The 245,008-nt window shown below is 50.1% G+C and overlaps 17 protein-coding genes across 32 annotated transcripts in view; 8 read left to right on the top strand and 9 right to left on the bottom strand.

The window, feature by feature from the left end:
• Positions 1-16,257: 16,257 nt before the first annotated feature.
• Positions 16,258-20,076, top strand: POLR2I (RNA polymerase II subunit I). 2 transcript variants are annotated; one of them, XM_081335445.1, is made up of 6 exons: positions 16,258-16,368; positions 16,539-16,593; positions 17,246-17,319; positions 18,189-18,263; positions 19,002-19,053; positions 19,895-20,076. In XM_081335445.1, the coding sequence occupies exons 1-6, from the start codon at positions 16,310-16,312 to the stop codon at positions 19,955-19,957; spliced, it is 378 nt and encodes a 125-aa protein (XP_081191571.1). In that variant the 5' UTR covers positions 16,258-16,309; the 3' UTR covers positions 19,958-20,076. The 2 variants fall into 2 exon arrangements, with proteins under 2 accessions (XP_081191571.1, XP_081191572.1); XM_081335446.1 differs by having other exon boundaries at positions 19,002-19,083; positions 19,895-20,029.
• On the bottom strand, positions 20,008-23,072 carry OVOL3 (ovo like zinc finger 3). 2 transcript variants are annotated; one of them, XM_081335443.1, is made up of 4 exons: positions 22,475-23,072; positions 21,669-21,805; positions 20,966-21,149; positions 20,008-20,431 (listed from the first exon to the last, which is right to left on the bottom strand). In XM_081335443.1, exons 1-4 carry the CDS (start codon positions 22,575-22,577, stop codon positions 20,076-20,078), a joined length of 780 nt encoding a protein of 259 aa, XP_081191569.1. In that variant the 5' UTR covers positions 22,578-23,072; the 3' UTR covers positions 20,008-20,075. The 2 variants fall into 2 exon arrangements, with proteins under 2 accessions (XP_081191569.1, XP_081191570.1); XM_081335444.1 differs by having other exon boundaries at positions 20,966-21,128.
• Positions 23,073-24,026: 954 nt separating this feature from the next.
• On the bottom strand, positions 24,027-43,218 carry WDR62 (WD repeat domain 62). 2 transcript variants are annotated; one of them, XM_081334511.1, is made up of 30 exons: positions 43,105-43,218; positions 42,057-42,148; positions 41,068-41,130; positions 40,838-40,895; positions 39,547-39,717; positions 38,689-38,823; positions 37,628-37,810; positions 37,378-37,538; positions 36,739-36,913; positions 36,415-36,552; positions 36,091-36,266; positions 35,253-35,344; positions 34,313-34,438; positions 33,951-34,018; positions 33,172-33,293; positions 32,878-32,953; positions 32,396-32,507; positions 31,988-32,051; positions 31,626-31,748; positions 31,390-31,541; positions 30,254-30,306; positions 29,266-29,454; positions 28,999-29,141; positions 28,663-28,784; positions 27,685-27,810; positions 26,527-26,653; positions 26,335-26,440; positions 25,789-25,855; positions 25,479-25,564; positions 24,027-25,016 (listed from the first exon to the last, which is right to left on the bottom strand). In XM_081334511.1, the coding sequence occupies exons 5-30, from the start codon at positions 39,607-39,609 to the stop codon at positions 24,750-24,752; spliced, it is 3,252 nt and encodes a 1,083-aa protein (XP_081190637.1). In that variant the 5' UTR covers positions 39,610-39,717; positions 40,838-40,895; positions 41,068-41,130; positions 42,057-42,148; positions 43,105-43,218; the 3' UTR covers positions 24,027-24,749. The 2 variants fall into 2 exon arrangements, with proteins under 2 accessions (XP_081190637.1, XP_081190636.1); XM_081334510.1 differs by having other exon boundaries at positions 42,973-43,163.
• A 610-nt stretch (positions 43,219-43,828) lies between these two features.
• Positions 43,829-51,661, top strand: THAP8 (THAP domain containing 8). 2 transcript variants are annotated; one of them, XM_081334875.1, is made up of 4 exons: positions 43,829-43,945; positions 45,466-45,658; positions 48,204-49,247; positions 50,039-51,661. In XM_081334875.1, the coding sequence occupies exons 1-4, from the start codon at positions 43,863-43,865 to the stop codon at positions 50,183-50,185; spliced, it is 1,467 nt and encodes a 488-aa protein (XP_081191001.1). In that variant the 5' UTR covers positions 43,829-43,862; the 3' UTR covers positions 50,186-51,661. The 2 variants fall into 2 exon arrangements, with proteins under 2 accessions (XP_081191001.1, XP_081191002.1); XM_081334876.1 differs by lacking the exon at positions 43,829-43,945 and adding an exon at positions 43,983-44,837.
• A 5,002-nt stretch (positions 51,662-56,663) lies between these two features.
• On the top strand, positions 56,664-70,032 carry CLIP3 (CAP-Gly domain containing linker protein 3). Its single transcript, XM_081335504.1, has 13 exons — positions 56,664-56,815; positions 58,554-58,693; positions 59,117-59,210; positions 59,953-60,114; positions 60,570-60,688; positions 61,735-61,971; positions 62,386-62,521; positions 63,033-63,170; positions 64,003-64,137; positions 64,337-64,460; positions 64,790-64,851; positions 65,604-65,676; positions 66,150-70,032. The coding sequence occupies exons 1-13, from the start codon at positions 56,680-56,682 to the stop codon at positions 66,202-66,204; spliced, it is 1,611 nt and encodes a 536-aa protein (XP_081191630.1). The 5' UTR covers positions 56,664-56,679; the 3' UTR covers positions 66,205-70,032.
• Positions 70,033-70,725: 693 nt separating this feature from the next.
• On the top strand, positions 70,726-75,770 carry ALKBH6 (alkB homolog 6). 3 transcript variants are annotated; one of them, XM_081334453.1, is made up of 7 exons: positions 70,726-70,744; positions 71,033-71,162; positions 71,671-71,739; positions 71,892-71,952; positions 72,806-72,957; positions 73,052-73,150; positions 73,758-75,770. In XM_081334453.1, the coding sequence occupies exons 2-7, from the start codon at positions 71,100-71,102 to the stop codon at positions 74,028-74,030; spliced, it is 717 nt and encodes a 238-aa protein (XP_081190579.1). In that variant the 5' UTR covers positions 70,726-70,744; positions 71,033-71,099; the 3' UTR covers positions 74,031-75,770. The 3 variants fall into 3 exon arrangements, with proteins under 3 accessions (XP_081190579.1, XP_081190577.1, XP_081190578.1); XM_081334452.1 differs by lacking the exon at positions 70,726-70,744 and adding an exon at positions 70,804-70,891; XM_081334451.1 differs by lacking the exon at positions 70,726-70,744 and having other exon boundaries at positions 70,798-71,162.
• Positions 75,771-76,497: 727 nt separating this feature from the next.
• SYNE4 (spectrin repeat containing nuclear envelope family member 4) lies at positions 76,498-90,851 on the top strand. Of its 3 annotated transcripts, none has more exons than XM_081334227.1 (13): positions 76,498-76,905; positions 79,349-79,552; positions 80,457-80,607; positions 82,515-82,691; positions 83,343-83,480; positions 83,719-83,913; positions 84,316-84,595; positions 85,415-85,491; positions 86,517-86,592; positions 87,255-87,412; positions 87,929-88,039; positions 88,554-88,615; positions 89,267-90,851. In XM_081334227.1, the coding sequence occupies exons 1-13, from the start codon at positions 76,844-76,846 to the stop codon at positions 89,484-89,486; spliced, it is 1,911 nt and encodes a 636-aa protein (XP_081190353.1). In that variant the 5' UTR covers positions 76,498-76,843; the 3' UTR covers positions 89,487-90,851. The 3 variants fall into 3 exon arrangements, with proteins under 3 accessions (XP_081190353.1, XP_081190354.1, XP_081190355.1); XM_081334228.1 differs by having other exon boundaries at positions 76,499-76,905; positions 79,252-79,552; XM_081334229.1 differs by lacking the exon at positions 76,498-76,905 and adding an exon at positions 78,586-79,132 and having other exon boundaries at positions 79,252-79,552.
• Positions 90,745-105,795, bottom strand: LOC308671786 (transmembrane protein 87A-like). Of its 4 annotated transcripts, XM_081334226.1 has the most exons (20): positions 105,633-105,795; positions 104,361-104,427; positions 104,161-104,252; positions 103,832-103,942; positions 103,473-103,529; positions 103,030-103,224; positions 101,474-101,561; positions 100,974-101,038; positions 99,845-100,028; positions 98,661-98,760; positions 97,778-97,877; positions 97,595-97,666; positions 95,534-95,642; positions 94,534-94,592; positions 93,752-93,855; positions 93,504-93,586; positions 93,091-93,149; positions 92,837-92,895; positions 92,474-92,504; positions 90,745-92,211 (listed from the first exon to the last, which is right to left on the bottom strand). In XM_081334226.1, the coding sequence occupies exons 1-20, from the start codon at positions 105,762-105,764 to the stop codon at positions 92,170-92,172; spliced, it is 1,809 nt and encodes a 602-aa protein (XP_081190352.1). In that variant the 5' UTR covers positions 105,765-105,795; the 3' UTR covers positions 90,745-92,169. The 4 variants fall into 4 exon arrangements, with proteins under 4 accessions (XP_081190352.1, XP_081190349.1, XP_081190350.1 ...); XM_081334223.1 differs by having other exon boundaries at positions 90,745-92,504; XM_081334224.1 differs by lacking the exon at positions 97,595-97,666 and adding an exon at positions 96,543-96,611 and having other exon boundaries at positions 90,745-92,504.
• A 1,360-nt stretch (positions 105,796-107,155) lies between these two features.
• CAPNS1 (calpain small subunit 1) lies at positions 107,156-122,318 on the top strand. Of its 4 annotated transcripts, XM_081335141.1 has the most exons (11): positions 107,156-107,247; positions 111,039-111,252; positions 113,998-114,031; positions 114,568-114,657; positions 115,075-115,132; positions 115,649-115,713; positions 115,894-115,962; positions 116,081-116,159; positions 116,776-116,892; positions 117,884-117,942; positions 120,195-121,813. In XM_081335141.1, exons 2-11 carry the CDS (start codon positions 111,065-111,067, stop codon positions 120,297-120,299), a joined length of 864 nt encoding a protein of 287 aa, XP_081191267.1. In that variant the 5' UTR covers positions 107,156-107,247; positions 111,039-111,064; the 3' UTR covers positions 120,300-121,813. The 4 variants fall into 4 exon arrangements, with proteins under 4 accessions (XP_081191267.1, XP_081191266.1, XP_081191265.1 ...); XM_081335140.1 differs by lacking the exons at positions 107,156-107,247; positions 120,195-121,813 and adding an exon at positions 121,820-122,318 and having other exon boundaries at positions 111,035-111,252; XM_081335139.1 differs by lacking the exon at positions 107,156-107,247 and having other exon boundaries at positions 111,036-111,252.
• Positions 122,319-123,603: 1,285 nt separating this feature from the next.
• Positions 123,604-135,432, top strand: LOC308671774 (synaptosomal-associated protein 25-like). The gene is made up of 8 exons (XM_081334209.1): positions 123,604-123,637; positions 129,471-129,612; positions 131,502-131,543; positions 131,692-131,740; positions 132,738-132,855; positions 133,338-133,466; positions 133,738-133,882; positions 134,339-135,432. Exons 2-8 carry the CDS (start codon positions 129,538-129,540, stop codon positions 134,405-134,407), a joined length of 627 nt encoding a protein of 208 aa, XP_081190335.1. The 5' UTR covers positions 123,604-123,637; positions 129,471-129,537; the 3' UTR covers positions 134,408-135,432.
• Positions 135,433-135,545: 113 nt separating this feature from the next.
• On the bottom strand, positions 135,546-138,889 carry COX7A1 (cytochrome c oxidase subunit 7A1). Its single transcript, XM_081334210.1, has 4 exons — positions 138,751-138,889; positions 137,340-137,426; positions 136,411-136,495; positions 135,546-135,696 (listed from the first exon to the last, which is right to left on the bottom strand). The coding sequence occupies exons 1-4, from the start codon at positions 138,763-138,765 to the stop codon at positions 135,641-135,643; spliced, it is 243 nt and encodes an 80-aa protein (XP_081190336.1). The 5' UTR covers positions 138,766-138,889; the 3' UTR covers positions 135,546-135,640.
• A 903-nt stretch (positions 138,890-139,792) lies between these two features.
• On the top strand, positions 139,793-155,900 carry LOC308671836 (adenosine deaminase domain-containing protein 2-like). The gene is made up of 19 exons (XM_081334319.1): positions 139,793-139,854; positions 140,189-140,294; positions 140,371-140,428; positions 140,547-140,614; positions 140,800-140,857; positions 143,924-143,988; positions 144,134-144,247; positions 145,279-145,327; positions 146,329-146,403; positions 146,479-146,638; positions 147,985-148,164; positions 149,876-149,944; positions 150,550-150,669; positions 152,002-152,140; positions 152,698-152,862; positions 152,950-153,164; positions 153,275-153,506; positions 154,928-155,060; positions 155,685-155,900. The coding sequence occupies exons 2-19, from the start codon at positions 140,191-140,193 to the stop codon at positions 155,793-155,795; spliced, it is 2,115 nt and encodes a 704-aa protein (XP_081190445.1). The 5' UTR covers positions 139,793-139,854; positions 140,189-140,190; the 3' UTR covers positions 155,796-155,900.
• A 1,789-nt stretch (positions 155,901-157,689) lies between these two features.
• Positions 157,690-165,331, bottom strand: LOC308672028 (ras-related protein ORAB-1-like). The gene is made up of 7 exons (XM_081334563.1): positions 165,129-165,331; positions 163,556-163,712; positions 162,726-162,798; positions 161,952-162,047; positions 160,877-160,972; positions 160,409-160,540; positions 157,690-159,766 (listed from the first exon to the last, which is right to left on the bottom strand). Exons 2-7 carry the CDS (start codon positions 163,576-163,578, stop codon positions 159,545-159,547), a joined length of 642 nt encoding a protein of 213 aa, XP_081190689.1. The 5' UTR covers positions 163,579-163,712; positions 165,129-165,331; the 3' UTR covers positions 157,690-159,544.
• A 1,529-nt stretch (positions 165,332-166,860) lies between these two features.
• On the bottom strand, positions 166,861-172,055 carry LOC308672013 (calcineurin B homologous protein 2-like). The gene is made up of 7 exons (XM_081334549.1): positions 171,928-172,055; positions 170,846-170,918; positions 170,195-170,275; positions 169,362-169,471; positions 169,127-169,188; positions 168,394-168,516; positions 166,861-168,208 (listed from the first exon to the last, which is right to left on the bottom strand). Exons 1-7 carry the CDS (start codon positions 171,995-171,997, stop codon positions 168,155-168,157), a joined length of 573 nt encoding a protein of 190 aa, XP_081190675.1. The 5' UTR covers positions 171,998-172,055; the 3' UTR covers positions 166,861-168,154.
• Positions 172,056-174,197: 2,142 nt separating this feature from the next.
• On the bottom strand, positions 174,198-197,735 carry DLL3 (delta like canonical Notch ligand 3). The gene is made up of 9 exons (XM_081334222.1): positions 197,636-197,735; positions 195,748-195,993; positions 193,907-193,964; positions 193,200-193,457; positions 190,771-191,132; positions 182,574-182,790; positions 180,549-181,197; positions 179,319-179,430; positions 174,198-175,487 (listed from the first exon to the last, which is right to left on the bottom strand). Exons 1-9 carry the CDS (start codon positions 197,702-197,704, stop codon positions 175,482-175,484), a joined length of 1,977 nt encoding a protein of 658 aa, XP_081190348.1. The 5' UTR covers positions 197,705-197,735; the 3' UTR covers positions 174,198-175,481.
• Positions 197,736-207,075: 9,340 nt separating this feature from the next.
• TIMM50 (translocase of inner mitochondrial membrane 50) lies at positions 207,076-233,007 on the bottom strand. Its single transcript, XM_081335138.1, has 11 exons — positions 232,751-233,007; positions 230,533-230,671; positions 227,930-227,961; positions 218,226-218,247; positions 214,379-214,437; positions 213,861-213,980; positions 213,438-213,542; positions 211,405-211,503; positions 208,981-209,137; positions 208,261-208,367; positions 207,076-207,660 (listed from the first exon to the last, which is right to left on the bottom strand). The coding sequence occupies exons 1-11, from the start codon at positions 232,994-232,996 to the stop codon at positions 207,559-207,561; spliced, it is 1,188 nt and encodes a 395-aa protein (XP_081191264.1). The 5' UTR covers positions 232,997-233,007; the 3' UTR covers positions 207,076-207,558.
• Positions 233,008-234,431: 1,424 nt separating this feature from the next.
• Positions 234,432-245,008, bottom strand: part of SUPT5H (SPT5 homolog, DSIF elongation factor subunit) — a 17,413-nt gene continuing 6,836 nt past the window's right edge. For both annotated transcript variants that reach the window (XM_081335057.1, XM_081335056.1), the window contains 19 exons: positions 244,493-244,582; positions 244,038-244,108; positions 243,306-243,411; positions 242,737-242,830; positions 242,393-242,529; positions 241,914-242,069; positions 241,397-241,543; positions 241,071-241,217; positions 240,578-240,703; positions 240,037-240,121; positions 239,382-239,501; positions 239,020-239,122; positions 238,726-238,844; positions 237,717-237,813; positions 237,479-237,637; positions 236,539-236,707; positions 235,714-235,917; positions 235,390-235,485; positions 234,432-234,923 (listed from right to left, as the gene is read on the bottom strand). In XM_081335057.1, the coding sequence (XP_081191183.1) occupies positions 234,780-234,923; positions 235,390-235,485; positions 235,714-235,917; positions 236,539-236,707; positions 237,479-237,637; positions 237,717-237,813; positions 238,726-238,844; positions 239,020-239,122; positions 239,382-239,501; positions 240,037-240,121; positions 240,578-240,703; positions 241,071-241,217; positions 241,397-241,543; positions 241,914-242,069; positions 242,393-242,529; positions 242,737-242,830; positions 243,306-243,411; positions 244,038-244,108; positions 244,493-244,582 (2,370 nt within the window). In that variant the 3' untranslated portion in view covers positions 234,432-234,779. The remainder of the gene's footprint in view (positions 234,924-235,389; positions 235,486-235,713; positions 235,918-236,538; positions 236,708-237,478; positions 237,638-237,716; positions 237,814-238,725; positions 238,845-239,019; positions 239,123-239,381; positions 239,502-240,036; positions 240,122-240,577; positions 240,704-241,070; positions 241,218-241,396; positions 241,544-241,913; positions 242,070-242,392; positions 242,530-242,736; positions 242,831-243,305; positions 243,412-244,037; positions 244,109-244,492; positions 244,583-245,008) is intronic.

Genomic DNA, 245,008 nt, shown 5'->3' with positions numbered 1-245,008 from the left:
ATTCACATGATCTCAGTACATTGCAACTGTCTTAAATACATGCCAGGTGCCAAGCACACACATTTTGGTCACATAATTGTGCTGTAACAGTCGTAAGTGTGAACACCAGTCATAAGTTGCTTTTTTCAATGCCACTGTGACTCTGAATGGTTACTAAATAACAGTTATAAGTCGAGGACTATCTGTAAAAGCAATTTAAATGAACTTCTTGCAATTGGATGATGGGTTTGTGTGTCATTACACAAAGAAAATCCACTGCTACACAATTTGGAGTCTTTGGGGAAGCCCCGGTTTAAGGTTTCAATGTGTTCGGCTCCTTCTGTTTTCACAGTCGCAACCAAATTGCCGGTTTTGCTGGGCCACCTCCTTTATTAGAGAATCTATATGCATTTTTGGTTTGCCTAATCGCCTTCACCTGTGTGGCCCGGGCCCACCTGGCCTTGAGTCGTCTCGCGGCCGTCTCCATGGCAACCACTCCCGCGAGCCAGGGAAACAGCCGAGCGCTCGCACCTGTGCTTGCGTGCGAACGAGCGCGCGCCTTTTCCACCCAGCGCCCTCGGACCGCCTCGCGGCCTCTTTTCTGCACGCCCATATCGCCCGTGATTGGCTGCTACGAAAACGCGTCCATTGGATTGGCTGAGCAGTCTGTCCCCCTCTCTCCGAGAGGCGGGGAAATTTAAAAAGTCGGCGGGCTCCTCAGGCTGAGTGCAAAAAAGCAAAGCGAGCGCGCTGCGCAGGCAGCAAACGCCGCTACCGCGTCTCTCGTTCCCCGAAAGTGACGATGCCGCGGGGCGCCGGAGGGCAAAAAATTCTGTCTCCGGTGCACCCGCGGCCGAAGTCCTCGAGCTCGAGGCCGAGCAGGGCCTTTTGAGCTTTTGAGGTAATTCTAGGGCAGACTTTTCTACGCTGTGAGATGCGGAGGGAGGGGAGCGCGAGCTCTTTAGCTAATTAATAGCTTGTTCTCGGGGAGTCAGGATAGCACCTGTGGTAATGTTAAGCGCGGCGTGTATTCTTAGGAGTAAAACGCCAGTGGTGGCTGAGGTAATATCTCAAGGGTGCTTTATTCAAAGACGCCGATACCACAGGTTACTAAGGATACTTATCTCAGTCTTTCCCTCGGGGAATAACGCAAACCGCTGGGTCTTGAAGTAATTCTAGTCAAAGCGCAAGTTCTTGAAATTTTGGTGGAACCTGAGGTAATCTCAGCCATGTCCTTTTTAAAAAGACCAAACCACCACGGGTGAACAAGCATTAAAATTAGCTTAAAGGCAAAATGGCTTCAGTCCCTGGAGTTGCCCTTTCTTGAATAAAGTCAGCTCTTGGGACCTGATGAAATTTTAGTCAAGGCTCAAATCCTTAAAAGAAGCAAAATATGTAGAGGACTAGTGGCTTCAAGTAACTAAAGGGAAAGGTTAACTAAAATTACTTCAGGTCCTGAAGTTAACCTTACTTTCTTGAAATAAAGTAAGCTCTTGAAAGTAATTTTAGCCATGGTGCACATTTTAAAATATTGGTGGAATCTGAGGTAATCTCAGCCATGTCCTTTTAGAAGGACCAAGCCACTATAGGCAAGTCAGAATTAAAAATAATTTTAAAGGCAAAGATAAAATTACTCAGGAGCTGACCTTGCTCTCAGGAATAAAGTGATTTCTTGGGACCTGAGTTAATTTAGTGGGCTCAAGTCCTTAAAAGAAGCAAAATATGTAGAGGACTAGCTACTTCAAGTAACTAAACAAAAAGTTAACTAAAATTACTTCAGGTCAGGGAATTGGACTTATTTTCTTCAAATAAAGTCAGTTCTGGAGGCCTGAGGTACTTTTAGCCAAGGCTCAAGTTCTCAAGCCCTAATAAGCAGGCATATACATAGAATGAAGGCTATTGCTAAGCACACTGATTTGTGCTTTAAATTGTAAGCCGCCCTGAGTCTTCGGAGAAGGGCGGGATATAAATGGATTAAAAAAAAAGTTCTTAGAGTAAAATATTGGTGAAACCTGAGATAATCTCAGTCTGGAGAGCCATTTGTCTAAAATGGTATAGGGCAGTGATGGCAAACCTTTTAGAGACCGAGTGCCCAAACTGCAACCCAAAACCCACTTATTTATCGTAGGGTGCCAGGTGGGTGTGACCCATTGGTGGGTGTGGCCCATTGGGTGGGCATGGCTGCAGTGGTAACATCAGACTGGGTGGGACTAAAAAGTTCAATGGATCAGTTCTAACTATGCGAGATCTTTTTTCCCCACAAGAAGTTGAAATTGACTGATTATTTTTTTTGCACACGGTGGCAGAGGCCTAAAGCAAAAAGGTTTTATAAAACCCAGCTGAAGGCCTAGGACTGGGGCAACGGTGCGTGTGCCCATAGAGAGGGCTCTGTGTGCCACCTGTGGCACTCATGCCACAGGTTCACCACCATGGGTATAGGGTTTCCTGCCTGAGCAGGGGGTTGGACTAGATGACCTCCAAGGTCCCTTCCAACTTATTTATTTATTTTATTTAGTTGCATTTGTATACCGCCCTTTCCCTGAGGACTCAGGGCGGTTTACAGGGAGTTAAAAATCAAAAACATACAAAAGTTAAAACCAATTAAAAACTTGTTCTGGTTGTTGTTGTTATTATTATTTCCTTTTAAAAGGGACCAAACCACCACTGGGAATAAGAGTTAAAAGTCTGAGGTAATCTTAGCCATGTCCTTGCAGGCTAAAAAGTACTTCAAGTAAGGAGAGGTGAAAGTTAACTAAAATTACTTCAAGCCCAGGACCTGGCTTAACTCTCAGGAAATTGCTTCAGTACGTGGAGTTGCCCTTATTTCCTCCCAAGTCAACTCATGGGACCCGAGGAAATTTTAGTCAAGGCTCAAGTTCTTAAAAGAAGCAAAACATACAGTATAAAAGACAACTAGTTGCATGTTCTCAGGAATTCTCAAGGGGACAATGTTCCAATTCATTGTATATTGTCTTCTTTCACTCCTAGGATAAAACACAAAAATCCCCTTTGATTGATTGCTTTTCTAGTCTCTGAACATAAGTTGGTCATTTGGTGATGTTGATTTCTTTTAATTTCAAAGGCATGAATCCATATAGACGAAGAAGAAGACATCAACAGTAAGAGAGATGGTTTAATTCACTCTCCAGTATATCACGAAAGTGTGGAAGCCTGGCAGTTACTGTTTGCAACATGTTTATTGCTGCAAAAATGTTCACAAAGTAGCAGTGGTACAAAGAGCAGTAGTAGAGCATTCCACATACCAACAAGCATGGCGATGCCCCTACTAGTGGAGGTCTTTCAGTCCCTGAGATTCCACTCTGTGACACTCACACTGAATGAGCCCGGGAGTCAGACTGCTACCTGTCTCATTGAATCCCTGAGCAAGCACTCTGGGGGACTCACACTGGAAGTCCTCCCTGGGGTCAGCCTGGGTGACCCTTTCAGTCCCTGAGGAAGCAGTGAGGGCGAATCACACTGGAAGAGTCAACAGCGCTCAGCTACAAGCCTCTTCCAGTGCCTGAGGACCCCATCACTGAGACTCAAACTGGAAGGCAATCCTTTTGGATCACCTCCCTCCCACCTCACAGTTCAAATGAGGCGTCCTTGGTGCTCTCTGAGCTTGGCGGTTTTCTTGTAGACGTTTCATTAGCAAACTAGGGAACATCGTCAGTGCTAGTAGAAGGGAGTCTGGTTTGCTGTCAGTTTATGTTTGGCTTCTTTCAGTGTTGTTGAAAATAGTCTTGGTGGTTCTTTGTTGCATTATATGTTGTTAGCTTCTTTGACCGTTCCTTGATTGCGGTATAGTTTTCTTGCCATGGCGATGGTTTTTAGAACCCAAAATAAAACCTCAACGGCCCTTTTTAATGTTAGCTGTGGCTGTTGATCTATAAGAGAGGTTAGGGTTTTCTAGCTTTGCAGACTGAGCGGAGGAAGAATTGCACACCTGCTGCCAAAGGTTCCTCGAAAGAGACAAGACTTGCTGGGCACGACTGAAGAAGAAACTAAAGCAAAAGAAGAAAGAAGAGAGCGTGAAAATGTCTCCAGCTCAAGCCCTGTTAGCCTTTGGCTGTGATGTGGCCTCCTACGCTGTGAGGTAAGTTTAGCCGAGTCTCGTATTCTTCAAAGTTTTGGGATATGGAGGGAGGTGGATGGTCTTCCACTACTTGATGGCCCTTCCTAGGTAGGTGACACCTGCAAACTCAGCTAATAGTAATCACTGTGTACTGTGCATTCTTAGGAGTAAAACTCCAATGGCAACTGAAGTAATGTTAAGTTTTTTTTATCTCAAAGACATGTACTCTGCACCACCTTAGAAGACAGAAGAGTGAGTCGTCAGCCTGCATCGTCGATGGAAGGAGGAGGAATTGAACACAAAAATGAATATGATCTCCATCAAGAATGCTCACAACTGACCTTTAGATGATAGATTTTATACCATTCTTGCCTGCTGTAAATTTAGCCATGGCAATGGTTATTAGAACCAAAAAACATCCTCAATGGCCCTTTTTAATCCTAGGCCTGGCTGTTGATGGATTATAGATTCTATAGTTTTCTGCCTGGCGTAAATTTAGCCATGGCAATGGTTCTTAGAACCAGGAAAAAAAACCTCTTTGGCCCTTTTAAATGACCAGTGTGGCCAGGGTTTGGTAACAGATTTTATAGTTTTCTGCCTGGCGTAAATTTAACCATGGCAATGGTTCTTAGAACCAGAAAGCAAACCTCAACGGCCCTTTTTAATCCTAGCCGTGGCTGTTGATGGGTTATAGATTTTATAATTTTTTGCCTGGCATAAATTTAGCCATGGCGATGGTTCTTAGAACCAGGGAAAAAACCTCTTTGGCCCTTTTAAATGACCAGTGTGGCCAGTGCTTGGTAATAGATTTTATAGTTTTCTGCCTGGCGTAAATTAAATCCTGGCAATGGTTCTTAGAACCAGAAAGCAAACCTCAATGGCCCTTTTTAATCCTAGGAGTGGCTGTTGATGGGTTATAGATTTTATAATTTTCTGCCTGGCGTAAGTTTAGCCATGGCGATGGTTCTTAGAACCAGGGAAAAAACTTCATTGGCCTTTTTAAATGACCAGTGTGGCCAGTGCTTGGTAATAGATTTTATAGTTTTTTGCCTGGCATAAATTTAGCCATGGCAATGGTTCTTAGAACCAGAAAGCAAACCTCAACGGCCCTTTTTAATGCAATCACAACTGACTGCTAGAAGAATCTCTGAAACTATAAGAGACTTTTGGTTCTAAGACATCGGGCTGCTACTGACATTATATCTCAGGGTATGATGGTGGGAGGAAAGCGATTCAAAAGGATTCCCTTCCAGTTTGAGACTCAGCTGGGGATCCTCAGGGACTGGGAGAGGCTTCCAACTGGGGGCTGTTGACTTCTCCAGTGTGGTTTGCCCTGGCTGCTCACTCAGGGACCAAAATGGTCTCCCGCCCAGTGTGAATCTCACAGAGTGTCTGCTCAGGGACCGAATGAGCCTGGGAGCCGACTGGCCGCCTTCTCATTCAGAGTGAGCATCCCAGAGTGCTAACTCAGGGACTGAAAGACCCCCCTCGGAAGTGGAATGGGATGCTTATCCACGGACCCGTGGCCACGCCTTCTTCGCCCCCTGCCACTCACCTCAGCCCATTTACAGGAAACTTTCCTCCACCGCTGCCCTCCCCCAGCCAGCCACCACCACCAATGGGCCCCTGGCCTTCTGCCCTTTGGCCCGCCAATTCACCCGACACTCTTTGTCCCGAGCCGTTCGCTGCAGGGATAAGAAGCCCCCAGCCAATCGGGCAGCAGGCCAAAGCCGTGGTGCTGCGGGGGCAGCATGCAATGGGGAATCGCAGGGCCTGTGTGCTGCGGCTGCTCCCCAGGTTTTGGGGCCCTGCAGCTCACTCGCCAGGACCAGAGGCAGGGGGAGTGTTGGAAGGGGTCACAGCTGCTGGGGTCATTGGGGGGGACAGTCAATCAAGAGTGTGTTGGGGGGACTAGGGAGGGAGGGGCAGGCGCCTCAAGGGGGCTTCACAAAGACACATTGGCTCGCAAGTCAAACTGAAGTGGGGAGGAGGAACAAGGCTGGGGGCGGGGGCGGGCTGGGGGCGCACACAGGCGAACAGCAAGGCCAGCGTAGGTGCTGCAAGTGCAACTGTCTTGGGCGGGAAGTGGGGCAATGTGCAAGGGCTGGGGGGCTACTGGAACTGCGACCGTCTTGGGAGGGAAGCGCGGGCAATGTGCAAGGGATGGGTGGCTGGAACTGCGAACATCTTGGGAAACGCGGGTAATGTGCAAGGGCTGGGTGGTTTGAACTGCAACCGTCTTGGGAGGGACGTGGGGCAATGTGCAAGGGCTGGGGGGCTACTGGAACTGCGACCGTCTTGGGAGGAAAGCGCAGGCAATGTGCAAGGGCTGGGGGGCTGGAACTGCGACCGTCTTGGGAGAGAAGCGCAGGCAATGTGCAAGGGCTGGGGGGCTGGAATTGTGACCGTCTTGGGAGGGAAGTGGGGCAATGTGCAAGGGCTGGGGGGCTACTGGAACTGCGACCGTCTTGGGAGGGAAGCGCGGGCAAAAGCCACACTGGCCTTACTGTTTGCCTGTGTGCACCCCCAGCACGCTGTCACCCCCCATCACCCCCTCCTCCCCTCTTTTGTTTGAGTTGCGAGCCAATGTGTCTTTATGAAACCCCCTTGAGGCACCCGCCCCTCCCTCCCTGATCCCCCCCAACACACTCTTGCCTGACTGTCCCCCCCCCAATGGCCCCAGCGGCTGTGACCCCTTGCAACACTCCCCCTGCCTCTGGTCCTGGCAAGAGAGCTGCAGGGCCCCAAAACTTGGGGGGGAGCAGCATCAGCCCACAGGCCCTGCGATCCGTCATCGTACGCTGCCCCCGCAGCACCGTGGCTTCGGTCTGCCGCCCGATTGGCTGGGGGCTACTTATCCCTGCAGCGAACGGCTCGGGACAAAGAGTGTCAGGTGAATTGGCGGGCCAAAGGGCAGAGGGCCAGGGGCCCATTGGTGGTGGTGGCTGGCTGGGGGAGGGCAGCAGTGGAGGAAAGTTTCCTGTAAATGGGCTGAGGTGAGTGGCAGGGGGCGAAGAAGGCATGGCCACGGGTCCGTGGATAAGCATCCCATTCCGCTCCCGAGGGGGGTCTTTCAGTCCCTGAGGTAGCACTCTGGGACGCTCACCCTGAATGAGAAGGCGGCCAGTTGGCTCCCAGGCTCATTCGGTCCCTGAGCAGACACTCTGTGAGATTCACACTGGGCGGGAGACCCTTTCGGTCCCTGAGTGAGCAGCCAGGGCGAACCACACTGGAGGAGTCAACAGCCCCCAGTTGGAAGCCTCTCCCAGTCCCTGAGGATCCCCAGCTGAGTCTCAAACTGGAAGGGAATCCTTTTGGATCGCTTCCCTCCCACTATCATACCCTGAGATATAATGTCAGTATCAGCCCGATCTCTTAAAACCAAAAGTAAATCTGGTGTCGAACTTTGTTATGAGGTATTGCCTTCTCAATAAATTAATAACTAGATTTTTTGCTATGGTGAGACATTAGATCCTCAAATGAGAAAATAAATCTGTGTGGCCCTTTTTAATTCTAGATGTGGCCATTGAAACCCTAAGTAGATTTCTTGCCTGGCTTAATTTAGGCATGATGTTGGTTCTTAGAAACAGAAAACATCTCACTGGCCCTTTTTAATGGTAGGTGTGCCGGTGATTTATAATAGAATTTATAGTTTTCTGCCTGGTGTAAATTCAGCCGTGGCAATGGTTCCTAGAACCAGGAAAAAAACCTCAGCGGCCCTTCTTTAATGCTAGGTCTGTCCGTTGATCTATACAAGATATTGTAGTTTTTGAGTCTCTGAGGTTCAGGGGAGGAACAATGGCACACCTGCTGCCGAAGATTCCTCTAAAGAGGGAAGGCTAGCTGGGCACAGCAGAGGAAGAAACTAAAGAAAAAGAAGAAAGAAGAGAGCGTGAAAATGTCTCCAGATCAAGCCCTGTTAGCCTTTGGCTGTGATGTGGCCTCCTACGCTGTGAGGTAAGTTTAGCCGAGTCTCGTATTCTTCAAAGTTTTGGGATATGGAGGGAGGTGGATGGTCTTCCACTACTTGATGGTCCTTCCTAGGTAAGTGACACCTGCAACTCAGCTAATAGTAATCACTGTGTACTGTGCATTCTTAGGAGTAAAACTCCAATGGCAACTGAAGTAATGTTAAGTTTTTTTATCTCAAAGACATGTACTCTGCACCACCTTAGAAGACAGAAGAGTGAGTCGTCAGCCTGCATCGTCGATGGGAGGAGGAGGAATGGAACGCAAGAATGAATATGATCTCCATCAAGAATGCTCACAACTGACCTTTAGATGATATATTTTATACCATTCTTGCCTGCTGTAAATTTAGCCATGGCAATGGTTATTAGAACCAAAAAAACATCCTCAATGGCCCTTTTTAATCCTAGGCCTGGCTGTTGATGGATTATAGATTCTATAGTTTTCTGCCTGGCGTAAATTTAGCCATGCCAATGGTTCTTAGAACCAGGAAAAAAAACTCTTTGGCCCTTTTAAATGACCAGTGTGGCCAGTGCTTGGTAATAGATTTTATAGTTTTCTGCCTGGCGTAAATTTAGCCCTGGCAATGGTTCTTAGAACCAGAAAGCAAACCTTAATGGCCCTTTTTAATCCAAGTTGTGTCTGTTGATCTAAAGAAGATATTGTCATTTTTTGAGCCTTTGAGGTTGAGGGGAGGAACAATGGCACACCTGCTGCCAAAAGTTCCTCGAAAGAGACAAGACTTGCTGGGCACGGCAGAGGAAGAAACAAAAGAAGAAAAAAGAAAGAAGAGAGCATGAAAATGTCTCCAGCTCAAGCCCTGTTAGCCTTCGGCTGTGATGTGGCCTCCTACGCTGTGAGGTAAGTTTAGCCGAGTCTCGTATTCTTCAAAGTTTTGCGATTTGGAGGGAGGTGGATGGTCTTCCACTACATGATGGTCCCTTTTGCCTAGATAAGTAAGTATAGCACCTGTCTCTGAGGTTATAGTAAGCAGTGTTTACTCTGCATTCTTAGGAGTAAAACTCCAGTGGCAGCTGAAGTAACGTTGATTTTTTATCTCAAAGGCATGAATCCAAACTGACCTGTAGACGAAGAAGAAGACATCAACAGTAAGACAGATGGTTTAATTCTTAGAAACGAAAGTAAACGTGATGATGGTATTTATTGCAATGAACAAAGGAGACTATGTAGTACTCACAGTTCAAATGAGGCGTCCTTGGTGCTCTCTGAGCTTGGCGGTTTTCTTGTAGACGTTTCATTAGCAAACTAGGGAACATCGTCAGTGCTAGTAGAAGGGAGTCTGGTTTGCTGTCAGTTTATGTTTGGCTTCTTTCAGTGTTGTTGAAAATAGTCTTGGTGGTTCTTTGTTGCACTATATGTTGTTAGCTTCTTTGACCGTTCCTTGATTGCGGTATAGTTTTCTTGCCATGGCAATGGTTTTTAGAACCCGAAACAAAACCTCAACGGCCCTTTTTAATGTTAGCTGTGGCTGTTGATCTATAAGAGAGGTTAGGGTTTTCTAGCTTTGCAGACTGAGCGGAGGAAGAATTGCACACCTGCTGCCAAAGGTTCCTCGAAAGAGACAAGACTTGCTGGGCACGACTGAAGAAAAAACTAAAGCAAAAGAAGAAAGAAGAGAGCGTGAAAATGTCTCCAGCTCAAGCCCTGTTAGCCTTTGGCTGTGATGTGGCCTCCTACGCTGTGAGGTAAGTTTAGCCGAGTCTCGTATTCTTCAAAGTTTTGGGATATGGAAGGAGGTGGATGGTCTTCCACTACTTGATGGTCCCTTATGCCTAGATAAGTAAGTATAGCACCTGTGTCTGAGGTAATAGTAAGCAGTGGGTACTGTGCATTCTTAGGAGTAAAACTCCAATGGCAACTGAAGTAATGTTAGGGTTTTTTTTATCTCAAAGACATGTACTCTACACCACCTTAGAAGACAGAAGACTTAGTCGTCAGCCTGCATCATCGATGGAAGAAGGAGGAATGGAATGCAAGAATGAGTATGATCTCCATCAAGAATGCTACTTCACCAGGTTAATCACAACTTTTTATTTATTTATTTTTAATCCCATTTATATCCCGCCCTTCTCCGAAGACTCAGGGTGGCTTACAATCTAAGAAGCACAAATCAATGTGCTTGGCAATAGCCTTCATTCTATGTATATGCCTGCTTATTAGGGCTTTCGCCCCCCCCCCCAAGCGGCATTATTACAAAGTCAGCTTATTGCCCCCAACAATCTGGGTCCTCATTTTACCTACCTCGAAAGGATGGAAGGCTGAGTCAACCTTGAGCCTGGTGAGATGTGAACCTGCACTAATTGCAGGCAGCTGGTGTTACTTAAGGAGGCATTAGCCCATTGCTCCACCAAGGCTCCTCCAACTGACCTTTAGATCATAGGTTTTATACTATTCTTGCCTGCTGTAAATTAAGCCATGGCAGTGGTTATTAGAACCAAAAAAACAACCTCAATGGCTTTTTTTCATCCTAGGCGTGGCTGTTGATGGATTATAGATTTTATAGTTTTCTGCCTGGTGTAAATTTAGCCATGGCAATGGTTCTTAGAACCAAAAGGAAAACCTCATTGGCCCTTGCTTAGTAACAGATTTTATAGTTTTCTGCCTGGTGTAAATTTAGCCGTGGCAATGGTTCCTAGAACCAGGAAAAAAACCTCAACGGCCCTTTTTTAATGCTAGGTCTGTCCGTTGATCTATAGAAGATATTGTAGTTTTTGAGTCTTTGAGGTTCAGGGGAGGAAGAATTGCACACCTGCTGCCAAAGGTTCCTCGAAAGAGACAAGACTTGCTGGGCACGACTGAAGAAGAAACTAAAGCAAAAGAAGAAAGAAGAGAGCGTGAAAATGTCTCCAGCTCAAGCCCTGTTAGCCTTTGGCTGTGATGTGGCCTCCTACGCTGTGAGGTAAGTTTAGGCGAGTCTCGTATTCTTCAAAGTTTTGGGATATGGAGGGAGGTGGATGGTCTTCCACTACTTGATGGCCCTTCCTAGGTAAGTGACACCTGCAACTGAGGGAATAGTAATCACTGTGTACTGTGCATTCTTAGGACTAAATGTCCAATGGCAGCTGAAGTAATGTTACATTTTTTTTATCTCAAAGACATGTACTCTGCACCACCTTAGAAGACAGAAGACTTAGTCGTCAGCCTGCAGCGTCGATGGAAGAAGGAGGAATGGAATGCAAGAATGAATACGATCTCCATCAAGAAAGCTCACAACTGACTTTTAGAAGAATCGCTGAAACTATAAGAGACTTTTGGTTCTAAGAGATCTGGTGGCTACTGACATTATATCTCAGGGCATGATGGTGGGAGGGAAGCAATCCAAAAGGATTCCCTTCCAGTTTGAGACTCAGCTGGGGATCCTCAGGGACTGGGAGAGGCTTCCAACCGGGGGCTGTTGACTCCTCCAGTGTGGTTCGCCCTGGCTGCTCACTCAGGGACCAAAAGGGTCTCCCGCCCAGTGTGAATCTCACAGAGTTTGTGCTCAGGGACCGAATGAGCCTGGGAGCCGACTGGCCGCCTTCTCATTCAGGGTGAGCGTCCCAGAGTGCTAACTCAGGGACTGAAAGACCCCCCTCTGGAGCGGAATGGGATGCTTATCCACGGACCCGTGGCCATGCCTCCTTCGCCCCCTGCCATTCACCTCAGCCCATTTACAGGAAACTTTCCTCCACCGCTGCCCTCCCCCAGCCAGCCACCACCACCAATGGGCCCCTGGCCCTCTGCCCTTCGGCCCGCCAATTCACCCGACACTCTTTGTCCCGAGCCGTTGGCTGCAGGGATAAGTAGCCCCCAGCCAATCGGGCGGCAGGCCAAAGCCACGGTGCTGCGGGGGCAGCGTGCAATGGGGAATCGCAGGGCCTGTGGGCTGCGGCTGCTCCCCAGGTTTTGGGGCCATGCAGCTCACTTGCCAGGACCAGAGGCAGGGGGAGTGTTGCAAGGGGTCACAGCCGCTGGGGCCATTGGGGGGGACAGTCAGGCAAGTGGTGGGGGGACCAGGGAGGGAGGGGCGGGCGCCTCAAGGGGGTTTCATAAAGACACATTGGCTCGCAACTCAAACTGAAGTGGGGAGGAGGAACAAGGCTGGGGGCGTGGGCGGGCTGGGGGCGCACACAGGCGAACAGCAAGGCCAGCGTAGCTGCTGCAAGTTCAACTGTCTTGGGAGGGAAGTGGGGCAATGTGCAAGGGCTGGGGGGCTACTGGAACTGCGACCGTCTTGGGAGGGAAGCGCGGGCAATTTGCAAGGGTTGGGTGGCTGGAACTGCGACCATCTTGGGAGGGAAGCGCGGGCAATGTGCAAGGGCTGGGTGGCTTGAACTGCAACCGTCTTGGGAGGGACGTGGGGCAATGTGCAAGGGCTGGGGGCTACTGGAACTGCGACCGTCTTGGGAGGGAAGCACAGGCAATGTGCAAGGGCTGGGGGGCTGGAACTGCGACCGTCTTGGGAGGGAAGCGCAGGCAATGTGCAAGGGCTGGGGGGCTGGAACTGCGACCGTCTTGGGAGGGAAGTGGGGCAATGTGCAAGGGCTGGGTGGCTGAAACTGCGACCGTCTTGGGCGGGAAGTGGGGCAATGTGCAAGGGCTGGGTGGCTGGAATTGCGACCGTCTTGGGCGGGAAGTGGGGCAATGTGCAACGGCTGGGTGGCTGGAATTGCGACCGTCTTGGGCGGGAAGTGGGGCAATGTGCAAGGGCTGGGGGGCTACTGGAATTGCGACCGTCTTGGGAGGGAAGCACGGGCAAAAGCCACACTGGCCTTGCTGTTTGCCTGTGTGCACCCCCAGCCCGCTGTCACCCCCCATCACCCCCTCCTCCCCTCTTTTGTTTGAGTTGTGAGCCAATGTGTCTTTATGAAACCCCCTTGAGGCGCCCGCCACTCCCTCCCTGGTCCCCCCCAACACACTCTTGCCTGACTGTCCAACCCAATGGCCCCAGCGGCTGTGACCCCTTGCAACACTCCCCCTGCCTCTGGTCCTGGCAAGAGAGCTGCAGGGCCCCAAAACCTGGGGGGGGAGCAGCCTCAGCCCACAGGCCCTGCGATCCGTCATCGAACGCTGCCCCCGCAGCACCGTGGCTTTGGCCTGCCACCCGATTGGCTGGGGGCTACTTATCCCTGCAGCCAACGGTTCGGGACAAAGAGTGTCGGGTGAATTGGCGGGCCAAAGGGCAGAGGGCCAGGGGCCCATTGGTGGTGGTGGCTGGCTGGGGGAGGGCAGCGGTGGAGGAAAGTTTCCTGTAAATGGGCTGAGGTGAGTGGCAGGGGGCGAAGGAGGCATGGCCACGGGTCCGTGGATAAGCATCCCATTCCGCTCCAGAGGGGGGTCTTTCAGTCCCTGAGTTAGCACTCTGGGACGCTCACCCTGAATGAGAAGGCGGCCAGTCGGCTCCCAGGCTCATTCGGTCCCTGAGCACACACTCTGTGAGATTCACACTGGGCGGGAGACCCTTTCGGTCCCTGAGTGAGCAGCCAGGGCGAACCACACTGCAGGAGTCAACAGCCCCCAGTTGGAAGCCTCTCCCAGTCCCTGAGGATCCCCAGCTGAGTCTCAAACTGGAAGGGAATCCTTTTGGATCGCTTCCCTCCCACTATCATACCCTGAGATATAATGTCAGTAGCAGCCCGATCTCTTAGAACCAAAAGTAAATCTGGTGTCGAACTTTGTTATGGGGTATTGCCTTCTCAATAAATTAATAACTAGATTTTTTGCTATGGTGAGACATTAGATCCTCAAACTGGAAAATAAATCTGTGTGGCCCTTTTTAATTCTAGATGTGGCCATTGAAACCCTAAGTAGATTTCTTGCCTGGCTTAATTTAGGCATGATGTTGGTTCTTAGAACCAGAAAACATCTCACTGGCCCTTTTTAATGGTAGGTGTGCCGGTGATTTATAATAGATTTTATAGTTTTCTGCGGGGCGTAAATTTAGCCGTGGCAATGGTTCTTAGAACCAGAAAGAAAACCTCAATGGCCCTTTTTAATCCTAGGTGTGGCTGTTGATCGATGATAGATTTTATAGTTTTCTGCCCGGTGTATATTTAGCCGTGGCAATGGTTCCTAGAACCAGGAAGCTAACCACATTGGCCCCTTTAAATGACCAGTGTGGCCACTGCTTGGTAATAGATTTTATAGTTTTCTGCCTGGCGTAAATTTAGCCGTGGCAATGGTTCTTAGAACCAGAAAGCAAACCTTAATGGCCCTTTTAAATGACCAGTGTGTGGCCAGTGATTCATAAAAGATTTCTATTTTTCCGCCTGGAAATAATTTTATCCTTGGCTGTTGTTTAAAATGTGTAAGTAAAATATTGTGACACACAATATGTGGCTGTCACCTCAATAATTTTGATTTCTTCTGTCACACACATTTTTTGTTTCTGAAATATCTGTAAATGGGATTCAGACTTGGTAACATTCTGTTTGACATGTATTTTTTGTAATAAAGCTGAGTTTTACTCCTGATTTACTGTTGTTAAGTAGTTGTGATGCTTATGGTACACAAGATATTTTATCTTTTGTCTGTTTTTATGTATCCTTTATGTATCTGTTCTTATCACCATCTCTTCACCAACAGATAACTGTTGTGATATTCATGTATTTCAACACTGAAGTTGCGTTTTCTTTCTTCTTTGAGAAATCTTTTGATGACAACTGTTGTTTCTTTTACAGCTCACCTTTTTATCAGAAATGTCATTTTAAATTAGTGAACTATTTAACCCATCATGGTATTGTATCATTGCTTTTGTAACTTTCATCATGGTATTGTATCATTACTTTTGTAACTTTTACAATGATTAAAATGTGACTTTTTAACCTTAAAATATTGGATGATATTTTTATGTACTTTATTTTTAGGACTGTTTTATGTTTTGAATTGTACAAACTGTTGCAGCTGGGTTATGCTTGGAAGATGTGATGCTTGTGTTAAACAATAAAGTGTTTGGAACTACTTTTAACTATATTTGTGATCCTGCAGTGAGGAGCTTGGACCTGTTGGGCACCTTGTGCTTCTGGTCTTCGCTAAAGTCACTGGGGACTTGTAAGGATTTGGGGTTTTGGTGTATTCAGAAATTATTTTTTCACTTTTCATAAAATTATTTTTGATTTCTCTTTATATCTCTCTATCCAGTAACCTTTTCTGCTGTACCTTAGGAAACAGATGCCATGGATTTATCTGGCCACAGGAGGTCAGCAGTCCCTGTTTCTATTCTATTCTATATTCTATTCTATTCTTATTTGTTATTCTATTGTATTCTTGTTTGTTATTCTATTCTATTCTATTCCATATTCTATTCTTATTTATTCTATTCTAGTTTGTTATTCTATTCTATTCTATTCTATTCTATTCTATTCTATTCTATTCTATTCTATTCTATTCTATTCTATTCTATTCTATTCTATTCTATTCTTCCTGAAGGAACACCATGTCCCCCATCTTCTTCAGACAGTCTGCTCATCAGCAGATCTCCCAGACCAGCGTTTCTCAAACTTTGCCACTTGGAGAGGTGACGGATTTCAACTCCCAGAATTTCCCAGCCAACTCTGAGTCCTTCCTCCTCCTCTTCTCCTTCCACTTTGCCCAGCATTATGGGTCTCCAAGGGAGATAAGATTCTTAATGATGATGATGATGATGATGATGATAATAATAATAATAACAACAACAACAACAACAATAACACGTTGGAAGGGACCTTGGAGGTCATCTAGTCCAACCCCCTACTCAGGCAGGAAACCCTACACCATTTCAGGCAAATGGCTGTCCAGTCTCTTCTTAAAAACTTCCAATGTTGGAGCATTCACCACCTCTGGAGGCAGGTGGTTCCGCTGGTTAGTTGTTCTCACGGTCAGGAAGTTTCTCCTTAGTTCTAGGTTGCGCCTCTCCTTGACTAGTTTCCATCCGTTGCTTCTTGTCCTGCTCTTCAGCTCCTACAGCCGCCTCCTCTCCTTCCGCCTTGCCCAGCATTATGGGTCTTTCAAGGGAGATAGGTTTTTCCATTGGCAATGAGGATCTCCACCTTGGGCACTCTGTGAATGACGTCACGCGAACGGGACGTCCAGAGACGATGTCAACGAGCTGAGAACATAACTCCTGGTGACGTCATCCCTCCGGATCCCGGCCCTCTCGCCTCCTTCTGAGCCGTTCGTCTTCGGAGAATCACGACCCTCGAGGTCTCCCGTAGTCGAAGCGGTGCCGTACCTCGAGTCTAGACTGCGCAGGCGTGATCTCCGTAGGCGCGTGCGCAGAGGTGCCGAAGACCGCTCGGGGCGGTTGCCATGGAGTCGGAAGGGGCCTACGAGCCGGGCTTCGTGGGAATCCGCTTCTGCCAGGAATGGTGAGCGGGCGGAGGGTGGGGAAGGACCCGGACTCGTCAGCATGGGAGCGGTAGTCCGCCCCAGTTTCTCCGCGAGGCGTTGAACCGTATCTCCCATCCTCCCCTCCCCGTCGCGCTATCCGGGCCTGTTTTTAGAAAAGCCTCACTGTCTTTTGCTCCCTCTCGCCCAGCAACAACATGCTGTACCCGAAGGAGGACAAGGAGAACCGGATCCTGCTCTACGCGGTAAGTGGGAGGGGGCCTGCACGGGAGGATTTGATCTCCCAGCATGCTCCGCTCTGTGGGGGCACGTGCTGGCTCGCTGGGGGATTCTGGGAGCTCAGAATTTTCAGTGCCAAGGTTGAGAGGCCCTCAGAAACGGAAGGGGCTGGATGTGTTAGAAGCCATTGGAAGGGCAAGGCGAGATGGAAATCCAGTTTCCCTGAAAACCTGGGATGGGCCTGAAAATTGGGTGTCTCAGCCCCTCTAGCCCCAGTCTGAGACACTTTGCCTGGACCCCTTTCTCAAACCTGGCCACTTTTAGGTTCCCAGTATTCCCCAGCCAGAATTCCAACGAATCTGAAGATCGGTGGACTATAACTCCCAGAATTCTCCAGGCTGGCTGGAGAATTAAGATGTCCAGATATCTTAAAATGGCCCATATTGAGAAATGCTATTCTGGACCTTAAAGCAGGCTGGTGCATGGGCTCCTGCCCTCCTGCTGCAGAGCGTGGGAGTCTGACTTACTCATTTCTCCATGGAAGTGTTTGGACCCAAGGCCTCCAAAGTGCCATCAACCCTGCCTGGCCCTCCGTCCCGGACACTTTGTGGGGAGGGGGACATCCAGGTCTTACCCTTTTTTTCCCCCTACTCTCTTCCTCCTCCTTTCTCTCTCCAGTGCCGGAACTGCGACTACCAGCAGGAAGCTGACAACAGCTGCATCTACGTCAACAAGATCACCCACGAAGTGGAGTAAGTCCCTGAGGACCACGGAAAAAGATGGCTCACTTGGGGGCAAGTTTGGGGAGGAGCCCCTCCCTGCCACCTCAAATTGAGGGGGACAGTGGTGGGCTACCCTCATAGGCTTTGGTCTATTCTTGTAAGTGGTGAGACTGGGCCTTACCCAGCTTGCTGGGCGTTATCCTCAAAACCTTTTGCGGCTTAACACTGGGACCGTTTCTGCCCAGTTGTTGGTACTCCTGCTATCTGATCGGGCACAGAGGGCATGTGGTGGGTACCCTCATCTAAGAAGTGTGGGTTGGCAAGGCCTGGAAGGAGACCCTTACCTATGGTGGCACCCGCCCTTTGGAGCATCTTCCTCCGAGATTGGCTTTGTGGTTGAGCCTGGGACCTTTGGGCAAGAGCCCGTTTCTGATTGCATGGGCGATGGATTAAGTTGTGCCTGGCTGCTATGTGTTTTTATATTTATTTTATAGTACAGGTACTTTTAAACTTAGAACCATTCCTTTAGTGGTTCTAAAAACACTGAAAAGTGACTGTTTTTCACATTTATGACCGTTGCAGCATCTGCACAGTCACATGATCAAAATTCAGATCCTTTTGCGACCTTCTGACAAGCAAAGTCAATGGGGAAGCCAGATTCACTTAACAACCGTGTGACTCACTTAAAAACTGCGGAGATTCACTTAAGTACTATGGCAAGGAAAGTCGTAAAATGGGGCAAATGTCACTTAACAGCTGCCTTCTTAGCAGTAGAAATTTTGGCCTGAACTGTGGCTGTAAGTTGGGAACTGATTGTATTTGCTATTCTTGGATTGATTTTATTTGTTGTGAACCAAACCACCCAGGTTAAATAAATAAATCTAACCTTTTGTTTTTAGCGAATTAACACAGATCATCGCTGATGTCTCTCAGGATCCCACTTTGCCCCGGACTGAGGATCACCCCTGTCAGAAGTGAGTACTTGTTGCTTTAGCTTAAATAACCAGGCTGGCTGGGGAATTCTGGGAAATGAAATCCACACTTCTTAAAGTTGCCAAGATCGAGAAACACTGTTCTAAAACTTGAAAGTGAGCAGAATTTGGACGCTTTCCAGGAGATTTTATCCTTACTTTGTATCCCAATCTTTTGGGCCCCAGGGACTGGTTACATGGAGAGACGTTTTTCTGTGGACTGGAGGGTGTGTGGTTTTGTGTGCTGCCTGCATCCTGTGGATGGGTCTTTCCTTATTTGTGCAGACTGGTTGCTGGAATGTCGTGGACCGGTACTGGTCCACGGACCGGGAGTTGGGGATCCCTATTCTAAAGAGATGGTGGGAAGGAGCCAGGCTAAGGGGCCACAACCCTGTCTTGTCTCTCTGCCCGAGCCTCAAAAAAAAAAAAAGCTTTGCAACCAGCACAGAGGACCAAATTTGGAGTGTGGTTAAAAATCTCTGGCAGAAAAAAAATCAGATTTGGAAATAGGCTGGACTCTGGAGAAGAGAGGCCAGTACAAATAGGTGGGGCTGGAGAGTAAGTTATAATGCAATTCAGTCCCCAGCCCTCCTGGCCAGGAGACCCACTGCAGTGGTTTGCAGCCTGCCTGAGTTGTCTGTGCATGTGCGCAAAGGTTAGTAAAGTGGCTGGAAAGAATTCTGCCAGCCACGTTGTGCACAATTTCTCTTACCATGTTTGATGCCTGGCTTTGCCTTCCAGGTGTGGCCACAAAGAAGCCGTCTTTTTCCAGTCTCACAGCGCGAGGGCTGAGGTGAGGAAATGGCTTTGGAACGTGGGGTAGGTGAGTGGTTAGGTAGATCACCTTAGGGTGACATCCCTCTGAAATGCCCTGAGGGATGATAGGCCTTTGCTGCCCAAAGGTGGCTTGTAGTCACAAGCCTGGATGTCTTTGGAGCCCAGCATGGCCTGCCCAGGAGTCTGACTGTGTTTCCGGTTGATATTATAGGAGTGAAAATCATTCAGCCTGGGCTCTGAACAGAGATGTTTATTTGTTTCCTTGCTTTTATCATCTTTACAAATAGCTCAAGCTGGCAAACATATCCCATACACCTTCCTCCTATTTCCCCCACAACAAGAATCCCGTGAGGTGGGTTGCGCCCGAGAGAAAGAGGGACTGGCCCGGTCACCCAGCCAGCTTTCATGGGGGACTAGAACTCCCAACTTCCTGATGATTGGCCCAGGGTCACCCAACTGGCTTTCATGCCTAAAGCAGGACTAGAGCTTATTGTCTCCTGGCGATTTGTCCAAAGTCAGCCAGCCAGCTTTCATACTAAGGTGAGACTAGAACTCACCTGATGCCTTAACCTGTAGACCAAACTTTCCAGGGTTTGGGAATGCAGATTTTCAGGTTTTGCTAATGAGGCCCTTCCTGGGGGTTTCAGCCTCAACCTCCCCCTCTGGGACCCTTGTGGGCGAAAGGGCTGAACCCCAACTCGTCTAGAGAACACCAGGTCAGAAAGAGTTGATTTAGCAGCCCGCTGGAGATCTGGAGAGGCCCTTTGCTTCTCTGCTTTCCCAAGGGACCGTCTGCCAGAAGTGACGTCTGGAATCACAAAATCATGTCTGCCTCCCCCCCCCCGTTTCTTTCCCAGGATGCCATGCGCCTCTACTATGTCTGCACAGCCCCCCACTGCGGTCACCGTTGGACAGAATGAAACCCTGCCAGGCCTCTTCCTGTCTCCCGGCCACAGATGACTTCCCCCCTGCGATTCTCCGCTATTTATCCGTTCAGCTTGTCTGAATTGTCCTTTGCTCTAATAAATGATTTATTTTTTACAGAAGACTCCAGCCTCGTGCGTGGGGGGCCTCAGCAGAGTGATATTGTTTCTGATTTAGGCTTCTGTCTCGGCAGAAGGTGCAACTGACCCCGAAAACCAGCTGCCCCCGGTTTGGGGAAGTTGTTGTCTCCCAGGGAGGCACGGGCGGAAGCCCCTGGCAGGTGTGCCTGTGGTATTCGTCGCTGGTGCTGCAGGTGAAGCCGCACCCCTCGCAGACAAAGAGTTTGGCCCGGCGCTCCCGGTAGCCGTAGGTCTGGGGGAGGCGGTGGATCTTCCTCAGGTGTGACTCCAGAGAGCAGCGCTGTGTGAAGCCCTTGTCGCCGCAGAGGCAGCAGCGGTACGGGCGGATGCCTGCAGGCAGCCAAACAGGGAGTTGGCAAAGGTCCTCGACTTGACCGTTCGTTTAGTGACCGTTCAAAATTATAACGGCACTGAAGAAAGGGGCTTATGACTTGCTTTTACAACTGATAACAGCCTTCCCCAAAGTCGCATGGTCCAAATTTGGGCCTTTGGCAACTGGCGTGGATTTCTGACGGTTGAAGTGTCGTAAGGTCACATGATTGCCATTTACAACCTTCCCCACCAACTTCCAACAAGCAAAGTGAATGACCACTTAACTGCAGTGATTCGCTTAACAACGATAGTCAAAAAAGGTTGTGAAGTCAGGCACAGCTCACTTAACAACGGCCTTGCTTAGCAATGGAAATTGTGCTCCCGGTTGTGGATCGGCCACAATCCTAAGGGTGAGCCCCAGTTACGAACCACTTTTTCTAGTGCCCCTGTAACTTGGGACGATGGCTAAATGAACGGTTGTAAGTCGAGGACTTGCTGTAGCAGAGATGAATCCCTTTCCCTCCCTGCTTCCCCTTGCCTGCCGGCCCTCACCTGTGTGCGTCCTCAGGTGCCTCTTGAGGTCAAAGGTGTCGTTGAAGCCTTTGCTGCAGTAGCTGCACGGGTGCTTCTTGACAGGGCTGTGGCTCTTGCGGTGGCGGTTCAGCATGCGCTGCAGCGGGAAGCGTTTGCTGCAGACGGAGCACTGGAAGTCTGCCTGGGTGGGGAGACCCCTGCCCTGAGGGAGGGAGGAATGAATAGTGGAAGGAAGGAAGGAATAATGAAGGGAGGGAGGAAGGTAGTGTGGTAGATGGGGGGACAACCTCCCCCTCCCTCTCCAAATATCCCCCCATCTACCAAAAGAATTCTGGGCAACCAGGATAAAAAGATAATACAATTACCAAAATCAATTTGAGAAAGGGGAAAAGAAGGCAAAATCAAACGCAGGCAGTCTCAAGACACTCAGCCTTGGTTATGAAGATTAATAATAATAATAATAATTTTATTTATATACCGCCCTTCTCCCGAAGGACTCAGGGCGGTGAACAGGGCAAATGTACAAAAATACAAAAATACAAAAGTTAAAAGGAATTAAACATAATGCCCAAGGTAAAAACAGTAAATACAAATATTAAGAACAATAAAAACCCAACCCATCCCCCCATCAGGCCAAGCCGGCTTGTTCAGAATGCTGAGGTCCCGAATCCAGTTTTCCTGGGGGAGTGGGGGGGGGGGTTTATCCCAAACTGCCCCTTACCTGGTTGCACGGAGGCGGCTTCTCCGCGGCAGGGGGGTGCGAATAGAGCGGGCTTTGGGGAAGGCGGCGGGCATCTCCTCCGTCCCACTTGCTGCTGATGCTGAGCAGTGCGGGGTTGGCGAGGGCAACTCTGGTCTCTTCAGAGATCAAGACAAGCAACAAGGATATTATTTTTAGTGACTTTTGCAAGTACAGGAAGTGCTGAAATGACAACAGGTCGTTTAGTGACCGAAGTTACAATGGCGCCAAAAAAAGTGGCTTAGGACTGTTTATCGGTTACAATCTTTGCGGCATCCCCATGATCATGTGATCAGAATTCGGATGCTTAACAATTGCTTCATATTTCTGACGGTTGCTGTGTCCCGGGATCACGTGATCCCCTTCTGCAACCTTCTGACAAGCAAAATCAATGGGGGAAGCTAGCCAGGCTTAACAACCATGTCACTCACTTATCAACTGCAGTGATTCACTTAACAAATGCAGCAAGGAAGCTCGTAAAATGGGGCGCAACACACTGAAAAAATGTCTGACTTGGCGGAACCTTTGGGCTCCATTGTGGTCGTAAGTCAAGGACTACCTGTGGGGGACTCGGCCATCTCCAGGAATATGCTAGGAAGAGAGATATGGAAACCTGACAGCCAGAGAGTGGGATCACTTTGTCTCTTGCGCCTCTCCCTCTCTCCCGTGGCAGTTCTTCCCCATCTGGGCGCCCTCCAGATGTGGGAGTCCCTCATTCCCGTGATCCCCAGCCAACATGACCATAATAGTCACTGCCCGGAAAGATGCCATTCAAGAGCTTCACCTACCTGGGACGTATAAATCTCCCCTGAGCTGGTCAGAGAGTTCACCCCAGTTCCGTCTTCTTAGCTGTGCCAAGTTACGACGTTTTATCAGAAAGGACTTCGGCATGGCTGCTCAGATGCCAGGTTTGGGTTTCCCAGGATCAACGTTCAGAGGGACCAACACATTGAACACGGTGGTGATGACCAACAATGGAAGGTCCTCAAAGTAGACACTTCATGTCCAAGAAGAAGAAAATATCTTTTATGGTGTTCACCCCTGTTCCTAGAGTTTCTTCCATATCAACTTATTTCTTCTTGTAAAAGAGTTGGAAGGGACCTTGGAGGTCTTCTAGTCCAACCCCCACACTTAGCAAGTCTACAATTTGAACTTGTTTCCCAATAAAAGTCTGACCTATAATTTCAAACAATTTGAAGAGCCAGAATTATCAATATACCCTAAAAAAAATTAAAAATGCAAACCGTTGCTTCTTTCTTTCCAAACCATGGGCCCCAATTCCTGCCTCTAACCCCCACCCCAGCTCCCGGCAAGAATAGGAAGGTCACTTCCGAAGTGACCACATCGATTGTCTATCATCCAGCAAAGTGCAAAATCTCAACACCATTCCGATGAACTGGAATGATTCTGTGGGTGGGCTATTTAAAAGAGCAACTCTAGATATCCCGACAATTTGCATCTAAATTGGGGGTGGGGGGTCATCCCATTGCATCTCTTTTGCATATTGGCTGGTTCTAATTTACAGATCTACAACTGCTTGCATTCAATCTATGCAAATCTTGCAATTTAACTCTGGAGAGCAGAGTTAAGGTCAGTTATCCATCTCTGGTTACCACCAGGATGAGAAAAACATCTTATCTTCAAAAGCAGCAACAGAATCTGAACATGAGAAGACCAGCTAAGCCTTCCACCACCTGCAGCACAACAATCCGGTGAGGTAGGGTAGGCTGGACAAGGAAAAACCTCAAACAGAACATTTGATCATATTACAGAAAAAATGTGACTTAATTCGGTGTGCAATGGAGACCCAACCTTTGCATTAGCAGTGTTTGTCAATGGACTTCATCTCCCAGAATCCCCCAAGGATGCAAAAGGGATCTTTCCTTCAATGGTCATCTACCTGAGCCTAGCCATACGCACTCTCTTCTACTGGGCTGGGAGTAAAAGTCGGCTTAAACCCAGTGGATCTCTGGGTTGTTGAGTTGTTATTTGGGGAACCCGTGTCCCCGAGATTTTTCTTCCTCCCACCCAGCCTTTGTGCTGCTTTGCACTTGAAAGCAAACATGTCTCTTTTCAAACAGCACCAGATTTCCATGTTTGCTGAAGGCTCTGATTTGAATAAACCTGTTTCCGTGGTCAGGTTTCCGAGCAGTGTGATTTTAATGCGCGCATCCTTTTTTTTTGATTAACAAACCACTCTGGAAAACGGCTCACCTGCAGCTTGTGCAACCGTTCCCTGGATGGAGATTTAGGCAAGCCCAATCGGAAGAAGGTTAAGTACTGTATTAAATCCAGCCTTCTGCTTCCCATGGAGCCCCCCCCTCCTCGAACCAAGTGGATGAAGGAATACAATCCTGCCTCGTCCTTAGCTTTACTGCAGTGTTTCTCAAACCTTGCAAGTTGGAAATATGTGGACTTCAACTCCCAGAACTCCCTAGTCAGAAATCCAAAGAACTTCAGCAGGCATGGAGCTGAAATCTTTTGGCAGGCAGCTTTCAGTCGAATCCAAGCAGGGTTTTCAGCCTGGAGCAGAGATTCACTTAGGTGTGGCCTGTGTTGGGCTTTTCAGGGTCTCCTTACTCCCCCCTTCTTACTTTATTATAGCTTCTTTGTTCAGGGACTGAAAATCTGACTTGGATCTTGGCTCCCCCTTGGCTCCTCTCTGAGGTTCACGCATGACCAGTTCAGTCTGCCCCTCTTTCAAATCCAAAAATATTTTATTATATTTAAAACCTTAAAAAAAAGAGTAAACCGTTACAAAGCTGTGCTGCAACCCGAGTTTAAAACAGCACCATAGGAGACTTATAGGACGCCCTTCTGAATTTTAACTCTCTTTCCTTAAGTCTTATAAAAACATTATTTTTTCCCATTATTTTTTAAAATCTGATTGAACTGTCAGCATATCTGGGCAAACCGTCAAACTTTTCCTATGGACGTGAACAAAGAGCTAAAGGCAACACGTGAATTGGTCGGTGCTCTTGTCGAACGGCCAGCTCCTCAGGAGTCACACCGAAACGAACATCCGTGCGCGACAAACGTGTGGAAGGGCAGGAATGGGGCCCTTCAAGGCAGGCTGGTTTTCTGGGCCTCCTCCAGCTTCTTCTGAACCAGGTTCAGCAGCGAGTCAGAGTAATGCTTCAGGAGTGCGTGGGCCTCGCCCTCCTGGAGGCAGCTCGGCCAGAAGGACGAGGGGTCCGTGGCAGTGGCTACATCAGCGTGATGCCTGCTGTCTCTGTTCGCCAGTTCGCTCTTCATCCAGCAGAATGTGCTAGAAAGCCTCTGCTTGAGGTGGGTGAGCTCCTCCGGGGTCCCATCGGTGCAAGAAGACACCTGAAAGATTGGAACGCATTCTGGCACTGCCACCTGCCTGTCCCCGGGCAAAGCCACTCTTCCGCTGCGTCATTACAAAAATAAAACCACACAGTAACTGCAGTGGAAATAGGAGCAGGGTGTGGTCAAGATGGCCGTGAGATTAAAAGCTCTTTTTTTTCAACATGTGCTGCCACCTTTAATTTTTTGATCACACCAGGATAGGAGAGAGGATAAGAGTAGTATGTTAGAATATAACAGAGAGGGGTCCAACCTTGGTCACTTTTAAGACTTATGGACTTCAACGCCCAGAATTCTGTGCTGGCTAGGGAATTCTGGGAGTTGAAGTCCATAAGTCTCTTAAAGAGGCCAAGGTTGGACATCCCTGATGTAGCACAAGGCACATTTTAGGAACCTGGCACACCCATCCAAGTAAAGCTGCATGTTTCATTTTTCATAAAATGCCGGAATCTCCCCCCTTACCTTATCGTACAGTTGCAAAGACTCTTGAAATTTGAGGCGTAGAGCCTGCAAGCTCAACTCAAAATTTTTGACGAGACCCTGGATTTCTGAGAAGGAGAACAGAGGGGAAAAATAATTATAACAACAATAACAAAAAAGAAATAAATCCCTGTTTGGAGATTTACCAAGGCTGGGAAAAAGTCCAAAATCCCGCCGACTGCACTCTTTTCAAGGGACAGGTAAATTGTTCCAGCTGATCGTATCGGCTGCCAGTTCCTCTGCAGGGCCAGCATCAAACCCATTTTATCCCAAGGTGGCTCCAACTACTTACCTGAAACACAGGAAGTTTTGGCCTCGGGGCTGCCTTTCAGCTCCAGCTGGATTTCTGCAGGAGGTTTCTAAAAGCCAGGTGTTTCACAGAGGTTAGAGATCCACTGGGCAGGTTTTAGGCCAGCAGCTTCGTTTCTCTATCAAGTCAGGAGTGCTGGATGGGGGGCCTCATTCCACCACTGATGATGTTCCCACATTAGGAGACAAGCTCTCGTTCAGCTACGGTCAAGGATGCCTTTCCTATCCACCAGTTTTAATTTGGAATTTGAGAAATTAATCTGGGGGATGCCAGCACCGTCATGCTGCATGGTCCCAAGGGGGCTTTTCCAAGAGGCAATTGGACTTTCTTTGCTTTTCCTTCAGTTCTTGGATGAGAAGCGAAACGTCTTCAAGGAAAAACAAAGGAAGTCCGGTTGCCCCTTGAAAAAAGCCCCTTTGGGACAACCTGGGTGGCTGAGACTCTCCAGAGACGTCACGTCCCATTAATACAGGCCACCTGTCTAATACACTGCAAAACAGTTTTGTAGGTGGCTAGCCACCAACTTGCCTTGAATTTCGTGAAATCGCTGAGTGGTAAGCTCTCCTCTGTGAGGTGTTCGGCGGAGGCTGCCTGCGCAAGCGGACGGACTCTTGGGAAAAATGCAGCCGCAAATCTGTGTCGGAGAGAACAATCTCAGGGCAGGTTTCTAGACGAAGCTTCCCCACAAACGGAGAGGCAACGTGAAGGGAAGCAGCTGACCTGCAGTTCTTCTGAGCACGCGAGAGAAACCGGGCGGAGATGCTCAAGCGAGGATTCAGAAGCGGGCTCCCCTCGTCCTCCCGGTCTTCAAATGGCTGCAGATCTTGGAGACAACTATCAATTTTTTCTGTACACAAGAAAGAAAGGCAGGGAGTGCCAACCAAGAAGAGCCTTTGTAGCGCAGGGCTGAACTGAGGGCTCCTTGCTGCTCTCTGAGCTTAGTTGCTTTCTTGCAGACGTTTCATGGCTCAAGCGGGTGACATCATCCGTGCCAGAAAGGAGTGGGGTTTGCTGATGACGTTACCTAGTTGGGTCGTGAAACGTCTGCAAGAAAGCAACTAAGCTCTGAGAGCACCAAGGAGCCCATAGTCCTCCTCCTCCTCCTCTCCCACTCCACAACCCCTCTCCCTTCTAGCACTGATAATGCTCCCTGGTTGGGTGATGAAACGTCTGCAAGAAAACCAGCTCAGAGAGCACCAAGCACCCCACAGTTTGTATGAGTCTCCTGCACTCCGGATATGGGCAGAAGCCAAGAGAAAGGACCAACTCTGGACTTGGGAGGCAGGGCCTGGAGCATCTTGTTACCTGGCTGCTTAGCATAGGTGAGCCGAAAAAACATGCCCCATCCTGGCATGAAGGTGAGGAGGAGGGCTGCCCCAGCTTGCTTCCCGAGGCTTGGGGTCGGCTCCCCTGACTCTGGAAGGGGCCAAGGGGGTGGCAACTCACAGGCCCAGTTCAAGTGGTGAGGGGGCGAGCTGCTTTCTGTGCCGGTTGGCCCTGGAATTGTAGGCCATTACGGGACTCTGACAGGGACGGCACCTGCAGCTGATCTACAGGCGAAATCCTGGCTTATGGTCTTGAAGTGGCCCCAGACTCCATTCGTCACCCCTCAGAAGCCCAACTCCATGCTTAAAACCCCTCTGTCTGAGGCCGCAAGAGATGGCCAAGCTGAGCCCAAGCAGGGGGACACACAGCGCCTAAGAGACCTCCGCCCACCCCCCTCAAGAGTCTGTCGACTCCCCGCTGGTGCCAATTTGCCTCGACCTTTAGTAGATCAGATTCTTGTGCACAGGCACATTAAAAAGAAACCCAAAGGGCTTTGGGACCCTATCCTGGCTCCCGGTTTCTTGCGCCTGGCCGAGACCGGCCGGGCGTTACCTTCCAGGGGGTCCCCGGACAGGGTTTCGAAGTGGTGCTTGAGGTATCGTTCCTGCTCCGGCGTCTGGGGCAGCGACCCGTTCTGGGAGAAGTTCTCGTCCAGGTTGGCCGTCTCTGCTTCGGCCTCTGCAGAGCGGAAAGCAAAGGGGAGGCTCAGGTGCTGGGGGGGGGAGGGTTTCTAGCCCGCGTCTCAAGCACTCGTCCTTAATACAGGTGGTCCTCGACTTACAACCACAATTGAGCCCAAAATTTCTGCTGTTCAGTGAAACATTTGTTAAGTGAGTTTTGCCCCATTTTACGACATTTTCTTGCCACCGTTGTTAAGTGAATCACTGCAGTTGTTAAGTTAGGAACACGGTGGTTAAGTTAATCTGGCTTGCCCACGGACTTTGCTTGGCAGGAGGTGGTGAAAGGGGGTCACCTGATCCTGCGACTGTCATAAATACGAGCCAGTTGCCAAGCATCCCAATTTTGATCACACGATCCTGGGGATGCTGCAACAGTTGTAAGCGGGAAACACAGTCAAAAGATTTTTCAGTGTCGTCATTTGGAATGGTCACTAAATGAAATGTTGTAAGCTGAGGACTACCTGTATCTCTCCTGCCGGCCGCCTTCTTCCTCCATCAAGGTGGACTGCGAAATGCCCCCCTTCTCCCTCACCCTTTTGGGATGAATGGCAGCTGAGCCCACAATCCCCCTCCTCCTCCTCCAGATTTCTCTGAGCGGCTTGGTGTTGATCCATCATTGGTGCAGAAAAAACCCGATTCTTCTTCTCCGGCCGCTTCAAATCGCTTTCCTCAACCTGGCGTCCTCCAGAAAGAGGGGCCAGCTCCCAGAATTCCTAGCAATGGCTAAGGGAATTGTGGGAGTTGAACACGACAGGACTTCTAGGACCAGCGGTCGGCCGGCTCACGAAAAGGACCCGCTTGATCCGGTACAAGCTGGGGAGGGTCCGTGAGGGCTGTGCAGGGATCTTACCTTCGTGCTGATGCCCAGAAAGAGGCAGGTCAGCATCCAAGGGCGTCACAGAGCAGATTTTCTCAGGCGCCTTGTCTTTGGGGCTGGAAGCTTCCTCCTCGAACACAGGCTGAGGGAGCGACCTTGAAGGAGAAAAGAAGGCGGCCGCTGGTGGATCCACCCTTCCCGGGCTCAGGTGAATTGAGCAGGTGAGGACAACGCAGGCTCTCTGCCCCGGAGCTCCTCCCAGGCTCCAGCATGCAGCAGGCCTCTTGAGCAGCCTCCTGCTCGAGTCCAGGACGGCCGCACTGGGATTTCTTTCCGAGAACGTGTCCTCGGGGTCTGTGGAAAACAAACCTCTCCCTGAAGGAAGGGCTGCTCTCCGCCTGGGAGGCGTAGAGGGTGCTCCCGCTGCCCTCCAGCCCCTGGACTGTGTCCTCGTCGGAAGACAGAATCGGTTGCTTGAAGCCTTCGGTTACGTTGCTGGGAGAATCCTCGGTCTGCGTGGCAAAGCAAAAGCGTTCCTTTCATTGACGCCTCCTCAGGACTAGCCCTTCGTTATGAGGGATAAATGCGGGCACTCGTTTAGGGTCAGCCAAGCAGACCGACCCCCCCCCCGCCCACCTCTAAAATCAGCCGGTCCAGGTCCGTCTCAGCCAGGCTGCGGCTCTGAATCGGGGTGAAGAAGCTTAAGTCGGCGTCCAGGATGGCTTTAAGGGGCTCTTTGTCGGCTCGCTCAGCCCAACGGCCCTGGGGCTGGTAGCTGACTCTGGCGTGAAAGGCGCTGCTGTCTGAGTGGTCTGCTTCTCCGAGCTGGGAAGGGAAGACAGAGGAGGAGAGCCTCGGAGAGGGGGACTCAGAAGACCTGGCTGGCCCTGCCCCACCCAGCTGGGGAAGCCAGGCAAAGGCCTGCACTGAATGAAGGGCAGAGCCCTCTAGATCAGAGGCCCCCGACCTTTGGGGCACCAGGGAGGGAGGTTTCTCCGCAGACCGGAGGGGGTCTGGTTTTGTGTGCTGCCTGCACCCCACAGATGGGGCTTTGCTTGTTTGTGTGGACCGGTTGCTGGCATGCCACGGCCCGGCACTGGTCCACGGATCGGGGGTTGGAGACCCCTGCTCTAGATGGGGGAGACCTCAATGGCTGCCACCCCCCAAGCCCTGAAGGGCCGGATTAGGGAAGGCAGTGGAAGAATCCAAGCAGCACACCTCTCGTTGTTACAGGCAGTCCTCGGCTTACAGCTGTTTGTTTAGCGACCGTTCAAAGTTACAACAGCACTGAAAAAAGCGACTGACCCACAAGCGTCCCCAATGGTCACCTGATCAGAACTGACGTGGATTTACGACGGTTGCAGCATCCCAGGGTCACCTGATCACCTTCCCAGCCAGCTTTGACAAGCAAAGTCAATGGGGGAAGCCCGATTCACCGAACAACTGCGGGGATTGTGATGGCAAAAAGTTGTAAAACTGGGTGCCATTCATTTAGCAGCCGCTGGAAATTCTGGCCCCAACTGTGGTCCTAAGCCGAGGACTACCTGTACTACTAGCTGTGCTCTCTTTCATCTCCAGAAATTCCGGTCCCCTTGGGGCAGCTCGACAATCGGGTGCGACTTACCAGTCTCTTTGCCCACATGGGCAGTTTGCCATTAGAGAGGACACAGACAGGAGCTGGAAAGCAGCACGGGGAGGGGGGGGGAAAAAGAGAAAACCCACATTAGGAGGGATGGGCGGAGAGTGAAGGTCTACAGTGTATGCAAGGAACCCACTTGGGGCGTTTTAATAATCAAAACATAAGCGTGGAAGTTTACGCAACCTGTCTAAGAAGCTGTGCTCCGTAGTAACAAAGACAAGGGGGCTGGATGGTTTCCCCCAAAGAAGAGAAAGTTAGAAGAAATAGCAGAACTGCAGAGTCGGAGGTCTTCTAGCCCAACCCTCTGCTGAAGCAGGAAATCCTCGACCATTCCGGACAAGTGGCTGTCCAAACTATACTGAAAACGATAGACTGCCAGCGTTCCTGACATTACCAACCTTTCCTCCGTTTCATCAGGAAAAAGGAGGAGGAGGAGGGGGGGGGAAAGCCACTTCTAAATTCTTCAGGGATTTAGCAGATGCTGTAGCGGTTCTGCCCAATTTATGAGTTCCAAAGCAATGGTGGTCACAGCTCCCCAAACTGCAGTCCTGATAGACCTGAAGGGCTCCAGGCAAGGAAGGCCACGTCTTTTTAGTAGCCTGCAGGTCAGGATGCTCTCGGCCCAGCCCGTCTCCGCAGCCCTCCGTCATTATTATTTTTATGGGAGATTTAATCTCCAATTCAATTCACAGTCTGGGACTGGTTAAAAACTTAACAGTGCTGACCAAGGACTTTAGAGCTGCTAAGTATATAGGCACTTCCAAGTAAGGTTTATTATTATTATTATTATTATTATTATTATTATTATTATTATTATTAATATGATTGTTGTGGTTGCTATATTCATCACACAGATGTTCAGACTGGGTTTGGCATTTTTGTCTACCTATCGAGTCCTTTCCAAGGGCCTGGGAGAGGCAGGTCTGGATGTGGGATGGTGTTAGAGGTTATTATGATTATTATTATTAAATTTATTTGCTGCCCGTCTCACGTCATACGACTCCGGACAGCTTACAGGATAAAACGTTAACCAAGCGTTAAAATCATCAGATATAAAATGACAAAGCAGATAAAATAAAATTATTGCTAACTCAGATAACCTGGCTTGCCCCAAGACATACCTGGATCAAGGTCATCTTTAACCGGGGTCTGCAGAGCTAATTCTTCCTCTTCTCCCTCTTCTTCTTCCTCCTCCTCCTCCTCCTCCTCTTCCTCCTCCTCCAAATCAGAATCAACCACATCCTGGCAGGGGACTCTTTCAAACATTTCCACCCTGGAAAGGAAGGTTCAAAGCATCTGTTTCTTTGCACAGCTGGGCCAGAGTTTCTGGACTTGAGAGCTCAGGCTGGTCCGGTACCTGACCACGGGGGGCCACGCAGAGTCCCTGACCTCCTGCTGCACCTGGATCTGTTCCAGTTCCCTCAGGTGCTGCTTCATGCAAGCGGTAATTTCAGGGCTCAGGCGCCACACAAAGATGCAGCTGAAGAATAGAAGGATAAATGCTGTTAAAAAGTAGGGATCCCTGCAGGGGTGGGGCCCCCACCCTGCTTTTCCCAGCCTAGATCTGAATTGTGCCCCACGGCACAGACAGCCTCATCCCTCAAAACCGGCCACCACCCCAGTGTGCATTAAATTCTCCCACTGTCCTTCCTGGATCAGCCTGGAATCTCACAAGCCTTGAAAGTCGTACATGCAGCTTGGAGAGACCAGACCGCCCACCTGTCTCCCGAGACGGTGATCAGATGTTTGCAGTCGAAGGTAAATTTCATCCCCGTGATGACTTCTGCAATGTAGAAGGTGTGAATTAGTGCGTGGTTCCCCTTGATTTAGACCATGTCAAACTCGCAATGTCATGTGACGTCGCGAGACATATCAGGACTGTTTTGCCATTACCGGCAATAGGGTGGGCGTGGCTTCCGGATGACGCATCCGGCCCACAGGCCGGCAGTTTGAGACCCCTGATTTAGACGAAGGTCTTCCGGGTATCACTTGGGTCACTCTTATTCACAGGATAGCCTCTGAGCATGTGCAAAGCATTGGATCAGCCAGCACATGTCTCTGTTGGCTTCATACCGGCGTACCAGAGAAAATCAGAGAAATTCAAAATAGCAAGACCGGGAAACAAACCTGAGTGCCCAAACATTTTGGCCACACATTCTCCAGAGCGGAAGTCGATAATGGAAATGCTTTTATCCGAGCAACTAGTGGCCAGGAATGTTCCAGAAGGATCAAACTGGACCTGCAGAGGGATCAGAAACCAGACTATATCAAATGGTGTCTTTTCTGCAAATTGCTATGTCTGTCTGTCTCTATCATCTATCTATCTATCTATCTATCTATCTATCTATCTATCTATCTATCTATCTATCTATCTATCTATCTATCTATCTATCTATCTAATTAAGAAACCAACCATCTACCTCACAGGGGATTCTGGACAGTGAACAAATACAATTACTGGCCAAGAGACAGTTAGCCAAATTTTTGATCTTTCCAAGCCTCTTTGAGACATTAAATTCTAATCTGGAAAAAAAAGTCTCTCATTGCAAGCAGCGGGCAATGCCCGATTCTGCCCTGGGGGAACACATTTTTCTACGCATCTCCTTTACCTTGAGCAGGGATCCATCGTCACTGTGGGCCCCTTTGTAGCAGCCCTTCTGCTTCCCGCTGAGCGTGTTGTAAATCCTGGAAGGTGAGAATTAAGCTCGGCTCAGGCTGGGGCTGGCTCAAGGCAGAGGTCTTACGGGCGGGACAGGCCACTGGCGAGGCTCAGCCTCCGCTGCACCCCGAAGGCTGGGCTCCAGTCCCTGGCCGGGGGAAAGCCAAGGCCTCCCTTGTTTTCTCCACTCAGGCGTAGTTTCGGGAATTCAAGAGGGCGAGGAGAGCGCTGGACAGCATCTCACCTGACGTTTCTGTCCTGGCAGGCCACAGCGACGTACTTCTGAGTTATATCCACGTCCATGTCATACAACGTGGTCTTCTCTGCAACGTGGTGAGACCGGATAAAATTAATTCCGCCTCCGACCTGGAGTGAGGAAGCAGGGTAGGGATTTTGATCCAGCCACCTTAAAACTAGGGGTAACAAGCTCCCCGCAACCGGACTCCCCAAATGAGTTGGGTTTCAACTGGAAAGCAACTGGCCTATAGAATAAGCCCACGAAGGATACAGGCAGAGTGAAATCTGTACACTGCGACTCCCGGAAAGGGAATTGTTATTTTAATATAAAAAGGGAGAAAATTAGCAACGTTCTGCTAATTATGATCAGAAATGCCAAACAAGGAGAAGCTGCAGGAACAACAAATGCGACCTAGACCGTTTCCGTAATGCCCATCCAGATTCCCTGGAGACGAGCACAGAGAACCCCCAGCAATCCGGGGTCATTGGAGACCCTAACCCTATTGGAAGTCCTGCCTGATCAGCAGCTGTTTCGATAAATTTGCGCAGGAAAAGTTTTGTTCAACTCCTTAAATCAGACTAAAGTGCACGGCCAACACAACCCCCTGGGCCACCAAACTGTGAATCAACAGCTCGTGTTTTAACTGAATATATTCAATTCAGACTCAGCCAACTCCAGTCGACTCTATTTTACTCTTTATATCTATTTACATCTATTTATATGCTGCTCAAACAGCTAAGAATTGTAATTGTTTTTATAATATAATGATAAATAATTCTAAGAACCTTTTGCACGCTGCGAAAATAAATGCTTTTGTCAGCTCCACAGCTAATCATCTGAATACGGTTATTTCCTATTGGGGGAAAAAAAGTTGATGAAGAAAAGGAGGTCAGACAGATTAGCCTTCTCGTGTTCAGGTAATTTATCTTTTATAATAAGCTTTTCAGATTTATGCTTCAGCCTCATCCCAGTTTATCCATCCTGGTGCCGTGCAGGACGGGCCTCCAGTTCCTGCTATCCCTGGCCAACATGGTTTGAGAAAGGCTGAAAGATGGTCAGAAGGATTTACAAACAGACTTGTCACAGGACTCCGTACCCGAGGGGTCTTAAGCAGCGCTTTCTGGCCAAGTTATTTCTGCCTGCTTACCAGCGAACCTGACTGCTGTTATAGCTGAGGAATGGTCATCCAAGGTCTGCTCCAATTTGTAACTGCTTCCCACATTCAGGACGTGAATCAGCCGATCTCGACTCGCTGAGGCCAAGAGCGCCAGGCCTGCAAGCAGAGGGGGGAAAACACTCCCGCTGCATTTCTTTCAAAGTGACGCAAAGCTGCTCCCGAAAATCCCAAGAATTGCAGTGACAGAATTGTTAGAAGATGCCTTAGGCAGCAAGGTATCTGTTTCTGTTTGTGAGTGTGGGGGTGCGGGTGTATGTGTGTCATGGGTGGGTCTGCACACACAACACAAAACACGGGGATCCAACCTTTTGGCCTGGTGGGGCCACACTGAGTGAGGAGGAATTGTCTTGGGCCACATACAAAATACAGGCAGTCCCCGACTTGCAGCCGTGCATTTATTGACCATTCAAAGTTACAACAGCACTGAAAAAAGAGACTTAGGATCTTTTTTCACCTTTACCACCGTTGCTGCCTCCCCCTGGTCATGTGATCAATAGTCGGATGATTGGCAACTGATTCATGTTTATGACCGTTGCTGTGTCCCAAGGTGTGACCTTCTGGCAAGCAAAGTCAACGGGGGAAGCCAGATTCACTTACCAACCGGGTTACTAACTTATGAACTGCAGGGATTCACTTAGCAACTGTGGCCAGGAAGGTCATAAAATGGAGCAAACCTCATTTAACAACTGTCCCACTTAACATAAACAGAAATGCTGGGCTCAGTTGTGGTCGTTAGGCCGAGGACTATCTGTACATAATCTAGTCAATGTATGTAAATCACATATCAAGGTTAAAAAGTTTACGATCTGGTGGGGCCGCCTTACTAGCCGTGCAGGCTCTCGGGTTGGACCCGCCTGGCTTAAAAAATATAAAAGTTCAGCCACACAAATTTCCAGATTTAAAAAGCAACCTGTTTCTGGTTTGGAATACTCCAAGCAGAGGACTTCCGAATCGTGGGCCTCAAATTTCATCACTTCCGCCATGAATTTTAGCTCATGTATCCTGCAAGACAAAAGTTCAAAAAAAATAATAATAATTAACGGTCTGAAAGTTCACTGATTGGAATCCATGTCTGGCATTTCCCAGGGTGCAGAATCAGAACCTATCAGAAATTACAAAAAAATCGACCAGCTACATCCGATGGTCAAACTCTGGCAAGGGAGCAAAATCAGCTAAGTGTGCCGGTCAGACTTAATGGCCATCGATTCCCAGGTAATGATCTACAGGTAGTCCTCGACTTACAACAGTCGAGCCCAAAATTCCTGTTGCTAAGCAAGACAGTTGTTAACAGAGCTTTGCCCCATTTTATGACCTTTCTTGCTGCAATTCTTAAGCAAATCCCTGAATTTGTTAAGTGAGTCGCACGGATGTTAAACAAATCTGGCTTCCCCGTTGACTTTGCTTGTCAGAAGGATGCAAAAGGGGATCACCTGACCCCAGGACACTGCAACCGTCGTAAATATGAGTCAGTTGCCAAGCATCTGAATTTTGATCACGTGACCCTGGGGATACTGAAGTGTGAAAACTGGTCATAAGTCCCTTTTTTCAGCATCATTGTAACTTTGGTCACTACATGAACTGTTGTAAGTCGAGGACTGCCTGTACCTTTTGGATGGATTACTCAAGGCCTTGTGAGTGTCGGACTAAAGTTGTATCCCAGCATGGATAAAGGGACAGAGAAGGGTTAAGTGGGTATTGCAACAGACAAACGTCCAGCACGGAAGGAAGGAAGGCAATCCAAGACCCACCTCAGATTTCCGGCTCTGTCCCCAGAGGCCAAGTGCTGACCATCGGGGCTGATCTGCATCACTCGGACACCGGATTTTACATCAATGTAGCCAACGTTGTCATTTCGCTCCGGCAAATTCGTTGAATCTTGCAAATACGGAGTGCTCTTTTCCACATACACCACCTTCAGCAAGTTCTTTAGGGAGGAGAGAAGTAGGACGGCACGTCAAAAGGAAATTAACAGGGTGAGGTTTTAATTCTCTTCAGCCCTTGAAATACACTCTGCCTCACCAGTGGGGGGAAGCCAGCCTACAACCGCCCTGTAAGAAAGAGGAGGAACTTACGTCGCTGTAGACGTTCTTCTTGAAAGGTCCGTGCGTGTTGTTTTCCAAGTTCCAAAACCGTATAGTGCTGTCTGAGGAACACGTTAGAAAAGATCCTGGGGGCAAACAGCCTTGGTGGTTTTCGAACTCGGGATAAACCTAAGACGGAGCCCGCAGCGTAAGAGAAATGAGAACGTCAACACGGGCGGTCTTTCCATTCCTGGTCACAGAACCAAGGGGGGAGGGCTGAGCTCTGCAGGAGAGGGGGACCTGCTCAGGCAGCAGGGGACCCCAGGATCCCAGCAAGTGACTTCCCCTCCCTTCCCAACAGAAGCAGCCACTTACCTCAACGTTCCAGACAAAGGAGCTGTGGAAAAGATCCGACCACACTTTCCCAACGTGGCCCTTGTCCTTCACATCCCAGATGTACACGCTATGATCCTTGTACACACAGGAGAGCCAGTGACGGCGAGGGTCGAAGACAACGGCAATAGCATCTGGATAGGAGGCATCTGGCCTTCTGGAAAACACCAGGTGTTGCTAAGGGGAGGAGGGGGAGGGAGGTGCAAAAGAATCCAATGTGCTGGACTGTAACTTCCACAAAAACCTATTAGCTCCTCTGGGGAAAAAATGCCACTGCTTGCAGAAAAATGGGTCTTCCCAAAGTATCAATCACTCCGTATCTGAGGATTACTGAGAAGCAGGATTTGTAGCTAGAAAAAAGCAAGGTTTGGGGGAGCCAATATGCTCTAGTGATTAAGGCTCCAGGCTAGAAACAGGGAGATGGTGAGTTCTAATCCCGCCTTAGGCATGGAAGCCAGGTGGGTGACTTTGGGCCAATCGTCAGGAGGCTGGGAGTTCTAGTCCTGCCTTAGCCCTGAAAGCTGGCCAGGTGATTTTGGGCAGTGAAGAAAGCCCAAAGGGGGGGGTGCGGGATCTATTGGGTGCCCCTGTATTTTCCAGCTCAGCCTGAGCAACGCCAACCTCAGGGTCGGGTCGGTAGCCACATCGATGCCCAGGTAGTGCGGCTTGGGCAAGTCGGAGAGGTAATGCAAGTTGTGTGCTTGGAAGAGGCGCACGGTTCCGTTAGCACAGCCGCAGAAAATGAATTCTTCGCTGACACAAATGCAGTTGGCCAGCGTCACCTCGAGGGAAGGAGAAAAAGGTGCATTAGGGGTGATCCTAAAAGAGCAAGGGTGGCGTATCCCGCAGGAGCAAAAAACGGCCCGCTTACTTTCAAATCGATCCATTTTTCCAAGATGCGCTTCTCGTTAAACAGGCAAAGCAACCCGGAGTAGGAAATGCAGAAGGTGCTGCCGGCCATTTTGCCATGGCCACACGCCACATCGCAGAAGGTGTTGTTGTGAAGCTCCCCAAGGAGACCAGAGCGACCCACCAGGGGAACCGTCTCCTTAATCTGCGAGAGGCAGTGATTGTCACAGGCTATACAGGTAAGCCTCGGCTTACAACCGTTCATTTACTGACCATTCAAGCTTACAACAGCACTGAAAAGAAGTTATGACCGTTTTTCGCACTTACGACCATTGCAACATTCCCAGACACTTGGCAACTGGTTCATACTTATGACGGTTGCAGCATCCCAGAGTGCCCTGTGATCTCATTTTGCGACCTTCTGACAAGCAAAGTCAATGGGGAAGCCAGATTCACTTAACAACCTGTGTCACTCACTTAAGAACTGCAGGGATTCACTTAACGATTGTTTCAAGAAAGGTCATAAAATGGGATAAAACTCACTTAACAAATGTCTCGCTTAGCAACAGAAATGTTGGGCTCAGTTGTGGTCGTAAGGCAAAGACTACCTGTAGAGCAAGGCTGGGCCACTATGGGTCCTTTATGACCTGTGGACTTCAAGTCCAAAGAATTCCTGGGAGTTCGACTTCAATTCCCAGAATGCCATGGTTGGCTGGCTCAGGAATTCTGGGAGGTGAAGTCCGCAGGTCGTAAAAGGGCCAGAGCTGCCCACCTTGTCTCTTTAATGGCTTTTTAAGGCCACCTGTTCATGCAGGCCTCTGAGTGGCTTAGAGGAGATAAAAGTCATAATTTTTGAAAATGACTGAAATAAAACATGTTGGAAGGGAGATATCAGATTAGGACACCACAGCGGCTGCTTAGTGCGACCATAAATACATAAAAATATTTTAAGACAGGTTTTTAAGTTTCTTCCTGAAGGCCATCAAAGTCATCAAGCCGGCCGGGGAATTCTGGGAATTGAAGTCCACAGGTCTTAAAGTTGCCAAGGCTGGACACTATACCTGGTATAAGGTACAGGCTTACCTTAATTTCTCTGGAGCCATCCAGAAACCAGAACTTGACATGGCGGTGCCCGACTGTCACAAAATAGCTGTCCTCTGAGAAGGAGATGGCCATAACTTTGGAAGAGACTTTGTTGGAGGCGATGAGGGTATCGCTCTGTGGGGAATAAACACCACCCAGCAATTGCTGTAAGATCTGCTCAGGACAGAAGTACACCCTTGACTTACAGCAGTTCATTTAATGACCCTTCAAAGTTACAATAAGCACTGAAAAAATGACTTATGGCCGGTTTTCCCACTTAACGACCAATGCAGCATCCCCACGGTCTCGTGTTCAAAATTCAGATGCCTGGCAACTGGCTCATATTTATGACAGTTGCTGTGTCCGGGGGTCACGTGATCCCCTTCTGCGATCATCTGACAAGCAAAGTCTAGGGGGGAAGCCAGATTCACTTTACAATCATGTCACTAACTTAACAACTGCAGTGATTCGCCTAATAACTCTGGCAAGAAAGGTCGTAAAATGGGGCAAAACTCACTTAACTGTCTCGCTTAGCAACAGACACTTTGGGCTCAATTGTGGTCGTAAGTCAAGGAGTTGAAAACAGAGTTTGTCAATCTGGGTGGTGGCTACGTCATCTTCTTTTAACCATGATTGAGTGACCAAGCCATATCAGGGTTCTCTTAACATGTGAAAGCAAAACCCAACCTGTCATATTGGGACCTTCAGGACGTGAGAACCATATCCAAGTTCTCCTGTTCTACCCGTTACATCCGGGTTCTCCTGCTGTAGAATCTGTACACTGTATCTCGGTGAAGATCCTGGTGTTCCAGACCTTGTGAACGGGGCCTCCCCATGGATCCCGCAAGAGGGTCTTACCTTCCAGTCCCACACATTCACTTTCATGTCATGAGGATACCCGACTGACACGAGGTATTTCATACTGGGAGAGAAGGCCACGCAGGCCACGCCGTGCTTGTGGCCGTGAAGTTCGGACACCTGGGACTTCTCCTCTGCATCCCAGACTCGGACGGCCGGCTGGTGCCCATTCTGTGGGCAGAAAACCCAGAAAAGAGCCAGTTTAGTCTAGTGGTTAAGGCACCAGGCTAGAAAGTGGGAGCCGGTGAGTTCTAGTCCTGCCTTGGGCATGAAAGCCAGCTGGGTGACTATAGGCCAGTCACCAGGGGGTGGTGAGTTCTAATCACGATGAAAGGCATGATGAAAGGTGGCTTTGGGCTAATTGCCAGGAGGCGGGTGAGTTCCCACTTTAGGCATGAAACCCAGCATGAAAGCTGGGTGACTTTGGGTCAATGACCAGGAGGTGGGAGTTCTAGTCCTGCCTTAGCCATGAAAGTCCCTCTCTCTCAGCCCTACTCACCTCACAGGATTGTTGTTTTGTGGGAAAATAGGAGGAGGAAGACATATTAGGTATATTTGCTGCGTTTCATTATTTGTAAAAATAATAAAAGGATAGCAATAAATAAATAAGAGAATTAGGAGAGGCCTTCATCTGAGCATTGGTCAACTCAGCCAAGGAGCTGCCTTAGACTATGCAAAGCCCTCTTTGCTATGAGATGCACACACACACACACACACACACTCACGCTGTTCAGAAAGGAAGAAGCAATAAGCCAAACAAATTAAACCTTGAGAGAAGAAAAGCAAAGGAAATGTAGTTAACTGCAGCTTACACCAGCTCTTTCGTTCTACCACTTCCATAAAATGCTTCTTGTGTAGCCTTTTGCTCGTTTCTCAGAGCGGCCCATTCCCTCTTTCCTCGTGTAATTGTTTTTCATGAATTGATTCTCACTCATTCTCTTCACCGGCCTATCTCAATGTACTTCTTTCCAACTGGCCATTCATTTTTGTATTCAGGCCACATTCATCCTTAAGCAAGCTCTTCCTGTTTTATCGCAAAAGCTTCAAAAATACACCACTCCCGCTGGGGATACTCCTGCATGATTTATAATAAGGGCCTTATGGTACAGGACCTGGGTGTGGAGGGGAAACAGCAAACTTATCTGACGAGCGCAACAGAATGAAGAGTTGATAAATAGACCGGTTCTTTGCAACAGCCTGTTTTTGGACTTTCTACTTTTCTATTTATCATTTTTACTTCGTGTTGTTTTTTAGCTTTTTAATTGTACTATCTAAGAAAAGAGTTACTCACCTCTCCAGTGGCAATGTATTTCCCATCAGGAGAGAAAGACAAAGCGCTCACAGTTTTCCTTAAAAAGAGAGAAAACCTTCATTTCTTTCTTTCTTCAAAACAAATGAACACTAGTAGAATACATCCACTAAGGTAGTCCTCGACTTACAACCACAACTGAGCCCAAAATTTCCACTGCTAAGCAAGACGGCTTCGGGAAGGATGAAATAAAAATCGGAAGAGTGGCTTACCGGGCTGTATTAACGATGTGCCTTTGCTGGTTCTTCTGAGGATTGAAAACCACAACCACACATCTGAGGGAAAGAGGAAGATGTTGACACGGGAGAAAGTTTTCCAGGATTCAAAAGGGGAGGAAAAATTTGAGGACCCCTCGCAGGTAAAAGCTGATCAGGGTTGCAGTTCTTTTGCTTTCAAAACACACTAAATCACAGTCTAAAAGTGATCCAGGATAAGCCTCTGGCCCTGAGCGAGAAGAACCTGGAAAACTCTTTTAAATAGTATACGATAACAGCTAAATTATGCTTTGTCTGAACAGATTGTCAGTAAAGGCAATAAAGTGTGGTTTGTGATGGGCCCCTTTAAATGAAATCATAATGAACATTAAACACATGCATTTTATTGAAAATGGAAAGAACTGCTTCCAAACAGCTTTCAGAGCTGCAGGAGAAAATGACAGAAAACACATAAGCCACTGGTTTACTAGGTGTGTTCTCGGGATAAACTATGGAAAAATATTTATTTATTTATTTATTAATTTATTAATTTAATTTATATACCGCCCTTCTCTCAAGAGACTCAGGGCGGTTAACAGGTTAAGGTTAACAGAAGGATAACTTCCTTCTTCTGGCCATGAAATAGGGACCAAACAGCACTAAAGATGCTATCTGGTTTAGGTGGTGAAAAGGATTTTGTAACCCTCCAGAATCTTCTGGAGCGGGCAGCTATAACCAAATCTAATAAATTGGGTTAAATGAAAAGATGCATCTCCCCCTTGCCATTCCAGCAATAGACCACCACGCCACCCCGACTCTCAGAAAAAATTCACTGTCACCACAGCATTTGGCATAAACTTTGGTTTAAGGGGCTATGATATAAAGGCATTTCCTAGATTTGGAAACAGATTTGCCCTCCACCTCGTCTGCCTTTAAGCTTACTGGATTTGTGTAGGAATTTCTATGGTGCGCCCGAGAGTTTCAATCTATGGCAGCAAAGGACTCACCCTGTTGGATATGCGATGCGTCCCGAGTTTGGGTCACAACTTAAGCCATTGCTGGTCTGAGCAGTTATTCCCAACACTCGCTCAAGGGTCACCTGCCGGGAAGCAGACAAGACATTGGGGCACCTACCAATCCAGTTCACAATCCTTGTAAACGCATGGCCGGCGCTTCCATTTTGATAGGACCCTGGGGATGCTGCAATGGTCCTAAGGGCGAGTCATTTCTTTCAGTGCTAACTTGGAATGGTTGATAAACAAAGATGGGTAAGTTAGGCCAGGGGTCCCCAAGCTTGGCAACTTTTAAGACTTTTGGACTTCAACTCCCAGAATTCCCCAGCCAGAGCAAGGGATTGGGCTACAAGACCTCCAAGGTCCCTTCCAGCTCTAGTCTGATTGATTGACCTGCTCCACCAAAAAACACACAAAAACCCCAGACCCAACCTTCATCTTGCCTTGGTGGAGCAGTGGGCTGATGCCTCCTTAAGTAACACCAGCTGCCTGCAATTAGTGCAGGTTCGCATCCCACCAGGCTCAAGGTTGACTCAGCCTTCCATCCTTCCCAGGTAGGTAAAATGAGGACCCAGATTGTTGGGGGCAATTAAGCTGACTTTGTAATAATGCCGCTTGGGTGTGTGTGTGAAAGCCCTAATAAGCAGGCATATACATAGAATGAAGGCTACTGCTAAGCTTGTAAGCCGCCCTGAGTCTTCGGAGAAGGGCGGGATATAAATGGAATTAAAATAAATAAATAAAATAAAAATAGAAGAGTGCTACAGGAAGCTTTTCCGGGTTACGCCCACTCTCCAGCTCCGCCCACCACGTCACCACGCTCTGGGTTCCGCCCCCCTCCCCCCCGCCCGCATTCTGAATCCGCCCATCTCGGCGGCCCCGCCCCTCCTTGGCTTGCCCCGCCCCTCACCGCCTCCTCCGGCCCTTGCTGTTTCGACCTTCGCCTCAGGCCGAGGAGAGGCGGCAACTCGAGGCTCGGGTTCGTTGTTCGCTGGTAGAAGCAGCCGCCTCCTGCTCCTCCTCCGCCGGCCATCATCCCTACCGAGCCCGACTGTTTGCCAACCGGCGGTTCTCTTCCCCCCTTTCAGCCTCCGCCGGCACCGCGGCTCGGCGCCCGTAACCGTCCCAAACAGCGCGCGGAAACGATGCTGCTCCGTCGTTGGCCGGGGCCGCGTCAATCAATTCCGGACGCGGCCAACGGGAGGCAGGCTTTGCGAAGAACGACCTGCCTCCAAAGCAGAAGCCGGGCGCGCGCCGCCGCTTTACTTTGGACCAATCAGATGGCGCCGTCGCTGCCGCCGCCCTTCTATCGTAGCTTCGCGGGTTCGAATCTGGCCGGCCCGGCCCAAATCTCGGATATTTCATTCCTTTGTCTTTTTTCAAGGTTTCCACATGCCAGTCAACTCCATTAATTCCCAGTTGTTCCATTAAGTTCATCCATCTTATCTATCTATCTATCTAATAGATAGATAGATACAGTGCTTCTTTTGTAAAAGAAAAAGGTGCCGGAACTCACACATGTCATACAACCCGCCTACCCTACAAGGTTCCATCCAAAAAAGGTGCCGGAACTTCGTTCTGAGCGTTCTATGAGAAAAAAAAGCCCTGGATAGATATATGCTCCTCTTCCCTTTTCCTATCTCTATGGCCAGCGCCGTCGGCCTCCGCCCGGCGGGCAAAAGCCTCACGGGCTCGCTGTGCGCAGGCGCAAGCGTGCGGGGGCGTGGCGGCGCGCGGGGGGCGTGGAGCGTGACGTCAGCCGTCAACAAACGAACTCGGGGCTCCGGAGGCGCCGCCACGATGACCAAGTACTGCCGGGCGCCGCGATGCTCCAACTCGGCCGGTCAGCCGCGCCGGGACCAGCGGCGGCTCAGCTTCTACAAGTCAGCGCGCTCGCCGGAAGGAGAGGGGGGGTCTGCTTGGGACGCCCCTGGGTCCACCCGCCTCGGGGGAGAGGAAGCCCCCTCCCCACCTTGACCTGACCCCCCCCCCGGGCGGGGCTTCCCTCCCGCTCAGATTCCCTGGACTACAACTCCCAGGCGGCGTGGAGGAATGGACCCAGCTGGGGAGGGGGCGTCTCGGCCCTGCCCTTGTTGTGCTTTCGGAGGAGATTGCCTAGAGGGGACCAGGAAACCCCCTCTCTCGAGGAGGAGGGCAAGAGACCCCCTCCCCAGGAGGGAGAGAGAGAGACCCCCTTCCCGGGAGCGGGGCAGGAGACCCCTGCGGTTGGCCTTTTTGTGCTCCCAGAGCCGCTTTTAATGGGGAGGGGGTGAACAGATCTTTGGAAGTCTGGCTGTTGCTTCTTATGGGAAGGGGTTTTTTTTAACCAAGAGCCCCCTGCTCATTTTACTCCACCTGGAAGGGGAGAGGGGGTCTCTAGGGATGAATGGGGGGCTTGAATCTGGGGCTCCCCAGCAGCCCCATTAATAGATGTCGTGTTTAAGGTACCAGCCTGGGAAACGTGAGACCGTGAATTCTAGTTCTGCCTTTGGCACGAAAGCCGGCTGGGTGGCTTTGGACCAGCTTATCCTACCTCACAGGGTTGTTGTAGTGGGGAAAATAGGAGGAAGAAGGTGTGATGGATACCTTCACCAACTTGAGTTATTTTTTAAAATAATAAAGGCAGGATACAAAGAAATAAAGTACGTTGCCTGGATTGGCATTGGGGTTTTCAGAAATGGGGGAAATTATCTGGCAGATTTTCAAAAAGTAATGTTAACTTGTGCTGACTTCATGGATGTGTCGCCGTGGACCTCTGGGCAAAAAGGAGAAGTGGTTGGTGCTTGCTTACTTTCTCAAGACTGTGGTTTTGGTCTGGCAGATGCAACAGTCTAACTCAGGGGTCTTCAAACTTGGCCCTTTTATGACTTGTGGACTTCAACGACCAGAATTCCTCAGCCAGGTCCACAAGTCATAAAAGGGCCAAGTTTGAAGACTCCTGGTCTAACTATAACACAAACCCAGAAACCCAACTTCATGTATAAGTTGTGAGTTTGGAATTTCTCTGATAACACCAGACAGGCTAGCGGAAGCAGGCTTGTCCTTCCAGCAAAATTGATTTTAATAGTCTATTAAAGTGACATCATTCTTGACAATACATTTAATAAATAATACTATCTCCTCTGATGTAAGCCACAATATGTTTTTATGGGGCCAAGTTATACAGCATTCCAAAATGGGCAGAGCTTTTAACTGCACGTCGTAGCTGCCATCCTTACTTCTTCCGACCTCTCTTGTATCTGAAGCTTTACAAAGAATGGAAGGAAGTTCCCGTAAAAGAGATAAGGGTGTCGGCAGAGAAGAAAGGAATGCAAACGGTAGAATGCACCCTTGTTTCAAGGGCCTCTGTTTATATTTAATTATATATCATTAATCTTGATCATTATTTTCCTTCCCTCTACAGGTTTCCCTTACACAGTCCTGAGCGTCTCCAGCAATGGCTTGCCCAAATGAACCAAGAAAAGTGGGTCCCAACCAAACACCAACACTTGTGCAGTGACCATTTTGCCCCTTCCTGCTTTGAGTATCGGTGGGGAGTTCGCTACCTGAAGCCCGATGCTGTTCCCACCATCTTCCAGACATCGGACAGCCCACTGGTGAGGATCCCGTTGCTTTTCCTCCGTGGGATGAGAAGGTCCTGTCAGAACAGCAGGATGGAGGAAATGAGACAATTTAAGTCTCCCTTTGTAAAGTTAGAGCTCTGTTAAGCCAGCTGGGGAATTCTGGGAGTTGAAGTTCACAAGCCTTAAAGTTGATTAGATTGAGAAACACTGGATTAGGTGATCCTTCTGGTGCCTTCCAACTCTGTCCTTCATGACGGGCTGGGGAATTCTAGGAGTTAAAGTTTTAAAGTCACCAAGTTTGGACACCCCTGTGTTAAAAGAAGAACCAGCAAACCGGTGCTGGCTTCTTCCCATAAAATATATATACTAAGTGCAAGGGATGTATGCTTGTATTATGTATTATTTATTCATGTGCTGCCCATCTCACTGTTACAGTAACTGGGTGATCTATAGAAGAATAAAAAGTAAAAGCATAATACAAAACATTTATAAGTAGACAAAATAAGAGACTAAAAAGGAAGAGCATTTTATTTATTTATTCCCATGTGCCTCATTCTGAAACCTCGGGGTTCCTATTCACACAATCCGATTCCAGTGACTGTGTGCTAGAGACTTAAGTGTCAGAGAATAATATTGTTTCATGCTACTATTTGGCCCCAGACCGAGTTGGTTGTAAACAAGTTCAGGTTTATCTCAGCTTGGGAAAGATAAATATCAGGGTTTTGTTGCTGTGTGTGTGTGTGCTGATAGGGCTTTGATTTCTGAGCAGGGCCCTGGTGGCCACAGCTGAATGTTCCGGCCCTGTAGCAGGTTGGACTTAGATCCAGGAGTAAACAACTATTGTCAGGTGACTTTAAGTGCAGTTTAATTAGCCCTGGAGAGAATCAGGTTGAGAGACAGGTATGTGCTAGGTGAGGCCGGGAGCTTGTTTGGATAAAAGGCCTGGAATCTGCCCTCAGACAGGCAAGCTTCCAAACCTGAGAGATTAAGAAATCAAAGGGTTCTCCTGCCCTCAAGTGCTTTGAACTATGCTGACTCCCTCTTCTCTGCGACGGCCCTTCAAGTAATGGAAGACGGTGATCGTGTCTCCCCTAATCCTCCTCCTCCTCCTCCTCCTCCTCCGTAGGCTGGTCATGCAGGTAGTCCTCAACTTACAGTGATTTGCTTAGTGACCGAGGTTACAGTGGCACTGAAAAAAGGGACTTTTTCAAACTTACAACCGTCGCAGCATCCACAGGGTCACGTGGTCAAAATTCAGACGCTGGGCCACTGACTCACATTTCCGACAGCTCCATAGTGTTGCAGGGCCGCATGATCCCCTTTTGCGACCTTCTGACAAGCAAAGTTATTGGGGAAGCCAGGTTCACTTAACTGCCGTGTGACTCACTTAAGAACTGCACCGATTCATTGAACAATTGCAGCAAGGTCGTAAAATGGGGCAAAACTCACGTAACAACTGTCTAACTCAAAAAATGGAAATTTGGCGTTCAGTTGTGGTTCCTGTAGCCAGTTCCCGCAACTGTTCACGGTACAATTTAGCCTCCAGTCCCCTCGTCCTCTTTGTCGCTCTTCTCTGGACTCTTTCTGGGGTTTTCAGCATCTTTCCTGTACCGTGGCAACCAGAAGCGGATGCAGGGTTCCCAGTGTTGGCCTCGCTAGCGCAAGAGGAAGAACGGAGTTAAAGGAGGCCCACAGTGAATCCTTTCTTCCACTGATTAAATTGGAGAAGTGTGGGGGTCCCTGGTGCATTCTGAGCTCGGTGGCTTTTTTTTTTTTTAATCCCATTTATATCCCGCCCTTCTCCGAAGACTCAGGGCAGCTTACAATCTAAGAAGCACAAATCAATGTGTTTAGCAATAGCCTTCGTTCTATGTACTGTATATGCCTGCTTATTAGGGCTTTTGCCCCCCCCCCAAGCGGCATTTTTTACAAAGTCAGCTTAATTGCCCCCAACAATCTGGGTCCTCATTTTACCTACCTCGGAAGGATGGAAGGCTGAGTCAACCTTGAGCCTGGTGGGACTCGAACCTGCACTAATTGCAGGCAGCTGGTGTTACTTAAGGAGGCATTAGCCCACTGCTCCACCAAGGCTCTTGCAGACGTTTCATGACCCAAGCTAGGTAACATCCTCAATGCTAGAAGCGGGGGGCGGGTTGCTGATGATGTTTCCGAGCTGGGTCATGAAACGTCTGCGGGAAAACCACTGACCTCAAAAATCGCCAAAGGCCCCACAATCCTTCTCCTTCTTCTCTCTCTCTCTCTCTCTCTCTCTCTCCCCCTCCCTCCCTCTTTCCCTCCATTCTAGCATTGATGTTTGGGTCATGAAACATCTGTGAGAAAAACTCCAAGCTCAAAGAGACCCAGGGACCCCACAGTCCTCCTCCTCCCCCAAAACCCATTTCCTTCTATCACTGAAGATGTTACCTAGTTGGGTCCTGAAAGGTTTGCAGGAAAACAGCCAAGCTCGGAGAGCACCAAGGACCCCCTCATTTCAACCCCAAGCCACGAATGTCCTCCTCTGTTGGTAAATTGGAGAAGGCTGCATTCAGACGTTGATGGGTGGCCGTTTTCATTTCAGAAGAGGGAGAATCCTGACAAACCGCCGTCAAACTCAACAGCCAAGAAGCTGGCTCTCGATTGCGATGGAGAGAGGGGCAGCGCAGCTGCCCAAACCCCAATCTGCCAGGAGCCTAACACCGTGGAGACCCTCGCCATAGCTATAGACCCCAGCTTGGCCTCCACGCCAGTCTACATGGAGACCCAGTCTTCGGCGCCCAACTTGGACTTCCAGACCCTCTCTGGGCCCCTGGTCGGAGCGGTGAACCTGCTTCCTCTGGTCCAAATTGTGGAGCCCCTCAAAGCCGTCACCTTGGCGGTGGCTTCCCCCACGCCAGCCGTGGCAGGCCAAGCTTTGCAGGAGCCCCTGGAGCAGCAGGTGGTGGACTTTGTGGCCTCCCTGCCCCCTGCCTCCCTGGGAGCCCTGCCGACCTCTTCCCTCGGGCTGGCTGGGCAACTGTGCGCCGAAGTGGCCTTTCCCTGCGAAGTGGTGGCAGCAGGCGACCATCCCTCGCTCCAGGCCGTGATGGCCGAGCCGGCAGCGGTGGCCGAGCAGGGGGCCCTGGTGATCGAGAACGTCTCCATTGAGCCGTTCCTGGAGGGTGGCCCCTCCGTGGCCGTCCCCACCCTGAGCCCCTTGCAGGGGTCCACCGCCACCGAGATGGTGGCCTATTTTGAGACCATCCCCACCGCTCCCGTGGCCGCCGCGGCCTCTTCCGGGCTGACACCCCCCGAGACGGTCTTGTCCTCGGCCCTCAGCCTGCCCATCGTCTCCACCCTGCCCATTGTCTCCAACCAGGCCCTCCCGGAGGGCGAGGAGCTGAAGCTGGACGAGGGGAGCTCTGCCGAGTCTTCGGAGGAGCAGCTGGAGGAGCACGGCTACCACCGGAACGAGGGGACGACGGCGGAGCTGGTGGAGGTGGTGATGGGGCTGCAGAAGAAGGTGAAGGTGCTGCAGCAGAGGCACCGGCGGCACTGCGCCAAGCTGGAGGCCATGAAGAGCATGGTGGAGCAGCTCTGGAAGGAGAACTTGGTGTCGGAGGAGAAACTGAAGCTCCTGGAGATGGTGAGTGGCCGGGTGCTTCCTCCTGCACATTACAGGCAGTCCTCGACTTCCAATGGCTTGCTTAGTGACCGTTCGAAGTTACAACAGCACTGAAAAAGGTAACCTATGACCATGTTTCACACTTAAGACCATTGCAGCATCCCCAGGGTCATGTGATAAGAATTCGGACGCTTGGCCACCGACTCCTATTTACGACGGTCGCAGTGTCCCAGGAATCACGTGATCCTGTCTTGCGACCTTCTGACAAGCAAAGTCAATAGGGGGAAGCCAGGTTCGCTTAACCATGTGACTCATTTAACAACTGCAGTGATTCACTTAGCAATGGTGACAAGGAAGGTGGTAAAATGGGGCCAAAAGTCACTTAGCGAGTGTCTCGCTCAGCAGTGGAAGTACCGCAAGGTAAGACCGTGAAGAGCCGGCTCCATTACCCTCATAACTCCAGGACGACCTTGGGGCACAGTGAGCCACATTCGTTAAGGACACTACGACCGTCGTAAGTGTGAACCAGTTGCCAAGAGTCTGAATTTTGATCACGTGACCACAGGAATGCTGCAATGGTCACAAGTGTGAAAAACAGTCCTAAGTGACTATTTTCAGTGCCCTTGTGACTTAGAACGGTCACGAAATGAACTGTTGCAAGTCAAGGACCACCTGGACTTCAAACGGTCTCGCCGTGGGTGACACGACCGTTCCAGCCCCATCTGGACACAGCCGATGGTGCCAGAAGGCTGTCCGACTGTCCAAAGGCTGCCCAGGTATCCTTAACCCCTTCTCTGCCCTTCCCTCCCCAGGCCTGCCTGCAGTCCAGCACCTTCGTGCCAGAGAGCGGCAGCGCAGTGGCCATCATCTGCCAGGAGAGAGACCAAGCCTTGCTCTACGCCCTGCCTCAGCTCCACAGCGAAGGCAGCGAGACCATCCTGCAGTTGAAAGAGCAGTGAGCCGGGACTGAAGGTGGGGGGGTGGGGGGCAGCCGAGAACAGGCCTTTCTGCACCTGGTTGCCCCCTCAGTCCTCCCCGGGGGGGTACCCAGAGTTTGCCCCCCCCCGGGAACCCTGGCCCCGCTAAGCAGAGCCTCTGCTGAGCGGGCAGCTTCTCAGTGGCCTTATCGCTTCAGCACCTTATCTTCTGGTTTCTCTCTGGAGGTACTTGAGATCGTTATATATACTGAACTTTCAGCCCTAATCCTTCTCGGGCCTCCGAGGCTGCTAATTTGCATTCTCCCTGGCTGGCGTGGCTGTGGCCCAGGGTGATGGGAATTGTAGTGCAAAGGGGAAGACTTAACCACTGTTCCTCCTCCCCTGCTTGTAATTCTTGCCAACGTTACCAGACCAGCCAGCTTCGTCTCAGTGGGCAACAAGCCTCCTATCCATTTTCGGATGCTGAGAATGTTCTGTCTGTTGGTGCTTTATTTTGAAGGCTTCAGATTCGGCGTCTGCAAGGTTATTTTCTTCCTGGAGGGGCTGCTGTCCTCTCCGGATTTCCACACTGATTCGAACTAGACGGGAAAGATGATTCTGGGCTGCTGATCCCAACTGAGCCTTTTATGCAGAGCTTACAATCTATGGGTTATTATGATTATTATTAAGGGGCTGAATGAATGAAGCTGGGGGGGCAGGAAGTGAGTGTAGGAAACACGGTAAGGAGAGAGGAGAAACTCTTTTAAGGGGCCACGAACAGCTGAAAAGGGAAGTGTGGAAAAGATTGACACACGACAACGATTGGCAATAGGCCCCATGAAATTGGAAACGTACGTGTGTTTTGCAGCCACGAAACCAGCTGGATTTGTCCGTGCCCGCCTTCTTCAACCTGGCACTCTTAACTTGCTTTAGAGTAAGTCTCAGAATCCCTCAGCAATACAAGGTGGGGTTTTACTGTGAACTGTAGCTCAAAAGCATCTGGAGAAACCACCAAGCTGAATATGAAATTTTCAACAGACAAGATTAAGAACAACGTGTCATTGCCAATTCGAAGAGTGTTTAGACTTTTCTGCTTTTCCTTGTGGCCAATTCCTGTAATTGTCCTGAAGGCCAAAATGTCTTCCCGACTAGCTGCCAAATAAGATCCCGAGTGAGTTTTGATCGTAGATCCTTTCATTGGTTAAATCTTCATTTTAAAAAATAAAATAAAATACACTGGCTTCTGTGATTAACCCAAGCATTGGAAGAAAGATTTTATTAAAGATTTTACAAATGCACACCCATGTTCCCCAGTCTGGTGGCTTTCAGATCTGTTGGGCCTAATTTTCCCAGCCAAGATAGCCAAAGGAACTCTGGGGGTTGTAGTCCACCCCACCTGGAGGTCACCAGTTGGGGAAGGCCAGGGTAAATCTTGAGAGAATTGAGCAGGGATGATCTTTTTGCATGTGCTGTGTGTTTATACAGGTAATTTAAACAAACGAATAAAGGGAATCTATCAGAAAATATTTTGCTTGGCTTTGATTACATCAGGAGGAGGGAATCCATGACTTTGGATCCGGGCGTGTCTACGGTCTTTCCAAAGTTTACACGGCAATCGTGTGACCCAGGTCCTCATCTTGATTTTTTAAAACTTGCCCCGTGGAAGCCCTGGCTGGATCTATGGTTCCCCATCATACACACCTTCAAGTGGGTCAGTGCTTCTCTAGTTAAAGAAGTGTGGACTTCAGCTGCCAGGATTCCCCAGCCAGCATTCTAGGAACTGAAAGATGTATGGACTTCAATTCCCAGAATTCTCCAGCCAGCAAGTTACTGAAGTGGAAGATGAGTGGACTTCAGCTTCCAGGATTCCCCAGCTAGCATTCTAATGAATTTTTAAGATAGGTGCACTTCAGCTTCCAGAATTCCCCAAAATTCTGTCTTCGAGTTTACCAGCATGCTTTAAGATAAGTGGACTTCAACTCCCAGAATTCCCCAACCAGTATGCCAGTAAACGTGAAAGAGATGTGGGCTCCAACTGCTGTGCTCACTGGGGATTTCTGGGAGTTGAAGTCCACGCCTCTTAAAGTTGCTGAAGTTGAGAAAGATAATGAAGTGGATAATGGGTTATGATGCTGTCCCAGCGTGGAACTGTTTGGAAACCAGCCAATTCCACATTAGGCTGACTAGCCAAGGAACCAAAAGCAAATTACAATGCTTTACTTCATCCCTTACATAAATCTATGGTGTGATCACACTTGGTTATATTTTGCATATATCTGCTTACCCCTCACTCCCCAACCCACCACGAGTGAAGTTAAAAGCTGGAAAAGTTGCAGAGCGAAGCAGGTCTAGGAGGGGAAAAAAATGGAGATTTTTCAGGCTGGAAGGCAGCCAGGCAGAGTGAGTTATGGCAAATAAAATTAGGCGGGATGAGATTTATCTTCCCAGAAGGAGATGGCAATTCTTCTGTGCAGTTGGCGAGGAAACCAGGTTCCTCCAGACTATTGATATCCCAATGTGGTTTGCATTCCTGGAATTTTCAATTGGCTGAGGTTTTTGAGATCATTTATACGGGCCCAGTGGATGGTTCTTTGCTTAGCTGCCTTCCAACAGACCACTGTCGTGCAGTGTTTCTTCTGGAAAATTCCGGGGGGAAAAGTTGTCTTGGTGTTGTGTCGTGAAGGGGCTGGCCAATCACCAGGAGACGGTGAGTTCTAGTGTGCCTTAGCCCTGAAAGCCAGCCGAGTGGCTTTGGGCTAATCACCAGGGGACAGAGTTCTAGTCCCACCTTAGGCAACCGGTTGGGTGACTTGCTCAATCACCAGGGGACGGTGAGTTCTAGTCTCACCTTAGGCATGAAAGCCGGCTCGGTGACTTTGGGCAGGTCGCTCATTCTCAGCCCAGCCCACCTCACAGGGTTGTTGTGGGCAATGGAAGGAGGAAGGGATAGTAGGTATGTTTGATTGTAGAATAATAAAAGCTGGATAAACATCTAATCAAATGGATCAAAAGTCCTTTTAATGAAACTGCTGCACTGTGTAAAATGGTCAGAAGCCCCTTTTTTCAGTGCCATTCTAGTTTTGAACAGTCTCTAAACGGAGAACTGCCTGAACGGCCCTTGGCCCCCTCTTCGGGGAGAGGTTTGCCAGCTCTGAGGCGGGAAGGGGCCCAGCTGGGACCCCCCAACTTCTCGGCCACCGCTGCTCCCCCGAGGGAGGGGGGCGCAGCTGGGATTTCTGGCCGTCTTTGTTTCCGGAGAGACCCCCGACCCACCCGGGAGGGGACGGAGGGTGCCGGCTCAGCAGCCCTGCGCGCCCCCCCGGGTGCCCGCAGCCACGACCGTCCGGCGGCGGGGCCAGGGCGGGGGCTGCGGGGGCGGGCCGGGGGGCGGCTTCGGCTGCTGATGCCGCGGCCGATGATGCTGCGGGCGGCGCATGAGCGCTGCCATCACCCCCCCCCCTCCGCCGCCTCCGCCTCCATTCCGCGCTGCGCCCAACGAGCCCAGCCGAGGGTCGCCTCGCCGCCGCCGCATTCTCCGCCCGGTAGGTGGGCGCGCTGCCTCCCGGCCGCCGAGCCCCAGGAGCCCTTCCCGGAGGATGCCCGACCCCCCCACCCCGCCCCCCCGGCCGGTCCTGCCCGCGGCGGAGATGCTCCTGCGGGCCCCGTCCTGGCGCGTCGCAGCCCGCAGCATCCCTGCTCCTGGTCCTACCCCCCCACTCGCCGCCGGTCCTTCCGACCGCTCTAAGGCCTCCCCGCCCTCGCCCCCGCCGCCCGTTCCCACCCCCGCCGGACCGGGAGGCTCCGTCTGCCCGTCCCGCTCCTGCAGCCGAGGGTGGGGGGGATGCTGCCCTCTCCTCCCCCTTCATTCCCCCCCCCCGCCGCCCTCCTCCATCAAATGCTGGGAATTCTGGCTTGGCCTCTTAGGGGAAATTCTCCCCCCTCCCACCCCACCCCAATTTGGGGGCTGGAGCATCGTTGGGCTCCCCCCCCCGTCCCTCCCTCCCTCCCCGCAAGGACAAAAAAGGCTAGCCAGGTTAAGGCGGCGGGGGGGGGCTCTCTCGGTTAAAGACAGCCCATGCTGGGAGCAGGACGGGCTCCATTTCGGAGTACTACCTCTCCCATCGTCCTCAGCTGGTGTTGCTATTGTCCTGGCTGCTAGGAATTCTGGGAGCCATAGCCCCAGCCGGTCTGAAAAGTGCCAGATTGAGGATGTAAATATGCGTGCGTGATCCCGCTTTGCTGCAATTGAGGATGGGAGCATTTTTGAAAGGGAACCCCCCCCCCTTCTCCTGCCAAGGCACCAGGATTTTACCTGTTCTCAAAAGGGTTTCGTTTTGTTTCGTTTCACTGATTTGGTCTGATTTGAATTATTTTATTTTCATTTATTTTTTTATTTTATTATTTTATTTCACGTTATTTTATTTTTTATTTTATTATTTTATTTCACGTATTTTACCTTATACTATTTTATTTTCTTTCATTTTATTATTTTATTTTATTTATTTTATTCCCCCCCCCTCTTTCGGTTTTATGGAAAGAAGAGGCATATCTCTGCAAAAAAAAAAACCCACTAAACACAAACCTCAGGAGGCCTCAAAGACCCAAGACTGGAGTCCTAGCCATGCGTTGCACGGGAATTGCACAGACAGGGCAGCACCCCTCTCTCAATCTGCAAAACAGAGCCATGTACCCATCTGGAAGACACCCAAAGACACACAAATACAGAGACGCACATACACAAATCCACGGACCCAAGCAATCTGCATTGTTGAAATCCCAGCTCTAACACCGAGGCACATACAGTATTGCCAGGCCTTGCATTGATCGCCTCTATCTCACGGGCCTCTCGGAAGGGAGAGTGTGTGAGTGTGGGTTTTGTGCGGGAAGGAAGAGTGTGTGAGTGTGGGTTTTGTACGTCATCCATTCTTCTGGCATTCCCAAAGAAAGCTTGGGAATAGCCCTGCCAGAATCTGCTCCCCATTAAATGGATCCAGAGTCCCTTTATGGAGCTTTAATGCTTAGCGAGATCACTCTGTTTCGTGGATGGTGCACGTGGGAATCGGAAGCCAGTCGGATTTCCAGAAGAGTCCACGTGTGTTAGTGTGGATTGCGAAGAGGTGACAAATGGTGTGACTCTCTTGAAGCGGAATGGTGCTGTTGGTTAAAGGAAGCTGGCAGGAGAAAAAAGATGTTTCTAGTGTGTTGCATGTCAGTCATTTTAAATGGAAAGCAGTGTGTTTTCAACCTGGGTAACTTGAAGTGTGGTGTACTTCAATTTCCAGAATCCCCCATACAAAATCACCGCAGTTCTCCAGCTTTTGTGGAGCTGTGGTTGCTGTGTGGACTTCACCTCCTAAAATTCCCCAGTCAGCATGCTAATGAACTGGAAGATCTATGGACTACAAATCCCAGAATTTCCCAGCCAGCAATGAATTCTGGGAGTTGTAGTCCATAAATTTTCCTGTTCGTTAGCATGCTGACTGGGGAATTCTGGGAGTTGAGGTCCCCACATGCTAAACTCAATTGGCACAGTAGTAATTGCAGCTTTGGCAAGCTCACCCCTGACAGGAGACAGGTGATCTTGGCTGGCTTGCTCACTCTAGGAAGCCAAATGCCATTTGTTTTGTATTGGTTTAGTGCCGTGTGCGAACCAAGCCATAAAGTTGACCATGGTTTGCAGCTTAATTTATTACAGGAACCCGGCTAATTATGGCTTAGTCAATAAAGCATAATTAAGCAAGCTGTGGCTTAACCCAAAGCATAAAAATGTTTTATGATTTGATTTCAGATAAAAAGGGTTTTTTGCAAAGCTTGCTCAGGACTGAGAGTACCTTGACTTCTATAATTTCTTAAGAATGGCCAGTTATTATATTCATATTCGATGTCTTCATTATTTTATATAATTATTTTATATCTGTTTTTGTAAGGTTATAAGCTGCCCAGAATACAGTCAATTAGGAATAACCAAGAGGTTATCCACAAGGGAAACCTGAGCTTACGCGCTTAAATATTTCTGCAGAGTTACTCCCTTTGTAATCCTTCAACTTGTCTCATGGGTGGGAAGAGAGTCAGCTTGATTGAGTGGTTAAGGCGCCAGCTAGAAACCAGGAGACGGTGAGTTGTAGTCCTGCCTTAGGCCCCAAAGCCAGCTGGGTGACTGTTGGCCAGTCACCAGGAGACGGTGAGTTCTAGTCCCATCTTAGCTATGAAAGCCAGCTGGGGGACTTGGGTTGACCAGCAGGAGACGGTGAATTCTAGTCCCATCTTAGGCATGAAAGCTGGCTGGGTGATTTTGGGCCAGTCCCCTCGCTCTCAGCCCAGCCCACCTCAGAGGGTTGTTGTTTTGTGGAAAATAGGAGGAGGAAGGAATATTAGGCATGTTCACCACCTTGAGTTATGAATAAAGATAATCAAGATGGGATTAAAATAAATAAATCCATAGCAGGCCTGGGTTTCCAATTCCTTTGCTATCACCTGGCTGACCGATTTCTCTTCTCCTGCTGGACCTTGAACAGGGAAAAGAGTTTCCCAGCACCATGACCAAAGACGACTCCGCCGAGCTCCCTTCCGAGGAAGACCACCAGGCGCTGGAATTCCAGAGCCCAACCCTGGAGAGGAGGAAGAAGCCCATCGTCCACCCTTCAGCCCCAGCTCCGCTCCCCAAAGATTATGGTGAGCTGTTTCCTTCCCATCCTGTTCTTCTTCAGCCTTATCCTTCCCTGGATAGCTTTCCTCCTTGACCAGCTGACCGGGAAAAGGATGGTGTTGGCTGAGATGCTCCGTGGAGTCTTGTTGCACATCGAATCAGTGTGACCAAAACAGCTACAGGTCGTCCTCGACTTATAGCCATTCATTTAGTGACCGTTGAAAGTTACAATGGCACAGAAAAAGGGGCTGACTGTTCTCCACCCTTACACATATTGCAGCATCCCCCTGGTCACATGATCAAAATTTGGATCCTTGGCAACTGGCATGCACTTATGACGGTTGCAGCATCCTGGGTTCATGGGATCCCCTTTTGCCGCCATCATCATCATCATGTTAGAAGGGACCTTGGAGGTCCTCTAGTCCAACCCCCTACTCAAGCAGGAAACCCTAGACCATTTCAGGCAAATGGCTGTCCAGTCTCTTCTTAAAAACTTCCAGTGTTGGAGCATTCACCGCTTCTGGAGGCAGGTAGTTCCACCGGTTAATTTTTCTCACTGTCAGGAAATTCCTCCTTAGTTCCAGGTTGCTTCTCTCTTTGATGAGTTTCCATCTGTTGCTTCTTGTCCTGCCTTCAGGGGCTTTAGAAAAGAGTTTGACTCCCTCTTCTTTGGGTCAGCCCCTGAGATACTGGAACACTGCTATCATGTCCCCCCTCATCCTTGTCTTCATTAAACTGGACATACCCAATTCCAGCAACCATTCTTTATATGTTTTAGCCTCCACTGATCATCTTTGTTGCTCTTCTCTGTACTCTTTCTAGAGTCTGGCAAGCAAAGTCAGTGGAGAAACCAGATTCAACCAGAATCACTTAACAACAGAACTTTGGGGCTCAATTGTGGTCGTAAATTGGGGAGTAGCTGGTAGTTTCTTATGGCTTACATTTGTAATGTAAAATTATATCCTATTTGCTTAGTTCATGGGCCATTCTGTTTCGGAAGGATAAAAAAAATGAGTGAATTTGCTAAAAACAGGCTAAAATTGTCTGAAATGTTTTTTTTTAAGATTGCCCACAAGAGTCCCACCGCCTCTTTTCAAGGGTCTCCAAGCTGCCAATTGCTCTTGCTGGATCTTTGCAGACTGAGAAAAAAAGAAAAGATTCTGGGCCAAATCCTAGGGTTGGGGTTTTTTTTTTTATGACGGAGCCATTGTGCATCGCAGCACATAAAAGAGACAGCCAGGAAAGAGATGTGAGAGAGGCAAAATGAGGTCTGGATTAAGAGAAAAAAGCTTTCTGTAAGGAACATAAAAATTGCACTAGGTCACAAATGTGAATTGATAGCATGTCGATATAAATTATGCAGACAATATCATCTTCCAGCTTCCCCCATTGATTTTGCTTGTCGGAAGCTGGCTGGGGAGGTAACAAATGGTGAACACATGACCCAGTGCAACCATGTCAGTTGCCAGGTGCCCAAAATTTGATCATGTGACCGTGGGGATGCCGCAATGGTCATTAAGTTTGAAAACTGGCCATAAGTGACTTTTTTCAGTGACTTTCTCAATTGCGGTCATAAATCAAGGACTTACCTGTATTATATCTGGAGTAAGGATATCTTTCAGGGGTGGCTGGGGAATTCTGGGAGTTGGTCCACAAGCCTTAAAGTGGCCAAGGTTGGAGACCCCCACTCTAACCCACCCATCTGAAGTTTGAAACCCACTCTGGGGTGCAATCCTTTCCCCCCTCCCGTCTCCTTCCCTGCAGCTTTCACTTTCTTTGATCCCAACGATCCTGCTTGCCAAGAAATCCTTTACGATCCCATCACCACCGTCCCGGAGCTGTTCGCCATCATCCGCCAATGGGTTCCCCAGGTGCAGCACAAGATCGACATGATCGGCAATGAGGTGAGCGGGCGACGGGCAGACCCCCGAGGGTTAAGAGGTGAAGGCACCAGGTTGGAAACCAGGAGACTGTGAGTTCTAGTCCCACCTTAGGCACGAAAGCCATTTGGGAGACGTTCAACCAATCACCACGAAACGTTGAGTTCCTCCTTAAGCAGGAAAACCAGCTGGGTGACTTTGGAACAATCACTAGGTGACAGTGAGTTTGGGCCAATCATCAGGAAACTGGGAGTTCTAGTCCTGCCTTAGATATGAAAGCTGAATTTGCTTAATAACTGCATGATTTGCTTAATGACCATGATCCAAATGGTCATGAAATTGATCCTGTCTCATGATGACTCGCTTAGTGACCAAGCTGCCGATCCAATTGTGGTTGTAAGTTGAGGACTACCGATAGCCCCTTTCTTGCTCGTCTGTCCTCTTCAGATCCTGAAGCGTGGCTGCCACGTTGATGACCGGGATGGGCTGACAGATATGACTCTCCTGCATTACGCATGTAAAGCTGGTGCACACGGTGTGGGTAAGGCGGAAAATATTGAAACTGTTATTTATTTATTTACTTATTACATTTATTTGCCGGCCACCTTGCCCCCTGAGGTGACTCTGGATGGCTTACAACATTAAAAGCTAGGAAACCAGAAAACATGCATGTTTCTTAAGGCTTACAATCTGCTGGTCCAGTTTTGCATTGTGCTTTAAGCCCAGACTGGTGCTGAGTTGCCCAAAAAACACAGTCTGAATTTTCTGAGCCCCTTCTTGACAAACCTCTTTCTTTCTTACAAAATTTAGATTACATCGACCGTGTGTCCATTATTTGAGAAAGCTGTCCTTGATTAGAATATGCATTTCCGTATATTTTTTCTTGGTTTCCTTGGCACTTGAATTTTCCTTTACCAAGCAAAATTACGGGTTTTTAAAAATCCTTCTTGTTGCCTCTACTTTTTCGAAGAAAAAAGTCATTGTAGTTTAGATTAGAATTTAGTTCTCTGGGACTTGAGGAAGAATAAAGTACCACTCCTAAAGTACTTGCTAACAATTCTTTTTACTTCCCTTCCCTTCCCTTCCCTTTTCACTTCCCTTTTCACTTCCTGTTTTGTTTTTATTTTATTATTTTTATATTTTTATTTATATTTTAATTTTATTTTATTATTGTATTGATTTATGTGCCCCCCTCCCCCCATCTCACTTAGAGTTGACTTATGGGGTCAGTTCCCTTTAGGGAGGCTTTTGACAGAGCTCACCTGTGCTTCCGCTCGTCGCAGGTGATCCCGCTGCCGCCGTGCGCCTCTCTAACCAGCTGCTGGCCCTGGACGCAGATGTGACGCTGCGCAGCCGCTGGACCAACATGAACGCGCTCCATTACGCGGCCTACTTTGACGTCCCTGAACTCATCCGCATCCTCCTCAAGGCCTCCAAGCCAAAAGGTGTGTTTGCACGAAGGAGGTCGGACGTGTTGCCCAGGTGGAGGCAGGCCAAAATGACTCGGCACTTTCGCTGAAGCTTCAGTCGCCATTTTTAAGTCAACCCATTAATGGCTCAAGATGGTGTTTGGCAACCCTGGGAATGTGAAGAGGGGTGGACTTCAACTTCCAGAATTCCCCACCCCTCTTCAAGTTCAATAGCAGGCTGGCTAGGGAATTCTGGGAGTTGAAGTCCACCCATCTTCACATTCTCCAGCAAGCTAGCATGATTGCTTGTATCTGCTGAAGAGCTTCATGGAGAGGCCTTTCCGGTTGGAGAAACCGAACGTGGGACCGAAAGAGGCTGGGCCTTCCTTCCCTCCAAGGCTGGGGTCTGTACAGGGCCTAGTATTGTGCAAATGCATCCTAAAATAATTCAGAATCCTGACTGAGTCCATATTGCTTTTTCCCCCCTGAAGTTCTCAACTCGACATGCAGTGATTTTAACCATGGAACCGCCTTACACATCGCTGCTTCGAATCTCTGTTTGGGGGCTGTGAAGTGTCTTCTGGAACATGGGGCCAATCCCGCTGTCAGGGTGAGAAAAAAGGGGGGCACAGATAAGGGGCAGACGGGTCTTTGACCGAGAATAAGAAAGATCCCCATTCTCATGGAACGTTGATCCAATGCCTTCACAATATTCTTTATTATTATTATTATTTGATGCAATTAGATCTTCTGTTAGATGTGATTCGTTTGTTTTTAATGCATGTTGGGGACTTTTGACCGGCCCCTCTCTAGACGGATGCCAGAGGAACCAGAGACCGAATGAGGCTCACATACAAAATGTGTCAAACCAGAGGCAAAAATTAGATTTTGAAGATGCCGTATAAATAGCCCAGCCTGTTAATCAGGAGACTGGCTGTAGGTGAGCACCTCCAGCGACGCTGCTGTAAGTGACATTAGCGGAAAGAAAAAGGTTGTCACCACAATGCAAAAAATGTTGAGACCCTTAAAAAGGAGTGCAGAGAACAACAGCAAAGATGAGCAAGGGGGCTGGAGGCTAAAACATATAAGACTCAGTTGCAAGAATCGGGTTTATCTATTCTAATGACGAGAAGGACTAGGGCGTGACATGGTAGCAGTGTTCCACTATTTGAGGGGCTGTCACAAAGAAGAGTTGGGGGGGGGTGTTGAGCTATTCTCCAAAGCCCCCGAAGGCAGGAGAAGAAGCAACAGATGGAAACTAAATCAAGGAAACAATCGAGAAATAAGGAGAAACTTCCTGACAGCAAGAACAATTAACCGGTGGAACAACCCGCCTCCAGAAGTTGTGGGTGCTCCATCACTGGAGGTTTTTAAGAAGAGACTGGACAGCCATTTGTCTGAATTGATATAGGGTCTCCTGCTTGAGCAGGGGGTTGGACTAGAAGACCTCCAAGGTGTCTTCTGACTCTGATATTCTGTTATTTTTCATTGGAAGCCCCCAGCTTTCCTTGGGGTTTCACTGAGACCCTGAGAAAGGGGTCTCACCAGACACCCCCCCTTTATGAAGAAGGCCTTCAGTGCAATCGGTGGAAAGACCCCGCGTTGTCTGTGGGTGGGGAAAACTGCATTGTCCCCCCCCTCTCTTTCTCTCAACAGAACAGCAAAGGGCAGGTCCCAGCTGACGTCGTGCCAGACCCCATGGACATGACCCTGGACAAGGCCGAGGCTGCCATGATCGCCAAGGAGCTGAAGCAGCTGCTGCTGGACGCCGTGCCTTTGAGTTGCAGCTTGCCCAAGGTCACCCTGCCCAACTACGACAATATTCCTGGGAATCTCATGCTCCTCTCCCTTGGCCTCAAGCTGGGCGACCGGGTCCTGGTGGACGGGCAGAAGGTAAGGAAGGGAGAGGAGAGGTTTCCCCCCACGTCTCTCTCAGGCTCGTCGGAACTGCCTGTTTTTCCCCTCTGCCTAAGGAGGGGGAACCCCGTCAGCCCTGTGATAGACTCTGATATGGCAAGAATTGCGGAACTGCTCTCTCCGTGTTGCAGGATATGATTGCCGAATCCTGAAAGCCGGCCAGATTTTCCCCTCTGTCCCCTCTTATACCAAAGAGAATGAAGGCAGGACTGTCTTGACTTTCTTCCTCACTTTTTCCCCCTGTCCAGGGACAGAATTATATTTTCTCTTAACAGTTCCCGTGTACCTTTTTCAAGGCTCTCTCTGCGTTACATCTGTTTCCAGCCAGGGGAGGCGCAGGTAATTTTCTGTTCTCCCCACGCAATTTGACCCCATCATGTTCGGCTGCAGGTGGGCACCTTGCGTTTCTGTGGCACGACCGAGTTCGCCAGTGGCCAGTGGGTCGGCGTGGAGCTGGACACACCGGAGGGCAAGAATGACGGCAGCGTGGGCGGCATCCGCTACTTCATTTGCCCTCCGAAGCATGGTGAGTTTTTAGCAGAGGTGGGCCTTCAACCCACCGTTTGAATTTACGACAGCACTGAAAAAAGTGACTTACAACTGGTTCTCACACTTACGACCGCTGCAGCATCCCCACAGTCACATATATCAAAAGTTGGGTGCTTGGCAGCTGGCCTGTATTTGTGACAGGTGGAACAACCCGGGGTCAAGCAATCGCCATTTGCAACCTTCCCAGCCATCTCCTGGCAAGCAAAATCAAGGGCGGGGGGAGAGGTAGATTTGCTTAACAACGGCATGATTCACTTAACAAGTACAGTGATTCGCTTAACAATTGTGGCAAAAGAAGGTTATAACATTGAGTGCAATTCACTTATATGTCTGTCTGTCTATCTATCTATCATCTATATCTGTCTATCTTTCATGCTTCTTAAACTCCCATCTCCCTTAACAACTGCCTTGCTTAGTGGACAATCGTGGTGGAATTACAGCCAGCGTCATTAACCAGGCTGCCCCTTTCTTCTTTCTTTTCTTCCCAGGACTGTTTGCTTCGGTGTCCAAGATCTCCAAAGCTGCTGACCAAATACCGTCGGTCACCTCCACCCCACGGACCCCCCGCATGGATTTTTCCCGCATGACAGCCAAAGGGCGCAAGGAGAAGGACAAAGACCGGAAAGGTAGCTTTGGGGGGCTCTTTTGAAAGGGGGCTGCAGAAGGGGCCCCCGGTGGCTGGCAGGCCCCAGAGGGGGGCTTCTGCTCTCAGCTTCAACTCAACTGCTCGGGTGGCTGCTGGGGTGGCTGGTGGCCCACGGAGTGGAAGACGAAGAAGCGCTGTTTCTTCCCTCTTCCTGGGAGAGCAAAGGGGTCCTGAAGAGCACAAACGGGGGGCAGGGGCTACGATGTTGGAAAAGGAAGGGGGTCAGAGGAGGGGAAATACCAGCACCAGACATCCAGGTTGAACTGTGGGGTCCTTAGTGCTCTCTGAGCTTGGTTGTTTGCTTGCAGACGTTTCATGATCCAACTAGGTAACATCATCGGTGCTGGTAAATGTGGGGGAACCCACCCTCTCCAGCAGCCAGCACTTAGATAAGCAGGGATTAACACCAGACAAACAATCAAGCAAAAAACAATACTCTAATCAAGGCACCACCAAGGAGAAAACGACACCCAGTGGCAGAGAAGACAACTCTATATAAACCGGGTGCATACTCCCTCCTCTCTCACTCGGATGAAGTTGCAATGAAATGTCTGCATGGAAACAACCAACTTCAGAGAGCACCAAGGACCCCACAGTTCTCCCTCCCTCCCTCCCTCCTTCTTCTTCTCCTTCTCTTCTACTCTGCAAACTCCTTCCCCTTCTAACACTGATGATGTTACCTAGTTGGGTAATGAAACGTCTGCAAGAACAAACCCCGAGCTCAGAGGGCACCGAGGGCTCCAAAGTCCTGGAATCCTACATGGGGGTCGCCCAAAATTTGTCCCCCTTATTCCTCTCCCTTCTCCGCCCAGCTCTCAGAAAGAAGTCCTTATCCGTGGGCAGCCTGGACCGCGAAGGATTGAAGATCGACATTGGAGATCAGGTGCTGGTGGCCGGACAGAAGCAAGGGGTCATTCGTTTCTACGGAAAGACCGATTTTGCTCCAGGTAAAGCTGGCAAGGTAGAGGTTGGATGGGAAGAGGGCGGGAATGAAGACCCGGGCGGGGGGGGGGGGCCTGAGATATGGGATCTCAACTGTTTGTGACCCTTATCAGGACTCATGGACGGTACAACGTAAGTCACAACTAGTGCAAATGTTGAGATAAGGTTTACACTGCTCTCTGTTGCCCGTCTCTCTTCTTTTAGGCTACTGGTTTGGAATTGAGCTGGACAAACCGACAGGGAAACACGACGGGTCTGTTTTTGGGGTTCGCTACTTCACCTGCGCCCCTAAGCATGGTGTTTTTGCCCCCCCGTCCAGGGTCCAGAGGTAGGTTGGCTGTTTGGGTGCTGGCAATGAGGTTTCCTTGGACTGTGTGGAATCATCCTAGGGCTGGGAGGGATCTTGGAGGTCTTCTAGTCCAACCCCCTGCTCTGTGCCAGGAGTATCCAACCTTGGCCACTTGAAGACCCATGGACTTCAGCTCCCAGAATTCCCCGGTTAGCCCTGTGGCCACGGGGATGCTGCAACGGTCATAATCACTAGAAGTCATAAGTCACTTTTTTCAGTGCTATTGTAACTTCAAATGGATGTAAATTGAGGGCTCTCTGTTATCTTTGTTCTTAAGTGAGTTGCAACTCTCTCTCTCTCTCTTGCAGAATTGGAGGCCCCAAGGACTCCCAAGATGGCACTTCAGGAAAGAAGGTGCACCAAGTTACCAGTAGGTGTACCCCGGACTTACTTCGACACTATTTGGGGGAACGGAAGGGCTGTGGGAAAGCGACATTGGGGGAATTTGCTGGGAACCCCAACGGCTCAGTTTCTGGCAAGCATCCATGTGCCTCTGCTGATTTCCACATGAAGGTATGGACTTTGTAATACTTGTGATATAGAATGCAATACTTTATTTGACCAAGTGTGATTAGACACACAAGGAATTTTTTCTCCGGTGCAGAAGCTCTCAGTGTACACGCAAAACAACAAAGTAATAATGATCATATATCAAAGTTGTAATAATCATAATAATGATACCAATAAGAGAAGGTAGTGGAAGAGATGAGAAGGGTAAAAGTAAGACAGCCCTACTACATGGGTAAATATGCTTGGACATAAGTCCTGTTGCACGGGCTAAGTAACATGAGCTTTCTTGTGCTCTGAATTTGCCTTTTTCAGATGTGTTGCTAATAATTTGCCAAAAGCCTTAAACTTCAGGAAAAACCTCCCTTTTAGTAACAAGGACTGGTAGAAAAATATTCAATATATTCTACGTAAAAGTTTCAAAGGCAAGAAAATCCATGCTAGCCAGCCAGTGCAACGGTACTACAAAAACCATATTCCAAGTATTGCCAAGTCCATACTGTAAGGCCCTCAACGTCTTCTCCTACAGGAGCAAAGATCCAGGAGCCGAGGGGCGTCAGACGGGCTCCTTTCCCAGTTTAAGAAAACAACGGCATTTTCCCCCCTCTCTTGCAGTTTCACAGCCGAAGCGCAATTTCACCACAGTCAGATCTCCGAAAGACATCACGTCAGAAAATTCCATCTCTAGGTAAGAGCGACTGGGATCCGGCCATCTTTGAAGCCCCCTGAATTACCGGCTGGGGAATTCTGGGAGTTGAAGTCCACCCATCTCAAAGTGCCCAAGGTGGAGAAACATGGTTGTAAATCCATGCCTCTAGCCACAGGCCATGTGGAGGGTGGAAAACGATTTAGGAGCCCCTGAAAAAAGAAGGCCCCTTCCACAGGTGATTCACTCCTGGGTGGCTGAATTTCATTCCACAAACATGCCTCAGCATCCTTATTGTTGAGTAGTGGGTTGGGTCTTCTTCTTCATGCGATGCTCCTGTTGACCTCAATCCTAATTTAAGCCACCAAGAATTCCTTCACCCCTTTGAGGTGTCCTCCATGGACCAGGTAGATCTTCCCAAAGGATCTTCAGAAGATCCATGGCCTTCTGCAGCTTTCTTTCCCACCCTCCTGGAGGCCAATCTCACACATCACGCTTCCCGTTCTCTCCCACAGGATCCTCTTCTGTTGCTGGTTCCCGTGGATGCTGCGTGCGGAAATGCAGCCGTAGAGTTTTTTTTTCCCAGCGCCCTCTCTTCCTCCTCTTCCTCCGCTCTTTCTTCGCTCTCCACGTAATCAAAGACTGCTCTTCGGATCTGTCGCTCACCTCTCCTGCTCCCCGCCTCCATCACCATCCTAGTGAACCCAGTGCCTTGCTAGACCACATGACCACCCCAGTAGATTGTGAGAAACGCTAAGCCCCTCCCATTTGCCCCCCACTTTCTGAGCTGTGGCACCACCAGTCTCTTCTAGCACTTCTTTTGAGGATCTGGCAACGGCCATTAGAATCATTTTTCTACCAGGGGGGCAGGGGCAGGGGGAGGATGTCCCTTCAGCTTTCCGGCAGTCAGGAAGTCCATAGTCCAGTTCTGAGGTCTTCACTGCAAAAAAGCACATTGCAAATCCACTTGGCTTCCTTGGACAACCGTTTGTCTGGGGTGGAATAAGATCTCCTGCCTTGGGCAGGGGGTTGGACTAGAAGACCTCTGAGATCCCTTCCAGCCCTAGGATTCTATGATTCTAAAATTGAGTCTACAGGCTAAGGGACAACGGTCTCCCCTAGTTTGCAATTGACCCAGCCCTTTGAGTGACTGACATAGGAAACTGGCACTCTTGTTTCTAAACTTGCTGGCTGGGGGATTCTGGGAGTTGAAGTCCGCGTACATTTTTCAAGTTGCCGAGTTTGAAAAACACTGCCTTGGGCCAATGTGGGCCACAAATGCTCCATTGAGGAGGGCTGTGGTCTAGAATCACTCTGCTTGGTTGACCAGTTAGGATCTGAGTCCCAAGCAGACAGCTTGTTGAACATCAAGCTAAGATTCTCTCCAGAATCGTGGCTTGTTCTTCCATGCAAATGCAGCCTTACTAAAATTTTCCTCGGCATCTCCCTTTTTCTCCTAAGCAGTTCTTATCTTATCGTCAACCAATGTCAAAAGCCAGAGGCTTCTCCTCTGTCTAGAAGCAAATCTCTGCTCATTTTGGTCACTTAAGTGTGCCCATGAATGCAGATGTAAACCCAGCTTTAAATCACCTGCCCATTTTGTGACTAATGTGTGAGCAGGATGGGTCCAGAGTGCGAATGCATTTGCCCACCGACACCACCGTACGTAGCCTCTCTCGTTAGCCAACTCCCTTTCTAGCCGAAACCTCCCTCTTTGGGTTACAACAAGATGCAACAAGACCCCTTAAAGAAAACCTAGGGTGAGTTAAGCATCCGGGGCTTAGCTTAGGTCTGTGCGAATTAACATACAGGGAGGGGTGAACTGCCCAATAGCATCCTCTGATGGTGTGTAGTGTTTGCGTGTCTCTCTGTGTGTAAGTACAATACCAGGAGTCTGTTCTCTGTTTTGTTTTGTTTTAAAGCAAAAGGCAGGGGAAGGTATTATAAGTGAATTTGATCTTAACCTTGCATTTATCAGCCGCATAGCATTAGGTCTTAATCCAGAGTTTTTCCCCAGGCGGGGGAATTCTGGGAGCTGACGTCCGCCCATTTTCAAGTGGCCTAGTTTGAAAAACACCGATCGTAATCCATTTCGGCCTTTTGCAGATAGCTTCCTGTCTTCGTTGAACCAAACGTAGTTTCCACTGACTTTGGGGAGGGCAAAGGGGTGCAACTCAGGGGGTCTGAGTCTGAGTGCGAAGCCTGGCTTGTGGGGTGTGAGGGGTGAACTCCCAATGCGAACTCGGAAAGCAGAAAGGAAAGCAGCAAAATTTTGTTGTGCTGATGGTGGAGTCACTCTCTACGGAGAAACGTTGACGTTTCCCCACTCGCCCTTGATTTGTGTCAAGGTTCTTCTCTCACCTGCTTTGAAGCTGAGCCTGAAGTCTAGAATTTTCTCCTGGCTTGGGAGGCAGGGTCCTCCCCTCCACCTGGCCTTGAGCAAAAGCTCATCTGGCTGTCCCAAATTTCTTTTCCTTACCACAAGAGAGAGATGGGAAGAACCATCTGCTCATTGACTAGGGAGGGAGGTCAAGGTTGTCACTTTAAGACCCCGTGTGCCTTCCAACCTCTCTGCTGTTTGTGCAGAAATCCAATAAGGTTGGGCTTCGTGGGGACAGGTAGCCGGGCACAAGGCCCCTGGGCAACCTACGGTCCAAAGCACCTGAGGGGACGACAAGAAGCAACAAATGGAAATTAATCAAGGAGAGAAGCAACTTAGAACTGAGGGGAAACTTCCTGACAGTGGAGAACAATTAACTAGTGGAACCACCTGCCTCCAAAAGTGGGTGCTCCATCACTGGAGATTTTTAAGCAAAGATTGGACAGCCATTTGTCTGGAATGGCGTGGGGTAGGGGTGTCCAACCTTGGCAGATTTGTGGCCTTATGGCTAGCTGGGGAACTCTGGGAGTTGAAATCCACAGGGCTTAAAGTTACTAAGGTTGGACACCCTGGCAGAGGGTCTCTTGCTTGAGCAGGTTAGGCTAGAGGACCTCTCTGGTCCCTTCCAGCCCTAGGATTCTGTGTTCTATGCTTTATGAATGCCCCTTTCATGGTAAAAGATACGATAAATGGCTGCAGGATCTGGGTATGTCTAGCCTAACAAAGAGAAGGAGTCGGGATGGTATGGTAGCAGTCTTCCAGTATCTGAGGGGCTGCCACAGAGAAGAGGGGGTCAGCCTGTTCTCCAAAGCACCTGAAGGCAGGACAAGAAGCAACGGATGGAAACGAATCAAGGAGAGAAGCAACCTGGAATTAAGGAGGAATTTCTTGACAGTTAGAACAATTAATCAGTGGAACAACCTGCCTCCATGGGTGCTCCAACACCGGAGGCTTTTAAGAAGAGTCTGGACAGCCATTTGTCCAGAATGGTATAGGTTTCCTGCTTGAACAGAAGGTTGGACTAGAAGACCTCTAAGGTCCCTTCCAACTCTGTCATTCCGGTCTTTGGCATAGCTGCTAAAAGACCACAATATTCCATTTGGGAAAATGGGGTGAACATCAGAAGGGAGATGGTGTGGGCATCTATTTTTGGACTGATTTTAAAAATAAAAAAGGGAGGGTGGCATTCGGGCCACGAGAAGGAACCCCAAGCTTGGCGAAATGTTGGGGACCTTTATGTACAGATATATAAAATGATATTTTAAAAAAAAACCCAAATGGCTACATCGAATCTTCCGATCCATTTCATCCCACATCCTTCCCGCAGTCATTGTTGCATTGTGTTGTGGTCCTTGTGCCCCCCCCAAGTTTAGACCCACGTTTCATTCTCATCGAAGTACGAACCAGCCTTGCATAAACTGGCTCCCCCCAATGAGTTGGGATGACTATTCCCAACATTGCTGGAATTTTTTTTTTTTAAAAATTAAATTTCCAGATCCCTCTGGAAGATGCCAGATTATAGAAAACCGCTGGAAACATTTCACTTCATTTGTCTACTTAGTTTTCTGTCACCTTGACTAGCAATAAATAAACCTTTGGTTGACTTCAGTTTGATGTCGGGCACAATCTTGGTGTGTCCCCCCCCCCTTCTCAATGGAGGGTAGCCCCCTGCCCTTGAATTATCCACCAGGACTGGCCTAATCCTCAAAGGCACAGACCAGCCTCGAGAGCAACGCAATTGCTTTTCACAACCTTTCTTTCCGTAGAGATCACACGGGATTGTGTTCTTCCTGCCTAGATGTCTTTTATTTTTAATTTTTCAAAGAGAAATAACTTTGTAAACCGTCACGTGAGACAGCCCGCCGTGCCCTCTGCTAATCTCCGTGTGGAATCTTGCATGGTTTCTGTCTTCCCTGACCCTCCCTGCTCATCCAGGTTCTCTGGAAGGAAAGCAAACAAAGTGAGCATGACAAAACTCAGTATGTTATCGCTTATCTGTTATTAACAAATTAATAAAAGGTGTTTCTATGTGCACTGTGTCCGGGACTCTTCCTTTCCGCTCTTTCTGAGGGCTGATTAGCACATTTAAAACGCTTCAGGAATTCTGCAGGGAAAAGCCCAGCTTGGAACAACCGCATAGTGTATAAAGAAACGTTGGATATCAAAAGAAGGGGGAACATGACAGCAGTCTTCCAATATCTGAGGGGCTGTCAGAAAGAAGATTGGGGGGTGGGGTTTTCCTCCTATTCTCCAAAGGACCTGAGGGCAGAAGAACTAGCAGATTGAAACTAAATCAAGGAAACAACCGAAAACTAAGGAGAAATTTCCTGACAGTGAGGTCAACTAACCGGTGGAACTCCTTGCCACCAGGAGTTGTGGGTGCTCCATTACTGGAGGTTCTTAAGAAGAGACTGGACAGCCATTTGTCTGAAATGGTTATAGGGTCTCCTGCCTGATCAGGGGGTTGGACTAGAAGACCTCCAAAGTCCCAAAGTAATTTGTGGGGGGGGGGAGTATCAACCCCCCCCTCCTTGAAATGTTTCTGCCCTGATATACATTTGTGTTCAACTCCCAGAATGGCGAGCGACCCTGGGTGTTTTTTTTCTGACTCTGAATGCGGATTGGTGCTTTCCACCGCAGAAAGGCGGGCCCGGCAGAGCTCAGTTTTGATTGGGTGAGGCGGCTGCCGCTCCAGGAACTACCCGGAAGGGAGCCGGCGGGCATGGGCATGTAAGCGGCTCCTGGGAGGGAGGGAGGGAGGGGGCCCGGCCTCCGGGGAGGGGGTCTCCCGAAGCCCCTCCTTCTGCCCGCTCGTCTAACCCTCGCCCCCTTTTCACAGGGGCCCCTGGAGCTGCACTGCAGGCAGAAGTTCAGCAGGTGCTGTCTAAGCCAGGCCACCCCCGCTCGCCCCCTCCGCCAAAGGACGAGTCAGAATGAAATTTGGGGGGTGGGGGGAGAGCCGGAGCTCAGGGCAAGACTGTAAGGAGCCCCCCCTTCTCCCCCATTGTCTCCCCGCAGGTGAGAAGCGGAGGGTCACCTGTCCTGGCCAGGTGCGGCAGCCTCGAAGAAGCCGAGGAAGCTCTGGATGGCCAGCCCTTGTCCCGAGAGGCCGCAGCTGTGGACGATGGAAGCCTTTCGTGTAGCCCAAGTATGTTATATGCTTCTCCCAGATGAAGGAAGCTGAAGCCTCCAGCCTGATGATGACGGATGGGATTCCGTCGAAACGTTGCACCTACACCTTTAGTTCTACGCGGGAAGAAACCCGAATGACCGAAGATCCACATCTCTTCTTAAAAACGTCCAGTGTTGTAGCACCCACAACTTCTGGTGGCAGTTTGTTCCACTGATTAACTGTTCGCACTGTCAGGAAGTTTCTCCTTAGTTCTAGGTCCCTCCATTGCTTCTTGTCCTGCCTTGAGATGCTTTGGAGAATAATTTGACCCCCTCTTCTTTCGGGCAGCCCCTCAAATACTGGAAGACTGCTATCAGGTCACCCCCTAGTCCTTCTTCTCAGTGGACTAGACAAGGCATCCCCCTCCCGCATTTGGGCCATTGTATCACCCTGGTTTTAGCGACCCATCCCCCTGTCCAGGCGGGGGGGGGGCATGTCAGGAATCCCCTTAGTTAAGAATTTCTGATCTCTTTTCCATTTACAGTCTCCACCAGCAGCCTACTATATTCCGGACTTCATCAGTGAGGGAGAAGAGCAATACCTGTTGCAGCAAGTACGTGCAGATGTTGTAACCTTCCAGAGGTGCAAAGGAGAACCTTTTAACAATGATACCTTTTCCGTGATGCTTTGGGAGGGAGCTGCATAAGCTGGTTTGCTTCTCAAGCCAGCATTCTAGAAATTACTCTTTCTCTTTCCAATTTCCAGATTTATAATGCACCGAAGCCCAAGTGGACACAGCTGTCTAGCAGGAGACTGCAAAACTGGGGCAAGTTGTGGCAATAAAAGAGAAATTTTCGTAGCTCAGGGTAGAATTGAGGGCCCCCTGGTGCTCTTTGAGCTGGGTTGTTTCCTTGCAGACGTTTCATGAGCCAACTAGCTAACCTCATCCATGGTAGATTGTTTGCCCGTGCATATGCAAGTACAGAAAAAAAAGAGCTTTATTTATAGGGAGTCTTCAGCTTACGATCACAACAGAGAGCAGAATTTCCAGGGTTAAGCAAAAGGGTTGTGACAATTAACACAAGTGCTTAAGTGAGTCACATGGTCACTAAGCGAATCTGGCTTCCCCCATTGACTTTGTTTTTTGGAAGGTTGCAGATGGTGATCGCGTGACTCCGGATGCTGCAACTGTTGTAAAGACATCCTGGTTACCAAATCTTGATCCCGGGGTCAGGGGTTCCCAACCCTGGGGTTGCGAGACGGTATTCCAGGGGCTGCGAAAACCTGGGTTTTCAAAATTATAGTGTATATGCGTAGTTAGCACACTGTTTTTTCCCAATCTCGGCAACTTTTAAGAAGTGGAGACTTCAACTCCTAGCTGGCTGGGGAATTCTGGGAGTTGTAGTCCACCCGTCTTAAAGTTGCAGAGATTGAGGAATAACGAAATCGTCTTCCCCAACCTGAGGTCCTCCAGTGTGCTAGGACTACAACACCCAGAATTCCCATAGTTTGGGCCCGTGCTCACTTGGAATTCTGGGCTCTCGAGTTTCCTTTCTAATGGGAGTGTACCATTGGCGGGGCGGGGGGGAATTGGTCCGCCCCTTTCTATCTCCATCAAGATCACGGTCCTGTTGGTGCCAAGAGTAACGTTCAGCGTTGTCTTTGTCGCCCCCCTGCAGGAGGGCTGCCCCACCCGAAGGGGATGGTGGTGGAGAAATTGCCCCCCTGGCTGCAGCATTACGTAGATCGCGTGTCCTCCCTCGGGGTCTTCGGTGGAAAGGCAGCCAACCACGTCCTAGTGAACGAATACCAACCTGGCCAGGGCATCATGGTAACCATGGGTTTTGCTTTTTCCCCCTTCTCTTTTTATCTCGACGGGGGGGCGGGGGCAAGTGCCGCTTTACTGATTCTTGGTTTGCTTGCAGCCGCACGAAGACGGCCCATTGTATTATCCTACTGTTACCACCATCAATCTGGGGTCTCACACACTCCTCGACTTCTACCACCCGGTCCCTGGAGAACCGGTGAGCTCAAACACAAAATCACCACAATCCTCTTAACTTTGCAGGCGGCTCCTTGACTTACCACCCCATTTGAGCCCAAAATTTCCATTGCTAGGGGAGACGGTCGTTAAGTGAAGCTTGCCCCATTTTACGACCTTTCTTGCCACCATTGTTAAGTGAATCAGTGCAGTTTTCCAAGTTAGTAAGCCAGTTGTTAAAGGAATCTGGCTTCTTCCCCGTTGACTTGTCAGAAGGTCACAAAAGGGGATCACATGACCCTGGGACACTGCGACCGTCATAAGCATGAGTCAAGCACCTGAATTTCGTTCACGTGACCGTGGGGGAATGCCGCAATGGTGGTAAGTGTGAAAAACGATTATGTCACTATTTGCAGTGCCGCTGTCACTTTGAACTAAATGACCTGTTGAAAGTTGAGGACTGCCTGTAGTAACCCCTACTCCAGAGCAGTTTCTTCACCTCATCAGCTTGAAGACGAGTAGACGTCATGGGTGCCTGGAACCGGCCATCGTTCGTTTGATGTGGCCTCGTTAAGGCGAGAATCTGGTTCTGTGGATCCGGCACCGTAAATGATCTTTTTTCCAACTGTCTTGAGCTTTTTTCCCTGCAGAATTCGGCCCCACAGACCGAGGAGCAGCGCCACGCCTTCTGCTTGCTTCTGAAGCCCCGGAGCCTCCTAGTCTTGCAGGAAGACATGTATGTGCGCTACCTACATGGTATCCGCCCCGTCACCGCGGACACCGTCACGCAGAAAGTGGCTAATGCCAGCCTGTGTGGCTGTGACTTTGGAGAGATGCTGCCTCGTCAGACCCGGGTGTCTCTCACCATCCGCTATGTCCCCAAAGTGCTGAAAACGTCCATTGTTCTCGGCCGGAGGAAGTGACTGGTGTATTGCACGGCGGGGGTGGCGCCCCCAGGAGGCGGTGAGAGGGAATTGGTGCGAGCTCCCCACTCGAGATCGCCAGGAGGAACTGGATATGGGACACGGTGCGGTTCCAAACGGACATCAGCAAGCTTGGGCTAAACAGTGGTTTCTTTTTTCCCCAGCGTGCCCAAACTATGCAAACTCACTCCCCCAAATTTATTCGGCTTCGTCTAATTAAGTCAAGGATGAAAAGGTTTCAAAGCTTTGCCCTCCGGCCGGCATTCCAACATTTTCCAGGCTTTAGGTTCTCCAGGTGTTGCTGGAAAATTACACTTACTGTCAGAAAGGAGGACAAGATGCTTAAAAAAAAAAGAGTGGGATTTTCTCAAACTGCCCTGGAGGCCAATTGTGAACCTCTTTTCTGCCAGGTGATACGCAAAGTTTATTTTATTTTATTTACTAAATTTCTGCACCGCCCACCTCACCTAAGTTGTGTGATGCTCCCGTCAGCTATCCGTCCGCTTGACTGGCAGAGAAGGATAATGGGAGTTGTAGTTCAGTAGCACAGAGAAGGTCACTTTTTCCACCAAGTCTTTTAAGGCACTTTGATTTTTTGGTTAGCCATTTTTTGGGTAGAATGATAGACTATAAACTGAAGAAAGAAAAATTAAAATCACACATTTGGCCTGTTTCGATGCTCTCCTCGGCTGCTGCAGATACAGGTTGTCCTCAGCTTGAGCCCAAAATTTCTGTTGCTAAACAAGACACTTGTTAAGTGAATTTTGCTCCACTGTATGACTTTGTCAGAAGGTCGCAAAAGGGGATCCCGTGACCCCGGGACACTGCGACTGTCTTAAGCATGAGTCAGTGGCCAACCGTCTGAATTTTGGTCACATGCTGTGGGGATGTTGCAGTGGTCGTAAGTGTGGAAAAACGGTCATAAGTCACTTTTTTCAGTGCTGTAGCTTCAAATGGTCACTAAATCAAAAAGCTGAGGTCCACTTGTGCAGCCTCCTGCAAATTCTTCCCGAGATCAAGTTCAAATTGAAATAAATCGTGGGGGAGATTTTGTTTATAAATATCATCAATATAAATGTGTTAACAAAAAAACGTTATCAGAAATATCTAGCTTCTGGTAGTCCTTGAATTATGACAACCATTGGGACCAGACTTTCCGTTACTAAACACGGCAGGTCCTAGTTGAGTTTGTTCCTGATGTTAGTAACCTTTTTGCCTTGCTGGTTAAGTGAATCATTGCAGTTGTGAATCCAGCTTCTCTCTCCCCTCCCCCATTGATTCTGCTTGTTGGAAGCCAGCTAGGAAAGTCGCAAATGGCCATCACGTGACCCTGGGATGCGACAACTGTGCTTTGTGAACCTTGAAGAAATCTAGAATAACATTTTTGCTTTTTAAGATGTCGAAAAATATCTTTATTTGCATCTGCCTGACGTGGCTGCCCATCGGAAAGTCACATTACTTTTCTCCCAGGTTTGAAGTTATGAAAAAAAAATGCAAACATTTTAGTCTGTCATCAGCTTCTTGTTTGGTTTTGTGCAATTGTGATGCTGTCATCTGCTTTTTGGACTCTAGAGCCCAGCTTTGATGGCTGGGGCAAAGGTTGGAGCCCTGTGGTGCAGACGGTTGAGTTAACTCTTGATAAAGCTTCCTGACTTTTACTGTTCTGGCTTCTCAAGTTTCTGTTGTACTTCCTTAAACTGGTTGTGACTTTTCGGTGCAAAGAAATAAAGCATAGTTTATGCTTAATAAGTCGGGGAGTGTTGTGTTTACAGCCAAATATGTTCCAGATTAATGTTTTTCAACCTGAGCTACTTTAAGAGGGGTGGACTTCAACTCCCAGAATTCCCCAGCCAGCATGGCTGGCTGGGGAATTCTGGGAATTGAAGGCCACAAGTCTTAAAAATTGCCAATGTTGGAGACCCTTGCTGTATATATATAGTAACTGGCTGGGGAATTCTGGGAGCTGAAGTCTACAAGTCGTTGACGTGATAATAGTCTTCCAGTCGGGCTATTACAGAGAAGAGCGGTTCAACCTATTTATTGTCGATTTATTCTCCAAAGCACCTGAGGGGAAGATAAGGAGTGAGTGGAAACTCATTTAAAGAGAGAAGCAACCTAGAAATAAGGAGAAATTTCCTGACACTGAGAAGAATTAACCAGTGGAACGACTTGCCACCAGAAGTACTGGGTGCTCCATCACTTTTGCGACCTTCTGACAAGCAACGTCGGTGGGGAAGCCAGATTCGCTTAGCGATCGTGGGACTAACTTAAACAACTGCAGTGATTCGCTTAACAACGATGGCAAGAAAAGTCGTTAAATGGGGCAAAACTCACTTAACAAATGTCTCATTCAGCAACATACATTTTGGGCTCAATTATGGTCGTAAGTCGGGGACTCCCTGTATTCTAAGAAGGCCCCTTTCCTCCGGTGGGGCACTCACCTGCCCAGCCCCACCAGGCGGCTAAGATGAGGTCCCCCTCCCGTCTTGGAAAACGGCAGGTGGCATCTGTTAGTTTGGCACGCCGCCCTGCCAGAGAAGCAGCTGCCACCCAGCGCTGGAAAAGGGTTGGGCCAGATCCTTTTGCCCCGAGAGAATCGAGTTACCTGCCAGCCCTCCCTGCTCTCCTGCTTCTACCTGGTGTAGGTGAGGCGGAGAGCCACTCTCTGCTTGAAGAGCAGGAGAAGCAAAGCAGGGGCGGGCGGGCCCTTTCAGCCAAGCCTTCTCCGGGCATTTGCACACCTGTTTTCCGTCACGTTGGCCCAGGAGGAAGAGGATGGTGCTCTGTCTCGATCCTTGTTTGCTACCCGTTTAATGATTGACAGGCAGGGGAAATGCAGACGCTCAGAGCGAGGATCCCAGCTTCTGGACGGCAGGTAGATGGAGAGTTTCTCTTTCAGGGGGGGGGCATTGCTGCCTGAAGTTGGGGTGTCCTCTGAGCCTGGAGGGGGGGGAGGGTGACCTGCCAGGGAGATGCAAAGTCTCTCCCACGCGGATTGTTTTGGTTGTGGGTGTGAGTTTGCAAAAGCTGCAGGGCTGAAAATTGAGCGCGATCTGTGCAAGGTGGGGCTGCAGGTTAAAGCGACAGATGATTGATAGGCACGTTAAGAGGGGCTGGGATTCTCACACACACGCGAACGTGCTCTGGGAAGGAGACGGGCGGTTTCTAAAGGTGACATATAAATAAGAAAGGAGTTGTCTTTCTTCGAAGGCTGGTCCGTCACAGGTTTCAGGGCTCAGAAAAGGCAGAACTGCATGAAAGGTGGACCTTTAGCCAGGATGGCCGCGTGCTGTAAAACTCAGGGGCGTCCGCTTCCTTCAGATGCCCCTGAAAAAGATGCCCCAGCAGAAGATGGGCAGGTTGCTCAGGGGTAGCTAGGCAAGGTGCGCTCTGCACATGCTCAGAGGCTGCTGAAGGATGGAATAATGGACATGAGAGAAAGGGTGGTCCCAGTGGAAAGTTAGCGAGAATTTCCTAATTATAAAAGCAGTTGAATAAATTGGGGGAAGACCCTCCCTCCCTCCCTCCCTCCCTCCCTCCCTTCCTTCCTTCCTTCTTTCCACTTTCTCTTTCCCTTCCCCTGGGTAAGTTCAAGCAAAGCCTCAACAGCTATCTGTCAGGGATTGTTCAAACCTGCACAAAACAGGGGAAATGCTGGATGATCTCAAGGGACCTGAACTGAAGAAGCTTCTTGGATGAGAAGCAAAATATTTTCAAAGAAAAAAACCAAGAAAGTCCAGTTGCCTTTCGGAAAAAGCACCTTTGGGACAACCACAGCCTGGAAGATGGAGAATCTCCATAGACATGGCATCCAGATGTTTTGCAAATTGCCCGGAGTCTGGAGCTTCAAAAACCAGCAGCCTGTGCAATTTTAGCCCACAGGGCTTGGGGCTGGCCAAACAGCCAAGGTTTACAAAACTGCAAAATCCAGCTACAATTTTCCCTAATGTGTTAAAGAATTTTACCCCTCCAGACAATTCAGTCTGTTTCTCAAGATTGAAGGGCTCTCAGTATAGTTGGTTGCACAGTCAGCCGGATGTTCAGACTGAACTTGGCAGGTTTGTCCGCCTATGAAGTCCTTCCCAAGGACCTGGGATAGGCAAGTGTTATTTGAACTTTAAAGGTCTCCTTGCGGAAGCTGTCCCAAGTCAAGTCCCAAGCCCTTTGCAATTGATTGGTGGTGAATTTGTCAATGCCGATATGAGTTCAAGTGGTGCTCCAAATGTTTTGGGATTGCACCCAAAGACCACAGCCATTTTACTTCAATTTGCAGGTCTTTGTGTTTTGTGATCTTCTCCAGTTCTTCCTCTTCTCTTCCGCTGTCTCCAGGCACTGCAGCGTCCATTACCCAGACTTTTTTGTCTTCCTTATTAACAATGCTGGGAAAGGTTGAGGGCAAGAGAAGAAGGGGACGACAGAGAATGAGGTGGCTGGATGGAGTCCCTGAAGCTGTAGGCGTGAGCCTAAAGGGACTCCAGAAGATGGTAGAGGACAGGAAGGCCTGGAGGAACGTTGTCCGTGGGGTCGCGATGGGTCGGACACGACTTCACAACTAACAACAATTAACAATGATTAATTCCGTGGTGCTATGTGGCTGGTGTTTATTATCATTATTATTTTGATAGCAGCAGTGAGAGGGAGATGGCATTTCAGGAAAAAAACCAAGGGTTGGCAAAAATGGGATATTTTTCATGCATAAACAAAAGTATACATACAGGGAACAAACCCTGAGTACAAATTATAAAGAGAAGAAGTCAGAAAGAAAAAATGTTGCACACACCTTTCTGTTGGATGTGGCTGTTCTCCCCTGGAGCCAGATGAACTGCAGTTATATAAATACACTCGGCACGTGCTGGATGTGCTTTGTTAGATAAAGGCAGCCTGCCGCACACCCATGTTGTGACTAGTGTTATTTATTTATCCAGCACCATGCAACTTCAAGGCTGTGCTGCATTAAAAGTAGATCTCCATGCCATAAAGCAGATTTAAGTGCAATAAAAACAGGCAAAAACTATCATAATTTGACACCACATCCCAGGAATCTGCAAGTGCAAAGTGAATAGTGATGTATTTAGCATAGATCGAAACTTTAAGCAAAGTTGGTGCGTGATGCATTTTGGGGGCAAAATGCTAAAAATCAATATATTATTGGTCTGCCTGAAAAGCGTGTTTTGCTCTTCTGCTGCTCACTTTTTGGGTTTTTATTTGCTTTCTTTTCTAGAAGTCTGAACAGGATTCTCCAAATAAGGCTGGCGAAAGGATTTTGCCTCCTTCCAAGCCAGTGGGACTAAAGTGGAGGCATTTGGGGTTCTCTCCAGTTTTCAGACACCTCAAGGGGAGTTTCGGGGCGTCTTCTGCCACGGAGCCACGAGGCTGAAACCAACAGCTGGGATGCAGGAAGAAGCTGTGAACTTCAACCTTTTCCCGGATAAACAGAGTTGCCGCAAATGGCCTGGGGAGCCGATGATGCCAGTAAATGCTGCTTGCAACCTTTGCACGGCGACAGTAGAGAAACGGATCAGGTGAGGGGAATGAAGTTCTTAGAAGGACAAGGGGTCCTTGTTTAGCAACCACTATTGGGACTGACAGTTGTTAAGTGAAGCAGTCACTAAATGGAAATCACATGACTGCAATGGTGTTTTCCTTGTGAATGCTGGGATAATTAGCAAGAAGGGAGTTAATATTTGTGTTTACAATCATTGGAGAGAAAGGAATTGTAAGAGAGTAAACAGACACAAAATGTAGAACAGTCATAGAAAGGAGTGTGTTTTTTGAGGTTCTGAAAGAGTCCAAAAACAGTTTTGGTGCCAAACCTCAGGTTAATAAGCTTTTTTGAATGAGAAAGGCTGCCACACAGTGTTTTATTACCTGCTTTCAGTCCAGGCTTCATGGTTTTCTTTATGTTTTTAATTATTTTATTTTGGATGGGATTGTGTAAACCACCCAGAGTTGTTGGAGTGCGGGGCTATAATAAATGCTACGCACAAAATTAATTTTGCTGGAAACAGTGGCAAGGCTTTCTGGGTTTATGCCTGCCATCCATCAGCCAATTTTCATACTGAGCTGGCACAGCATGGATGAAAAACCTTGAGAGGAGTATACAGAAGAGAGAAAGAAAGAGGGAAGGAGGAAGGAATGGATGGATGGATGGATGGTAGGTAGGTAGGTAGGTAGATAGATAGATAGATAGATAGATAGATAGATAGATAGATAGATAGATAGATGGTAGATAGATAGGCAGACAGAGATACATCTTCCATCTCCGCCTTGGAGAAGGACATCACTTAACAGCTGGACTGTTGTTCCTGCCGTGCAGGCCTCTGCTTCCCCAGACAGGAAATGTCCCGTCCTTTTTCATTCAGAACGAAAGAAAGCTGCGGAGGGGGGGTGTCCCTCTCGGCCTTTCACACCCTGCCCTTCTTCCAGGGAGCAGGCGGCCTGGACCCTGCAGAGGACCCTCCAGGACGGCCTCTTCCGCTTCCAGGACTGGCTCTGGGCGGCCGAGAGGGTGGCCTCCACCCCCAGGTCCTCGCTGGTCTCCCACCACGACTCCCGAAAGGAGCTGCGGAGGTTCCGGGTAAGCAGAGGGCGCTGCTTCTGGCTCTGACCGTGGGTATTCGGTGGGTTTGCCCCCCCCCCATCTCGCCAGGAGCTGACTGGTTGCCAAGACAACAGCTGCAGGCAGTCCTTGACTCACGACCACAACGGAGCCCAAAACGTATGTGGTTATGTGAGACGTTTGTTAAGTGAGTTTGGCCTCCTTTTACGACTTTTCCAGCCACAGTTGTTAAGCGAATCACTGCAGTTGTTCAGTTAGTAAATCGGTTGTTAAGTGAATCTGGCTTCCCCGTTGACTTTGCTCGTCAGAAGGTCCCAAAAGGGGGATCACGTGACCCCGGGACCCTGCGACCGTCATAAACGCGAGTCAGTTGGCAAAGACTACCTGTAGCCTGGCCCCTGTTTTATGTGAGTCTCTTTTATTTATTTTTTTGCTTTTTCATTCTTTCTGTTCATAAATATCGAAACGATGACTTTAACAAATGCTTTTAAAATAAAATATATTTCTAAAACCCCTTTTCAAGTTAAGCATATCTTAAAAACTCTTTTTAAAAATTAAAAATGTTTCAAAGCCCTTTTTAAAATGAAACATTTTAAAAATTAAATATTTTTAAAATCACACATTTTTTAAAACATCAAACGTATTTTTTTTATTTTTAATTATTTAATTCAATTATTATCTAATGATTATCATTACTAATTATTATTATTAGTATTTTAATATTTGTTAACGCTCTTAGCCAGCCAGGCTCATTCATTCGAGGGGGTTGGCTGTATAAATTGAATAAGACATCAATCCAAGGAAGCAATCTCACGAAATTTACGTGCTCCCCTTTCCCTGGCAAGGAAGGATTTTGGTGGCTTCCCGGATCTGCAGAGATCAACAAGATAAACGCAGCTCTTTGATTGCCAAAAACCGCAAGGAGCAACAGCAAACAATTGCGGCATTCAGAGGCCTCTCTACACCTTTGTGGGGCAAGCAGGGAAAAACAGACGCCGCTTTGTGCTCCCCGCTCTGAATGTGTCTGTCGAGGCGAGAAGACGGACTCAAAATGCAAAATCCAAGGGTCCCGGAAATAGAAATAGAAGAACGAGGTTGGAAGGGACCTTAGAGGTCTTCTAGTCCAACCCCTTGGTCAAGCAGGAGACCCTAGACCAGGAGGTGTCCAATCTTGGAACTTTAAGACTTGTGGAATTCTGGGAATTGAATGTTAGATGATTAGTGCCAGCCATTGGCAGTTCCCCAAAAAGGTCATCAGATGGGAGCAAAGAGGCTTCTTTGCTTCCACTGATGAGCCAAGGGTCTCGGACCCGACAGCCCCATTGGCGAGAGAGTTTTATGGTCAGGGAGGGACCAAGACCCCCCATAAATACCTCTGCACGAGGGGCTGCTCTTTCTTCTAGCGTTCTCCTCCTTCTAGTTCCAGTTCTCCTCTCCTAGCTCTTAGTCCTTCTTTTTAGTCATGTAATGCTAGCTTGTTTTGTTTTATTTTATTTCTCTCTCACATGCAGGCATGAATGCTTTCATGCCAAGTATTTCTTTCTCTTTGATCTATCATTGAATAAAGCTAATATGATTGCATCTCTGCGTGATGCCTTTGCTTGGAAGCACCTTTAACGATTCATCGTGAGATCACCTCACATTGAAGTCCACAGATCTTAAAGTTGACAAGGTTGAAGAATACTGCGCTAACTTTGCATATTTATACTTTTGTAACATTGTATTTGTGTTATTTTATCTTTTAATATTGTTAGCTGCCCTGTGGTAAGGCTGGAGAATTCTGGAAGTTGAGGTCCACAAATCTTCAAGTTCCCCAAGTTGGACACCTCCTGGCTGGACACTCTGCCCTATAACATGTTTGGCTTAGCAACGCAAATGTTGGGCAAACTCTTCTGGGATTTTTTTTCCTCCCCCCGCCCCCCCAGGCCTTGCAGAAGGACGTCTCCGAGAAGGTATGGCCTTTGGCGTCCCTGAACAGGCAGTACCACCAGCTGGTGTGGATGGGTGGCATCAGTCCACGTCTGAGGTCCTCCGTGCAGGAGGTCAACTGGCGCTGGGAGGAATTGCAGACTCGAGCGACTGCGGTTTCCAGGAGGCTTCAGGTCAGCCCGGAGGACCCTTGACGCGGTTCTGGTGCCTTGGGTGGGTCCCGGCCAGCTATGGATTTGGGGTCATGTTGGCACAGCCCTAAGTGGCAGTGCTGCCCATCAAACCTTAGACGTCTCTGTGGGGTCCCGGGTGCTCATTGAACTCGGTTTCTATGGAGATTCTCATCCTCCAGGACACAGTTGCCCCAAAGGTGCTTTTTCAGGAGGCAACTAGATGTTCTTGGTTTTTCTTTGAAGACGTTTTGCTTCTCATCCATGAAGCTTCTTCAGCTCTGACTGGAGGGTGGGGAATTGAACTTGGTTGTTTTTTGCAGACGTTTCGTGACCCAACTGGGGAACATCATCAGTGCTAGAAGGAAGGTAGCTCTCTTCCAGCACTGATGAAGTTACCCAACTGGATAATGAAATGTTTGCAAGAAAACAGCCTAAGAGAACACCAGGGACCCCACAGTCCTCCCCTTCCCCCTCCCCCTCCTCTCCACAACCCCCCTGCCTTCTAGCACTGATGAGGTTCCCTAGTTGGGTCATGAAACGTCTGCAAGGAAACTGCTAAGCCCAGAGGGCACCAAGGAATCCGAAGTGCAACTCTGAGCCACAGAGATCCTCTTGGCCGCCTGTTATCCTCTGCTTTGCCTTCTCCCTCAGCATTTTGTCAATCAATGGGAGGAGTTCGGACAGAAGAAGGGGGACATCCAGGTGCGGCTGATGGAGCTGGACCTGCGGCTGACTGACGTGGAGCACTTCTCCGCAGGAACGTCGCTGGAGAAAATGCGACAGCTGCAGGTAAAACGGGCTCGGTGTCCAGCAGACAGATAGGCAGGTGCTCCTCTGCCCACCTTTGCTGGTTCCTGCAGGATTTTCCTCAAGATTCATCCAACCTGGAATCTTGGATCTGGAATCCTCGCATCCTTCAGTGGTCAGTCCTGGGGGTGGGGGGGAACCCCAAGATGTTTCTTTGAAGATGTCTGTGCAAAAGGCTGATTGGGGTCCTGCCCTTGTTTGGCCTCTCTTGGATGTCCAGGCATTCCAGCAAGACGTCCAGACCAACATGGAGCACGTCGATCAGCTCGTGGTTCACGCCGAGTATTTGATCCAGAAGAGCCAGCCGGAGGATGCGGAGGCCTTGGAGGAAGATTTGAAGGAGCTGATTGGCTTCCACCAGGTGGTCTTGTCAAGGGTCTTCCAGTTTCAGCGGCGCCTGGTCAGCATGAGGCTGGTATATGACTTACTCTTTCTTTCTTTCTTTCTTTCTTCTTTCTTTCTTTCTTCTTTCTTTCTTTCTTTCTTTCTTTCTTTCTTTCTTTCTTTCTTTCTTTCTTTCTTTCTTTCTTTTCCTTCCTTCCTTCCTTCCTTCCTTTCTTCCGTTCCTCTTCCTCCTCCTTCTTCTTCTCCTCCTCCTCTCCTTCTCCTTCACCTCCTCTTCCTTCTTTCATTACTTCACCCTTCGAGGGAAGTGTTAGTACCACTTTACAATGCCTTGTAAAGACCACACCTGGCACATTGCATCCAGCTTGGCTCTCCACCACAGAGTTCCACAGGGGCGCCTTCCCACGTGCCCAGGTCGCTTGGTGCAGCGGGGAAGAAGGCCCTCAAATGCTCCTGTCCCTCGTGTCCCCAGGTCTTCGAGGACGAGTGGGAGTCGGACCAAGAGAGCGGCTCGGAGTCGGACTGCTTCACGGAAAGATCGCTGCCCTTTCACACGGGGGACCCTGAACCCGCCACCGCCCTGATTCCCGAGGCTCTTCTGGCCCACTCCACCCCTCAGCCCATCCGGTGTTACGGAGCACCGGCTCCTGCCGGTGACTCCTCGGCTGCGGACCTGGAGTGGGACCCCTCGGTGGACGTGGGGGGCTCCACCTCGCAGGACGAAGACTCCTCCTATTGCAGTGCGGTCATGGGTAGGTGTGGGGTGGAGGAGCAAGGAATACCTGTTGTATGGAGGCGGTCCTCAACTTACAACAGCTCATTTAGTGACCGTTCAAAGTTAGAACAGCACTGAAAAAAGGGACGTGTGACCGTTTTTCACACGACCATTGCAGCATCCCTGTGGTCACGTGATCAAAACTCAGATGCCCGGCAACTGGCATGTACTTGTGATGGTTTTGGGGTCCCAGTGATCACTTTTTGTGACCTTCTGACAGGCAAAGCCAATGAGGAGGCCAGATTCACTTAACAACTGTGTCACAGGTAGTCCTCGACTTAAGACCACAATTGAGCCCATTTCTGTCATTAAGCGAGACATTGGTTAAGTGAGTTTTGCCCCATTTTACGACCTTTCTTGCCACAGCTGTTAAGCGAATCCCTGCAGTTGATAAGTTAGTAAATCGGTTGTTAAGTGAATCTGGCTTTCTGGTTGACTTGGCTTGTCAGAAGGGGACAGAAGTTGATCACGTGACCCCTGCAACCATCATAAATATGAGTCAGCTGTCAAGCACGTAACCCTGGGAACGCAGCAACAGTCGTAAGTGTGAAAAATGATCATAAGTCACTTTTTTCAGGGCCGTTGTAACTTTGAACAGTCACTAAACGAACTGTTGTAAGTTGAGGACTTCCTGTACTAACTTAACAATGGCAGTGATTCACTTAACAACTGTGGCAAGAAAGGTCGTAAAATGGGACCACTCTCTTGTTTAGCAACGGAAATTTTGGGCTCGACTGCGGTCGTAAAGTGAGGCCCAGGGTCTCAGATTATGCCACCCCTTCCTCGTGTCTTGCAGGCCTCAGCCAGGGGGAGCCTCTCCGGCGAAGGAGCCGTTCCCTGCGCTGGAGCTGCGGCATTGTGGAAGAATTTGCGGTGGGTATCGGAGGAAGGGGGGGGATTTGGGGGAAGGGGGGAGGGGGCTGAGTGCCCCGGGCCGGTGGTGGAAACGAATCATGAGGACCAGCCATTGCTTTTCGGAAGGAATGCTCTAGGTTGGCCTGGACTTGCCTTTCAGAAGACAGGTAGACTGCCACTGATGGGGGAGGTTTCCTGTGATTAATAGTCTAAGTACAGGCAGTCCTCAGCTTACAATCGTTCATTTAGTGACTGCTTGAAGTTACAGCGGCACTCCGAAAAGGGACCGATGGCCCTTTTTCACGCACACGGCCATTGCAGCATCCCCCCAGGGTCACCTGTTCAAAGTTAAATCGCTTGGCAACCGGCCTGTATTTGTGACGGTTGCAGCGCCCCCGGGTCACGTGAGCCAAATTTAGATGCTCAGCAACTGACTCATATTTATGACGGTCTCAGTTTCCCGGGGTGTCACGTGATCCCCTTTTGCGACCTTCTAATAAGCAAACTCAAGGGGGAAGCCGGATTCGCTTAACGACCGTATTGCTAAACTGAGAACTGCAGTGATTCGTTGACTAACTGCGGCAAGAAAAGTCATAAAATGGAGCAAAATACACTTTACAAATGTTTCACTTGGCAATAGAAACGTTGGGCTCAGTCGTGGTCGTAAGTCAAGGACTACCTGCATTTATTATTTATTTGTGAAATAAATTTATAGAGCTGCCCAACTCACACCGGACAATTTACAACGCAGTTCGTAGCAGGTCCTATTTTCCTGCTTTGGGCCAGATGCGGAACTGCAATGCAACTCCAATAATCAATCTATCAGTCCAGGCAGTGATTCACTTAACAACGGTGGCAAGAAAGGTTGTAAAGTGGGGCAAAACTCCACTGTCTTGCTTAGCAACAGAAATTGTGGGCTCCAATTGTGCCTGTTGACTGTGAACAAACCGTACAGTTGTGAAGCTCTTTGGGGGTCGTGGTGGGGAGGCGCCCCTTTCTAAGCGTGTGCTTGGCCTGTTCCCGATTCTCCGGTGATTGTACAGGCGCAGAGCGGTTTCCCAGAGGACGGGGAGCCCTGCAGCTGCCTGGGGACTGATCCAGTGGAAACAGATGTTTGGGGTAAGTCCAGGAACTTCCTTTTCACTCCCCACCATTTTCCTTAAAAAAAAAAAGCCGTTCCCTCTTTCGTGTTCTTGTGAATGTCTGCGTGCTGTTAGTTGTTCACCCACTCCCCAGCTAGTACTCGTTTAGCGACCACAATTGGAACCAGCAACTCGCTCGTTAAGTGAAGCAGTCACCAAATGGAACCACGAGGGTGCTTATGATTCGGCTTCAGCTTTCTTTCACTTCACAGACTTGCAAAGCTCGTGCAAGCAAGGTTGCAAAGTCACGGTCATCACTCTGAATGGCAGCGGTCACTAAATGAGGACCCCCGTGCAGTTTCCTCTACATAGAAATCCCCTAGCCCACATTTTCTGCCAACGTGCCTTTGACATCTACTGGCTTATTTACTTATAGCTATTTATTAATTTCTTTTATGCCGCCTATACGATGACTCTGATTCAGAGCAGCTTTAGCCAACTGGGCACCGTCAGGTTCTGCTGGGATCACAGCGTCCATCCTCCACAGCCCACAGTGTGATGCTGCTGCATCCGCAGGGGAAAACTGCTTTAAAAACTTAAACAGGTTTATTTTTCTGACAGTTGCTGAAGATTCCTTGGCTTGTGGGTCGAAAATTTTGTTTTGGGGCACATTTCAACTCTGTTGTTCCTTTGGGGTAGGACGTTCCACCTCCCTGGAGCCAGGAGCCGGCCAGCAGCCCAGGACAGGGGTCTGCTGCCCACTCATTGAAGCCACAGGGTTTGATCCCAGACGCATTGAGACCTGGCTGGACCAGAACCGCCGGAACCAAAGGGGAATGCCGCCAGAGACCAAAGAGGTACGCAATTCTCCCGGGGGAGCAAAGTCAGAACTTGCAAGGTTGCAAAAAGGAGATCAATTCTGAAGCTGTGAATCCGTAGTCCCAGTTCAGTAGCAGAGCAAGGATTCCGAACCGAATCCGATCTCGATTGTGGTCATCAGAGCAGCCTGGAAATGATTGAATGCAAACAGTAATTTCAAAAGCTAAAAAGAATATAAAATACACAAACTTAAATAGACTAAGCCAGGGGTAGGTAACCTTGGCTCTTTTATGGCTCGTGGACTTTAACTCCCAGAATTCCTGAGCCATCATGGCTCAGCTTGGAAACCTCTCCCTTTCCCCTCAGCATGGGTGGCTCAGGAATTCTGGGAGTTGAAGTCCACGAGCCATAAAAGAGCCGAGGTTGCCTACCCCTGGACTAAGCTGTATTCAAGCAGACCTCAGCTTACAGCAGTTTGTATAACGACCGTTCAAAGTTACGTAAAAAAAGTGAGTTATGTGACTCATGACCCATTCTTCACATTCCCTCTGCAGATTCATGCAAGGGGGGGACAGCCTAGAAGGCAGAAGGCCCAGCGATGGTCCAGGAAAAAAGGCAAACAGACCCTCATCACTGGCCAGTTGCGGCTGGAGAAGGAACGACGGGTAAGGCCCACCCACATTTATTGACAAAAGCTGATGGGATCCATGTCAGCAACAGACGAGAAATGAAACAAAAGTGAATGTGGGCAAGATCTGCCTGGGAGATCAGAAGGGCAATTGGCAAGGATCTCCTGAGCATGCCACAAGTGCCATCTCTTTTATTATTTATTTATTTATTTATTTGTATTCCGTCTTCATTATTTTTACAAATAATTCAAGGCAGTGAGCTTATCCAACATATCTTCCTTCTCATCTTTTCCCATAACAACCACCCTGTGAGGTTGGACTGAGAGAGAGGGACTGGTCCAAGGTCACCCAGCTGGCTTTTGTCACTAAGGCAGGACTAGAACTCACCATCTCCCGCTTTTCGGCCTGGGGCCTTAAGCACTAGAACCAGCTGCAAAAAACTTCCCTGTTTTAGAAGGAAATTTTAAAAGTGGATGCTGCTTTTAAAAGCTCCAAGTTTAAAAAAAAAAAGCTTGATTTTTTTCCCCCCATCTTGTGAACCTTTTCCTAGATCTCCAAGACGACATTGCAAAATTCCCAGTCAGCAGAATTTATGGTTACTATTGAGAAAGAGTAAGTGGCTTTTTTAGAACTTTTTTAGAATAATTTAGGGTTTTGATTGAACGCAGCCGGTTTCAGCCACTGTGCTGCCACAATTTTTTTAAAAATGGATTAGTTTAGTAACCAGGCTGTGTGTGTTGTAGGAATGCAACTGGGGTCTCCCTGCATTCTGGTATATATCACTAGCAAGATTCTGTTGGGACTGGGATTACAGTAGTTCTCAACTTATGACCACAACCGAGCCCAACATTTCTGTTCCTAAGTGAGACAATTGTGAATTTTGCCCCATTTTATGACCTTTCTGGCCACAGTTGTTAAGTGAATTACCAGAGTTGTCAAGTTAGCAGCACATTTCTTAAGTGAAATCCGGCTTCCCCACTGACTTTGCTTCTCAGAAGGTCACAAAAGGGGATTGCATGACCCCGGGACACGGCGACGGTCATAAGTACATGCCAGGTGCCAAGTGTGCAAATATTGATCACGTGACCCTGGGGATGCTGCAATGGTCATAAGTGTGAAAAATGGTCATAACCCCCTTTTTTCAGGGTGGTCGTGCTTTTGAACAGTCACTAAATGAACTGTTGTAAATCGAGGATTCCTCTACTTAGTGGAAGAAAGTTTGAATTCCAAGCTTGAAACCGTCTCCCCCTTTTCTCTCTCCAGATGTGACCTGCAGCCGCCCACCAAGATTTCTGCCCGGCCCCAGAAGCTCTGCAGAGCCTCCGTCCTCTGGCTGCTCCTGACCACCACCTTTGCGGTGCTGATGTGGCTGCTGTGCCAGCCCTCTTTCCTCCCCCTCTCTCAGCCCCCCTGTCTCCAGACCAACGGCTTTGCCAAATCCTTCCACCTCATGCTCAAATATGAGGGCCCCCCTCCCACGTAGAGGGTGTTGGGAAACGGGGACAGTGCAGTCAACTAAACTGGAGAGTCCTGCGGGGGACAACCTGGGCTCCTAGGAGCGGGACCAGCTTCTTCTGGACTTTCAAGAAGTTGCCTTTCCTGGGTGGGCTGTGCCTGCATCTGCTCGGAGATGGGTTCCAGATCAGGAGATCCAGAAGATAGCTACAATTTCAGGAAGAGAGACAGCTTGGGTTTAAGTCTGGTGAGGCACCTCGGAGTAGACCTCAGTGCAAAGATGGGGCTGACTTTTCATCCGTGCAGAGGCAGGACATCAACCTGTGGCCCTGAGTGCCCAGGTGGCATCTACTGACCTTTGAAGGAGCTTGTGGTGAATGAAGCTGCAGCAACATCTGCTCTGGACTGGGCAGGTTTCTCAAAGGAGATCCATTTTGACTTGGAGGGGGGGTGTAACTTCCAGCTTTGGAAGATGGGTAGTTTTGTACACGGGCTACCTGTTTGTACCTTTAGCATCCGCCACTTTCTAATAGAAAGGTCTGATTGTGTGAATGGTTGTGGCAGGTAGCAGATGTGAGCCAGGAAATGGCACCAATGTCACATTTGGCCCTCAAAAAAAGACCCCCACCTGAAAGCTCCAAGTATCTGAGAGACCCTGAAGATGCAAGGATGGAGCTTGGCAACCTTGGCAACTTTAGATGAGTGGACTTCAACTCCCAGAATTCCACAGGAACTCCCAGAATTCTGGGAACTGAACTCTCTTCATGTGGAATTGCATGCCAACTGGGAAATTCTGGAAGATGGAAGTCCAGCTATTTTTAAAGTTCATTAGCATACTGGCTGGGGAATTCTGGGAATTTTAATCCACACATCTTAAAAGTTGTCAAGCTTGAGAAAGAATTTATTAGGGAAACTGACTACTATACTTTTATTTGTCCAAAATATCTGTGGGAGCAAAGAGGGAAATCTGATTTATCCACCACCAATCCAAGGAATTCCTTCTCTGTCTTCTAATGTTCTGGTTCACGTGACTTTTTAGCAAAGTGCATGATAAAAATCTAGCCTAAAGGTTCATTTAATGCAGGGGTGGGGAACTATGGCCCCTTTCTGACCTGTGGATTTCACCTCCCAGAATTCTGGCTCAGAAATTCTGGGAGTTAAAGTCCACAGGTCAGAAAGGGGCCATAGTTCCTCACCCCTGCATTAAATGGCTCAATGCTTAAATGAACTCCCAGCTAAGGCAACATTTCAGCGAAAGCTGAAATAAATCAAGAGACGTACACCGATTAGTGGGATAGTGGTTTATTTTAAAAATATTACTGCATTAAACACTCATGGCTTTCTCTCTCCAAAGTCATATTCACAATTTGAAAATAAATTAATAAGTACTTAATCTGCCACTCCTTCACCAGCCCACCCCAGTTCTCTAGATTGGATCCCAAATGGGGAAAAAAAACCTGTCATCAGTTGCTTCCCGATATGATTGCTGCAGTGCAGATAAATTCAGAAATTGGAAAGCAATTTTGGAAGGGTGAACATGACCGGACACCTGTTGACTGTGCCTCTCTGGGCCCCAAATCTCTTGGGAGGCAGGAAGGGACCAAAGCCGGGCATGGCAAACTTAGAAGGTGCTTTGGATGAGATACAAAGAGAGAGAGAGAATCTTTTTCGTCACGCGTTACCCCCAATAGCCAGGAAGGATGAAGCGGACGGTCTTGTTATGCCACGTTAATCAACCTGGTCTCAAGGTCTTGGCCATGCAACCAGGCCACGTTGACGGCCAACACAGCTCCACCCCTGCAGTCACAATCCTGCCTGGGAACACTGAGTGCAGACGACCCGTGCGGGAACTTTTAATACGGTAGCACCTCGGCAGTTCTGGCACTAAATCTGCTTTCCGTCCCCGTCCCAAGGAAGTTTCCGGAGCTCAATTCTGCTAAATCTGGAGTCAGAGGTTACTCTGGCCCAAACACATCTGTATAATCCAGGGGTCAGGGTCTTTCTGGCTGACTTGTGCCCCTCGTCTACAAATGGAGGACGGCCAGGTGTGGGCAGCCCACAGCCCATTTCTCCCTCAGAACAGACAAGAGGCATTTTATCCGCCTCGCCCTCTCCCGCCTACCATCCTGCAGACGAAGATGGACAGAGACCCCCTTCAGTCTCCGGTCAGCGTCCAGTCTGTAACGGAGAGGCTTGAGTTGCAACTCAGCAGTTGGCGGGGCTCTCTCTTGCTCTGCATTCGCACTCGGACCCGACCCTCACATGAAGAACCTGCTGTGGTCGCTGGGAACAAACACCAGATGTTCACCGGATTGCAGGGGGAAAAAAACCTGTCCCCAAAACTGGGCCCGGAAGGGAATTCTGCTCTTCTCTGTCGTCCTCTCCAGCAGGAGGTGGGTCAGGAGTCCCTTGTCCGGCCAAAACTCCAGGATTAGAAATGCAGAAAGTAACAAAATAATTTTTTATAACCATTTACAAATATATATATATATGTATAGGTGTGTGTATTTTTGTATGTGTGTGCACGCTCATGTATATATATATATATATGGATAAAAACCATATGTATATATGTTTTTTAAAAAAACAAAACACCAGTTGGAAAAAGAAAAAAAATGGAAGAGAGGAGGAAAGGGTCTCTCCGAGGCCTCCTTTGTACAAAACCCGTCAGAAACTGAGCGCGGCCGAAGCAACTGGCCACAACGACAATTTTATTCCATCTTGGACATTTCAAACTTTGTAGTCACTATTTCCTAAGGTGGAAAGAAGGAGAAAAGAAATTAGTTTTTTGTGCTTTTCAGCCAGACGGCTCCTTCCCAAATTGCGGCTTCCCCTCCTTTAAAGAAGGCCTTAAACTTGGCTGCTTTAAAAGGGGTGGACTTCAATTCCCAGAATCCCCCAGCCAGCATGCTGGTGAGCCAGAGTCATTGACTGAGACGGAGGGGCTGCAGAAATTGAACAAATAACTAAATAAATTTGGACTTTGGGGGAAAAGATGAAAAACGGCAGGTTTACCTCATCGGAGTCCAGCAATGGAGGCAACATGCTGGAAGAGAGAGGAGAGGGAATGTGGGTTACAAATACACAAAGATGGCTGACAAGACGGTTGACAGTAAAATTCTAAAAATTCTCGGTTTATGGCATGGATTAACGGCTAGGTTGAACTCTGGAAGTACCTAATTTCATGGAAGTTTTTCTTGCCGTGATCCAAAAAAACCAAGAAAGACTCACTGAGATTCTTCTAAGCTTTTGGACTAAAATGCAGGAATTAAAATGTTTACATCATAATCCTTTCAACGGTGCAATCTTCTTCTAGAACTGTCGGGAGCCCAATGACCCAAACGCAGGGAAAATATCTCGAACCAAAAAAAGACTCACACATCAGCCATGGAAGAGGGAATGTTTTCTTCAACCCATTTCAAGTCTTCATCCTGCATCTGGAGGACAACGAGGGGAAAGAGCTTAAGCCCATGATTGGGGGTGGGGGGGGGAGGAGGAGGAAGTGAAAGAGGAAGAAGAGAAGGAGGAAGAGGAAGAGAAAGAGGAAAAGGAGAACGAGGATGAAGAGGAGGAGAAGAGGGACAAGAAGGAAGATTAAGAGAAGAAAGGAAATCTTCATCCAAGATTCTTACCACTCGGTTGCCTTTCAAAATCCCGTTGACCTCCGGCTTCCCCCCCCTCATCTTCATCCCTGGGCAAAAAAAGAGAGAATTAGCAAAATAGAGAGACCAAAGGGGGAGGAGGAGGACAAAGACACCCCCCCTTCCCAGATCCGACAGATCAGCTCAATCTAGAACCAGCGCAGGTGGGCAACATTTTCTCTTGGCGGAGACGTCTCCCACAAGGAGATCCCAAGAGATCAGCTGGAAGGCGGGGGGGGGGGGGCAGGGGGCGGCACACCCAGAGGCGTGCAAGCGCTCACTGACCATTTGAGCAAAGGCGGGCCAGGCCAGCCCGCCAGCAGGACCCGGCCTGGGCTTCAAGAACCGGAGTGAGTCGGGGTCCCGGGGCCGTGGAGTGGAAGAGACCCCCGGGCAAGGCTTACCGAAGACTTCATTGACCACCTGCTCGTCTTCCCCCTCCTCCTCCTGCTCGCTGCCCTCGTCCACCAGCGGCATGAAGGCGTACCTGTGGGGAGGGGCCGGGGCATCAGATGGGGCTGGGGGCTCCCCCGTGGGAGACCCTCCCTCTCCTCTGAAGGAGAAAGGCTTCCTCCCCTTGGGAGGAGCATGGAACACGGACGCCCAGTGGGCAAGGGACAGAGACAGCTGCCCTGGGTTCGAGTCCCGGCACCTTTGATTATTGGCGGAGGGTCTCCACAGGAACATAATCACCAGCAGAAGAATGGAAAAGAGGAATCTCCAGAAAGCATCGTCAATCCAGAGTTCTCGCCAGTCCTAAAAGAGGAAACAGGACAGGTCACTGTGTAGGAAACCCGAGAAGCTAAAGATAGTCCTCGAATTACAACCGAAATTACAAGCTCACTAAAAAGGCAATTTGTGATCCGTTTCCACACTTAACGGCCGTCGCAGCCTCCCCACGGCCACGTGATCCAAATTCAGAGGCTTGGCAACTGACTCATATTTATGACGGCTGCAGTGTCCCCAGGGTCACGTGATCCCCTTTTGCGACCTTCCGACAAGCAAAGTCAATGGGGAAGAAGCCGCATTCACTTAGCGACCGGGTTACTAACTTTATCAACCGCAGGGATTCGATTAGCAACGGTGGCGAGGAAGGTCGTAAAACATGGGGCAAAACTCCCTTAGCGACTCTCTCGCTTAGGCTCAATCGTGGTCCTACGTTGAGGACTACCTGTATAAATTTTCCTTCAGAGCCCCAAAACTTGGGAGGAACAAAATTTCAATGATGCAAGGGTCAACTTGTACTTATTATTTTTTATTTGTGGCCTTCAAACAGGGGTCTTCAACTTGGCAACTTTAAGACTTGTGGACTTCAACTCAGGGGCTGGCTGGGGAATTCTGGGAGTTGAAGTCCACAAGTCTTAAAGTTGCCAAAGTTTGAAGACCCCTGCTTTAAAAGAAGGAAGAGGGGGAGAAAGCAGCCTGCTTACTCACGGATTGGCAAGTGGCGAGATGGAAGGTCTTCGTGGTCCAGACGATGAAGATCAGGGAGGCTGCAGAGAGAGAGAAAATACGTGTTGCGGCTGACTGCAGGAGGGCGGGAAGCCAAGCGACGGGCGCGGGAAGCGTCTCCTGGAGGCAGCAGGAAGTCTTTGGAATTAAAATTTAACCAAGGGATTTAATATCCTGCTCCCGGCCTATCTGATGAATGCCGGAGGGTTTAAGACGATAGCAAGGAGCTTTAAAAAATAAATTGGAGCAGATATAAGACGGCAGGGCGCTGTGAAAACCTGGGGTTTTTCTAATTTTAAAGCTGAGAATGTCTGAAGGACGTAATCATTGTGATCTTAGCCACGTCTGCTGCTGAGGAAGCAGCACCCAGTGATTTTCATCCAACTTCATCCCTGCTTTTGCCTTAGGTCTGCCTGATTTTGGCAATGTAACCTTCCTTCCCCCCCCCCCCCGAATTTATTCATTATTTATCTTATTTGTATCCTTTTCTACTTTTACAAGTAATTCAAGGCGGTGAACATATCCAACACACATTCTTCCTTGTTTTCCTCCAAGAATTGTGTGAGCTGGGTTGGGCCGAGAGAGTCTGGGCCAAAGTGGCCCAGCTGACTTTCATGCCTAAGACAGGAACTAGAACTCATCGTCTCCTGGTGACTGGCCCAAAGCCAGCCAGCGGGCTTTTATACCTAAGGTGGAACTAGAACTCACTGTCTCCTGGTGATTACCCAGCCACCCAGCCAGTTTTCATGCCAAAGGCAGGACTAGAATTCCCAGCCTCCTGGTGATTGTCCAAAGTCACCCAGCAGGCTTTCATTCGTTTGAGGCAGGACTAGAACTCACTGTCTCCTAGTTTTTAGTTTGGCGCCTTAACTACTAGACCAAACCTGTTTTTCAAAGCAAGTCCTGCCCCCCCCAACCTGAGCAACGAGAAGGCAGTGGGTCCCCCCACCACCCCGCAAAGCAACCCCAGGCCCCGTCTCACCTATGACGGCGAAGATGAGGGTGTTGGTGAAATGGCGGTAGAGAGAGAGCTTAACCAGGTTTCTTCGCAGCTTCAGCAGCTTCATGGTCTGCACCAGGCTGATCAGGATGTGCCAGGGGTCAAGGAGAACAGCATGGCGGTGGGGTGGGGGGTAGGAAGCAGGGGAGATGCTGAGATGGAGTCTCTCTCAAGAGAAGGGAAACCTGGGCGCTTCTCCAGAGAGAACTCTGTAACTTGGTGGTTAAAAACCAAACTAGCGTGGGGCCCATCAGGGAAGCTTTGCACCCAAAACTGGAAATGGACAACCGCCACTGTTGTGACTCTGTGGCCCCCCCAAACCCTCTACAGCAGAGGTGGGGAACTATGGCCCCTGTATGACCTGTGGGCTTCAATTCCCAGAATTCCTGAGCCAGGCACCAAGGCATTCTGGGAATTGAAGTCTTTGTGGCAGCCTCTCAAATATTGGAACGCTGCTATCATGTCCCCCATAGTCCTCCTCCTTTTCTCTAGACTAGCCAAACCCAAATCCTGCAGCCATTCTTCGTATGTTTTAGTCTCCAGACCTTTAATCATCTTAGCTGCTCTTCTGTGTGCTTTTTCCAAAGCCTCAACATCTTTTTTGTAATGGGACCAAAACTGGATGCCGTAGTCCAGGTGTGGCCTTACTAAGGCGCTACAAAGCGGCACTAACGCTTCATGTGATTTTGATTCTGTGCCTGTTTATGCAACTAAGGATTGTATTAGCTTTTCCGGCTGCCGCAGCACAAGACTAGCTCACGTTTAAGGGATCTCCAAGCTCCATATCAAGGAGTCAAGAGAACTCAACGAAGCCCTCCGACCCCCAATCGGAAACCACCTCAAGATGAGCAGAGCTTATTGCCTGGGCACCCACTTCTCTTTCGAAAGCCCACAAGTTGACCGTTTGGGGAGGAGGAGGAGGAAGCAGGGCTGGGACCCAGAGCCCCCCCACATGACACCCCCCCCGGCAGGCCGGGACCAGAGAGGATATCCACCAGCAGAGAGCACAGTCAAGCAGAGCAAGGGGGATGGCTGCTAGCAGCACCAAATCATCCTGAGCCTGGGATAAAACGAGAGAAAGGAGAGAAGGAGAAAAAAAAACATGATGGAGAGGAGAGAAAGCAACAGGGGACACAGGGTGGGGGATAACCGGTCCGCAAAGGTCAGTGGGTTACAGGGAAAGGATCAGAAGACTGAGGAAAGAAAGAGTTGGCGGCTTTCAAACCCACTTGTGAGATTTGAGCCCGCTTACAGTTAGTCCTCAACTTATAACCATGATGGTTGTAAAGCAGGTCATTCACAGGACTGACCCAATGTTACAACTTTTATGATGGCCATAAAGTGAACACAATGGGCCGGTTTGGCCAAAAATCAGAAGCAAATGCTGGCTGAAAGCAAAACTCTTGTAAAATGGGAGTCACCTGACCACGTGAGATGCTGCAAATGGACGTAAAGTGAGGCCAGTTGCAGAGCACCCAACAGAAGGTCACATGGCTGTGCAACCCCACCCCACCCCCCTGCTGTTGAAAATTCAGAACTGAGTTGTTAAGTAGCCTTGGGGAGCCCGGTTGTAACTTTCAACCGTCACTAAGCGATTGGTCGCTAAGTTGAGGATTCCCTGTACACTGTGCACATTTGGGGAAAGACCCAGGTTTTAACCACGCAGGGGAGGAATTTGGAAAGCCCCAAATTCATGATCTTCCACTGTCTAAAATGGGGAGGGGGGTTCCCTTCTTAGTGTGGGGAAAATGAGTGGCTGTGCGAATTGGAAATAGGTCGGTCAGTCAGTAAGTGGATAAGTTAATAAGTTAACTCATCTAGGACCAGGGGTCTCTTCTGGGTGTATTTTTACTGACCGAGAAGCCACTTAATTTTGTCTGTCTCTGTGTGTGTGTGTGTGTGTGTGTGTGTGTGTGTGTGTGTGTGTGTCTGTGTCTAATTCTATTGGCAAAGCCAGATTCCTCTCCTTCCCCCCCCCTAACCTCGCTGGACACCCTGAAAATAAGAGAGAGGAGCAGGGTGGCCATTTTGGGCAAAGGATATCCACCAGACGATACAGGAGTCCACAAAAGCAAGAAATATCTCACAGGAAAGGGTGACTATGTTAGCTTGTTCCTGGGGTGAGGGAACAATCAGAGACTGAGAGAGAGCAGACCCTGGCCCACCCAGCTGTAAGGCTCCCTCCCAGCCCCCCCGGCCCACCCCCACTTGCCCCCAAGCCCTTACCCTTACAGATTTCACCCGCAGCACGCCTTCGATGATGGAGAAGACCAGGTACATCAGTCCGACGCCAACCACGCGGTTCAGGAGGGCGCCCAGGCGCGGCCTGCGAGAGAGAAGCCGAGGGCATCACGATGGGGGTCAAGATTTTGGATCGTGGGGGGGGGAGGATTACTGTAATTAGGTCTTAAGCCGAGGACCAGGAGACTGTAAATTCTTGTTCTGCCTCAGGCATGAAAGCCTGCTGGGTGACTTTGGGTCAATCACTAGGAGACTGGGAGTTCTAGTCCTGCCTTAGGCAAGAAAGCCGGCTGGGTGACTAGGAGAGGGTGAGCTGTAGTCCTCCCTCAGGCAGGAAAGCCAACTGGGCAACTCTGGGCTAATTCACCAGGTGATGGTGAATTATAGACCTGCCTTAGGCATGAAAGCCAGCTGGGCGACTTTGGGCCAGTCACTCTCTCAGCCCAACCCACCTCACTGGGTTGTTGTGGGGAAAAGAGGAGGAGGGAGGAGTATTAAGTATGTCCACTGCTTGATATGTTTATAAAAACAAGGCAGGATGTAAACAAGGAAACAAATCCGGCCATTAAGCTGAACTCCGGCTGTTTATGACCAAGACAAACATAACCAGGGGTTCTTGACCCTGGTTCATGCCATTAAACAAAAGTGACAATAAACACAGGTTTCAAGGTCTCTGGGAAGATGACAAGTTTTAGAAGCTGCTTTTATTCTGCACGACTCAAAGCGAGAGAGATCGCATTCCTCTTTCTCTTCCCCCCCTCAAACCACAAGCCTGCGAGGTGGGCCGGGCTGCAAATCCCCCCGCTGACTGCCGTGCCCTCCGTCCGTGCCCCGGGCATCCCGCCCTCGTGCCCTCCGTCCTTCTCACTTGACAATGCCGTATCCCAGGCTGGCGATGATGACGAGGACCCGGGCCAGCATCCGCTTCACCGCACACAGAACCTCCCCGAAAATCACGGCCCCTTGAACTGGAGGAAGGAGCAGAGCAGAGAGGGGAAGAAGGCTGACCAGCCTGGAAGGGAGCAAACGGGGCCCAACCTTGGCACAGGACAGAATCGAATGACAGAGTAGGAAGGGACCTTGTAGGTCATCTAGTCCAACCCTCCGCCCAAGCAGGAGACCCGGCACCATTTCTCAGAGATGGAAGCCGACCCCCTGCTTACTCAAACGGCTGCCCCATGGAGGAAAAGGACCGAAACACCCATCCTCCCCATGGAGGAAAAGGACCCAAACACCCATCCTCCCCAATCAACAACCATGCCCATCCTACTCTGAAATGGCGAGGCAGACTGGACAGCCGGCCAACACTGTGCAAAGGGGGGACGTTTTTCAATTAGCCCATACATTTTTAAAAAAACTTATTTATACTTTGGTTTATTGAATATTTAACATTTTAATATTTTGTACCTGTTTTTATGAGCCTTGCAAGCTGCCCAGAGTTGCTTGTCAGTAAGATGGGCAGCCGATAAATGCAATACAGGCAGTCCTCAACTTACAAGAGCTTATTTGCAACAGCACTGAAAAAAGTGACTTATGACCGCTTTTCACACTTAAGACCATTGTGGCATCTCCATGTGATCAAAATTTGGACGTTTGGCAACTGACTCCTTTTTAGGACGGCCACAGCGTCCTGGGGGCCGGTGATCCCCTTTTGCGACCTTCTGACCAGCAAAGTCAACGGGGAAGCCAGATTCACTCAACGACCGTGTGACTAACTTAATAACTGCAGTGATTCACTTAACAAATAGAAAGCAAGGTTGTAAAATGGAGTAAAATGAACTTAACAGCTATCTCACTTAGCAATAGAAATTTTGGGCTCAATGGTGGTCGTAAGTTGAGGACCGTCTGTAAATAGATAAAGAAATAGACAACCTTGGTCTCTCCTACCCGAGGCTTTCTAAATCCATTGGAGTACAATGCCCATCCCCCCCTTATAGTGAGGCGGGTAGGTGCTGGGAGTTGTAGTCCAGTCCGCCCAGAGGGCCCTGCGCTGAGCAAGCAGGAAGAGCCATCGGTTTGACCCCACCCTGCAGACCGGGGGTCTCTGCCCACCTGATTGTCCCTCGCTTTGGATGCTCTGGAACTCGGCGTAGAAGACGGCTTTCTCCAACATGCCCAGCAGGATGACGCCGCCGATCCAGAACTGGATGCGCAGGATGTCTCGCCAGTAGCAGGCCAGCAGGCTCAGCCACAAGACGCCGTAGAGCACGTAGACGATGCACATCACCATGTAGAACTGGGGGGAAGAGGAACCCCACCATGGATGAAGGGAGCAAAGGTTGCGGGGTGAAGGGACAGAAGGGGCCCACCCTTACTCCCTAAACTATGGGCCAAACTTGCCTCTAGAACAGGGCTCTCCCAATCTTGGCAATTTTAAGACCCGTGGACTTCAACTCCCAGAATTCCCTAGCTAGCATGGTATTGAACTTTTTAAGACCTGTGGATTTCAACTCCCAGAATTCCTCAGCCCTCATGCTAGCCGACTAGATGATGTCTGGATTTAAAACTGGCTGGAGAATTCTGGGAGTTGAAGTCCACACATCTTCCAAGTTGCTGAGACTGGGAAAAACCGCCACAGCAAAACCACAGGCAAGAAAATACAACGTAATACAGGTAGTCTTGCTCATTGTACTTGTTAAGTCGTTAAGGGTTGTAAAATGAGTTAGTCACGTGAGTAATCCACTTTTATGACTTTTTTTTTTGGCAGCGGTTGTCAAGTGAGGCCTTCGTTTGCTGCAGGTTTAGGCCCTAAGTCCCCTTTGTCAGGTAGGCCGTAACTGAATGGTCGTTAAGCAAGGGGTAAGTCAAGGACTCCCTGTAGTAGGAATACTTGCATGACGGAGAGAATATTCTTTGTAGAGATATTGTCAAATATAGCCCAGTAACTTATGGTAGACTGTGGCTGCCAAAGCCACAGGAATCAGAGGATCCCTGCTGCCCCATTCCATGGGCCAGGGTCCCTTCTGCTGTGGGTCACCACGGAAGAGGCCATCAATGGCTCTCACCTCTACTAACTGGCTGAGCCCCTCAGTACCTAATCAAAACAGTGGCCACTGAGTGTCCAAAAGTAGGGAAAATTTGGAGAAAGGAGTTAGAGAAACCGAGGCCCGGTGGGAGAAACAAGCCGTGATGGCCTGTGCTCATCCATCTCCCGAGCCATAAAACGGGGTCTTCAACTTACCACCTTGAGGGGCCATTCCGAGGCAGAGATGTATACGTACTCAGGATGTTTCATCTGAACGTCAACTGCAAGGCAGAACGGGAAAAAGACATAGGTGAAAAAGTTCACAGAAGACTAGCAACTTCTGGAGAAGAAGCAGGAGGTAAGACGCCCCTGATGGAACTCCAATTCAACCTTCCTGGACTGCCAGGCAGCTCTTCAAAACAGAGCAGTTGTATCCCACCCCAGCACAGCCTCTGAAAGTTACCACTCCTTTCCCAGGACAAGGGCGATTCAAGAAAGGCTTGGATCCATCCTTGTCCAGTGGCCTCCTCAAAGTCTTGGGCAGGAGACCCCATGACCAAAAGAGATTGGGTGGGAGGGACAGAACTGTTGGAAAAGAAGCACCCTCGCCCCCAGTCACCCCAGCTGAAGTCTCCTTCGAAGAGGATATAATAGTCTTCTCTGCGTGTGAAGACAACTTAAATCAGAAGATATTTTTTGCTTGGTCCATCACTCACTCGAGAGTTCCCAGTTGGGCGATGGGCTCGTGATGCTGAGGATGAAGACGTACGGGCCATCTTTCCAAGTCTCAGCAATTGTGACGGGCTGGAGCAGAGACAAAAAATACATATTTCAGGTAAATCGAGAAGCTGCTTGCAACACAGGATGGATCACCTTCTTCCATATCACCCTTAACACCCAGGCCTACGGAGAAGCAGCAGAGACAGCAGTTGGTCGGTTTCTCAGCAGGAAATGGGATCCATAGAGTGGTCTATACCACCTTCCTCCATTTTATTTATTTTATTTTTATTTTTTTATTTTAATTCCATTTATATCCCGCCCTTCTCTGAAGACTCAGGGCAGCTTACAAACTTAGCAGTAGCCTTCATTCTATGTATATGCCTGCTTATTAGGGCTTTCACACACACACCCCAAGCGGCATTATTACAAAGTCAGCTTAATTGCCCCCAACAATCTGGGTCCTCATTTTACCTACCTGGGAAGGATGGAAGGCTGAGTCAACCTTGAGCCTGGTGGGACTCGAACCTGCACTAATTGCAGGCAGCTGGTATTACTTAAGGAGGCATTAGCCCACTCAATGGTCCTTTTCTAGATGTTATGAAGGCTATGGAGGCTATGGAGCACCAACCTCCAACACTAGTCAGCCTCAGCATCTCTCCACCTCTGAAGACGACCTCTGCTCCAAAGCCTCGAACGGCGCTCTAGAGACAGGCTGGATCTGCAGCTTCCATGAGGCTCTTTGGCCAAGGAATCTCAGCCGGTGGTGCATCAGGAGACACACCTTCTCCACCACAGCCCGTCCTCCAGAACCTCTCCCTTCAGAGATCAGGAAGTGCCCAACTCTGCTGCCCTCTCAGAAGTCCTTGAAGACCTGGCTATACGCCTGGGCCTGGGGTCTTGAGTGTGTGTGTGTGTGTGTGTGTGTGTGTGTGTGTGAGAGAGAGAGAGAGAGAGAGAGGGTCCCGTTTCCTAGTTATGTTGACAGTAACCAATTATAATATCTCTTGGCTGCTAAATTTATTTATTTGTAAAATTTACTGGCTGCCTAATTTACCTCAAGGTAACTCTGGGCGGCTTAAAAATCATTAAAAGATAAAAACCAGGTAAATTAAAAACTTAAATAAGTTCATTCTTGGCTGCGGATTGGATTGCATCTCTCCTTTTTTGGCATTGTCTGAATTGTTTTTATGACTGCTTGCCACTCAGAGTCACTGGCTGGAGATGGGCAGCCATACAAGATGGACAGAGGGAGGGAGGGATTAATTCTGGAAGTGGCCATCAAGGCACATCTGGGAGGCCTCCAATTGGGAAAGGTGGAGCAGAGGCTAAAGAACTAACCCTCTGCGTCCCTGGGGGACAGCTTCGAAGGTCTTTGGCTGGACAGATTTCCCGCAGTCGTAAAAGGGGACATTTCTCGAGAAGGACTTCAAATAAGGTCCTAACCAAAAAGGAAGCTTGGTGCCCCACTTCAGCCGGGCCCACGGAGGAGCTCTCTGACTGCCCCCCCCACACACACACACTGCAAGGCCCCGGGGGAATGGAGACCACCCACCTCTAACTTTATCTTGGTCCCGTTGACTTTCTTCTTGGGGTCTTCTGTCGGTTTCCCATCGGCCGAGAGAGACAGCTTTGCGTCCTTGGTCTCGATGGGTTTCTGGGCCTCTGGATTTGCGGGGCCGGACCCCTTCTCCTTCTCGTCTTCCTTCTCTTCTGCTGCTTTGGAAGCCTCTCTCTTTTGCACAGCAGGCTGCAGAGAAAAGAGGGGAGCGGAGCAGAAGTCAGGAGAGCGAAGAAGGGGGGGACCCCCACGTCCCATCTATTGCAGAGCCCCTAAAGCGAAGATGTACGACCTTTTTTTGCTGGTGGTCCTCAACTTACAACAGTTCATTTAGTGACCGTTCAAGTTATAACAGCACTGAAAGCGAACTTGTGCCCCTCCCCATCAATTTCGTCTCCACCATTGCCAGAACCCCAAAGTGTCCCTATCGGGGTTACCTTTTTAACTGGCAGGTGCTTCAACTTTTTCGCATGCGGGAGTTCCTGGACACTCAACTGAAAGAGAAAGGAGAAAAGACAGTCTTATGACTTGGGACCCTCCAACTAATGCTCCCCCTCAACCTGGACTACGTTACGAGCTCCCCACTCTGGGGTCCTGGGTGCTCTCTGAGTTTGGCGGTTTCCTTGCAGACATTTCACGACCCAACTAGGTAACTTCATCAGTGGCGGAAGGGAGGGGGGTTTGCTCCCTGCTTATACTCAGTGGTTTGCCCTGCCCGTGTTAGTGGATGTGTTCCCCCCCTTGATTAGGGTGCTTTTCTGCCACCCCTGGAGAGTCGTGCAGGCTGGATCTGCACCTTGTGAAACTGGCCGCATTTAACCAAGGTGAAGTTCCAGATGTACTGGCCATCTCCAGCGACACTGGCTTCAATGTCAGGATACCTCAAGTAGGTCAAAGCTTCATTTTCCTGAAAGAAGGAAGAAAGAAAAAAAAGGGTGGAAATTACTAAGAGCTAAGAGCCCACCCACTCAAAAACCTCAACCCATCCACCATCTCTGAAGTGGGCCCAGATAGCCAGCCCTGCGGAGGGGGCTTCCTTCCTGCCGAGCCCCTGGGGTGGGGGGATTTCCAGCCCTCCCCACCCCATTCCTCCCGAAATCCACCCCGAGAAGATCAGCGTCTCACATTTATATAAATTTCATGGTGGCAGCGGGAACTGCGGAGGTACCAGGTCACGTTCAGGAACCCTTCCCAATCCTTGCAGACTTCTTGGGGAACTGTCAATATAAATTTATATATATATATATATATATATGAATCCTGCAACCCCCAGCTAGTCCCAATTTCAAATTAATTATCCTGCTTGCAGGAGGCTCGGCACTTACATTTGAGGATAATCCAAGTCCCTTTAAACATCGTCTTGGAGAAGAAAAACAGCTTCTCTCCCTGGCTCTGCAAGACAAGAACACCAAAAAGGGTTGGTCACCCCACAAAAGGGCTTGAGTTGCAGCTGATAACCAACGCCTATTATTTTATCCACTCAACTTTTATTTTAACCTGCTGCAATTGAGAGATTCCTGGCAGGTTACAATCTGAACAATAAAAATGTCCTGTTGCAGAGGCGTGTTACAAAGGTCATCAGACCAAGAGTTCTTATACCGGATTCGTGCATCCTGCTAAGCTATCATGGTTAACAGCGAGTGGGGGATTTGAATGTTGGTGGCTGGAAAAAGCAGCGAGGGACTTTCACTAGCCACAGACGGTGCTTTTCCTGCTCAAGATTGCAAGTTATTTCTCACCAACCAAGAGAAAGTAGGGGAAATGGTTCCCACACTGGTTTGACCACACTAAGGTAAGAAGAGCAAATAAATGCAAATAACTTTTCCCAATGGCAACAGATGAGTGCAGAGTTGGAAGGGACCTTTGGAGGTCTTCTAGTCCAACCCCCTGTTTGAGCAGGAGGCCCAGTTGTTAAGTTATTGCCATTTGCAACCTTCCCCTCCGGTTTCCGACAAGCAAGGTCAATAGGGGACGTCAGATTTGCTTAATGATCGTATGATTCATTTAAAGACAGTATTGATTTGCTTAACAACCGTGGCAAAAAAGCTTATAAAATTATGCGGAACTCCCTTGCGCACCACCTTGTTTAGCAAGTGAAACACTATTGTGGTCGTAAGTGGAGGACCACCTGTGTGCCCAGCCCCATTGATTAAAAAAAGTTGTCTGTCTTCCCTGTGAAAGCACTTGCTATGGGAGGCTGCTGGGGTCTTTGGCGGGGGAGGGGCAACCATCCAACAGTGGCCGAGAGAGGGACCCCAGCCCCACTGGGGCCAGAGAGAGGACGCAGACTCTCCTAGGGCAGCTCCTCGGAAGGCCGGCCAGGGGTCCTCCAGGCTGTCCACCCCCACCAGGCGGCCCCTTTAAAGGCAGGGGGCACCCCGAGGCCATCTAGCCTAGCTGGGGTGGACCGGGTGGGAGGGAAGCGAGCCGGGCCCTCCTCGAGCCGCCGGCCACACCACCCCGCCCATTCTCCCGAGCCAGGCGCCGTGCAGGATGAGGGGGGGCGGCGGCTGCGGGGGTCTCCCGGGGATCTCCCCGACGCCCCCTCCCCTCCCGGTGACGCCACAGGTCGCGCCAGGCCCCGCCCCCGCGCTCACCCCGCCGATCGTCCGGCTCCAGCGGCCCGGCTCCGACGCAGCCCCGCCGGCCGGCTCCGGACCCAGCGCCGCCCCGGCCAGCAGCAGCAGCAGCGGCAGCCGCCACCTCCGCGCGCCGCAGCCCGCCGCCATCCTCTTCCGGCCCGCGCGTCACGTGGCCCGGGGGGCGGGGCGAGGGCGGGCGCGGCGAAGACCCGGGGGGCGGGGCAGAGGAGGAGGCCACGCCTCCCCAGGGCGGCCCGAGCCTCGGCTGAGCCCGCCTGGCTCGGCTTGCGGAGGGCTGGATTCCGACTCCCAGAATTCCACCCCTCTTCGAGGCCATTAGCGTGCTGCCTGGGGAATTCTGGGAATTGGAGTCCATCTCTCTGCAAGTTACCCGATTGGAGAAACCCCGGTCTAAGCAGCCGTCTCTGCCTTGGCGGTGCTCTGCACCTGCTCAGGAGCACCCTGGCTTGCATTGCAACACTTCTGCCCGAGCGGTGGTCACCTTTGATGCCCCCGTGGTGGGTGCGCCCCAATGGCCCGTTCAGCCGGGACCCCCTGGTCACCCCCCCCCCACGTGCTTGGCTACAAAGGAGCTGCGGCCTCCATTGTGACGGGGTCCGGGGCCTCAAATGTGCCAGACGGGCTCCTTGTGGCCCTCATAAAATGGGGCGTGACCCTGCGATGCGCATTTCAAACTCAGTTCTGGCCCACTTTGCTTCCCTGCAACCAGCTAAGTGCGGCTGGGCTAACCTCATGTCAGGACCCCCGAATGCTGGCTAGTTTTTTTCACTCAGTATTTCAGACAGTCCTCTGCACACAACAGTTCATTTAGTGACCTTTCAAAGGTACAACGGCACTGAAAAAAGTGACTTATGACTGTTTTTCACACTCACAACCGTTGTAGCATTCCTCCTGGTCACGTGATCCAAATTTAGATGCTTGACTCATATTTATGACAGACGCAGTGTCTAAAAGTTGTGTGATCTGCTTTTGTGACCTGCAAAGTCAATGGGGAATCCAGATTCACTTAACCATGTTACTACTGACTTAACAAATGCAACGATTCACTTAACAACGGTGGCCAGAAAAGTCGTAAAGTGGAGCAAATGCTTAACAAATGTTTCACTTAGCAACATCAGTTTTGGGCTGAGTTGTGGTCGTAACTTGAGGACTACCTGTCTCACCGCTTCGAGCCCACCAGCGGTGGACCCTGGATAAGGAATTAACGGGGTAATTAATTAATTAATTATGAATGAACCTTTATTGTCAAAGTACAGCCATATATACATTGAGATTGGCTGAGAAATGCATCAATCAAGCAGCTGGTCCTACTCGTTTGCGGTCTTTTCCACAGCGCCGCTTTGCAATCCGTCTCGGGTCGAGTCTAGGTCGGGCATAGCCCCCCCCGCCCCCCCCAGCAATGATGTCCGGGACAGTCGGGGGGGGCGGAGGCGCGGAGGGCCTCTGGAGGGCGCCCGCTTGCAAAAGGCTTGCATGGGAGCGAAGAGGCGCTAGGACCCCGCGGGCTCCCCGGCTGATCCGCTGCAGTGAGTAGTCCGGGTGTGGTAGATCCCGCAGGAGATCCACCGCCCGCCGGACAAGTCGCCCGGAGCAGCGTTTGGCGGCCAAGGTGAGCGGGGCTGGGGGTGGGGGGAGGCCGCCCGGGAGTTGGGAGGTCGCGGGTCTTCTTTCTTGTGCTCTAGATCCCGCTGGCTTCCTGGAATCCCCTCGCTGGAGCGCGAGAGATCTGCTTCCTGCCCGGGCCGCCTCCGGCCTGGCCTTCTGCGTCCCCTACCCCCCCCTCGCCTTCCCGGGACCGGTTCCAGAGCGCTCCGCTCCCCGGGATCGGTCGTGGATCGCTTCTCCTCCGCCCTACAAGAAGGGATCTCCTTAGATCCCTCCTCCTATGTTCCTCTTGTTCTTTGGATCTCCTGGGCCACCTCCCGCTCTTCTTCCGGTCGCCTTATTTGGGGGCGCAGAGGGGAGCCGGGTGCCTCGTACAACTGTTGGACTTCAGGTCCCATCAGGCCCAGCCAGGGGAACTGAAGAGTACCGGGATGGGAACCCCCTTTTAGGTCCCTGCTTGGAAGGATGTCTCCTTCTTCTATTCCCCTTAACATTGGACTCCCAATTCCCATCAGCCACAGCCATTGAAAGGAGAGATGGGTGTTGCAGTCCAACACCTTTCGAGGGACCACCGTGGTCCTTGCTTGGATATACACCAGGCTCCCCCCCTAACAGTCCCTTCGTTTGTTTGGACTTCCCAACTCCCATCAACCACAGCCAGCTGACAGGAGTGATGGGTGTTGCAGTCCTTGGTCCTTGCTTAGATCTACATGCCTATGGCAAATGGCAGCCAGCCCCATAGAGGCCAAAGTGGGTGGCCCCATTGGGGTACCTGCAGGGATCCCAAGAGTGATATGGATGAACCGTTGCACCCCTGGCGGAGTTCGTGCAATAGGATTGCTTGGTTGGGCTACCTTCCCAGTCTCTGTCAACCTTGCCAAAGTTGGGGACTTCCAACTCCCAGAATTTCCCAGCCAACAAGAGGACTTCTGGGAATTGAAGTCTCACCGGAGAATTCTGGAACTTATTTCCATGTTGCTCAACCTTGGCGGCTTTAAGATGGGTGGACTTCAACTCTGGCTGGGGAATTCTGGGAGTTGAAGTCCATCTTAAAGCCGCCAAGGTTGAGAAACTCTGGTTTATTGGGCATCACTTTCTTGAATGATCCTAGTTACTGAGTTTGTATTACCCACGAAACAACTCTCAAGTAAACCAACTCTCTGTAGTCTATTGTGAAGGCATTGCAGGTACTCCACGCTTCGATACAACCTGCAAACCAAGGAAACTATGTGGATTGAGTAAACTATGAGTAAGCCTGGCTTACAAATCCATCTGTATGCCAGGTTTATTTGCTTAGTACCTGAAAGGGACGGTTCGTTTATCTAGTGATCTTCCCCAGCCCCACCCAGCTTAGGAGCTCTGGAGATGTGGGAAATGGTCTAAGAGGGGAAACTTAGGCTTTTGGTGGGAGGAGTCCCCATTTCTTGGCAGCGAGCCTGGGGAGTGGAATCCGGTCTTCCCAAGGGGAGAGAACTAGCTGGGAAATATAACGGAAGGGCACCAGCTGAGTTGGAAGGGATCTGAGAGACCATCTAGTCTGACCTCTTGTTACATCATTAGGAGGAGTTAGATTTGGACAAATCTTTCTCTCTGCTAGTATGTTTAAAAATAAATCAGATGCGATTTCAGTCTATTGGATGCTGACCAGTTGGTTTTTGTACCCTGTATGGGTTGCCCTCGACTTGCGACCATTATTCAGCCTACAATTACAGCCGTAAGTCGATTCTAGATGAGATGGGAGGCATGTAAATCGAATGAATGAATGGTGCTGGTCGTTAAGTGGGTCATCACGTGACCTGGCCGATTTTGCCACCTTTTTCTGCAGCTGTTGTAATGTGAACCTCGCCGTCGTTAAGCAAACTAGAGGCATTTTTCCTGGAAATGGGAAATAAAAGCCAGTTTCTAGCAAAAACATAGTAAATCTTGGTCACGTGACCGCAGGACGTAAGTGTGGGCCGGTTGCTGGACGCCCAAAATGTAGTGACAGGACCCTGTTTGGGAGGGGGGCATCTGGGTTGCAAGTACCTTTTGAGGAGGTTCCTGTAACTTTGAACAGTTGCTAGGCAACCGATTGTAAGTCCAGGACTACTTGTGATTGAGGTGTGAAGCCATTTCCCCCCCCCCAGCTGGGCAGGTTTACTTTGTAGCTAGTTAGAGCTACTTTTCTGAAAGTGTATCCAGGAGTTAAAAGGCAGATTTTGCACCTCCTGCATTGAGGAAGAGACGGATTCATTGTTGCATCTGAATAAACCCTGTGTAGCTTTTGCACATTAATGCAGTGATTCTCAACCGTGGCACTTTAAGACACGTAGACTTCAACTCCCAGAATTTATCAGCCAGCCTTGGACTAGAGCAGAAGTCTCCAACCTTGGCAACTTTAAGACCTGTGAACTTCAACTCCCAGAATTCCCCCGCCAGCTTCTGGGAGTTGAAATCCACAGGTCTTAAAATTGCCAAGATTGACAATGTCTGCATTCAAGGATTAAATTGGAGTTAATTGCAGGGGTGACAGATCTATTTGGAAATTTGCTTTTCTTTTTATATCTCTCCATTCTTGTGTCAGGTTTATATATTGGATACAAACTGTGGACTGAATTAATCCAGCTCTCTTGGTCTTCTCTATCTTGCCTTATGCTATTTTTTTCTTACTCCTTCACCTTCCCTTTATCCCACCTACCACGTTTTATTTTATTCTATCTTGTCTCAGTTTAGATACTTTATCTCATCTCACTGGATTGGATCTTCTCTCCTTTTATTGTATTTTGTGGTAGCTGATGCTTTGGTTTGATACGGTCAGTTAGCTAATTGAACAAGTATATTGCATAGTCCTTGATTCATTTACATTTGAAGTTATGGCGTTCGTGTAAAAAGTGAGCTATGATCTTTATCCACACTTGCAACCCTCGCAGAATCACGTGATCAAAACTTGGATGCTTGGCATGTACGTAGGACAGTTTGCAGTGTCTCAGAGTCACGTGATCCCCTTCTGCGACCTTCTGACCCTCAAGGTCCGTGGGGAATCCAGATTCACTGAACAGCCATGTAACTAGCTTAACCACTGCAGTGATTCCCTTAACAACTGTGGCAAGAAAGGTCGTAAAATGGGCCAAAACTCACTCAATTGCCTTGCTTAGCAATGGAAATATTGAGGTGGTCATTGTGGTTGTACGTCAAGGACCGCATGGGCTTGAAGCTTTGCAGAATCCTAGCGAGAAAGGGGAGTTGGGCCCACGGATAATTCAACATTGGGAGTCCAACAGGATTTTTTCTGTTTGAGTCTTGGCACTGAAAAGGCTTTTGTGAGTTGTGGGTCGCTTCCTACCAAGAGGCGTTGACTCCTTTTTTCATCAGAAACAAAAAGAGTCCATAGGCGTGAATCATCAAAGATCCGAAAGATTTTAAAAGCTTTCGTCTTTGTTAACAGGGGACCCTGCACCGGTGGGACTCTCCTGCGCCTTTCTTTCTGGGGTCTGCTTTTTTTGGAAAAAATGTTGGTTGGCTGGTTGGCAAAAATGTATTAGTTGCCCATCTTGCCACACAGTAACTCTTGTTGCCTTCTGTTTCCAGAGTAGAGATCTATTCAAAAAACACCCTGTTTTCTATTTCTTTTTTTAAAAACAATGGTCAGGTTTGCTTTGTGTATGGTTTTATCTCTGTTTTTCTTTTCTTCAACATGTAAATAAGTAACAATACCAAATGCAAAGGAATCAAGACGGAAACTAGAGGTGTACTGCACCCTATTAAAACTTATGATCATTTACCGTGTCCTCCCTCCCTCCCCCCCCCCCTCTCCAGGTCCCCTTGCTCAGCACTTTCTGAAAATGTTCCTAGTCAAGAACTTCCTTGGAGGCGGAGGAGGAGGAGGAGGAGGAGGAGGAGGAGGAGGAGGCAATATCAACATTGGAAATGTCATTGGAGGATTTTTAAGTGGGGGAGGGGGGGGAGGGGGAGGGGGTGGCCAAGGAGGAGGAGCCATGAAATTTCTGGGAGGAGTCATCAGTGCCATCAGGTGAGTATGCACTCTAATTTTTATTTTATTTTATTTTATTTTTTATTGTTTTTACTTTTTACTTTATTGTTTTTATTTTTTATTGTTTTTTATATTTTATTTTATTTTTTATATTTGGAGACATTCCTCTCATAGAGCGACTCTAGGAGGTGTACAATAATAGAGAAATGTTATGTATTATAGAATTACACTGATATTTTATATTACAATCATAAGAGTGTGAGAAATGGCTATTTTCCTAATTGCTTTTGGCGAGTCTGAAGTACTTTCCATGCCTCCAGGAAGTGAAACTTCCTAAACCATGGTTGGCATTTTCCTTTCAAGGGACATGCTACATAAAGATGTTGCAAGCCTGGAGGCTTAGCTCAAAAAAATCCCCACTGTGGTCTAGCAACTTGCATTATGAGACGTTGCATTTCAGGTTCTTTGCGCCAAGATGAGCAACTTTGCAGGTGGACTGAGGTGTTTCTTCCTCGTGGCCAGCTCTGTGTGTCTCAGCCTGCCAGAGCGCTGAGACTGGGAAGGCTGCATCCCAGTCAGATTCACACACAATCTCATTTCTGTAACAAAAGTTTGAGGATTACCTTAATTTAATTTCTTGTGGGAAGACAAGTAAATTGTGATTCATCAGATCACCGATCCTGTTCTCTGTTTTTAGAATTAGCTGAGGCTTAAGATGGAACGAGGAACCAGGATGATGGGTTTGCAGACCCCTTGCCCCGCCACCTGTACCTTGCAGACCCCCTTTATTTTCACCCCCTCGGCTTTTTGCTTTGGTGCCTCCGAGGAAGCTGAGTAAACTATGCAAAGTTGCTTCCTTTTCGCATCTGGGTCTGCTGGCATGGGATGCCCTGGGCACTCCTCATTACGAGAAACTTCTGCTGGGCTTTTGTTTACAGTCAAACCGGTTTGCTAGCCCTGCAACACCAGCGCCATCCAGAAACCAACAATGCTGAGTTGAAATTCAGGTCAGCGGTTCTGAATGGCTGAAATTCCCAATTCATGAGCCATGGGGAAAAAAACCCACCGATTGGCATTAAAATGAGCCAATTTTAGGGGTTCTGGGATTTCCTTCTGTTCTTGGTGCTTGAACGGTAGAGGACAGCAGCAGCAGAGCGATATAGGGAGTTTCTGGCAGCAGAAGACGCTGGTGTGCAGGACACCCCTGTTTCCTGGGCGCCTGTCCCCATGTCATAATTTCCTGCAAAAACTGCTGCAGCCGGAAGTGGTCTGGGCCTGTCTGGGGTTGCTTGATCAGTTACTGTAGAGCAGTAGTTCCTCAACTTTGCCACTTTAAGATGGGCGGACTTCAAGTCCCAGAATTCCTCAGCCAGCCTTGCTCAGCCTCCCTCGGTGAACCTTGCTGGCTGAGGAATTCTGGGACTTGAACTCCGCCCCTCTTAAAAGTGGCCAACTTTTGAGAAATGCTGAGTTAGGGAAATGTGTTTCATTTTTTGCTTTACTTTTTATTTTCTAGGTAAATTTCAGTACGGTTGTAGGTCACTCAGTCCTTGAAAAAAAAACCAGCACAATTTGGAAGATGGGGTTTGGAGAGCAAAATCTCTTTTTCAGCACCCAACCGTCGCGCCCTCCCAGCCTTTTCCATGCAATATTTTTTCCCCATTATCCCGCCTTTATTTTTTTAATATAACTCAAGGCAGTGAACATATTCCTCCCCTCTCCTCCTATTTTCCCCACAACCCTGTGAGATGAGATGAGATGGGAGGAAGTGATTGGCCCAAAGTCACCTAGCTAGCTTTCATGCCTAAGGACTAGAACTAGAACTCCCAGTCTCCTGGTGATTGGCCCAAAGTCACCCAGCCGGCTTTCATGCCTAATGTTGGATTAGAATTCCCACCTCCTGGTGATGAACCCAAGGTCACCCAGTTGGCTTTCATGCAGGCGGGACTAGAATTCCCAGCCTCCTGGCTTCTAGCCTGGGGCCTTCACCACTACACGAAACTTTTTAAGGAACAGGGCTGAGATTTCCTTTCCGCCTCTGTGCACCTGGCCTTACCCCCCACTTGCCTCTTCCGCTGAAGCTGGAGGCTTCCTCCATCAACCCTTTTCACTGATTAACTTACCAGCTTAGGCCACGTCTGGGGAGCCCGTCTGTGGCTTTCATTCCAGCGGATCCTTTGCCTGCCAGCAAGCAGGCAGCCAAGAGGCAAGGCTTGTGTGTTTGTGTGTTCTCACATCTTCCTTTTCCTGCCCGGCTGAATCAACACCTAGAATTTTCCTACTGCCTTTTAGGCAAATCGTCCCACCGCATCACTCCTCTGATTGAGCAATGAGCTTTTTGTACGGAGGTGCTGACTTACTCATCTGGCTAATTGCCATTTCTTTTATACCAAAGCTCCATTCAGGTTTTTAAAAATAAAGGTGTGTGTGTGTGTGTGTGTAATAGTGGTTTTTCCCTTCATATGTGCACACCTGTTACCTCAGGGTTAAGCATCTCATCCAGGATTTGGACCATCTGGGAGGAATAATGTAAATAAAATAATATTGCAGAAATGTTTGGACTCCTTTTCAACCAGACACTCCTGGAATAACCACAAACCCATTGCTTTTTTGTTGTTGTTCCAATTCTACTTTGCAGGGTTATTTGTTTGATGAAGGGGGGGGGGTTGTAGCCGTTCTGCATAGCCTGTTTGTGTACAAATCTCTGCCAGCAATGGAATGCTTCTGAGGGAGGAGATTTCTCTGAAATTCTCTTTTTATTTTTCATGCCTTCCTGCCTGCCAGTGAAGCAGCAGCCCAGTATAACCCAGAGCCTCCGGTAAGCTCTTCTCGCATGGTTGAAGGGATCTGCCTTTATTTCTTGATTCTCTCTCTCTCTTCCCCCTTTTCCTTCTCCACCCTTTCTCTCCTTCCTTCCCTCCCTCTCTTCTCTTTCTCCTCCCTTTTTTCTTCCTTCCTTCCCTTACTCCCTCCCTCTTTCCCTCTCCCTTTCTTTCTCCTCCTCCTCCCTTTCTCTCCTCCCTCCCTCCCCCCCCAGTGAACCCAAGAAATGAGGGGAGGTCTCTTTGGAGCCTCTTGACCGTCCCACTATAAAGCTCCAGACTCTGCTGCCTCTTATCTTATCACCCCAGCAAGCAACATCCAGTTGAACCATCATCGTAGAAGAAAAAACATATTTTATTCCGCAAACTCTCCAGGAAGAACGCTCCCTTCCCAGCCAAGACTGGCAGGGCCAGCTACCGTATTTCACTCCCCCCAAGCAGGGATGTTATTGCCCATCGCGGCTTATTCAGTAGTGCCTCTCCTCCTCTTCCTCCTTTAACGTGGCCGCTCGCATCCTTTCTTCTTCCCCAGCCGCCTCGCAGCCATTTCTCCAACATTGAAGCCAACGAAAGCGAGGAAGTCCGGCAGTTCCGAAGACTCTTCACCCAACTGGCCGGGGATGTGAGTATGGGGCGAGGGGGGCTCAGCAATGGAAATTTGGGGCTCAGGTGTGGTCGTAAGCGAGGACTACCTGCGACATATAGCTAAAGTCACAGTTCAAAGGCTCACCTGAAAAGCTGTTTCAGAAATTGCCCCCCAAAGCAAAGAAAGTGGGATTTATTGAAACCTAAGATATTTTTCCCCTGCTTGGATCGACCTGCTTTGAGTCATAATTAGATCTCAGACTGATATCCTTCCGTTGGGCTGCTCAACCCGTAACTCTGATCCTTGGCTTAAAAAAAAGAGAAAAGCCTCTTGCTCTCCTGAACAGGGTGTGTGGGGGATAAGGGGTCAAAAAAGGCCAGAGGGCGGCCATGATCCCATTCTGGGCCCCTCCCCTTTCGAAGACCCTGACGGGGGGGCCGTCTCTTTCGGCAGGACATGGAAGTGAGCGCGACGGAACTGATGAACATCTTGAACAAAGTAGTCACCCGGCGTAAGTAGCAAACTCCTCTCCTGGGTGGTCCGTGGAGAGTCAGAGCTGGGGGGGGGGGAATTGTCACCTCCCCCCTGCCAATTCTATGTCTTTCAGTTCTGAGAACGAAGGCAGACATTTCATTACCAAACGTTCATCCGTGCTGCAAGAAAATCCTCAAGCTCAGAGAGCACCCAGGACCCCACAGTCCTCCCCCTCCTCTTCTCCCTTCTAGCCCTGATGATGTTCCCTAGCTGGGTCATGAAACGTCTGCATGAAAGCCACCCAGCTCAGAGAGTCCCAAGGACCCCTCGTTTCAGCCCTGGGCTACAAACACGGCCTTCTATAGGCAGACACCTCCCTCCCCCCCCCCAGCCCCACCTGCAGCTCCAGTAGAAGGACGGAGTAAATCCTCTGCTGCAAAGGCCGGCGAATGGCGGTTGTTCCCCTGGATCCCAAGCGATTCTTCTTCCACAAATGGGGTCCCCTTGACAGCGAAAGCTCACACGTCGCAGCCCGTTTTTCTCCCTTTTTCAGATCCGGATTTGAAGACTGATGGGTTCGGGATTGACACCTGTCGTTCCATGGTGGCCGTGATGGATGTACCCTTTTGCGGTTGAACTGGGAGGGGGGGGGCTTCTTAAAGGGGCTGGGCCGGTGGGCTGGGGAGACGGCCTTTTCTCTCCTCCCCTTCCGATCTGCTCCTCTCCCGTGTCATCTTTCAACACTGAGGCGGGTTTTTCAAGTTGTCCTTTAGTTTTCCTTGACGAGGCCCCCTCCAGAGCGACACCACCGGCAAGCTGGGCTTTGAGGAGTTCAAGTATCTCTGGACCAACATCAAGAAGTGGCAGGTAGCGAATTTGCTTCCCCTCCTTAGGGGGCAGGCAGGGTCTTGCCCTGGGGCTGGCCAAGGACCCTTTTTGCCTTCTGGCCAGAGGCTGACCCCCCCCCCTTGTCTCCACTTCTCAGTGCATCTACAAGCAATACGACACGGACCGATCCGGCACCATTGGCAGCCAAGAACTCCCGGGGGCTTTTGAGGCCGCAGGTGAGCAGCGCGATCGGAACGGCAGGTGACAGAAACCTCAGGCACCTGTTCTGCTCCTTAAAATTAAAAAAGAAAAGAAGAACGGCTGTTTCCTGGGCGGGTTTTGATTAGATTTTATTTTTTTAATGGGTGAGTCGTGCCCCATATGAATCGTGCCCCAAAACTTCAAGATCGCACAAAAGGTCTACGGGTGGTCCTCGGCTTACAACAGTTCACTTAATGACCGTTCAAAATTACAGTGGCACTGAAAAAAGGGGACTTATGACCGTTTTTCACACTTACAACCGTCACAGTATCCCCACGGTCACGTGATCAAAATTCAGGCGCTTGGCTCGTATTGATGACGGTCGCAGCATCCCGGGTTCTTGGGATGCGACCTTCCGACAAACAAAGTCCATGGGGAAGCCAGATTCACTTAACAACCGTGTTCCTAACTTCACAACTGCACTGATTCACTTAACAACTGTGGCAAGAAAGGGAGCAAAATGGGTCAACATTCACTTAACAAAGGTCTCACTTAGCAACAGAAATCATAAGTCAAGGACTACCTGTAAATCAGTGCCATCTTCTTATGCTGCCTTCTCTCCACCCCACCCCCCACTCCATTTTTCTCCAGGCTTCCATCTCAACCAGCAGCTTTATGCCATGATCGTCCGCAGGTATTCAGACGAGCACAGCAACATGGATTTTGACAACTTCATCAGCTGCCTGGTGCGCATGGATGCCATGTTCCGTAAGTGGCTGGGGCAGCCGTGCCCATTGGCATCCTCTCTGTCTCTCACGCTCTCCTGCTTGAGCGGGGGGCTAGACTAGAAGACCTCGATGGTCCCTTCCAGCTCTATTCTATTCTTCCTCCATGGGGCTGAAGGGGACCCTAGCTTGGATGTCACCTGTGCAACTTCTCCCCCACTTCGGTCTCTGGGTCCTGCCCAGCAGTCAGCCATCCTATCCTGGGACTCCCCCAGCCAGCGGGTGCCAGTTAGAGGGGCTAACATGATAGCAGTATCTGTGGGGCTGCCACAGAGAAGAGAGGGCCCACCCGGTCTCCAAGGCACCCGAGGGCAAGACAAGAAGCAACGGATGGAAATTAATCAAGGAGAGAAGCAACCTGGAACTAAGGACAAACTTCCTGACAGCGAGAACAATTAAATCAATGGGGCGGCTTCCCTCCAGAAGTCGTGGGTGCTCCATCACTGGAGGCTTTCAAGAAGACATTGGACAACCATCTGTCTGAAATGGTCTAGGATCTCCTGCTTGAGCAGGGGGTTGGACTAGAAGACCTCCAGGGTGCCTTGCAACTCTGTTTTTCTGGCCAAGTGCCTTAGCTGCTATGCATCGGCATCCTGAATCTCTAACCAGGGTAGGCTTTGGTGATAGGCAGGGGATTATGGAAGCCGGAGTGCCATACCTCTGAAGGGGCAAAGGATGTGCCTCACTTTTGCAACTTTGCCTGATTCGTCCCTGGGTGTCAGGCACAAGAAAGCAGAGCCATTCGTAACCGGCTAAAGCTACCCACTTTATTGTTCTCCGCCTGTACTACAAGAATCCTCCCAAACTGCTCTCCTTCCCCTGGGAATGACCAGATAAGGCTTCACGGATCCTGGGAGCGGTCAATGTTTGTTCCTCTTGCGGTAACGCAGAGGTCTCGAAACTAAGCCCACCCATGACCCCCTCCCCCTTCTAGCCTAGCTGGCAGTTTCCCAACACCGGCTTTCTTCTTTCAGGCGCCTTCAAATCTTTGGACCGAGATGGCAGCGGAGAGATCCGTGTGACTCTGAAGGAGGTGAGAAAGCTTTTTGGCTCTCAGTTGGTTCAAGCTGCAGTGTGCGTTGCGTATGAGTTTTCAGCAAGTCCCAAAATGTGCCAGGAGACATCAGAGGCAGTTTTGAAGGGAAGGGCGCCAGGAAGCAGGATTATGCCCTCACTCCTCCCCACCCCAAAGCTGGTTTCTTTGCATAACTTAGACCAGGGATATCCTTCCTTCCTTCCTTCCTTCCTTCCTTCCTTCCTTCCTTCCTTCCTTCCTTCCTTCCTTCCTTCCTTCCTTCCTTCCTTCCTTCCTTCCTTCCTTCCTTCCTTCCTTCTTGTAGGGGACATGGGTGGAACAGAAATTTGATAAATAAAATAAAATGAGAATGTTTTTATGCCATCAGCACATGCTAGCTGAGGAATTCTGAGAGTTGAAGTCCCTAAGTCTTAAAATTGTCAAGTTTGGAGAGCTCAGTGATAGAGGGATGCAAAGAGGAGAGAATGGACAGGGAGAGGCAAAACCTGAGGATTAGAAGCTTGGAGAGGATCTGGAAAGTGAAAAGTCTCTCTCTCTCTCTCTCTCTCTCTCTTTTTTTTTTTTTTTTTGTACAGTGGCTGCAGCTCACCATGTACTCCTAAGAGCCACCGGCTGTCAGCAAGGCCACCCTTTCCTCTACCATCCCCAATTCTGTCCTGGAGTGGTATAGAATTCGGCCTTACCTATTTGCAGACGTGTCTTCAGCCTGGGAAAGTTTAAGGAGATTCTATTCTGTGCTTCTGATTCTTCTCCTGAAACCAAACCAAGAAACTTCCTGTTTTTACTCTTGTGTTTTGCGTTGCAATTTTTGCTCCCCATTGTAAAAGTTGCTCTTTTCCATTAGCTTTTCATTTACTGTCGCTGCTGCCATTTCAAAGCACCAAGGCGGCGGGGGGGGGGGTTGTCTCTTGAAAGAGAAGCTCCTTTTCTCCCCCCAACCTGCTTGGATTCGAATGGTGCCATGCAGATTTGATAGGGACCCCCCCTTTTCTTTCTTTTTTTTGATAAGTTTCATTTTGTAAGAGCCGTGTGGGATTTGGATGGTGAGATGGGCCTGCGAAGCACCAGTTCCTTGCAAAACAAGCTTCCTTGTATGGGGGGAGGGCAGTGTGTAGGGTTTTTTATAAAGGGGGGCCAAAGTGGTCTCTTTGTGGACACTGTGAAGTGGTGACGGATCATCTGGACTTTCGTCGGGACGTAATTTGTATTTTCTCCAAAGAGCCAGGTCATTGCACTAGAAACAGGATGAGCTGGCCTCGATGGTCATTGCCTACCTCTTCTCAACCCCCCCCCAAGAAAATGTTTCCCCCTTTCAAAATCCCCAGCACACTTTCCCTGGATATGACTTAAAAAGCAATAACTTAGCAGCTTAGGGAACCAACGCTGAAGCTACTTAAATAATCCAGATATACGACAGCTTCTCCTTTTTTCTCAGGCTCCAGAGGCTGCCAATAGAGGCTCGGCCCAGAACCTTTGAACTTGGCTTTTGAATTCTATTAAAAAAAGAAAAAGCATCTTTATTGCACACTATGTGGCTGCACCATGCAAATTTCTCAGCAATGCACTTTTGTTGCGTGCCAATTCTATGCATGAATTTTGAAGGTCTATATAAAGCAAGGCTGTCCAACCGTGGAAACTTTTAAGATTTGTGGACTTCAGCTTGGCAGTTTGGCAGGTCGAATCCTGAGTGCTGTGTAGTAGAGTGAGCGCCTGTTACTCGTCCCAGCTTCTGCCAACCTAGCAGTTCGAAAGCACATAAAAAATGCAAGTAGAAAAATAGGGACCACTCCGGTGGGAAGGTAACAGCGTTCCGTGCGCCTTTGGCGTCTAGTCATGCCGGCCACATGACCACGGAGACGTCCTCGGACAAGCGCTGGCTCTTTGGCTTTGAAACGGAGATGAGCACCGGCCCCTAGAGTCGGAAATGACTAGCACGCATGTGCGGGGGAACCTTACCTTTACCTTATACTTCTAAAAGCTGCAAATGTTTTCTCCAATTTCTTTTTGGAGTCAGCTTCTGCAAGTCCAATTACTGGCTTGAAATTTTAATGAATCAGGGTTTTTTTCTCTTTCTAAAATCAATGAGGAGGACTTAGGGGGTGCTTTTGCAAATAGTCCTTTTGGAAATATTCCCCAATTCTGGCCAAAGGCTTTGCTGCCTCAAAGAGAAAATTTGCTGGGATGAAACAAAAAAAAATTTGTGATGAATAATTTGCAATTCTAAATGGGGCTAATATTCTCTTGTTTAGAACTGCCAGCAGATCTTTTCCTGTTGCCCACCACCACCACCCCAAAGACCCCCGGGGTTAGAGGCTGCCTCCGGCTGTATGCTCAATTTTCTAATAGCTCAATAGCAACAGGAGTAAAAGTTGCATAACAATAAGAATCCACGTGCCTCTGTTGTGTTGTTTGCTCAGCGCCTTCTCCAGCAGAGGGAGGGCGCGTTCTGTTTTCATGTCTGTGTAATGCTAGTCTGTCTCAATGTTACTCAGCCTTCGCTGCTTAAAACTATGAACTTCATGGCCAAACTAGAGAATTTCATCAGTGTTAGAAGGGAGGAGGAGGAGGACTGTGGGGTCCTTGGTGCTCTCTGAGCTGGGTTGTTTCCTTGCAGACATTTTACGACCCAACTAGAGAACTTCATCAGTCCTAGAAGAGAGAGGGGTTTGTTGAGAGGAGGAGGAGGAGATCCGTGGGGTCCTTGGTGCTCTCTGAGCTTGGTGGTTTCCTTGCAGAGGTTTCATGACCCAACTAGGGAACATCATCAGTGCTAAGAAAAAGCATCAAACCTCTGAAGAAGCTACCTTGTTGGTATGCAAAGAAAGCCAGCCAGCTCAGAGAGCACCAAGGCCCCACATTTGAAGGGCCGCCTTCATCTTGCTGTTTTTGGAGCACATGGAGGCTCTGTTTTCCAGCATGGCTCAAGACCTGGTTTCTGTCTGCAGACGGATTGCCCCTCCGTCACATCTTGGGCACATCGCGGTCTCTTGATGGATGTGCTGCCTCTGCCGATGAGTCAGGTGCTGAAGGCTGGGCCAGCTTTGAGACAGGAGAAGGTGGCTGTGACTCTCCTTGGGAGAAGCGGAAGGGGATTCAAAAACAGCCTGAGTGTGGAAGGGGCTTGGGGCGTTGGAGGTCTTAGGTGTGAAATGAAAGGAAGGGGACCCGGAGGGAAGACTGGGGTCCCCCCTGGTTTACAGCACCTACCTTGCAACAGAAAAGGGGATTATTCTAAACCAGACCCAAAACGTGTGTGTGTGTCTGTCTATCATCTGTCTACCATCCATCAATTCATCTATCATCTCTCTCTCATCTATCCATCCATCTATCTGCTAAAACCTCTTTGGCTCTCCTCTCTCTCTCTCTCTCTCTCTCTCTCTCTCTCTCTCTCATTTTTGTGTCAACCCATCTCCTCTAGAGGCAATAACAAACCAAATAATCTTTACAATAAAAGCCAGAGAGGAGGGAAGCATGAAGCACATGGGGAGAGTTTGGGGGTGGGGTCTTCTCTTAATTCGAGCGGTGCACCTGCGTTGGGGTCCCAGGCTCCAAGACGTTACGAAGGGATTGTCTGCCTAGAATAAAACAACCATAAAACATGGACAGAGTTTCCTGCTGGAATACCAAGACCATTTGAAAAGCAGCGGTCTCCTCTGCCCTGCCTTGCCTCCCTCTGTGTGTGTGTGCCTGTGTTTATGGGTGCGTTTGTTTTGTGTTCCACCCTGTTTGAGAACCACCTGTGAGAATAAAAAAGCCCCCCAGGGGCTTTTGGAAAGCGAGGATGACAATGGGCTGCAGCTGAGAGCCGAGGCAGGGGCGCTTGCTGTTTTCTTACAAAGAAAGTTCACAACAAGCAAAGTTTCTCTCCCATCAGTGGTATCTTTTTGCAAGCTCCCCCCCCCAATCATCAACGCCTCCCGGCTCCAGCGATGGGGTTTGCCTGCGAGTGTGCCAGCTGTCTCGGTGTCTCTGACACCCACTCTGTTTTCAAAGAGCTCAGTAGAAACAGGAATCAAAGTTGCATAACAAGAAATCAGCGTGAATTTTTATCCGGGTTGTCACACAACGATGCTTCCTTGGCAGGGAACAGATCTCACCTTTGAATCTCTGTCTGTCCAAATAAAGCCGGATTCCCACAATATGTTTATTATTTGCAGTCACAATCCAGTTGAGAGCGACATTCACAGCGATGTATGTATTGTGAGTAGCAAACTACACTCACACACATCCTGAAACCAACAGTGAATTTATTCCACTGGCATCAAACAACATACACCTCCCACTTTTTCTGAAATTAATGTATTCCTCATTTGTACTGCTTTCACAAACACAGAGAAGGCAGCAAGTGCTAAATATTCATCTGGAGAATAACACTTGGAATCTCTGTTTTGTTTTTGATGCCAAACAAGCAGGTTTCGCCCAGAAATTTAAGGGTGAGTAGAGAGAGCTGTCCCTGGGACTTTGAACCAAATGTAACTTGACTCACTTTCTCAAGTTGTCTTTTGACATTTTCTCTATGAGGACCCCATGCTGGCACGTGTTCTGTATTTTGTGAAGTGGATGAATACTGAAGACCCCAGAACCATTGGACTGGAGTAAGGAAAAGCTTACCTACGAACTACAAAAAGAAATTTCCTGACAGTCAGAACAATTAACCAGTGGAACGGCTTGCCTCAAGAAGCTTTGGGTGCTCTATCACTGGAGGCTTTCAAGAAGAGATTGGACAGCATTTGTCCGGAATGGCATAGGACAGGGATGTTCAAACTTGGGAACTTCAAGACTTGTGGACTTCAATTTCCAGAATTCCCCACCCAGTATGGCTAGCTGGGGAATTCTGGGAGTTAAAGTCAACAGGTCTAAAATTTGCCAACCTTGGACACCTCTGACATAGGGTCTCCTGCTTGAGCAGAGGGTTGGACTAGAAGACCTCCAAGTTCCCTTCCAACTCTGTTATTCTGTTCTGTCCAAATTTCCTTTTCAGATAGACTGCCATTTTTCCACAAGGAAGAATGACCTGTCAACGAAGCCTTTTTTGTCCCTCAGGGGGAACCAGGACCGTCTTTGGCATTTGCCAAACTGGAAGTTATCTAGCTGCGTTGCCCAATTACCCAAAGATGCTGTGGTTGCCTTGGTTACCAAGACATCTGCTGGGTAACCAAGAGGTTCCAGTTGCCCCGGGTTACAGAGATGTCCAAATTGTCAGCTTGCTGTGCCAAAAAGCCCAGGATGTATCCAAATCTTGGCTCAGCTGTAAGAGGTGAAGCCAGGCCATAGTTCACAGGCCTGCCGTGTCCAACCTGACCCACTGCCCCTCTGGCTCTCCATGCCTCATGCTGGAGGAGGGGTCCCTGGGGGCTTAAAGTTCATTGTGTCAGCCACAGAGTTGTGCAGGTGACGGCACCAAGTTGCCATCTCCATCCTCCCGGCCTCTCATCAGGTTGCCCTTGGCAACAGCATCCCCTGGAGGGAGGGAAAGAGAGGGTACCAACTCCAGTCTTGCCCCACCCTTTTCCCCCCAACCAGGCAGCCAATGGGGAGATTCCGCTGCCTGCCTTTCAGGGTCCCTGCCCAATGGCCTCCCTCCAGAGGCGGGAGCCAGGCTTCCTTGATCTTGCATGGGAAGGCGTGGCTCCTTGCTGGATGAAGCTCAGGCTGAGCAGAGAGCAGAAGAAAAGCAGCAAAGCAGGAAGAGGTACGTGGGGATGGGGGCGATGGGGTGAGAGGGGCACATATTGGGGCGGTGGGCTGCAGAAGGAGACCCCAATGGATGGAGAGACCCTTAAGAAAGTCAACCTTTTCCACAAGCATCCTTGCAAATCTTCCTGGATGCCGAACTTGATGCGAAGCTGATCCTGGTGACCTGCAGCCAGTCCTGGTTTTCCCCTGGGGACAAACTCCGGGGGGGGGGCTGCGTGATCCTAGATCACTTACAAACCTCTTTCTCTGATGCGTCAGAGGCAGCGAAATGGGTCCTCCGACTTCTCAGCGACCTGTTGTTTACTAAGGACTGCTTGGCGAACTGGCAAAGGGCTTGCAGGCGTGTGGTTTAAAAAGTGAATTTGCCAGGAAAAAACAAAATCCAAACTGATTGGTGCCTCGGAAGGGTGACTGTCCTTTGCAAGTCTTTGAGCTGTGTGGCCGCCTGGCACGACCGCTTTCAGGAGCCAGGGAAGTGCGTGTGTGTCCGTGTGTCTTTGTGCGTGTGTGCAGCTTGTTTGGAGAAGCAACCAACCAGACACCCTGGACAGAGCTGCCTTCTTCAACCTGGCGCCCTCCCCATGCCTCACGTTACCCCTCCTCTCCAGCCTTGTGGAGACCCCAAAATATGAGCCCAGAGGTTTTTTTTCTACATATTTGCAAGGTGTAGCCCAGGAACTTTCTGCAGAAAGCTTGCCAATTTTCCCCCCCAGAGGATCTACTCTGGAGGTTGAACGGACTCTGATCAATGTCTCTCTGTAGGGTATTTCTACGCAGTTGCTTTTTCTAGGTTTTCCAGATGTGAGTAATGGGGACACCTCTGGTCTATCCAGCCCCACAGCTGGATAAGTTGGCTAAACAGGACTCAACCTTTTCTCCACCGTGTCTCCTGAGGAAGAATTTGTATTTAAGGATTCAGTTCATCCTCTGATTTGTCTTTCAACTTCCAGCTTTCAGCTGCTCCCCATTTTTCTTGCAATTTTCCCTTTTCTGTTCCAGACTTGGAGATTCCAGCTGCAGAGGATAGGTTTCGTTTGAGAGGCTGACCTGTAGCATATCAGCCTGCTCTTTTGCAAACACTGGCACTTTCCCTCTTATGCTTTCTCATTTCAAGATGCTCCCGCTGATCTTTGCAAAGAGGCCTCTCAAGCAGAGGGTGTCGGAGACAAAGTTAGCATGTTCGCATTATACTGTGGACCCTTCTCGATTCATGCATACATTTTCATCAATTGGGGTATAATTAGACAGGGAACGCGCTCTGCTCCAATGTGATCTGAGGCAAAAAAGAGCCCCCAAAGCCAACTCTTTGCCACCCGAAATAGAATGGAACAAGCTCCAATGAGTTGGAAGGAAATAATGCCGTTTGTCCCATGTTGGGGAGCCAAGCTGCAGGGATGGTTTGGGTCTGCCATGATCCTTGTCCTGCAGGCAGAGGACTTTAAAAGGACATTATTAAGCTGCAAAGGAGTGAATCAAAACTGCCCAGAGGTCATTTTGCAGTGTGAGATGAGCAGCATATACATTTGATAGATAGATAGATAGATAGATAGATAGATAGATAGATAGATAGATAGATAGATGATAGATGATAGATAAATGATAGATGACAGACAGAAATAGGATAGATGAGATAGATACAAATAGAGACAGTGAAATAGACAGAAATAGACAGAAATAGGAGAGATGATAGATCGATACAAATAGGTAGAGACAGAGAGACAGATAGACAGAAATTGGATGGATGGACGGATGGACAGACAGACACAGACGGACAGATGAGGGACGTGAGAGAGAGAGAGAGAGGGGTGATGCGGAGACAGCATGTTGAGATGTTTGGCAACCGCAGTGGTGTTGTGGTGCAGAAGTTGGACCAATCTGAGCAGACCCAACTTCAAGTCTACCCTCAGCTATGGAAACTCATTAGGCGATTTTAAGCCAATCATTCTCAGTTCAGCCTACCTGACATGGTTGTTGTGGGTTACGTGATGAAACAGCTTTGTGAGGGACTCTTGGGAAGCTATGGCAATCCTGTGTGGGTTCCTGAAGTGAACAAAGAAAGAAAGGAAACTTTGCTGTAATGGTATTAAAAGGACCGTCTTCTTCCCTCTCCATCCCACCCCTAACTTCAAACAAGGAGTCGTCCTTTATCCATTTTACAGCAGGCCAAAATATTCCTCGGACTGAGTCACTCTCAACAGCTCAATTATTTATTTTATTTTATTTTATTTTAATTCCATTTATATCCCGCCCTTCTCCGAAGACTCAGGGCGGCACGCAAGCTTAACTGATGTCCTGGGTGCGTGTGAAACAGCCATCTCTTTTTTGCTTGAAATAATGGCCAAAACACCGCAGCCGTCCCCGCCGAGTCTGAAAAGGCATTTTCCCTCTGAAGAGGCAGCTCTTTTCTTATCCAGTTTTAATCTAAGCGCATCTAGGAAAAAAATCTTCCCAAACCTCGCGTTGCCTCGATCAATGGAAAATGGGGACGAGATCGCTGCTTTTGATCAATTTCCTTTTGTGTTTCTTCGTGGATGGGGGGGGGGGCTCAACGTAATCCAAATGGAAAGCGAAGAGCAGGATGTACGGCAGGGGTCCTCAAACTTGGCCACTTTAAGACTTGTGGACTTTAACTCCCAGAATTCCCCAGCCAGCCGTCTGGGGAATTCTGGGAGTTAAAGTCCACAAGTCTTAAGGTGGCCAAGTTTGAGGACCCCTGATGTATGGTAATGGGGCTGGGGGGGGGGCTTTTGTCAGTTGGCATCTTGAAAGGCCATTTGGAGACATTGGAAATTTCCTGTTTTTTAAAAAGTCCCTTCAGGTGGCAAAGTAGAGGAACACAGGTCGGCTCTGAGCAGCAGAGGGGAAAATTTTGAGCAGGGCAAAAGTTGCTCGAAAGGCAACGTCACCTACAATGCCCGATTCCTCTGCTGCTTCTATGGCCAGAATTAAGGCTGCAATTTCCATTGCTGGGCAGTCATGTCTGATTTTACGACCTTTGTGGTCACAGCCATGAAGCAAATTCTCTGGGGTTTTTAAGTGAGTCCCGTGGTCGTTAAGCAAATCCTGCTTCTCTCACAGCCTCTGCTGGGCAGGTCACAAACGGAGATCACGTGACCCTGGGATGCCGCAACTGTCATAAATACGTGGCAGTTTGCCGAGTGCCCCAATTTTGATCGGGTGACTCTGGGGATACTGCGATGGTCGTAAGTGAGAGGACTGATCCTAAGTCCCTTTTCTCAGATGTAGGACGGTCACTAAATGAATGTGTTATAAATCAAGGACTAGCTGTGTGTGTTTCTTTCAGGTCCTTCTAGGGTAGAACAAACAGGCTTGGAATTAACTATGGAGATCTGGAAGCTTCTGCTTTTTAGGATAGCCGTCAAGGGTAAAGCAGCAGCAGTCAAGCCCAGCGTAGTCTAGGCCTTGGTGCAGCAGCCATGACGGCCTGGGAAGAGATACTCAAAGGTTACGATGTGTCTGTATACAGGCGGTCCTCAACTTACAACAGTTCATTTAGTGACCATTCAAAGTTACAACGGCACAAAAATGTGACCTATGACCGTTTTTCACACAACGGTCACAGCATCCCCGCGGTCACGTGATCAGAATTTGGGCACTTGACAACTGGCTTCTATTTATGACGGTTGAAGGGTCACGTGATCCCCTTTGGCGACCTTCTGACAAGCAAAGTCAATGGGTGGAGCCAGACTCGCTTAACGACCATGTTGCTAACTTAATAACTGCAGGGATTCACTTAACAGCTGTGGCAGGAAAGGTCATAAAATGGGGCAAAAGAGAGTTAACAAGTGTCTCACTTAGCAACAGAGATGTGGGGCTGTGGCTATGAGTTGAGGACTGCCTGTACCTACAAAGTTCACAATGTAAGGGGGGGGGGCATTCGCTGTGGCCCTCCATGGATAGAAAAGCTGGATTTTGAAGGAACAGGAGAGGAGGAACATTGACGCTGTTGAGCTTGGATGTTGGAGATGACTCCGGTGAGGACCACCAGACCGACCAATCCTGAGCTTCTCCTCCAGGCTCAGATTACCCTCCTTTGGACACAAGATTCAGGAAAAGCAGAGATGGTTTCTGGAACCGCTTTGCAGCTGGAGGGACATTTTTCCTCACCCTGCTTTGTTGCCAGAGGCTCCTGAGACTCTGAAGGGGGTGAAGCCGCCAAAATGGGAAAAGTCCCAACTTTGCAGCCCTTCTTTCTCCTGTCTTTTGGTTTTTTAGCAGAATTAGAGTGGGAAGGGACCTTGGAGGTCTTCTAGTCCAACCCCCTTGCTCCAGCAGGAGACCCTGTACTATTTCAGACAAACGGCCGGTTGTCCGATCTCTTCTTAAGCACCTCTGTGGTGGAGCAGCCACAACTTTTGGAAGCAAGCCCTGATTAAATTTGGGGGTTTCTTTTTTCAATAAAATGGAGGCTTCCAGAGATTTAGGAAAGAGGTGGCCAATTGATTGGAAAGCAGGACATCAGCCGCATCCAGCAGTTGGAGAAATGAAACTGGGTCTGGAAGACTCTGGGGGAACCTGCTCCCACCCCCCACCCCCGAGAAAGCCCCTCCTTTTATTCCTGAGTAGACCCCCTTTGCTGCACCCCCAATGCTCCTTGGAGCAGCCAGCCAGGAGTTTGTTTTGTTTGCAAACCGATCTGAGCCAAGCTCGCTTCGAGAGGGGGAAGAACTGTCAAAAGGGGGGTGACGCACCCACAAAATTGCTTATGGAAGGTAGCAGATGGGGGAGAGAGCCCACCCCCATCACTCTCTTCCCACAGCCCGGAGCCAAGCATTGTCTTCTCTGGGAATCGCACCCGCAGCTTCCCAAGTTTGCAGCTATAAATACCGAAGTTAACAAGGGCACTTTGTTTTGCAACGCGGCGCCCGCCTCTTGTGCATTGTGCAAGGTGACAGCAACACCGGGTTTTGTTCTCCCGAGGCATCCCCGGGCTCTTTTTATCCGGAGGACCCTCCTTTCCTCGCCCCCAAGTGCTATCTTTGGCTGCCGGGAGGGGGGGTCGGCTCAGTGCCTCCCCTTCCTCCGCCTCTTCGCCGCGCTCCGCTTGGCGCAAGATCCGCTCACAAAGGCAACACCTGTTCTGCAAAGAGGTGCCGAGGATGCTCCGGGGGGGGGGAAAGGCAGCAGAGAGTGGGGAAGACATGAGCTGGGGGGGAAACGGGCGGGGGCGCGGCTGTTTCTGGCTCCCAAGTCGCGACAGCTGCGCTTTTCCCACGCGGTAATTACACGCTTGGGATCCGGTGTGGGAGAATAGGATCGCGAGGGAGGTTGGGGGGGGCTCAGGCCCGCCCTGGTTGGGTTCCTTTTCCTTGGGGTGGGGCCAGGCACTGAAAGGGAATGGGGCTGTGTGTGCGTGTGCGTCCGTCCGTCCGTCCATGCACAGGTATAAATTCAGTGGCACCCATGTCGCAATTCTGCATTTTTGTTGGTTTTATGATAGGGTTCATGGTACTTTGATTATTTTGTTTTGAATCGCTTTGATGATTCGCTTTGAGGTTTTTTGGGGGGTGGGGTGGGATCCCAGAGTCCCATCCAGGAAATAGGCAGGTCTATAAATGTAATAAATAAGGAAACAATAAGCACTTTCTAGCGCTTGGTACAAAAACGTGGGATTTGGGTTTTTTTTTAAAAGCAAGTTTCTAGCCCTCATGGCTATGAGGTCATATTTGAATTCCCTGTGCGCTCTGGGGAATTCTGGGAGTTGAAGTCCACCCACCTAAAGTGGCCAAGATTGGGGAAAGATAGGGGGAGATCATTTGATGGACGGGCTATTTCTCCCCTTGGTACCCCCCCATTTTCTTTTGCAGGAGAAGCTGGCCCTTCCCGTCGAGGGTACCTTCCCTCTCCCTCTGTGCTCTCCAGGGGGATCCCAGCATGGCAGCCCACGGCAGCGTGGCAGGACCCGAGTCAGAAGGCCTGGAGCAACGGATCCACCACATCAACAACGAGGTGCGGGGTTTGCCAAGGCAGACGGAAACTACAAGGCCCTTCCTCTTATCAGGATGGCCTTGCCCCCACCAGAAATGGGGCAGGGCGCCAATGGGGCACCCCGGAGGGCAGGGCGCCTCCCCTCGGCTCAGCCTCACATTCACATTCTTGACGGACATTTATTTATTTATGAAATTTATTCCTTTTTGCAAACAGGGAGCAAAATTTCCAACTTCTTACAGGTAGTCCTCGACTTACATCTATATGTTTAGTGACCAAAGTTACAAGGCATTGAAAAATGTGACTTATGACCATTTTACACGTTTACGACCCTTTCGGCATCCCTGTGGTCACATGATCAAAATTCGGATGCTTGGCAACTGACTCATATTTATGACGGGGATCACATGATTCTCTTTTGAGACCTTCTGACAAGCAAAGTCAAGGGGGAGGAAGCCGGATTCACTTTACAACCGTGTGTCTACAACTGCAGTGATTCACTTAACGACTGTGGCAAGAAAGGTCGTATAATGGGACAAAACTCACAGCAACTGTCTTATTTAACAACAGAGATTTAAGTTGTTGTTGCAAGTCAAGGACTTCCTGTATATTTCTGTGCATTTTGGCTGCATCCCCCTTTCTCTGATCCCATCCGCAGTTTTGGTTCCTCCCTGCCCCCTCAAATGAAATAAAATTGCAGGATCAAATTGTTCGCTTTGGATTAGGAGATTTGTCAGGACTCCAGCAGCTTTAATTAATATTTTCCCCCTTTGAAATAAGCAGCTACTGGTGCCTTGAAAGACTTCCTATTTCACCAGTCGGAGATACACCAGTGGATAACTGGATAATTGCTTCTTAATTGATCTTTAATTGCCCAAATGCTTGCATTTTCTTATTTTCCTATTAGTAGAACAGTGCTGGGTTGTTGTTTTTATTAAAAGGAAAGAAAAGTAAGAAAATTGTAATTAAAGCCATCCCATTGCAGGGCAATTAAACTGTAGCTTAATCAACAGTTTACCAGTCATGTTGCTGCTGTGTGGAACAAATAACAATAGCAAAAAAAAAGCTTCTAATTAAAGGTTCAGGAGCCCTTTCTCTTAACCTTAAGAGAGGGAAAACCACAAGCAAGGACTGATTTCCAGAATATTTTGTTAAGGGCTAGACAGAAATTAAAATAATGACAATTCAAGGAACTCTCCGTTTCTAGACTCTGAACGGTACAGATTTATGTTGCTAAGTGAGACAGTTGTTAAGTGAGTTTTCCCCCATTTTATGACTTTTATTGCCGGAGTTGTTAAGTGAATCCCTGCAGTTAAGTTAGTGACACGGTTGTTAAGTGAATCCGGCTTCCCCCATTGATTTTGCGTGTCTGAAGGTAGCAAAAGGGGATCAGGCGACCGTCATAAACATGAAGCGGTTGCCAAGCATCCCAATTCCGATCACGTGACCACAAGGATGCTGCAACAGGCTTAAGTGTGGAAAATGGTCCTCCGTGCCATTGTAAGCTTGAACGGTCAATAAATGAACTGTTGTAATTTGGGGACAAACCTGTATTGTATATGCCGAGCTCAAATATTGGCCGGATTTTTCCTTTTACAATCAGTTTGTGGGTGCTGACAACCCCTCGAGTGCTTTAGAGCTGATTAAGCATCATCTTTTTCACTTCCAATTAATGAGAAAAATATGCAGAGTAGGCAGTAGAAGCTGACTCTTTAAAAAAAAACCAGCTGTTTTTTAAATCTGAAATTTTGGAATGTCTGCAATGGAGTTTCCAGGATTCTTACTTTAAAAAACACAGATTTTTTTTTCCTAGTCCAGTCTTCTGAAACAGACAATACTGAAGGACAGCGACTGCTTTTCTCTCATAATATTGCATTCTTCTTTTCTTTCTTTCTTTTTTCTTTTTGCAGTCTCTGGAAAGTACCAGGCGAATGCTGCAGCTGGTGGATGAGGTAAGAGGCGAAGCGAGGGAGGGGTGAATAGCATTTTTATGACTAGCTAACAGGGAACACTTGGGGGGGAAAAATGAGACATTCATTTTTTTAAAAAAATTCTAGCCAAGCCATTGTTCATTCCTATTTATTTCTGATTTTCCCACAGAGCAAAGATGCTGGGATTCGAACTTTGGTTATGCTGGACGACCAAGGGGGTAAATTCTGAGGATTTCTCACAGTGGGAAAACTGCTGCATTATCCCCACATCCTAAACTGCATTTCTTTAATCATGGTTTATGGGAATCTTATACCACTGTTCTCCAACCTTGGTGACTTTAAGACTTGTGGACTTCAACTCCCAGAATTCATAGCTGGCTGAGGAATTCTGGGAGTTGAAGTCCATAAGTCTTAAAAGTTGCCAAGATTGGAGACCCCCATTATAAACCACGATTATACCCCCATGCTAAATCAAACCACATTATGACAGCGTAAAATTTGAACCCGTTCATTGTTTATCTGTGTTTCTTTCCAAATTTTTATACATCACCCCAATTGTACAGTTCTGGCTGGGGCAAAGAAATCACAGAAAAAAAGCAAGATAAATTCAGGCCTATCATGATCAGTTAATGAGGTAGACTTAACGATCATCTGTTTAATGGCCGCTTAAAGTTCCAACAGTACAATGGCACTGAAAAAAGTGACTTATGACCAGTCCTCGCACTTACGACCATCACAATTCCCCACGGTTACCTGATCTAAATTTGGACGCCGGGAACTGGCATGTATTTATGGTGGCTGCAGTGTCCAGGGACCTGTGAGCGCCAAGTGCAACCTTCCTGGCCAGTTTCCGACCATCAAAGTCAATGGGGGAAGCTGGATTCACTTAATGACTGCATGATTCACTGAACAGCTTAACAAACGGGGCAAAAAGGTTGTAAAATTGGGCATGACTCACTGAACGACGGCCTTGCTTAGCAACTGAAATTCTGGGGTGACAGGTGCAATGCAAGTGAGAAATTGCTGGCTTGCAGGCTCTGGCACTCAAACTGAGCATGATTCACTGAACAATTGCAATTCACTTAACAACCATGGCAAAAAGGGATCCTAAAATGTGCATGATTTTAGCCTCTTATACACAACCGCCGCTCCCCTATGGATGGCCTTGGGAGGGCCCCGTGTTCACGGTCTTCTCTCCCCCCTCCTCCTGCTCAGAGCAGCTGGACCGCATTGAGGACGGTTTAGACCAGATTATCCAAGACATGAAGGAAGCGGAAAAGAACCTGAGCGACATGGCCAAGTGCTGCGGCCTTTTCGTCTGCCCCTGCGCCAAGTAAGTTCTCGGCTGGGTATAACTCCTTGTGGGAAGCCAGGATTCGTGGTTTAAGCATGTTGTGAGCCATGGTGATCGTGTGTGCCTGTGTACACAACAGTCAGTCAGTCCTGGATTGAACCAGGGTGCTTCGGGTCTGTATGTCTCAAGTCGGGTGTTTGCAGATAAACTGCTCTTGTATAAGGAGGCTTTCCTCCTCCTCCTCCTTGTGATTCCTTGATGGCCTTTCCTTCACGGATTTATTCTGTGCTCTCTCATCCTCCAAAGAAGGGACCCTGGCAGGTTTTCTTCCAGAGAAGTGTCTACAGGGCAGGAAGGGAAGGTCAAAGAAGTCAAGAGGGCAGCCTGAGAAAGGGGCAAGCTTTGAAGTGCATGGTGGCGGCTGCCCTCTTGACTTCTTTGACCCTCCTGGACCCCCATCTCTTCCAGCAGGGAGCCTCAGAGAGGGTGCAAGCAAGGACGTTTTTCATTTTTCATTCCAGGTTAAAGAACCTGAAGGCCATGGAGGCTAGTAAGGCAGCCTCTGGCAACACCCAGGATGTAGTCTCACAACAGCCCATCATGATGACTGCCGGGACGCAGATGACGATGAGCGGGCCCTTCATCCAGCGGTAGGGCAAAGGAGGAAATGGGGGAACTGTGGCGGTGCCCTCTGAGCTTGCTGGTTTTCTTGCAGACATTTCACGACCCAACTAGGGAACACATCAGTGCTAGGGGGGAGGGGGGAGGGGGAGAAGACGACTGGAATCTCGAACGCAGGGCTCAGGCCCTGCTAACACGAGAGAGCTTGTAAACTGCAAATCCTAAATTTGGGAGTCCCAGTGTTTACGCATGGGCATGCTTGAGCCCCACAGCGCTCTCTGCACGTGTGTTCTTGCCCAGGATAATGAAGGACGACGTGGAGGATGAGATAGAGCAGAATCTGACCCAGGTGGACAGCATGCTGAGTAACCTGCGCAGCATGGCAGTGGACATGAGCAACGAGATTGATGTCCAGAGCAAGCAGGTGGAGAATATCAAAGAGAAGGTGAGCGATGCTTCGCTTAACAACAGCAGCAAGAAAGGTCGTAAAATGGAGCAAAACTCACTTGACAAAATGTTGATCTCAATTGGGATTGTAAGTGATGGACGATCTGTATGTTGCTGTGGCTATTTCTTGCTTCAGCAGCAGAGGGCGCTATTGCTTTATTATTTAAAACAGGTCTTCAAACTTGGCCCTTTTATGACTTGTGGACTTCAACTCCCAGAATTCCTCAGCCAGGAATTCTGGGAGTTGAAGTCCACAAGTCATAAAAGGGCCAAGTTTGAAGACTCCTTATTTAAAAAGTAAAGGCTCCCTCCAGCTACCCCCAGAGTTAAGTTGGCAACCATTTAGAATACAGAATTAACAGAGTTGGAAGGGATCCTTAAGGTCTTCCAATCCAACCCCCTGCTCAGTGCTTCTTTCTTTTCTTCTCTCTACCCCGCCCCCCCCCCCCCGCAGGCCGTTGCCAATGTGATCAGCATCAACGAAGCCAACAACCAGACCACGAAGATGCTGAAGAAAGCCTGAAGCCACTTCGGCCCCTCCCCCCCCTTTCACCAAATGCAACCGGTTACCGACTTCTTCTGCCCTCGGCTCCAAAGTGGACACCTTCCGATCCAAGCGATTTAAACCAAGTTTCCTGCGTGAATCTCATCCATTTTCTGAACCAACATGCATGCTTTGAGATTGCTAAAGTGATGCCCATGCAAATGGCAAGGCAGGGGGCCTAACCCAAGCTTTGGCCCTGGGGACGTGCATCTGCGTGTGTGTGTGCGTGTGTGTGTTTCCCTTGGTACAAAGAACCCGCTGAGCTGTCCGGGTGCCACCCAGCCTGCCCCCTCATTAATGGCTAGGATGGCCGATAAGCAGCCCCCTTGCTGGAGAAACTGCTTCTCTTGAAGAGGACAGGAAACCCGAGAAACTGACTAGGCTGCTTCCAGGATTCCCCGTGGGAAAAAGCCGGGAACGGCTAATTTTCAGCCCGATGGGAAAATAAACGCCCACCCAATTTGGCTTAGTGCAGCCACGAATGTTTCCGTAGCTGAAGGCTACAGAGCTTGGGGAAGCCAAGAGCCCTGGTGGGACACTTGAGGTCATCCAAACAGGGATGGGGTGAATGCTGAAAGAGGCAGGGCTGAACTCCTCTGGGGTATCAACACGATGATGTGGCTAGAAGTGGGTCCATTCAGAAAAACCAACAGTCCAGTGTTTTAATATATATTTAGGTTCCATCCAGCCTTTCCCAAGTCAAGTCTTCCAGGTTCTGTCCAAGACAACGGCGGAGTAGCAGACTGCCCACTTGGCCAGGCACTGGACCGGTCAAGGCTGGCATGGCCCAGTGGGAGCGCTGGCTGGATGCAGAGCAGGACCCAGGCCCCCCAAGAAGGCAGTCCCTCCCCACGTCCAGTCCACGCACCACCCCCAAAAATGTGGCTTGGCTTACTTGTCACTGTGGATTTCAACACTGTGCCTGTTTCGTTTGCCTATTTTTTAAAAATTCTGTTTCTGACTTACGATGTGAGTGATGGATTTTAAAGTCCAGGCAAAACATGGTCTTTGTTGTCTTTCTTTATTCGTGTCGCTCTAGGGATCGTGTACACTTTGAAAACAAAACCCCGTTTCCTGGCAGGTTTTGGTCTTGCAAGCGCCCCCAAATTGATCTTATCTGCTCCCGGAGTTTTCCACACAGGAGCCGCAGCCAGGGGTGGGTGGGTGGGTGGAGTGGGATAGGGTGGGGGGCTGGCATTCCCGGCTTCCTTCTCATTGCTTCTTGATTTTTCCAAGGTGATAAATGCAATAGAGCGCATAGCCAGTGCCTGGAGAGAAATGTTTAGAAACAGTTAATTCCAGGTGATCCTCGACTTAAACCTATTTTAGTGAGGTGCAACAGCACTGAGAAATGTGACTAACGGCCGCTTTTCACACTTATGACCCCCTGGTCACATGATCAAAATTTGGGTGCTTGGCAACTGACTCGCGTTTGTAACAGTTGCAGCATCCCTGGGATCGTGTCCTCACCATTTGTAAACTTCCCAGCCAGCTACTGACCAGCTAAGTCAGTGGGGAACGCCAGATTCGCTTAATGATCGCATGGTTCATGACACAACTGAAGTGATTCGCTTAACATCCGTAGCAAAAGGAATCGTAAAATGGAGCACAAATCGCTTAGCAACAGCCTTGCTTAGCAATGGCTATTTTTGGCCCCGTTGTGGCCGTAAAGCGAGGTGTACCGGCGATTTGGCTGCTTAGTTCATCCGGCTGGACCCCAGAGAAGCTGGGGAGAACAACCTCCATGGGGACTCCCTACCCCCACCCTTGAATTGGGGTGTGTGTGAGGTGGGTTTCTGTCACCGAGTATTGTTTGTGGGTCCGTGTGTATGTATGTTACCCATAAAAGTCTGCTGTCAGTTGACGCCATTGTTGCTTTCATGTGAACCCTTGTTGCTTTTCAGACCACCCGCTCACCCCTCTGCAGCCCCCCTGCCTTTCGGCACCCAAAGTCCAGATGGGTAAGGGTCGACTTCACTCACCCCCCGCTGCAAGGACCATGGTGGCGCGATACATCAACATATCAGATATCCCCCTTTTCAGGTGCACTGGCAAGTCGTTGTCCGCCTGGGGTGGTGGGCACAAAAGACCCCCCCCCTTAATTAGTGGATGTCTGCACCCCTTAAAAGGGCTCAGGTCAAGAAGGCCCGGCTGTGAGGAGCAGAGTTATGGCTGTCCCAACCGCTCCTGGTCTGCTGAGTAGCCCTAAAATAGACCTGGAACCAGTCTGGTCTAGTGGTTAAAGCGCCACACCAGAAACCAGGCAACAGTGAGTTCTAGTTCTGTCTTGGCCATGAAATTCGGCTGGGTGACTTTGGGCCAATCAGCCAAAGACGGTGAATTCTGGTCCTGCCTTAGGCATGAAAGGCAGCTGGGAGATGGTGAGTTCTAGTTTCGCCTTAGGCATGAAAGCCGGCTGGGTGACTTCAGGCCAATCACCTGGAAATGGTGAGTTCTAGTCCCACCTTAGGCATGGAAGCCAGTTGGGTGACTTCAGGGCAATCACCTGGAGACGGTGAGCTCTAGTCCCACCTTAGGCACAAAACCCAGAGAGTTGCAGCTTCCCAGAAGTGTGCCATTGCCACTTGCAACCTTGCGAGCCGGATTGCAACAAGCAAAGACAATGGGGGAAGCCAGATTTGCTTAACAACTTAACAATGGCATGGATTTGCTTAACAACTGCCTTGAAAAAAGGACACACTTAACAACTGCCTTGAAAAAAGGACACACTTAACTGCCTTGCTCAGCAACGGACGTTCTGATGTGACAGGCGCAATGCCGGTGGAAAAGGGGCGGGGCTTTCATCGCTGGCTCCCAGGTCCTACTTGCTCAGGCTCCTGGCGCTCCGGCTGAGAGCGTCGCAGCTGCTAACGGGGTCACAAAGGTTGTCGGGATGCGGCCAACGTCTCACCTGGAAGATCTTCTGGAATTCAGGGACTTTGTTTCCCATTTGCCGGGCCGAAGTCATGAAGCATCGGAGGGATTGTAAGCGAGTCACCTAAGCAAAATAAGCTATAATAAAGATTTCCCCCCCAAAAAAAACTCTCTCTCTCTCTCTCTCTTTTCTTTTTTTTTTTACAAATCCAGCAAGGAGAAATTGTGGGCAGTACAAGCCGTCCTCGACTTACGACAGTTCATTTAGTGACCAAAGTTACAACGGCACGGAAAAAAGGGACTCATGACAGTTTTCACACAACCACTGCGGCACCCCTGGGGTCAGGCGATCAAAATTGGTGGATCTTCGGCCCTGACTCATACTTATGATGGTGGCCGTATCCCGGGGTCACCTTTGTGCAACCTTCTGATGAGCAAAGTCAATGGGGAAGCCAGTTTCACTTAACAACCGTGTTACTAACAACTACTGCCATGATTCGCTTAATGACTGGGGCGAGGAAGGTTGTAAAACGGGGCAAAACTCACTTAAGTGTCTCACTTAGCAACAGATCGTAAGTTGAGCGCTACCAGTATTGATCCCTGTCATTCGGTGGGTGCCAGCTAAGTTTACCCTACAAAGCAGACTCAGAGGCCAGTTTCCAGCCCCTGACGGCAGACCCACCCACAATCTACCCCATATTATTATTATGTCCCCCCATTTACTTTCCCAACACCCCAATGCCTCCCCCTGCCCCAAATCTGGCTCTTTCACAAGCATCTGAGACAGAAAAAGCCGTTTGGGGAGCAAAGGGGGGCAGCCCCTTGAGTTAGGGGCCCTAGCAAAAAAATAAAATAAAATTCATTTGCTTTCCATACCTTCTCGGGTTCAAAAAAAAATGTGGCCACAGGAACAATTTGTGATTCATTCACAACTGCCTGTGTAGTTTCTCTTCTTTTGTGGGCACAGGGGTGTGTGAAGGGTAGAACACCCTGCCTCCTCCTCGGGGGGGGGGGGAGGTTGTGGGAAAGGAAACTAACTAAGCTTGCAGGGAAATCACAAACCCTCCAAAAAACCTAAAAGGAACTTAGCGTCAAAGGATTCAACCGAATCAGCTGCAACCCACAATGCTTTCCAATTTCTGCTTTTGTAAGTAAATAAGTGCAAAATGCTCCCACCCACTTGCGTTTCCTGGTTCTTTTTTCCCCCCTGGGGAACCGAAAAGCAGAATTGAAATGTCTTTCTTCCCATCGGCAGATGTTGCCAGCTGTCTGGCCTCCCACCAGCCCTTAGCCGAGCAGAGACCTGTTACCCCTCCAAAACTTTGTTTGTGTGAATTGCACAAAGGGCACGTTGTTTGCTCAACAGCTGAGAAGCAGCCCTGAGCCACCCAGGGGGAAGGGGCTCCAATTAGCCATTCCCCCCCCCCAATTTTTTTTCCTGTTTTTACCAGCAGGGATCTCATTTTCTCCTGTGTCTGCTTCTCTCTGGTTTACTCTTTCGCTCGAGTAGGCCTCGTCCTTTGCAGGGGATTGTCCAAGGATACTACTCCTAGTGGCAAAACAGCTGAGGGGGTGGAGACAGCTGGCTTGACCAGATGCCAGGACTAAGGCAAGCTGGGAAGGTCAAAATACTAGTAGCAACTGAGCACCCCCCCCAATCCGAAGGGGGAGCTGGGGAGAGCAAGGGGGATCCTCTCCCCTTGATACCAGATTTAAAGACCCTGCCCCAATTAACCAGCTGGCCTGCAGAAGTTGGGGGTGCTCCATCGCTGGAGGTTTTCGAGAAGAGACTGGACAGCCATTTGTCTTGGAATGATAGGGAGTAAAGGTGTCCAAACTTGGTAGCTTTAAAATTTGTGGACTTCAACTCCCAGAATTCCCTGCCCAGAGCAGGGGTCTCCGAAGGTGGCCACTTTAAGACCTGTGGACTTCAACTCCCAGAATTCCCCAGCCAGTGCATGCTAGCTGGGGAATTCTGGGAGTTGAAGTCCACAGCTCTTAAAGTGGCCAAGGTTGGACACCCCTGCCATAGGGTTTCCTGCTAAAGCAAGGGGTAGGACTAGATGACCTCCAAGGGCCCTTCCAGCTCCTGCTATTCTTTGGATCATTACATGAACTGCATTTTGCTTTGAGGGACCGCAGTCAACAGCTGGGCATTTGCTGATGTGACTTTCTGCACTTGCAAGCAAGTCGAGAGAAACAAATCACACTGTGGTTAAAAGGGAATATTTCTGCATTTAACTCTGGATTAAAGGAATCCTCACTTTCATCACTGTCCTGCTGACTGGGGAATTCTGGGGGTTGAAGTCCGTCCACTTTCCAGCGGCCAAGGTGGAGAAATTGGGCCCTGAGTAGTCCTGTGAAAGGGTGAGGTCTGCCTCTACTTCTCCCACCTTCATTTCAGGAGGGTGTGAGGCCTCAGGGGGCCGGGCTGGGTCACGGCTGAACCCTTCTTCCTCCCCCCACAGGCAGAAGTGAAAGCGGCTGGATGCTTCTCCTTGCAGAGTAGGCGGGTGGCTGCATCTTGCAGGGGACAGAGGTGGAGGTATCAGGTACGTTCCTCTCTGTGACGGTGTGGTGGAAGGGAAGGTCAACCTCGACCAAGAGGGGAACCGAGGAGCTGCAGCCTGGTCCAGAAGTCCTCTGGCATTTCGGACACTCTCTAACTTTCCATAAAGACTTCAGCAACCGAATCTGGAATTTTCTGCCGCAAAGTCGAGGTTCTACCAGGAACCTGGGACTTCTCATCCACTCGACCCCCTTCTTGGCTCTGTCCTTGGAGGCAAAACGCTCCTCCTGAGCCTCGGAAGAACACGAGGCTTCTGGCTCAATGGGACGCAAGGAAATGACCAGGCCTCCTCTGACCCCCTTCCCCTTGGCTTGCAGACATGCCGCTGAGCTGGGCCATGCTGGGCTTCCTCTGGACCGGCTCTTTCTTGTACCTCTTGAGCTCCGAGAAGCTGTCGGGGTGGTCGGAGAAAAACCACTCCAGGTAGGTGGGACGTCTCGCACGGGTGAGGGCTGGGGAGCCCAAGGCAGAGTGATCAAGCGGTTGACTTTTCCCGCAGGCTCCGTCCTTGGGAATGCCTGATCTTCGTCCAGATGTGGCCCGGCTCCTTCTGCGTGGTGAGTGGACCGCCAGTTTTTCTTCTGAGGAGGGAGAGGGGTTCAACGCATCGCCCCATGCAAAGAGGGGCTCCTCAAGGCCTTCACGCGGTCATTTCTTTTCCTCTTTTGCTCAAAGTCTCTGCCGAGCACCTTTGAGTGCGTCATGTCCGAGAAGGCAGAGAACTGGACCATCCATGGATTATGGTGAGCCGCTCCCGTCTGGAACAAAACATGCGCCTTTCCTGCAACCCCGATCCCTCTTCCAACCCCGTTTTGACCCTGGTGGCTCCCACCGAGGGCACCCTGGGAAACGGAGTTTTCCCGAGAAGGGAAGCTGAGAAAGGGGTTCCTACCTTTGGTGTAACGGCCCTCCCCCTTTCTCCCCACAGGCCGAGCAACATCCAGGAATGCTGTCCCTACTGGCCTCTCTTCCCTTCCGACCTGACGGTCTGTAAACCTCTCTCCTAGGGGAGTCAAATGCTTCATTGTTATTGTAGTCCATTGGTATTGTAGTCTCGCTCTTGGGCTGGGTCCTCTTGTCAAATGACCCGGGGTGGGCTTTGCATGTTGTAGCTTACAGGCAGTCCTCCACGAGTTTGCCTAGTGACCGAGTTACAATAGCACTGAAAAAGGGACTTACGACCGTTTTTCACACTTATGACCATTGCAGCCTCCCCAGCGTCACCTGATCAAAATTCTGATGCTCAACAAATGATTGATATTTATGATGGTCACGGCGTCCCAGGGTCCTGTGACCCCCTTTTGTGACCTTCGGACAAGCAAAATCAAAAGGGAAGCCAGGTTCATTTAGCAACCACGTTACTAACTTAACGGCTGCAGTGATTCACTTAAATAATAAAATAAATAATAATAAATAACAGCTGTGACAAGAAAGGTCGTAAAACGGGGCAAAGGTCACCTAACAACTGTCTCGCTTAGCAACATAAATTTTGGGCTCCACTGTGTCATAAGTCAAGGACTGCCTGTATTCAACTAAACCAACCGAATGTTGACTTAACGCAACTGGTAGAGCTACTTCTCCCTCTGGCTGCTGATACACATACAGAGTGGATCAGGACCTTACAGGTCAAGCCAAAAGCGAAAATAGGATCTACAAAACTGGTGTGTGTGTTTGTGTGTGTGAGTGTGACTCTCCCGCCCCCTAATATGACACACACAGAACAACTAAGATGATTAAGGGCCCAGAGGCTAAAACATGCCATTAACAGTTGCAGGAATTGGGTCTGCCTAGTTTAATGAAAAGAAGGACCAGGGGTGACATAAGAACAGTCTTCCAATATTTGAGGGGCTGCCACAAAGACAGAGGGGGGGTGGGGGCCAGCCTATTCTCCAAAGGGCCAGAAGGCAGGACAAGAAGCAAGGGATGGAAACTAATCAAGGAGAGAAGCAACCTGGAACTAAAGAGAAACTTCCTAATGGTGAGAAGAATTAACCAGTGGAACAACTTGCCACCAGAAATATTTATTTTATTTTTATTTTATTTTATTGCATTTATATACCGCCCTTAACCTGAGGACTCAGGGCGGTTTACAGGGAGCTAAAAATCGAACATACAAAAGTTAAAAGCCAAGTTAAAAAATATTAAATCAACCCTGTGCTATTAAAAACCCCAATTAAAATAATTTTCTCCTCAGCCTGGGCCCGAGAGCTCAAAGAGCCAGGTCTTCAGGCCCCGGCGGAATGATCGGAGGTCGGGGGCAGTCCTCAGCTCCACCGGCAGCTGGTTCCAGAGGGCAGGCGCTCCCACTGACAAGGCCCTATCCGTGGGTGTCACCCGCCGGCAATCTCTTACCGGCGGAACCCTGAGCAGACCCTCCCTGTGGGAGCGCACTGGGCGAAGGGCGTTTGAAGCCGGCAGCAGGTGTTCCCTCAAATACCCCGGACCCAGGCCATGTAGGGCTTTATAGGTAATAACCAGCACCTTGAATTTCACCCGGAGGGCAACCGGAAGCCAATGCAGCTCGCGGAGTAGAGGTGTTACATGGGAGTATCGGGAAACCCCCATTACAACTCGCGCGGCCACATTCTGCACCAGTTGAAGCCTCCGAGTGGTCTTCAAGGGCAGCCCCATGTAGAGAGCGTTACAGTAGTCCAAACGGGAGGTCACAAGCGCATGAGTAACTGTGCGTAGGGCATCTCGGTCCAGATAGGGACGCAACTGGCGCACCAGGCGAACCTGTGCAAAAGCCCCCCTGGTCACGGCTCCTATGTGATCTTCAAAATTGAGCCGTGAATCCAGGAGGACGCCCAAGTTGCGAGCCCTATCAACGGGGGGTAACACCTCACCCCCCATCGTTAGAGGTGGAATAACTTGGTTAACCCGACATGCCGATATGCACAGCCACTCAGTCTTGGCGGGATTGAGACGAAGCCTGTTTCTCCCCATCCAGACCTGAACCGCCTCCAGGCACCGGGACATCACAGAGAGGGCATCACTGGGTTGGTTCGGGGTGGAAAGAAAAAGTTGGGTATCATCAGCGTACTGGTGATACCCCACCCCGAAACCACGAATGATCTCGCCCAGCGGCTTCATATAGACGTTGAACAGGAGAGGCGAGAGAACCGACCCCTGAGGAACTCCACAAATGAGAGGCCTCGGGGCGGATCTCTGCCCTCCCGTCAACACCGACTGCGAGCGGCCCTGAAGGTAGGAGGAGAACCACCGTAGAACGGTGCCTCCCACTCCCAACCCCCTGAGACGCCGCAGCAGGATACCATGGTCGATGGTATCGAAAGCCGCTGAGAGATCTAATAGGACCAGGACAGAGGAGCAACCCCTGTCCCTTGCCCTCCAGAGATCATTCACCAGCGCGACCAATGCCGTCTCCGTGCTGTGTCCGGGCCTGAAGCCCGATTGGTACGGGTCCAGATAATCAGTTTCCTCCAGGAACAGAGGGAGCTGATGCGCCACCACACTCTCAACAACCTTCGCCAGAAAGCGAAGGTTGGAGACTGGACGATAGTTGTTTAAAGCAGCTGGGTCCAAAGCAGGCTTCTTGAGAAGGGGTCTCACCACCGCCTCCTTCAAGGCGGCAGGAAAGACACCCTCCTTCAAAGAAGCAGTTATTACTGCATGGAACCAGCCTCGTGTTCCCTCCCGAGCCGCATAAGCTAGCCAGGAGGGGCACAGATCCAACAAACAGGTGGTGGTGCTCAGTCTCCCCATGATCCTGTCCACATCATATTGAGTGCTCCATCACTGGAGGCTTTTAACAAGAGACTGGACAGCTATTTGTCCAGAATGGCATAGAACAGGAGTGTCTAATGTTGACAATTTTACAACTTATGGATTTCAACTCACAGAACTGGGGGATTCTGGGAGTTGAAGTCCACAGGTCTTAAAAGTTGCCAAGGTTAGACACCCCCAGCCCAGGGTCTGCTGCTCAAGCAGGGGATTGGACTAGAAGACCACCTTAGTCCCTTCCAACTCTGTTATTCTGACACAACCTCTGGCTGATGTCTCAAGTCAACTGTCGCTTTTCCTTCTTGCAGAACCTGGTGCCCCAACTGGACCGTCACTGGCCAACTTTCACCAATCTGAGCAACTTCCAGTTTTGGTAAAACACTTTTTTGGGGAAGACATTTTTTTCCAACAGTGCTGTAACTTCAAACAGTCACTAAACAAACAGTCATAAGTCAAGGACTACCTCTAGGTCTAGAAATATTCCATATTAACCAAAGCGTGGTTTGTTTCTCCCCCAGGGAGAAAGAATGGAGAAAACATGGAACTTGTGCTGGCTGCATCGAAACCCTGAACAGCCCGAATAAATTCTTTGGGGCTGCGCTTTTCCTGCACACCAAATACAGTATTGACAGGTGAGCCAGAAAAAAAGGGGGGGCAAGGGGGACCCCCGATTTTTATGGGAACTTGAAGCAGAAATTTAAAGTAGCTTCTCTAAGGGAAAACTGTCCAGTTACTCTGGAAGGAGGAAATAACATAATAGCAAGGTTGGAAGGGACCTTAGAGGTCTTCTAGTCCAACCCCCTGCTCAAGCAGGACACCCTATGCCAATTCAGATAAGTGTTGTCTAATGTGTTCTTAAAAGCTTCTTAAAAGGGGGGGATTGTTAAAGATAAAATGTACTCTAAAACTTTTCAATAAAAAAAAAAGCTTCCAGTGATGGAGCACCCACAACTTCTGGTGGCAAGCTGTTCCACTGGTTAATTGTTCTGTCAGGAAGTTTCTCCTTAGTTCTAGCTTGCTTTTCTCCTTGATTAGCTTCCATCCGTTGTGTTTTGTCCTGCCTTCGGTTTGTTTAAATGTTTAAATCTGGGCTCGCTTCCGGTTCCATCTCTTAACCCAGAAATAATAAAAGGTGACTTAACTGGAAATGTTGGTCCTGCAACCGTAAAGGGCCAGATTCATTCATCCTATCAAGGAGAAGATGGTTTGCTTGCTTTTAGAAGAGCGAGCTGTAAGATTCCAGCCCATCTTGGTTTGTTCAGGAAATCACAGTTATGCAAATCAGGTGTTCACAGCATATGCCAACCGGGACGCATAGAGTCAATAGGCCTCAAATTATTTTGTTTATTATTAATCTATTTGCTGCACATCTTGAGTGCAACGATTCTGGGCAATATACAATATCAAATTATGCCTTGTTACCCCTTGGAGTTGAGCTGGACTGCACATATTTGATTATTAGATAAGATTAAATAAATAAGATCAGCCCAAAGGAGTTGCCCCCTCAGGGAGAAGATGGTTCAGTCCAGCTGAATTAGGAATCTCAGCCTTAAAGAGGATTAACTTGCACGGTCCAGTTTTAAAATAAATCTCAAATAAAGCCAAAATTATTCTGCCTTTTCATGAATTAAGACTGTTTTGCTTCCATTTTTTTTAACTGCAGGGCGTTTGAAAAGGCTGAGATTATTCCCACCTGCAGGCAGAGTTACCAGGTACCTGTGTTTTTTCCCCCTTCACTTCCCAAGAATTGAGTGTCTGCCGAATATGGCCGCGATAGTCTCTTGTTTGAATCACTTGGTTAACTTTGCTGTTGGAAGCAGCTGGAAAAGTCGCAAAGGGTGATCACATGACCTTGAGATTTGGCAACCAGGCTGTGTGCCAAGCACCCAAATTTTGATCCCCCGACTATGTGGGGTGCTGCCATGGTCATAAGTGTGAGGAGCAAACATAATGCACTTTTTCCCCAGTCTGCTGTAATTTCAGTCACTAAACTAAGCTTTGTAAGTTGAGGAGTACCAGTATATACTATATACCAGGGGTCTTCAAACCTGGCAACTTTAAGACTTGTGGACTTCAACTTTGCACTCTACAAGTCTTAAAGTTGCCAAGTTTGAAGACCTCTGCTATATTGTATATGCGTACTGTACTACATACTACCTGTATACTATACAGGCAATCCTTGATTTACAACCATTCATTAAGTGACCATTCAAAGTTACAACTGTACTGAAAAAATTATGACCATTTTTCACACTTGCGACCGTTGCAGCATCCCCAAGGTCCTGTGTTCAACATTTGGATGCTTGATACCTGACTCATACTTATGATGGTTGCACTATTCACGGGGTCACGTGATCCCCTTTTGTGACCTTCTGAGAAGCAAAGTCAACAGGGAAGATGGATTCACTTAATGACCCAGTTACTAACTTTACAACTGCAGTGATTCATTTAACAACTGTGGCTAGAAAGGTCGTAAAATGGGGCAAAACTCACTTAAGAAGCGTCTTGCTTAGCAATAGAAATGTGGGCCTTAATTGTGGTCGTAAAACAAGGGCTACATGGTGTCGTAATGCTGGGCAGAACCTTTCAACTCAACTGGGTCTGTGGGTGGGTTTCCAAGATGCAAGGGGGCTGTTGGGGTCCCCACCCCCAGAATTGCTAGGACTCTCTTCCCTGACCCCCCCTCCCTCTTTCCACGGTCTCTTCTCCCCAGCTCAGCTCCTTCTTGGACGCCCTGGAGCCCCTCCTGGGACCCCAATACCAGTTGCAGTGCGTGACGGATGGGCAGGTGGGTTTGCTACCCTCCCTGCAGTGCGGGCCTCTTCCACCGCGACCCGCCTGACTCTCGTCTCTGTGTCCGCAGGGGCGACAGATGCTGGTCCAGATCAAAGTTTCCCTGTTCAGCAATTTCTCCAGGGGCTGCGTGGCAGACCCCCCCGTGGGCATCTCCCCCTACCAGCCCTGCAAGGCTCAGGGTGGGATATTTTACGCCCCTCCCAATCAGAAGGACCCCCACCACCCCTGCCCATGATCCCAGGCTGGCAGAGAGATCAACTGGAGGCGAGGGAGAGCAAGGAAGGAAGCCCATCATCCTCAGCCGGGGTGTCTCCAGACAGCCATCCGTCCATTTCTTCTTCCTCCACCAAAGTTTGGAGGGTTTGAACAACCCAGGTGTTAAACTTTGAACGGTCACCAAACAAACGAAGGAGCCTTGGTGGCGCAGTGGGCTAATGCCCCCTTAAGTAACACCAGCTGCCTGCCATTAGTGCAGGTTCGAGTCCCACCAGGCTCAAGGTTGACTCAGCCTTCCATCCTTCCGAGGTAGGTAAAATGAGGACCCAGATTGTTGGGGGCAATTAAGCTGACTTTGTAATAATGCCGCTTGGGGTGTGTGTAAGCCCTAATAAGCAGGCATATACATAGAATGAAGGCTACTGCTAAGCACATTGATTTGTGCTTCTTAAGATTGTAGGCCGCCCTGAGTCTTTGGAGAAGGGCGGGATATAAATGAGATTAAAAAAAACAAAAAAAACGGTTTTAAGTCCAGGAGTAGCTGCAAGCAGTTATGATGTAAGTAAAAAAACCTTCCTTAAATAGTTTGACGGTGCAGGCAGCCCTCAACAACAGTTCATTTAGTTCAAAGTTACAACTGCACTGAAAAATCAAGGAGAGAAGCAACTTGGAATTAAGGAGAAATTTCTCGGGACAGTGAGAACAATTAACCAGCGGAACAGCTTGCCACCAGAAGTTGTGGGTGATTTTTCACACTTTTATTTTATTTAAACATGAAAATGAGCAATTCTTCCAATCCTGAGGAATATGGCAAAGAAGCATGGCTTAGCAGAGTAAAACTGGAATAGGTGGATCTAATAAACACTTTAATAAATATCTGGTCTCTTTTCTGGGGCGGGGAAAATGTGCTGCTTTCTTAAAGGCCTCCCGAGAACCCTATTCTTGATAGTTTTTGTTTCTAAATCCACAAAATGTTCAGGATAGCTTGCAAACAGAATTTCGGAAATCCACCCAACTCCAGGTTTCTCCCCTCCCCAATCACGATCGGTCGGTTCCAGTCGGCGCGGCCGCCTAGCTGTGCAAGAGGAGGCTCCGGGCTCCTGATTGGCTCGTGGGGGATCCCTTCCCGGGGAAGGAGGGGCGTGGTCAGGCCCCTCCCCAGACACGCCCTCCCCGGGCTCCGCTCCCGCCACTTGTTGCAACCGGGCGCCCTCCGCACGCGCTCCTCCCTGGGCGGCCCCCTCCTGCCCCCCCCCAGCAGCCACCGCCTGGCTGGGGAATTCTGGGAGCTGAAGTCCACCCATCTAACACGCGCCTGCCGTTTAAACGCCGCCCTGCTGAAATTGCAGCCTGCAAGCGGTGCTTCCAGGAAAAGGAAAGGGGAAAAAGAAAGACGGAATGGAGGATGCAAACTGCCGGGAAGTGGGCTTTGCACCCCCCTACCGGAAAGGGCGGAGACCCCGGCCCTGGAAGGAGGAGAAAGTCCCACCTGGCGCCCGGGAAGATCTGTCCCCTTCTCGGGATGCTGCAGGGAGAGGTGGGGTGGGGGGCGTTTGCTGGGTGCAAATGGGGTCCGGGAGGCGGGTCTCCGAGGGCAGGGGGCAGGGAGACCGGCGTAGGGGGGAGGCTTGAATGCAGCACCCCCAACTCGTGGGAACCCTGCTGCAGGGGTCCCGGGTTGCAGCGTGCCCGGTTGAGGAATCCTGGATTTTAAAGGAGGAAGCAGGGGCTGGAAATGGCCCCTTGTGTGTGTGGGGGGGGGGCTTAGGCAGAGGGCTGCACCCCCCCCAAGCTGAACATTTAGGCAGAAGGAAAAGAATGGGCGCATTGACAAAAGGCACCATATCGGGGAATTATATTTATTACAGGTAAGTCCTCAACTTACCACATTTCATTTAGTGACCGTTCAAAGTTACAACAGTGCTGAAAAAAGTGAGTTGTGACCTTTTTTGATACTCATGACCCCTGTCCCCCCCCCTTACGGTCACGGGATCAACAGTCAGACGCTTGGCAACTGACTCCTATTTATGACGTTCCCCAGGGTCCCTTTCGTGACCTTCTGACAAGCAAAGTCAATGGGGAAAGCTGGATTCACTTAACAACCATGCGACTCACTTAACGTCTGCAGGGGTTCACTTAACGAATGTGGGAAGGAAGGTGGTAAAATGGATCAAAAGTCACTTAGCAAATGTCTCCCTTAGCCACGGAAATTTTGGACTCCGTTGTGGTTGTAAGTTGAGGACTACCTGAATGAAATTTCCTGTCTCCCCTACCCCAAGTGACTCTGGGCGTAAAAAAAGCATAAATACAAAAGCATGGAACGAAGTTAGTGCTAACCATTATTGTTTTATACTTTATTCGCCCGAGGTGGCAGCTTCTATTACCCCCCGTAGATAGGGCTCGCAACTTGGGAGTCCTCCTAGATTCACGGCTCACCTTGGAAGACCATATAGGAGCTGTGACTAGGGGGGCTTTCGCCCAGGTTCGCCTGGTGCGCCAGTTGCGGCCCTATCTTAGCCGGGATGATTTGTGCACGGTCACTCATGCGCTCGTGTCCTCTCGTCTGGACTACTGCAACGCTCTCTACATGGGGCTGCCCTTGAGGACCACCCGGAAGCTCCAACTGGTACAGAATGCAGCCGCGAGAGTTGTGTTGGGAGTCTCCCGATACTCCCACGTTACACCGCTGCTCCGTGAGCTGCATTGGTTGCCAGTTGTCTTCCGGGTGAGATTCAAGGTACTGGTAACAGTGTTTAAAGCCCTTCATGGCATGGGGCCGGAGTACCTTAGGGAACATCTGCTGCCGGCATCAAGCTCCCTGCGCCCTGTGCGTTCCCACAGAGAGGGCCTCCTCAGGGTGCCACCGATCAGAGAATGTCGATTGGTGGCCCCCAGGGGGAGATCCTTCTCTGTGGGCGCTCCTGAGCTGTGGAACCAGCTACCGGTAGAGCTCCGGATGGCGCCCGATCTTCGCTCCTTTCGTCGCGATCTCAAGACGTTTCTGTTTGTTCAAGCCGGCCTAGCCTGATGGGGATTGGTGGGGTTTTTTAATTTTGTGCTTTAATTTTAACTTGGTGTTTTAGAATTTTATTCCAACTGTTTTAATATGGGCAATTATTTAATCTTGTTTTAACGTTTGTATTTAGTATTTTATTCTGCCCTGTGAACCGCCCTGAGTCCTCAGGGAGAAGGGCGGTATATAAATATTATTAAATTAAATTAAATTCTCACTCGTGTCTCCTCCTCAGGTCCAGCTCTGGCCCAGAAGGCAGGCCCGGAGGTTGAGCTCTCCCTGCCTCCCCCTTCGAAGCCCAGCGGTGAGAGGCAAACAAATACATAAAGAAAATAAATAAATGTGTGCAGGGTGTGTGTGTACAAACAGCTTATTGTTTTGCAAAACTGATTTAAAACAGGATGGTTCTCTCTTTCATACCACTGTTATGGGGGAATCAAACTCAGGACCCAAAACCCAATAATCAACACTCAGTGCAGTAATTATTTACAAGGGAATCTTGATATTTTCTCCTTGTTAGAAGCTTTGCAAAATCTGTAACATTCCTCTCTCTCCACTCTCCACGCCTCACTCCTTGCTAGCACTGATGAGGATACCTAGTTGGGTCATGAAATGTCTGCAAGAAAACCAGTCCTCCTCCTCCTCCTCCTCCTCCTCCTCCTCCTTCTCTCTCTCTCTCTCTCTCTCTCTCTCTCTCTCTCTCTCTCTCTCTCTCTCCACACTGACTGTCTGCTAGCACTAATAAGGTTATGTAGTTGGGTCATGAAATGTCTGCAAGAAAACTACCAAGCTCAGAGAGCAGCAAGGACCCCACACTCCTCCTCCTCCCTACCTACCTCTCCCCACCTACCAGGTGGAATAAGCAGGTGTCCGTCCGGCCTGATCCATCTTCTGGCCTTCCTTCCCCAGAATCCTTCCACCAAGTGCGATGTGCCACCGTCACCAGAGTCCTGTGTGAAATGCTTCTCGAGAAGCAGCCAGCCTACCACGACTGTTTGGGCAACCTGGCGGCGTTCATTCTGGAGCGAGGTAAGTCCCGCTTTAGTTTTGGAAGGTGGCCCATCTTGGGTCTTCCTGGCCAGAGGGTCAGCCCCAACGCCAGGCCCCCCCAGGGCCAGCCCAAGTCCGCCTTCTCTATTCCGTGGATTCTAAGAGTGTTTCCTCTCTACGAAGCCCCCGGGGTCTTCTCTGATCCTCTCTCTTCTCTGAAAAAGCCACACCAGAAGCAGTTAGATGGTTAGCTTCCTTGGATATTAAACCACGGAGAGTCCTTGACTTATAACCATTCGTTTAGTGACTGAAGTTACAATGGCGCTGAAAAAAGGACCATTTTTCCCGCAACCGTTGCAGCATCCCCAAGGTCACATGATCAAATTTTGGACGCTTGGCAACTGGCATGTACTTGTGACGGTTGCAGGGGCCCCGTGATCCCTTTTTGCGACCTTCTGATAAAGTCAATGGGGGGCAAGCCAGATTCGCTTAACGACCATGTGACTAACTTAAACTACTGCAGGGATTCACTAAACAATGGTGGCAAGAAAGTTCGTAACATGGGGCAAAGCACACTTAACTAATGTCTGGCTTGGCAACAGAAAATGGTGGTCGTAAGCCGAGGACTCCCTGTAGAGCATCTATCCTGTCGTGACGCCACAGCGCCCTAATTTTATCATGGTTTTTTTTACCCTAATTTAGTGTTTTATCCTGTTTATTGTCGCGTCCCCACACTTCATGTCCATGCAGAGGCTGATGCTTTTATTTAAACTTACTGTCAGGACCCACCCCAACCCACGTCTTAGGAAAACAAAAACTCTTGGAGTCAGTTCTAGTCCAAAAGGAATCTTTACTAGGACATGCTTGGTTGTGGGAATACAAGACAGGACTTAGGATTGTTTTACAAATTGAAATTTTATAAAGGGTACCCGGTTCAACCCCCCTTCCCTCAACCCCAATTGGTCAGCCCCCATCCTTCTACTTCGTGTCATCCCTTTCGTGGGAAAGAAAAAGGAACTTGGAATCTTTATGGTTATTGCCTTCTTCCTCTCCAGAATTAAATGAAGACACAAGCCAGATGCCTTCTTCCCTTTTGTTCCCCCCAGTTCAAAAGGTTTCCTTGGCCTTTGAAATAACCTAAGGCAGGCTGAATCCACATGCGCTCCTCCTTCCTCGGGAGATGGCAGAATCCATAGGGGGGGTGTGTGGATAATGTTTTAAACATACATTTATGAATGTGATATAAACGGATTCTGACACTTACATTTGTGCCTGTGCGTGTGACGTGTCTTACGAGTGCTGTGTGTCAGTGACTGCCTGACCTCTGTGGATGCCACACACTAAATGAACTAAACAAAATCTGCTTTGAAGAGGTGGCCAACAGCCGAGAGACGTACCAGCTGGTGGCCCTGGGGACGGGGGACCTTTGCTATGGCGGCTGGATGGAGTTTGATGGCCGCAGACTCCACGACTTGCACGGCCTGGTGGTGGCCCGCAGAGCCCTGATGAGGTGAGCCCCCCCCCCCCCGAAGGACAGCTGAACTTGAGGAAGGGAGAGGGAGGGACCCCGGCCGAGATGCCTCCCTTCCACAGGTAGCCCTCGGCTTACGACCGCAATCGAACCCAACTGTCGCAAAGTGAGTTTGGCCCAGCTTTAGCACCTCCATTGCCACAGCTGTTAAAGTGAATCCCTGCAGGTGCTGAGTTAGTAACACGGTCGTTAAGTGAATCTGGCTTCCCCCGTTGACTTGTCTTGTCAGAAAGTTCGCCAAAGGGGATCACGTGACCCTGGGATGTGCAACCGACATAAATACCAGTCAGTTGCCGAGCCTCTGACTTTGGATCACGTGAGCTTGGAGATGCTGCCACGGTCGTAAATGTGAGAAATGGTTCTAAGTTACTTTTTTCAGCGCCGTTGTAACTTTGGTTACTAAACGAATTGTTGTAAGTCGAGGACTACCTGTAGCTCCTTGATGCAGTTGGGCTGCTTCCGTCCCTGTTTAATGGGAGGTCCCGTTGAGTAGCTCCCCCAAATCTACGCTCACCCCATCCTTTGATTCTGCTCAGGTACCTCTACAAGCAGCTGCTGCTGTGCTGCAGCCAGGATCCTGCCGCGCTCGAGGAAGGCATCTTTTGCTGGGTCGAAGGTGGGGGGCACCTGAGATTGAAGCCCGGGTGCCACCTGCACCTCTACCTGGGCCAAATGCCACACGGAGCAGTGAGGGAACTCCAGTGAGTGTCCAATGAGTGAGTGATCCAATGTTTGCCCCCTCTTTTCCGCTGAGCTGACCTCCCCCCGCTGCGCTTGCTTTCTTCCAGCACCCGCTTGTTGCAGTCGAACCCTTCGGCCGACCTTCACGTCAGGGTCAAAGGGCGGCTCACGTCGGTCTCGTTTTGCTCTCCCACCATGCTGTCCAGCCACGTCTACTGTGCCTCTGGCAGCGACAAGCTGACCCGCTGGAGCGTCCTGGGGGTCCAAGGGGCCCTGCTCAGCCACTTCCTTCACCCCGTGTACATCACCAGCATTGTCCTAGGTGATTATTGGATGCGTTGGACATCTAGTCGTAAGTCAAGGATTAGCCGTAGAGCGTTGCCCTGACCCCTGTTTTCTGTCCCTTTCGCTTTTGGACTTACCTGTCTTCAGCTGACCCTTATCCCAACTGTGACGGTCTCCATCAGATCATCAACGAGCGGGTTCAGCTGGGACCGGGGGATGGCTTGCCTGCTCCGTACTGCCACAAGAAGATCTACCTCTTTGAAGGCCCCCCCGTGGCCCCTCCCAGCTCGTCAGAATGCGCCTCGCTGAGTCTCAACTGGTGCGCAGGAGACGAGATGCTGGAATGTGTGAACGGAGCTGTCGGGAAGGCAGAAAGGGAGTGAGTTGAGGGGAGTTGAGGGCTGGGGGAGGCAGTGGTGTCAGGCAGCTGGGGGACACCAAGGCTCTTCTGCGTTGGCTGGGTGGTTGAGTTTGGTTTGGGATCGATGTGGGATCGATGAGATTGAATTGGGGATAAATTTAGGGTGATTGGAGATTGACTTGGAATTGACGAGATTGATTTAGGATTGACTTGGGATTGATCTGAGATTCACTTGGAATTGTCGAGATTGTCTTGGGGTTGAGTTGAGGTTGATTTGACACTGACCTGGAATTGATGAAATTGACTTGAAATTGACAAGATTGATTTAGGGTTGACTTGGGGCTGATTTGAGATTGACTTGGAATTGACGAGATTGACTTGGAATTGACTTGACATTGATTTGAAACTGACTTGAGATTAACTTGGAGTTGACTTGAATTTGGATCATGTAGGAATCCACTTTTTACAATGTTAGCTCTAACACGATCTATTGTACCTTTCAACAAACTACGATTAATACAGGCTTGGGCTTAGCATACTACGTGAACTGAAGGCACTCTATGGCAATATTATTTCGACACCCCACTGTTAAAAATTCTGCACACCCATCACAACCCAATTCCCTCACAGGCTAAGCCATGTTATCCAAGGAAGTCAGGGATCTGTTATTCTAAAAATCGGCTAACTCAAAAGCCATTCTTGCAAGCAGTGTGTTTCTCCAGGAAATGTTTACTTAATTACTTACTCCCTTAAATACTTAGGACATGGGTAGGCAACCTTGGCTCTTTTATGAATTTAGAGTGACATAGCTGGCTCAGGAATCCTGGGAGTTGAAGTCCATGAGTCATAAAAGAGCCAAGGTTGCCTACCCCTGACTTAGGACATGGGTGTCTGTTGACAATTAAAGCAAGATGGAGATGTTTGGATTTTCAGAATTCCACAGTTCTGCCATCTTTTAGACCAGTGTTCCTTCAGCTTGGCAGCTTATGATGGGTGGACTTCAAGAATTCCCCAGGATTCTGGGAGTTGAAGTCCACACATCTTAAAGCTGCCAAAGTGAAGAATCACTTTGGCAAATCAGCCCAAACAGGAGGTGACAGAGGCCTACAAGCTTCTGAGTTGTGTTGGACCTTGTTTTAGATCTTTCTTTTTGTAGGCCTGGAGTTGTGAAGGACGTGGGCTGGGTTTTGATGAGCTTATGTCCAATCCAGTGTTCCTATCCCTGTGGTTTTGTCGATACCAAGGTCCATAGGATTGGAAAAGAATGGGACCAAGAGTTGGTTTTTGTCCCTTGACTGAAGTCCTCTATACTTGAGGTTGGAGATTGGACAACCATTTGTCTGGAATGCTAGAGGGTTTCCTGCTTGAGCAAGGGGTTGGATTAGAAGACCTTCAAGGTCCCTTCCAACTCTGTAATTCTGTTTTTTCCCCGCCCCCAGCATTGCAAATCCAGGAGGCGAATCCCAACCTAGCCGGCTCTGTAAGGCCGCCATGTTGAATTCCTTCAGGAAGGTGGCCCAGGAGATGAAGAGAGAGGACCTGGTGTTGCTGTCCACCTATCAGGAAGCCAAGGTGAACCTCTCAATCTGATCTCCATTCTTCAAGTGTCCCCACAGAAATTATTTGATTGTGGTTTAACGCACTGTACACACAATCCCACCTTTGGGGGACTTAATTCAAGAAACCATGGTTAAGCAAATGTTCTGTACAGTTGTCTCCAATCAGTGTGGATCCTTTGTTTTCTTCTTGATTTAAGGAAAGTGGACCCCAAGTTGAGTATCTCTTGAACATTCCTCCTAGACTATGTTTCTCAAACCTGGTAACTTTAAGAGAGGTAGACTTACTCTCTTTTGGATGACCTAATGCAAGAAACCGTGGTTAAGAAAATGCTTGTACAATTTTCACCAGTCAGTGGTCTTTTGCTTCTTGGATCAACATAGGTGGACCCCGTTGAGTATCTCCTTATTATTCCTCTTAGACTCATGTTCCTCAAAGTTGGCAACTTTTGAGAGCTGTGGACTTCCTGTCCCAGAATTCCCCAGCTGGCATTTTTTTTAAGGTGTGTAGACTTTAATGCTGGCTGGGGAATTCTGGGAGTGGAAGTCCACAGCTGTTAAAGTCACCAAATTAAGGAACTCGAGTCTAGGAGAAACCCTGAAGACATGCTCAGCTTTGGCTTCTCTTTTCCTCACTCAGGTTCAAGCCACAGCTTACCAGGATGCAAAGCTCCAACTATACACTTACTTGAGTGTGCAGGGTTTGAGTAAGTGGCCTCAAAAGCAGCTGGTTGACAGTTTTTGCAGATAGACTGGCCTAGGCGGCTGAAGACCACTCCAGCCAGTGGATAGGAGCAAGTTCAAGCAAGATCTTCTTCTCAATTTCGTTCCCTAACTTATGGGATTGTTGATGTTAGTAAGTTTCAACTCAAGACTTGTAAAAGTAGCTGGTTTCAACAAGCCGAAAGTATGGTTAACTCCAATTTTGGTCTCAGGCCTAATGTTCAGACGAGATGAAACTGTGTTGGTGAGCAGAAATGAAGGCTGTACTCTCAGTCAAGACCCCTGAATTTATCTAGAACAGGAGTCTCCAAACTTGGTAACTTCAAGACTTGTGGACTTCAATTCCTAGAATTCCCCAACCAGCTTCTGGGAGTTGAAGTCCACAAGTCTTAAAGTTGCCAAGTCTGGAGATCCCTGATCTAGAACCTAGATCTGTTACGTTTTGCACTGATGGTGGCAGTTAACCCATGAAAAAAGTCACACAAATACGTGAGAGCAGAAAAGCACGAATAAACAGTTGCACTACTTTGGGGAGAATCCAGATACTTCCCAAAAGCAAATTTTGAATGATGTTGAGGGTGGAATGTTTTTTTTTAAATCTATACGAAATATGTTCACGTATATTACCTTCCATAGATGGAAATCTTCTATTCCTTCAGAGTTAACAGTAAGCATGTAGAATTGGTTTTAAGCAAGCTACAGTTTTCTTAGTTTCACCCACCCCCGTTAATTTTTAGAATCGCCCTTGAGGAAATTGCAATGTATGCAGATTTTTTAAAAAAGATATATGTTATTTTGCTTGTTTGGAAATAACGTTTGCTCGGCTGCTGTTTTTGTAGACCAGACGTGGCTGCCCAACATCCAATTTAGAAAGTGTTGGTGTCAGAGATTGAGGGTCTTGCTCCAAAATGCTGCCCAGCACTGAGACCCAGCTTGGGTTCCCGCTTAGCCCAAGTATGGATTGTTTGGGTTTGTCTGGATACATGGTGAGACTCTTTGTCAGTTGTGTTTCATTCAATAAACCGTAATTTAGCAAACTGGGCTTAGCAAGCAGGTGTGGATATGTTCAACACCTGGATGGGAGGATGACAAGCAAACCAGGAGCATCTTCATTCCTGTAGCAGCCCCAGCGGAGAGTCTTTGGGGTGAATGACCTTGAATCAGGATGCCCCCCCACGAGGCCCTCTCACCCTCCCATCCAGCCCCATTCCTGCAGACCCAGGGGAGACCCCCTGATTTCTTCCTTACTGACCTAGAGACGTGTGTGGGAGAAATGGTTTATTGAACACATACAACATGGCTAAGAGGGGCCAAGGGCAACAGCATAGGTTACTACAAGTGTTTTAAAATGGGCAGGAGGACAGGAAATTGGTGGGTGTAAAAATCATAGCAGATCTAAAAGGGGGGCAATTAGAGTCATGCAAATGGGGTCTGCCAGCTCAGCCCACCCTCCTCCGCCCCGCACCCAGGTTGTGCTCCCAAGCAGGCTTGTCTCCAGCTGCATTATTGGATGCAAAACGGCTCTCGTGCCACGGAAGGTGATGTGACCGACCCACATGATTCCAGTAGGATTTTTCTTCACCTGCCAGAATCTCTCTGGGATCCACTGTCGCTCTCAACAGAGGGCACAGATTTCTTAAGCCCTCAGGAGATCTTATCTGAAGCTATGGACTTCAATTCCCAGACTTCCCCAGCTACTCATGCTGGCTGGGGAATTCTGGGAGTTGAGGTCCCAGAATGCCTCATTCTAAAAAAGGCTGCTTTGAGGGCAGAGCTACAGATTCAGACAGTACCGCAGTTGCTTGAGAAAACCTTAAAATTGAGTTTAAAACCACATAAATCAGTTTTTTTTTCAATTTTGACGACTTTAAGAGGGGTGGGCTTCAACTCCCAGAATTCCCCAGCTGGCATGTTAGTTCCAGACATCTTAAAGCATGCCAGCTGGGGAATTCTGGGAGTCAAAGTCCACCCCTCTTAAAGGGACCAAGGTTGAAACCCGATCTAACGTCTTCTAATGCAACAGAACACCAGCTGTGCTGAAAAACCAAGTTTGCACAGTAATAATAAATCCGTCCAGCGATTCTGTTTTGTGGGCAGATAAGAGGAATACGGATCCTAAAAGTAAGGAATTGATGTAGAAATGCACAGAAGCACTTTGGATACCCGAATTTGCAGCTGTCACAAAACCCTTCTGCGCTCTCCTCTGCATGACAAGTAAAACACCCGTGTGGCTCTTTCATTTCCTGTTCACACCATCCTCATCCTCCGAGCAACAACTTTGACAGAGCTTCTGGCTGATGGATTCACACAACCCTTTTAACCCGAGTAGTTACAAACCATGCAATTGCACGTTCTCTTAAAGTTGGCTTCCTTTTAGTCTGTAACTTTGGCTCGTTGTTTAGGGTTTAGCGTATCGTTCAATTAAGATACGATTCAGCCTGGTGCCTGAACTTTAAAAAGATGCATTTTTTAAACAAGGAGGTTAAACAGGCTGTGAAGTCTCTCTGCTGGGGAAAAATTAAACTCTGACTCATTTAGTCCTGTGGTGAATGAGCTCTTGGAGGCAGAAAAAAAAGGGCAAATAAGCTGGGAATAAACCTAAATATGACTTTCTTGAACCCTTGTGGTGCACAGATAAAAATACCCAGGAAAAGGGGTTTGTAGGTTAAAAAAAAAGGCTATGCTATTATTCAAAAATGGTGTGAATCTGAGGTTTGTAGATCTGCTGAACAGGGATTAAATATCTGATATTTACCGGCTAGTATTCCATCTTGCTGAATTTAGGTACTTTATTCCCAAGAAAAGGCTTGTGACAATCCATGAGGTCTTTTGAATTGATTTTCTTCCCCCAAATTTTGGGGTGCTTCCATTTTGGGCAGTTTTACACCAGAAAAATGTGTATGTCAATATTTTTCAAGCTAGGCTGTTTTCTGACGAGGGGACTTCAACTTCCAAAATTCTGGAAGTTGAAGACCCCACATCATAAAATGGCCTAGCTTGAAGAAATATTGGTGCATGTTAAGTAGAACCGTGCATTCCTACCATTTTTTTTCTTTAATTCAAATGCTTAGCCTTTCTTCCTTGGGGAACCTTAAATTCTGGGGAAGCAGGCAAATAAGGTAAAAAAGCAAATTAAAAACGTCCTGAAGTACAAGGGGTAATTTTCACAGCCATTAGAACCACGTGGAAGGATTTGCCATACGTTTTTCATCCCCCAAGTGAGAATGCAAAGGGGATGGATAGGAGGGGAGTGACTTACCTTTTAGGGTTCTCTAGGGGTCTTCAACCATTAAATAAGGGGGCTAAAAGAAACAACAGGAGGGGGCTGGGACCCCCACGTGAAATGCAATGGAGGGCATGCTGTAGGTATAACCAAATAACAGAGTTGGGAGGGACCTTGGAGGTCTTCTAGTCCCACCCCCTGCTCAAGCAGGAAACTATGTAGTGGGGAAGGGGGGTGTCGATGAGTTACTTCTGAATCTGTGCTCCAACTTGGCCACTTTCTGGACGGTGAGATGACCACGGCTGGACAGTGCAGTGGCCAGCCCTCTGTTCCAGGGCATCCTGATGGTGAAAGAGCCTGGCATAGGAAGAGGTGGATTAAGGACCAAGTCCAGAAAAGTGGAACGAAGCCAGCGCAGAACAAGCAAGGCGACGTTATCATCAGATGCTCCATTTTGACACTCTGAGCCTGCAAAGGGAAGCTGGCAAGGCGGGGGGCGGGGGCTTCCCAGGGCTGGCATTGCCCCCTTTGTGGGCACTGCCCAAAATCTGCCCTCAGCAGCATCCCCTGCCCCCCTCTTCGCCAGCCCCTGCGCCTTCTTGCCGTAATGGGCCACTCTGGATGTGGACGGCTGACTTGTGGCTGTCGTTCTGCGTTGGGCCGCTGCTGACCCGGTTCTTGATCTCGGCCGCCATGGTCAAGAAAGCCTGCTCGACGTTGGTGGCGTTCTTGGCGCTGGTCTCCAGGAAAGGCACACCCAGCGAGTCGGCATATTCCTGCGTTCGGAGAGGGCAGAATGAGAGCAGGGTAAAAAGCTCCTTGCAGTCCTCGCTTAACGGACAGTCCTCACTTAATGACCGATGGATCACCAACCAAAGTTTGATGGATCTCCCCAGAGAGAGAGAAACCGGCTCCAAATCACCCAGCTGGTAGGATAAGTATTTACCATTTCCTGGTGTTTGGCCCAGAGTCACCCAGCTGGAGGAGAAGAACTCACTGTCTCCTGGGGATGGGCCCAAAGTCGCCCAGTTACCTTTCATGCCTAAGGCAGGACTAGAACTCACTGTCTCCTGGGGATGGGCCCAAAGTCGCCCAGTTACCTTTCATGCCTAAGGCAGGACTAGAACTCACTGTCTCCTGGTACAGTACCGTAACCTTTGCAACTCCTTGCATTCGATATAAAATCCATTCATTTGGTCAGGATATTTATATTTTTACTTGGTGTAAGATGGGGCACTTATAACTTCGGATAATACTGAAGTCTTGCCACTGACTTACTACTAGGAGTTGTGATTGAAGGGGCTCATAAGTTGGCAGTTCACTTCAACCACATCTGGATCCACTTCACATCAACGCTGGATCAAAACTGCTGTGTGATCCACCCATATCCCTTCCCCTCCCTCCCTCCCCAAAGGCACCTTGGCAGTTGTGTAATCCACTGCTTTCTTGCTGGAAAGGTCACTCTTGTTTCCGACAATCAGCTTGTTGACGTTCTCGCTGGCGTAGCGAGTAATTTCCTCCAGCCAAAGATGCATGTTGTTGAACGAATCCTAGAAGCACAGGAAAGGGGGGAAGAGAGGGCATAAAATACCTGCATTTGGAGTTATCGCTTCATTTGTACCTAACCCAAATACCACTTTTTTTCTCAGACAAAATTTTGCATCAGAGAGAGAGAGACAGACAGACAGACATAGACATAGAATATATAGAGATATAGAGATACATCCTCAGCCAGAATTCTGGGAGCTGGAAGTCCACAAATCTTAAAGCTGCCAAGTTTGGAGACCCCTGTTCTAGCTCAAGCCCCCTGCTCGGGCCGGAGACCCTCTGGATGGAGGCCACCTAACAGGGCTTCTCTGCCTGCCTCGGAGAACCGGCTGCCTCACCTGGTCCGTCACATCGTAGACAATGATAATGCCGTGTGCGCCTCGGTAGTAGCTGGAGGTGATGGTTCGGAAGCGCTCCTGGCCAGCCGTGTCCCACTAAGGAGAGAAGCGATGTGAGACCCCCGGTCAGTGGGATTGACCAAGCTGATAGGTGCATAATAGCTAGGCGTGAAAAGGGTTAAGGTGACTTACGACCGAAATTTCTGCTGCTGAGCAAAACAGTTGTTAAGTGAGTTTTGCCCCATTTTATGACCTTCCTTGCCACAGTTGTTAAGTGAATCCCTGAAGTGGTTAGGTTAGTAATCCCGTTGTTAAGTGAATCTGGCTTTCCGGTTAACTTTGCTTGTCAGAAGGTTGCCAGAGGGGATCACGTGATCCCCGGGACACGACGACTATCCTAAATATGAACCAGTTGCCAAATACCTGAATTTTGATCACCTGACCATGAGGATGCCGGAAAGGTTGTAAGTGTGAAAAACGGTTCTAAGTTACTTTTTCAGTGCTGTCGTGACTTCGACGGTTACTAAATGAACTGTTGTAAGTTGAGGACTGTCTGTATTGAAAAGATGTGTATGAAAACAAAACAAGAAATGCAAAATAAAGTACAGGACTTTCTTACTGAAGAAAACGAGAGACAAACACCAATATGGACCTACGAGTTGCAACAAGGAAGGTTGGAAGGGCAGGAGTAGTTTGTCCTTCGCCAGTTTCCCTTCCGGCCTTGCACAGAATGGCCCGGAAACGGAGGAAATTTTAAGCGTTTCATACTTCGACGTTCCATTTTTGCCATTCCATAGGCATTCCTAGGCATTGATACAATGCCGAGTTTCACACAATTTTGTGACAATAACGTGTATAACGGCCGTCTTTATTGACTCATGGGTTTTCCATCTCGGGAGTAACTCCGGAGTAAGAACTTTAGCAGCTACACTTTTCCGAGTGGAGGACCTGTAGAGCCAGCCCTGCCCTGTTTTCTGCCTAGTCACTGAAGTTCTGCCAGACGTCCCTAAAGATGGGAGGAAGCGGCAGAAGACCCGGTTCTCAACCTCTCCTCCAACCCCCTGGAGATACTCACAATCTGCAACTTGATGGTCCTTCCTTCCAGCTCTATGGTCCGGATTTTGAAATCCACTCCAATGGTGCTAATGTAACTGTCCGTGTAGGTGTCATCCTGGGGAAGGAAAACCAGAGACCTAAGAGTGTAGACATTCTAGATGTCTTCAAAGAGGTGAAGGCTGGTGGGCTCCATAAGTTCTTGAAACTGGAGAACCCTCGAAAACACCTCTTGGAAACACAAACAAGGATGTGGTTGGAGTGTGAATGGGGATTCGCCATCATCCCGGCCATGCTTGTCCCAAAGATGCTGTCCAAAAGGCAACTGGCTTTCCTGGTTTTTTTCCCTGGAAGACGTTTCGCTTCTTATCCTCAGGAGCTTCCTCAGTTCCTGAAGCTCAGAAGTTGAAGAAGCTTCTTGGATGAGAAGCGAAAAAGGGGGGGGGGAACAAAACCCAAAGTCCAGTTGCCTTTTGAAAAGCAACTTTGGGTTTTGGTTGGAGGTGAGGGATGTTCCTGAAAGCGACTCTCATCTGACCCCTGCCCAGATGCCCCTCACTCTCTAGTCCGAAGAGGTCTGAGGGGTAGCCAGCCTGAATCTGCCTTGAGTTCCTGGCCTTCGTGTCCATCAGCTCCACGGACCTCTGCAGAAGCCAGCGCAGGATTGCAAAAATGTCCTCTTGAGTATTTTCTCAGAAGCCTCTCTAGACCCAAACTCAAACTGGCCCTGGGTTTGAGTCCTGCCTGCAATTCCCCCCCCCCCCCCAATCAATTTCCACGGAAGATCTCCTCTTACCGCAAAACGGAGGAGGAGGCAGGATTTCCCCACTCCGGAATCCCCGATGAGCAGCAACTTAAATAAATAATCGCTGTCGTTGAGGAAGCAAAAAGAGACAAAAAAGGGTCAGCCTTTAAATGCCTGGCACAAGTAGTCCTTGACTTACGACTTAAGGGCATTCGGGATTTACGACGGTTGTAATGTCCTGCAGTCACAAGATCGCCGTTGGCGACCGTCCCAGCTGGCTTCCATCAAGCCAATCAGCGGAGGAAGCCGGACTCCCTTAATGACCCTGGCTAAAACAGTTGTGAAAATCAACCACCTTGCTTAGCAAGTCGTAAGTCGAGGACCTCCTGCATTGCAAATGACCCTGTCTAGATGCTTCTTTCTCCTTTGGGATCACATTTTTGTGGCTGCGATCTGTCGCTGACCCAGGCCCCAGCTGGGAAGGGCCAAACTACAGGTAGCCCTTGACCCACAACCGTTCGTTCAGTGACCCTTGCAGCGTCCCCGTGGTCACGTGATCAAAATTCAGAGGCTGGGCAACCGACTCATATTTATGACGGTTGCCCTGTCCTGAGGGTCACGTGATCCTCTTTTGCAGCCTTCTGACAAACAATGGGGGAAGCCGGATTCACTTAACAACCGTGTTACGAACTTAACTGCAGCAATTCGCTTAACAACTCTGGCAAGAGAGGCCATAAAATGGAGCAAAGCTCACTTGAACAACTCATAGGTTTTGGACTCAGTTATGGTTGTAGTTCAAAGACTGCCTCTAAGCCCTTCAATGAATTATTTATTATTTATCTACTTCCCCGCCCATCTCTTCTCGCTTGCAGGATACTTACTATTCGGGGCTGATGGTTGACATGGTAGCCACAATCCTTTCCAAAAGCCCAGCGTCCCCCTGGTTGGAATTCACCAGGAAAGGTGCGGTGGCTTCTTAGCTGTGACTGTCTTTGGGGCAATTAAGGCTGCGCCGGTCCAAGATTATTGTGTTGGTAACTTTTAAATGAAAAAAAAATGTATTTGAGGCATGAGCACCTATGTTAGAGCACCACCAGGAAGTAATGGTGAATGGAAAGTGTTTTCAAATTAAATACAGAATAACAAGAGATGGAAGGGACCTTGGAGGTCTTCTAGTCCAACCCCGTTCAAGCAGGAGACCCTATCCCATTTCAGACAGGTGGCTGTCCAGCCTCTTCTTAAAAACCTCCAGCGATGGAGCGCCCACAACTTCTGGAGGCAAGCTGTTCCACTGGTGAATTGTCCTCACTGTCAGGAAGTTTCTCCTTAATTCCAGGTTGCTTCTCTCCTTGATTAGTTTCCATCCACTGCTTCTTGTCCTGCCTTCAGGTACGTTCGAGAATAATTTGACCCCCTTTTGTCTGTGGCAGCCCCTCAAATACTGGAATACTGCTATCATGTCGCCCCTGTTTCTTCTCTTCTCTAGGCTGGCCATACCCAAATCCTGGCTGGGGAACTCTGGGAATTGAAGTCCACAAGTCTTAAGGTTGCGAGGTTGAATATCCCTGCACTGGGTCTCCCGCTCAAGCAGTGGGTTGGACTAGAACAGAGGCCCCCAACCTTTGGGGCACCAGGACCACTTCCGTGGAGAGAGGTTTTTCCGCAGACCGGAGGGCGCGTGCTTTTGTGTGCTGTCTGCATCCCGCGGATGGGGCTTTGCTTGTTTCTGCAAACCGGTTGCTGGCATGCTGGGGGCCCGGTACTGGTCCACGGACCAGGGGTTGGGGACCCCTGGACTAGAAGACCACCAAGGTGCCTTCCAACTCCTATGCTGTATCCTTGTTTTTGAATTCTGATTATGAAGGCCCCAGATTTCTAGCTAGCCTCAGTTGCATTGTGTCTCGTTTTGTTTTCTGTTCTTTTGCGTTTTTGGGGGGTTGACCCAAGAGGAACCCCGCCCACCCACATTAAATTGAGCAGCCCCATACTGATTTAATCCATGCATTTTCCATCCTGGGGCTCCCCCACCCAAACCTTGGGAGGATGCAAATTTTATCAGGGAAGCCTGTTCCCAAACGCAGGTGCGGCCTAAATTCCGGGCCCTGCCGTGAGGCTTGGGGGCAACCCACACCCCTCATTTCCACTAATACAGACCCCCCTCTAAAATGAGTGGGGACCCCCAACACCAAGACTTCAGGTCACAAACCGGGGGATTCAGATTTGGGGGGCCCCTGCTGAGTCCCCCAACCAGCCTCCTGCAGTCCGACGGTCCCCACTTGGAAAGTCCTAGCCCACCCACTTGGATTGGGTCGGGGTCGCCCGATGCGAACCTCGGTTTTTTGGTTGTTGTTTTTCTGGAGCGGGGCCAGAGATGCGCTCCGCAGAGGCAAAGGCGGAGGTCCGCGGAGGATGCTCGGGCCAAGCACCGCCGGACAAGCCGGGGGGCTCCCCTACCTGCAGGCTGGGGGGTCGCGGGGGGCTCCTGCCCGGGGGGCTGCTGCTGAAGCTCAGGCCGGCCATGCCGGAGGGGAGCCCCGGCCGGTCCCCGATGCAACGTGACGGCGGCTCCGCGATCGAGACAAAGAGACCCTCGCGGCGACCCCCGCCCCTAAAGCAGCAGCAGCAGCAGCAGCTGGCGCGCTCCGTCCCCGGCCCGGCTGTCCTGCGACGGGGGGGGGCGCTCCGGCTGGGTGCGCAGCCATTGGCCAGCCCCGGGAATGACGTCATGCGACCGTGCAGCGGGCTGCAGCGGGTGGGGGGCGAGGATCGGCTGGCCAGCCTTATGCATCGCGGAGGTGGGGAGGGGGCGTCGTCTCCCGGGAGGGGGATTGGTGGGGGGATGGGGTGGGCAGAGAGGCGTGGAGAGACGCATCGAGGACCCGGAGAAGCGGGGGGGGGAGCTTAGCGTCGTTCTGGACTCGTGCCCACCCGGGTGGGGCGGGGGTCTGCGCACGTGTGGACAGGCAAGGAGGTGGCTTTGCACCTCATCGTCCCTTACGTGGAGGGCGAGGAGGGGTGGGGAGAGGGTCTTGCGATGTTGCAAAAAATGCCTTCTATGTTGCGGGGGGGGGGGAGGCTTTTCCTGAGGTGCAAGGGCCGAACTCGGCGGTCTTCGCTGGAGGCAGAGAGCTAAAGTCACTGGAGCCGGGCTGGGGGCTAAGGAGGGGACGGTTTTATTCCATCCTTTCCCCCCCCCCTCTCGAAAGCTATGGAAAACCTATCCGGGAAACGTAGCCCAGCCCACCTTGCAGGGCTGTTGTTGAGGGGGGAAGCGAAAGTGAGCCTGGGGTGGGGTTGGTGTAGTGCCTAAGGTGTTGGCCTAGAAACCAGGAGAGGCGGGTTCTGCCTGAGGCAGAAAAACCGGCTTGGTGACTTTGGGTTCAACCCACCTCACAGGGTTGTTGTGGGAGAAAAGGAGGAAGGAACAGGTCTACATTCACCACCTTGAATTATTAATAAAAACAATAAAGGCAGGATACCCATCTAATAAATGAGATAAATCACCCTGGCATGCATCTTCTACCCCAGGGGTCTTCAAACCTGGCCCTTTTATGACTTGTGGACTTCAACTCCCAGAATTCCTCAGCCAGCTTTGCTGGCTGAGGAATTCTGGGAGTTGAAGTCCACAAGTCATAAAAGGGCCAAGTTTGAAGACCCTTATTCTAGCCCATAAAAGATGCAGTTTTGCAGCTGGGCAGCGTCGGCCCGGCTTTCCTTCCCCTAAAGAAATCCAGGGAAAATCTCCAGCCCGCCTTGCAAATTCTTGGCTCCCAGACGCTTGGGCAGTTGGCAGCTCAGCCCCGGCCAGGAACGCTGTGCCCGTCAGGGATGCTGGTAGCCGGTGGGCTAACTTTCCTGGCAGCGAAAAGGAAATTAAGAGCTCCCTCCGTGGATCTTTGGCCCTGTCTGTGCACACACACGGGGGGGGGGGGGGAGAATGGGAGGGAGGGAGGGAGAGAGAGAGAGGAGACAAAAGAGAGGAGAGAAAAAGGGAGAAGAGAGGAGAGAAAGACAGAGAGAGGGAAAAAGAGGAGAAAAAGAGAAAGAAAGAGGAGAGAAAGAGAGAAATGCCATCGTAACTCTGAATGATCATTAAATGAATGGTTGCAAGTTGAGGACCACCTGTTTAATAAATATTTTTATTAATATTTATATGTTACTCATATGTAAGGGTGAAGTATGTATTAAATGGGTGTTATGTATGTGTACACTTGAGAGCAAGCAACTGAATTTCATTTTTAATGACAGCGAAGGCTGTCTAATCTAATCTAATCTAATCTGTCCTGGTTTGGGAGGAGGAGAAGCAGCTGAGTGTAGTAGCTCCTGGAAGGAGAGTTAGAAATAAAAAAGAAGACGGGTCCAGGCTGACGAAGCATTTAATCTGTATAATTGTAAATCCAGCACAGGATTTTGCTGGCTCCACTTAGTGGCCATTTCCCCCACCACCTTTGCTTGCCGGACGTCAACGGGGAGGGTCACAAATGGCGATCACCTGATCCCGGATGCTGCCTCCATCGTAAATACATGCCGGTTGCAAAGTGTGAATTTTGATCACCTGACCGTGGGGATGCTGCGATGGTTGTAAATGCGAAGACTGGGTGTAAGTCATTTTTTTTCCAGTGCTGGTGTAACTTCGATCGGTCGCTAAACAAATGGCTGTAATTCGAGGACTACTTGCACGCACCTTTTACTTCCGGAATCCGTTGTAAAACATCCAGAAAATCTGCAAGTCCTCATATTTGTGCTGATGGGATAAAAGAGCCCTTAATTCTACACAATTTCCCGTTCTCTGAAACAGATCAAAGCGCCTACAATTCACACGAACAAGCAAAAGGCATGCAGTCCTCGACATATGACCACAATTGAGCCCCAAATTTCTGTTGCTAGGCAAGACGGTTATTAAACGAATTTTGCCCCCTTGTCACAGCTGTGAACTGAATCACCACAGGGATTAAATTAGTAATGTAGTTGCTAAGCAAATCACCGCACCCGTTAAGGTAGTAAACACGGTCGTTAAGTGAATCTGGCTTCCCCGTTGACTTTGCTTGCTCAGAAGGTCTCAAAAGTGGATCACGTGATCCCTGGGACACTACTGCGACTGTCCTAAATACGAGTCAGTTGCCGAGTGTCCGAATTTTGCTCACGTAATCCTGGGGATGTCGCGATGGCCGTGTGAAAAATGGTCCTTTTTTTTGCTGCCGCTGTAACTTCAAACGGTCACTGAACAAATGGTTGTAAGTTGAGGACTACCTTTAAGCACTGCACCATTAAATAAACTGCTCGCAGTTCTGCTAATACACAACTGGAGGCCGAAGTCTCACACCGCAGGCCGAGCCGCAACTGGTGGTGGCATCTCTGAAGCAGCCCTTCTGCGCAGGGGGGTCCCGAGAGAGATCGGAGAGGATCCGGATACTTTGCAACTCATATTTTTCCTCACCCTTCGCTGTAAAATCCTCTTCGGGGATCCCCCTGCCCCCTCCTCATTTCAGGATGCGCAGACTCATCTTCTGCTCAATGTTCAGCTTTTCTACCGACTGCAAAAACAGCAGAGAGGGAGATTTAGGAAAACATCCTGTCTTGATGTGAGTACAGGCGGTCCTCGGCTTACGACCACAGTTGAGCCCAACGTTTCTATCTGTGGAATGAAACTGCTGCCCCCACAGCCTCTCTGTATCTGCACCCCCCCCCCCATAAAATTGTCTTTTTTTGTCCAACAGACCTTGGCAAACTCCTCAAAGGAGATGGCATTGTCTCCGTCTCTGTCGGCCTCCTGGATGGTTCGGTCTGTGATATTCTCCAGTTGGTCGTTGGTCACCTGGATGCCCACCATCATTCTCAAGACCTGGGTGCAAATGGAGACAGGAGAGGGGTTGGGAGTGTGGGAGGGGGCGGATTCCCACCCCGGATCATCTCTTGACAAAGGCCAAACAGGGAAGGACTGACCCTCAGTTAAGAAGAGGTCAACTCTGGCTTCACGGTGCAAGTTAGCCATTTACCATTTTCACAGGGGTGAATTTGAACTCAGAACCACCACTATCTGTTTTTCACGGCCAGGGGAGAATAGGGTACGGCTGCTCAGCACAGGCCCGGCTTGTTCTTTTCGCCAGAGGCATCGGCAGAGAGCATCTAGGGTAGATCAGGGTTTCTCAACCTTGGCAACTTGAAGACAGGTGGACTTCAACTCCCAGAATTCCCCTGCCAGCTTAGCTGGAATAATAGGGTTTGGAGGGACCTTGGAGGCCTTCTGCTCATGCAGACAAATGGATGTCCAGTCTCTTTTTGAAAACCACCAGAGATGGAGCACCCACAACTTCTGTTCCACTGATTAATTATTCTCACAATTAAAGAAATTCCTCCTTAATCCCAGGTTGCTTCTCTCCTTGATGAGTTTCCATCTGTCAGTTCTTGTTCTCCCTTCAGGGGCTTTGGAGGACAGATCAGCCAGCAATTACCTGCAGCATTTCAGCCCGTGAGATCTTCCCATCCTTATCTTGGTCGTATAACTGAAAAGCAACTTTACCAGAATCAGAAAAAGCCAAGAATTAGAACCGAGGATGACAGTCAGAAGATTAAAGAACTGGAAATAACGATGCCAGCACTCATAAGACTGAGTTTATTATTCGTTCATTCGTTCATTGTATTCATTTTTACAAATCATTCAAGGCGGTGAATATGCTTAACACTCACACTTCAGCTTGCTAAGGCGGCTGTTGATGTCCTCGGAGTTGCCAAGGGCCTCCGCCGGCCGGAAGTGGGCCAGCACCCCAGCAAAGGTGCGGAAGTCGGCCTCCTCGCCCCTGGGGGGGGGGGAACAAGACCTGCCGTTTTTGTGGGTCTATCTAAGATTGTTCCTCATCCATGGACATTTCCAGATAAAATAATAAGTAGAATAAGAATAGAAGGCAATGATGATTGCTGTCTACAAGCAAGCGACAGAGAGCAAACGGCACTCCCTTCTAGAAACATAAAAAGAACCAAGTTCAAAGAGCATTAAGGACCCCACCGTCGTCCTCCTCTCTGCTCGCCTCTCTCCACTCGCTTCCAGCACTGATGATGTTATCTAATCAGATCATGAAACGTCTGCGAGAACGCCACCAAGCCCAGAGAGCAACCAGGACCCCTTCGTAATCCTCCTCCTCCTCCATCATCATCCCCTTCCCTTTAGATCATGAAGCATCTGTAAGAACGCCACCAAGCCCAGAGAACACCCAGGACAACCACAATCCTTCCTCCTCTTCCTCCTCCTCTCCACAACCCCCCCCCTCCCTTACAGCCCTGAGAGCCAAGCTCAGAGCGCACCAGGGGCCGACAGTTCAGCCCTGAGCTACAGAGAGTCTCTCCTCTTGCTACTTAGCCTGGCTGCCCAGATGCTCTTTCTCTGCCTGCTTGTAAACAAAAGTGGGTGGACGGTGAGTCAGAGTCCACTTCCTCTGATTAGGGCAGGGCGTGAGGAAGAGAGAGGGCCAGCCATTCCCAACCCCTCCTCCCTGGCTGGACTTTGGGGGTTGCCCCACACGCACCCGTCCGGGAAGAAGGCGTTGATGATGCGGTCTCCGATAGGGTTCACTGCCAACTCCCCAATCCCCTCCAGATCGTATCGGCTAGAGAGAGCAAAAGAGAAAAACGCGACTTTATGGCAACGGCTTAAGCCGTTGGTCTCCAACCTTGGCAACTTTAAGGCCTGTGGACTTCAACTCCCAGGATTGCCAAGCCAGATTTGGGATCGAAGTCCACGGGTTTTAAAATTGCCAAGGTTGGACACCAACGGCTTAAGCTGTACATTCACATTAGAATTAATTGCATTTTCTAATATGCTCCACTGTTTTGCTCGGAGGAGCTCCAGGGCGGTGGAAACAGGGTGGGAACTGGATGCACAAATAATCAAACGCGGGTGTCCATTAGTCGTAATAAAATAAAACTGAATAAAGTTTTCTGTTTCCGAAACAAAGGTATTTTGAGTTGTTTATCTAAAATCAGCTTCCTTAATTCTGCTTTCTTCTGGAATCGGCTGTTTTCCTGCTGATTACTACCTGCTGCGAGGAGCCTTTGTTTGCAGCTACCGTGGCGGGCTTGTTTTGGGAGACTGCTGAAAATGCCGCCGCTTCTTTCCAGCGGCCTCAATTTGCAGAGCAAGATAAATAAGGAAGGCTCTGCCTCCCCTTCCCACTTACGTCAGGTAGCCCTTCTCGTCCCTGTCCAAGGCCTGGAAGCGCTGGTGAAGGCGGGCAAGGCTGGCTTCGGAAACTGGGCAAAAAAGGAGCGGATTTAATGATTAATTGCAGGAAATGCTGACAGGTTATTCTGACCTCGCAGCTGCTGAGAGTAAAGCAGCAACGGACTTTGTGTGGGTTACAAGTGTGGATTTGGGGAGGGGGGGCTTGGTTTGCAAGGAGGGGGGAGCGAGCCTGGTTGGATTGGGGGGGGCATTTGCTCTCTGCATTGGGGTAATAGGGGTGTGGATGTGTTGGGGAGGGGGGAGAGAGGGAGGGAAGGTGCCGGTTCAGGTGGACCTTTTGCTGGGGGGGCAGAAGCGGGCCAAGGGAGGGGGGGGCAGGAGAGTCCTTCCAATTGGCCAGGTAATCTCCTGGGAGACAAATTAGCCCAGGCGGCCTTAAAACTAGTGGAAGGCAACCTCCCGCCCCCTCCCCAGCTCCGCTCCCCTCCCCAATGAAAACCTGATCTGCCCCCATGTCCGTCCGGGGCAGCGAGCCGGACCCCCGCCCCAGTCAGCCCCTTCTCTCCCCGGCCGGGAAACTTCAAAGCTGGCGGGGGTGGGGCGGGACCCCCTCCCCGGCAAGTGGGCGAGACCTCTCGCCCCTTCGCCCAGCTGACCCTGGGTCGAGACCGGCCGGGACCTCGGCCTTGGGGGAGGGGCGCGGGGGGAGGGAGGCGGTCCTGCCACAGACGGGGCCTCTGCCCGCCCCTCCCCTCCCCTCCCCTCCCCGCCCCCGCCCCGCCGCCCCAAGACCCGACTTTGCCCGCCCCGCCCCGCCCCGCTTTCGACTACACCGTCCATCGGCCGCAGCCAAGGGGGGCGCTGATAGCCCAGTCCCCGGCCCTGGGCTCCCCTCCCTCTGGGGCCCCGCGGAGGGCCCCGCCTCGCCCCCTCCCCTCCAGAGCTCTCGACCGACGCCCGAGCCCCGGATTCGGCCGCAGCTCGGCTCTCCCGCGGATGATGGGAGTTGGAGTGCCGGCGGCGGGAAAGCGGGAGCCCGGGCGCGGGGCTCCCTCCCCCCGGCGGGCAGCGCCTTACAGCCGGTCTCGGCCACGATCGCCTCCTGCTCCGGGACCGGCCGCCGCTCCTGCGAGCCCCGCGCGCCCATCGCCACCCCCGGCCCGGGCGGGAAGAGGCTTCGGACTGGCCCGGGAAGCGGAGGCGCCGCCGCGGGGTCGGGTCGGGTCGGGGGGCGGCCGGACCGCCCCGCCCCGCCCCTCCTGGCTCCCCGCCCCGCCAGGCTGCTCCCGGCTCCGTCCGCCCTCCGCCTGCGGGCTCCGGCGCCCCCTCCGCGGGCGGCCCTGGGGTGGGGTGGGGGTCTCTGCGCCCCGAGTGGAAGGAGAGACGGGGTCGGCCCGGGGGAGCCCTGCAGTCGCGGGGGGGGTCTTCTGGGAGGGTTTCACCCGGGGGGGCGATGGCTGTAAAGAGGGCGGCCCCCAGCCCACAAGTGAAAGGCGGGTTGCCGGAAGAGATCCGTGGCTGGCGGTCTTTGCCCCTCCCCCAGGCTGGTGACCGTGGGCAAAGTCTGGAGAAAAGCTGGATAATTCTAAAGAGGGCGGAAGAAAGGAGGAAGAGGAGGAGGAGGAGGAGGAGCTATTCCCTCTTCTCTCCTAGCACTGATGGTGTTAGCTAGTTTGGTAATGGAAGAAAACCAAGCACCAAGGACCCCCTCCCCCCTCCTTTCCGCAGCCCCTCCTTCTAGCACTGATGAGGTTCCCTAGTTGGGTCACGAGATGTCTGCAAGGAAACAACCAGCACGGAGGAGGAGAGTACTCGGGACCCCACAGAATTGCACTGGATCCCGATGGGGTTAACTCTTCCCACAAGCCACAACTGAAGACAAACCTTGTTCTTGGATTAACAACTGGGTTGGTTAGAGAGGAGGCAGACGTCTCCCTTTCGGGGTGTGACAAAAGACACACGGGAACCATTTGCTCAGCTAAGTCGTTCCCAGCAGCGGGATAAGGGAATGGCCTGGCCAAGGCTAAAAAACTTGCACGCCATTTACACCTCTGAAAAACTTGGACTTAACCTCATGTGCCCAGCCGCCCACTCGGCCACGCGGCAGCCGTTCGGAACAGAAAATATCAGACGGATTGCATCTTGCGCAAAATAGATATTTTATATAACTTTCTTTTGCGAGAAAACACATTTAAAAAACCCCACACAATAGTTACAGAAGCCGGGAAAAGATACGTCAACAGAACACATAAATATACACAAAAACAACATAAATATTTATATAATTAACTCCAGGAGGATTTTCTTTTTTCCTTTTTTTAATACTGTACAATATTTTTGTTTGTTTTTAAATTAAAAAGAAATATAGGGGAGGGGGAGATAATTTAAAAAGAACTGCTGCCCTCCTTGGGATTTTTAAAATTAGTGATTTTTTACCATCCGAGGCTACATATTTAATTTTTTTGAAATAAATCAGAAAGGCAGCTGCCATGGGGATTCAAATTAAATTAAGATGACTTTGTTGCTACATAAGCGATGCTTTAAAAGTAGAATTCTGTCTCTTCATACTTCGGTTTTCATTCCAAAAAATGCTCACTCTTTTTGGAAAAGAAAATCTCAATTTTTTCATAACTGGTGAAAAGAAAATGGTAAGATCCCTTCTCAAAAAACAAAACAGCCCCAAAATGTTGAAACAAAATTAGCACAACAGACAAGCAACTTACAAAGTGCGTGCAAGTTTTTACGTAAACGGCCACAGATTCTATTGGTTGCTATTGTTGGAGTTTTATAGAAAAGCACTTAATGCAAAACCGAAGCCCTTCGTACTAATTCTTCATCGTCCATTTGGGGTTCAAATTCCCATCCTCCCCTCCACACCCAGGGAACTCTAAGGCAGGGGTGGGAGGTTCCAGATCAGCAGAATCTGAGTTGTTTTTCTTTGATTTCTTTCCACAATTACATTTTTGAGTCTGACCCTGAGATCATGCAACAGAAAACACGTGCAAACTAGGGATGCAAGCCTGCTAAGAATTAAGGACCTGGGTGCCTCTGAGCATATCCAGAGCTCAGGAACTTTTGATCAGTACCAGAACCAATCACAAGCTCTTCCCGAAACATGTTTACCCGTTGCAACAACAAACACTTCCCTCTGCAAATTGTCCACTGCCAGTCCAATGTGGATCGGTCTTCCCTTGAAAAATTATATATATTTTAATGGATGAGAAGGACCGTCCCAAGCTAGACTGCAGAACAAACATTTGGTTGAGCCAAAATCTTCTGCAGGTCTAGAGCGGGTCAGTGTAGGATGGCTTTCAGGGAAATACAGAGATCATCAAGCCGGACAAGAAACGAGGGTGGGGTCTCTCCAGAGGAAACAGCCCTAGAATCTCGGTTGCTTCCTGGTGCTGCCCTCGAGTGGCAAAAGGTGGCATAACCAGGGAGAAGCCATTTTCAGGAGGGCATGGCTTGGTCAACGCACCATCAGCAAAAACATTTATTTACTTTATTAGACTTCTATGTGCATTCAGGTAGTCCTCGACTTACGACCAGAATCGAGCCCCAAATTTCTGTTGCAAAGCGAGACATTTGTTAAGTGAATTTTGCCCCATTTTACAACCTTTCTTGCCACAGATATTAAGGGAACCGCTGAACTTAAATTGGTCACGTGGTGGTTAACGGAAACTGGCCTCCCCCTTGACTTCGCTTGCTAGAAGGTCATAAAAGGGGATCACGTGACTCTGGAACGCTGCGACCGTCATAAATACGAGTCGGTCACCAAGCGTCTGAATTTTGATCACGTGACCACGGGGACGCTGCAGCGGTCGTAACTGAAAAATGGTCCTAAATCCCTTTTTTAGTGCCATTGTCACTTCAAATGGTCACTAAGCGAGGACTACCTGTAATTGCCTTCATTCCTAGCACTGCATATTCCTGAGCTGGCGCTGCCGTTTCTTGGCTACCAGACCAAACTTTTCTGCTTAAGATTGGATGATTCGAATCAAAGGCAGAGCTGGAATCTAATGCTGTCCTGTACAGCTTCCTGTCCCAGGCAACATTTTCTTTTTCTTTTTCTAGTGGACCAGGAAAAATCCCACCGAACTGACACCAGAAAAAAGAAAAGAAAAAAGAATTAAGCTTCACAAAAACCGACTTCACGTCCAGCATTTATGTAGGGAAAGGACCTGCCTTTCATCCCCATTCAGACAATCCTAGTGCAGTTTTATTTCTTTCCCATCTTCCCTTTTTTCCCCAGACCAGCTTCTCTTTTTTTGCCCGAAAAAAAAGAGAAATTTCTTTGAAATCCGGCTCTCCCTTTGCATTTTTTCCTTCCCAATCTCTTGGTCATTTCCGTTCCAGTCAGATCCAACAGTTCTGTCTCTTCTTCTCAATGCCAATAATAATAATAACAATAATAATAATAATAACTATAAAAAATAGCAGCAAGAATAAATATTAAATATCTTCCTTTAAAAAAGGAGTCTTTCTTATAATACTCTAGTGACTTCAAAAATAATCATTAGCCCGTCGTTGACTGCTCCAGGAGTCCTGCGCAATCTGTAAACATTCCTTTAGCTGGAAAGAATTAAAATAAAATAGCGGACAGATTCCAAGTCTTGGCAGATGGATGTTCTTTAGACCTAGAAAAGAGCAAGGAAGAAATTAGAACATCGCACTATGGCAAAACATAGAAGAACAGAGCTGGAAGGGACCTTAGAGGTCCTCTAGTCCAACCCCCTGCCCAGGTAGGAGGCCCTCTACCATTATGGACAAATGGCCGTCCAGTCTCTTCCTGAAAACCTCCAGTGTTGGCGCATTCACCGCTTCTGGAGGCAGGTTGTTCCAGTGGTTCATTGTTCTGACTGTCAATGGGGATGAAGAATACAGAATGATAGAATTGGAAGGGACCTTGGAGGTCTTCTAGTCCAACCCCCTATTCAAGCAGGAGATCTTGTACCACTTTGGACAAATGACTGTCCAGTCTCTTCTTAAAAAAAAATATCTTGTCATCTGGTAGGACTGGAGAAGTCACCCCTTGCTTCTCCAAATCAATGGTGGGGGGCCTTCCTGTGCCTGCCTGCCTGTTCTGAAGGAGAAGGAAAATCTAGCCGTGCAGAATGGAGCAGGAAAAGGGGAGCTAGAACTGAAGCCTTTGGACTAGGAACGTCCAGATTATCATTGCTGGGACGTCTTGGAGGAAACGGGACAGGGCAAAATTTATCAAAGGAGTGGGTTGAATCTATCAATTTAACAAAAAAAGCCCCACTCATTGCTGGTCAATGTCTAATTTAAGCAGGCCAAGATCAGGCCTAGCAACCGTTTTGATTCATCTATCTGCTTAATACGGGTCTCAAAGACCGGGAGAAGAGACCGCCAATACTACACATAGCCCTGGAGTTACCACTGTTCGTTTAGTGACTGTTCAAAGTTACAATGGCACTAAAAAAGTGACTTATGCTGGTTTTTCACACTTATGACCATTGCAGCATTCCTGCGATCACGTGATCAAATTTCAGCCGCTTGGCAACTGACTCATATTTGTGACGGTTGCAGCGTCCCCGGGGGGGGGGTCACATGACCCCCTTTTGCGACCCTCTGATAAGCAAAGTCAACGGGGAAGCCGGCTTCACTTGACCTAACTTTAACATCTGCCATGATTCACTTAACAACTGTGGCAAGAAAGGTCATAAAATGTGGCAAAACTCACTTAGCAACCGTCTCGCTAAGTGACGGAAATGGGCCCAGTTGTGGTCGTACGCTGAGGACTACCTGTATGGATCAGCTATCGATTGGAGAGAGCCAATGCTGTACCCAACCCAGCAGTGCTGGCTGTTAATTTCCCAGTTAATTCCTATTCTTAAACAACGACAACAGCAATGGACGTCTGCTCAGAACTGTAGTCCTTCTCTCTTCCTGCTCACCTAAGCCAGCCCAGAAATAACCAAAACCAGATGGTGCAGCCAAAATAGTATTCTTGTCTTCCTTCTTCTTTCTTTCGATTTTCCAGGACGTCCTCTCTCTAAGGCAGGGGTCTTCAAACTTGGCCCTTTTATGACTTGTGGACTTCAACTCCCAGAATTCCTCAGCCAGGCACGCTCAAATTTATGGCCAGGTAAATCCTGGCTTGCGAAGAGGGGGTGCTCGCTTTCCTACTGTGCTCCTGAGGTCAGCTGGAGCCCCCTCTTCCACTTCTTGAGGGCCATCTCCTCGAGACCTCCTCCAACTACGACCTTCCACATCCAGCCTGCCTCCGAGAGACCTAGCAAGGACCTCTTTGAGTCGTGCAAGAGATGTTTCAGCCAAGCTTGAGATGGGAACGTGGGACTTACCGTGGAAAATGTCCTCTCATCGGTGGGTGGAGAGAGTTCTGCAGTAGGTCACTCTAGAACTTGTTCCGGCAGGCAAGAAAGCCACGTAAACCAGCAAGCTTAATATTGTGGTGGGTTGGTGTAACTTTGTTCTACTGTTGGATTAAATCTACTGTTAAAATTAAACCTGAGCTGATGTCTTCAGACAAGTCCTCCTGTTCTACTTACCATGGAGTGGAGAGATGGCTCTCCTGGAAAAAAATAATATCTGAAAACTGACCTCAGCTTCTGAATGTCTAGATCAGGGGTCCCCAACCCCCGGGCCGTGGACCAGTACCGGGCCGTGGCATGCCAGCAACCGGTCCGCACAAACAAGCGAAGCCCCATCCGCGGGATGCAGGCAGCACACAAAACCACGCACCCTTTCTCCACGGAACCGGTCCCTGGTTGGGGACCTCTGGTCTAGATGTTCTGGGTGCCTCTGAAAGACATACACACACACCCAATTTCAGAAAACCATCTAACCTTTCTCTACCACCAGAAGGGAATGATGGTTGCTGGGTCCCATGGCTTTGCTTGCGGGAACAAAAGAGAAGCGACGTAGTCCAGGCCACCCTGCACCCACCGAGGGAGACCTGTGCTGGATCCTGAAATATTGGTTAAGTTTTTGTTTTTGTTTTAAACAGACCTTCCGTTTCTGCATTCAGATTCACCCTTTTTCCTCTACCCTGATCTGCTGCAATTGGACGCTTCCTCTGCTGCTGTAATGTTTTGGGGGTGCAAGGAGATTGAACTGCCAGGGAAGGTGCCTAATTCAGGTTTTCTCTTCAGGGACCACGTCGGAGCCAACTGCCTGCTCCATTCAAGAGGTTCCTTGGTGAAAAGGAAAGATGGCGCCTTGGCGAGATGGGCAGCAAACAAAGGACTTTTTGGGATAAGGCTTGTTATTTATGCAAACAAGGGTTCATTCTATTGCGAATTACTGCAATGATTCCCCCCGTTTTTGTAAAAACACAGCTACCTGTTGCTTGGCCTGCTTCACAACAATCATCTGCAACTGCAAGCCATGGAGAATTGTGCAATGCATCAGATTCAATCTCAAAAAAATGTCACATTTTTCCTGGCGGCCTTCAATTGCTGAAGACAGGAGATGAAGCTCAGCCCCAGGTTCTAATGTTGTTTTGGAGATCAAATCCAACTCTCAGCCATGTAAGTAGCACCGGGTTGTATTAAACAAAGGAAACCCCCTTTTTTACGCTGCCAGGGAGCCCCCCCATGTAGGCTGCCTGTAGCACGATGGCCAGCATCTCCTTTCTACCAAAATGACCCACAGAGTCCACTGGGGGGGGTGGGGGGGCTTGACTGCCGAGCTGACCAGGAGCCAAGGTCCCACCGCTGCAAAACTCTGGTTTGCAATGAATGGCTTAAGCTTTCAAGTCCCAGAAGTTATGAGACGACCGGTCAGCCTTTTCCGATATACAAAGCCAGGCCTAAAAATCATATGCTAGTCTTGCTAGCTCTTCCCAGTTTACAGCAATGCAACTGTGGTGTAATTCTGGCTTTGCCCTGTCAGGCTGGCCGATTAACAACGGATTGGTTGACCGGCGGATGCAGAGATTTTTGTTCTCCTCTCCTCCCTCACAAGGTATTTGTAAAGTCTTCCCCTTCTGTACTCTTTGGAGAAAGAGATTGAGGAGATGATGGAGGAGGAGGAGGAGGAGGAGGAGGAGGGGGAGAAGGTGGAGAACATAAGATAGATGAAGGAGAAGGAAGAAGAAGGAAAAGATGGAGGAGGAGGGGAGGAGGAGGAGGGGAGGAGAGGGAAGAGGAGGAGGAGGGGAAGGAAGAGGACACAGATAAGAGAAGAAGGAGAAGATAGATGGAGAAGGAGGGGGAAGATGAAAAAGGAAGTGGAGGAGGAGAAAAGGAAAGAGAGAAGGAACTGACCTCAGGAATGGTATGAAAGAGCCCCTAAAGTAAACTCGGAGAAGAGATTTTCCCAAATTCAGAAGGAAGCTCAAAGCAACCCCTCCTTGGCCGTTTAAGAGAAGAGACTCCAAGGGACGGTCGGATTCCACTTGGCATAATTCGAGCCTCCTTTGAAAGGCTGAGATGGCCCTTCAGAGGCGCCCAGAGCCCCAGGGGGCAGCATCGGCCCATTACCTCTGTGGCGTAAACGCAGGGCTCCACCTGGCCGGGGATGATGTAGATGGGGTGGTAAGCACCGTCCTTCGGGCACTCCGCGGCCACGGGCCAGCTGGCCTCCGACGGTTTGCTGCAGGAGAGAAAACAGTAGGCGGGTGGTGAGGACTCAGTGCTCTTCCCCCAAATTGGGGTCACAAAGGCTAAATCTGGGCAGGGTCTCTGCAGGGGCGTCAAGAAGGTGGTCCCAGCCATGTGACGGAAACGCCGCTCCATTTTACGTGCAGTTTCCCTGAACGATGACAAAAAAGACAAGCTTTGCTCAACTCAGCAAGTCGGCTGCAAATTAGACCTGATCCAGGATGGTTTTTCTCAAGCTTTGACCCAGAGGCAGGAACGCCCTGCAGGGCCCCAAGGCCAAACTTTCCTTGAGATGTCCTGTAAAGAGGATGGCCAATGGTCTGTTTCGCCACCCCTGGCTAGAAAGGGGGACACCCCCTTTTCAAATATCTTTGTCAGGCACGAAAGGTCAGGTCCCCGCATGAAGATCCAATAAAACTGAAGCATTGCTAAGAGATCATGCCCAGGAATCTGCTCAACTAGTGGTTAGCACCTGGTTAGTTAGATCAAGGTCAGTGGCAATCAGGAGAGGTTGGATTTAGTTCTCTTGCAGCTATGCAGGGATTCTAGGCTGATGCCTCTCTTGACTCCACCTCCAGGTTCTGACATTTCAAGATGTGACTTTTGTGGTGGGTGTTAAGATTCTGAAGTGTAGGGAGGAGGAGGAGGAGGAGGAGGAGGAGGAAGATTGAACATCTCACCCATGTTACCAGCAAGGACTATGCTGGGAAGAGGAACCAGTAGATCTGGAGGGCGCCAGGTTGGAGAAGGCCCTGCAAATACCTGCAATGGTTTGGCAGGCAACAAAGGAGCCAGTTCACCAACTCCCCCTCCCCACCTCATTCCTTCAATGCCATACATTTTGATGCCATCATGGCTTGTAACAGGTATCTACTCCGGCTCAGCATGCAAACACGAATTCTGAGCTTGAAGAGTTAAATCTGAATGGATTTTCTTTTTTTCAGATCAGGTTTACCTGATTCGAACACGGCACCTGGATTCTCCTCCAGAGTATGAGGCTGAAAATTATTTTCTGGTCACATTTGAAACCTGGCCGACATGGGATGGCCCTCATCCTGACCCCCACATTCCTAGCTAAACACGGCCGAACCAAGATCGGGTGCCACTTACTTGTCCAGCTTCTTGCAAATGGACTCATAACTCTGATCCAGGAGCTTCCTCTTGCAGTTGAACCGGTCCCCGTGAAACCGGGCCTCCTTGTTGGAAACTTTAAAACAGCCGCGTGAAAGGAGGCAGTTGTCCCGGTCTCTGAAGTTGTTGACGGCCGCCAGGTCGTTGCACACGCGGCTTTTCAGAAGGTGAGGCCCGTTCCTCATGTGCCGAAGCACCACCAGGATGGCGCAGGCTGCCAGCAGCAAGGTCAGCAGCCCCAGCGCAAAGGAGATGGCCAGGGCGGTGGGGAAGGGTCCCTCGGCCATCCACTGGCTGCTGACGGGCGTGGGCAGCTGGACACGGAACTCGCAGCTGGAGCCCATGAAGCCTGCTGGACACTCGCAGACGTGGCCAGAGAAGTGAGTGTAGCAGGTGCCGCTGTTCTGGCAGGGGCTGGAGATGCAGGCGTCCATGCGCACGCTGCAGTCCTTCCCCCCGTAGCCCAGGGTGCAAGAGCACGAGTAGGAGTTGGGGCCGTCGATGCAGGTGCCCCCGTTAGCACAGGGGTTGCACGCACAATCATCGATGTTCAGTTCACAGCGGGAGCCAGCAAAGCCCGGGCGGCACTTGCAGAGCACACTCCGGCCAAGGTCCAGGCAGCGGGCACCTGAGATTGGAAGAAGGGAGAAGGTTGCTAAGGTCCACCAACACACCAGTGGCGGAGGCTGATGTGCGACCCCCTCGGCCCTGGTCGCTGGGGGGAGAGGCAGTACCAGGTGGACCATCCACTCAGGACGCAACGCGGAAAGGATGGAAGGGGATCGTGCCTAGAAGCCCTCCACAAGGAAGAAGTTTCAACCTATCCTCCAAAGCCCCTGAAGGCAGGGCAAGAAGCGACGGATGGAAACTAATAAAGGACAGAAGCAACCTGGAACTAAGGAGAAATTTCCTGAAAGTGAGAACAATTTGCCTCCGGAAGTTTACCATCACTGGAGGTTTTCAAGAAGAGATTAGGCGGCCATTTTTCTGGAACAGTATAGAGTAAGGGTGTCCAATCTTGGGTACTTTTAAGACTTGTGGACTTCAACTCCCAGAATTTCCAGGTTGGACACTGGTGGTACAGGGTTTCTTGCTTGAGCAGGAGGTTGCAGTAGAAGACCGCCAGGGTCCCTTCCACCTCTGTGATTCTGTTATTCCGTTATCTATGTGGAGTCCTGAGCTCAAGACCACCATTGCTGGTTCTGGCCTTGGAAGAAGCTGCAGTTAATGGGTTAGACAGGGAGGTCTACAACTGATGCAACAGTTAATGGGACTCAATGTAGGTTAGTCTATTGTGTTGCCCGCAGCTACCTATGGTTGTGAAAGTTAGACCTTAAAAAAAGCAAAACAGGAAGAAAAAGGGACTTGTTTGTGCTGTGGTGCTGGAGAAGCCTCTTGCATATCCCTTGGGCAGTAAAGGGGACTGACAAGCAAGTACTGGAGAACGTCACACTGGAAGGCCAAATCATGAAACTGCGTCTGTCTTATTTTGACCGTGTCATGTGGGACAATTCATTGGAGAAAGCAATTATGTTGGGAAAAGTTAGCGGTAAAAGGAAACCAGACTACCCAAGAACATGGTGGCTGGACACGGTGAAAGCTGACATCGACCAGAGCATAGAAAAACTCTGGGAAGCCCTGCAAGATCAGAAGATGTGGAGTAACCTGGCCCATAGAATTGTCACAACTCGGACTCAACTGGAGAACATCATCAGAAGGTGGGAGGACTCTGTACTTTTGCTGCAGGGACAGGACAGTTGGACATCATGGTGGAGAACCTGGTGGCTTCTGGAAGGAACGATTGCTGGAGATGCCCTTGAGGTGGACATCCATAATTTGAGGCAACGAGAAGAAAACAAAGGTGAGCTTTCTACAGAGGGCACATGTGTGAAGCCCTCCCTGAAATAGAAACCGTTCCTCCTTGTTCCTAGGGAGATCCATCACTAGGACATGCCAAGGCCAACCTAGGACCTTCTCCATCACAGAAGGCAAAGCCACACTTACCATTCAAACAGGGGTTGTTGCCGCACCGATCTATCTTTTTCTCACAGTTGGAGCCGTGGTAGTTCAGTGGGCAGCGACACGTGTAGCCCCCCGAGTGTTTCTCCATGCAGGTCCCTCCGTTGAAGCACGGCCCGTCGGCACAAGTCATGGCACTGATTTCACAGTTCTTGCCGTAGAAGCCTTGCGGGCAGGTGCATTTATAGTCGTTCTCCAGGTCCTGCAGAGGAGGAGGAGGAGACCCGCCCGTTAGGGCTTTCTGCCCAAGCTGGAAGGGTGGGAGGGGGCACAAAGGGGGTGGCTGGCTCCTGGAGAAACCAAATGAAGTCACTCTTTATTACAGTCCTGGATCATCCTGGAGAATAGCTAGTGAAGGGTGAAATCTCTGCGCTCTCTCTCCTGCCCCCACCAACACCCCAACTCTGGGGGCACATGAAGGCAGGAGAGATCCAATCTAGAGCTCTGGTTGAATTTCCTGACCGTGAGAACAATTAATCATTGGAACATCTGGCCTCTTGAAATTGTGGGTTCTCCAACACTGGAGGTTTTCAAAGAGATATTGGACAGCAATTTGTTCAGGATGGTATAGGGTCTCCTGCTTGAGGAGGGGGTTGGGTAGAAGACCTCCACGGTCCCTTCCAGCCCTATGGTTCTATGTTCTTACTCCCATTCCTCTTAGTGCGATTGTCCCCCAGGCAGCAAAGGATGAAGAGGACACACGGAGAGCAAAATATGTGCCAAAGCAATCTCTGGATCCAACCGATTTTCCCCACCTCAAAAGTCTAGTCCACCACTGCCGAACATATAACTGCAGCACTGATAATGTTACCTAGTTGGGTCATGAGATGTCTGCAAGAAAACAACCAAGCTCAGAGAGCACCTGGGACCCCACAGTCCTGCTCCTCCATCACTCCACACACCCCTTCCCCCTTCTACTGCTGATGGTGTTATCTAGTCGGGTCATGAAATGTCTGCAAGAAAACAGACCAGTATTCCAGCTTGCATTTTGCTGACTCAGCACGTAGCAGCCTGCCAGCCTCCTTTCACATCAACTCCTGACCCAATTCTATTGCTAAATAAATAAAACTGTGACCTAATTCTATTTCCAAGGGATTCTAAAATGATTTAATAAACTAGACTGTCAAAGGATTCTGAAAGAATTTACCTAGTTGGGTCATGAAACGTCTGCAAGAAAACCACCCAGCTCAAATATCACCAAGGACTCCGCACACCTCCTCTTCCTCCCAAACCCCCCTCCCTTTTAGCACTGATGGTGTTACCTAGCTGGGTGATGAAACGTCTGCAATAAAACCACCCAGTTCAGAGAGCGCCAAAGACCCCTCATTTCAACCCTGAGCTACAAGTATTCTATGGTATAACCTCTACTCTGTTTAAGGGTTCCCTCTGCTCCCCCAAATTCAGGGCCTGGGTGGGGAGTTGCAAAATTTCCTCCCTTCCGAGGGTGGCATAAAGGGGACGGCCAAGCGCATCACACACCTGTTCCCAGAGAGAAGGAAGAGGTCTTCTGCAAACCTTGCTCACTCACACCTCCGAAACCAAGGAAAGTGAACGTCCCACAGGCTCATCAGAAAAGGCGGGGCAAAGTCCATAGCAGTCAGCCAAGTTGGGGTCCCCCTCTTCCCAATTCAACACCCCCTAACCCCCAGACTGAACGAGGCGGGGAGGGGCCGTTCCCTCGGCTTGTGTTTCCATCTGAAATGCATCTCTTTCTTTGCGCATCTCTTGCAGGTTGACTGTTTGGGTGGGGGAGAAGCTGCTCCCCATTCTTTATCTCCTCCCTCCCCCCCTTCCTTCCAAGCAAGCCTTTCAATCCACGGCAGAAGGAACTCTAGGGAGAGATCCACTTGGAATAAAGGACCTGAATCCCACAGGATCGGCCTGCCCAGAACTTAGAAAGCTGCTAAGTGTCGCCTGCTTTCCCGGATCCCATGCGCATCCCTGGACGGAGAGCCGGTTCTCGCAACATCTGAGCAAGGCAGCAAAGGGGGCCTGGCTGCCACTGACAGTAAGAACGACTCGCCTCTGGAAGCCGTGGGTGCTCCATCACTGGAGGTTTTTGAGAGGAGACCACTGGACAGTCACTTGTCTGCAATGAGGTAGGGCAGGAATGTCCAACCTTGGCAACTTTAAGACCTGTGGACTTCGACTCCCAGAATTCCCTAGCCAGCCTTGGACTAGAGCAGAAATCTCCAACCTTGGCAACTTGGGCTTCAACTGCAAGGAATATAAATCCTCCACCGTTCAGTCGTAACTGAAGAAGCTTGTTGGATGAGAGGAGAAGCGAAACGTCGTCAAAGAAAAAACGAGAAAGTCCAGTTGCCTCTTGGGACAACAGCTGGGTCTTTACTGGGATTTCAGCTGGACCCTGCCTTTTCCAACCGGCCAGGGGCAGGCTGGACCGAGCATTTTTGCAAATTTGTATACGCAGTCCTCGACGTACGACAGTTCATTTAGTGACCAAAGTTACAACAGCACTGAAAAAAGTGGCTTATGACTGTTTTTCACACTTAACGACCGTTGCAGTATCCCCATGGTCACGTGATCAAAATTCAGATGCTTGGCAACTGACCATCACATTTATGACGGTCGCCGTGATTCCCTTTTGCGACCTTCTGACAAGCAAAGTCAATTGGGGGGGGGGGGAGAGGAGAAGCCAGATTCACTTAACAACCGTGTTAGTAACTTGACAACTTCAGCGATTCACTTAACAACCGTGGCAAGATAGTTTGTAAAACGGGGCAAAATTCACAACTGTCTGGCTTAGCAGCAGAAACTTTGGGCTCAACTGTGGACGTAAGGCGAGGACCCCTGTACAATATGCCTTTCCTTCCTTTCGTTTGGTTGGCGAAATGCTGGCAATTAATGGTTCGGCTGAGAGGTGCTGCTATTTCAAGGGGAACCTCCCAATTTCGCTCCAGCTGCTCAGACCGTCCCTCCATCTGCCTTCTCCCAGCCTCAGTGCAGCATCAGGAGGGGGAAACCCCCCACATCTGGCTGAGGGCACACCAGATGTTCCTGGCTCTCGTGCATTGCTCCTTCCTCCTGCTCCTCCCCATTTCTTTTATCTGCAAACCTGGGGGGGGTTCCCTCAATCTGTACTCCATGTCCTCCCCTTGCCTTTCCCCACAGAGGCCTTCCAGATGTGCTTGGCCCTCCCACATTACTTAAAGGTTGGACACTGGTGGTGTATAACCTCCTGCTGGAGCAGGGGGCTGGACTAGAAGACCTCCGAGGTCCTCTTCAACCAGGGGAGGGGAGGAAGGGGAGGGGGTCTTCCATTCCAGCATCCGATGTCATGGTAAAATATGGATTTACTGTATAGCTTTGTGACCCCGCCCCCACTGTACAGGTAGTCCTCAACTTACAACAGTTTGTTTAGGGACCAAAGTTACAACAGGACCGAAAAAAGTGGCTTATGGCTGTCTTCACACTTATGACCGTTGCAGCATCCCCCAGGGTCAGACGCTTGGCAATTGCCTCGTATTTATGACGGTCGTGGTGTCCCAGGGTGAGGTAATCCCCTTTTTCGACCTTCTAACAAGCAGTCAACGGGGGGGGGGGGGGGGAAGGAGCCCAATTCACTTAACAACCGAGTTAACTAACTGAACAACTGCAGGGATTCGCTTAACAAGTGTGGCAAGAAAGATCGTAAAATGGGGCAAACCTCACTTAACCGTCTGGCTTAGCTACAAAATTTGGGGCTCAGTGGCGGTCGTAAGTCAAGGACCACCTGTTGACAGCAAGCTGACTTGGCTTTAGGTGCTATGACCTGGACAGCTATTTGTCTGAAATGGTGTAGGGTTTCCTGCCTGAGCAGGGGGCTGGACTAGAAGACCTCCAAGGTCCCTTCTAACTATTCTATTCCATTCCATTCTATTCTGTAATTCTATTCTATTCATTCTTTTTTCTTGGTGAAAATAACTGGATCCCTTTTTAAGAGAAAACCCAATCCAGCCTTGAACAGGCTGAGACCCCCTTCATAGACTGGCCCCTCTCTTTGCAGCCAGGACCCCCAAAAGTTCTCTGCTCCCTGGAAGAAAATCTGAAGCATTCTGTTCCTAGGACAACAGCAACACCCCAAAACGGGTGGTCTTCCTCTGCTCTTTGCCCCTTCTCGGAAGACCACAGGGCTCATGTTCCATTAACTGCCCGGTTTAGTGTCATGGGGTCTTTTATATATGCCCAAGTTAGTGGGCTCCAAAGCTCCAAGAGAGTCAACACAACCTGGCCTGGCCTGTGCCCAACACACCCACAAGTCTTAGGCTGCTTCAGGCCGTCTCAGTGTCCCAAATAAACATCTCCGGAGAGTCTCAACCAACCAGGTCACGATTGTCCCAAATATGCTTCCCCCACCCACCCACCCAAAAGGCAACTAGACATCCTTGTTTCTCTTTTCCCTTGGAAACTGTTTCACTTCTCATCCAAAAGGCTTCTTCAGTTCTGACTGAACGGTGGGGAATGGAAGGATTTATATTCTTTGCAGTCATCTGGCTGTTAGCACTCTTTCTGAGAGCCGTGGGAGGCGACTTGGATATAAAAGCCTTCCAGAGTGGGAAGCCCATCCATCTGAAACTTGAAAAGGTTGAGAAATGCTGGCATGGACTAAGTGGGATGCTTTTCAGGGGTGGATGGTCTAAAATGACCTCCAGAGGTTGTGGCTGCTCCATCACTGGAGGTTTTTAAGGAGAGATTGGACAACCATTTGTCTGAAATGGTGTAGGATAAAAATATCCAACTTTAAGACTTGTCGACTTCAACTCCCAGAATTCCCCAGCCAGCCTTGGACTAGAGCAGAGCTAGGCAACCTTGGCTCCACGCTGGCTCAGGAATTCTGGGAGTTGAAGTCCACAAGTCATAAAAGAGCCAAGGTTGGCTACCCCTGGACTAGATCAAAGGCCTCCAACCTTGGCAATTTTAAGACTTGTGGGCTCTAACTTTAGCTTTGCTGGCTGGGGAATTTTGGGCGTTGAAGTCCACAAGTCTTGAAGTTCCAAGGCTGGACACCCTTGGTTTAGGATCTCCTGCTTGAGCAGAGGGTTGGACTAGAAGACCTTAAAGGTCCCTTCCAACTCGGTTATTCTGTTAACTCTGCTAAAAAGCAGAAGGTAGCAAGGAAAGCCAGAATCATCCTTCCAACCCCAACCCACAGATGGCCTTAGGGTGAAATATTCTGAACGGATCCAGAGTCAGATGCAAAGTCTCCCCCCCCCCCCCCACAAGAAGCTTGGAATTCTCCAAACACATCCAGCCCCGTCTTTCCCCATCAGATACAAAGGGCCTGCTGGATCTGCTCGTTCAGTCTCTGCAGGCCTTGAATGCAGCACCTGCTTTTCTGGGGACCACAATCCCCTGCCATGCGTGGAGCTCCAGGGTCAAAAGATCCCCGCAAATGAAGGAAATCTGCCCTTTGGGGGGAGGGGGGTTGCTCCTAAGCCACCTTCAGCCCTGCTGAATGCTTGTCACGGGCAGCTTAGGCAGATCATTAGGCTGAGTTTCATCACTGGAAGCTTTCAAGAAGAGACTGGGCTGCCATCTGTCAGAAATGGTGTGCTTGGGCAGGGGGTTGGACTAGAGGACCTCCGAGGTCCCTCCCAACTCTGTGATTCTGTTAAACCTAGGTTTGTCACAGTTCACCAGTGTTTCTGGACCTCATAGACTTTTAGGCTGGGTAGACTTCAACTCCCAGAGATGCCCAGCCAGCATGTTTTAAGATGGGGGGGGGGGGGCGTCCATCTCCCAGAATTCCCCAGAGCTTCTCAACCTTGGCAACTTTAAGATAGGTGGACTTCAATTCCCAGAATTCCCCAGACAGGCCAGTGTTTCATAGTCCTGGGCAGATCAGGGGCCCACTTAAAAGATGCTTCTCTCCTTATCCTTTCTTAGCTTTTCTTCGCTTTCACCCAAGAAGCCCCTCGCATAATAGGGGCCCTTGGCTTCCAACGGACCCCCTCCCCTCTATGCCTGCTTTCTGCGGAAGGAGGGGCTTCCTCGGCCTTCAAGCTGCAGACTCTGCCCTGAAGGCGAGAGGCAAGCTAAGCAAATGGGGTGAATCTCACCGAACGGAGGGGACCCGCTTCACTCAGGATGGGGACCGCAAACAAATACACCGGTGTAGACTGGGGGGGGGGAAGAACAGGACGTGCGAAAAGGACCTGGAATAGCTGAGCAGCAGCCAGCACTGTGGCGCAGCGGCAGAAAAGGCGAATGTGATCGTCAGCTGCATCAAGACAAGCGTTTCTAAATCAGGGGGTCCTTTGGCTTGGCGGGCTGGTCTTGATGCCACCTGCTAAAGGCCACTTTTCTACGCGGTGCCAGTTAAGAGGAAGGCCGTGAGGATGAGGAGGGGCTGGAATTAAGCTTTGTGAAGTAGGGGGGGAACACTCAGCTGGTGCCTTGGGGCCAGTCATTCTCTCTCAGCCAAGCCTCCCCTCACAGGGTTGTTGTTGAGGGCAGAATAGGAGGAGGAAGGAGGATTAGGTACAAATTATTGATAAATAATAAAGGTGGGATAAAAAGTGAAACAAACAAACAAAGCACAGGACTTTTTGCTAGCCATCCTTGACTAGCTGCGGACTACCTGCCTCAGGGTCAGGAGGAGAAAAAGAGAAGAAAAGAGAAGGGAAGGGAAGGGAAGAAAGAAAAAGAAAAAGAAGAAAGGAAAGGAAAGGAAAGGAAAGGAAATGAAGGAAGGAAGGAAGGAAGGAAGGAAGGAAGGAAGGAAGGAAGGAAGGAAGGAAGGAAGGAAGGAAGGAAGGAAGCTTGAGTGCAGGTGGGAACACTCACTTCAGAAATCTGAGGGTGGCTGTAACCGGAACAGAAGCCCCCTCCCCAAACCTCCCTCCCTTAAGCCAAGTTTGTATTTTGTCCACTACAGAACACTACCGGACCTTCTTCCGGGACATTTCGTTTTCCCCCCACATCAACTACAGCCCTGGTGCATTACTTAGTGGTCTCCCATCTCTTCATTCCCCCTTCTGGCCTTCAGAACAGGCAGAGGAACCCACCAACGATGCAAATCAGCAAAAAAGAGGCAGGGTCATTCGGGGAAGGGACGGGGTGGGGCAGAGGTTCCCAAGCAAGGTGCGCCCGCGGTGCACGGACACAAGCACTACAGCAGCGAGTGCAAATTCTTTTCCAGATGTTGGGGTCATTCTCATGTCAGGGTGTGGAGCTCAGCTGCCCGGGGGCCATGGGGCGGCCAGGCCGTTAAGCTGGGATACTGTGCAGAGATGCTCTGGAAAGCAGCCAGGGACCTACCTGAAGTTTCCATCAGGCAGAAGTTCCCCAAATAAAACAAATATGGGGCTTCTCCAGAAGGTGAGGCCCCACCAGCCTTCCCCACCTCTTTGACTGGGGGTCAGGCAGCCTTGCCGTCGCTCAAAGTGCCCCCCCTCTCCTCCCCATCCTTCTTATCCCCGACCCTTGGGGAAATCTGGGGTCTCGTGGCGGGATCTGGGTGCAACAGGAAACGCTTGTGCTTCTGACCCCCAACTTCCAGCTCGGTTTCCAAGTGAGGAATTCGGGGAGGCAAAGCAGCCCCCAAACCCTTGCAAGCCCCAAGCCGTCTTCCTTCTGGACCCCGAGGAGAGAACCCCTCTCCAGTCCTTTGGGCAGGGGCAATCGTGGGATCTGAAACCCCACCTCCTTCTTTCCTGCCCCCGCTTCAAAATGCTGGGGGGGGGGAGTGTTTCAGCTCCCCAGCCCTGCCTCTAAGCCAGCGTTTCTCTACTTCGGCAGCCTGAGGAGACGGGGACTTCAACTCCCAGAATTCCCAGCCAGCAGGCATGAATTCTGTAAATCTATTTATTACATATACTCATCACCCATCTCTCCAAGAGGCAACTCTAAGTGGCTACAGTGGAAGTCCCCTGGCTGGGGAATTCTGGGAGTTGAAGTCCTCCCATCTTAGAGCATGCTGGCTGGGGAATTCTGGGAAGTGCACACCTCTTCAAGCCCCCGAGGTTGAGAAACATTGGTCAGCAGATGTCCAGCGGTCAGTACGCAGGCCTCTGAGCCTCCCGGTCCTCCGGAGACCCCTCTCAAGGGTCAGGATAGCCAGGGTCCAATTGGGGGCCCAGCTCAGACCCCCATCCCCCTGCTTTGAGGGTATGCACAGGGGGCGGGTGGGTAGGTGGGAAGGAGGGTCAGAGGGCGGGGTGGGGGTCAGGGCAATACTGACGCTGCAGCTGCCTCCATTCCTGCAGGGGCTGCTGTCGCATTCGTTGACCTCCACCTCGCAGCTGGTGCCCACAAAGCCCGGCGGGCAGGAGCAGGTGTAACTCCCTTGGCCCGTGTTGGTGCAGGTGGCCCCGTTCTGGCACGGGTGGTGGTTGGTGCAGTAGTTCAGGTCCTGGTTGCAGAAGAGCCCCCCCCAGCCCTCCTGGCAGTTGCACTGCCAGGGCTGCAGGCAGGTGCCGTGCAGGCAGCCGGGGTAGCGGACGCATTCGTCGCAGGAAGGGCCCTGCCAGCCGATGCGGCACTTGCACTCGCCGGGCATCTCGCAGTAGCCGTGGCTGGGGCTGCATTCGGCCAAGCAGATGGCTGCAAGGGAGGGAGGAAAGAAGGAAGCGAGCGGGGGGGGGGGGACATTAGAGGGGGGCCAGAGAGACAGAGAGAGGGGGGGCAGTGTTGCTTTTCCTGCTGGGAAGGCAGCCATTGTGCCAACCTTGGGCACTGCTACCCACCTCCAACCGTGCCAGCCTGCCCCCCCCAAAAAGTGAGGGACCCTCGGGTGTCCCGGCTGGGCTGGACCATGCGCCCCTTTGTCCTCCCGTTTCTTGGGAGCAAAAGTGGAGGTCCTGGGGAGAAGGGGGGGCACAGCCCCACATGTAATCCATCCACCCACCGGCCTCCTCCCTCAGCCGAGGGGCTTCCCAGGAACAAAGGAGTGGCAAACAGCTCGCCTGACCCTCCCTAATTCTCCCCACCGCACCCCATGCAGCAGGCTGCCCCTCCTGAGGAACTTAACCAGCCCCTCCATATGCCAAGGCTCCGAGGGGGGGGCTTTGTCCCTCAATTAAGCCTCTCCAATGGGGGGCTGGAGGAGGAGGAGGAGGCATCCTCACTGAGCAGGTGTTTCTGCCCACATTTTGGCACTCCTGGCTTCTCCTTCCCACAGATGAAGCCTTTCGGGGTACCCCTTTGCCCCTCCACCCTCCTCTCGGCTTTCCAGCACATTCTCTGGATGTTTCAGGGATCGGGAGCAGAGCTTCTGGAGAGCCAATTTTCCAAAGCACCTGAAGCACCCAGACAAAAAGCAACAGGTAGAAACTTACTAAAGTGAGATCCGACTTGGAACTAAGGAGAAGCTTCCTGACAGGGAGAAAAATTAACCAGTGGAACAGCTTGCCACCAGAAGTTGTGGGTGCTTCATCACTGGAGGCTTTCAAGAAGAGACTGGACAGTCACTTGTCTGGAATGGTATGGGGTCTCTTGCTTGAGGAGGGGGCTGGACTAGAAGACCTCCAAGGTCCCTTCCAACTCTGTTTTTCTCTATTCCAGGGGTCTCCAACCTTGGCAACTTTAAGACTTGTGGACGTCAAGTCCCAGACTTCCTCACCCAGCCTTGGCAAGGGAATTCTGGGAGCTGACGTCCCACAAGTCTTAAAATTGCAAGGTTGGAGACCTCTGCTTTATTCTAGTCAGTTGCAATGAGTGTTGCATCTCTCCCAGTTGCAATCTCATGCAACTTTGCTACAGCTTGGACTGATGGAGCAATCTCCAGGCTCGGCTGAGTAGCAGATGGATATTCTGGAGGGAGGGGTGGGGGTGGGGTCAAAAGAAGTGACCAATTTTTGCTCGTAAGAGGGAAGGGAGGGATGGTTTGGGCTCCCCTGGCCTGCTTTCAACTCCGGCCAGCTCAGGATATCCCGTTCTCCAAAGAGAGTCGCCTGGTGGTAGCATTGGGCGATCTCCTGCTCACGATCTATGGGACGCCCCATGAAAGTCGGAAGAACAACATTTGGAGACTGCAATCCTGGGTTTGCTTGTTTCCTGCCAAACATGGGGAGAAGGGAATGGTCCTGTTTTGGGGGGACCCTGTCTGCATGGGGTCTTTTCTGGGCTAAAATCTGGCGTGTCTTCAGGCAGCGATGTCCAAAAATCAGATTATATGCAGCCCAAAGCTCTTAGAAGAAGGGTGTCCAGCCTTGGCAACTTTAAGACCTGTGGACTTCAACTTCCAGAATTCCCCAGCCAGCCCTGAAAAAAAGTGACTTACAACCAGTCCTCACATTTATGACTGTCGTAGCATTGCCACGGTCACATGATGCCAACTGGGGCGCTTGGCAACTGGCATAGATTTACAATTCATTGAAGCAACTTGGGGTCAGTGATCACCTTTTGTGACGGTCCCAGCCAACTTCCAACAAGCGAAGTCAAGGCGGGAAGCTAGATTCACTTAATGACCATATGCTTCACTTAACAACTGCAGTGATTTGTGGCAAAAAAGGCATAAAGTTGGACTCAAGTTCGGAGACCCCTGGTCTAAGGACTCTATTGGGTCTGGGGGCTTTGTCTCAGGGTCCAACTGGGGGCAGGCCAGGAGGCTGAAGCCCCTGGAGGGGTGGGTTGCCCCTTCCTGGCAGGCGCCCCCGCCCAGCTACTCACGTTCTGAGCAATAGTCGCCCTGCCATCCCGCCAGGCAGATCCGTCGGCCCAGCTCGTCGCAGGCATAGTGGCCGAACGGGTCGTCCCGGGGCCGACAGTAATCGGAGCAGCTCTCCCCGTAGTAGTGCTCGTCGCAGGTGACGTGGTAGGAGTAGCGCAGCTCGCTCTGATCCCCCAGCTGCACATCTTGAGACCACTCCTCACCCACTGCCAGGCGACGTCGGGTCGCCAACCGGCTGATCAGCCTCTGGGCATCTTCTGGACAACGAAAGACAGGAGGGGGGCAGACCCTTAGATAGGAAAGGCAGCTAGAGAGACCCCACCAGAAGGAAGCTGACAGCCTGTAAACCAGGGGTCTGCAACCTTGACAACTTTAAGACTTGTGGACTTCAGCTCCCAGAATTCTTCAGCCAGCTATGCTGGGAGCTGAAGTCCACAAGTCATAAAAGGGCCACGTTTGAAGATCCCCGCTCTAAACTAATGTTTCTCAACCACTGCACCCACAATTCCCCAGCCAGCTTTGGAAATGTTCATTTCAAAACTTGCTAGGAACAGAAAAGCTGTTTTTATACCCGCAATTTAGTTCCCCTTCCAACATTTTTTTTGCAACTCGCCTTAGCGGCAGTCGTGCCAACGCTTTTGCGCTTTGATCACAAAGACTTGAGTGTGAAAGACCCACCGAGGGGAGGGGGCAGGGGGCGGCTTACCTGTGGATGGCTCTCCTGATTCAGCCCTCCAGGATTCAATAATAAGGGAAAAAGTGCCCTGGAAAGAAGGGAAAAAAAGGGAAAAACAAATTAGAGAATCCTGAAAGGAGGAAAGAGACAAGTAGCCACAATTCAGACGTGTTGACAAAGGTTCTGCAATAACGAGTCAAAATGCTGCCTTTTAACAGAATAACAAAGTCAGAAGGGACCTTGGAGGTCATCTAGTCTCAAGCAGGAGACCCTCTCCGTTTCAGACAAATGGCTGTCCAATCTGTTCTTAAAGCCTCCAGTGAGAGAACACCCACAACCTCTGGTGGCCAGCTGTTCCACTGGTTAATTGGTTTCCCTGTCAGGAAGTTCCTCCTTACTTCCAGGTTGCTTCTCTCCTTGATGAGTTTCCATCCGTTGCTTCTTGTCCTGCCTTCTGGCCCTTTGGAGAATGGGTGGACCCCCTTCTTCCTTGGTGCAGCCCCTCAAAAATTGAAGTCCACAAATCTTAAAGTTGTCAAAGCTAGACAACCCGAAAGTGACCAGACAAAGTTGTGCTGTACACAAGTCTGAGTGGAGACAGGTACTTTCCGGCATGCCCCACTAGGGGGCAGCACCTCACCACCTTCACCGATAAGGTAAACCGAGTCAGACCGAGTAACTATCAAGATGAGGAAACCACTAAAATACATATCCCAGTCAAGACTTAATAGTTTTTCTCAATAAGCCATTAAGATTAAGATTTGCCACTCGACATGGCAAGTTGCTCTTTGCACACGGCAAAGAAAACTCAACAGCCAAGTAGCCCAAAGTTGCCAGGAGCCTGGGAGGAGGAGGGGGCTTTAATGCCTAGCTGGGAAACTGAGGATTTGCACAAATCCAGCGTTAGACAAGTGTAAACCACCACACTGTGAAGAAAGAGACACCTCTAAACAAAGGAACCAGCAGCTTCCAAGAATGCACAGAAACACACACACACTCTCTCTCTCTCTCAAAACCAACTTTGGGACTTTTGATGCCTAAATATTCTCTTGTCAATTTCCTCCCCCCCTTCTTTTCCAGGGGCTGAAAGGTGAGGTCAAAAAGGAAGCAGAGGAGTTTATTTATTTATATCCTGCCCTTTGGTTTGTTTTTTTACAAAAGAACTTCCTCCTCCTTTTCCCACAACAACAACAACAACCCTGCCAGTTGACAGGGTGAGAGGCTCAAAGTCACCCAGCTTTCTTGCCTAAGGCAAGACTAGAACTCCCAGCCTCCTTGGTGATTGGCCCAAAGTCACCCAGCCAGCTGGCTTTCATGCCTAAGGCTTTTTTGGGGGGGTGGGGGTGGGGGTGGGCAGAACAGGGAAGTTGAAATGTTTGTCTGGCAGGTTATTGAGAGATTTTAGCCCATCCCCAATGTGCATTTGGACGCCCCCCCAAAAAAAATTATGCTATGAGGTACAGTTAAGGCCTATGACCCCCAAGCTTTGGAAGAAGAAAATTAAGAAATATGCTGACTTCTCCAAACAGTGGGAAGACCCACCTCCCATCTCGCCTTGCCTTCTTCCAACTTTTACCTACAACCCCCACATTCCAAGCCAGGAAAACACCCCCAAACGAAGGACAATCTCTCGCGCATGAGAACTGGTAGGAACCACATGGAAGCAAGGAAACGGGAGCAGGAAAGAAGGATGGGGGGGGGACACAGTCCAGGATCCAGAATCCTTGGATACGTGACGAGCAGCACATAAATTTCATAATAAATACATTCAAAAAATGAAACACCCTGGGGTTCCACGTTTGTTGCAGGAGTCACAAAAGAAGACAAGCCCGGATCTGGTGGGGGGGGAGACGGCGGAAGGGGTCTCTCACCGGCCACTTGAAGTGGAAGGGGACACGGATGAGTCCGCTGGCAGCCACGGCATGACGGTCCGCAGGGACGATGTTGCTCAGGGCTGCCCCAAAGGTGCACGGGGGCTCCGGGGAGACCACGGCCTGGGCGTGTTTGAGGCAGACCCGGAAGAAGAGCTGGCAGGGCTGAGCCTCCCGGCAGAATTTCTGGGGGTTGCTGGTGGTGAAGGAATGCACCTGGAGCTCAAAGACCCCCGCCGGCTCGGCCTGTTTGGGGAGAAAAGGGAACGGAAGCATTTCAGCTGCGCCTGGTCATCCTTCCCTCCGTCCACGGGGCAACCCAATGGAGGGCAAAGGCATGCCCCCTGTGGGCAGTGGGATTCAGCCAGTTCGCACCACTTTGGCAGAACCGGTGGCTAGTTTTTTTGTTGCCCAGGCCCAGAATGGACTTCCGGAAACAGCATCCACACAGAGAACCGGCTGTTCACCTATTTGAATCTCACCACTGGGGCAGACGCTAAACCATCAGACCTTCTTTGCATCCACCAAGCCAGCATTCCCAGCTCTCACCACATTAAAGAGCCCAAACCTACAATCCAGGTTTAAAGAGTCCAGTTTAACCGGACACCAGATGGGCAGAAAGTAAGTAAGTAATTAGGAAACTAAGTAAGTACGTCAATAGCTCAATAAACAAATGGCCCCAGAAATTCTGCAGCAAAATGAGCTGTTTTAAATCAAACATTTCAGCAAGAAGCAAAGAAGGATGAACTTTGGTTCCAGCAACAGTCTTTGGGTTGAGTTGGGGCAGCTATAGAAACAGAAATCAAATAACTAAATAAAAATAACCAGGATTAATCCAACTCTACAACTCTTCTGATTTTTAGAACATAAAATATAGAATCCTCGGGTTGCAAGGGACCCGAGAGGCTTTGACAAAAAGCTTGAAGTTTAGCTTATTAAAAGCGGGGTGGGCGGAGGCTAGTCCAGGGTCAGAAAAGAGAACCGCTGTAAAGGCCAGCAGAGGCAAGGGCTGGCGGCTTCTCAGAGCAGGAGGAGGACTCCGTGGGGGGCGCTGGAGAGAATAGCAAAAGGGGGTGCCGGCCCTGCAAGGTAGGCTGGGTCAGGACACCCACCCTGCGGGGATTGCAGGCCTGGTACTTTATATCCCTGCAGGACGCATTAAATCGCATTAAATCGCTCTCACCGCTTCCCTCCCTCCCCTCGCAGGATTTTGTAGCAGTTTCCTCCAAGTCTCTCCCCCCCCGTAGATCACTCGTTCCTTTCTTCCTTTTCCATCTCCTTTCCTTCCTTCGTTCCCTCATTCCTTCCCTCTCCTTTCCCTCTCTTTCTCCCCCCCCCCTTTCTTTTTCTCTCTTCCTCTTTCACACCTTCTCAGGATCCGCTCTAACGACGGCGCCTGGAGAGATCCAACCGACAGAAAGCAAAGGGCTCCCCCCTGGCACCCGAGCCCCCCCCCCGGCCCAATAAGCAGCAGCTCGAAAGATGCCCCCTCCCTCGCTCGGCTTCTTCAGCGTCCCGCCCCGCCCCGCCGCCGCAGGAAACTCCCGGGAGGGTCGTTGGGGGGCGAGGCGGGGGCGCTCCTGGTTAACCCCCCCCCCGAAGAGCTCCGTCCGCGGCTCCCCCGCCCTCCGGGCTCGCAGCGCTGCCCCGCGAACCTGCGGGCGGCTGGCTCCCCCGGCTCCGGAGCGCGGCTCCTCCGACGGCGAGAGCGCCCGCGGGACGGAGGTTTCTCGGGGCGCAGCCGGCTGGGAACGATGGGAGCGGTGGTCTCTCCATCCCGTCGGGCTGCGCCGCTCCTGGAGGCGCTCCTCGGCCTGGCGACCGCCAGACGGAGTTTGCCCGCTCGGCGCATCCCGACGGAGGATCGCGGGCCGCGCAGCGCACTTACCGGCGAGGCGCCGAGCAGCAGGAGCGGCAGGAGCAGCAGGAGCGGGGCGGCGGCGAGGCGGGCGGCCATCAGGAGCAAGCGGGGGCGCGATCCTCGGGGGCGCGGCGAAGGCGGCGAGGCGGCCACGGGGCGGGAGTCGCGCAGAGCCGAGGGCGGGAGTGGCGGAGGGCGACCCCGGCCGGCCTTTTATCTGCCGGACGCCGCGGCCGCGCCCCCCGCGCCCCTCCCCTCCCCTGGCCGCGCCCAAGCCCCGCCCTCGCGCCGCTTTGCGGGGGGAGGACGCGGGGGCCGAGAGGGCGGGGAGCCCCCACCCCAGAACGCCTCTGCTTCTCCACTCCGGGGGGGCGATGGCTCCCCGCCGTCCCCGCAGCCCCCCTTCTCCGCTTGCTTTCTGCCTCTGCCGCTCCTCTTAGGCAGCGACCCAACCGGTGCAGCTTTCCGAGGAAAAGGCGGCAGAAGCGAGGGAAGCCGCACTTGCCGAACTTCTGCCCCCCTGGCTTGGGAAGAGTCGCTGTGCCCGAAACTCCCCGCCCCCTCTTCCTCCTTTGACGCCGTCCCATCGCCGGGGGGGGGAGTGGCAGAAGAGCGAAAGGCGCCCCCAAACTGACGCGGGTTTCTTGGGGGGAGAAGAGCTCGTTTGCAACTCGAGCCAACAATCCTTGGAAAGTTGGAGGGCCACAAGTTCAGGGCACCCCATGGTTGCCCCCCCTGCAAAGTGGGGGTTCTGCTTCAAGCCAACCCCCCCTCCTCGGCTTCGGCCTGGAAAGCGTGGCTGGTAAGCCGACCGCTTCCTGCGGGGTACAGACACCCCCGTCTGCTTTCTTTCACAAGCCCGGCTTCGGCAGAGCCCCCCCCCTCGTTCGCCCCCCCCCGGTGTGTTGAACCCGCAGCCTCTCGTGCATTGTGTGCAAATGGCTTGTGCGGCTCAGCGGGCGCGAATCCCAGAACCGGAGCAAATTCGCTATTGAGGCCGGGGAAGTGGGTCCCTTCCGGGCAAAGCCTGTTTGCCTGTATCGCAACCCGCAGCGACCTGACAAAGACCCCCGTCCAAGCACTAAAAGAGCTGATGGGGGGGTCAGCTGGGTGGGCACCGACAGCCCGGTTCTCTTCCCTTGAAAGGGCTGGGGGAGGGGCGGCAGCAGGGACGCATCAGCTGTATGCTAATAGCAACACCTGCCCCCCCTCCGGAGTCTTTCTACCCCCCGTTTGCGAGCCTTGGACTTGTTGAAATTGGGTGGGGGGGGCTGAAGCAGTCGGCTGTGTTCAAAGCAACGCGGTTCTCCACCAAATTAATTTGGTTAACCCCGGACGTAACTGTAAAATAGGATTTATGATTTGCTGATGGCTTAAACTTTAACACCCCACCCCCAACGTCTTTCCGGCTGCGAAGGACTAAGCCTGTGCAGGGAGTCTCGACTTACGACCACAATTGAGCCCACAATATCCGTTGTCAAGTGAATTTTGCCCCATTTTACAACCTTGCTTGCCCCAGTTGCTAAGTGAATCACTGCAGCTGAAAAGTTAGCAACACGGTCGTTAAGCGAATCCAGCTTCCCCCGATTGACTCGGCTGGTCAGAAGGTCGCAAAAGGGGATTACGTGACCCCTGGACACTGTGACCGTCGTAAATACGAGTCAGTAGCCAAGCATCTGAATGTTGATCACGTGACCCTGGGGAGGCTGCAACGGTCGTAAGCGTGAAAAATGGTCATAAGTCCCTTTTTTCCAGTGCCGCTGCAATTTCTAACGGTCACTAAACAAACTGTGGTCAATTGAGGATACTCTGGGAAGGCTGATATTCAAATGAATCAAGGAACAGAAAGGAAGCCAGCCTGGCCAGTGGGGCCCCTGCCGGTAATCAACGGCACGCTATGAATCCCAATTCGTGGCCTCTTTGGAATCCTGTGGAAAATTGCAGGAGACGCTCAAAACCAGTTCAAGATCACAACGCATCAGCCGCAGTGAAGGCTGGCCTCTCGCGATGAAGAAATTGTCCTCACTGACTTTTCCTGTGAAAACAATATAAATTAAAAATAAATCATGAAAGGTATGCATTTATTTTGTTGATGCCCAGCCTTCCTACCAGGGCAAAAATGTAAAAGTAAGATGAGACTAGGGAAAACTACAGCCGCCCTCAAAAAAGGAGAAAGAGGAATGAATGTGGGAAACACAAATGTAAAGAAGGGACTTTTTATCATTTAGGGTGGGCAAGGAAAGAAATATTGGAGCAGGAGTCGTATTTTAATATAGAAGATTCTTCAAGCGAATATAAAGATCCAATCAGAAAGGTTTCTTTGGGGTTTAATGGAAAAAGAGGAGGAGGATGACAGAGGAGGCAAAAGGAAGGGGGGAGGAGGACTCTCGTGGGGTCCTTGGAGCCCGCTGAGCTTGGTGGTTTCCTCACAGACGTCTCATGACCCAACCAGGTGACGTGATCAGTGCTAGGAAGGAGACAAACCAGACAACAATCTCCCTCCCTCCCTCCCAGCGCTGATGATGTAGCCTAGTTGGGTCAGTGGACAAACAGGTCGAGGAGATTTAAATTCTGCCTCAAAGCGGGCGGAGGAAAGACCTGATGACCTCCGCGGAGGCTGCCAGGCTGGACCTCAAACTTTCCCCTGAGCAAAGGCCCCTTACCAGTTTGACCAGCAGCCTGGAAAGACAGACTGGGCTCTCCCCACTGTAGGAAGCCGGGCGCAGCTGCTCATCTTCTTCCCCTCTTCTTTCCTTCCTTCTCACCGTCTCCGTGCAGCGGGGGGGGGGGGGAGGGGGGGCTTCGCCTCGGCTGCCAGTAGCAGAGTCGGGTCTCCTTGCCTGGCCACAGTGCAGAAAAGGAGCCCAAGAAGAAAGCGGCTTTTGCTAATCTCAATGTACACATGTTGTACTTTGACAATAAAGGTTTATTATTTATTATTATTTCTGCTAAATAGGATCAGCAGTGGGGGAAAGAAGGCTGTATGAGTTAAACCGGGAGCAGAACTCATCCACAAGTCTCCGGACCGTCATCTGAATCCCATCATCTTGAGGACCAGAAACTTAAACAGGAAGGACAAACACCCCAGGGTGAAGGAAAGATCACAGAGCTCCGCAACTCTTATAAATACAGGACTGGGGTGTCCATTTCATCTCTTTTTTGGTGTGTGTGTGTGTGTGTGTGTTGAACACTTGAGCCTAGAACAGAACCAATCCACAAGTCTGTGGACCTTGCTCTGAGTCCCATCATCTTGAGGACCAGAAACTTAAAAAAGGAAGGATGATCATCCCCAAATGAAGGACATATCAGGGACTTCCAGACCTCATTTGGCTGGCACCTTCCCTTGAAGGAACTCAGCCATTCTCCAAAGGTCAGGGATTTCTCACCCCCCCACTCCCCGCCCCGCCCCCAGAAGGCCTTAATGCTTTTCCCAGGACCTGCTCTGTCTCCCCCCCCCTCCGATGCATTTGCCAGAGGAGGTGTCAGAAGCAACAGGAAAGGTGTCAGAGGAGCTGGGAGGGAGGGGGGGACTCAAATTCCTGCCATGTGCCTGCAGAGTGTGAAATGCTCAGGGTGGGATGGGGGGAGGGAGACCCACTCACAGATTCACACCTGGACACTTGGTGGGGAGAAGGAGGCTGCCCCACAGGCTCAGAGGAAAAGCACACCTGTTTCCCAGGCAAGGACAGAAGCCCCTCCAAGAAGAGGGGGGGGAAGGGGGGAGAAAAAAGTAGGGGGGGAAACAAGATCCCAGGCTCTGTTGAGTCCAAGGAAAGCTAATAGGCTGGGCTGCTTTTCCCAAAGGGGTGGGGGTGCCGAACGATGAGGCAGGGGAAATTGGGGGGGGAATGCAGTCGAGAGAACTGCCAGACAGGAGGCAGCTGATCCCTCAGCAGGAAAAGGGACCTGGCAAAGTGAGGTAATCCTCCACTGACCGCAGTTCATTTAGTGACTGAAGTTATAACAGCACGGAAAAAAGCAATTGGTGATGGTTTTTCACCCTTACGACTGTGGCAGCATCCTCCGTTCTCATGGGACGAGAATTTGGATGCTTGGCAACTGACTCGCATTTATGACGGTCGCAGCATCCCAGGGTCACTTTGGCAACCCTCTGACAAGCCAAGTCAGTGGGGAAGGCAGATTCATGGAACAGCCTTGTTGCTAAGTTAACAACTGCAGAGATTCATTTAACAACCGTGGTGGTGGCACATGGGGCAAAACTCACGTAACAAATGTCTTAGCTATGGAAACTTTGGGCTCAGTTAAGGTCATAAGTCGAGGTCTGCTTGTATCTCAGAAGGGACCCCCCCCCCAATTTCTTGACCTGTATGGGAAGGTGGGGTGCGTGGCAGAGAAATGTACTTGCAAGATTTGCATTACACTCAAGAGGAATCGGTGCACCGTGTTTCCCATCTGGTCCGCCTCGTAAGGCTGGCCGCCCATCCAGCTCATCCGTGCTGGGCTGATCTGCCCTGCTTAGCGTCAGCAAGACCGGCGGGGCACTCCTGGGAGAGCAGCCAAACTGCTTTCAATAGGCCCATTGATGCCAGGCTGGGCTCCCTTCTGCCGCCGCGCCAGGCTGTAAACAAGCATTAGTCTTGCATTAGGCGCTGGGCATGTCAAAATATTGGCACTGCCAGCGCAGGAGAGCGAGGGGCAATTAAAGCCCGACAAGAAAAGGCTCTTTTTCCTCGGGGACGTGGAGGACCAGAAAGCTGCCATCTTTAAAAGGGTCTCTGTTTGGCAACAAACGAACGGAGCGGATCAAGGAGGCCAGGCAGCTTTCACTGGCTTGGTTGGCCCTCTGAGTGACACACTTCGCAAGCGGCACTTTGCCACCACAGAGCAGCCAAGAAGGGGTCTCCTCTCTTCCTCCTCCTCCTCTCTGCAAACTACCTTCTCTTCTAGCGCTGATGATGCTGCCTACCTGGGTCATGAAATGTCTGCCGGAAAACACCAAGCCTCGGAAAGCACCAAGGACCCCAACATCTGGACTGTCCATATTTTTGGAGCATATTCCTCTCTCCCACACTGCAGCACTGTTCTCTCCCCCCTCCCCCTCCCCCAAGAGATCAGGGCTGCCACAGCATGGCATGAAATGCTGAGGAATTCTCTTGGGGACAACTTTCCAACTCCCCCCCCCTTCTTCCAAGGGATGTCAGCAAGGAAGGATTTGCAGCTCTTCCTTTTTGGCTTCTGCATTCCCTGAAATAAGCCCCGAGGGGTCCCAAGGAAGGGGAGGGGGCAGCAGGGGGACACAACTGTGAAAACAATCAGGACCCCCAGGTGTGTAAGCTCAGGCCAGGGATACAGCAGTCCTTCGCTCTGCCTGGGCTGGTGAGGGTTGGGGTCTCTAGAGAAAGCCCTGCACTCCTCCATCAGCTCTCCTACTTGGGCACCAGCAAGGCATCCCAGTTTGGAAGTGGCCCTTGGGGTCCCGGGGAGCGTCAGGAAGGAGACAGGGGTCCCTCCCCTTGAGGAATCTGCAGATGCCCAGCCTCAGAGGTGCTTTTCCAAAACGCAGAAACTGGACTCTGTTTTTTCCTCGAAGACGTTTCGCTTCTCATCCAAGGAGCTTCCTCAGTTCTGACTGAATGCTCTGATTCGTTCATTCAGAGGATATTAAGAAAGAGACCTGGATTTTTGACCTAGCGTGATCTATTTATAATTTTTGGGATGATCTGGGATAGTTAAGATGCCGTGGTTAAATTTTCCATGAGCGGGTTAGAATAACAGTTTGTTAACAAGAGAGCTTTGAAAACTTTAATTTTGTTGTTTTACTATTGGTTTTTTTCCTGTTAACTACTTTGTCACTAATATGACATAGAGAAGACAGGTCGACAAATTGTTAATAGGTTTAGTAGTTTAAAAATTCTGGGAGGGCATGTTTGGTAAGGGGTAAGAACTAATGTTGTAGTAATATATTAATCAGTATTCAACTAGAGGGGATAATATGCCTGCAATGTGTTGGGTTTTTTTGATGCACCTTTTTTAATGTTCTGATTGTTTTGTGTTTTTCTTTTTATGTCTTCTTTTTATTTGGTTTTGTATTTTGCATTTTAACTTTGTTCTGAATAAAATAATAATGATGATGAAAAAAGAACTGAAGAAGCTTCTTGGAGGAGAAGCGAAACGTCTTCTTCCTCAAGGGGAAAAACCAAGTCCAGCTGCCTTTTGGGAAAGCGCCTTTGAGGCAACCCCGACCTGGATGACGGACCATCTCCAGAGAGATTCGGAGCAGGTTGGGGGGGGGGGAAGGAGGAGGAGGGGGGGCAAAAGGATGGAGGCAATCAAATGTATTCACAGGATCACCTTGCTGACCGATTCCACCTGGATCTGCCCAGTAACCAGAACGTCAGAGTGCTCCGTGGTTCTCCCAATCCTCCAGCCCCCACCCCGTTCAGGCCTTCTACCCCTCCCCCTTTCCTCTTCCAAAAAGGCAACGGGGATGGGGGGGGGCAAGGAGCAAGGGAGGAGAGGGGGGGCACAGACTCCCTCTGCTGCCAGTGAATAGGAGGAAACGCCGGGTGTTTTGTCTCCAGCTTGTCTGCCAAGCACAGCTTGGACTTGGGGAGGGGATGGCTGAGGCCGGCCCCCTCCCCACTATTTGAGGAAATACAGAGCCATTAGGATTACAAGGCTGGAAATGATTGACCCAGACAATCTTGTGCCCCCGTCTTCCGGCAATTGAACGGCTAAAAACCGCTTCTTGGGTCCGACAAGGTTTAGTTACCTTTCTGACACAACGCGACACGACTTGCCACCCTTCCTGGGCCTTGACAGACAGCTGGGCCCGAAGGAAAAGGCCGGACGGCCAGCTGTCCTTGTGCTGCGGCTTTTTCAGGGACTTTACCAACCGAGGCCGACCTTTTCAATTGCTGAGCAAGGTGGGGGTTCAATGAATGGCACCTGATTTTGCAACAGTCGTTAAGCGTAATCACTGAAATCAGCGCTGGTGCTTTCTGCGGGGCGTGCGTCCCTCAAGCTGGCCGAGCAAAGATCTAGGCAACCCCACGGATCTTGGCTGCTTCAGAGGCCAGGATCTTGTAGAGCGGTCCTAATTCTTGAAGGCCAGCTGGACCCCTAGTAGATCACGCGGACACGCCTGGAAGCAACCACAGCCTGAGGTTCCACTGAGGCCCTGCCGTGGCTCGGATTGCCCTGCACGCTGAATCTAAGGGACCCCCTCCGGCCTCCCGGGTTCTGCTTGAAGGGCATTCCCACCAGCCTTTAGGACGCCTGCCCGGCATCCTGACCACGGAGCAGCGCCAGGTGCCTCGGAGTTTTGCTGTGGCCCTTTCGCAAAAGGGGGCCCTTGCGGCAGAAAGGGGAGCAGCCCCTCACCCCACCTCGTCTCCCTCTCCTCCAGCTTCTCCTCCCCCTCCCCCTCCTCCCCGAGTGGAGGGGAAGGGTGAGGTAACGTCAAAAGGTCCAGGAAGTGGATCTATTATCCAGGCCAAACAGGAAGCAATGAGACTAGCCTTGGCAACCTTGGGATTTGTTTATTTGAAGGGGGGAGGGGAAGGAAGAGATGGTGGTGAGGGAGGAGGAGGAGAGGAAGGAGAAAAACGGAGGAGAGAGAAGAAAAAAGGGGGGAAAGGAGAAAAAAGAGGAGGGGAAGCAGGAAAAAGGGGGAGGAGGAGAGGAAGGAGAAGAAAGAGAAGAAAGAGGAAAAAGAGAGGAAGAGGAGACCCCCCTTGGGGGATCCAGTATACACAAGCAGCCTCCCCACCTCCAGACCAACCACCAACCCCCCCCCCCCCATTTCCAGGGCTAAGAAACCTGCCAGGTCTTGATGGCTTCCCAGCTCCACCCAAGCGGCTCCCGGCACCTGCAGCCTCCGCCGTGGCTTCCCCGTCCGTTGTCTCCTCCCGGCTGCCGTGGTACCCCGATTCTGGGTCCCTGCGGTAGTCGCCATGCCAGGGGAGAACTCCCGCAAGGCCCCCCTCCTCCCGCATCACCTTCCGGCGATTGTTGCATCTGGAGAGGGAAACCAGGGCTCTCCTTGTGTCCATCTGGGCCTGGAATGGCCTGATCAAGGGAAAAACAAAGGGCTTTTCCATCGCCCTTGGCGGCCGGGAGGGGAACGGAGCGGCCTAGCCTGGCCACCAGGCAGCTGGCGAGGAGGCATCTCCTGACCGATGTCCTTCCAGGTTTCTGCCCAACTTGTGTCCTAAGCCAGGGCTTTTTCAAAGTTGGCAACTTTAAGAGGGGTGGACTTCAATTCCCAGAACAGCTGGCTGGGCAATTCTGGGAGTCACAGTCCACCCATCTTAAAGTGGCCCAAACTGAGAAGCGTCGTGGATCGCTTGCTTCCAGGCGTCAAATCTGGTGGCTCCCCTACCTTCTGCAGGCACGCAAGCCCACCCACCCGCTAGAGGCAGGGAGACCTCCCTCTCAGCCAGGGCCAGCACGAGGCCATCCAGCCGCTGTTACAATCCCCTCCCCTCCCTCTCAGGGTCAGCCAGGAGTAACCCTGCAGGGTGGGCTTCCCGACATTCCTCCCCCAAACTTTTCACCCTCCTCGTCACCCCCTATTCATCACATGCGGGGACCCCCTTTCTCCTGCCCCCAAAGCCCCCCGCCAGCAAGGAGGGGAAGAAGCCGGGATGTTTCCTCGCTAGCAGGGGAGACCAGCATGGGCTGGTTGGCTGGTCAGCCCTGCTCCCCTCCTCCTTCTGGGACCCTTTGCCCCTCCTGGCCCCCTTCAGAACAGGGGTCTCCAAACGTGGCCCCTTTTTAAGATTTTTTAAATCCCCTTTTGTGGACTTCAACGAATCTTAAAATGGCCACATTTGAGGGGGGGGGGCTGCTTTAGTGTGAGAGAAGAAACCCTCTTGACTGTAAAAACTGTAAAACAATTCTGCAATGTTTATGCATCAGAATTCTCTCCCCCCCCCAGCACATTCCAGCTGGGTTTCTTTCCTGTTTACAGCTAGTCTGCTTCAAGACAAAGGCCTGCAGCTGATTTTTCAGTGGGGGAAGATCAGGCTGGGAGTGTGGGGGGGGGGGGGGGCTGACGACACAGGTGCTCCAACTCCCTGGGCTGATGTAGGCAACGGCCTAATTACAGCGCCACCAAGAAGAAAGCCAGACTGAGAAGACAAGCCACTCATACACCAAGAGAGAGCAACCCGTCTCCCTTCTGGCACTGATGGCGTTACCTAGTTGGGCAGTGAAACGTCTGCAAGAAAGCAAAGACCCCTCCCAGTCTTCCTCCTCCTCCTCCTCTCCACACCCCCACCCTCTTCTAGAACTGATGAGGTTGCCTACCCGGGTCATAAAACCTCTATAAGAACACCCAGCTCCGAGAGCCCCAAGGACCCCACAGTCCTCCTCCTCCTCCTCTTCCTCCCTCCTAGCACTGATGATGCGATCTCCTTGGGTCTTAAAACGTCTGAGACGAAGCCCTCAAGCTCAGAGAGCACCAAGGGCCCCACAAGTGACGGACGGAGCAGAAGCCGCTCTTATAAAGATGGCCATTTAATCTGAATACACCCAACATTCCTCTCCATTCACCCCAGCTGACCAGGAGCACCGTCGGTCGCCCGATGGGAACATGATAGCAAGGGACCAGGGCCCGCTGGAGAGACCGTCTTCTCCTCCTTCCCTGCCTGGAGTTTTGCCTCCTTTTCGTGCTGCCGCAGTCGGGCTCCGTTCCCGGGCGGGGGGGGGGGGGCGCTCGGCTGGAGCCTGATCCCGCAGCGGTCCCCTTCCGAGGGCAGAGTACAGGCCCACTCTCACCCCACACAGTCTTGGTCTCAAGAAACGATGCCGCTGTCGGAGGGGACGCCAGGGCAAGTGGCGGCAGGTTGCAGTCCACGATCCGCGTGGAGGTTGGGCCGAAGCCTCTGCCCCTCCTGCTGCGGCCTCCCCAAGGCCCCCTCCTCAGAGGCTGGGGTCCGAGGGGCAGGAAGAGCCGAGAAGTCCGTTCGTGGATGGGGCCAGGGTCACTGCTGCTTGGAGCGAGGCCACAGCCGGCTGGCCAGGGCGCCCAAGAAGAGCTGCTGCTTCTTGTGCTGGCTCAGGTCGGAGAGGCGCTGCTGTTCTTCCTGGGAAGGGGCAAAGACACCGGCCCTGCCGTCACCCTGCCGTGCAGACCCCTCCTCGGCCCACCCAGGGCTCTCGGAAGCCCTGACGGCCCTGTCCCCAGCCAGAGGGGCTAGACCCGTGGACTTCCAACTCCCAGCCTGATACAGGTAGCCCTCGACTTTACCACCATTCGCTTAGTGACCATTCAGTTACAACGGCCCTGGAAAAAATGCCTCATGACCATTTTTCACACTTAGTAGTACTGTCCTCCTACTCCTTGCAGTATCCCCGTTGTCGCGTGATCAAAACCCGGACACTCGGCAACTGGCTTCCGTCCACGAGGGCTGCCCTGTCCGGGGGTCATGGGACGATCCCCTTCTGTGACCCTCCCAGCCGTCTCCCAGCAGACCGAGTGGGTGGGAAAGCCAGATTCACTTAAACGCTGCAGGATTCACTGAAGAACTGCAGCGGTTCAGTTAACAACGGTGTGGGGAAAAAGGTCGCAAGAGGAGAAGCAACTCCCTTAGCAACTGCCTCGGTTAGCAACAGAAATTTTGGGCCGAACTGTGGTTGTAAGCCGAGGACTGCCGGCAGTTCCCTCCCCCCCTCCCTCCCCTCACCTGCTCCAGCTGGGACTGCCTGCGTTTGAAGGCCTCCAGCGGATCTTCCTCCAGGGAGTAGTTTTCCAGCACGGAGCGAACGTCTTCCACTCCGCTCAGGGCGATGGCTGCAGGAGACGAGAACCGCAGGTGAGGCCCAGCCCAAAGCCGGGAAAAGCAATCAAGCCAGCAGCCCGGCTTCCTGCCTCCGAGGAGGCCTGCCTGGCACAAGCTTCCCTCCGTCCCCGCCCTCTGCCCCCGAAACCTGGCCAGACTGGGGCCCTGAGGCTCCCTCCGGATCTTCCGGGAAAAACAGCTGGGAAGGGAGACGCTCAGGGTCTCCTCCCCGCCTGCCGGCTTCCTTGAAACCGAGCCTCTACTTGCTTTTTAAAAAAGTTGTCGTAATATAAAATATAAACGGAAACAGGGAAGGGGAGAGGGTGGAGGGTGGAAGAGAGGTGTTGGTGCAAGGGGAAAGAGAAGGAATCCATTTCCAATAAATACCTGAAATGGTATTGCCTGAAATGCCTGAAATGGTATAAGGTTTCCTGCCTGAGCAGGGGGTTGGACTAGATGACCTCCCAGGTCCCTTCCAACTTTATTATTATTATTAAGATAAAATAGCCACCTCATTTTGCTTTTTGAATTGGCTAACTTGACAGTAAATGCCCGCCATTTCTATAACAACAAACGGCATTAATAAAACCAACGTCCGAAGTTTGTCTTTTGCCCCGGGCTCACTTTTGAGGAAAGCCGAGAGGTCGAAGAGGGTGCGGTCATCGGAGTTCCCATCCCACTTCTTCAGGGCCAGGCCGTTGAAGGGCTGCAGGCGGAAGGCCTCCTTCTTGCAGTCCACCACCACCACCTTGGCCGGGTCCCTGTTCAGGCAGGAGATGTCCTGGGGGAGCAAGGAGACGGGCAGGTGAGACGGCTGTCTGCTTAGGCTCCATCTGTCCATCTCTCTCTCTCCATCCACCCACCCACCCAATGAACCAATCTGTCTTCTGTCCGTCCACCCATCCAGTCAATCAATCCGTTGTCTGTCTGTCTGTCTCTCTGTCCGTTCGTCCGTCCGTCCCACCTTCATCTGTCAACCAACCTTGGTAACTTTAAGGTGGGTGGATTTCAACTCCCAGAATTACCCAGCCAGCAAAACTGATCTCATCTATCTATATCTCTACTTTTAAAACTGCCCATCTCCTTCACTATCAAAGCATAAACAGGGAATACACAATTTAAAGTGTAAAGGCAAGGATAAATTAAAGCGAGTGTGAAAATTGACTAAAAGGCGGGGGGAGGGGGAGTTTTAGGGTGCTAGCCAGCCCCCCGCCGTGAGGGGGGGGCTCTCTGGGGCTCCTCCAGCGCTTGGCAAAGGTCCAGCTGGCTGAGCAAAGAAGGGGAGCCGGAGCGGCCCAAGGACAGTCAAAGGGAGTCCGGCCTTCCATGCTCCCGGCAGGGAAATTCCCACATCCTTCCACAATTTTTCCTCCGACTCGGAGAAAGACTGGACTGCATTTTTCAGGTTGAACCTCCTGGCTGACGGAAGGCCACACCGCGATTGAGGGTCTGGATGCAGCCACCAGGTTAAAAGGACCTTTTCAAAATCCTAGTCTATAACCACTCAGGCCTCAGTCTGAATGGAAAGGCGGCAGTGCGGCATGAGCTTTCAACAATGGAAACTGCCTCAACTGCTCAGAGAAGTGCTCTTAAAGCAGCCACGCAGACTTTTTCGTGTACCAAATACTCCAAAGTCCCATGATCTTAGGGGGAAAAAAAAGATTACGGATTCCTCACAGGGAGAAGTAGTTGGAAATTAGTCATTAAGTAGTTCAACAAACCACTTTTCCCTTTCGTTTTTCCTTTCTGGTTGCCTGGCTGGATTAGAGCAGACTTGCCTTTTCAACCCATCGCTCCGACTTCCAAATCTTTGCTTTCAGTACAAGACAAAGTAATCTGAAGGAACTGGGCAGAAACCTCCCCCCCCCACCCCCACCCGGGTTAAAAATGCCTTCCTTCAATCTATGTTTAAATTGCCCGGCCGCTCATTCCTTTTGTATTATTTATTGTTTTATCATAAGATAAAATCCAAAACAGAAAAACAAACAAAATGAAACAAAAACATACATACATTCAATACTAACGACAAAAAAAAAGAAAAAAAGAAAAAAAATAGCGTACAAAAAAAAGAGAAAAAGGTAAATTTAACATTTAATATGTAGGATCCACTCTGATCCTGGGCGCTGAAAATAAAAACGGAAAGAAACAGCCATTAAAAAGGCCGGCCGGCTTGTTTAAAGAATTCTTTTAAAGACAAGACACTTGAGCATCTGGACTCAAGTGAGTCTTCTCTCTCTTTTTCCATCTTTAACGCAGCAGCAATTTACTGCCAAAGAGTTGGGCTGCTTCTCCCGGGATGAGAAAAGTAACCCCCTCTGCCCCACTTGGCTTACTTGGGGGGGGGGGGAAGAGAATCCAAACAATTAAGACACGGGGAAGGCCCCCCACCAGCAGCAGATGGGAGGTGGCGGGAGGGGGGAGGCCGCGCAGAAGACGGACAGAAGGCAGCCCAGCTAAGCCCTCCTGCCTCTATTGTGGCCGGCCGGCCCAGGGGACCCGCCGGGTGCAGCACGTGGCCTGGGCAGCTGTTATCTCAGACTGCGCCCGCCCGGCGCTCACCCAGACAGGCAACAGGCAGCCGAGTTCGAGGGAAACTCTGGGATGCCAAGAGCGGGCCACAGCAGGGGGAGGAGGGCCCTCAGGGCTTTGGCCCCTGCACTCTTTCTTGGAGGAAGCCCCACTGGACTCCACGGAAGCATTTGGGAGACGGAACACCTCGAGTTCCTAGCCAATCGGTTTGGACGAGTGGTTAAGGTGCCGGGCTAGAAAGTGGGAGATGGCGAGTTCTAATCCTGGTTTAGGCATGAAAGCGGGCTAGGTGACTTTGGGCCAATCGCCGGGAGGCTGGGAGTTCTAGTCCTTAGGCATGAAAGTCTACTGGGTGACTTTGGGCCAATCGCCGGGAGGCTTGGAGCTCTAGTCCTGCCTTAGGCTGGCTGGCAGCTTCATAGGGCTCTCTCCGATGCGACTCTAAAGCCATTACAAAGGATGACTGGGTCCCTCCTACACGGGGCCCCGCGGCCCTCCCAAATCATGCTGCATCCCTACCTTAACATGATGCCCGTCCATGTAGCGAGTGGCGTCTCGGAAGAGCCGGTAGGAGATGAAGCCGTGGGGATCAACGCTGTCAATGAGGGGAAAAGCTGTCTGGGGGAGGAGAAAGAAGGCAGAAGGGAATTACAAGCCCCAAATGATTCTAAAAGAACTTTAAAACATGTCCAGGTGTCATAAGCCGTATCAGCTCGAACCAAAAGAAGCTAAAAGCGGTCTGACTCTGATGCTCCCTGTGCGCTCTCAGGAAACCCCTTCAGAAGCCTGCACAGCCAATCCCTGCTAGCCCGACGTCTGAGATTCTGCAGCTAGGCCTAAGAAAAGCCCAGCCAAGTCCCGTCCTTCTTAGAAAGGATGGATCAGAGTCGCTTGACAGTGAGACGGGCGGCATATAAATTTAACAAAGAAATAAGAATCAATTAAGCCTGGGGGGGGGGCTCAAGCGGGATGTACGGCTGAATAGCTAAGATAATACTTAGAATAACTAAGATATTCTTAGACTATCTAAGGTGTTTGTCAAGCATGGGAAAATCAGGAAGTCCAAGCAGTTCAGATGAATGGAAAGCTTTACTGCACGGTCTCTGTAAGAACCTGAACCACTAACGGTCAAAGCAAACTGGCGGCAGATGAGAGCCAAGGGAAGTCAAGGAAGGCGGGATTTCCGGTCTCTTGTGGGTACAAAGAGACTCGAGGCTTATGACACGCTGGACCCCCCCTCCCTCGGGCTCAGCCTGGTCACCTCCTACACGTAGTCCTTGACTTATAACAGTTCATTTAGTGACCATTCAAACTTACAACGGCACTGAAAAAAGTGACCTAGGACTGTTTTTCATACTTATGACCATTGCAGCATCCTCACGGTCATGGGATTTACATCCGGATGCTTGACGACTCAGTTATGACGGTTGCTGTGTGCCAAGGTCATGCGATCCCCTTCTGGGGAAACCAGATTCACTTAACAACCGTGTTACCGATTTAACAACTGTAGTGATTCACTCAACAACCGTGGCAAGAAAAGTCGTACAATGGGGCAAAACTCACTTCACAAATGTCTCACTTAGCAACAGAAAAGGGTTCAATTGTAGTCGTAAGTTGAGGACTACAGGTATTCCTAGAATACCTAAGAGGTTGTCTTGATTGGCATCCTCATGTGCTTTTTCTCAAGGTGTTAGCAGAGTCCTGGGCCTGCCCGTTTTAGAGCCCAGCTCTGGATGTGGCCTAGCTGGAGCCCATGGGTTGACTCAGTTCCCAGAAGGCAGGGGTGGACACCTGCAGCCTCTTCCCTGAGCAGCTCCTGGCCTTCGGGGTGAAGACTGGGGTGCTGCTTTCTCCCCAAAGACAGGCCCACTCAATTAGTGCAGCAATGGGTGGGATTCAATGGGATGCGAGGTGCAGGGAGGGGGCCATTCATATTCAAACGAGCCGTGGCACGCTCCCTGGGAGAGACCCCACTGCCACCACTCAAGCGTGAGAAAGGAGGAGCGTGGAAGGGGGGGAGAGGGTCAGGGGCTAACCAGCTGTGCTAAGCTGCCCCTCCCTCTCTCCATGGCCTGACATGGTCTAAGGTTATCCCCTGCGGTCACTCTGCATCTGTGTGGCACAAAGTCCAGGCTGGATCACCCTTCCATTCCTTTGCTGGGACATTTATGTCCAATTCCCCCAGCTGGGCACAAATCTCAACTCAAGAACACTGTTTGATGGCCCAGCAGTGGCTGAAACTATAATGGAGTTTTAGCTAAAGCACAGGCCTCCCAACTGGGCAACTTTAAGACTCGGGGACTTCAACTCCCAGAATTCCCCAAAATTCTGGAAGTCTTAAAGTTGCCCAGTTGGGAGGCTCCTGAGCTAACAGTCCTGTTCTTAATTTAAAAATAAATAAGGGACTTTAATTTCAATAGCGGGGACAAGTTCATTCTGCATACTCAAAGCCTCTTTAAAATGGTGGGGGGGCCCCCCGCAGAGGAGCCAAGCACTTGGCTGCCTCCCAAACCGCTTTGCCAGCTGGCAAGGCCCATCCCTGGAGCACTCACCATGCCTGTCTCAGAGGTGAAGATGACGATTTCGTAGAGCGGAGCCAACTGTTGGAAGAGGTTGTCGATGCCCGGCCTTTTTTTGAAGCGCCAGCCGGTCACTAACTGAGGACAAGAGAAAGAGACCTTGAGAGAAAGCTAACACCAGCTAGGCAGGAAGGACAATTATCAACTAATCTCCGTTGGACCTGGCAGATATTCTGGTGGTTTTCTTGCAGATGTTTCATTATCAAGGATAAAATCAGCCCACTGCCTTCTAGCACTGAAGTTGTTACCTAATTTGGTCATGAAACGTCTGCAACAAAACCACCCAGCTCAGAGAGCACCAAGGACCCCACAAGGTGGCAACCAAGTGCCTGTTGTGCCCCCTGGCTCTGAGGGGAATGCGCTGCCCCGATCCCAATTCCTGGAAAGGATACAGACCGACCATTCAGGGTGCAGCAGGACGTCAGTGAGTTCAATAACCAGGGTATAAGGCGGCTGGTAATACGGTTCCTTCAAGGGATCTGGGAGCAACTTAGGGCTGGTGGGCTCCATGATCATCTGGAAAAGAGGCAGGAGGCCATCAGAAGAAGCCAAGTTGCCGAACGGGTTTGGGGTGGGGGTGTAGAGTGGGAAGGAGGGAAGCTATGTGGTTAGGACCAAGGGGGGGAGGGTAATTCACCTGGATTGGACAGGAGACCAGAAAGCTTTAAAGCCAAATAGGATATAATTTCATTTTGGTGCATTTTTTCATTTGGGAGAATTGTGAAAAGATTCTAAAAACGGTACTGTCCAATCTTGGCCACTTTAAGACTTGTGGACTTCAACTCCCAGAATTCCCTAGCCAGTATGCGCTGGCCAGGGAATTCTGGGAGTTGAAGTCCACAAGTCTTAAAGTGGCCGAGTTTGGAGGCCCCTGTTCCAAAACTTCCCTAAAAGAGATGAAACAGGACACTCACCTGACTATAATCCTTGAAATACTTGTATGACCTTCGCAGCTGTTGAATAATCACCACATCTGTAAGCCAAATGAAAGAAAGCATGTCGCAGAACCAGCAAAGCCTCTTGCCCTTTGCTGATAGAACCCAGGTCCCAGACCCTGTCATTCTGGAGATTAGAAGTCTAAAGATGACTTGACAGGCACCCCATCCGATATGTCTTTTGCTCCTGGGTGCTGGCTGGCATGGACAACCGAAACCGGTCCCGATCCCGATTCAAAAATTCCCTCAACTGCAGTCGAGGCTGCACGAAATCCATTCCAACCCTCAAACACCAGCAGTACAATTTCCAATTTTTAAGCAGGTATTTTTCTGGGCAGGGAAGGTGGAAATGGATGCATTTAAAGTTACTTCAAACCATCAAACTTCAGTCTCAATTGGAATAAAAACACAGCTGGTCCTCGGCTTACACGACTGTTCGTTTTAGTGGCCGTTCGAAGTTACCAGTTCTAAAATTTAAGACCACATCCCCACAACCATGTGATCAAAATTCAGGAGCTTGGCAACCAATATACATTTACAATGGTTGTAGCATCCCAGGGTTGTGTGATCACCATTTGTGACCATCCCAGGGTCTTCTGACAAGCCACTGCGGGAAGCCAGGCTCGTTTAACGACTGCCTGGTTCACTAAAGTGCAGTGATTCGCTTAGCAACCATGGGGAAAAGGTCATAAAATCAGGAGTGGCTCACTTAACACCGGCCTTGCTTAGCAAAGGAAATAATGCTCCCAACTGTAGTCATAAATCAAGGACTACCTGCAAAACGTCAAGAGCAAAATTAAAAAAAAAGTACATTTGGGTGCAATTGTAGTTCCTGAGCTGCATGCGGCATCTTGATGAGCAATTCTTAGCCAAAGCTGCAGCTTCAACCTGGTCCGTCCCCCCCCCGCAAACCATCTGATGTTGCTGGAACATATGTGGGGCTGCAGTGCCCCCCCCCAAACATACTAGGGATCCTTCGAGGACCAGCTTGCTTAAGCAGAGGTCAGGCCGGGGAGGAAAGAGCGTGTGAGCAACACTGCAGCCTCCCCACCAGCCCCGTTAACTATCCCTCCGAGATTGCAGCTTTCCCATTTTAGCCGCCAGGGTTATTCAAACAGAAGCTCCAAGTTAATCAATCAAAGGCAGGCCTGTTGAATGGGGTGTAATTTGGGGCGCATTGTTATGGTAATGGGAGCAGAGCAGCTGGGCTGGAGGGAGGAGGATGGGCAGGCGGGCATTCCTGTCAACTGGAGGGGCCATGGTGGAATCCCGGGAAGAGGTGCCCCGTCGCCCCCCCTCCCCAAATAGTGGGCTGCAGCAGGCAGAAATGACATTGATGTGAATCACACAGAATAGAGCTGGGACCTTGGAGGTCTTCTAGTCCAACCCTCTGCTGAAGCAGGAGACCCTAGACCCATTCCAGAAAAGTGGCTGTCCAGCCTCTTCTTAAAAGCCTCCAGGGATGGAGCACCCACAAGTTCTGGTGGCCAGCTGTTCCACTGGTTAACTGAACTCATTGCTGGGAAGTTTCTCCTTAATTCCAGGTTGCTTCTCTCCTTGATTCATTTCCATCCGTTGCTTCTTGTCCTGCCTTCAGCTGCTTTGGAGAACAGGCTGGCCCCCCTCTTCTTTGTGGCAGCCCCTCAAATACTGGAATACTGCTATCATGTCCCCCCTATTTCTTCTTTTCTTTAGACTAGCCAAACCCAAATCCTGCAACTCTCCTTCATATGTTTTAGTCTCAAACAGCCACCTGTCTGAAATGGCATAGGGTCTCCTGCTTGAGCAGGGGGTTAGACTAGAAGACCTCCAGCTCCATTCTGACTAAATTTGACTTTTGCAGGAAATGCTAAATAACCTCTCAGCTTGGGTAAGGGATTCCTTTATTCTTCCCTGCAAGCTGTCGTAAATTAAACAATCCAGGAAGGAAAAGAGAGCAGTGCCAGATTTGGTTAAGCAAACCGGGGTTCCCTGCCACGTGTGCAGTTTTTTCCACCAAGGAGCGATGAGTGAGCTGAAAATCTGGAAGGAAGGGGGCAGAAGGAGGGAATTTACGGTGGGGGGAACAATGAGGCTACGCCTTTTAATCCTGTCAGCACATATGCCTGGATGAAAGGAGCCGGGGAAGGCACCCTTTTGCGCCTGCCCCAAAGCAGCTCCCCCGCCCACCCCAGCACCCCCCCTTCCCACACCATCCGAAGCGTCCCACCACAATCTGCTTTGGGGGAGCTGCGAGCAGGATCCATCTGGCCCTCTGCCGCACGTGGCCACGGCTGGCCCCCTCCTCCTGTTCCATTCCCAAAGCTCAGAATGCAAAGACTCTCCCTCAGATTTTGCAGCAGACCCCACGTTGCGGGGCGGAGAAGTTGGAGTTCTCCGTGCAGCATCCTGGTTACAAAGCGGGCATGCTGCAGTTCGGAAAAGAGCCATTCCCCTTAAACTATTAGTATAATTACAAGAAGACGTGATGAATAGAAGCTTAGCAAAGAGAGATCTGATCTAGAGCCAAGGAGAAATGTCCGGACTGAGAGAACAATTAAACAGTGGAACGGCCTGCCTTCGAAGCTGGGGGTGTTCCATCATCGGGAGGTTTTCAAGAAGAGACTGGGCAACCCTTTGACTGGGATGGAATAGGGCTCCTGCCTTGAGCAGGGGGCTGGATTAGAAGACCCCCGAGGTCCCCTCCAGCTCTACAATTCTATAACTCAACTTGGATACCGCTCACTCCAACCAACTCTGAAGACGATCAACGAGAGCTGTGCCATTTGTGAGCAGTGTTAAGAGAGCTTGGCAATGCTCAACCTTGGGGCTTTTTAGACGGCTGGACCCCTTACCTAAGGGGTCACCGGATTCACCTATCTTATAAAGCAGGGCTCCCCCAGCTTGGCAACTTTAAGACTTGTGGACTTCAACTCCCATGGCTGGCTCAGGAATTCTGGGAGTTGAAGTCCACCAGCCCTCAAGTTGCCCAGTTGGGAGAACCTTGTTTTAAAGCAAAGCGAAGACCGATGTCCGGGGCTCAGAACAACCCCGTTCAAGCCAAGCCACGGCAGAATCCCCAGAGACTATACAACACGGGTAAAAGAAGCCTCAGCAGCCGCCCAAATAAGCCCCCAGGAAGATGTCAACCTCCAAAACCGGCTTCCCTCATCAGCAGGACATCTGGAGTGCCAGTGACATGCTTTGGCCACCCTGGGGATGCCGTGCCCTGGCCCTATCCGAAGTCTTCTTCCTTCTTCCCCTTTATCTGAACACAGGCAGGGAGGGGGAGGGAGAGTGTGTGTGGGGGGGAGAGCCTGGATGGTCTGAGGAATGGAGCAGGGAGCTTTGCTTCTCGTCCTGCCCACTGACAAGGGAGCCGCTGCTTTGGAGGCAGCCCCCAAGAGAGAAAGCGATTGCAAGGGGAAAGCGATTCTGGTTATTTCTGCATAACGCACTAAAGGAAATTTCACTTTTTGAAAAGGTGACTAGGGGCCGAGGGCAGCAGGTCATAGCTGCAGCCACCCAGCTTGTGGTTCAAAGAGCTTAGTCCCTTTACAGAGTAGTTCCCGGCGCAACTCAGCTAGGAGCTTAGATACGGAAGCACATCGATTAGCTGAAAGCAATTTTTTGTTTTGCTCTCAGGAAATGCAGTAGGATGCTTGGAAATAAATTAGACAATTGTGAATAATACGCAGTAAACGCTCCAGTTGTGTTTTCCTTGGAGAACGGTGGCAACTCCAGATTTACTTCTGCAATGACTTCGCTGCTGTTTTTGATCCTCAACTCAACCTGTTGATCGGAGCCCATCCAGGAAAATTTCAAAACCCCGGTCTACTCTACTTACCATTATCAAATTCATCAGGAATCTACAAAAAGAAGAGAGAAAACAACATGTTCGTAGAGATTCTCAATCATCCAGGTCATAGTTGTCTCAAAGATTCTTTTCAAAGAACCTTTGAGAGAGAACTGACTTTATTTTCATTCCAAGGGTACATTGCATATCCCAAAATGGGAGCCGGGAGGGGGGGGACAACAAAACAGACACCCAGATGTCTACCTGTTCATTTGTATCCCGCCTGCACTCTTACAAATAAGGAGGTGAACATATCTAACACTCCTTCCTCCTCCTTTTTCTCCACCACAACCACGTAAGGTGGGCTGGGCTGAGAGCGAGCAACTGGCCCAAAGCCACCCAGCTGGCTTCTGTGACTAAGGTGGAACTAGAATTCACCGTCTCCTGGGGATTGGCCCAGAGTCACCCAGCTGGCTTTCATGTGAGACTAGAACTCAGTTTCTCCCGCTTTCTAGCCTCGTGCCTTTGGCACTAGACCAAACTGGCTCTACAGCTGCCTTCTCCAACCCGTGTGGCGCCTCCAGATGTGCTCATTGCCAGAATTACTCGCAGCCCTCGTCACACCCTGAGGGAACTCAGCTGGGGAAGGCTGGCTTGGCGTTGTGGTGCTCGGGGTTCAGCGAGGGAGGCCTGTGGCTGCTGTGATTCATTTTCTTCCTTGTGTATTTACAAGACCGTCCCGGAGGCAGCAGCGGGCTGCCACCCCTAGTTCAGAGTGGTCAGGCAAACGGGTCAGCGGAAGACCGGCCAGGTCAAAACAGATGGCAGGAAGGAAGATGAGATGTGAGGAACGTGGTTAATTTGGGGATAGTTTTATTCCCATGACCAGAGTGCCATTCCAGAAGCAGGAACTTTAATTTAAAAAACCCACAAAAAATCCAGGATATGATGGGAGACTCAGACACTGAGTGGAAAACAATGCCTTGGTGTAACGTACACAGGAATTCACAAGACGAGAGAGGATCATTTTGGTTTGTTCTCCGGGACTCTTTGCAAAGAGATGGAAGACGAATGTATGAATGCATAAAACACAGATACACCATAAAGAGAGGAAATAAAATTTTAAGGCAGGGGTGGCTGGCTGGGGAATTCTGGAGGCTGACGTCCACACTATTGGGATTGTCAGTTGAGGACCACCTGCACTAAACGTTCTGTGTAAAAGGAAATAAGCTTGTCCGGGTGAGTCCTGACCTTTCCCAGGCACAGGGAGCTCCTGAGCAACCCAACCGACCCCTGAGCAAGCGGGGGAGGCCTGGCACAGACTGGGTTCGTGGCTCAGAGTCGTCGCAATCTGCCCAAGGGACAACGAGCATGAGCAGAGTTCGGCAAGCTGCACTGGGGAAGGAAGGGGAACAAGGACGTTTCCAGGCAGGGCCAAGAAGCCTCAGCCATCTTCTCTGAGACGTCAGCAACTCCTTTTGCACCTTAAAAAAATACTTGCGTGTTTGCACAAGCAATGAGTTTTGGTGCACCAGCCAAATGGCCCTCACACCTCCGAATCGGGCAGCTGTGGAGCCCTTCTGCCTTTCCAGCCAGCCTGCCGAGATCATGCAAGACCCTCAGCCCTAGACAGGGCAATTGCAAGCCCCTCACCCACCAAGTCAAAGCAGCTTTACTAGGGAAGGGGTGGGGAACCTTGGCTCTTTTAGGACTTGTGGACTTCCTGAGCCAGCCCTGCCGAGGGGAAAGAGAGAGGTCGCCATGCTGGCTCAGGAATTCTGGGAGTTGAAGTCCACGAGTCCTAAAAGAGCCAAGGTTCCCCACCCCTGTTCTAGGGTAATGCTCTCTCTAGGAGCCTCCTTCAATATACAATGTAGTCCTTGACTTACAACCCCAATAGAGCCCAAAATTTCCATCGTTGAGGCATTTGTTAAGTGAGTTTTGCCCCATTTTACGACGTTTCTCGCCACAGTTGTTAAGTGAATCACTGCAGTTGTTAGGTTAGTAATCCAGTTGTTAAGTGAATCTGGCTTCCCCCATTGACTTTGTGGGTCAGAAGATTGCCAATGGAATCACCTGACACACACACACACACACACACCGGGATGCTGTGACCGTCATCAATATGAGCCCGTTGCCAATGTCCGAATTTTCATCAATGTGACCTTGGAGATGCTGCGAAGGTCGTAAGTGTGAAAAATGGTTCTAAGTCATTTTTTTCGGTAACATTGTAACTTTGTCACTAAACAAACTGTGGTAAGTTGAGGACTATCTGTACTAATTTCATCAGCCTGGAGACAAAGACTTCTTCTTCCCAGCCGGCCTTAAGCTGAAGGCTGATTTAGGGTTCAGATTACGACAAGGCTAAAAACCTAAAGAGGCGATTTAGATTTCTTACCATCAGAGCCCATAAATGGTTAATGGCAGCTACTTGGCCAGCCGCAAAATCAGTCGCCGCACAATATAAAACTAAAAATGGCCAAATAAAAACAAGCAAGCAACAGCCACCATAATAAACAGATGATGTCATTCCATTCTTCCCAAACAATTCAAGTTTTAAAAGGCTTGCGGAAAGCCAGCAGCAGGTAGCCAATCTTGTTTTTGCAGGGTGGGCGTGGACCCCCTCTGAGGATCAGCACCTGCAAGCTTCAGCCCCACCAAAGTGGGGGACCAAAAGCAGCTTCCAGAGCAGGGCTCCCCAACCTTGGCAACTTTACGTCTTGTGGACTTCCAACTCCCAGAATTCCCCAGCCAGCGCATGCTGGCTGGGGAATTCTGGGAGTCTAAGTCCCCAAGACATAAAGTTGCTAAGCTTGGAGACCCCTCCCCAAGAGGAATGAAGAAGTGAGAGAGCAGGAAGAAGAGACAGAAGATTATAATTTTAAAAATAGGCAGCCCTTTTTATAACCGTCTGGATCCCCCGTTTCTCTTACTGAGTTCAAACACCGCAACGGCTTCCCACGTTCTCACCCTAACCCACAACAACTGCTTCATTTCCTCTACTATTTTACAACCTTCTGCGCCACAATTTGATTCCGATTCAAAGGAGGCGAGAACAGAAGGGGGGGGGGTTGGGTTGCTAAGCAGCACTGCTTGAGTACAATTTTAATCCGCCCACATCCAACTCGGATGGCGCTGCATTTCAGGTTGCGAAGTTGGTTATCTTTGGGTCAAAAAAACCCCAACTCTAATCTTCTGAGCCGGCTCTCTGCCCAGGACCAGGAAGACCTAGTGGCCAATGCAGCCTTTCAACTCTGCCCGTTTTGAGAGCACCAGCTGTTTGAGCCCCAAAGAGCCACCCATACAAAGTGACAATAGGCCTTAATAGACCTTAAAAACAACAATGGCCGTCCCCCCCACGCACCCCATCTGATCGTGCATGAGTGCGTGAACACACAGCCGTCCTGCCCGGACAGCACGAAGTTCATTCTTTTCAGCTACAGGTGCAGAAGGAAAGCAGCTGTTGGCTTAAACTGCAAAATCCTTTCAAGATCTCCTGATCGGCTCAGAAAATCCTCCGCTCAAAGCCCGGCAGGGCTAGGAACAATCCCGTGGCGGATAACTTCACAAAAAGAGAGGGCGATGATTGCAATGTTCTCGGGGTCTCCTTTCCCAAATACTCCTGGCCCGAAGGCCGCGTGAAACAGAGGTAACCCCTGGCTGAGGCACACAAGCCAGTTCATCAGCCGTGGTTTTGTTTTACTTCTCTGGCCACCAAATTTGGGATTATGTAAAGTGAGGCGGAAGGAAGAGACGGAGGCTGAGAGTGTAAAATGCCTCAGTAAAACCCAAGGGCTGATATGCTTTGTTCCAGGCAACAGAGCCTCAACTTGACAGGGCAGGAAACTGAGGCTGACAACGGAGAATGGGCAGCTGCCTGGGCTCCCTTCCCCTCCTGCCCTCCATAACCAAATCCAGCCACCCCTGCCAGATTTACCCAGTTGGATTCATCTGCAAACTTGTTAACTGGAGTAAATGTCGGGTTGCTACAGAGAGGCCGTCCCGAGAGAAAGCGGGGCACATGATTTGGTGACAGTGCAAGATTCCCAATTTCTCTGCTGGTCGAAAGCCAGAAAGACTTACAAAAGAGGTATACAGGCCGTCCTTGACTTATGACCATTTGTTTAGTGACCAATGGCACTGAAAAGAGAGACTCGGGACCGTTTTTCACGCTTACGACCGTGGCAGCATCCCCACGGCCACGCGAACTGGGATGCGGGATCAGTGCAGGAACACTGGAGCACAGCCGACAAGGAATTCCATGTAGCTGAGTAGTAGTAGTAGTAGTAGTAGTAGTAGTAGTAGTAGTAGTAGTAGCAGCATGTTAACGGAAAAGATGGCTCCCTTCCCTGCCAGCACTTAGCCCTGCAAGCAACGGCACTGCCTGTCCTCACTGCCCTCCCATCGGGCACACGGGAGCCAAGTGGACAAAATGATTTTCACGGGTGTGGTGGACTGGGAAGCCCAGAGGGGCCTGGCTGAATTCGAGAGCAGAGGTGGCCGTGGGTAAGGCGAGGACCCCTCTAACTCCGCTTGGCAGATCTGCTTGGATTTCAAGGGAGTGGGATTCTCTGCTCGCTACCAACATTTCAATCAGAATTTTGAAGCTCAACAGCACCACCTGGAGAGAAAGGCCTAGGCCAGGGGTAGGCAACCCTGGTTTTTTATGACTTGTGGACTTCAACTCCCAGAATTCCCGAGCCTTAAAAGAGCCAAGGTTGCCTAGGACATCTACACAGCTTAAACACTGCAGTCCTCCTCCAGAGGTCCATGCCTGGTAAACAAAACAGACTCTTGAGCCCGGGAGTCTCTAAGATGGCTAGAAAGGACTGCATTGCAACTGTTGCTAAGTCGTGTCCAACTCTTTGCAAACCATGGACCACAGCAGACCAGGTCCCCCTGTTCCTCCCCCGTCTCCCTGAGTCTGCCCAGATTCACATTCATTGTGTTGATGACACCATCTAACCATCTCCTCCGCTGCCTTCTCCTTTCGCCTCCCATCTTTCCCAACATCTGGGGCTTCTCCAAGGAGTCTTCTCATTGGGTGGCCAAAGTATCTGAGCTTCAGCGTCAGCATCTGTACTTCCAAAGGACGGTCAGGGTTGACTTCCCTTTGGATTGACTGATGGGATCTACTTGCAGTCCAAGGGACTCCCGAGTCTTCTCCAATAAGAAAGGACACGAAGTCCCAAAACGCCAACCCCAAATAAAAGAGTCAGGAACACACCACCGAGGTCCCTGCACAACACAATATCAAGGAGTTCTCCCCAAATCTCCAAGAAGCAGAAGGTCCTTCTGGATTTTCCCAGCTGTGACTTCTTTCCCAGGGCGGCCTGGGCCGAAGCAGCTTTTCAGAAATTGCCAACTTTTGTTTCTAAGACCGAGGTTGGAAGATCAGTGCAAATGGGAAGAGTGAGAAAGGAAATTTGTAATAAAAAAAGATCAAGAAGCCTCTTTGGGCAAATCCACACTTCTCAGGACACGGAAGCCAAAGGAAAGTGTGGGAAAGGATGAGAGATCAAAGCCTGAGGCTGTTTTACAACCACTTAGGCCGAGATGGGCCTAGACGGGACAGGTCCCCCTGCACCCAGGCGATGCCATGCGACTTGCAGGGAGCTGCGAAGTGTGCCAGCCAGCCGGGGTCTTCGGGCCAGGCACATCTGCCATCACGCTGCCTCACTGTGGCCATTTGCATGAATGCGACAGGCAGCCTAAAAAGGGCCATTAGCAAAACCAAAGGCGTCTTATTATAGCCCCAGAACAGGACACAAAGGGGCAGGCGGGGAGAGGCACGGAGCTACTTCAAAGCAAGGCCATTTGTAAGAATTCAAGACATCCTGTCCCTGGGGTTGCCCCACCCCCCAAAAGAGGAGCTCCTCTTTGAGACAAATTTATACACATCAAGCTTATACTATTTGAGATAACCTACCACTGGAAAGGAATATACTACACCCTCTTCTGTAAGAGAGGAACTTGCTTACTCTAGCCAACACTGTGGAGTAATTATTGCATTTTGATAAGATAATTCAAGGTGAATTGATCTGTCTGACCATACAACTATTAATTATCCAAGATATAACAAGGACACAGAAGCTGAAAAATATAGGTTTCACAAGGAAGTTATGACACAGTTCTCCCTGCTAAAAACTTGATTTTTAAAGCTGGGGGGGGGGGGGGGAAGTCCACTTAAAAGCCAAACATTTGTGACTGTGTATTGTTACTGGGATGGGCCACCACAAGGCGAGGCACCAGGCGAGAAAGCAGGAGAAAGTAAGGTCAAGTCCTGCCTTGGCCACGAAAGCTGGCTGGGCGATTTTGTGCCAATCACTAGGAGACGGTGAGTTCTAGTCCTACCTCAGCCATGAAGATGGCTAGGTGACCGTCCCTCGCTCTCAGTCATCAACTCACCTCTCAGGCTGGTTGTGGTGGGGAAAATAATAAAGGCAGGATTCAAATAAGTAAATAAAATGAACTTCCCTTTGCCTGCAAAGAGTTAAGTCAGGGGCTGTGTGCTCCAACTTGCTTCCTCCTCAGAGACTTCTCGGACAGTCGCCAATTGTGCCGGAATTGTGCTTGTTAGTGCAAACAATCCAAAGCAGATGGCATGTGCCAGCCATAAGCTGACCCAAAGCCCATAACGGTGAGAAGAAATGAAACGAAGGCCCAGGAGCATGAAAGGAACGTGTTCGGGTTTGGATGACTGATGGGGGCTGGGGGAGGAGAGGAGAGTCATCCACCCAGGGTGATTTAGGAAGCCCTCTCTTCCTCTGGGATACTGCAGTCGAATGCCCTCACCTCCCAGGATAATTCAGGTTGTTGTTTACAACAAGGTGAAGAACGGCAGCTTCTAACATCAAAGCTGCCAGTATAGAATAAAGGCAATCAGGAAATCAGGGCCTTAAAAGAGGTGTTGGGGATAGTAGGTGGGTGTATTTTAAGTCGGGCTGTTCAAAATGCCTCAGGGATGTGTAAAGCCACTAGCAATTCACACCTTGTTTCCTCAAGGGCACTTGGGACTTGTGCTACAGATCAAAGGAATCCTCCCTTATCCGCGTGGCTTGCAATTCACACCAAGGGCACCGCCCAGCATCTCTTGAGCAAATCAGCAATTTAAAAAAGACCGGTCAGGTAAGTGTGCCGGCTGCAGAATCCCAATGCTGTCATCTCAAACAAAATGTAGAAAGCGCCAACTTGGGGAAATAAACAGGGAAGGCTGATCACAAATTTAAAATGCAGAAACACCCATGCAACTGCAGAAGATGCCTGCATTTCCCAGCTCAACAATACCTTTTATAACAAAAATGATGCTTACGGATTTAGGCTGCAATGTTTTGTACGCAATTGTTGCTGAGGGGGTGAGGAGGAAACATGCTGAATTCTAGTGTGGCATTATGTTCTGTGAGTAGTTCAATGATGTCGATAATAAACTAGACCGGATCAAGTGGAAGACCGAAAGGGTAATGCATACAAAGCCCACCCCCCAGTCCTGCATTGATGCCAGGATCAGACCACAGACTGTGCTACAGAGTCACTACTGACCTAAGGTTTTGTTAGATTAAAAAAAATAATTTAATAATGTGGAATGTACAAGCACACTACAAACTTTAAGCGCAGCCCTTTCTGTCTAAGGTGCTGAGCAAAAAGGCTAAGGATTTTTCTTCTCTGAAATTCACCGATGAAGGAACAAGCCCCAATTTTGGACAAAATGCTGGAAGCCTGAAAGAAGCTTTCTCAAGCAAATACAGCCTCATTAGCAATTGTGTAGAGCAGCCCCTTCCCCCCTAGTTCCTCCGCCCAGAACAACAGGTACATCAAGCACCCATCAGCCAGGACCCTTTTCACACATCCCTGGCAACATGTGCCTGTTGTAATCAGGACCACAAAACATCTGTGGGAACTTGGCTTCGGGCTTTTCCCCATGGCCTGCCCTAGGCTGAGGGCTGAGTCATTGTGTCACAGGAAATCGCCACCCAAATATTGTCTCGGTGGCACAAAAGGGATTTGGGAAGCTGGGCTGGATTACATTTTGTACTGAGTGAAAGGGAAGCAGTTTTCTACATTCCAAGTTATGACTGGCTATTCTGCAAGTTGCACATATTTTGTTCAGAATCTGGATGAGAAACAGAGCATCCCTAGAGACATTGTGTAAAAAGAGGCACTGAGTATTTGTTAGCGGGGGGGGGGGGAGTAAAAACTACAAAAACGAGGAACAAATCATAACACGCTGTTCAGAAAAGTGTAAGAAGAGCAGTTTGGTTAAGGTACCAGGCTACAAAGTGGGAGACTGTGAGTTCGAGTCCTGCCTTAGGTATGAAATCCAGGTGGGTGACTTTGGGCCTGTCAGTCTCTCAGCCCAACCTACCTCACAGGGTTCTTGTTGTGAGGAAAACAGGAGGAGCAAGGTGTATTGGATATCTTCACTGCCTTGAGTCATTTGCAAAAATAATAAAGGGGGGATAGAAATAAACAAAATAAAAATAAGAAAAAAAGAATACCGGTAGCCATTTTCCTTTTACGACAATGTATTAAACAAAGAAAAGCAAATCACAGGTTGTCCTCAACTTACAAACACGACACTGGCACCAGAATTTCCAGCGCTAAGCAAGACGTCGTTAAGCGAGCCACCCCCGATTTTAAGGTCTTTTTTTGCCACTGTTAAGCAAATCGCAGCATATGTTCAGCGAATTGGGCTTTCCCCATTGACTTCGCTTGCTGGAAGCTGGCTGGGAAGGCTGTGACCTTGGGACGCGGCCACCCGTGTGACTCTACGCTGGTGGACATGTGCCTGAATTCTGACCGTGTGGCCACGGGGCTGCTGCAGCGGTTATTCCTCTGCACCAGTCGCTTTTCCCAGTGCCGTTGTGACTTTGAATAGCTGCTAAACAAATGGTTGCAAGTCAAAACTGGGACGTGGAAAACTAGCAACCACACAACTGCCTTCTTTCCTTTTGCGACTGTGAAGTCCTGCTAGGACCGCAGAGGGGGCAGATTTGATGCCGGGACTTTGAGCAGGTTACTTTTGGAGCTCAGCAATTTCTGCCACCTCACTGCACAAGGCCAGAGCTAGAATGCTGGATGTCAAAATGGAATAAATAGGCTCAAATCTAATCAAGGTCTCCTGGTGAACTTGAAAAGGCCTTTCAAGGCTGCTGCCATTATAAGGACAAACGACCACAATGAAAAAGCAGGCGATTGCTATCTTGGAAGCTTGCATACAACGGAGGTTTTTTTCTACAGCAAGGGTATCCAACCTTGGCAATTTTTAAGACTTGTGGACTTCAACTCCCAGAATTCCCCAGCCGGAGTTGAAGTCCACAAGTCTTAAAACTGCCAAGCTCGGACACCCCTGCTCCACAGGGATATCTATCCCTTGTGATATAAATCATCGCTGAAGACATATTTCATCGCCTGCTTTTCCTACCCAGTTTTTACCAACACTAAATATATTTGGAGCTCAAATTAATCTTTTCTGTGCTTCTGATAAAACGGGCTACAACATCTGACTTTGGACTGCCCGACATCTTTCTTTTGAACACCGAATGACCCCTAGTGGCAGGCACCTCGTTAACAAGAGAATTCTTTTAGATCGGGGATCCCCAACCCCCGGTCTGTGGAGCAGTACCGGGCTGCCGTGGGATGCAGGCAGCACACAAAACCACACACTCTCCGATCCGTGGAAAAATCTCTCTCCACGGAACGGGTCCCTGGTGCCCAAAAGATTGGGGACCTCTGTTTTAGATAACAAAGCAACCTACCTTCGCACCGTTTTCATCCACTGAATTACGGCCTGCGGCAAAAAAAAGAGAGTGGGTGAGTGAGTGAGAAAGAAGTTGAAAAGGTCATTTGGTAAAATTGGGGTCATACTGAAAGCTGGGTCACAGTTGGTAGGACCATCTCCCTGATCTTGAAAGCTTAAACAATTAATCTGATTAACTGATTCAGGTTAGTCCTTGAGTGTGACCTCACCACGAAATCTCAGGTTAGACTGGGAAGTGAAAAGATGTGCTAGAAAGGGGAAAAAGAGCATTTCCACAAGCAAACAATACTGTATAGCCTGCGGTTACATGTCAATTCTTTCCCTGTTGCTCTACAGATAGTCCTTGGCTTATGACCACAACTGAGCCCAAAATTTCCGCTGCTAAGCAAGGCAGTTAAGTGAGTTTTGCCCCATTTTACAACTTTTTTGACACAGTTCTTAAGTGAATCACACTGCAGCTAAGTGAATCATGAAACCAGCTGGGAAGGTTAGAAATGGTGATCACATGACTCTGGGACACAGCAGCTGTCATAAATATGAGCCAATTGCCAAGCACCCCAATTTTGATTGCGTAAACAGGGATGCTGCAATGGTTGTAAGTGTGCAAAACAAGATAAACTTTACTGTCATTTTTTACTGTGGGCACACATCAAAAATGAAATTTAGTTGCCTGCTCTCAAAGTGAAACACATACATGACACAAACCTAAAACATACTATATACAACATATATATAGACCACACCCCTACATATACATAATAAAATATTAAATACTGTCCATCTTGAATATATAACGGAAGGAGGAAGCCTGAGAGTTCACAAGATTAATGCTGTATGGAATGAAAATATGGCTGAATCTGGATGTTCTGCTACGGATACCACGGAGCCCCCTCCTCCCAGAAGGTAACAAGGAAAACACGTTGTGAAGAGGATGAGTGGTGTCCCAGATAATCTTACGGACGTAAGTCACTTTTTTCAGTGCTGTAACTTTGTACAGTCGCTACATGAATGGTTGCTAAGTCGAAGACTACCTGTATTAGAAGGAGCCAATGAAAAATTACCATTCCTCAAAGCGAGGGCAGGGAATTGACAGCTCACCAAATGATGCTCAGCTACTAGGATCTCAGGCAGCAAGGCCAAGACCAAGGGATGCTGGGAGGAGTACATGCAGTCCTCGACTTACAAGAATTCATTCAGTGACAGTTTGAAATTACAACAGCACTGAAAAGGTGACTTATGACTGTTTCTCACACTTGTGACCATTGCAGCATCCCTATGGACATGTGATCCAAATTCAGACGCTTGGCAACAGACTCATATTTATGACAATGAGTCATAGTCCCAGGGCCACATGATCCCCTTTTGCGGTCTTCTGACTAGCATGGTCAATGGGGAAACCAGATTCACTTAAGAACCATGTTACTAACTTAACAACTACAGTGATTCACCTAACAATTATTTAATTTAATTTAATTTATTAATATTTCTATACCGCCCTTCTCCCGAAGGACTCAGGGCAGTGAACAGGGCAAGAATAAAAAACACAGAATTACAAAAGTTAAAAAATGATTAAATACATGCCCACTAAAAAACAATTAATACATAGTAAAACCCCAATAAAATACAATAAAAACCCCACCAATCCCCCATCAGGCCAGGCCGGCTTGTTCGAACAAGTATGTTTTTAGATCGCGGCGAAAGGAGCGAAGATCGGGCGCCGTCCGGAGCTCAACCAGTAACTGATTCCATAGTTCCGGGGCGCCCACAGAGAAGGATCTCCCCCTGGGGGCCACCAATCGACATTCTCTGACCGGAGGCACCCTGAGGAGGCCCTCTCTGTGGGAACGCACAGGGCGGAGGGGAGTAGACGCCGGCCGCAGGTGCTCCCTCAGGTACTCCTTATGGCAACAAAGATTGTAAAATGGGGCAAAGCTCACTTAACAAATGTCTCACTTAGCAACAGAAATTTTGGGAACATTATGGTCATAAGTTGAGGACTACCGGTAGTTTAACAATTGCTGGAAGACTTCCTGGGACAGATTACGATCAGGCTCAGGCTGAAATTTACTATCAGTTAAATTTTCAGCTATTAGGAACATGGTTTTTATCTTGTCACCTCATCAACAATGAGAAATACGGAGCCATTTAATAGCCTGGGGAGACCTGCGTATGAATCTTGAGGATCCCACCTCATCATGCCTCCTAACAGTAACTGAACTAGATTTAGGATAGGGAAATAAAATTACACACAATTTTTCCCATCAATCAATCTTCTGGGCTGATCAAAGACTCGCTAATGCCAACAAAGAGGACACAGCCAGTATCTTAAAGACCTGAAGCAATCATCTTGGCAACAAAATATTCAACTCTTCACCTTCAGAGCACTGGAATGTATATTTTGATTTCAAACTATAGCCACAGAACAGAAACCTCCCTTAACACAAACACTGGAACTTAAAGATATTATCCAGAGGCCTGGCCACCGGGTACAACTGTAACAATTCAGATTGTTGCAATGATCATAAGCCAGGGAAGGGAGCTTCAATATGATGCACTGACTGGCGGGCATACCATGAAATCACAGATTGAAAGCTGACTTACCAAAGATGTAGATAATTGCTACGCCATTGCCAGCTCCGAGAAGACCTATTATCTGCAACAATCTCTTGGTATAGGCAGGGTTCTGCTTTTTCGTCTTCTCTTGTTCATCGGAGCCTTTCCCATCTTCTTCTCCCGTTGACTGGAGAGAGAGAGAGAGAGAAAGCTGAAAGGAGGTAGGGCACAACCGCAGAAAGCATATACTGGTAGTCCTCCACTTACGACCACAATTAAGCCCAACTTTTTCGGTGGTGAGACAGTTGAGTTTTGCCCCATTTTACAATCTTTCTTGTCACACCTGTTAAGGGAATCCCTGCAGTAGTTAAGTTAGTAACATGGCTGTTAAGTGAATATGGCTTTCCTTTATATATATATATATATATATATATATATATATATATATATATATATATATATATATATATATATATATATAAAGGTAAAGGTTCCCCCGCACATGCATGCTAGTCGTTTCCGACTCTAGGGGCCGGTGCTCATCTCCGTTTCAAAGCCGAAGAGCCAGCGCTTGTCCGAGGACGTCTCCGTGGTCATGTGGCCGGCATGACTAGACGCCAAAGGCGCACGGAACACTGTTACCTTCCCACCGTAGTGGTCCCTATTTTTCTACTTGCATTTTTACGTGCTTTCGAACTGCTAGGTTGGCAGAAGCTGGGACGAGTAACAGGCGCTCACTCTGTTACGCGGCACTCGGGATTCGACCCGCCAAACTGCCGACCTTCCGATCGACAAGCTCAGCATCCTAACCCACTGAGCCACCGCGTCCCTTATATATATATATATATATATATATATATATATATATATATATATATATATATATATATAGTTTTCTTTCTTTTTTTGTATATATATTTTATTAGAAATTTTTAACATAACACAAATCATTCAGTAATTTGTAATCAGTATGTTGTCTGGATAACATTTATAAGACAGTCCTTAACAATTAATTTCTATGATCTATATTCCATATGTTAATTTCATTTGATTTCCCCTTTCCCCAAAGTATCTTTCTTTGCAAAACATTAAAGGTAAAGGTAAAGTTTCCCCCGCACATGCGTGCTAGTCGTTTCCGACTCTAGGGGCCGGTGCTCATCTCCGTTTCAAAGCCGAAGAGCCAGCGCTTGTCCGAGGACATCTCCGTGGTCATGTGGCCGGCATGACTAGACGCCAAAGGCGCACGGAACGCTGTTACCTTCCCACCGGAGTGGTCCCTATTTTTCTACTTGCATTTTTACGTGCTTTCGAACTGCTAGGTTGGCAAAAGCTGGGACGAGTAACAGGCGCTCACTCTGTTACGCGGCACTCGGGATTCGACCCGCCAAACTGCCGACCTTCTGATCGACAAGCTCAGCGTCCTAACCCACTGAGCCACCGCGTCCCTTGCAAAACATTAGATTAAGACAATTCTCACTATTTTAATTAACAACAATTAAGTATATAGTTTCAATAATCCTATTTGTCATTTTAGTTGCCTTATCGTAAATCCTGTTGACTTGGCTTGTCAGGCAGTCGCAAAAGGTGATCCCGTGATGTCATGATCCCTGCAACCATCATAAATATGAATCAGTTGCCAAATGTCTAAATTTTGATCCTGCGATCACCATTTTTCACATTTGTGACCACTCTGCAACGGTCGTGTGAAAAACGGTCATGTCATCCTTTTTCAGCGCAGGTGTAAAGTGAATCTGGCTTCCCCACTGTCTTTGCTTGTCAGAAGTCGCAAAAGGGAGCACCAGAGCCCAGGACCCTGCGACGGTCATAAACATGAACCAGGTGCGAAAGGTGCGAGCTTTGATCACATGACCGCAGGGATGCTGCAACGGCAGTATGAAAGGTGGTGATGTCACTTTTTTCACTGCCCTTGCAGCTTCGAACGGTCACTAAAGGAACGGGTGTAAGTCGAGGACTACCTGTATTTTTTTAGGACGTCGACTCTGATGCTCATTTATGCCCCCCCCCGTCTCTGTGCTCCCCCTAAGGTTGGTGGGCGTCTGGTCCCCGGGCTGTCCCTTCTGGCTTGCCCTAACCTACTGCTAATACTCCGAACTTCCAGCAGGCGAGGCCCCAGGCCCCAACCCGGCCTCCGCGGCCCCTGGAACCCGACCCCCGCAGGAAGCTCCGTGATGGCCCAACAACCGCCACGGGCCCTGCTCGGGGGGGTCGTTGTGGCCCCCGATGGTCTGGCCTCGCCGGCCCTCACCTTCTGTTGCTGTTGCCGCTGGGCCACCTCCCTCAGGACGGCTCCGGTCAGCCCCTGTCCGGCCGCGCTGGCCGGAGGAGGGACGCCCGGCGGAGCCCCCGAGCTCCATGTCCGGCCGGGCGGCGCCCAGGCGCCGCCCCGCTTCCACCGCCGGCAGCAGGAGCCGCCGCAGCCCCTTAGCGCCCGCAGCCCGCCCGTCAGCGCCGCCTCAGACAGGACACGAGCGGCCGCCACCACCGCGGCCATCTTTGCTCGGGGGCTCCTCTCGCGCCTGCGCCGGCCCTGACCAATCAGGAGCGAGGGGGCGGGGACGTCGGGCGCGCGCCGCAGCTGGGAAAAACGAGTCGGCCAATCAGAGCGCGAAAAGCGGCCAAACGCCCGCCCCGATCGGTCGCTTCTCATCAAACATTTCCGAAGCGCTTCGTCCATTAAAGAAAGCGGGATTTGTCATGACACCCAATCTGCGAGCCGCTCTACGCCTACCCGATTTCTCCGACCAATCATGGCTCAAGGGGGCGTGAAGACCCGCGAAGCTGTTATTAAAAGAAGCGGCCACAGCTGTCATTGGCTAGAAAGTGAAGGGGCGGAACCTTTTCTTTCCTACCGGTCTTCCTGGAAGCTGATAAGGTTAAAGATCCGAAGGAACAGCGAGACACGTGTCTTAAGCAGCCCGTGTCTCAAAAAAAAACCTGCTCCCCCTCAGTTTTCACCTTATAGAGCCAAGGCATCTATCTTATGTAAACAATATTTAATATTTTATCTTATTGCCTTGATTGTAAGCTGGTCAGAATTGCCCCTAGTTGAAAGCATACAGGGAGTCCTCGATGTACAACAGGTCACTTAGTGACCGTTCTGAAGTTACAAAGGCACTGAAAAAAGTGACTTGGAACCATTTTTCACTTACCACCGTTGCATCCCTGTGGTCATGTGATCAAAATTCAGGCATTTGGAAAGTGACTCATATTTATGACGGCTCAATGTCCCAGGGTGTGATCAACTGTTGCAACCTCCTGATAAGCAGTCAGTGGGGGAAGCCAGATTCACTTAATATCCATGTTACTAGCTTGACAACTGCAGTGATTCACTTAACTCAGGGGTCTTCAAACTTGGCCCTTTTCAGAACTTGTGGACTTCAACGCTGGCTGAGGAATTCTGGGAGTTGAAGTCCACAAGTCATAAAAGGGCCGAGCTTGAAGACCCCTGGTTTAACTACTGTAGCAAGAAAAGTCTTAAGATGAGGCAAAACTCACTTAACATCTTGCTTAGCAACATAAATTGCGGTTGAGTTGAGAACTACCTGTATAAATTAGTAATAGATTCAGAGGTATGACAACTTTTAAGAGTTGTGCACTTCAGCTCCCAGATTTCTGGGAGGTTGTCAAGGTTGCAGGCCCCTGGATTAGATAAGATAGAGAACGGATAGATGGGTGGAAGGATGGATGAATAGATATGAGAGATATGATGGAAGGAGGGAAGGATGGATACAGATAATTGATAGATGGATAGAGATAGAGATAGATGTGGATGTATGAATAAATGAGCTTGGGATGGATGGATGGTAGGTAGATAAGATAGATGATATAGATGACAGACTTGTGTAGGTAGGAATTCACAAGATAAAGTCTTTTCCTCTGAGAATCACTGAATCCTTTGACTACAGGCCACATAAGCCCCATTCAAAGAAGTTTTAGATGATTTTATTAAAACAAGCTACAGAGGTTGGATGTTTTGGTGCTGAAGAGGGCACAAAGTGCTACGGAAGAGGAGGGGAACAGCTCTTCTGCTGAAGTCACGTCATAACACGATTGCAAGATTGTCCCTCGCCCAGGCAACCACCTGCAGTGCTGGGAAAAACAGCCAGCAGGAAGAAACTTGCACACACACATACAAAAAAAATAAACCTTTCTCAGAAGCAAATCTGTACAAAAGTTTGGCGGTGAAGTCGAGAGGAAACCGGCTAAATGAAAAAATTGGGAAGAAGAAAACAAAAGGTAACCCTAATCACACCCCACTGTTGTTCTCCGTCCTGCTAAGCTGCTACGAGTTTGCCGAGGAAACGCAAGTTGAGGATCTTGATCCCCCTCTCTGGATTCATGCGGACAATGCCGTCTTCCCCATCAATGCTCAGCAGCTTCCCCATCTCTTCGCGGTCTTCTCCTAGGAGGACCTTGACCTGCAAGGCAGGAGAAGACTCAAGAGCCAGCTGGCTAAAAAGCGAGGCTTCCCCGAGCCTCTCCCTCAAAGGCAGGCCCAGCCAGGCGCAGCCACAGACCCCCCCTGGACTGGGAGCATCTCCCAACAACTGTGTTGACCAGAGGTTCACACTGGGGGTGCCTGACGAATTCAAGGCTAATCCAGCCCCGCCCCTCACGTATCCACTCCCTCCTTTTCCATCTCCTGTTAATGATTTTATTTTCTCTTCTCTGTCACTTTGTATCTTATGATTTTAACGTTTTTTAAAATGTTTATTATGCTGTAAGCTGCCGAGTTATTTGAAAAGAGACAAGCGGTAGATAACTTAGATCAATAGTTAGCTAGCAAGATGATGGAAGGTAGATTAGATTAGATTAGATTAGACTAGACAGACAGACTGACTGACTGAGAGAGAAGGCTGTCTGGTGGAGAATGCTTCCACCTACCACATCATTCTTGGCTGGTGTCACAGGTTCCAGGTGTTCGCTTGAAATGCTGACTACCTTTTCACATTTCTTAATGTAGACTGAACACATCCCGCCCTATCAGGGCAGATAAGGGAGGAAAGAATGGGAGGGAGGGGGGGGGGGAGAAAGAAAACCACCCAGGTGACAATCTGGAAGCATCAATAACAGGAAAACTCACCTACCTCGGATGACAAGATAATCTATCCTTGGCTCTGTGGGAGCCAATCCCTCTCCTTGATCAACACAAAATGGTAGCCATAAAGATGTTCAAGAACCAGGAATAACCCACGAGGGGCTACTTACATTCACGCTACGGATGACTCCGGTCTTCCCCACCACATGGCTGTCCAGGTACGTGTCATGTACTTTGACCTCGATATCAGTGGTGACCCAATCACTGGAGCTCTGCTCAATCCCAGAGCCCGGAGTGTGAGGGTTGTAACCTCCTGGGGAAGGAGCCCCCGGAGTCATAGGGCTATAGGTCACTGGGCTGGGACTGGGGCTAGCCTGGGGGGGGGGGGAGAGAGAGAGAGAGAGAGAGAGAGAGAGATTCCATGAGAAAATCAGGGCCGGTTCTAGGCCGGGGACAGTGAAAGAGACCACTTAATTCCCACCCTTTCAGGCCCTGAATGGACCTACAAGGGGTCACCCATCAACCCACATGCCACTTATGTCCTTGGAGAAGCAGCAAAGATGCCTTTCCAAAAAGGGGCTTGTTTCTTTTTCAAATTTTAAAAACAGTCATCTTCTTTACAGAGGGGCTCTGGGCGGTGTACAGTACAATATTAAAAATTAAAGAGTTTATAAAAGTTAGAAATTTAAGAAGGGGCAAAGACAATTAAAAAACAAGGTGAAAGGAGCATTTTGGGAGGGCTGAGGAGCCCCATGGGCTCCCGACATGAGGCTGTGGAGCTGTTTTAGCTCTTTTTCAGAAGGCCAGGAGAGGGGGGGAAACACCTCACATCTGGCGGGGGGGCGGGAAGAGTATGATGGTTGGAATACTTTAACCAACAGGGCCCACAAACATTTTTCCCTGCCTGACCAGGGGGAACTGGCCAACATAATGGGACAAAGTGAGGTTGGTGTGTGCCTGCACAGAGAGACAACTGATGAGAGTATCAAGCATACCTGGTAAGCCATGGGCGAAGGAGTCGGGTGGTAGCTGGTGGGGGAGTTGGTGTTCTGGTAGCCCACAGGACTCGGTGCCACTTGGTGGAAACTTTGAGGGCTGGGGCTTGGCTGGTAGGACCCCTGAGGAGACGGGACGGTGTACGGAGAGCACTGGTCTGTGTTGTACCTTTGCCAAGACAAGAGGCTTTGTTCAGAGCAGGCAGGGCATCAGACGGACAGGACACCATTTCCCGGATCCAGCACAGTCAGAGGATCAGCAACTCTAAAGGAGAACCTCCAGGGCGGCGTCTCAGAGAGAGACCAATTTGTGAGGTCCTTGGTGCTGAGCTTAGTTTTTCTTTCTTTCTTTCTTTCTTTCTTTCCTTTCTTTCTCTCTCTCTCTTTCTTTCTCTCCCCATCACTCACTTACTTTCTTCAGTCAGTGCTAGAAGTAAACCTCACTCCGTTCTACAACTGATGTTACCTAAATGAAAAGCCTCCAAGAAAACCCCCCAGGCCGAGAAAGAACCAAGGAGCCGAGAGTCCTCCTCCTCTCCCTGCCCTTCTCCTTCGCTCCACAAACCCCACTCCCTTCCAGCACTGGTGATGTTCGCCTAGAGAACGAAAGGTCTGCAAGGAAACAGCCAAGCTCTGAGGACACCGAGGACTCCATAGAGCTTCTTCCCCTGCTTGCCCCCTCCTCCTCCTCCGCTCCACAGACCCCACCACCCTCCAGCACTGATAAGGCCACATACTTGGGTCATGGAACATCTGCAAAGAGACCGCCAAGCGCAGAGAGCACCCAGGAGCCGCAGAGGTGGAACCCAGGACGGCCGTAGGAGGGTTCCCTGAGCCTCTCTGCAAGGGCTCCTGACTCAGCCGGGCTGCTTGTCCTGAGTCAGCCAAACAACACCTGGGCCACCTTCCAGCCAAGAGACGTCAGCGCTGCTGCACTTACATGGCCGGGGTGCCGGGCGTCTGAGGATTGTATGGAGGGTTAACCTGCGGGGAGGAAGGGTCTGGATAGCCTGGGGTCTGGGGGTTGGGGGTCCCCCCGTAGCCTTGGGGTGAAGGCGTTGGCTCGTCGTCAAAGCCGTAGTCAAACTCTTCCTCTGGCCTGTAGAAGAAGCCAAATATCCAGTTCAGCCTCGAGGCTCTGTGCCGGGACCCACCCAGCCCCAGACCAGAAGACCAACCTGGAAGGGGTGTTGGGATCCCAGGCGCCGCTCTGGGCGGGAGTCCGGCTGCCGTCGTGTAAAGGTGTTTGGGAGCCATAGTGCGGCGTCCGGTTTCCTGAAAAACAGACACGCCTCACGTATCACAACCCCCCTTGGAATACAGGTAGCCCTTGACGTGGGCGCATAACAGTTGTGAAATGGGCTGGTCATCTGACGCGTTTGATCACTTGTCATTCTGTGGCTGTCGTGAAGTGAATGCGGAGAGCATTAAACCAACGATGTGGTTGTTAAGTGAACCCACTGTTTGCTATGGCATGGTGGGGCCCCACACTGGCTTGGTCACACCTTTGGCATCTTCAAGCTGCCAAGGTTGAGAGGATGCTCTAAAGCAGGGGTGGGCAAGCAGCGCACCTTTACGACCTGTGTGGACTTCAACTCCCAGAATTCCCATATCTGAGGGGCTGGCACAAAAAAGAGGGGGCCCCACCTATTCTCCAAAGCATCTGAGGGCAGGACAAGAAGCAACGGATGGAAAATAATCAAAGAGAGAAGCAACCTAGAACTAAGGAGCAATTTCCTGACTTTTAGAACAATTAACCAGTGGAACGGCTCGCCACCAGAAGTTGTGAGCGCTCCATCAATGGAAGCTTTTCAGAAGAGACTGGACAGCCATTTGTCTAAACTGATCTAGGGTTTCCTGCCTGAGCAGGGGGTTGGACTAGAAGACCTCCAAGGTCCCTTCTGACTGTTTGTGTTAAACTACTTCCCCTTGCACTACTACACACCTCCTACTATTACTACTACTACAACATCCAGCTGCTTTTCTGCCGGGCTTTTTAGCGGCCTGTTGCTGGGCATGCTAGGGAGAGGCCTTAAAGGGGCCGGGCTCCACCAGCTCAGGTGCCAGTGTCTTCAGGTTGTGGAATTCAACAAATACACGCTGAGGCTTTTGAGGTCAGATGCTAAGAAAGCCACCGACCTCTCCTGGAAGAGAGACAGGGGGGGGCGCCCGCTTTCTTCTACTCACCATCGTGCTGGGTGCCATACATGGGCGTGCGGGAGCCCGAGCCGTACATAGGCGTCTGGGAGCCGTACATGGGGGTCCGTCCAGAGCCAGAGGGCATGCCAGACGGCTTTTTGGAATCTCTGCAAAAGGAGGAACGTGAATGAGTTCGGTCCGATAAAGCTGGCACATCATCCTGTTCGGCTCGGTTGGGTCCCGCGTCTAACCCAGAGCTGCTCCGTCCTACCTGGAGGGCTTCTGAAGCTCTCCCTCCCTCCCTCCCTCCCCGACTCAAATCTGGCTCCCGGCGACTCTTACACGATGGTGAGATGCTCCCGATCCACCGAGATGGTCTGGCACGTGGAGTGCAGCTCTACCCTGGCGGTGGATTCCGTGGCATCCTTGACCATCCCAATGTAGCCTGGAAAAGACAAAGGCAGAGGCTCCACAGGCAGGTGTAGGGGAAGCGGTGTTAAAAGAGGGTTCAGCCTAGAATCTCTACGTAGCCACAAATGAGCAAAGTCCAATTCTGTCGATACTTTTCTAACTCCTAGGACGGGGGTGGGCAACTGTGAACCCTTTACCACCGGTGACTTCAGCTCCCAGAATTCCTGAGCCAGCATAGCTCAGCCTTGAAGCCTTCGGTGTGGGGGAAAAAATCCAGCGTGGTGGCCTCTCACCTTTGTAAGACCCTCGGGAAATCCGCACCGTCTGTCCAATGAGCTCGTTATCCCGGCGCCCCCGGCCTCGGTTCATGCCGCCCCCGCCAAAGCCGCCCCCGCCAAAGCCGCCCCGTGGCCCTGCAGAGGGTAAAAGCAGGCGTGCCAAGAGGCAGGACTTCCCAGGCAGCTCCTGGGGGGGGGGGGTTGGTTGTGTGCATGGGGCCCTTTGCTGAAGACAGGTGTTGGGGCCATTCCAGGCAGGGTGCAAATGTCTTCCTGCTGGGGAAGCAGATCTAACACCTTTCCCCCTGTCCTCTTGGGAGGGCACTGCCATGTGATGGGTCCTGCCCATCTCAGACAAGCACCTAGCTTATTGCTCTAGGGGAGGGACCAGGCGCTGTTTGGACGCCCAGAACTGGACACCCATTTCAAAAGGGTGGGGAGGACTGGACTGCAGCTGCCTCCGAATCAGATTTAACAGATTTGCTTGCTCAGCAAAGCCAATTTCAATCCTCTTCAGCCCACCTCATGCCAGGAAGGACCGATTACCCTCTGGCTCCATCCCTCCTTTGCTTCACTGCTTTCTTCCCTTTCTTCTGGCTGCTGCAATGCCTGCCCTGCCAGTGAGGGGGTGGGATGGTGGGGAGGGGGCTGCCCCCCTCCTTCTACCCACCTCCAGAGCTGGGATGCATAGGGCTGCTCATCCGAGGACTCATGGGCATGAAGCCGCCGGCCGTGACGTTGGTGACATCCCGGGGCTGCCAAAAGGAAATTCAGTTTGCTCTAGTGCTGAAGGCACCAGGACAGAAGGCAGCTCTAGTCCCGCCTGAAGCATGAAAAGGGGCTGGTTGACTTTGGACCCATCGCCAGGTGAGGGTGAATTCTAGTCCCAACTTAGGCATGAAAGCCAACTGGGCAACTTTGGGCTAATCACCAGGAGACTGTGAATTCTAGTCCTGCCTTAGGAAGGAAAGCCAGCTGGGTGACTTTGGGCAGGCCACCTCACAGGGTTGATGTTATGGGGAAAATAGGAGGAGGAATAGGTTATTGGGTAAGTTTCCCACCTTGACATTGATTAAAACAATAAAGGCAATGAATAAATAAATAAATAAGTGGATTTAACAGACAGCTTGCCTAGCCCCTCCCCCCACCTAGCCAAATTTTAGGCCAGTTACGAGCAGCCTAACAGCCAGAGGTGGACGGGGCTGCCTCACCTTGGACCCCCCCGCCAGAATCAAATGCTTGGTCTTGCAGACGAACATCCCTCCGTTCTCCACCAGCTTCTTGCAGTGCAGGAAAGCAAAGCCCCGGAAGATGTGCCGAATCTCCCCCTCGCGGCCCTGGAAGGAGAGACCGAGACGGATCGACAAGTCACAAGTTACTCCGTTCAGCAACCGCTCAAAGTTACCTCAAGACTGAAAAGAAGGTCCTCACACCTATAACCGTTGCACCTCAAATATTGAAATACTGCGATCATGTCGACACCCACCCACCAGTCCTTCTTTTCATTAAAGCAGGGGTCTTCAAACTTGGCCCTTTTATGACTTGTGGACTCCCAGAATTCCTCAGCCAGCCAGTTGAAGTCCACAAGTCATAAAAGGGCCAGGTTTGAAGACCCCCTTCATTAAAGGGATGAAGCCGGCCAGTGAGAGACATTTCTCCCCTTGCGGTGCAGACACAGCTCGACCGGGTGGGTGGGTGGCTCACCGAATGAGACCCTTCAATGACCTTCACGATGTCCTTCACATGGATATTGTTCTGCTCCGAGTCCAGGGATACTGCAAAGCGGTTGTCCTTCTTCCGATTCACCGCCTGGTGCCGGACAGTCACCAGTTGGTTGTTCATGCTCAGGACCTGAGTGGGGAAGAGAAGAGACCGAGGCTTAGAGCCAGGCTCTAGGGGGTCCAATGACACACACCCCGGGCAGATTTTGGGGGATTCTTCCCCATATCAGTCTTGATTAACAGCAGCCAAAGAGTCACGGGGTGGCAATTCCTGAATCTGAACACAATCTGGAAGTGTCACAGGCCCACCTGGAAGGTCTCGCGTTCCAGGCGCACAATGACCCCAACTGTCTGGGGGTCCAGCAAGATGAGTTCTCCTAGCTCGTGCTGGCCCCCCACATCCACACCGGAGGCGGTCTCGGAACAGAGCTGAAGGTCTCGGGGGAGAACTTTGAGCTGTGGAGGGCGAGAGACACAGTGGTTAACTGTTTCTTTCACGACCCAACTAGGTAACAACATCAGTGTTAGAAGGGAGTGGGGTTTGCTCTCTGTTTATATACTAGCAGCTTGCCCTATCTGTGTGGGTGGGGTGATGTTTTTTTCTTGGTAGTGAAACAGAGAGCACCCACCCCACCCCCCACTCCCTTCTAACACTGATAACATTCCCTAGTTGGGTCACAAAACGTCAGCAAAGAAACAAACACCCTCAGAGATACAAGGACCCCACAATCCCCCTCTCCCCTTCTCCTCCAGCCCGAGCACCGCGCCAGACCCATAACTCAAGAGGCCCCAAAGGGGCCCCTCCAAATTCTGCTGGGCCACTCACCTCGTGCATTGTCAGGTCAGAGAAGAGGATGATAAAGTTCTCCTCCACACGGACAATCAGTCCCGTGTCGCCTTCAAAGCGCCCAGCGATGACCTTCACGTGATCCCCCGTTTTGAAGTATTTGCGCAGCTCCTGAGCTGGGAACTCCAGCATATCCTGGGGAGGGAGGGCAACAAAAGAGGAGAGGAGGGGGACAAGAGCTCTCCCTGCAATAAGTGTGTGTGTGTGTGTGGGGGGGTGTGTTTCTTTGCTGGATGGGAAAGGAGGGTCTGGCCCTTGCAGAGCTCAAAGGTCGAGGTTTTGGCAGAGAAATTCCAAGGGTTACAGCAGATTTTTTTCAGCCTTAGCAACTTTTAAGGTTTGTGAACTTGAGCTCCCAGAATTGAAGTCCACTCATCTGGCTGGGGAATTCTGGAAGTTGAAGTCCACAAGTCATAAAAGGGCCGAGTCTGAAGACCCCTGGGTTAAGAGCTCCCTACCTTGAGGTCTTCATGCCTGGGCATGATGGTGATCTTGTTCCCGTCGACGCTCAGGATCTTGCCCTGCAGATTGATCAACTCCCCTTCGCACACCTCCACGTTGTCTCCCGGCTGGAAGTTGTGTTCCCGTTCCTTTCCTGAAACCACAACAGGAAGGGATGAGGACGAGCCGTCCAGAGGCCTCCCTCGAGGGCCTTCCGACGGGGAGAGGAGAAAAGGGGGCCTGGTCATGGCTGAGCACGTGGATCGCCTGATCTCCTCCTCCCAGGAGCCCTGAAGGACCTGCTGTAGCCACGTAGCGTCTCCTTGGGAGGAAAGGCAGGCGAAGGTGGCAGGGGACGCACCTGTGCTCTCGGTCACCACTTCCAAGTCGATCCCTTCAGGCTGGTCCTCAAATTTCTCCAGCTCGGATAAAGTGGGCTTCACTCCTTCGGTGATCTGAAGTCGGAAAAAGAGCCAGCGACTGGGGAGGGGGGAAATTAACCCAGGGAGGAGCCTAAAGACAGGAACCAGAACTGGATCCCAGGCCGGCAACGCTCCTTTTGCCGATAGAAGAGAATTTTTGTGGTAAAGGGGAGGAGGAGGAGGAAGACTGAGCTCTCCTTGATGCTCTCTGTTGATATACTACTGGCAGTCTACTCAGTAGCGGCACTGATGACGTGACCTAGTTTGGCAATGCAACGTCTGCAAGGAAACCACCAAGGACCCCACAGTCCCCCTCCTCCCCTTCTTTCCTGCTTCCCTCCCAGAAGCTCCACACCCTTCCAGCACTGGAAAACGTTAAAAATGAAGAAGAGGCCAGATGAAAAGGGACGATAGGCATGTTGGTCTGCCAATTACTGGTCCGTGGGCCATGAACTCCCATCCCGGGCTCCAGAGACGAATCCTCCCCCCGAGCAGCCCCCGCTCTCACCACAGCCAGCATGGCAAAGCTCTTGAAGAGAAAACCCTTCCGGCTGTAGCGGTTCCCTTCGAAGATGAGGAAGTCCCCGTCGGAGGCCACATCGCCGCCCAAAGACCTGGATGGTGGGAGACAGGCTTGGTGGGAAAGCCCCCGCTGGGGGGGGGAGGGGGGACTGGAGGGAAACTCAGGCTTAAGTCGACTCAGAGCAGCTTCTCCACACAACAGGATAACGAGAGTTGAAAGAGACCTTGGAGGTCATCTAGTCCAGCCTCTTGCTCAGGCAGGAGACCTTCTGCCACTTCAGTCAAATGGCCGTCCAGTCTCTTAAGTGAATCGCTACAGTTGTTAAGGGTCCCCCGGCTGTTAAGTGGATCTGGCTTCCCCACTGACTTTGCTCGCCGGAAGGTCGCCAAAGGGGACCCCGTGACCTTGGGACGCTGCGACCGTCATAAACGTGAGCCTGTTGCCAAGCGTCCGAATTTTGATCCCGTGACGATGGATCACGGCGCAAAGGTCGTCCGCATGAAACACGGTCGTAAGTCCCTTTCTTCGGTGCCGTTGTAACTGAGCGGTCGCTAAGCGAGTGGCCGAGGACTAGCTGTACCCGGTTCCTGCCGCCCTCCCCTCTGCCCGTCACTACGCCGGGCCGCCCAGCAGTTCTGGGTTCTTTGGCTCCGTCTGGCTTTCCCGAGGCCGGCCCTGAGCCTGGCCCTCCCCCCACCTCCAGCCCGAGAGGCTCACCGGATCTTTTCCGCATCAAAGAGACGCTGTGGGGGACGCTTGAATTTCTTCCACTTCGCCACCCAATCTTTCTGCAAGGGAAAGAGAGATTTGGACTGAAATCTTCGGAAAAGGGGCCACGACATAGGATCCTTTCCCTTTTGCATTTTACTGTTCAACAACGGCCTCTCTAGGGCTTTGACTTTAGCCTTCTTTGTATCCGTCCCTTACCACCTTCGGTGATCTGGAGAAAGAGAACAAATTATCCAACTGGGATGATGGGAGGCTATTGGAAATAATGTCTGAAATAACGCCACGGCCGTCTTGTAACACTGAAGACCGAGCAACTGCTTCAACCCCAAAGGCACCCAAACGTAACAACGGTTAAGACAGAAAAATTAAAGCTTGGCAGGATGTGAAAAAGGCTCGACGTATTTCAATCTGGAGGACTTCCTGGAAGGTCACACATCACCCACCTGGCTCATGCGAGCTTTGATGCGATCAAAATCGATGCGAGGGATCATCTTGAGCGAGATCTGATTCTGGCTGGGCTCCACGTAGTCTACCTAACACCGAAAGAAGGAAGTGGCTCTGGTCAGGGCGGAGGGCCTCCGAGGAGAAGACAAAACACAGGTAGTCCTCAACTCAGGACCACAACTGAGCAAGGGGTTGGACTAGAAGACCTCCAAGGTCCCTTCCAACTCTCTTCTGATTGGGTTAGTTCCCTCTTCAGTCTTTAAACAGGAGGAAACTTGTAGATGTCACAGCCTTTACAATTATTATTATTATTATTGTTGTTATTCCCAAAATTTATGTTGCTAAGTGAGAAATCTGTTAAGTGAGTTCTGCCCCATTTTACGACTTTTCTTTCCAGATGTGTTAAGTGAACCACTGCAGCTGTGAATTGAGTAACACGGTTGTTAAATGAATCTGGGTTTTCCCCACTGACTTTGCTTGTTAAAAGGTTGCAAAAGGGGGACCAGTTGGCCAGT

The sequence above is a fragment of the Vipera berus genome, assembly GCF_964194415.1.
Source record: "Vipera berus genome assembly, chromosome: 9".
In the NCBI taxonomy this organism is placed as follows: Eukaryota; Metazoa; Chordata; class Lepidosauria; order Squamata; family Viperidae; genus Vipera; species Vipera berus.
The sequence above is the reverse complement of the archived record's forward strand: the minus strand, read 5'-3'. Positions and strand labels throughout refer to the sequence as shown.

What these genes read in the sequence shown, in the direction of transcription:
- POLR2I (XM_081335445.1), top strand. Translation starts at nt 16,310, where the DNA reads ATGGAGTCGGAAGGGGCCTACGAGCCGGGCTTCGTGGGAATCCGCTTC. An exon ending in ATCCGCTTCTGCCAGGAATG is followed by an intron (nt 16,369 to 16,538) that starts GTGAGCGGGCGG and finishes CCTCTCGCCCAG; the next exon opens with CAACAACATGCTGTACCCGA. An exon ending in ACCGGATCCTGCTCTACGCG is followed by an intron (nt 16,594 to 17,245) that starts GTAAGTGGGAGG and finishes TTCTCTCTCCAG; the next exon opens with TGCCGGAACTGCGACTACCA.
- OVOL3 (XM_081335443.1), bottom strand. Translation starts at nt 22,577, where the DNA reads ATGCCGAAGTCCTTTCTGATAAAACGTCGTAACTTGGCACAGCTAAGA. An exon ending in AGCCGCCTCCGTGCAACCAG is followed by an intron (nt 21,150 to 21,668) that starts GTAAGGGGCAGT and finishes TCCCTCCCTCAG; the next exon opens with GGCAGGGGTCTCCCCACCCA. An exon ending in GCACCTGAGGACGCACACAG is followed by an intron (nt 20,432 to 20,965) that starts GTGAGGGCCGGC and finishes GGCTGCCTGCAG; the next exon opens with GCATCCGCCCGTACCGCTGC.
- WDR62 (XM_081334510.1), bottom strand. Translation starts at nt 43,098, where the DNA reads ATGATGGCCGGCGGAGGAGGAGCAGGAGGCGGCTGCTTCTACCAGCGA. An exon ending in CCATGTGGGCAAAGAGACTG is followed by an intron (nt 29,455 to 30,253) that starts GTAAGTCGCACC and finishes TTCCCTTCCCAG; the next exon opens with CTCGGAGAAGCAGACCACTC. An exon ending in GCGATTTCACGAAATTCAAG is followed by an intron (nt 25,856 to 26,334) that starts GCAAGTTGGTGG and finishes CCTGGCTTTTAG; the next exon opens with AAACCTCCTGCAGAAATCCA.
- THAP8 (XM_081334875.1), top strand. Translation starts at nt 43,863, where the DNA reads ATGACCAAGTACTGCCGGGCGCCGCGATGCTCCAACTCGGCCGGTCAG. An exon ending in CGGCGGCTCAGCTTCTACAA is followed by an intron (nt 43,946 to 45,465) that starts GTCAGCGCGCTC and finishes TTCCCTCTACAG; the next exon opens with GTTTCCCTTACACAGTCCTG. An exon ending in AACTGAAGCTCCTGGAGATG is followed by an intron (nt 49,248 to 50,038) that starts GTGAGTGGCCGG and finishes TTCCCTCCCCAG; the next exon opens with GCCTGCCTGCAGTCCAGCAC.
- CLIP3 (XM_081335504.1), top strand. Translation starts at nt 56,680, where the DNA reads ATGACCAAAGACGACTCCGCCGAGCTCCCTTCCGAGGAAGACCACCAG. An exon ending in TCGACATGATCGGCAATGAG is followed by an intron (nt 58,694 to 59,116) that starts GTGAGCGGGCGA and finishes TGTCCTCTTCAG; the next exon opens with ATCCTGAAGCGTGGCTGCCA. An exon ending in GAAGGTGCACCAAGTTACCA is followed by an intron (nt 64,852 to 65,603) that starts GTAGGTGTACCC and finishes CCTCTCTTGCAG; the next exon opens with TTTCACAGCCGAAGCGCAAT.
- ALKBH6 (XM_081334453.1), top strand. Translation starts at nt 71,100, where the DNA reads ATGGCCAGCCCTTGTCCCGAGAGGCCGCAGCTGTGGACGATGGAAGCC. An exon ending in AGCAATACCTGTTGCAGCAA is followed by an intron (nt 71,740 to 71,891) that starts GTACGTGCAGAT and finishes TCCAATTTCCAG; the next exon opens with ATTTATAATGCACCGAAGCC. An exon ending in ACCCGGTCCCTGGAGAACCG is followed by an intron (nt 73,151 to 73,757) that starts GTGAGCTCAAAC and finishes TTTTCCCTGCAG; the next exon opens with AATTCGGCCCCACAGACCGA.
- SYNE4 (XM_081334227.1), top strand. Translation starts at nt 76,844, where the DNA reads ATGATTGACAGGCAGGGGAAATGCAGACGCTCAGAGCGAGGATCCCAG. An exon ending in ACAGTAGAGAAACGGATCAG is followed by an intron (nt 79,553 to 80,456) that starts GTGAGGGGAATG and finishes CCCTTCTTCCAG; the next exon opens with GGAGCAGGCGGCCTGGACCC. An exon ending in AGTGGAAACAGATGTTTGGG is followed by an intron (nt 86,593 to 87,254) that starts GTAAGTCCAGGA and finishes CCTTTGGGGTAG; the next exon opens with GACGTTCCACCTCCCTGGAG.
- LOC308671786 (XM_081334223.1), bottom strand. Translation starts at nt 105,764, where the DNA reads ATGGCGGCGGGCTGCGGCGCGCGGAGGTGGCGGCTGCCGCTGCTGCTG. An exon ending in AATGCGGCCAGTTTCACAAG is followed by an intron (nt 103,530 to 103,831) that starts GTGCAGATCCAG and finishes TTTCTCTTTCAG; the next exon opens with TTGAGTGTCCAGGAACTCCC. An exon ending in GGTGGTCAATGAAGTCTTCG is followed by an intron (nt 93,150 to 93,503) that starts GTAAGCCTTGCC and finishes TTTTTTGCCCAG; the next exon opens with GGATGAAGATGAGGGGGGGG.
- CAPNS1 (XM_081335141.1), top strand. Translation starts at nt 111,065, where the DNA reads ATGTTCCTAGTCAAGAACTTCCTTGGAGGCGGAGGAGGAGGAGGAGGA. An exon ending in TCACCCAACTGGCCGGGGAT is followed by an intron (nt 114,658 to 115,074) that starts GTGAGTATGGGG and finishes CTCTTTCGGCAG; the next exon opens with GACATGGAAGTGAGCGCGAC. An exon ending in CCAACATCAAGAAGTGGCAG is followed by an intron (nt 115,963 to 116,080) that starts GTAGCGAATTTG and finishes TCCACTTCTCAG; the next exon opens with TGCATCTACAAGCAATACGA.
- LOC308671774 (XM_081334209.1), top strand. Translation starts at nt 129,538, where the DNA reads ATGGCAGCCCACGGCAGCGTGGCAGGACCCGAGTCAGAAGGCCTGGAG. An exon ending in AGCGGGCCCTTCATCCAGCG is followed by an intron (nt 133,467 to 133,737) that starts GTAGGGCAAAGG and finishes GTTCTTGCCCAG; the next exon opens with GATAATGAAGGACGACGTGG. An exon ending in TGGAGAATATCAAAGAGAAG is followed by an intron (nt 133,883 to 134,338) that starts GTGAGCGATGCT and finishes CCCCCCCCGCAG; the next exon opens with GCCGTTGCCAATGTGATCAG.
- COX7A1 (XM_081334210.1), bottom strand. An exon ending in AATTCCAGAAGATCTTCCAG is followed by an intron (nt 136,496 to 137,339) that starts GTGAGACGTTGG and finishes CCACCACCCCAG; the next exon opens with GCGGACAACGACTTGCCAGT. An exon ending in CATGGTCCTTGCAGCGGGGG is followed by an intron (nt 135,697 to 136,410) that starts GTGAGTGAAGTC and finishes ATTTCTCTCCAG; the next exon opens with GCACTGGCTATGCGCTCTAT.
- LOC308671836 (XM_081334319.1), top strand. Translation starts at nt 140,191, where the DNA reads ATGCCGCTGAGCTGGGCCATGCTGGGCTTCCTCTGGACCGGCTCTTTC. An exon ending in CCTGCAGGCAGAGTTACCAG is followed by an intron (nt 145,328 to 146,328) that starts GTACCTGTGTTT and finishes TCTTCTCCCCAG; the next exon opens with CTCAGCTCCTTCTTGGACGC. An exon ending in TCCCCCTTCGAAGCCCAGCG is followed by an intron (nt 149,945 to 150,549) that starts GTGAGAGGCAAA and finishes TTCCTTCCCCAG; the next exon opens with AATCCTTCCACCAAGTGCGA.
- LOC308672028 (XM_081334563.1), bottom strand. Translation starts at nt 163,578, where the DNA reads ATGTCAACCATCAGCCCCGAATA. An exon ending in TCAACCATCAGCCCCGAATA is followed by an intron (nt 162,799 to 163,555) that starts GTAAGTATCCTG and finishes CCTCAACGACAG; the next exon opens with CGATTATTTATTTAAGTTGC. An exon ending in GGACCATCAAGTTGCAGATT is followed by an intron (nt 160,973 to 161,951) that starts GTGAGTATCTCC and finishes TTCTCTCCTTAG; the next exon opens with TGGGACACGGCTGGCCAGGA.
- LOC308672013 (XM_081334549.1), bottom strand. Translation starts at nt 171,997, where the DNA reads ATGGGCGCGCGGGGCTCGCAGGAGCGGCGGCCGGTCCCGGAGCAGGAG. An exon ending in GACGAGAAGGGCTACCTGAC is followed by an intron (nt 170,276 to 170,845) that starts GTAAGTGGGAAG and finishes TGCTCTCTCTAG; the next exon opens with CCGATACGATCTGGAGGGGA. An exon ending in CACGGGCTGAAATGCTGCAG is followed by an intron (nt 168,517 to 169,126) that starts GTAATTGCTGGC and finishes ATTTGCACCCAG; the next exon opens with GTCTTGAGAATGATGGTGGG.
- DLL3 (XM_081334222.1), bottom strand. Translation starts at nt 197,704, where the DNA reads ATGGCCGCCCGCCTCGCCGCCGCCCCGCTCCTGCTGCTCCTGCCGCTC. An exon ending in CCTTCCACTTCAAGTGGCCG is followed by an intron (nt 193,965 to 195,747) that starts GTGAGAGACCCC and finishes CCTTCTTTCCAG; the next exon opens with GGCACTTTTTCCCTTATTAT. An exon ending in GGGCGACTATTGCTCAGAAC is followed by an intron (nt 191,133 to 193,199) that starts GTGAGTAGCTGG and finishes CCTCCCTTGCAG; the next exon opens with CCATCTGCTTGGCCGAATGC.
- TIMM50 (XM_081335138.1), bottom strand. Translation starts at nt 232,996, where the DNA reads ATGGCCGCGGTGGTGGCGGCCGCTCGTGTCCTGTCTGAGGCGGCGCTG. An exon ending in AGCGGCAACAGCAACAGAAG is followed by an intron (nt 230,672 to 232,750) that starts GTGAGGGCCGGC and finishes CTCTCTCTCCAG; the next exon opens with TCAACGGGAGAAGAAGATGG. An exon ending in ATTTCAAGGATTATAGTCAG is followed by an intron (nt 213,981 to 214,378) that starts GTGAGTGTCCTG and finishes CCTCTTTTCCAG; the next exon opens with ATGATCATGGAGCCCACCAG.